Below are 288,358 nucleotides of genomic sequence, written 5' to 3'. Positions count from 1 at the left end.
GGCATGGTGGCGCACTCCTGTAATCTCAGCTACTCAGGAGGCTGAGGCAGGAGAATCGCTTGAACCCAGGAGGCGGAGGTTGCCGTGAGTTGAGATTGCACTATTGCACTCCAGCCTGGGTGACAAGAGCGAAGCTCCATCTCAAAAAGAAATGAAAATAGGTGACTACGGTGTAACAGGATATTGACAGAGAGCCCACATTCATAAAACTCATTACAGTATATTGTTACAATTGTGCCATTTTATCATGCATCCTTGTCGCTGATCTCTTACTGTGCCTAATTTATAAATTAAACTTTGTCATAAGTATCTATCTACACAAAGAGACATAGTATTAATATATATAGGGCTCGGTACTAGCCACAGTTTTAGGCATCAGTGGGGTTATTGGAGTGTATCCTCCTTGGACAGGGGGGGCATGCTCTACAGAATTTAAGATAACCTACAATACAAAGAGAGCCTAGACTCTTCTAGAAGTCAAGTATCATGGGTAGGGGGAAATGGCAGGACAGAAAAATAGACCCAAAGATTGAAACAATGCAGCCAAATGCAACGTGCAATGCATGCGTGATACGATCCTGGTTTAAAATCTAAAACGTGTCTAGGCGCGGTGGCTCACGCCTGTAATCCCACTGTTTTTGGGAGCCCAAGGCAGGCAGACTGCTTGAACTCAGGAGTTCGAGACCAGCCTGAGCAACATAGTGAAACCTGATCTCCACTAAAAATAGAAAAATCAGCTGGGCATGGTAGCACGCGCCTGTAGTCCTAGCTACTTGGGAGGCTGAGGGGGGAGGATCACTTGAGCCCATGATATATTTATGACATATAATAAATTATCATAATTTATTATTTATCAAAATAAAGTATAAAATATATTCTTTATTTTGAGATGGAGTCTCGCTCTGTCGCCAAGGCTGGAGTGCAGTGGCACAATCTTGGCTCACTGCAACCTCTACCTCCCAGGTTCAAGCGATCCTCCTGCCTCAGCCTCCCAAGTAGCTGGGATCACAGGTGCCTGACACCATGCTTGACTATAAAATGTGGTTTTTCTTGTTTGTTTTTGAGATGACATCTCGCTCTGTTGCCTAGGCTGGAGTGCAGTGATGCAGTCATGGCTCACTGCAGCGTGAACTTCCAGCGCTCAAGTTATCCTCCCACCTCAGACTCCTGAGTAGCTGGGACTACAGGCATACGCCACCGTGCATGGCTAGTTTTTGTATTTTTTGTAGAGACAGGGTCTCACCGTGTTGCCCAGGCTGGTCTTGAACTCCTGGGCTCAAGTGATCCTCCCACCTTGGCCTCCTAAAGTGTTGAGATTACAGGTTTGAGCTACTGTGCATAGCAAAATATATTTTTACATATTGGGACAACTGAGAATATTTGAATGTGGACAGGCTATTAGATGATGTTGAAATTTGTTAATTGTACTTAGGGGTGATGTGTTTAAGGTCTAACTTATCTTTAACCTCCACAGAGTGAGACAAAACAAATACAGCAAATAATTACCAAATCAAGGTAGTGGGTAGATAGGTGGGTTTATGTACTATTTTTCCTCCAAGGTTTTTGTCTGTATAAAAATATTCACAGAAACAAGTTGGAGAATGGCCTAAGAAAAATCTAAAATTCTTTTTGCTAATTTTAGATGTAATTTTTATTTAATTTTATTTAACTTTATTTTAATACAGAAGTTCTTAGCCTTGGCTTTGCTTCAGAATCATGGGGGAAGCTTTAACAAAAACCAAAAAACAAGGTCTGTGCTTGGCACCCACAGGTCTGATTTAATTGGGCTGATGTGGGATCCTGACATACACCTTTTAAAGCTCCCAGGTGACTCTCCCATGCAGCCAGGGCTGAGAATCAGCACCTTGAATGACTCGTGGAAATTAGAATCATTCCTGATATGGCTCCTAGACCCCAGGAGGTGCTGGCCAAGGGGAGGAAAAAGGAGAGAGCTGATGTTGGCCCCTGCACCTGCCTGGTAACACCATCATTCACTCAAATGAGGCACGGACTGCTCCAGGTAGGTGCTGTAGCATCCTTTTGCGACAGGGTCTTGCTCTGTGGCCCAGACTGGAGTGCAGTGGTGCAATCATAGCTCACCACAGCCTCCAACTCCTGAGCTCAAGCGAGTCTCTGCCTCAGCTTCCTGAGTAGCTGGGACTACAGGCACATGCCATCATACCTAGCTTATTTTTTTTTTTATTTTTACAGATGGGGTCTTACTATGTTGCCCAGACTGGTCTCAAACTCCTGGCCTCAAGCAATCCTCCCACCTTGGCCTCCCAAAGTACTGGGATAATTGATGTGAGCCACCATGTCTGGCTATGGCATCTATTTTTACTGACCAGAGGTGTTCGTCACTCACCCAAGGTCACAGGGCTGAGAGGGGGACACAGGCACAGAGCCTACATTCCTAGTTCCTGCTGCTGCCTTTGGAAGATTATAAATGTCTTATTCTAGCTGGACCAAGGGATGTGCGAAGGCAGAGGGGTAGGCAGATGGGCCACGGAAGCCAATGATCAGAAAAGCGCTGAGCTTCAGGTTTTTTTTCTTTTGAGATAGAGTTTCGCTCTTGTCGCCCAGGCTGGAGTGCAATGGCACAATCTCAGCTCACTGCAACCTCCGCCTCCCAGGTTCAAGTGATTCTTCTGCCTCAGCCTCCTGAGTAGCTGGGATTACAGGTGCCCACCACCATGCCCGGGTCATTTTTGTATTTTTAGTAGAGATGGGGTTTCATCATGTTGGCCAGGCTGGTCTCGAACTCCTGACCTCAGGTGATCCACCTGCCTCAGCCTCCCGAAGTGTTAGGACTACAGGTGTGAGCCACCGCACCCAGATGCTTCAGGCTTTTTCTAAAGAGAGGACCAACTTGTTTTTCTTGAGCCGGAGCCTCAGACTTGGGGAGGCCCTGTGGGTTTGGTTCTGAGTCTGTCTCCATCTCTGGACTGTGCTCTCTGGGAAGCCAGGGCCCTCCTGGCTCCTTTTGTGACCTCAGGGGCTGGCAGGTGGCCTGGCATGGCCCAGGAGATCAGGAAAGGGTTCTTGAATAAATGAATGACTCAGTGAAGGGCAGAAAGGCAACAGGAAGGACAGTGCTTACCAAGGGGCCAGTCCACAAAAGTGGAGCTGAGGGAAGGCTGGCTTGGCAGGACACTGAGACACTGCGTGGGGGAGCATGGGAAGCAAAGAGGGGGAGAAACAAGTGCTATGAGGTTGGGAGGCAGGAGAGGGGAGTCCCCTCTCCACCGCTTGTGCAGGGCAAGCCCTCCTGGAACTCTGCCTGTCGGTACTCCTTGGCAGATGCTTTTAATTGACTAGTACATAATATTAACAACTAAACGTTCTAATAATGGAAAGAAGGAAAAGAAGAAACAGAAACGCCATTGATTGCATGCTTATCACTTGCTGGGCTCTGGGTTAGGTACATTTATTTATTTATTTATTTATTTATTTATTTATTTATTTTTGAGATGGAGTTTCACTCTTGTCACCCAGGCTGGAGGACAACGGTGAGATTTCGGCTCACTGCAACCTCCGCCTCCCAGGTTCAAGTGGTTCTCCGGCCTCAGCCTCCTGAGTAGCTGGGATTACAGGCGCGTGCCACCTCGCCCGGCCTAATCTTTGTATTTTTAGCAGAGATGGAGTTTCACCACGTTGGCCAGGCTGGACTCGAACTCCAGACCTCAGGTGATCCACCCACCTCGGCCTCCTAAAGTGCTGGGATTACAGGCATGAGCCACTGCGCCCAGCCTAGGTTAAGCACTTACATTCATGACATCATTTAACACACATACCACCTGGGCAGGGAGATACAGACATACAGGGTACCTGAGAGGCTGTCCCCTGTCCGATTACCAGAATGTGACACAGCCATAATTCCAACCCTATTCCATGTGACTGTGAAGCCTTTAACCAACTCTCAGCTGCCCTCCTTCAGTCAGGGGTCCCCACAGGGCAGAGTGCAACCAAAGTGGGAGCGAGGCCATTTTCTGTGGTTCACAGACCAGGGCTTTTTCATTTAGAATATTTATTATATATTTAGATATATACATATATTATACTGTGTTGGGGAGAGAGAGAAAGAGAAGGTGGGGGAGAGAGAAAAAGGAGGCAGGGGGAGGGAGAGACAGACAGACACACACCAGAACTTGCACTTTACTTATTTATTTATTTTTGAGACGGAGTCTCGCTCTTTTTGCCCAGGCTGGAGTGCAGTGGCGCGATCTCGGCTCACTGCAACCTCCGCCTCCCGGGTTCAAGCGATTCCCCTGCCTCGGCCTCCCAAGTAAGTGGGATTACAGGTGCTCATGACCATGCCTGGCTAGTTTTTGTATTTTTAGTAGAGGTGGGGTTTCACCATTTTAGCTAGGCTGGTCTCAGACGCCTGACCTCAGGCGATCCATCCACCTTGGCCTCCCAAAGTGTTGAGATTACAGGTGTGAGCCACCATGCTCAGCCTTTGTTATTTATTTTCTTGGGACAGGGTCTTGCTCTGTTGCCCAGGCTAGAGTGCAGCGGTGCAATCATAGCTCATTACAGCCTCGAGCTCCCGGGCTCAAGCAATTCTCCCACTTCAGCCTCCCAAGTAGATGGGACTATAGGTGCACACCACCATTCCTGGCTAATTAAAAAAAAATTTTTTTAAATAGAGATCATGTCTCACTATGTTGCCCAGGCTGGTTTTGAACTCCTGGACTCAAGCAATCCTCCTGCCTTGGCCTCCCAAAGTGCTGGGATTACAGGTGTGAGCCACCGAACACAGCTATTATACTTTATATGTACATGTACATAGTTAAACCCAATACAATTGCTGTGATTATAGCTTGAAAATGGTCTGATGAGGATTTCATATGGTCCACCATAAGTATTTGTTTACATGTGTGTATTCGTTTGTATTTACAGACCTTCTTATTCAGGAGTAACAGTGACAACAAACCTTTATTGAGCATTTACTGGAAGCTATACATTGTTCTAAGCGTTTTCATCCACCAAACACAGCAAAATATTATAACCCCCATTTCAGAGACGGGAAGATGGAACAATGGCCTCATTTTATGGCAAGTGATACTGGCTTGTCACTGATGGTGATGGAAAGCCTCCTTTGTAAACAAGTTTATTGTAAAAGGAATGGGGCCGGGGGTCAGCTGAAAGGAGAGCATGCAGCACCTATGGTGGGGACATCGTGGTGCAGGAGGCTGGGGAGGGACTGCGGTTTGGAATCCCCCTACCTGAGGGGCGGGGCAGCAGTGTTCACATACGGAAGCAGAACCCAGCTTAAACAAGGCCCAAGCTTTGGGAACCAGTGGGCAGAGCAGAGCAAATTCTGAATGAGGAGTCAGAGGCTGTGGGATCCCACTTTGGGACCCGGTGAACTCCCCATGGTACAGGCCCCAATCTCAGCAGCTGGTCCTCAGGGCAGCTGACTGAGTCAGGAGTGCCTTCAGCCACAAGTCATAGGAAATCCACCCGGCAGTGACTTATAGCTGCAGACAGTGGCCGTATTTGACAAGATGGTTGGAGGTTAGCACTGCAGCTCTCTGGCATCAAGGATCCAAGTTCTGGCTGTGCAGCGGCTCACACCTGTAATCCCAATACCTTGGGAAGCCAAGGTGAGAGGCTCCCTTAAGCCCAGGAGTTCAAGACCAGCCTGGGCAACATAGCAAGATCCTGTCTCCACAAAAATAAATTTTTTAAAAAAGCATCCAGATTCCTCCTGTCTTCTCAGTCTGCCACCCTTGTGTGTTTGCTTTCCATCTCCAGCCTGTGTACTGTCACATCCTAGTTCAAGGCAAAAAGAGACAGAAGTGTCTATCTCTTGCACTGGCTAGAGCTGGATCCCACGGCCACTTCTCTTTTCTTTGAGACAGGATCTCCCTCTGTCACCCAGGCTGGAATACAGTGGCACAATCTCAGCTCACTCCAACTTCTGCCTCCCAAGTTCAAGCAATTCTCCTGCCTCAGCTTCCTGAGTAGTTGGGATTACAGGGATTACAGGCACGTGCCACCACACCCGGCTAATTTTTTTTTTTTTTTTTTTGGTAGAGGGAGGGTTTCACCATGTTGCTCAGGCTGGTCTTAAACTCCTGACCTCAAATGCTCTGCCCACCTCGGCCTCCCAAAGCGCTGGAAATACAGGCGTGAGCCACGATGCCCAGCCCACATGGCCACTTCTTTTTTTTTTTTTTTTTTTTTGAGACGGAGTCTCACTCTGGTGCCCAGGCTGGAGAGCAGTGGCGCGATCTCCGCTCACTGCAAGCTCCGCCTCCCGGGTTGAAGCCGTTCTCCTGCCTCAGCCTCCCCAGTAGCTGGGACTACAGGTGCCTGCTACCACGCCCGGCTAATTTTTTGTATTTTTAGTAGAGACGGGGTTTCACCATGTTAGTCAGGATGGTCTCGATCTCCTGACCTTGTGATCCACCCACTTTGGCCTTCCAAAGTGCTGGGATTACAGGCGTGAACCACCGCGCCCGGCCAACCACTTCTAACTACAAGAAAAGCTGAGATACTAATGTCCAGGAAAGGGATTGCCACGATGGGGCCGGAACCCTGGTGACGTGGCCCCTGGAGCTGGGCACATGTGGTTCCTCCCTTCTTGGTAGCACTCATCACAGTTGCAATCTGGTCTTTATGTGGACCTGTGGTTGTTCGGTGTTTGTCTCCCATGGACTAGGAGCCCCTTGAGGGCAGGACCTGCTTGTACATTCTCCTCCATGTCCCTAGTCCTGAATCTGGCACACACAAGGTACCCAGATCACAAATTAACTGAATAAATGAACAAGTGAATGATTTAAAGAAGTCTCCTTCTTGGCCAGGTGCAGTGGCTCACACCTGTAATCCCAGAACTTTGGGAGGCCGAGGTGGGCAGATCACTTGAGGTCAGGAGTTGGAAACCAGCCTGGCCAACATGGTGAAACCCTACCTCTACTAAAAATACAAAAATTAGCTGGGCGTGGTGGCGGGCACCTGTAATCCCAGCTACTCAAGAGGCTGAGGCACAAGAATCACTTGAACCCGGGAGGTGGAGGTTTCAGGGAGCCGAGATTGTGCCACTGCACTCCAGCCTGGGCAACAGAGTAAAACTATGTCTCAGAAAAATAAAGAAGTCCCCTTCTCTTTTGGGCTGACAGATGAAATCTGAAGTCTCTTTGAGCTCCAACATCCTACAGCCGGTTGGCCAGGCTGAAACCACTCTTCATGGAGTGTCTTCCATGAACACTAATAAATTATGTGCTGGGTGCAGTGGCTCATGCCTGTAGTCTCAGGATGATGGCTTGAAGCCAGGAGTTTAAGACCAGCCTGGGCAACATAGCAAGACCCCATCTCTATAAAACAATTTAAAAACTAGCTGGGAGCCAGGTGTGGTGGCTCACACCTATAATCCCAGCACTTTGGGAGGCCATGGCAAGCAGATCATCTGAGGTCAGCAGTTCAAGACCAGCCCGGCTGACATGGTGAAACCCCATCTCCATTAAAAATACAAAAATTAGCCGAGCGTGGTGGTAGGTGCCTGTAGTCCCAGCTACTTGGGAGGCTGAGGCAGGAGAATCGCTTGAACCCAGGAGACAGAGTTTGCAATGGGCCGAGATCGCGTCACTGCACTCCAGCCTGGGCGACAGAGTGAGATTCCATCTTATAAACAAAACAAAACCACAAAAAACAAACAAAAACTAGCTGGGCATGGTGGTACATGTCTATAGTCCCAGTTACCTGGGAGGCTGAGATGGGAGGATTGCTTGAGCCCACATGTTCAAGGCTGCAGTGAGCTAGATCATGCCTCAGCAGTTCAGCCTGGGTGATAGAGACTATCTATAAAAAAAAAAAAAAAAAAAAAAAAGACAAAATGAAACAAAACAAAAACCCTCCCCACAGTCATATTCCACGGTGTGGTGGGCTTTGAATCCACACAGGCCTGGGTCCAATCACTGCTCAAAATACACCAGCCTATTAACAACACTCTATGCCAGGCCAGTACCAGGGGTGTTGTGTGCGTGGTGTCTGGTTGCCCAGGTTCGAGTTTTATGTGCTGGCTGTGTGATGATAGGCAGGTTACTTAACCTCTCTGTGTCTTATCTGTAACCCAGGGATAAAAACAGTACCAAACTCACAGGACCCGTGTGAGGATTAAGTGAGATAAGGCCTTGAAGAGCTTAGCTCAGACAGGCACAAAGCAAGTTCTCAAAAGTGGCATAGATTTTTCTTTTTCTTTTTTTTTTTTGAGATGGAGTCTCGCTCTGTCGCCCAGGCTGGAGTACAGTGGCACGAACTCGGCTCACTGCAAGCTCCACCCCCCAGGTTCATGCCATTCTCCTGCCTCAGCCTGCTGAGTAGCTGGGACTACAGGTACCCTCCACCACGCCTGGCTAATTTTTAAAATATTTTTAGTAGAGATGGGGTTTCACTGTGTTAGCCAGGATGATCTCGATCTCCTGACCTCGTGATCCAACTGCCTCAGCATCCCAAAGTGCTAGGATTCCAGGCGTGAGCCACTGCACCCGGCCTTAGAGTTTTCTTATCTGGGCCGGCACAGCGGCTCACGCCTGTAATCCCAGCACTTTAGGAGGCAGAGGCCGGCAGATCACCTGAGGTCAGGAGTTCAAGACAAGCCTGGCCAACATGGTAAAACCCCGTCTCTACTAAAAACACACAAAAAATTAGCCAGGCATGGTGGCGGGTGCCTGTAATCCCAGCTACTTGGGAGGCTGAGGCAAGAGAATTGCTTGAATCTGGGATGCAGAGGTTGCAGTGATCCAGGATTGCGCCATTGCACTCCAGCCTGGACGACAAGAACAAAACTCCATCTCAAAAAAAAAAAAAGATTTTTCTTATATGTAGAAAAAATCCAAATCACCTTTCCATAGGGTGCTTTCAGCTAATGACTGAGCACAAATTTTTACAGACACAGACTCAATCCCCAATATTTGTGGACTCTGTATTTGCAAGTTCACCTACTTATTAGAATGTATTTGTAACCTCAAAAATCAACACTCGAGGTGCTTTCAAGGTCATTCACAGACATGTGTAAGTGGCAAAAAATTTCCACTGTCTGAGGGGCATGTTCCCAGCTGAGGTTTCAGAAGATCTCACACTGCCTTCCGATCTCAGCTCTCACATCGCCAACAAGTATCCTTTTCATGGTCTACTTAGTGACAAATTTTTCCCATTTTTGTGCTTTCTGTGGTCGTGTCGATGTTTAGAATGACCCCCGTGTGCAGTGAGAGCAAGGCAGGAGTGACTACGTTACAGAGAAAACACATGAGTTAGAGAGGGTTTGTTCAGGCATGCGTTAGTGCTGTTGCCTATGGACACATATGTGTTTAATTATTTTTCTTTTCTTTTTTTCTTTTTTTTTTTTTTTTGAGACAGAGTCTCGCTCTGTTGCCCAGGCTGGAGTGCAGTGTCGTGATCTCGGCTCACTGCAAGCTCCGCCTCCCGGGTTCACGCCATTCTCCTGCCTCGGCCTCCAGAGTAGCTAGGACTACAGGCCCCCGCCACCATGCCTGGCTAATTTTTTGTATTTTTAGTAGAGACGGGGCTTCACTGTGTTAGCCAGGATGGTCTCAATCTCCTAACCTTGTGATCCACCTGCCTCGGCCTCCCAAAGTGCTGGGATTACAGGCATGAGCCACCGCGCCTGGCCTATTTTTGTTTTTGACAGAGTCTCACTCTGTCGCCAGGCTGGAGTGCAGCAGTACAATCTCGGCTCACTGCAACCTCTGCCTCCCGGGTTCAAGCGATTATCGTGCCTATGCCTCCTGAGTAGCTGGGATTACAGGGACGTGCCACCACTCCTAGCTAATTTTTGTATTTTTAGTAGAGACGAGGTTTCACTGTGTTGGCCAGGCTGATCTCAAACTCCTGAGCTCAAGCCATCTGCCCACCTCAGCCTCCCAAAATACTGGGATTACAGGCATGAGCCACTGTGCCCAGCCAACATGTTCGATGTTAATGAATCACTTATATATTAAATAAAGTGTCTACAGAGAAACACATAAAACCAGGTTAGGTATTGATCGGTTGATGAAAATGTGACCAGAGGCTTGTAAGAACTTAACCTGTATTTCTCCCTAGGAGCAATGGCTCCAGATCTGCTAACTCAGTGTTTGCAGGGACTTTACCACAAATAAGAATCCACTATGTGTAATCCACTATGCGTGCCATCTACCATTCCTATTACGCAGGTGAGAAACAGGCTTGGAAGACTTCCATGGCTTTCCAAGGTCACAAGGCTAGCTGTCCTCCGACACAGGACTTGAGCACGAATCTGAGAATGATAGTTCCACAGCTCCTGCCCCAGAGTCCAGGCATCCGGAAGCTGGTGGTGGGGTTGCTGCTTAACAGCTCTGCTGGGCTGCCAGCCCCACTCTCCAAACACCCACGCGGCAGTAGGGAGCCTCGTCCGTCCCCTGACCTGGCCACTGAACAGGTGCAGGCAGAAGGCAGGGACATGGGTAGAGGCGCAGGCAGGCATGAGATAAGACCACCTTATCCAAGACCATCTGCTAGAGATACAGGGGCAGAAAAGAGCCCAGCAGGTTTCTGGCCACCCTGTTGCTGATTACAGAGGGTGACCCATGGTGAAGGGAGGCAAAGAGAGGGTAGGGTCTGAACCCTACCCTGCACCTGCTAGCTGTGACCTCAAGCAAGTCCCTGGGTGCCCCAGTCTCTGTTAACTTATCTGTGAGACTGGTGCTAACTCCACCTCTTTTTTTTTTTTTTTTTTTTTGAGATGGAGTCTTACTCTGTCGCCCAGGGTGGAGTGCAGTGGTGCAATCTCCGCTCACTGCAACCTCCGCCTCCGGGATTCAAGTGATTCTCCTGCCTCAGCCTCCCGAGTAGCTGGGATTACAGGTGCCTGCCACCATGCCCAGCTAATTTTTGTATTTTTAGTAGAGACACAGTTTCACCAGGTTGGCCAGGATGGTCTCGATCTCTTGACCTCGTGATCCACCCGCCTTGGCCTCCCAAAGTGCTGGGATTACAGGCGTGAGCCACCGCGCCCGGCCTAACTCCACGTCTTAGAAGAGCCGAGAGGCACACCTGAGAGAGTTCATCTTGAATTTTGGTGGTTGAGCAGGCACAGGGATTTACTTGAGCCCATGAGCAACCTCTGTGAGAGACGTGAGCCTCAGCTCCGTCCATTTCACAAATCAGGAAGCCGGGGCTCAGTGCTGGTGCCCATAACGAGCCAGGCCCTCCCCACTGCCCTGCACCTTCCTCCTGGACTGCTGTGTGAGCAAGGGGTGGGGGTGAGACAGTGGGGTACCTAGACCCCTGGAGGACAAGGAGGAAGACCAGAGGGAGCCCTGGTCTCTGTCACAACCCCCCCTCTATTGCCAGTTTCTCACTAAAGTGAAGATACACAGGACTAGGCACAGCCTTGGGTCTGTTCCTTCTGCAGATTCTACAAACATTCATCCATCACCCGCTATGGACCAAGCACTAGGTTGAACCAAGTGACACATGGATGCTGGTGTCCAAAAGGTAACAGTACAACATGACTCAGAAAGAGCTACATGTGGGGGCTTGTGAGGCCAAATGCAAACACATCTTCAAGGAACACAGAGCACTGTAGCAGTTTCACCGGCAGAACCATCACATTGCCTTGGAGGCCACAGTCCATAGGGCCATCAGAGGTCCCAAAGTCACATAGCAGAGGGCAAATGAGGGGAACCAGGGTGTGGAGGAAGGCATCTTCTAGAAGAGGGGTCAGCAAATTATAGCCCACAGGCCAAATCTAGCTGCTCCTTGTTTGTTTGTTTTTTTTCCTTTGAGACGGAGTCTCGCTCTGTCACCCAGGCTGGAGTGCAGTGGCACAATCTCCACTCACTGCAAGGTCTGCCTCCTGGGTTCACGCGATTCTCCTGCCTCAGCCTCCCAAGTAGCTGGGATTACAGGTGCCTGCCACCACGCCCAGCTAATTATTTGTATTTTTAGTAGAGATGGAGTGTCACTGTGTTAGCCAGGATGGTCTTGATCTCCTGACCTCGTGATCCGCCCGCCTTGGCCTCCCAAAGTGCTGGGATTACAGGCCTGAGCCACCGCACCCGGCCTGATTTTGTAAATAAAGTTTTACAGGCACACAGTCATACCCCCTCATTTACATATTGCATATGGCTGCCTTCCAGCTACAACTACAGCCTTAAGAGTTGTCATGGCCCACGAGGCTTAAAATATTTACTATGTGGCCCTTTATGGAGAAAGTGTGCCCACACCTGTTCTGGAAGATCAGTTGCATGAGGTTAGAACTTTGTCAGTTTCATGCTCTGACATCTCCCGAGTACCCGTCACAGTGCCCAGTCCAGAGCAGATGCCTATAAAGTGATGGGAGGCTGCTTGTATCACATTCTAATTCTGTGACCATGAGCTAGTTAAGTACTTATTCGAAAAGGCATCTTCCGATCAAGTGGGAAGGCGTCCAGCCCCACCTCTAGCCCTTGACAACACAATGGAGAATAAAGAGGCGCAGCCCTGGACCCCTTTCTGGTCTCCTGGCCCCCGGGTAGCTCATCTCCTGCCCTGCCCTTGGTGTCCTGGGGCTGCCCTGCAAGCCTAGCCAGGCCTGTGAATCATCAGGACTGACTCACTGTCTAAAAATACATATTGTCTCATGTTGGCGGGTGCTGCTTTGATCACTGTTTGCACTCAATCTAGTCTTTTTCTGCTTGACTTTGAGGTCTTTTTGGGCAAGGTCTGGGTTTTCACCACTCTGAGTCCCCAGGGCCGGGTTCCTGCTGCAGCCTGGAGCTGGAAAGGAATCTGGGAGGAAGAGGTTGGGTGATGGGGCCAGCAGACTAGGTGACAGATCCTGCCCTGCCACTCACTTGCTGTGCAACTCTCAGCAAAGCACCCAACCTCTCTGAGCCCTCGCTTCCCCATCTGTGAAGTGGGGATCAGAAGGCCCATCCTGCAAGGTGGTTTCCAGGGTGAAAATAGAAAAGGAGGCCTGTTCCTACAGCCTGTGTGTCTTGGGAGGCACTGCTCATCATCTGTGATCCTTTTCTACCTGATTACGGGAAAGGGGAGTGATCTGCTCACTGACCCCCGGCTGGGCTTTTCTCTGCCAGTGAAATCACTTGAAATTGTCCAAGGAAATCAGGAACCTGAGCCGATGTCGAGTCACCGAGCTTGGTGCCAAGCACTGGGGGAGCTCCAGTTACAGAAAACAAGTGGAATCCACAGGCCCCGGGCTGAACGTGGAACTAATTTGGGAGGCAATGAGAAAGAGCAGAACATAACGCGGAGCCTGGGAGGCAGGTCTGCCCTGAGTCAGGACGCCATCCAGGGGGGGTATCTGGGGCCCCTTGAAATTTTCGAGGTTCTGCTTCTGAAGTGGGGAGAGCCGGAACACGATGGGGACCCACTTCGGAATCTCAGGATGGCTGTGCAGAGACTCAGAGCATGGGCCTGGGGTCGGAGCAAATGCAATCACATCCTGACTTGCCCCCTCAATGCTGTGTGACACGGGGCCTGTCGCTTCACCTCTCTGAGCCTCGCTGCTGCATCTGTGAATGTACAATCTAGGGATCCCTCCTTCAGAGGGCTGCTTCATAGAAGGCTCAGTACCATGCCAGGGACGTAAGCCACTCTCAGGAAATCAGACATGTCAAGACATGACATGGGGGGTGCGGGGCAGCATTGGAGGAGCAAAGACCAGTAACGTCTCCCTTATTCATCTGTTCGTTCAGCAGATACTTACAGAACATGCAACCCGTGCCAGACTGGGGAACACAGGAGGGAACAAGACAGACCTAGCTCCACCCAAAAGGAAACAAATAGTGTATATCTAATTGTAATCATCCTATGAAGGATAATAACAGGGTGCTTGGATAAAAAAATAACTGGAGTGGGCCAGGCGTGGTGGCTCACGCCTGTAATCCCAGCACTTTGGGAGGCTGAGGTGGGCAGATCACCTGAGGTCAGGAGTTCGAGACCAGCCTGGCCAACATGGCAAAACCCCATCTCTACTAAAAGGTACAAAAATTAGCCAGGCATGGTGGCAGGCACCTGTAGTCCCAGCTACTGGGGAGGCCAAGGTGGGAGGACCTCTTGAACCCGGGAGGTGGAGGTTGCAGTGAGCTGAGACCGTGCCACTGCACTCCAGCCTGGGCAACAGAGTGAGACTCTGTCTCAAAAAAAAAAAAAAAAAAAGAAAAGAAAAAGTAAAAGTAAAGAGACAATGCACCCAAAATTTGGATAGATGGAAAGATAGAGGGATGGATATGTGATCACTCAAATTTAGTAAAATGTTAGTGAGTTGATGTTGCTGTTTCAAAATTTTCCTAATAAAATGTTGGGGGAAAGTAACAAAACCAAGAAGAAAAAGAGGTAGAAACAAATTCTTTAACGGCTCTCTTTTCCTACAGAACACTGTCCAGATGCTTAGCCGGGCAGCCACCCCACAAATCCTTGCCTCACGCCCCAAACTCACTCTAAGTGTGTAGCCCTGGGCGCACCCTCAAACCTCTCAGAGGCTGCAGTCCTAGTCTCGTAGGAAGTGAGAGGCCCTCCTCCGGGAGAGGCGAGGCTGAGATGCACACAGTTGTTTTCAGAGCAGCAAGGCCACTTCAGCAACACCCAGAGCTTAGGGAGGACCTGGTCAACCAGCCTTTACTCGGGCCTGGGAGACTCCCCACTGACACAAACTCCCTTCTCGTTTGCGCTGGGGACGTTCAGTCCCTTGGGTTAACCATTCACTGGTCCAATAGATATTTTGTGTGTGCCAGGCCCTGCATGGGGCACTGCAGTGTCAAGTCTGTCAGGTTCTTCCCTTTAAAGAACACCTCCAAGACACAGACAGATCCAATCCAGTGAGACACACACGCCGAGGGAGCCAAGTCCAGCACCACAGCACAAACCCTGCCAACTCCAGCCTGGATAGACGCCAAGCCCCATGGCCAGGCTTCAGACTGACTCCCGCTTCAGTCCAGAACCTCAGCACAGGAAGGACCCTCGTGTCAGGATGTCCAGGCCCCGCTGCAGCCCAATGGTCCCTGCCCCTCCTCAATGAACTAACTTGAGCTCCCCGCCCTCTGGGGACAGAAGCCCCCCAGTGAGTCTGCTGCAGTCACAACAAAAGGTAATGGGGGCCAGGCACGGTGGTTCACGCCTGTAATCCCAGCACTTTGAGGTTGAGGCGGGCATATCACTTGAGGTCAGGAGTTTGAGACCAGCCTGGCCAACATGGTGAAACCCCATCTCTACTAAAAATACAAAAATGAGCCAGCAGTGGTGGCGTGCACCTGTAATCCCAGCTACTCAGAGGCAAGAGAATCGCATGGACCCAGGAGGCGGAGGTTGCAGTGAGCCAAGATCACACCACTGCACTCCAGCCTGGGTGAGAAAGGGAGACACCGTCTCTAAAAAAAGCAATGGGGTTGTGGTGTCCACTTGGGAAGAGCTGGGGAGGCAAAGGGAATAGGAATGATCTACTCCCCTGCCAGCCAGGCTGAGACTGTGATCCAGCACAGAGGACCCGAGTCAGGACAGCTTAGAGGGGCCCACCCAGTTTAGAGATCACATTCTCCAATTCGGCCAGAATTACACCTGCGTCCTCAAGCGAGGCATGGGCCCAGAAATTATGCTTAGGGTCTCCTTCCAGCTTCACGACAGCCTCAGGAGGTAGATGCTGTCATGACCCCCACTTTGTAGGCGGGGAAACTAAAGTTCAGAGAAGTCACATAACTTGCCCAAGGTCACAGAGAGCCAGTCATGGCCACTGCCTTTACTTAAACAAGAGCAACAACAATCCTGACAGCTGGAGTCACTTTACATGCATTATCTCATTTGACCAGAAGTAGGAAAACTTCTTGTCTCCATTTTACAGAGCAGAAAACTCAAGTTCAGAGAGACGCAATAACTTGCCTGAAACAACTGAATGGGAAGATGGCAGAGCTAGCCTACGACAAACAGGATAACAATAAGAATGGCAGCTATATTCATTCTGTATTCCTGCTCCAACAAGCTTCCACGAACTTAGTGACTTAAAATAAGATACATTTACTCTCTTACCGTTCCGGAGTTCCGACGTCTAAAATCAAGGTGTCAGCAGAGCTTGGTTCCTCCAGGGGGTTCTGAGGGAGAATCTGAGTCCTTGTCTTTTCCAGATTCTACAGGCCCCCTACAAAGCAGGTGCCTCCACCTTCAAAGCATGCATTTCACCCTCTGCTTCCAGCCTCACATCTCACATTTCTTCTTGCCCCGCCCACCGCCTCTTATAAGGACCATTGTGGGCCAGGTGTGGTGACTCATGCCTGTAATCCCAGCACTTTGAGAGGCGGAGGCCACATAAGGTCAGGAGTTCGAGACCAGCCTGGGCAACATGGTGAAACCCCATCTCTACTAAAAATACAAAAAGTAGCTGGGCATGGTGGTGCACGCCTGTAATTCCAGCTACTCGGGAGGCTGAGGCAGGAGAGTTGCTTGAACCTAGGAGGCAGAGGTTGCAGTGAGCCGAGATCGAGCCTGCACTCCAGCCTGGGCAACAGTGAGACTCTGTCTCAAAAAAAAAAAAAGACCCCTGTGATTACATCATTGGGCCCCTCAGGGATAATCCAGGTGAATTCCTTCATCTCAGGAGCCTTAATTTGATCACACCTGCAAAGTCCCTTTTACCATGTAAATTAGCACTTTCACAGGTTCTGGGGATTAGGCTGTGGACCTCTTTGGGGGACCATGAGTCCATCCACCACATTAGCTAATATTCATGGAGCTCTGGCTAAGTGTCAGGCCCTGTGCTGAGCATTCTGCATCAATTTAGACCTGCACATCTCACACTTTTTTAAATTTTGTATTTACATAAATTTATGAGGTACAAATACAATTTCATTACGTGCATAGATTGTGTAATAGTCAGGTCACGGCTTTTAGGATCTCCATCATCCCGATAACGTACATTGTACCCATTCAGTGATTTCTTTTTGTTGTTGTTGCTGCTGTGATTTTTTGAGACAGAGTCTCGCTCTGTCACCAGGCTGGAGTGCAGGCTTGATCTTGGCTGACTGCAATGTCCACCTCCAGGGTTCAAGCTATTCTCCTGCCTCAGCCTCCTGTGTAGCTGGGATTACAGGCGCCCGCCACCATGCCTGGCTGATTTTTGTACTGTTAGTAGAGACGGGATTTCGCCATGTTGTCCAGGCTGGTCTCGAACTCCTGACTTCAGGTGATCGCCTGCCTCAGCCTCCCGAACTGCTGGGATTACAGGCGTGGGCCACCGCACCCAGACTATTTTTTAGCACCCACTTGGCAGTGAGAACATGCAGTATTTGTCTGTCTGTATCTGGTTTATTTCACTTAAGATAATGACCTCCAGTTCCATGCGTGTTGCTACAAAAACATCTCACACTTTAATGTACACACAGATCACCTGGGGGGTCTTGCTAAAATATAGATTCTGGTTCAGTAGGTCTGGATTTCTAACAAATGTCCAGGTGATACTGAGCTATTGGTCCAGAGATCTCTCTTTTTTATTTTAATTTTATTATTTTTGAGACAAAGTTTCACTCTTGTTGCCCAGGCTGGAGTGCAGTGGTGCGATCTCGGCTCACTGCAACCTCCACCTCCCGGGTTCAAGCGATTCTCCTGCCTCAGCCTCCCAAGTAGCTGGGATTACAGGTGCCTACAACCATGACGGCTAATTTTTGTATTTTTAGTAGAGACAGGGTTTCCCCATGTTGGCCAGGGCGGTCTTGAACTCCTGACCTCAGGTGATCCACCCACCTTGGTCTCCCAAACTGCTGGCATTACAGGCGTGAGCCACCGCGCCCAGCCCCCAATTTTTTTTTTCATAAATTAAGAATCAAAATGTAAAAATCATTCTTAGTTTAACGTCCATGCAAAAATAGACGGTCAACCAGATCTGGCCTGTGAGCCACAGGATGCGGACCCTTGTTCTACAATGTCAGTTCCAGGAGGGCGTGTCTGTCTGTCTGTCTGATTACGTTTCCTGAAGTATCACTTGCGTCTAAAACAGTGCCTCGCATGTAGTAGCTGCTCAAAAAATATTTGCTGAATGAAAGAGCAATTCCTCTTGTTTAATTCTTACAACTGCTTTACCAAGGGGTTACATATATGAATACTGTGTACAGAGGAAGAAATGACGAGAGTAATGTCTCTGGATTTATCGACGGGAAAACAGGCATAGAGATGGCATGTTTCAGCCTGTGCAGCTGGTCTCCTAGAGGAAGCAAAAGCACTGTGATCCTCCTCAGCAGTTCGAGAACCTCTTCCCCAACAGATCGCCCCGTCCGCAGGCGGCTCCAGGCCACGACCCTGAAGCTTGAGACCCCACCCCTAGACAGCTCGAGGCCCCGCCTCTGAAGCATGAGGCCCCGCCCCCAGCCGGCCCGAGGCCCCATCCCCAGACAGCTTGAGGCTCCGCCCCCAAACAGCCTGAGGCCCCCACCCCCAGGCGGCTCGGGGCCCCGCCCCTGCAGCCTGAGGCCCCGCCCCCAAGGGGCTCGAGTCCTCACCGGACCAAGCGCCACAGAACTGGGTGCGTCCCCAGCACAGCAGGTCCGAGACCCCTCACGCCAGCCACATCTCGGGCCAGGCCTCGCGGAGCTCTCACTGGCAATAAAAAGCAGCAATACATTCTCTGCTATGTTTGTTGGAAGCAGCAAACAGCCCGGCCCACCCAGCTTGGGCAACCAGGCCTCACTCCACAAGGCGGGGTGCAGGTCAGGGGACACTGGCGAGGATGTTTCCAAAGCCCGGCAGGTCAGGGCCTGGCACGCAGATCCCCTTCAGGGGCCAGTCTGGTAACATAGACGTGAAACGGGTGGAATTGAAACTACAGGCGCCAAATGGCCGCTACTGCCACAGGCAGTGACACCTGTCCAGTTTCGGGGCTTTTAAAAGCCCTCTGTGGTGGAGGCAACGCGTCAGAGAGACCCACACGGCTGAAGGCTTGTTGGTTTCACAGAGGGCACCTCCCACTTCATGGCCTTTGCCCATGCTGTCCCCTCGGCCTGGGATGTTCTTCTTGCAAAACCATTCTTAGTTCCTAATTCCTGCAAAAACACTTGGCCAGCGAGATCTGGGCCGTGAGCTGCGTGTGCAGACCCCCGTCAGCCCCATTAGCTAACTCCTTCTCTGACTTCAAGTCTCAGAGAATTCTTCCCCAACACAGGCACCCTGCACCTCCCTTGTCACAGGGCAATTTCACATTTGTTTGCTTACTTGATCAGTGTCTGACTACCCTTGTATTCCTTTCCCAGGGCTACAGTAACAAATTATCATAAAGCTTAAAACCACAGAATGTATTGTCTCACAGTTGCGGGGAAGAGAAGTCCAAAACCAAGGTGTTGGCAGGGTTGGCTCCTTCTGGAGGTTCGCAGGGAGAATCGGATCCATGCCCGTCTCCTGGTTGATGGTGACTCCTTGGCTGGTGGCAGCATCACTGCAATCTCTGCCTTTCTCATCACACAGCACTCTCCCTGTATGCATCTGTGTGCCAGGGTCCCTCTTCGTATAAGAACCCCAGTCGTACCATATATGGGGCCCATCCTAAAACAGTATGACTTCATCTTATCTTGACAACATCTGCAAAGACTCTCATTTCCAAATAAGGTCATATTTGCAGGTTCCAGGTGGATGTGAATGTTGGGAGGACACTGTGCAACCCAGGAGAGCCCCCAAGTGTGGAGGTTCCACTTACACTGTGCCTGGAAGGTAGGGGCCCCCATTGATGAAACCCTTCACTCACTTGCCACCAGTCCCCCGGCCTGATCTCTGCTGGGGTGAGAGGGTGACTATGAACAAGAGGGGGAGGAGAGATGGTTCAGGAGTGCACTGGCCAGGGCGGGAGCTGGTGGTGAGGGCACAGTGAGTACTCGATGTCTCAGTCTGTGTGCCCTCCTTTCCTCCTCTGCTTGATGACAGGGCCCGGAGTTTCCTCTGAAGCTTTGCTCCTCCCCAACTCCTGGTTCATAGGGTTTGGGTAGAGATGATGCCATTCTTAGGTCTGAAGATGGCCGTGTGTCCCAGGCCTGGCCAATCAAACGATGCTTCTACCTGACACAGTGACCGGTTTAGGACTGGACAGATGACCCAGTCATTGCCAACGGAGTGTCGTTTGTTGCCCAGGCTGGAGTGCAGTGGCGTGATCTCGGCTCACTGCAACTTCCGCCTGCCAGGTTCAAGTGATTCTCTTGCCTCAGCCTTGCAAGTAGCTGGGATTACAGGCACGTGCCACCACACCCAGCTAATTTTCATGGTTTTTTTTTTGTTTTTGTTTTTTTTAGTAGAGACAGGGTTTCACTGTGTTGGCCAGGCTGGTCTCGAACTCCTGACCTCAAATGATCCACCCACCTCGGCCACCCAAAGTGCTAGGATTACAGGTGTGAGCACCAAGCCCGGCCTCAACTTGGGCTTCTGATGGAACTTACCCTTAAGTAGCTGAGCCCTTGGCTATAAGCCTCTTGTCCTGGGCAGCCACCTTGCCACTATGAGGAGGGAACCAGTGCTTGAATGAAATCCCTGCAGAGAAAACTGAAACCAAAAGCCAGGAGAGGGACTCCCGATGCCACATGTGAGTGCCTGGATCCAGCCATTCCTGAAGCCACATCTATGCCTCCACTTTTTGGTTACATGGCCCAGTGAGTACCCTTTTTGCTTAAGCCAGTTCGAGTTGGTTTTCTGTCAGAGATAACAGAGTGAAGTGATATGTAGTGTGAAAGCCACATTGGATCCTAGAACTGTTATGGAAACTGAGGTTTGGTGTGGCTGGGCCACTTTCATTGCGGTCACAGCTCTGACTTGGCAGCAGGCACTGAACTACACAAAGCAGGGTTCCTGTTTAATGGCAGATAAGGAAAAATTACAGTGTCAAGAGGTGAGGCCAGTTTGAGCATTTTGGTCCCCAAGCATACCCAGGAGGGCTAGACTCAAGAAGAGAAACTTCAGGATGGCTCTAGATGCCAGAGGGAAGGGTTTGGGGTGAGGTGGGGAGATGGAAGTGGATGTGCTGATCTGGGTACTGTCCCCAAGGCTGAGAAGGAGCCTGGGACTTGGCAGAGTCCCAAGAAGAGACAGGGGGCCCTTGGTACTAAGAACAGAGCCAGGCACGGTGGCTCATGCCTGTAATCCCAGCACTTTCGGAGGCTGAGGCAGAAGAATCGCTTGAGGCCAGGAGTTTGAGACCAGCCTGGGCAACATAGCAAGACCCTGTCTATACAGAAAATTAAATGCCTGGCTAATTTTAAAATTTCTTGTAGAGATGGGGTCTCGACATGTTGCCCAGGCTGGTCTCAAACTCCTGAGTTCAAGCAGTCTGCCCATCTTAGCCTTCCAAAGCGCTGGCACTACAGATGTGAGCCACGGCACCCGGCCTCCTCCTAATGTTTAAAGAGAAAAATATAAAGATGCGTTGGTGAGTCTCGGGACGCTTCCCATCACTAACGTCTCTCTCCTTGGGCCACTGACTTGCTGTCCCAACAGTGCACCATGGTCATGATTCATGTGCTTTAGCCATATCCAATGGCTACCCAGCTCCTCCTGCAGTCTCGAAGCTGAGGCCTTCCCTTAGGAAGGGAAGGGACCCCTCTTCAGGGGTCCAGATTTTCCCTCCAGCTTCATAACAAATCCCATGACCCACCCACAAATGAGAGCAAGCCTACCCTCCCTCCCACCTGGATTCCCCCATCCAGCGTGAGACACCTGTCCACCCAAGTCCCTGCTAGCTTCCCTTTGAGACTGACTTTCCCATTCAGAAAGTGTAAGAGAAGAGGATATTGATGGCTCCCTGCAAACACATGATCACTGTGGAGACAGAGATGGGCATGCCTGGAGAGCAATGGGGCTGGAGACCCGGCTGAGGGAGGGAAAGCCATCCCGAAATGAATCCTGGAGTGGGCTGGGACCCTGCACGGATACACTACGACTGATTGCTTGTGCGCATGCAGCTTCAGCTCCAGGGTTACAAGGCCACCAGATGAGGTCTGGAAAGGTAAGTGCTGGGTCTTTGCCACCAGGTAAATATGGATTCCTGGGTCACAAAACCCAAATAGTGTTTCCTGTGGTGGACACTACCTAAAAGGACCCTGACGTTAGTAAACAGGCAACTCACTATATTTTCTGAGCATATCAAATTCCTAATAGAGAATATAATGGCAGAGTACCATGTTAAGAAAAGCAATCACAGGCCAGGTGCGGTGGCTCACACCTGTAATCCCAGCCCTTTGGGAGGCTGAGGTGGGAGAGTCGCTTGAGGCCAGGAGTTTGAGACCAGCCTGGACAACACAGCGAGACCCCGATCTCTACAAAAATTTAAAAATTAGCCAGGTGTGATGGTGTGCACCTGTGGTCCCAGCTACTTGGGAGGCTGAGGCAGGAGGATGGCTTGAGCCCAGAAGGTTGAAGCTGCAGTAAGCCATAATCGTGCCATGGCACTCTATCCCGGGTGACAGAGCAGGACACTGTCTCAAAAAAAAGAAAAGAAAAAGAAAAACATCTAAGTACCAGTTCCGTAACTCTATTGCTAAGCTCAATGGTTATCCAATGCTTATCAGAAAGATGCAAGCTGGACACATACCCAGCTCCTGGCTGCTTCATAAATACTCCTGCTTTTTTTTTTTTTTTTTTTGAGACGGAGTCATGCTCTGTCGCCCAGGCTGGAGTGCAGTGGAGCGATCTCGGCTCACCGCAACCTCTGCCTCCTGGGTGCAAGCGATTCTCCTGCCTCAGCCTCCCAAGTAGCTGGGATTACAGGTGTGAGCCACTGTGCCTGGCCCTGCTCTTTATCAGAATAAAAGGATTCACGGCCTCCTTCATACTCTTCCACATCCAAAGCACCCCACACACTCACAGATGCACTCACGCACACACGCACACACACAGTGTTGTCTACTCAGTGTGTTCTCCCAAAAAGAGAGGTGTTCAAACTCCATGTGCCTCATTTTGTTGTGACAACTTTCTTTTACTTTTTATTTATTTATTTGGAGGCAGGGTCTCATTCTGTGGCCCAGGCTGGAACTCAGTGGAGTGATCTCAGATCACTGCAACCTCGAACCCCTGGGCTCAACTAATCTTCCCACCTGGGCCTCCCAAGTAGCTGGAACTACAGGCATATGCCTGCATGCCTGGCTAATTTTGAAAATTTTTAGTAGAGACGAGGTCTTTCTATATCGCCCAGGCTGGTCTCAAACTCCTAGGCTCAAGCAATCACCCACCTCAGCCTCCCAAAGTGCTGGGATTACAGCATGCGCCACCATGCCCGCCTCGTAGGGACAACTTTCTAAATTCAATGCTCAGTCCTCCATAGCCCTCCAGTTCTTGCTGAACTTTTTGTTTTTAAATAGAGACAGGATCTACCTATGTTGCCCAGGCTGGAGTACAGTGGCCATTCACGAGCACAGTCACCATGCTCTACAGCCTCGAACTGTTGGCCTCAAGTGATCCTCCTGCCTCAGCTTCCCAAGCAACTGGGATTACAGGTGCGCACCACCATGCCTGGCTACACTGGACTTTTTAAGTTAGGTACTCACAGGGACATTAGCAATGAATCAACTTCACAAAGCTTCCTCATGGATAGAGTTCCTCTGCATTTTACAGTTAGGACCCAGGTCAACTTCTGCAACTTCATGCTAAAAATTTATCAATGTCAGTTTTTTAAACGTGCAAAAATATGTTAACACAGCATTAAACAAGAAGATAGGATACCACCTACGCATCCATTTTCTCCATACACACTGATTTTAATGAAATTGCTGTTGTTTATGAAATACAAATGACTGGTAAATATTTTTTTTTTTTTTCTGAGACAGAGTCTTGCTCTGTTGCCCAAGCTGGAGGGCAGTGGCACCATCTCAGCTTACTGTAACCTCCATCTCCCGGGTTCAAGTCATCCTCCCCCTCAGCCTCCTGAGTAGCTAAGATTACAGGCATGCACCACCACACCCAGCTAATGTTTGGTAGAGACAGGGTTTGTCCATGTTGGCCAGGCTCGTCTCGAACTTCTGACCTCAGGTAATCCACCCGCCTTGGCCTCCCAAAGTGCTGGGATTACAGGTGTGAGCCAACGCACCCGGCCACTGGTAAAGATTTTAAATATTGCAGTTGAGCCTTCTGTGAATGTTTTTGTTTTGTTTTGTTTTTTTGAGACAGAGTCTCTCTCTGTTGCCCAGGCTGAAGTGCAATGGCATGATCTCAGCTCACTGCAACCTCCACCTCCCGGGTTCAAGTGATTCTCCTGCCTCAGATTCCTGAGTAGCTGGGATTACAGGCGCCTGCCACCACGCCCGGCTAATTTTTGTATTTTTAGTAGAGATGGGTTTCACCATGCTGGCCAGGCTGGTCTCAAACTCCCGACCTCAGGCAATTCACCCACCTTGGCCTCTCAAACTGTTGGGATTACAGGCGTGAGCCACTGCACCCGGCCGCCTTCTGTGAATATTTTATTAAGTTTCCGTATAGCCCAGTTCACTAGCGGAAATAAGCAGCAGGGAGACTGGCACATTGTATCTCCCATTATTAGATTAATACTTTAAAAAAATCTTAGGACTTTCATTAATTTTTTTTTCTGCCCAGAACATTCATTTTCATTGAAAGGCTTTGGTCTCAATCTATTCTGAAAAACTGGGGTTTCATTGTAGGTGAACTGATTCGAGAGTCCGCATTCTTCCAGGGTGACATAAATCCTGCACCCTTGGGGAAGGGTGATAATATAGATTGCACTCTTGCCTTAGGTAGGTGGACACATTATCCTGGTACCCCAGGGAGCACTTTCTAGACTTTTCTCCCAGTTATATCCATGAGAGACAGGCTCGTGACTGCAAGGACTTCAGCGCCCTGCCAAGCCAAAGACACAAGAGAAGGGGCCCCCAAAAGCCTAAAGAGAAACCAGAAGGTTTCCCTTTATGATGCTCATTCACTCAAAAAGCACCACATGTCCCATAAACCTGACCTCAACTCCTCTCAGGGAGAAAAAACTGGGTTGAATTAGTGCACATTTATTTTTTTCTATAGGAAACTTTATAGATTTTTTTTTTTTTTTTTTGAGACGGATTCTCGCTCTGCAGTCCAGGCTGGAGTGCAGTGGCCCAATCTCAGCTCACTGCAGCCTCTGCCTCCGAGGTTCAAGCCATTCTCCCACCTCAGCTGGGAGTAGCTGGGATTACAGGCGCGTGCCACCATGCCCGGCTAATTTTTTTGTATTTTCAGTAGACAGGGTTTCATCATGTTGGCCAGGCTGGTCAGGAGCTCCTAACCTCAAGTGATCCACCCGCCTCAGCCTCCCAAAGTGCTTGTATAGGAAACTTTGTAAAATGCTGCATACACCAGCCTCTGCCTGAGCATTAGCAGTTTGGAGAGAGGGAGGAACACGGAGCTAGGTCATCTCTCCAGAGGGGCCAGGTCCCACCCCTGCTTGTTGCTTTGTGACTTTGTGCAAGGGTCTGAGTTCACAATGGTGAGTGGGGGAACTGAATTAGAAGGGCTCTAGCCCTTTTCCCTCTGAAATCTTACCATTCTGTGAACCCTCCTGCTGGGCTTGGGGATCTTTATTTTTGCAGAAGTAGTGACTGTAACGCCTGGTGTGGTGTCTCACGCCTGTAATCCCAGCACTTTGGGAGGTGGAGGTGGGCAGATCACCTGAGGTCAGGAGTTCGAGATCAGCCTGGCCAACATGGTGAAACCCCGTCTCTCCCCAAAATACAAAAATTAGCCAGGCATGGTGGCAGGCACCTGTAACCCCAGCTACTCAGGAGGCTAAGGCAGAAGAATCACTTGAACCCAGTTGCAGTGAGCCGAGATCGTGCCACTGCACTCTTGCCTAGGCAACAGAGCAAGACTCCGTCTCAAAAAAAAAAAAAAAAAAAAGTAAAGAAAGAAAGAAAAAAAGAAGAAAAAGAAGTAGTAATCGTATTAATTGGCTGGAGGACGTGGGGGAATCTGAACTGTCAAAGGGAGGAAGTCAGGAAAAATTGAATATTAGACACAGCCCACCTTGTCTCCTAGAGGAGCTTGGCGAAAAGCTTGGGAAGCAGACACTAGACAGTGGCCCTTCACTAAAAACCACATCTCCGGCTGGGAGTGGTGGCTCACGCCTGTAATCCCAGCACTTTGGGAGGCCGAGGCAGGCAAATCACCTGGGGTTGGGAGTTCGAGACCAGCCTGACCAACATGGGGAAATCCCGTCTCTACTAAAAATACAATAATAATAATAATAATAATAATAATAATTTAAACATGTCTCCTTAGTCACTTCCTGGGTGCTGGCAAGTTGGATATGGGTACATTACAGATTTACCTCATTCCATCCTTACAACAGCCCTTTGGGTAGGTATGAGTGGTGTTATTGGCCAGGTGCAGGTGTGTCCTGCCCGCGTGCAGTAAATCAGTCACTGTGACTATGATGTGGGTTTTGCAAAAGAGAAAAGATTTATCTGCAAGGCCACCAAGGAAGGAGGTAGAACAGCTCTCACATCCTGCTTCCTGAAGATAAGGCTTAGGGATATTTATCGGTTAGGGAAACACGGTGGTGTAAGGCATGGGGAAGGGTGATTGGCAGTAGGGAAAAGTTAATTGATAGGTTTGTTCCGCACAAGCGTAGTAGTCAGAGTTTGTGGCATTTCATAGGACATGTGTACAGAAAATGTTGGCATTAGCATGATCTGAGGGTGGGATCTTTGGCCCTTTGACATCAAAAGTCCACTTCTTGGGCATTTGGGCAGGCCCATTGAAGAATGGGTGGTCCCAACCTGGTTGAACTGGATGGGAGCTGGCCTAAGTTCCTGAAAAACAACTGAAGCAAACATTACCATAGTGACCTGTGAATGTGATCTCTAAAGAAGCTAGTGAAGGGTATATTTCAGTGTTTAATGCCATGGTATTCAGCTACCACAGCCTTCAGCTATGACTGTCTTCAGCTTCATAGGAAAAAGAGAAAAAGGCCAGGCATGGTGGCTTATGCCTGTAATCCCAGTTTTTTGGGAGGCCAAGGTGGGAGGATCGCTTGAGCCCAGTTTAAGACCAGCCTGGGTAAAATAGTGAGACCTTGTCTCTATTATAATAAAAAAAATTGACACAACAGGCAAGGAAGGAAGGAGGGAGGGAGGTAAGGGAGGGAGAGAGGGAAGAAGGAAGGAAGGAAGGAAGGAAGGAGAAAGAAGGGAGGAAGGAAGGAAGGAGAAAGAGAGAAAGAGAGAAAGAGGAGAAATAAAAAAAGAGAAAAAAGAAAGATTAACAAAACAAGCAAGTGACCAAAGCAAGCAGGGCAGCCAGACCTGATCAAATTAACCCCTCAGTTTTGGTGACAGTGACTATTCACTGCTTCCCAATCTCCAGCCTTTCCTTCTTTCTGAGTAACAGAATCCTAGAAATGTGTCTAGCTGGAAAACTATTGTATTAGTTAGTTATTGCTGTGTAACAAATGAGCACAACACTTAGCTCCTGAAATCAAAACAAAAAAGTTTGGCATCTCATGTTTTCAGTGGGTCCTCTGGCTCAGGTCTCTTGTGAGACTGCATTGAGATTTCTGCAAGGGCCGCTGTCATCTGAAGGTTAATCTGGGGAAGGATCTTCTTCCCAAGCTCACTCATGATAAGACTGTTGCACTGAGGGCCTCAGGTCCTTGCTAGCTGTTGACCAGAGGCAACAGTTTCTCTTTCTTTTCTTTTCTTTTCTTTTTTTTTGAGACAGATTCCTGCTCTGTCGCACCATGACATTTTTTATGTATTTTTAGTAGAGACGGGGTTTCATCATGTTAGCCAGGCTGGTCTCAAACTCCTGACCTCAAGTGATCCACCCGTCTCGGCCTCCCAAAGTGCTGGGATTACAGGTGTGAGTCACTGCGCCTGGCAGAGGCATCAGTTTCTTGCCACGTGGGCCTTTCCAGAGAGCACCTCACTACCTGGTGGCTGGTTTTCCTCAGAGCAAGACAGGACGCCCAAGACAGAACTGCCATCTCTTTGAAACCTTATCTCAGAAGGGACATCCCATCACTTTTACCATAGATGTTGATATGGTTTTGCTGTGTCCCCACCCAAATCTCAACTTGAATGGTATCTCTCAGAATTCCCCCATGTTGTGGGAGGGAACCAGGGGGAGGTAATTGAATCATGGGGGCCGGTCTTTCCCGTGTTATTCTTGTGAGAGTGAATAAGTCTCATGAGATTTGATGGGTTTATCAGGGGTTCCTGCTTTTGCTTCTTCCTCATTTTTCTCTTGCTGCCACCATGACAGAAGTGCCTTTCGCCTCCTGCCATGATTCTGAGGCCTCTCCAGCCATATGGAAATGTAAGTCCAATAAAATCCCTTTTTCTTCCTAGTCTCGGGTATGTCTTTATCAGCCACATGAAAACAGACTAATGCAGATGTTATTGCAGCTAGACATGGTTATGTGACTAAATTCTATTCTTCTAGCCATAGACTATTGCTTAGAAGAAAGTTACTAGGTCCAGCCACACTCAAAGCGAGTGGGAATACAAATACAAATACAAATACAAATGTCCCCCTTTCCTCACAAGGGGGAAAATGCTGGAATAAAGGGATTAATGGGGACTTTTGGGGAGTGGAGAAGGGCCTTTTTTTTTTTCTTGAGACAGGATCTCACTCTGTAACCCAGGCTGGCATGCAGTGGCGTGATCATAGCTTACTGTAGCCTTGAACTCCTGGACTCAAGTGATCCTCCCACCTCAGCCTCCCAAGTATCTGGGACTACAGGTATGCATCACCATGCTCAGCTAATTTTGAAATTTTTTGTAGTGACAGGGTCTCGCTATGTTGCCCAGGCTTGTCTGGAACTCCTGGGCTCAAGTAATCCTTCTGCCTTGGCCTCCCAAAGTGTGAGCCACTGCACCCAGTGATACTGGGGCCATTTTTGAGGCTACCTACCACAGCTACCTTTCCCAGATGTTCTTGCAGACAGGCATGGCCAGATGTTTTTTTACTTTTTTAAATACAGGGTCTCACTCTGTCACCGAGGCTGGAGTGTAGTGGTGCAATCACAGCTCACTGCAGCCTCAACCTTCTGGGCTCAAGTGTTCCTCCCACCTCAGCCTCCCGAATAGCTGGAATTACAGGCCTGTGCCACCACGCCCGGATTTTGTATTTTTTTGTAGATGGTATGCCACTATGTTGCCCAGACTGGTCTTGAACTTGTGGCTTCAAGTGATCTGCCCACCCCATTTCAGCTACTGTATTCAGACCTCTGTTACTCTCAGTTGAACCTAATTGTAAACATTGCAGTATTACTGTCCCCCCTCCATTGTACAGAAGAAAGTCAAAGTTCCAGCCAGGTGCAGTGGCTTGTGCCTGTAATCCTAGCACTTTGGGAGGCTGAGGCGGGTGGATCATTTGAGATGAGGAGTTTGAGACCAGCCTGACCAACATGGCAAAACCCTGTTTCTACTAAAAATGCAAAATTTAGCCGGGCATGGTGGTGCACGCCTGTAGTCCCAGCTACTCTAGAGGCTGAGGCACGAGAATCGCTTGAATCCAGGAGGCAGAGGTTGCAGTGAGCTGAGATTGCACCACTGCACTCCAGACTGGGCAACAGAACAAGACTCCATCTCAAAAATAAATAAATAAATAAATAAAAAGGAAAAGAAAAGAAAGAAAAGAAAACCGAGGTTCCTAGGTACATAGGACTTACCCAAGGTCAGAAGCAAGTAAGTGGTTGAGGCTGAGCTTGACTTCCAATTTGTTTCACTACAAACCACATTTTTCCTCCAATGCTTCTATTTTTTTTTTTTCTTTTTTGAGACAGCCTCTTCCAATGCTTCTAGAGAGAGAGATCTACGGGGGTGGTGGTGTCAACCAGAGCTCCTGCCTTATCTTTTAGACAATTTTCACTATGTGAAGTCAAACGGGAGACAGGAGTGCTATGTGACAGCAGCCTGGCAAAGCAGTCCCTTTGCTAAGGCAGGGAGGTTTTATGACTGGTTTTATTTATCAGGCTGCCTTTCTCTCCTGTGAGGACACTCAGCAAGGGAACATTGTGGACTAGGAAATTGTTGGTTTGGGAAACATTCCCAATTTCAGCATAAGTGATAGGGAAGGCTGGACCGAAAGGGCAAAAAGTCGGAATAACAGCGTGTCTGGGAAGGGTCTGGGCTGTGTCTGAAGCGGGGCAGTGTTGTTGTAGACTGAAGACTTGGCAGGGCAAGGCCAGTAGCAATGTCCTTCTAGAGGAGGGACAGGGAGATTAAAAAGCCCCAACTCAGGAGGCCATCTCCTTCTAGAGAAGAGCTTAATCAGACCCCCACGGGAGGATGATGGAAGTTTCTTGTAGAGATGGGTCATCCTCTAACCACGGAACTCCAGTTCAGTCCCTGGGACCTAACAGACAAGCTCACCTTCCATTGGGGGTGAAGCGATGCTTGTCACCTCAACTTCTCTGCAGGCTTTTTCCTGTTTAAAAACTTGCTTCTTTCATTCATTCACCCTAACCTACAGCAGTCCCTTGAGACAGGAACATTAACCTAGTTAATGCACTCACCTGGATGAAAGAATATCAGCTCATAAATTTGCTGTAAGTTAATGAACGCCTCTCAAGGATCCAAAAAGGCTTTTGCAGATTAAGCTGGATGTTTCTGTTTCACTCTTTGCGCCGGTCTATGATAACTATGCACCAGCAGCCTCTTTTTTCACAGACTGCAGGGTCTTTTCTGTAGCCAAATATTCCCTGTAATCGTTTGGGCTTTTATGGTGGCAGGTGTCAGAAATGTAACTCAAACTAGGGTAAGCAAAAGTGGGAGAAGATGTATGGATTTATGGAACAGGAAGGGATGGGGTGGATCTAGCATTGGGCACATATGGAGCCTTCTATAGCTGCTGTCCATATGCTCCCTCAAACTGGGTTGTCCTCCTTCTCTCCTCCTGCAAATGGGTTCCCAGCATGGACTGGAAGATGGCGGCCAACAAGCCCAAATCCTGTTCTTCCAGCACAGTGGCTACAACAGGCAAGAGGATCTTCCCCGTGTTTGAGCCATCTGGGTCACGTGCTCATCCCAGGGCAAGACAGCTCTCTGATCAACTGGCCTGGGTCCTGTGCCCACCTCCTACAGATGGGAGGGCGGGGTGCTGTGAATGGCAGCCTCCACCAGAATTCATTATTAGAGAAGATCAGCTCAAAGAAATGGGGTGCTTCCAGAAAACAGTGGCTCATTTCTACTTCAGTCCAACATTGCACACAGGTGGATGAAGGTTTCTCTGTGCATGTTTGCAAAACCAAGTCCCCAGCAGTTGTAGATGGATTTCCCAACGCAGAGCCACTCCTGAATCTGGTGTGGGAATCCTTCTCACCTTTCTTGCCCATCCCGTCTTCTGTCTTCCTGGCCCTCTCCCCTCACTTTCCTATCTGCTTTTCTTGTTTCCTTTCTTTTCCTTTCCTTTTCATCTTTCTTTCTTTTCTTTATCATTCTTTCTTCCTTTCCTTCCTTCTTTCCTTTCTCCTTCCTTCCTTCCTTCTCTCTTTCTCTTTCTTTCTTTCCTTTCTCTCTCTTTCTTCTTTCTTCCTTTTTTTTTTTTTTTTGAGTCAGGATCTTGCTTTGTCACCCAGGCTGGAGCACAGTGACACAATCATAGGTAGCCGCAGCCTCAACCTCCTGGGCTCAAGCAATCCTCCCTCCTCATCCTCCTGAGTAGCTGGGACCATAGGCACACACCACCCCGCTAATTCCTACTGGCTTTTCTGTGGATGAGGATTTTAACCGCTAGCTAATAAAGTTCCTGGGACAGACCCTGCTATTCTCCCTCCAGAACATACCCAGGGGTGAGCTTTCTCTGTCGCAGGAGTTCCCTCTCTGGTCCTTGCTTCGGCCCTCTGACAGCTCCCCTCGCTGCACTCTGAAGACAGAAGAGCTGCTAGTAGGCTGGGCTGCCAATTCCAGACAACATTTGACCTTTCAACCTGAGCAGGCTGAGTGCAGAGCCACAGCTGGATGTTGACAGTTCTTGGCCACCAAGAGGGAAAGAGAGAAAAATGCAGACCCATCTTCTGTGGGTGGAAGGGGCAGTCGGATCTGGGCAGTTTGACACCTCCCATTGCCAGCTGAGGAGACACTGGCTGGGTAAGCACATTATGATTTTGTCTCCAAACTGCTTGGGCCATAAAATAAAGCTCCCGCTTGTCAAGGAGTTTGAGCTGCACATCCACGACCCTGCACATCGTGTCTGTTCACAGCAACCTCAGCGTGGCCAGGAGTCCGGGGCAGGAAAATGTGCTGGGGTTACCTGATGACCACCCAGAGGCCTCCAGGCTTGGCTCCACCATGACGGTAGGAAGTTGATCAATATCTTGATCAATATCTATGGCTGGGTATTCCTGCTCTCTCCCTGCTGTGGAGGCCAGGGTGCCGCTCCAAAGACAGTAGAAGTTTCTGCCTTAGAAGAGGAGTGCCCAACTCCAGGGCTGTGGACCAGTAAGCATTCCATGGCCTGTTGGGAACCAGCCACACAGCAGGAGGTGAGCGGCAGGTGAGTGAGCATTACTACCTGAGCCCTGCCTCCTCTCAGATCAGTGTGGCATTACATTCCCATAGGAGCACAAACCCTATTGTGGACTGTACACGCAAGGGATGTAGGTTGGGCACCTCTTATGAGAATCTAACGTCTGATGATCTGAGGTGGAAGAGTTTCATCTTGAAACCATCCCCTCCCACCCCCACCGCCCCCATCCCATCCGTGGAAAATTGTCTTCTATAAAACTGGTCCTTGGTGCCAAAAAGATGTGGACCGCTGGCTTAGAGAGAAGCCGAATGAGCCCTCCTAACATACAGAGGCCATTGTATTGTGTTCCAGAATTAGGATGGCCTCAGGAGTCCATCTTGTCCCATTTCTTTCTACCTTCATCCCTCCTTCCCTTCCTTCCTTCCAAGCCGAGGTCTCGCTATGTTGCCCAGGCTGGTCTCCAACTCCTGGCCTCAAGTAATCCTCCCTCCTCACTCAGCGTCCCAAGTAGGTGGTACTACAGGCACATGCCACTGTGCTTGGCTAATTTTTTTTTTTTTTTTTTTTGAGACGAAGTCTCACTCTGTCACCCAGGCTGGAGTGCAATGGCATGATCTTGGCTCACTGAACCTCCTGGGTTCAAGCGATTCTCCTGCCTCAGCCTACTGAGTAGCTGGGGTTACAGGCACCCGCCACCACACCCGGCTAATTTTTGTATTTTTAGTAGAGATGGGGTTTCACCACGTTGGTCAGTCTGGTCTCGAACTCCTGACCTCCTAATCCATCCACCTCAGCTTCCCAAAGTATTGGGATTACAGGCGTGAGCCACCGTGCCCAGCCATGCTTGGCTAATTTTTAAATGTTTAGTAGAGATGGTGGTCTTTCTATGTTGCTCAGGCTGGTCTCAAACTCCTGGGCTCAGGCAATCTTCCCGCCTTGGCTTCCCAAAGTGCTGGGATTATAGGCGTGAGCCGCTGCACCTGGCTTCACTGTCTTCTTCCATGGTGGTGTCCCAAACCCCTGTTATGCTGTCAGCCTGGTATTCTAAAGATGGGTCCCCAGACCCCCTTGGCCACCCTTCTTAGGGGTCCTGTCTGTGATGACCATCACAGTTAAGGCCATCATTTTCTGTCTAGCCACCCTCCCTTCTGCTGCACACAGTGCCCTATTTTCTTAGTCATCTCACTCATTTGGGGCCAAGGGACCTAGTGATGGGGAGTGGGTCCTCAATGCCGTGTGTCACCTCCTGGGTCCATTTGTGTCCAGGTGCTTATTTGAAACCTTCCTTTGCCCTGTGTTTCCACTGGCCTATTTTCGAGTTAAGTCACGGATACATTCATAAGTTCTGGTTTTTTGTTTTCTTAAGAGATGGGGTTCTGTGTCACTCAGGCTGGAGCTCACTGCAGCCTCGACCTCCCAGGCTCAAGCAATCCTCCTGCCTCAGCCTCCCAAGTAGCTGAGACTACAGGCATGTGCCACCACACCCAGATAATTTTTGTATTTTTTTTATAGAAACAGGGTCTCGCCATGTTGTCCAGGCTGGTCCCAAACTCCTGGCCTCAAGTGGTCCTCCTGGCTCAGCCTCCCAAAGTGTTGGGACTACAGGTGTGAGCCACTCCACCTGGCCAAGAGTTCTTTTTTAAAAAAATGTTTACCTTTTTTTCTCCCTGTTTTTGGTTCTGGAGTCCAGGGGCAAGCAGAAGAGAGGGGGCAGATCCTTCTAAGTCCCAGCGCAAGCTCTCTTCCCTGTGGAGGGGAACTGCTCCCAGAATTGAGCTGCTTCTCAACACATTGGTCTATTTTTGCAGGACAGCTGGCTGCCCCATGCCAAGGTTTCTTACCGCAAATAGAACTTCTGGAAGGGCCCACTGGTTTCCTCTGGGCGTTCAGACACCTCTTCACATTTCCTTTGGCTTTCCTGCCGTATCCCCAAAAGGAAATATTTAGAGGCTCTTCTGTTGTATTTCCATTGCAGGTACTTTCTGAGGCTCTCCAGAGGGACTCCTCCTGGGTGGCAGTAAGCCTAGCCTCATCCCTCAGCTCTGGCCCCTGGCATGCCTCCCCGACAGGCCCAGGAAGCTGAGCCAGAAGGCCCGTCTGAATTCCACATGGTGGGCTCATCCCCCTGAAACAGTAAAACAGACAAACCACCAGTGCCCACTGTCAGCATCCCTGTCCCTCAGACTCCCTGGGCTTTTAAGTGCCTCTGGACCCCACCTGTCATTTGGGACAGGATTTGGGATTTGGGTGTGTGTCACTCTAAGGGCCATGGGCACAGTGATACACAACCAAGACCCCTACAATGGGATGTCTACAAGTCTCAGTGCTCACGGCACAATTCCTAAGAGTCAAATTACAACAGGTTGGGGAAAAAAGACAAGACCACCTCACCAGCTTGATGGGGACTGTCAATCAGGCAAGAGCCACGTGTGCCCAAGACTGGCTTTGACGTGTCAGGGTCCAAGGTTAGGAGGGTTAGGGGAAAGCCATGCCTCACAGCACTCAATACAGAGCTTCAGAAGATTCCAGAACACCACCACACCCAATCATGTGCAGGGCTCCCACCTTATGTAAGTGTCCCAACTCTCTTTCTCTCTCCCAGCCTGTGTGGCCGTTAAAGCTCCGTCTCTGGCAGATGGACTGGGTTTGAGTTTCAGTTCTGCCACCTCCTAGCTGTGGGACCTTGGGTTATTTCTAAACTGCTCTGAGGGCTGGGTGTGGCGGCTCACACCTGTAATCCCAGCACTTTGGGAGGCTGAGGTGGGCAGATCACAAGGTCAGGAGTTTGAAACCAGCCTGGCTAACATTGTGAAACTCTGTCTCTACTAAACATACAAAATTTAGCCAGGGGTGGTGGCAGGCACCTGTAATCCCAACTACTTGGGAGGCTGAGGCAGGAGAATTGCTTGAACCCAGGAGGCACAGATTGCAGTGAGCCAAGATCGCACCACTGCACTCCAGCCTGGGCAACAGAGCGAGACTCCGTCTTGGAAAAAAAATAAATAAAATAAATAAACTGCTCTAAGCCTTCATTTCCCCTCCCGAGGGAACAACAGGGATATTAATAATAATGTGCCTAGGCCATCATAGGCCTCCGTATGAAGAACAACGGTTTGTGAGGGCTAGATTCCTTAACACGAGGGACAGAGGGACATTTTCCATGTGGTCAAATCATTTGAACTAAAGACACTATTGAGTTAAGAGGTGCCAACTCATCATGTGAACAAGAGATGGAAGTGACATTTCCCTTGGACTTGCTCCCAGCTGGCACAGATTTGGTTATAAACAAGTGTGGTACATTTCCCCTTTCAGTTGACCTAGCTTTCTGCAGACCAGCAGCTCCCAAACTTGCGCAGGCACTAGAATCACCTGGAGGGCTTGTTTCCAGACAGCCGGGCCCTGGCCCTGAAGTTCCTGACTCAGTAGGACTGAAGTGAGGCCCAAGAATGCACATTTCTAGCAAGGTCTCAGGTGAGGCTGATGCTGCTCCACTGGGGCCACATGCTGAGAACAAGGAGTTTCAAAGCCCGGCCAGCAGGTTCCATGTCTGTTTCTTCCTGAGGGTGAAACCCCTTGTTGCTGTGGGCCCCCGTATCCCTCTTGTAATTGAAATATTTAAGGCGGGGCGTGGTGACTCACACCTGCCATCCCAGGTGTACCATAAACCCACCTATCTACCCACTACCTAGATTTGGTAATTATTATTTTCTGTATTTGTTTCATCTCACTCTGTGAGGTTAAAGATAAGTTAGACATTAGACATGTCACTCTTAAGTACAATTAACAAATTTCAGCATCATCTAATAGCCTGTCCACATTCTAATATTCTCAGTTGTCCCAATATATAAAAACATATTTCACCATGCACAGTGGCTCACACCTGTAATCTCAACACTTTGGGAGGCCAAGGTGGGAGGATCACTTGGGGCCAAGAGTTCAAGACCAGCCTGGGCAATATGGCGTGATCCTGTCTCCATGAAAATTTAAACAATTAGGCTGGGTGCGGTGGTTCATGCCTGTAATCCCAGCACTTTGGGAGGCCGAGGCGGGTGGATCACAAGGTCAGGAGTTCAAGACCAGCCTGGCCAAGATGGCGAAACCCCGTCTCTACTAAAAATAACAACAAATTAGCAGGCATGGTGGGGGGCACCTGTAATCCTAGCCACTCGGGAGGCTGAGGCAGAGAATTGCTTGAACCAGGGAGGCAGAGGTTGCAGTGAGCCGAGATCGCACCAGTGCACCCAAGCCTGGGCGACAGAGTGAGACTCTGTCTCAAAGAATAAAAAAAATAAAAAAATAAAAAATGTTATAAAAAATAAAAATTTAAAAAAGAAATTAAAAGGCCGGGTGCAGTGGCTCACGCCTGTAATCTCAGCAATTTGGGAGGCCGAGGTGGGCAGATCACAAGGTGAGGAGATCAAGACCATCCTGGCTAACACAGTGAAACCACGTCTCTACTAAAAATACAAAAATTAGCCGGGCATGGTGGTGGGCACCTGTAGTCCCAGCTACTTGGGAAGCTGAGGCAGGAGAATGGCTTGAATCCGGGAGGAGGAGCTTGCAGTGAGCCGAGATCGCGCCACTGCACTCCAGCCTGGGCGACAGAGCGAGACTCTGTCTCAAAAAAAAAAATAAAATAAAAATAAAAATAAAAAAATAAAAAATTAGCTGGGCGTGGTGGCATGCACCTGTGGTCCCAGATACTTGGGACGTTGAGAAGGGAGGATTGCTGGAGGCTGGGAGTTCAAGGCTGCAGTGAGCTATGATTGTGCCACTGCACTCCAGCCTGGGTAATAGAGCGAGATCTCATCTCTTAAAAAAAAAAAAGGTCAGGCACAGTAGCTCACGCCCGTAATCCCAGCACTTCGGGAGGCTGAGGCAGGTGGATCACCTGAGGTCAGAAGTTTGAGACTAGCCTGGCCAACATGGTGAAATCCTGTCTCTACTAAAAATACAAAAATTAACTGGGTGTGGTGGCATGCGACTGTAATCCCAGCTACTAGGGAGGCTGAGGCAGGAGAATCGCTTGAGCCTGGGAGGCAGAGGTTGCAGCGAGCCAAGATCACGCCACTGCACTCCAGCCTGGGTGACAAGAGCAAGAATCCGTCTCAAAAAAAAAAAAAAAAAGAAAAAAGAAATGATTGGCTGGCTTGGGAGGTGGGTGTTTTAAATGCTTCGTTGCAGGATCTGTAGTCCTCTGGCTGAGGAGTAAATTGGAAAACAGTTTGGCCACATGTATCAAGAACCTTTGAAATGTTTCTGCTTCCTGGTGCTGTAATCCCCCTTCCTGGAAGCTATCTCTTAAGAATAATCTAAGAGATGGACAAAGTGATGGCTGCCTGTGGCATACAGAAAGGGGAAGTTGCAGGTATGTGTGTAACTCTATTTCTAGAGCTACAGACAGACAGAGTGGGAAGAGGGGAGATTCTGGCCCCATCCAGGTGCACTGACTCCAGAAGGATCCACGCTCTGCATAGATGAGCCGGGTTTATGAAGGGATCCCAGCCACTCTCAGTTGCTGGGCACCGCCACCTCCTTCTATCTTTATCTCCCTACCCCATGATGTCTTTCGTCTGGAAGACGGTATCAAATCGTGGTTAGTAGGCACATGGGCGTTGCAGTCAGACATCCTGGGGCTTGAATTCCAGCTCTGCCACTGACCCTGACCTCCAGTGCAGGTTACTGAACACGCCTGAGCCTCAGTTTATCTTCAAATGGGGATAATTGTGCCTAAACGTCAAGAGTACAAAACACTTCCCATAGAGTGAGCTCCAATACAGTTCCCTACTGCTATCAGAAAAAAACACACAGTGGCGTGGAGAAGAAAACTCACTTTCAGAAAGCAAGGATGACACACCAGAGGGCAAGTCTGTTTTAAAATGGAAAGTTCTTGAGAGCAGGGGGGTGTGTGTTTTCCAGGAGGAGGCTGTGGGTGCTTCTCAGTGTCAGTAAACAATGGCAGGAATCCGGGGAAATGCCTTGGTGAGCACTTACTACCCGTGGGTGCTTTCTGTTCTCCCCCTGGTTTAGACCCGTCTAGTCCCACAGGTGAGGAAACTGAGGCTGGGAGCCGATCTCAGCAATCGCCCAGCCCAGATGCTGATCAGTGTAGCCCCGCTGCCTCTAATGCGTAGTTTCCTCAACACTGTTACTAATGAAAACTCTTTTAGGGTGCCACTGGCCAAAGTAGGAATGAGCAAATGGAAAAGGGAGACAATGAGGGCTCTGAGGCTCTGCGAGGTGGGTGCTCCCATCATACCACCCAATCAGGATGCGAAGCACTTGCTGATTCACACACACGCAGACAATGGGGAATTATGAAGCCTTGTAAAAACAGCAGAAACACCCAACAGACCCTCCATTTTTTTCCTAGTTAGCCCCAGCCTCCAAAACTAGGGCAAAAGCCTAAGCTTTGCTGAGTCACAATCATTTATCAAGGTAATTTGTAGGCACAGCACTCCGGATGCTATGCAATTTTTACCCCATTCAACAAATGCAGGACAACCTGCCGGGGAAGATTAGTCCTTCCTAAGTAACAAGAAGGACTCTAAATTCTCAGATTCTGGGTTATTAGGAATAAGAAGAGGCTGTGCAAACTAGACCACAGTGCGCAGAGAGGAGATGTGTAAAGAGACTTAACTTTCCTACCTACCCACAGCCACAACTAGGGAACCACATTCAATCTAATTGGGTGTTTTTGGCAGTCTGGCTGTTGCCTGCCCTCCAAGGCCTGCCAGGAACCAAGAATCCACCGCCCAGGCTTAGACACCTGCAAGGGCACTTGGGTGGAAGGATCCTGTCCCCCAACCCTTCCTCCTGCAGGAAGAGGACAGCATCAAAAGGCAGGTAATTGGTTCTCTGGTTGTTATTGGAAATATGGGAAGACGTGTCCACGGAAAAGTTGCATGGGCCTGGCACAGGTGCCTAAGGCTTCCCTTTGCTCAAGTCCACACTTGCACACACAGGCAAGACTCCCTGGCTTCAAGTTTCTGATTTAGCAGTTTCCTATGTTTTCAAGCTTTAAAAAAATCACCGTAAGGATTCACTCTCTTCTTATGAAACATACTTAAGTTCCCCACCTCACCCCCTAAAACAGAAAAAAAAAGCGTGCTTATTTGTTGTCCTTTTTTGACAAGAATTGTCTGTCTAAAACTTTTTTTTTTTGAAAAACCTTTTTTTTTTTTTTTTTTGTCACCCAGGCTGGAATGCAGTGGTATGATCTTGGCTCACTGCAACCTCCATCTCCTGGGTTCAAGTGATTCTCCTGCCTCAGCCTCCCAAGTAGCTGGGATTACAGGCATGCGCCACCATGCCTGGCTAATTTTTGTGTTTTTAGTAGAGACGGGGATTTGCTATGTTGGCCAGGCTGGTCTCGAACTCCTGACCTTAAGTGATCTGCCCACCTCAGCCTCCCAAAGTGCTGAGATTACAGGCATGAGCCAGTCTAAAAGATTTCCATTTAAAAAGACCCTCAACTTGAACGTGTAGCGTTTTCACCAGGCCCAGTCAGCATCAAGCTTTCTCAAGTTCAAGTTCATAGCACGATTAGAAAAAGCAGGCAGCTAGCTGAAGACAAACAGAACTGCTGTTTGCAGGGATCAGGCAACTTGGAGGAGAAGATGGCTCACAACCAGGGGAAACATGAACTGGCCTTCAGGTGTCCTATTTCCCCTCCTCGGCAAAAATCAGACGCATTGATTTACTCCATGAATCATTTGGGGGAAAAAGATTTCAGCTGAACTCATGAGATTTTAAAAAAAGTAGTGAAAAAGATTGAACTATTTTTAATACTCACTGGTTTCCCAGGTCTGGAGAGAGGTGGCTTAGCCTCACCTCAGCAGTAACCAAGTGTCATAGCATTTTGTTTTTCAACGTCAAGAGGAGTGTTGCAAAATAGTCCAAGTGGGAACACACAGGAATCGTGAGACTCTCTCGGTGCTGCTGTTCAGTAATGATGCACACTTTAAAAACACACGCACTCGGCTGGGCACGGTGGCTCACGCCTGTAATCCCAGCTACTCGGGAGGTTAAGGCAGGGGATCGCTTGAACCTGGGAGGTGAAGGTTGCAGTGAGCTGAGATTGTGCCACTGCACTCCAGCCTGGGTGACAGAGCAAGACTCCGCCTCAAAAACAAACAGACAAAAAACTACAAAACCAAACCACACACACACACTCAGGGGCTGGGGGTGGTGGCTCACGCCTGTAATCCCAGCACTTTGGGAGGCCAAGGCGGGTGGATCACTTGAGGTCAGGAGTTCGAGACCAGCCTGGCCAACACAGCAAAACCCCGTCTTTACTAAAAAGTACAAAAATTAGCTGGGCATGGTGGCGGACACCTGTAATCCCAGCTACTTGGGAGGTTGAGGCAGGAGAATTGCTTGAACCCAGGAAGTGGAGGTTGCAGTGAGCTGAGATCATGCCACTGCACTCCAGCCTAGGCAACAGAGCGAGACTGCATCTCAAAAAACAAAACAAAACAAAACAAAAATTAGCATGTGACTATAACTCCAGCTACTTGGGAGGGTGAAGTGGGAGGATCACTTGAGCCCAGGAGGCGAAGGCTGCAGTGAGCTGAGATTGTGCCACTACACTCCAGCCTGGGTGAACCACGGATGTAATGTTTCCATACATATAATGTATAATGATTATGTAAAGGTAATTAGCATATCCATCACCTCATTACATTACATATGTAATTACAATATGCCTCTGTCTCAAAATAAATAAATAAAAAACACACATTCACAAATGTAAACTAGTGTAGCCATGATGGAGAACAGCATGGAGGCTCCTCAAAACACTACAAATAGCACATCATATGATCCAGGCCACGCGTGGTGGCTCATGCCTACAATCCCAGCACTTCTGGAGAGAGGCTGAGGCGGGCAGATCACTTGAGCCCAGGAGTTCAAGACCAGCCTGGGCAACATGGTGAAACCCCATCTCTACAAAAACAACACAAAAAACTAGCCAGATGTGGTGGCATATGCCTGTGGTCCCAGCTACTCAGGAAGCTGAGGTTGGAAGGTTGCTTTAGCCTTGGAGGTCAAGGCTGCAGTGAACTTAGATCAGCCACTGCACTCCAGCCTGGGCAACAGAGCAAGACCCTGTCTCAAAAAACAAACAAACAGGGCCGGGCGCCGTGGCTCATGCTTGTAATCCCAGCACTTTGGGAGGCCGAGGCGGGCGGATCACGAGGTCAGGAGATCGAGACCACGGTGAAACCCCGTCTCTACTAAAAATACAAAAAAATTAGCCGGGCGTGGTGGCGGGCACCTGTAGTCCCAGCTACTCGGAGAGGCTGAGGCAGGAGAATGGCGTGAACCCGGGAGGCGGAGCTTGCAGTGAGCCGAGATTGTGCCACTGCACTCCAGCTTGGGCGACAGAGCGAAACTCCGTCTCAAAAAACAAACAAACAAAAATTACTATTACTATTGGCTAGGGGCAGTGGGTCACTCCTGTAATCCCAGCACTTTGGGAGGCTGAGGCAGGCAGATCACTTGAGCCCAGGAGTTCGAGACCAGCCTGGCCAACATGGCAAAACCCCATCTCTACTAAAAATACAAAAAACTAACTGGGCATGGTGATGCATGCCTGTAATCCCAGCTACTCAGCAGGCTGAGGCAGGAGAATTGCTTGAACCTGGGAGCTAGAGGTTGCAATGAGCTAAGATTGGGGCACTGCACGCCAGCCTGGGTGACGGAGCGAAACTCTGTGCAAAAAAAAAAAAAAAAAAGAAACATTACTATGTACTCCATGAACATGTACAATTATTATTTGTCAATGAAAATAAATAAAATGAAACACACACACCCCCTCAAGATCCATGCTTATAATTAGGTAAACAGAATTTTGACCAAAGCACCACAACAATTAAACAAAAAGGTCTTCTCCACAGATGGTTCTGGAATAAGTAGACATCCATATGGAATGAAGGAATCTCAACTCTAGTCTCATATCATCCATAAAAAGGTAATTCAAGATAGATCATAGATTTAAACATAAATGCTAAAACTAGAAAGCTCGAAGGAAATATGGATGAATATAACTTGGGGGTTTCTTAGGCAGGACATAGAAAAAGTCTATAAAACAGACTTCATCCTAATTAAAAACTTCTGCCCAGTAAAAGATACTGTTAAGAAAATAAGCAAGCCGGCTGGGCGCGGTGACTCAAGCCTGTAATCCCAGCACTTTGGGAGGCCGAGGCGGGTGGCTCATGAGGTCAGGAGATCGAGACCATCCTGGCTAACACAGTGAAACCCTGTCTCTACTAAAAATACAAAAAATTAGCCAGGCGTGATGGTGGGCGCCTGTAGTCCCAGCTACTCATGAGGCTGAGGCAGAAGAATGGCGTGAACCCAGGAGGGAGAGCTTGCAGTAAGCCGAGATTGCGTCACTGTACCCCAGCATGGGGTGACAGTGTGAGACACTGTCTCAAAAAAAAGAAAAAAAAGAAAAGAAAAAGAAAATAAGCAAGCCATACATTCGGACTAAATATTTGCAAAACAACGATCTGACAAAGGACTGATGTCCAAAATATGTAATCAACTGCTACAACTTTTTTTTTTTTTTTTTTTTTTGAGACAGAGTCTTGCTCTGTCACCCAGGCTGGAGTGCAGTGGCGTGGTCTCAGCTCACTGCAACCTCCACCTCCCAGGTTCAAGTGATTTTCCTGCCTCAGCCTCCCAAGTAGCTGGGATTACAGGCACAGGTGCCTGCCACCATGCCCGGCTAATTTTTGTATTTTTAGTAGAAACAGGGTTTCACCGTGTTGCCCAGGCTAATCTCGAACTCCTGACCTCAAGTGAGCCTCCCACCTCAGCCTCCCAAAGTGCTGGGATTACAGGCATGACCCACCATGCCTGGCCAACTTCTACAACTTAATGAAGAAACCAACAATCTGATGAAATATGGGCAAGATAACTGAACAGCTAATTCACAAAGGAAGATATACCTGTGGCCAGTAAGTACATCATTAGGAGTCATCAGATAAATGACAACAAAAACTGCAACGAGATATACTATACATCCATCAAAATGGCTCAATTAAAGTCTGACACCACCAAATGTTGCTAAGGAAGGGAGATACTAGAACTCTCATACATTGTTGGTGACAGTATAAATTATATGATCACTTTGGAAAAAGATCTGGCAGTTTCTAAATAGACCACCTATCCCATGACCCAACAGTTCCACTCCTTGGCATTTACTCCCCCAAACTGAAGATTTTGTTCTCAAAGACTTGTACAAAACTGTTCACAGCAGCTTTATTCATAATGGCCCCAAAATGGAAATAGCCTAGGTGTTCATCAGTTGAATAAATAAGCAGTGGTAGAGCCATACTCAGAAATAGAGAGGAAGGAACTACTCATACCTACAAAACATTGATGAATCTCAAAAACATTATGTAGGCTAGGTGCCGTGGCTCACACCTGTCATCCCAGCACTTTGGGAGGCTGAGGTGGGAGGACTGCTCAAGGCCAGGAGTTCGAGGCTGCAGTGAGCTATGATCGCACCACTGCACTCCAGCCTGGGCAACAGAGTGAGACTGTCTCTAAAGAAAAAAATAAAAAAAAAAAAAAGAAAAGATAAATTGATGAATGGAAGGATGTGTAATAAAGCAAATACAGTCACATGTCACTTAATGATGGGGATACATTCTGAGAAATGCGTCATTAGGTGATTTAAAAAAATTTAATATTCCCAAACGTGGATAGAAGGATTTTTATTATTTTTAGAGACAGGATCTTGCTCTGACCCCAGGCTGGAGTGCAGTGGTGTGATCATAGCTCACTGCAGACTTGAACTCAGTCCTCCTGCACTGGCCTCCCAAAACACTGGGATTACAGGTGTGAGCCACCATGCCCAGCCTGCAATGTTATCACTGTATGAACATCATAGTGTTCTTACCCAAACCTAGAGAGTATAGCCTATTGCTCCTGGGCTACAAACCTTTACAACATGTTACTGTATGGAATACTGTAGGCAACTGTAACCCAATGGTATTTGTGTATCTAAACATAGAAAAACTACAATAAAAATACAGTATAAAAAATAAAAATGATACACTTGTGTAGAGCACTTACCATGAATGGAGCTTGCAGGGCTGGAAGGCATTCTGGTGAGTGATAGAGAGTGAATGTGAAGGCCTGGGACTCACGGTTACCCTGAATTTAGAAAAAATTTTCCTTTCACGAATAAAATGACCTTAGCTTACTGTAGCTTCTTTACTTAATAAACTTCTAAATTTTTTTCAACTATTTGACCCCTTTGTAACAACACTTAGCTTTAAACACAAATACACTGGAGCTGATAGGAATTTCCCAGCTCTAAGATCATCTAATGGGACCTCCACTGTCGACGGCAAGGCATGACTGTGTAACAAAATGGTAATAATGATAACCTAGGTGGTGTATGCTTGAAAATCTTCATAATAAAATCTCAAGGGGAAAACTGGACAAAGTTATGAAAATGGACAGAGCCACAGCACTTGGTCTCCAGCCCAGCTCCAAAATCAAAGGACTACAGAACTATTTGCAGGGAAATATGGAAGTTCCCACTCTGACGCCTGCCTCCAGATTTGGCTACTGTATTCAAGAAGCCCCCAGACCATAGCCTTGTTGTCCTAATATGCCCCTGGGCCTTGGTATCAAAAGGCCGGAAGTACCATCCTAGGATTTTATACCCAAAAGATATGTCAAGAAAGCCTGGTGTGTGTGTGTGTGGAGGAGGAAGTGGGTTAGCCCAGCTCACCTGTTCTGCTTTTGACAGGGTCTTGCTCTGACACCCAGGCTGGAAGCACAGTGGCGCAATCACAGCTCACTGCAGCTTCAACCTCCTAGGCTCAAGCAATCCTGCTTCAGCCTCCCGAGTAGCTGGAACAACAGATGAACACCACCACACCCGGCCAATTTTTAAATTTTCTGTAGAGACAGGGTTTCGTCATGTTGCCCAGGCTGGTCTTGAACTCCTGGCTCAAGCGATCCACCTGCCTCCACCTCCCAAAGTGGCAAGATAGCAGGCGTGAGCCACAGCTCACCTGTTTTAAGTCATTTGATGCAGCAGAGAAAATAAAGGTCTGGGCATGTATGAAAGCTCCTCTGGGTGTTTAATACTAAGTCTAATTCCAGTGACTATGTCTGCTCCCACTGATAGAAGCAAATGCAGTAAGGGTTTCAGATCAAAAGCATAATCTTTAAATATAACTACAATTTACTGAGTACTTGTGCATGCTGGGCATTGTATGTAATTTCATTTAATCCTCACAACTACCCTGTGAAGTTGTTTATTTTCCTTTTATTTTTGAGACAGATTCTTGCTCTGTCGCCCAGGCTGGAGTGCAGCAGCACAATCTCAGCTCACTGCAACCTCCACCTCCTGGGTTCAAGTGATTCTCCTGCGGTCCCGAGTAGCTGGGACCACAGGCATGCGCCACCACGCCCAGCTAAATTTTGTATTTTGTGTAGAGATGGGGTCTCCCTATGTTGCCCAGGCTGGTCTCAAACACCTGGGTTCATGTGATCCTCCTGTCTTGGCCTCCCGATGTGTTGGGATTATAGACGTGAGACACTGCGCTGGGCCCCCTCTTTTTCTTTCAGAAAGAAGGGTCAGACTCTCCTCATTTCTCCCTGTGAGTGCTGCTGACTCGGCAGCCCGGCAGCCCACTCTACACACTCCTGCATTCACCCTCCTTTACTGTCTGTCTCCATCCCACCTTCACACTTTCCACTGAGCCGTGGGTGCTGACTACTCTAGGAGGGGTGGGCAGTCCTTCCTGCCAAGCCTGGGTTTCTAACTTTGTGGCTACAAAACTCCAGGGGAAGGGAGAGGAGCAGGAAGGGGGAAGAGAAGTTAACATGCTTAAAAAAAAAAAAAAAAAAATTTTTTTTTTTTTTTTTTTTTTTTTTTTAAAGAGACAGGGTCTCACTGTGTTGTCCATGCTGGTCTTGAACTCCTGGGCTCAAGTCTCTCAGCTTACAGGTGTGACAGAGGCTCTTGATTGGGGAAATTGTCTTACAAATCGGAATCTGCATAATGCCCTGGGATTCCAGCGTGAGTGCTAAGGGTCCTCATTCCTCCCACCCTCCTACAAGGCCACTTACCACCAGGGGTCAGCTCGGCACTGAGGAGCTGACCCATCGTGGCAGGTATAGCAGTTAGGGGTAAAAAGAAAAAGAAAAAAAATCCATGAACATCACCCTTAGTGGCTTAGCAGATTTTTCAGGAGTGTGAAATTTATCTGTGTATTACTAGACAGCGAAAACATCATTCCCTTATTAAAAAAAAAGAGAGGAGAAAGCCAGAGTCCTATGAAAATGTCTTTAATTTTCATCTTTAGGAAATACACTTTTCATTTTTATTTCCACCATACAAAAATGTGAAATATCTAAGAATGATCTATCTGAAGCGGGTGGAGCGAAGCAGCGCCATGAGCGTTTGTCGTTGCTGTGATCTGTTTCAACGGAGAATGGGCTGGGACATGTAGATTTGTACGATTACACACACACACACACACACACACACGTACGCACACACGCTGCCGTATCCCGAGACCGCCATCCAAACAAACGAACAGAGACTCTGGAAAGTGAACACAGCGCCACACATAAGAACAGAAGTTAACCTTTTTACTCGTACATCCCCCATAAGAAACTCACGTCTTAGGAGAAAGGAACTCTACATAAATATGCCCAAAGGCCAGGGCATACGGCAAGCCCCCTCATGGGTGGGCGTGAGTGGACATCTTCCTGATGGAAGGACAAGCGCGAGAGTGTCATGTTTTCAGGCAGCTATGGTGGGAAGCAGGGAGGCACAACCGATTTCTCCACTGGGAGACTAACCGAGGGCTGCAACCGCCTCAAAATCTCAGCGCGAGAAGATGCACGGGCAGGAGAGTACACTCCCAAATTCATGATCACAGCAGCCGGAATGTCAGCTCTTTTTGCAGATTTCACAGCTGACACTCCCCATGAGGCAGGTTCTTAAGCACACTGGGTCATGACAGGAAAGGCCTCACATGAGCAACATGGAATTCACTGGTTAAGCACGTACACATTCATGACAGCCTATAACCGTGATGAGTGTCAACGTCAACAGGCAGTTAGATTAAAAAGGGAAAAAAACCGCAGCCACAAAAATAAAACCTGTTTTCTTTCCCCCCCAGGAGACAACTTGGTTTCCAACCCCTCCCATACCACATTTGATTAAGTTAAATACAGTATGGCTTCCAAATGTGCCAGCCGGCTCTTGCTCACAGCGACAGCACCAGCGGTTTGCTGCCCTCAGGTCTTGGTTACCATGTGTCAGGTACTTCAAAGAGTGTGGCAGGGCTGTTCGTCGAGATGCTTCCTGGTGGGAAAGAATGAAACAATATGAACAGCAGGACGGCACCTTGAGGAGAGCATGACACGACCAGCAGAGAGACAGAGGGCCTGTGACGGCTGCAGATGGGGCCAGCATCTGGCTAAACAGCTGCGCTGGAAAGAGTCCACAGACAAGTCTTGTCTAGGGAGGGCAGTGCCCAGCATGGGAAGGTGAAACCACAGAAACATCACAGGGCGGGTGGAGGAAGCACCTCCCTGCCTCCAGAATCTATCTATTTATTTCACACAAGTTAAACTGTAGCCATGCACAGTATTCTTCACTGAGCACCATGCTGGATTCTTTGCTGGCAATACAGTGGGCATTTAATTCATATAATCTTCATTAAAAGCCCACCAAGGTGGTAACACTACCCCATTTTACAGATGCAAGAACAGATTGAGAGAAGTAGGGTAATATGACCAGATGTACAGAGCTAGCAAATGGCTGAGATGAGGTCTGAATCCTCCCACAGCACCAAGATCCCTGCCAAAGTCCCTGGAAACTGAGTTTCTCTGTGCTGTGCTGTGGATCTGCCTAGGAGAGAAATCTCAGGTGGGCAGCTGTAGGGCAGAGGGAAGCCAACCAGTGGGGGTTCCAATATCTCAACAGGGGCAAAAGAAGGTTGCAGCTTTTTCCAACTTCGGCGAAGCTCGCCGGGGTCCTCTTCTTGGATTGAAAAGATCTCTTCAGTGACAAACGTTTCACCCCAATGTCAGAAGCCCTTCTTTTTTATTCATGCCACTTTGTACAATAGGAGCAGCCGCGGCCAGCAACTCAGCTGGGACTGGACTTCAATGAATGTGAGGGAAGTCAGGAAAGAGCATGTTCATAATGGAAAGTGTGGCCCAACCAGGTGTCAGCTGCACAAGTGGTGCCATGCATTAAGTCATAAAGTAGAGCTGGCGAGGAAAACTGGCAGTCTCTCTTCTAGCTGCTAACACCAAGATTTTAGAAAGGGAGAGAAGTCTTTGATGATACCTCCAATGGGAAATAACTTTTAAATATGGAGCGGGTGCAGTGTCTTACAAACTAGGGAATCATATCACTGAGTTCAGAGTGGTTATCATCAGTAACAGGGATGCCTAAAGATAACGAGGTCTAAACACAAGAAAAAACATGAAGAGAATTTCAGCTAACATGAGAATTTCCACTTCTGATCATTTACTGTGATAAGATCCAGGGAGTTAGGATGAGGAGACCGGGAAAGAGTAACCGGAATCTTTCTGCCCTGGGTCTCATCGCTCTGAACAGGCACGTTCTGGCACTCCCAGTAAAGATGGCGAGACCACTCCGGAGAAGTGAAGATGGGCAGGAGATGATCCACTGAAAAGGACTCATGGGGTCCAGGGAGGTACTGCAAGGGGCCTGTGATAACCTGCAGCTAGCCTGGCCTTCCCAGTCACACACTGATACAATAAACACCTAACTGTATGAAAAGAAACATCCATTAAGGGCACTTTTATAATTCACATATGAAAGAAATATTGCAGTAGCCAATTAGCCCTGCTAAAGGTAAAAGCTACAATGCCAAATGGGGGGAACTGAAGTAAATTAAATCCAGTTCAGAGGAAAAAGGAAGATAAATTGCTAAAAGCAACTGCACTGCAATACTTGTAATCTGCACCTGCCATTAGTTGGGGTGTGTGTGTGAGTGCACAGTGAGCCATCAGACACACAGGAAGTGGTTCCATGAAGAGCTAAAAGGAAATAATGGAATAAGCAAAAAGTTCTGGAGTAAGGCAAGTCAAGTTGGACCATTTTACTAGCTGGATGACCTTGAACAGGTCTCACTGCTTCGACTAAGATGGACCTAGTACTATTTTATGCTGTATAGGACTTCTGTGATACAGCAAAGTTGCTAGGTAAGTTTTTAATAAATGCTAGGTCTCTTCCCCTTATCAATAAGCTGACCCAACATGGAACATGGCTGTTCCCCAGGAAGCCAACAGTCTATAATTTAAAAGATGCTAGTTTTCACTGTCTACCTGTGCAGCTGCTGAGCGACAATGATGTGTACAGAGGGGCCAGAACTGTAGGAGCCATCTACAGGAGACCCGGACCAGAGGGGCAATGAAGGCCACTAACAGTGTTCTTTCCAGCACCTTCCAGAAAGGGAGAGCTGTAGATCAAGAAAAGGCCAGTCTCAAAACTGGCGGATAAGAAGGTGTGGTTTTTAAAAAGCAGCAGCTACGGTCAGCTTTCCACAGAACTCATGTTCACAGCCCTGTTTTACTGGAGTGTAAGGAATCATTTAGGAACAACTTTTCTTTTTAAACGGATACTTGGCTGTGTGTGGTGGCTCATGCCTGTAATCCCAGTACTTTAGGAGGCTGATGAGGGAAGGCTTGAGCCCAGGAGTTTGAGACCAGCCTGGGCAACACAGGGAGACCCTGCCTCTACAAAAAATTTAAAAATCTGCCAGGTGTGGTGGCACACACCTGTGGTCCCAGCTACCTAGGAGGCTGAGGTGGGAGGATCACCTGAGCCCAGGATATCAAGGCTGCAGCAAGCTGTAATAGTGCTAATGCATTCCAGCCTGGGTGGGTGACAGAGAGAAACTGTCTAAAAAAAAAGAGGGAGGGAGGGAAGGAAAGAAGAGAGGGAGGGAGGGATGAAGGGAGGGAGGGAGATACTTAAGAACATCTGCCTCTTGCTACAGTGGACCTTAATCCACAGCTTGCATTATATACAAAGATTAACTTGAATTGTACATTTTAATTGTAAAACCTAAAACCGTAAAACTTCTCGAAGAAAACACAGAAGAAAATATTTGCAACTTAGAGTTATGCAAAGATTTTTTAGATATGACACCAAAGGCAAAATCCAAGGGGAAAAATCTGATAAACTGGACTTCATCAAAATTTAAAACTTCCACTCTTCAAAGGACACTGTTAAAATAATGAAAAGAGGCTGGCTGCAGTGGCTCATGCCTGTAATCCCAGCACTTTGGGAGGCCGAGGCCGGTGGATCACGAGGTCAGGTGTCCGAGACCAGCCTGGCCAACATGGTGAAACCCGTCTCTACTAAAAAAGTACAAAAATTAGCTGGGCGTGGTGGCAGGCACCTGTAATCCCAGCTACTCAGGAGGCTGAGGCAGGAGAATCGCTTGAACCCGGGAGGCAGAGGTTGCAGTGAGCCGAGATCGTGCCATTGCACTCCAGCCTGGGCGACAAAGCAAGACTCTGTCTTGAAAACAACAACAACAACAACAACAACAACAAACCACTACCACCACCACCAACAAAATGAAAAGAAAAACCAATCTAGAAGAATATATTTGTAAAATGCTTAAAAGGACTTGTATCCAGAATCTATAAAGGACTCTCAAAATGCAGTCAGAAAATAACCCTAGAAAAAAGGGAAAAAATGAAAAGATATTTCGCCAAATAAGAAATCCGGATGGCAAAAAATCACAGGAAAAGATGCTTATTAGTCATTAGGGAAATAAAAACCAAAGCCACAATGAGATACCACTATATACCCATTAGAACTGCTGAACAAGCAAGCAAAAGGGGTGTGTATCAATATCAAGTACTGGTGAAGGTGCAGAGTGAGCAGAAGCCTTGTATACTGCTGGGGGAAATCCAAAATGGTGACGCCACTTTGGAAAAGAGTGTATCAATTTCTTATGAAGTTAAATATACAGTTACCATATGACCCAGCAATCCCACTCCTAGATATTTACCCAAAGAAAATGAAAACTTAATTCATACAAAAACCTGTACATAAATATTTATAGCAGCTTGATTCTTGATTGCCAAAAACTGGCAACAATCTAAATGTCTTTCCCCTGGGTGATGGATAGTGATACCTGCATACAGTGGACTACTACTTAGCAGTAAAACGGAGTGAACTGAGGATACACGCACCACCACAAATCGCAAATACATCATGCTAAATGAAAGAAGTTAAATGAAAGGCTCAGAAGGCTAACTATCGCATGATTCCAGGTATATGACATTCTGGAAAAGACAAAATCGCAGGGACAGAAAGAAGACCAATGGCTGCTGGGATCTGTGTGGGGGTTGGGGGAAGGATCAACTCCAAAGGGGCATGAGGGAAATTTCTGGAGTGATGGAGTTCTATATCTTGATCATAGTGGTCGTTACATGACTGTACACAGATGTCAAAACTCATCAAATTTTATACCTGAAAGTGATGACTTTCATTGGGTACAATTATATCTTATTGAAGCTGACCTGGCAAAAGATACTAAAAACAATGTTTTAAATGAAAATCAACAAAATTTTAATATGAAATACTATGCTTATAGTTAAGATTATTTGGCCAACAGTTTCTAAAACGGGAAAAGGCAGGATACAAGCTGCATACAGGGTATGACATTGGCCACAGAACAAGAATGCTTGTTACCACAGCATCAAGTCGGGGGGCTGGGGGCTTAACTGTCTTCTATTTTTCTGCATTTTCCAAATTCTCATGCTGAGTACGTTATTTTTATTAACCAAAACAACAAAAAATTAAAAGATGGGGAACACAAAAGGTGAATATTTCTGCTTTTCTCCCCTTTACCTAACTGGAGTTGAAATGGAGAAACTTGAAGGGGTAAGGCATTGCTTTTTCCAGGTGAATCCCAAACGGAATCTAAGAAGCCACACAGGACACTGGAAGCTTCCCATTGTATCCTCTTCCACAGAGTGGACATCTGTACAGAGGAAGGTCCTTTGGGAAGCTGCACACAAGTTTCTAACTAGGAAATGCTCAAGGGGGTATGCCCTGGGGCCGGTTTCCCACACTAAGAAGGTGAGCCCCCTCCCTGCAAGGCTGATGACATCCTGGAGTTGCCAGGAGGAACAGGGAGAGCACAAATGCGCACTGAGTACCCTGCCTCTGCCTTACTGCACAGCAGCCCACACCTCCTTCGCCACGTTCACTGCAAACCACACTTGAACATAGTAATTAAAAGACTCCTTGGGAGGTCGCTCTGCTGCCTCGGCCTGGTCTCTCAGGTGACCCACAGCAGCAGCTGTAGATCTTGTTTCTGACTTTAATGAGACCAGTAACAGCATGAGGAGACTGCTGCTCTAAGTAGGTTCTAAATTTTTATACTGTAACCCTCAGGGTTTCAGCTTGAAAAGTTCAGCAGGTTAGTCAAGACTCCAATAAAACTCCAGGTTCTTTGGCAAACACTTAAAAGGCCTAATGTGTTGTTTTAAATGTTAGGGGAAAAAAGACTTTGAACAATGTCTCCATTTACAGGACAAAAAATAACCAGGAATAGTCAATCTATCTCCTTTGGGCATGCCTCTGTAATCACCGTCTAACTAAGGTGCTGATGGAACCTGCTGCTAGGGACCAGCCAGCAGTATTTTCAGAATGGTCAGCCCGGGCAGCATCAGACCATCCATGCGGCCCTGAGATTTTCCAGAGAAGTGAGGGGGTGGGCAGCGTTTCTGCAGGCCCCAGGAACACATCAACAAGAACAAGTATGTGACAGAAATCCTTCAATTAAACATGACCTGGGAAAACAGCCACACTTCCTAAAGACATTTTATTCCAGCATTAATGGCATGCAGAATAGTTTTCCTTTGCGTACCAACTGAGTATGTACCTAGAACTGCTCGGATGGAAAGTGGCTGGCACTACCAATCAACACAGTCATATCAACAGAAAAGGAGGGGACTTACACTGTACATTCACCTCCTGAAAATAGGATCGAAACAACCACACTTAAGAGAAAAATATTTGCTGAGTACATAGTATATACATAAACTGGAAGCCCTGAAGGAGAGTGGTTACTTGGCTTTCCCTCCCTCCCTCCTTCCTCTCTCTCTCTGTTTCTTGAGGAGGAGTCTTGGAGTCTTGCTCTGTCACCCAGGCTGGAGTGCAGTGGCGCCATCTGGGCTCACTGCAACCTCAGCCTCCCGGGCTCAAGAGTCTCCTGCCTCAGCCTCCCAAGTAGCTGGGAGCACCACCATTCCCAGCTAATTTTTGTATTTTTAGTAGAGACAGAGTTTCTCCATGTTGGCCAGGCTGGTCTTGAACTCCTGACCCAAGGTGGTGGAATAACGCGTGAGCCACCATGCCCAGCCGGCTTGGATTTCTATTGAATGACTTTATCACATGAAAGTCTAGATTGGTAATTGTTTCTGATCTAGAACAGCTGCAAGAAACACTCACCTGTGTGATGAATCCTTCATTTCCTCTAAAGTCTGGATGAGTTTCCCCAGCCTCCCACATGTCAGTTAGATACTTTCAAGTCTGCAACTCTAAGCCTCAGTTTCCTCTGTACAACTGGGAAAGAGTATCTGCACCTTACTGCATGTTTAAAAGGTCTAGACAAGACAATAAAGGATGTTCCTAGCATGCTGTCTAATAGTATAAACCCAATAAATAGTCCTTTCTTCCACTATTTATGTCATTTTGTTATCTGGGATTAGGTCTAGTACTTAATTCTTAGTGTATCTTCGATATCAAAATGTATACTATGAGTTCACATGCTTGGGTCAAGAAAAAAATTAAAAGAAAAAAAACAGATATAAAGAGATTACATTTTTTTTTTTTTTTTTGAGATGGAGTTTCGCTCTTGTAACCCAGGCTGGAGTGCAATGGCAAGATCTCAGCTCACTGCAACCTCCGCCTCCCTGGTTCAAGCGATTCTCCTGCCTCAGCCTCCCGAGTAGCTGGGATTACAGGTGTGCACCACCATGGCAGGCTAATTTTTATATTTTTAGTAGAGACGGGGTTTCGCCATGTTGGCCAGGCTGGTCTTGAACTCTTGACCTCAGGTGATCTGCCCACCTCGCCCTCCAGAAGTGCTGGGATTATAGGCATGAGCCACTGTACCTGGCGAGATTAAATTTTTAAAAATTTGTTTTCTGTGGTATTTGTTGAGCACCAGTTGTTCTGGGATTGCCACAACATAGGATATTCCAGTGTCCTAATTTTTGCTACTTCCTCCTTGGAGAACAGAAAATACCCACAGGTAGTGCCCTATCTTTTATGACTTTCATGCCCTCACTGCCAGTGCTGGGCCCCCAAGCCCCCGAGGATCTGTTGAGTACCCGCTGAGATGCTTTCCTGAGTACCAGAGCTCAGACTCAACGCCTCAGCACCGTTTTGGGTTGGACAGACTTAGTTGCGCAGTGCCTAGCATTCTAATACAGTTCCCGCCACCACCCGAACCAGACCCTCGCGGCTCCTGGCACACTCTAAATACTTCTGAGAGTTTAATGCAGACCCTTAACAGGGCTTGAACTTTGTACTCTCACTCATTATGGGACCTTATTAAAGTAAATGAGCAAGCCAAATTGGTTGATTCCACAGGTTCCGCACCTGATACCCTAACCGACATCCTGCTGATACTAATAGGATTAAACACTGAAAACAAACCAGGTGGAAAGGATCCATTAAGTTTCCACCTGGCACTGTCAGGGGTCTTGCTCGATGAATGGTGCTCCAGAAGAAAGCTCGATTCACTCAAGTTCTCTGATTCAATTAAAAGTTGTCAAGATGTCTCTTTCTCTCTCTCTCTCTCTCTTTTTTTTTTTGGCAGCACTGACAAAGAAGTACAAAATCTACAATTTTTTTTTTAGCTCAAATCTTGTGGCAGTGACAGCTTTACTGTCAATGGGAGGGAAAAAACCCTTATTTTAATTACAGTATTATAAATTCAAAACCCTAAATAACTTATAGAAAGTTTTCACTTAAAATGATGAAAGCTATAAAAGGAACTAATCTATTAATGCAGTCTATTATTAGTTATTTTAATTTTAATATTTTTCAGATTATGCTGATATAGAGGGGAAAAACGAAAAGCTTTTCCCTGAGAAGTAATAAACTAAAAAAATCCAGAAAAGACAGATATGAAGGACAGGAATACAAGTGGGGAAACCCCCCTGCCCCTCTAAATCCTGCTCAGTACGATCTCTAGAAATCATGCTGACATTCATTATTTTAACATTTGTTGAGCACATGAAACATGACAGTGGTAATAAAGGTATGAAATTTGAAGACTAAGGATGCTACAGATGAAAAACTTCTCCAATACTTTTTCTTTCATTTTTTTCTTGAGACAAAGTCTCGCTGTGTCCCCCAGGTTGGAGTGCAGTGATGCGATCATAGCTCACTGCAGTCAAAACTCCTGGGCTCAACCGATCCTCCCGATTCAGCCTCCTGAGTACCTGGGACTACAGGCCCGTGCAGCTAATATTTAATTTTTTTATTTTTATTTATTTATTTATTTATTTATTTATTTATTTATTTTGTAGAGAAAAGGTCTCACTATATTGCCCAGGCTGGTCTCAAACTCCTGGGCTCAAGCCATCCTCCTGCTTCAGCTTCTCAGAGTGGTGGGATTATAGTTGTGAGCTACCATGCCTGGCCCCCTCCAATAGTTGATTCAGGGAAAGGAGAGGAGGTAAGAGAGACACCCAGAGTCAAGGAGACAGCTAAAACATCCAATCCAGGCTTCAAACATGAGTTTAAGTTTTCTGTTCAAATTCAGCTTCAGCATAATGTACAAAAAGCATATGTGACATTTTTGCTACTTGTCTGATTTCATTAATATCAATGAGATTCAGAAAACCCCCCACAGTCAGATCGGGCCACATGCAAAAGGGGATTAATTAAAACAGTGAATTCACAGCCTGGGTATGAATCAAGTTCCACCACTTGACTACTACTTTCCTTTGATTTGATTGTTAGTTCTGCTAACCGAGACAACTGTCACGATGTGAGACAAAGGAGAATGATTATAATTATGTCTGGGTCAGTGTCTCTCGACACATAACCTTGGTTAAAAGACTCGCTTTCTTCTGTCAGTGTGTATGTGAGACAGGGTCTCACTCTGTTGCCCAGGATGGAGTACAGTGGTACGATCTTGGCTTACTGTAGCCTTGACCTCCTTGGGCTGAGGCAGTCCCCCTACTTCAGTCTCCTAAGTAGCCGGGACTACCGGCATGTGCCACCACACCTGGCCAATTTTTGTATTTTTAGTGGAGACGTGGTTTTGCCATGTTGGCCATGCTGGTCTCGAACTCCTGACCTCAAGTGATCCGCCCGTCTTGGCCCCCCAAAGTGCTGGGATTACAGGCGTGAGCCACCGAGCCTGGCCTCACCAGCTTTCTTGTAGGACAGACTGAATGGCTCTGGGACTTTGGGCAACTCACATAACCCTTTGGGCCTCCGTTTTCTTAACTGTAAAATGGATAATGATGACTGTCTCAAGGATTTAAATGAAAGAATTTCAGTTACACATTAAGCATTGTCCTGGCCCCAGTAATAAGCACTCAATAAGAAGTGACTATGATTACTGTCACTGTGACTGCTGCCTTGCTGGACCGCCCCCAGCAGCAGGGAACGGCCTTTTCCATGTGCTGACTGACAAGATGCCTTCTGGCCTCTTGCTGTGGCCCTGTGTGGCATGTGTGCACGAAGGGCTGAGTGAGGCACTTCTGTGGGGTGGAGAAGACATGGGATTCCTGCCTTTCGGCTGTGCTTCTTAAGTGCAGCACGGCCCTGCACACTTAGCCTCCCCGAGCCCAGGCATCTGCTTCATCAAATAAGGATGATGATTCCCACCTCAGGGCTACGGTGAAAATTAAATGAAATAAGGAGAGAAATGGCTCCTACTACAGCATCTAGCATGTAGTAGGCTCTCAACAGGTGCTAATTTCCTGTTTCCTTTGCTTCTTATATAATTCTGCTTAGGAGAGAAATCCAGGTTGCCTCGGGGTTTTGCTGGAAACAGTGAAAACTCTGCTACTGAAAATAACATATAGGAGGGGCCTCTGTGCACATTTAAATGCACATTTTAAATATTGAGGCTGCTCTAAACACATCAGCAAAACCTCTACACCACGGAGGAGAGAGAGATTACCAAAATAGACTAGCCATCTTTAACAAGGAGACCCCCCAGGCCTTATGCTACCCGAGCCAGAGCTTTTTAGGATTCCTCAAATTAAATTAAATTGATCCTAAAAATATCTGCTCTGGTGGAAGACTACATGGGCTTTGCCACCAAGTGAAGCCTTGCTATAACTTCTCCCCCAAAATAGGAGTTTCTAGAGCATTTAAACAGTCCACGGCCCCAGAACTTCGGCAAGATCCAATACAAACCTGCTGGAGAAAGCTCTTTCTTCATTCTTTTTAATTTCTTGGCCTTTTTCCTTCCCTCTGAGAGGGGCTCTGCACAGGAATCGGTCTGCTCAAGCTCAGTGTCGGAAATCTCCCCTGACACTCCGTCCTCCAGGCCAGCTTCCTCTTGACTAGGACTCAAATTTCTCTTTCCTACTGTGCTGGGAGCTGTAAAACTGAAATGCAAAAAGTGGAACAACATAAAAGGTGCTGAGAGTTATAGGAAGACTAGTCTATAAAAATATTTTAATACTCTTAATTCTATTAACACTCAGCCAGCCATCAACATGGGCAGCTGCTGCCTGTGTGTAAAAATTAAAGACTTTATTATGAACTGAACTCTGAAAGTTTACCTATAACAAGCTTATTTAGAAAAAAGTCCTAAATCATGCTTGTAAATAGATATATACAAATTTAAGCTGATCTGAGTGCTCAAGAACAAATCTGCAAAGTTCCTAGTCTCTATTTTGATAAAACTACTGTAACAGAATAGTAGAATAGTAGAGATACTATAATAATAGTTTTGATTATATTAAATCAGAAGATGGCATTATTCCCTTCATTACTGCCTAATGGATAAACAGCAGAACTGAAGAATTCTTCAATCAGTCTGCTATCCCACTGCTTAAAACTTGGATATAGTTACAGAGCATACCCCACCTTCATGTAATCCTCTTCCTTTCCAAAAAGATGACTTCTTAAATGTATAATTAAATCTGGTTTCATTTTGAAAGCTTTATAGGATTTGACATATTGAATTAAATCAGATTATGTGTCCTGATTTTTCCTTAAGAAAATTTTCCCTGAAATATAACTAGATAAAAACAGTGTCCACATGGCCAGTGAGTCCTTTCTCCTCTAAATGGGTCTTAGAGATTTTTTTTATTATGGCCCCCAAGTTATGAAAAGCCTCAAATAAATTCAAGGCATTCTATTTAGGAGAGGCCATTCAAGCACATGGTGAGGGTGGGGAGTGAGAGAGATAAAATGATCCTACCAGCTTTTCCTAGGAGATGGGTGCTTTTAAATTTTATCTATCTATCTATCTATCTATCTATCTATCTATCTATCTATCTATCTACCTACCTACCTATCTACCTATCTATCTAATTATTTTTGAGACACGGTCTTGCTCTGTCACCTAGGCTGGAGTGCAGTGGTGCGATCTTGGCTCACTGTAGCCTCCGCCTCCTGGGTTCAAGTGATTCTCCTGCTTCAGCCTCCCAAGTAGCTGGGATTACAGGCATCTGCCACCATGCCTGGCTAATTTTTTTTTTTTTTTTTCCTGAGACAGAGTCTCACTCTGTCCCCCAGGCTGGAGTGCAGTGGCACAATCTCAGCTCACTGCAACCTCCGCCTCCTGGGTTCAAGCAATTCTCCTGCCTCAGCCTCCTGAGTAGCTAGGATTACAGGTATGCGCCACGAAGTCTGGCTAATTTTTGTATTTTTAGTAGAGACGAGGTTTCACCGTGTTGGCCAGGCTGGTCTCGAACTCCTGACCTCGTGATCCACCCACCTTGGCCTCCCAAAGTGCTGGGATTACAGGCTTGAGTCACTACGCCCAGCCTCTGCTAATTTTTGTATTTTTAGTAGAGGTGAGGTTTCACCATGTTGGCCAAGCTGGTCTGGAACAACGGACCTCAAGTGATCTGCCCTCCTCGGCCTCCCAAAGTGCTGGGATTACAGGCGTGAGCCACCATGCCCAGCCAGGAAATGAATAGTTTAAAATGTTCCATATAAAAAACTCTGGCTACCTAAATATTCAAGTTCCTCCACGTTACTCCTGCACTCAACATCTTCCCTGAATCTGCCAACTGCACTTGATAGTACACTCAGGGGACAGAGGAGAAGAACACACTGACTTCCTGGTGGTTCTCTAAGGCATGGGGAGCAGAAGAGGCTGGAGCACTCTTCCTCCTATGACTGGCTGGCTAGCCTTTCATTTGTCCTCTTTTTCATGTCTATTATAGACAGCTTTCTGAAACATCTAATTGAGGGACTATAAGGGAGGATATTAATGGTAATGTTTTGGTGGGGCAGGGGGGTGGCTTTTAAAATTGTATGCTAAAGTTTCCTGTTTAAAAACTGATAATACCTTTAAGAAGATTTTTTAAAGACTAGAAAAAGTTCGGCTGATTTCAGAAAATTCAGAAAGTATGAGAAGATAATAAGGGTTCTTCCATCACGAAAGGGGAAGAGGCCTAGAAATTCCTTTGCACTGTAAATTCAGGAACCTGGTAGCCTCTGAGACATACATGAATGTTTAATGAAAACTCAGCTAGAACCACAGGCATTAAAAATACTCTGTGAAATACAAAGTCTAGAAATAGCCCCAACAGTATATAGAAATCTACTGTATGATAACAGTGGTATCTCTAAATACTGGGGCATATATGGACTTTAAAATAATGGTGTTGGGACAAGCAGAAAAGGATAAAATTAGAGCCATTCCACACACCAGATAAAAGAATAAATGCCTAATGGATTAGATATCTAAATGCAAAAAAGGCAACTTTACAGGTACTAAAAGAAAACACAGGTGAATGCCTCCAAAATCTAGGTGTAGAAAAAGTTTTCTTGCCATGTCTCACAATCCAGACATAATAAAGGATTTACGAATGTGACCTCATAGATGTAAACATCTTTTGCAGGGCAATAAATAACGTGAGCCAAGACAAATGACAAACCAGGAGGAAATACCTGCAACATGTATCACAGATAAAGGGTTAATGTCTCTAACAAATTATAACTCAAACTTGAAGAGAAAAAGAAAGACCAAAAGTCCTACAGAAAACTGAAAAGCTATGAATAAACAGCTCATTACACACACTCCTTAAACACATGAAAAGATGTTCAACTCCATTCATAATGCAAAATAAAACAACACTGAAATATCACTTCTCACCCACTAGGTTTTTAGACTGGCAAAAACCTTCAAAAGCTTGATAATATACTCCATTAGTAGAATGGGGGAAATGGGTCCTTTCTCACATTACTGGTATGAATGCAAAATTGCATGAATTATTCTTATGGAGGGAATGTGGTAGTATCTAACAAAACTGCATACACTTCCAGGAATTTAGAAGATATACCCCCTACAATGCAAAAATATGTATGTACAAGTTATTCATTACAGCATTATTTGGAATTGCAAAATACTGCAAAGTACCTAAATGTCTAAGCATAAAAAACTGGTTGAATACACAACAGTACATACAATTAATGAACTACTAAGCAGTTACCAAAAAGAATGAAGATCTCAAAGAACTGAAAATGATTATGGAAAGATTTCCAGTAAAATATGTGCAAAAAGCAAAGTGCAAACGAACAACTTATGAACCTGGTATGCCCAATCTTGAGTAGGGTGTGGGAGAGAATTGCAAACAAATCCTGAACCCTTTAGTAGGTTTGCTTCTGTAGTAGAATGAGTGAAGCAATTCTGAAAACACTTAGCTGCATGATAGCAATGGGTAAATCAGTAAATGTGCTGATGTTTCTGGCAGACAGACATAAAAATATTAGAATAAGGGAAGATAAGGAAGAACCCTCTGAGGATAGACTGAAATTGGAGATATGGGTTTGGGCTTGTGATTTCTAAAATAAGTATGAGTATATGTGTTCATATTTATGTATACACACACACACACACACACACACACACACACATATATGTATATTTATGCAGGGACAGATAATTGTATCTATCCAGGCACAAAATTCACAGCTCTGTCTACAGGAAGGTCATAGAAGCAGAGACACCACAGTAGCAATGAGCATATCTACTGTCCAGATCTTAGTTTCTAATACCCTACTAAAAGGAACCAGGGCTCCTGAAATAAGTGGCTGATTCCAGGCTCAAGGGAGATAAATTATAAAATGAGTCTAAAATATTTTGCAATACCAAGAAGTAAAAAACTTTTAGGCATGTCACAGGGAAATAGGAACTAGCTTGAAAGGACTCCCACTGGGAAAATCTGGGACAATGTGTGCCCTCTAATTTACTAGGGGGCAGTAATAAATTCTGAATCATTGAAAAAAAAATAGCAATCCATGAGTCTACATCAATACGTAAGACAAGGAAAGGGAAGGGAAAGAAAAACCCTGACTCTCCACTATAAACCTAAATTTAAACTGCTTGGCACAGCATCCAGGATCCTCTATCATCTGGGTCCCAATCTGCTTTCCTGGCCTATCTTTCACTAGGCAGCCAAGCTGCAGACTATATAGGTTTACCTAATGAAGTCCATCGTCCGTACTCTCCCACATGCCCGTCATCCCACCAGAAGTTTATCAGCCCAAATACATCCCACACTGCCCATTTCAATGTTACCGTTCATGCTAAGACCCTACTGCCCATCTCCTCCTGCTCAACATCACTCTCCTCCGGGAATGTTCCCAATCCTTGTTTACTATTCTTTCCTTTCCATGCTTCCCATAACACTCTGCTTGTCTGTCTCAAGAGGACTTTAAGTCGTTCATCTTATTTTTTATAATAAACTGCAACTAGGAGCAGTGCATCAACAGGAGAATGGATAAACTGGACTATATTCATACAGTGAAATATAATTCAGCAATTAAAAAATGAATTACTGTTACCTCCAACAACACAGATGAATCTCAAACATTCTAAGTGAATGAAGCCTTCACAGGAAAGGGTGGGTATTTTATAAACCCATTTACATGAAATTCCAGAAAAGGGTAAACTAATCTTCAGAGAAAAAATTTCAGAAGAATGGTGGGTATGGGAGGGTAGGTAGGGATTGACTGGTGGAACATGAGGGAACTTTCCGGGGTAATGTTAATTCCCTGTGTCTTTATAGGAATATGGTTTTGTCAAAACTCCTCTCTTGGCCAGGTGTGGTGGTTCACAATTGTAATCCCAACACTTAGGGAGGCCAAGGAGGGAGGACTGCTTGAGCCCAGGAGTTCAAGAACAGCCTGGGCAATGTGGCGAAACCCCGTCTCTAAAAAAAAAAAAACAAAAAAAACAAAAAATTAGCCAGGCACAGTGGTGGCATGCCTGTAGTCCCGGCTATTTGGGAGGCTGAGGTAGGAGGATTGCTTGAATCTGGGAGTTTGAGGTTTCAGTGAGCCATGACCATCCCACTGCACTCCAGCCTGGGTGACAGAGTGAGACCCTGTCTCAAACAAAAACAACAATAACAACCACTTCATATCTCAACATCATGTGGCTAGTCTATGGACATGGAAATTGATTAATTTTAGCATTAACTGCAAGCAATGATTTTGAAGGCACTTACTAGAATACATTGGTTGTATCCTAACCACAGATTATGGTATTTTTGGCCAACAAGACCCGTGCATCTGTAATGCTCCTCTCCATAAACAACTGACTGCTATGCAACTGGGACTCTGCCAGATGTCCTGCAGGGTTCTTGTTTCTATGTAACGTTTAAGTTTACAAAGCATTTTCCTCAACAGTTTCTCAATTAATTTACAACTTTATTTATTTATTTAGAGATGGAATCTTGCTCCGTTGCCCAGGCTGGAGTGTAGTGGTGTGATCTTGATACACTGTAACCTCCATCTCCCCGGTTCACGTGATTCTCGTGCCTCAGCCTCCCAGCTAATTTTTGTATTTTTAGTAGAAACAGGGTTTCACCATGTTGGCCAGGCTGGTCTTGAAATCCTGACCTCAGGAGATCCGCCTGCCTCGGCCTCCCAAAGTGCTGGGATTACAGGCGTGAGCCACTGCACCCGCCCTACAGCATATTTCTTAACTGCTAATCTGTAGTTTCTGCTCTCAAATAAGTCTTTTGCTTCCTAGGAGAGGCTAACGGTTATTGGGCATCCTGCCTGAGAAAGCGCTCAGATATATGTGGAATTAGTTTATTTCATATAATGTTTCTGTATTTATATGTATGTAAGACCTGCTATTCTCTAATAAAAATAAAAGCTGTGATTATATCCCATATAACTACGGCAGTTTTAAATGAAAGAATTTTAATTATACATTAAAAACCAGATATATGTAACACTGCCTTTACAAATGTGATTCTTTATATATTTGGAAGGTACTGCTGTGCACGCATGTGTATGTGCATGTGTGTGTGTAGCACTCTCAATACCTGCACGTTGATGAGGCATTCTTTCATTAACTGATTTTAAATGTCAAAAGGTAAAATGAGAGGCAAAACAATCTCCCATTTGTATGACCTCATTTTGCATACAGATTTATAATGTACAAAGTTAGCTAGTTTATAATGCATAAGAAGTGGACATTTAAATCCACTGTAAGAAGTGGTGATTAATTAAAAAATAAAATGTCACAGACACAACTTGGTATGTTAAAATTGAACATTAAACTCTGATTAGTGTTTTGTTAAAAGCTAAGTTACTGTCAACTATCCATCAAATTCCACAACGGTAAACATCTCCAGTAACTTTTTCGTTTTAGTAGAAAGACCTGTTTGCTTATAGAAAGGCCATATTTTTAAACCCCTACAAACACCTTTTTCCATAAAGCAATAACAAAAATCTAGCTGCCACATGAACATATTCCCCATTTTAAATTAGGGTATTATTTACATGCAATGGAATTCACTTATTTTAAATGTACAGTTTGGTTAACTTTGGGAATTGCTTATAACCATGTAACTATTACTACAATTGAGATACAGAACAATGCCCTTTCCCTAAAAAGATTCCTCGTGTCACTCTGCACTCAATCCACGTTGTCGCAGCAACCATTAATCTGCTTACGGTCCTATTTATGTAGTTTTGCCTTTTCCAGAAGTTCATGTGAATGAAATCACACAATATTTAGTCTTTTGTTTGACTCTTTTCACTTAGCATAATACTTTGAGAGTCAGTCACATGGCTGTTAGTACTTTATTTCATAGTATGGCTGGATCACAATTTATGCATTTACCAGTTGATGGACATTTGGGCTGCTTCCAACCTTTTGTCATTATAAATAATGCTGGTATGAACATCTGGGTAAAAGCTAGCTTTTATTATTAAAAACATAAGTTTTTATTTTTCAAATACAAATACCTAGAAGGATTTCTGGGTGATACATAAAAATACATTTGCAATTTATATTTAACTTTACAGGAAATTGCCAAACTATTTATTGGCCATTTGTATATCTTTTTTGAAGAATCTGTTGAAATGTTTTGACCTCATCCCCCTTTTCAAAAAACTGGGTTGTTCTCTGAATTGCCGAGTATATATTGTAAGAGTACATATGATCATGATACAACTATTTTGTATGTCGATACAACTACTTTATTAGATATGCAGTTTGAAAATTTTTGGCCCGGCATGATGGCTCATGCCTGTAATCCTAGCACTTTGGGAGGCCAAGGTGGCTGGATCGCTTGAGCTCAGGAGTTCAAGACCAGCCTGGGCAACATGTTGAATTCCCACCTCTATTTAAAAGAAAAAAATGAAAAGAAATTTTTTTCCACAGTGTGTGCCTTCTCTTCACAGTTTCTTAATAGTACCTTTTGAAGAAAAGAATATTTAATTTTGACTAAGTCCAATTTATCAACATTTTTCTTTTATGGCTCATACTTTTGTTGTCATATCTAAGAAATCTTTCCCTAATGCAAGATACTACGATTTCCTTTCATTTTTTTCTTTTACCAGCGGTTATCATTTTAGTTCTTCCATTTAGTTCTATGAGTCACTTCAAGTTCATTTTAAATGTGGTGTAACATAAGAACAGAAATGTGGTTTTTGGCATAGTTACCCAGTTGTTTCAGTACTGAATGTTGACAAAACCTTCCTTCGCCTACTGACTGGATTACCAGCACCTGTGTCAGGAATTTTTGTTTTTTTCCAAATTCTCAACAGTCATTAGCTTCAAGATTCAGAAATGAGAAATTCAGAATTCCCAAATCATAAAATATTCTGCATTTTTCATCGCACTGTGTTATATGTTGTTGAATAATGAGCTATAAATAGCAAATCACTTTTATGTGATATACTGAAAGCTTCAAGGGTCAGTTCTATAAAGTAAGATATAATAATATATGCACAGGTTATTATTATGAATGAATACACTGTGAGAAAAGCACGTATTTCAATAACACAAAAAAAAACCTCTACTTGATATAGACATTTGTTAACAGAAAACATTAAAAACACAGTAGCACCAAATGAATGCCAAATAAATATCATTTAAAAATTGAAAGATGCCACAAATATTTAAAAGTTATTCTTAAATGATACTTTAAAACACATAAGCATTAATTAATATTTGTTTTGTGAAAAATATTACAAATGTAGAAAAGCTTCTTTCATGTTATGCTGAACACTGGTCAAGTGGTCAAACTCTCAGAGTGTGTCCAAAGCAAATTGCAGTTGGGATTTAGACTATATATGGCTTCATATAAGCCCATTTCCTTTCCTAGTGTTGAAAATATTTTGTCTGCTTGCCTTGATTTTGCTCTTAAAATTGATACTGCTTTTCCTAATTCAAATTTTATATCAGCTGATTTCATATTAAGAGTATTCCACAATCATATTCACACATCTTCTCTTTACATTTCCCCTGTAAAAGTATTTACAAAGAACTGTAGCCTACATTAAATATTCAAACACTGGAAAACACCAGTGAACATTATTGGATTCTATGAAGACGATGTAACATTTGGCTATCCTAGCAAGGTTAACAGCACTACACAGGAATCACGCTTCAAAGCTACCAACTTAAGGACTGCTGCCAAAACTTACGTCTTCCAACAAGACTTGGAGGATTTTGTAAAGTGTACTCATGCGCATAACTCAATAGATTTTTATTGAGAAGAATGACTCACTATTAACAGCAGGCAGGGCCATAAACATACACTTGCAATATGGTGATAGTGACAAGCAAGAATGACTTGATTGGACTGTGACCCCTTCTCTCCTACATGTTGCTGTCCTGGTTCTGAAATGATGACCTTTATCTCTGACTCCATGTGTCGCTGACTGTGCTCTTGCCTTTGACCTGATGCTGGGTAATTCCTTTAAACTAGTAATGAATGCCCATGTTGGCTGTTAAATTTTTAATTCTTACAGAATTTTTCCTTTTCCTGATTTCTTGACTCATTTTTCTCACAATTTGGAATAAGAGACAAATGTCTCTAAATGCCAAGAAGGAATTCCTGCATGGAAAAACAGTGGGAAATCAACTGATCACACATGGGTGGTTGTATTCTTGTACTCTCTATTCTGTTTCACTATCTGTCTTTCCTTACCCAGTCCCACACTGTATTACTACAGTTTTACAGTAAGTATTTTCTTTTTTTTTTTTTTTTTAAACCAATGGGGTCTGGCTCTCTCACCTGGGCTGGAGTGCGGTGGTGCAATCATAGCTCACAGCAGCCTCAACCTCCCAGGCTCAAGTGATCCTCCCACCTCTACCTCCTGAGTAGCTGGGACTACAGGCATGCACTACCACACCTGACAAATTTTTCATTTTTTTGTAAGGATGGGGGTGTCTTGCTGTGTTGCCTTAGGCTGGTTTTGAACTTCTGGGCTCAACTGATTCTCCCTCCTCGGTCTCCCAAAGTGCCAGTATTACAGGCGTGAACCATCATGCCTGGCCTACAGTAAGTCCTTTAGTTGGCTGGAACATTCATGCTGCTGTATAAAATAATAGTCCCCTTTCATTTTAAAGAGCTGCTGTTTACAACATTCTCTTTTTTGGTAACTGTATATGACCCTTTGAAGCTGGACACATGTAAACTCCCATTTTGCAGACAAGAAACCTCATCTTCAGGGTAAATGACCTCCCCCAGGTACTGGAGCTGGGCAGGTGGGTCTGAGATTGCACTCCAAGTTCAATGTTCTTGGCACTGCTTTATAAACTCCCATCTTCCTAGGGCCACCTCTCCTCACTGTGCCAGTCTCAAATGAAAACAGACCCCCCCCACCATCCCCGCGGAGGAGCCCAAATAGCCACTTACCTTGTCACATTCATTCCTCTGCCTTGTTTTATTTTCCTCCTCCTACTCGCCTTGCCTTGCTTCTTATTTATGTCCTTACTTATCTATTCTCTCTCTCTGCCACTAGAATGTACGTTCCATGAGAGCAGGCTCTTACACTGCTTGTGCTCTCCGTACCTGGCACAGGGCCTGGCATAGAGTAAGTCCTTGGCCAAGATTTGCTGAATGGATGAAATAAATGAAATAAGTGAAAGCTACCTCCCCAAAAGCAATAATGCAAGTGACAAACAACAAATTGCTTATTTCATCCTGAATTAGAAATAATATTAAGATAGTTTACATTCCAGTGTATGGGCAGCTTCTCCTGCTAGGCTGAATGAAAGCACATTCCCTGCTAGATATAGCTAAGGGATTGAGGGAATGTCCCACTGTGCAAACTACCTCACACAGCAAAATGAACTGGAGAGATCCGGTAAGTGGGAGCTAGAAATGCCTTTTTATTGTGTTCACTAACTCTCATGGTGAATTCAAATTCCACAAGCATGACTGTTTCCATGTTTGGGGCTCAATTTAGGTAGGAGAGGGGAGGATGTTGGACAACCTATGCTCAGTTCAGAAGCCAAACCCTCGGAGATCACTGATAAACCAGGATTCTTATTTCTAATAAAGAATTTGAGTCTTGGGGCCAGGCACAGTGGCTCACACCTGTAATCCCTGCACTTTGGGAGGCCGAGGTGGGCAGATCACTTGAGGTGGAGTTCGAGACCAGCCTGGCCAACATGGTGAAACCTTGTCTCTAACTAACCATATGAAAAATCGCCGGGCATCGTGGTGCATGCCTGTAATCCCAGCTACTCGGAAGGCTGAGGCAGGAGAATTGCTCGAACCTGGGAGGCGGAGGTTGCAGTGAGCCAAGATCGCACCATTGTACTCCAGCCTGGGGGACAGAGTGAGACTCTGTCACAAAAAAAAAAAAAAAAAAAAAGAGTCTGAAAACAAAGTTAACATTAAATAAGGTCTGAATGGTAGCTGTCTGGTAATAAGGACATCTCTTGTGGAAGTGTGTGTGTGTGTGTGTGTGTGTGTGTGTGTGTGAAAGAGAGAGAGAGAGAGAAAACATGAATGCATTGTGTATCTGCTCCATCCTAGACATAAAGCTTACTTGTGAATACGAGGCTTAAGAAAAACATTGGTTCAACATTACGAAGAATCAATAGCATTCAATAAGAAATACTTTTCACAAGAACCTGTTTTGAATATTTCAAACAATCCCCTATTGTCAACTCACTTTAATTTAACATAGAAAAGATTGATGCAAACATGAAAGATATTACATTAATAATAATTTCTAAATGTAAAATATATAATCAATATACAATTAGTTGGACCTGAATTTAGAACATCTGAAATTTTCAGAGGCTAGGATGAAATTTACTTTTGTACTAAAATTTACCTTTTGACTTCAAAGGACTTACTAATCAAATTGGTAACATAATCAAGGCTATAAGAAAAACAAAACATCATCCCTGCATACCAAAAGGCCAACTATTTCAGAAAATAAACTACTTTTTAAAAATTTCCAGGAAGTTAAACATGACCGATTGAACACACTATTTATCTGCAGAGAGAAGATAACACCTATGGAGGAAAACAGAACAGGAGAGGCAGCATCAGAGAATGGGGTATCAGCTCACCTTGCAGGCACTCTCTTTGTAGAGGAAACGCAGGGAGAAGAGTGGCAAAGAGGTCTGCATAGAGGCAGAAACAGAAATCTGAGTGTTCTACAAAAGGCAGATTCACCCAAGAGCCATGAAAAATCTCAGCACAACCAGGCCCTAGATTCCTAAAACGAGCAGGTGATAAGGACTGGAGCCATGTCAGGAGGGAGCAAGGCTGTAATAGGATCCCCTACCCCAGGGAAGCCAGGGGACTGGTATCACCACAGGCCAGTAGGAGCTAGATAGGAGGTTTAGACTCTGGAGAAAGCGATCTCTGCAGGCTCAGCGGCACCAGGTACAATGGTGAAGAGTAAGAGTGAGGCAATATGAGCTGACGAAATGGGGTAGCCATCTTCCACATACCGAGGAGTGAGGGCTCCAGCTCCCTTCTGCCAATCTGTACCCAGAGCACAGGAGTTAGGCTTGTATCCCCCAAGCTGAAAATCAGAGAATTAATCTCTAAAAAAACTGAATCCTTACAGCTAATTCATATTTAATGTTGAAAGACTGAAAGCTTTCCTCCTAAGATCAGGAATAAGACAAAGATGTCAGCTCTCACAACTTCTATTCGACAATGTACTAGAGGCCCTAGCCAGAGCAATAAAGGCAAGAGAAAGAAAATATGTATGGGAAAATTGGTACTGGGGGGATAAATGCAAATGTCTTTATTTGTAGATATGATTTCTTAAAAAATACCCAATACTCTACAATAAATTATTAGAACTGATAAATGAATAAGTAAGGAAGGTTTAAGAATACAAGGTCAAAATAAAAAAGCTATTATATTTCTTTATATTAGCAATAAGTGACTGGAAGTGGAACTTTAAAAACATATGACTTACAATAGATCAAAAGGTAAAATACTAAGGGACAACTCCGGTATAGCACATGCAAAATTTGTATGCTGAAAACTATAATACATTGATGAGAGAAATCAAAGAAAGCCCAAGTGAAAAGATACACTACGTTCATGGGTTGGAAGACTCAATGTAGTTAAGATGTTAATTCTCCTCAAAATGGTTTACAGGTTCAACACAATTCCAATCAAAGAGCTAGCAGACTTTTTGTAGAAACTGACAAACTGACTAAAACTTTTGTGGAAAAGTGAATAGAATAAACCTTTATACAAAAAAGACAAGATTAAAGAGTACAATATTTGATTTCAAGGCCCACTACAAAGCTACAGTAATCAAGACAGTATGGTATTGGTGAAAGAACAGACATATAGATCAATGGAATAGAATAGTATCCAGAAATAGACCCACATGTATATGACCAAATGATTTTTGACTAAGGAGTTGTAATTCAGTAATTTACTTTTCATAAAATAGTGCTGGAATAATTGCATATCTATATGCAAAAAATAAACTCGTACCTATGCCTCATACCATATAAAATTAACTTGAAATAGATCATATACCTAACATAAAACTGAGAATAATTAAAAGCTGCTTAAAAAAATGAGAAAATCGGCCGGGCGCGGTGGCTCACACTTGTAATCCCAGCACTTTGGGAGGCTGAGGCGGGCGGATCATGAGGTCAGGAGATCGAGACCACGGTGAAACCCCGTCTCTACTGAAAATACAAAAAATTAGCCGGGCGTGGTGGCGGGCGCCTGTAGTCCCAGCTACTCGGAGAGGCTGAGGCAGGAGAATGGCGTGAACCCGGGAGGCGGAGCTTGCAGTGAGCCGAGATTGCGCCACTGCACTCCAGCCTGGGCGACAGAGCGAGACTCTGTCTCAAAAAAAAAAAAAAAAAAAAGAAAAAAAAAAAAAAGTGAGAAAATCTCTGTGACCTTATCTAGGCAGAGTTCTTATGTAGATATAAGAAGCGTAAGCCGGGCCAGGCGCGGTGGCTCACGCTTGCAATCCCAGCACTTTGGGAGGCCGAGGCAGGCGGATCATGAGGTCAGGAGATCGAGACCACGGTGAAACCCCGTCTCTATTAAAAATACAAAAAATTAGCCAGGCGTGGTGGCGGGCACCTGTAGTCCCAGCTACTCGGAGAGGCTGAGGCAGGAGAATGGCGTGAACCCGGGAGGCGGAGCTGGCAGTGAGCCGAGATCGTGCCACTGCACTCCAGCCTGGGTGACAGAGCGAGACTCCGTCTCAAAAAAAAAAAAAAAAAAAAAAAAGCGTAAGCCATAAAGGAACTGAATCAGCCTCAGAGAAAAGACATATTAATTATAAGGCCAATTTTTCACTTCATCATCCTACACAGAAAGACCATCAATAAGATTTGCCTCCACACCCAGAGCTTCTCATCAATTTTTAGTTCGTTCTTAAAAAATAATGGATGGCCAAGAACATCCAAATATTTAAAGAAAGCTTCCGACATGACAGGCAAAAACCAAAACAGACCAACATACAGACAGAAGTAAAGGAACTCTGAGGAAACCAGCACAGAGTAGGGAGCTGAAGGAAACTTTACAAACTACAGCCAGTCCTTGCTTTGCACATAGTACAGGATCATAAAATCATCTGGACAACTGAAAGGTGAGTATTCTACACTCGTACTCCTTTGTAAGTTTGAATCAGCTTCCAAAGGGTTATCCTTTGCACTCTAAGGTGTTCTACACTCACCTTGAGATCAGAGAAAAACGGATTTTTCTGTGACCTTTAGAAACTTTTGTCAAAACATTACTAAGTCTCTGACTCTGGGTTAAAAACAGAGAAAAAAACAAACATACAAAAAGTAAAGCCATAACGTTTAGTACACTGCAATTTAAAGCATCAGAAACCACTGATAATTAAAGTGTTTTATTTCTTTGTATAAAACTTATGTCTATATAATGATATAGATCAATGACTAAATAATAAATAAGAGACAAATCTCTTGTTCAGAAGAATTCCAGACACTCCTCCCCCAAGGAGGTGGAACATAACTCCCCACTACTTAGACTTGGGCTGTGTACAGTGACTTCCTTTCAAACAGCAGAGTGTGGAAAGAGAGAGAACAGTAACTTCATGTGGAGAGATCTGGCAAACACCACCTCAACCCAGGTGATGAAGGTTAACATCCCAAGTGAGAAATCACATTGACAGCATGTTCCCCTGATATGAAGTGATAAGGATGGCACTTCATCACGGGTCTTCCATCCAAAACCCATAACCTTAGTCTAACCACTAGAAAAATATCAGACAAACTCAAGTTGGAGGACATTCCACAGATTAGCTGACCAATTTCATCCTGAAACTGTCAAGGTAATCAAAAACAAAGAGAGTCAGAGAAACCATCGTGGTCTAAAGAAGCCTACGGAGATACGATGGCCAAATATAATGTGGTATCCTAGAGGAGATCCTGAAACTGAAACAGAAAAAGGACATTAGGTAAAAACCGAGGAAATGTGAATAAAGTATGCACTTTTGTTAAAAACAAAAAAACTTATTCAGAGTAGTTTAAACAGTGTATGCCTTCTTCTTGCCATATAACTTATGATATGCAGTGAGTGTTTCTTCCATGCCTGGGTGAACTGTTGTACTCCTTTGTAAGTTTGAATCAGCTTCCAATGGGTTATCCTTTGTGCTTTCAATGTAGTGAAATATCTCTGAGAGCTCCTTTAATGTGAAAGTTTGTGCTGGTGTTACTTCTTCTGGGATATCTTCATCCTTTTTGTCACAATCACTTTCCTCATTTATGCTGATAAGTTGCCTTCATTAAGTTCCTCTGGCTGCAGATTTACAGTAACTCAAATGGCAGCAGTGTCAACATTCCCATGGTCAGCTAATTCTTCTTTATAATTCTGCTTGTTTTGATTTGAATTTCACTTCCAACATTATCACTTATTGGTTCCTTGTGACACTTTCATCTTGGCTGATCACTTCTCTCTTTTGATCATCCATTTGAAAAGAATGTTGCCTGGGCTTATCACTGAGAAACAAGGAGACAACGTAATGACATGTTTTGCTGTCTGAGTGAATAGAATAATGAATGTGCAGACACACAGAGTCTGAAAGAAGTGACCTGATTGGTGACAGATTAGGATGTGCATCTGTTTTCTACACAGGGATGAGTGGACTGAAGAGCTAGTAGTGAAGTTTATACTTTATTCAATTACTCACAGTTAATACATCGTAGCCACTGAAATTGGAATCATATTATTGGGGGACTGGTGTTATTTAACTAACCTGGTGACTGAAATCCATGCATATCAGAACCATGCACAGAGAATTACTTGAAAAATTAATGTCCTTATAGACATAAAAGATAATTCTACATCTAAGAAAGAAGAGCCGTATACATTCTTTCAAAGGAATATTGTGAAGACAAGAATTCTTAGAAATTAAAATAGGAGTTGAAAGAAAAAAATCCAATGAAAGTATTGAAGGGGGAAAGTCAGAGAAATGTCCAAGAAATGAACAAAAAGATGAAAGACAATAGAATGGAACAAACAAAGACAAAAACATTAGAGGATAAATCCAGGAAACCTGACATTTAACCACGGTAGTTCCAGAAAGAAAGAAGAGAGAAATGAAAGAAAAAAACTGTCAAGGAAATAAAACAATATATTTCCCCCAAAATAAAAGACACAAGTCACAAGTCACAAGTCTTCAGCCTGTAAGAGCCCACAGGGAGTACCCAGCATAACACTACCAAGGCCGATTACTGTGGAATTTCAAAACGCTGGGAGAGAAAAAAGAATATTCTCAAAAATTCCAGAAAGGCCCAGATTGAGAGACAGAGAGAGAGAGAGAGAGAGAGAGAGGAAGAAGAAGAAAAGAAAAAAGAAAGAGGCTATATACAAAGGATCTTGAATAAAACTGACACTAGATTTCTGGATAGCATGGAGCAACTTCCATTCCAGCCAAGATGGAATAACAGAGACTGATTTACCCACCCAGCTAAAACAACCAAAAGAATCAGACAAAATACATGAAACAATGGTTCTGAAGGCACTGGACATTGGGCAAGGAAGCACAGTGATCCCCGAGAGACAGGAAACTAACAAGGTGAACCCAATGACTGCCCCAGTTTAGTGGTTAGAGAACCCTGGATAGCTGCCAGGAATTCCTTGATGATTCAGCAGAGGACTGATCAGCACATAATGGGTGAGCAAATCCCCAGGGCTGGGGAAAGAACCATCCAAAAGGATTCAAAGCAACAATATATGGTGCTCACACAAGGCTGAGAACAACGCCTGTTCCCACCAGCTAACTTGGGAAAACACATACATCACAGCACTGGGGAGACTAGTTTGGAAGGTCTTAGGCAATGAACTGCTCCAGACCCAGCAAACTACAAAAGTAAGACCTGAAAAAATCAAACTGATTCCAAATATCTCAACGACATACTTGAAACAAAGCTCAAGAACATTTATAGGAATACAAAAATATCTAGTATACCACAAGGTAAAATTTATAATATATGGCATCTCATTAAAGACTACCAGGTTTCCTTCCTGTAGGAGATAGCTTAAAAAAAAAAAAGTAAAATAACAAAGACTATCAGGTATGCAAAAAGGCAGAAAAACACGACCCACAATAACAGTAATCAATGAACTGAAAGTGATGTGGAACTGATACAGATGTTAGAATTAACAGAGTAGGACACTGAAGGGTATTTATAACTGCATTCCATACGTTCAAAATGATAAGCTACAAACCAAACAGAACTTCTAGAAATGAAAAGTACAATGTCTGAGATAAAGACCCAGCAATAGTAACTATCCAAAATAAAACACAGAGAAAAAGAATTTTAAAAATTAAAAAGAGCATCTGTGACCTAGAGGACAACTTCAAGCACCTCAATATACACGAATAATTGGAGTCCCTAAAAGACAAAATGACAGCAAGAAAAAGAAAAAAAATCTTTCAAAATAATGGTTGAAAAATGTCCAAAATTTTTTTTTTTTTGCGGGGGGCTGGGGGGACAAGGTCTCACTCTGTCACCCAGGCTGGAGTGCTGTGACACAATCACAGCTCACTGCAGCCTTGACCTTCCCAGGCTCAAGTGATCCTCCCACTTCAGCCACCCTAGTAGCTGGGACTACTGGCATGTGCCACCACGCCCAGCTAATTTTTCTGTGTGTGTATTTTTTTGAAGAGAGAGGGTTTTGCCATATTGCCGAGGCTGGTCGTGAACTCTTGGGTTCAAGAGATCCATCTGCCCCGGCCTCCCAAAGTGCTAGGATTACAGGTATGAGCCACTGCACCCAGCCCGACATGTCCAAACTTGATGAAAGCTATAAATCCAGAAATCCAAGAAGCTCAATAAATCCCAAGCCGATTAGAAACTTGAAGAAAACATTACCAGGGCACATCATAATCAAATTACTCAAAACTCATGATAAAGAAGAACTTGTAAAAAGTAGCCACAGAAAAAGCTGTATTACATACAGAGAAGAAAAATGGGGATGACAACAGATTTCTGTTGAGAAACAATGCAAGTGAGAAGAAAGTGGAGCAGTATCTTAAAAGAATGAAAGAAAAAAACTCTGTCCATTTAGAATTCTATACCAAGCAAAAATATCCTTCAAAAATGAAGGTGAGGCCAGGTGTGGTAGCTCACGCCTGTAATCCCAACATTTTGGGAGGCCGAAGCAGGCAGATTACCTGAGGTAAGGAGTTCAAGACCAGTCTGGCCAACATGGCAAAACCCCATCTCTACTAAAATATACAAAAATTAGCCGGGTGTGGTGGTGCACACCTGCAATCCCAGCTACTCAGAGGCTGAGGCAGGGGAATTGCTTGAACCCAGGAGGCAGAGGTTGCGGTGAGCTGAGGCTGCGCCACTGCACTCCAGCCTGGGCAGCAGAGGAAGATTCTGTCTGGAAAAATAAAAATAATAAAAAAAAAAGAAGGTGAAATAAGCACATTTTTATACATACAAAAGAACGTGGGAGGCTGAGGCAGGATCACTTGAGCTCAGGAATTGGGGGCCAGTCTGGGCAACATAGTGATACCTCATCTCTAAAGAAATGAAACAAACAAAAAAGCTGAAAGAGTTCATCACCAGCAGGTCTTTGCCATAAGACATGGTTGACTCCTTCAGGCAAAAGGAAAATGATAACAGATGGAAATATGTATAGAACTACACAAAAGAATGAGGAAATACTTACATGGATAAATAGATTCCTTCCTTCCTTCCTTCCTCCCTCCCTCCCTTCCCTCCTTCCCTTCCTTCCTTCCTTCTTTCCTTCCTTCCTTTCTTTCCTTCCTTCCTTCCTACCTTCCTACCTTCCTACCTACCTACCTACCTACCCACCCACCCACCAAAAAGAATGAGGAAATACTTACATGGATAAATAGATTCCTTCCTTCCCTCCCTCCCTCCCTCCCTCCCTCCCTCCCTCCCTCCCTCCCTCCCTCCTTCCTTCCTTCCTTCCTTCCTTCCTTCCTTCCTTCCTTCCTTCCTTTCTTCCAATGAGGTAGGATCTTGCTCTGTCACATAGGCTGCAGTGCAGTGGTGTGAACACAGCTCACTGCAGCTTCAACCTCCTGGGCTCAAGGGATCCTCCTGCCTCAGCTTCCCGAGTAGCTGGGACTACAGGCATGTGACACTAAGCTCGGGCGCCACCAAGCTCGGCTAATTTTTTGGCTTTTTGTAGAGATAGAGTCTTTCCACATTGCCCAGGCTGGTCTCGAACTCTGGGCTCAAGTGATCCTCCCACTGTGGCCTCCCAAAGTGCTGGGATTACAGGTGTGAGCCACTGTGCCCAGCGGTAGATTTCTTTTTACTTAATTCTTTTAGCAAATCACTGACTAAATAAGAAATATAACAATGTTGCATGCTGTTAATAACATATAAATGTAAATGACACTAATAGCACAAAGGTTGGGAGCTGGGAAATTTAAGTACATTACTGTAAGGTTCTTATGCTATATGTGAATTGGTTTAACTTGAAGGAAGACTATGATAGGTTAAAAGAAAATATTATATATCCTAATTCAATCCCAATCAAAATTTTACCCGATGCTTTTTTTATTTTATTTATTTATTTTTTTTGAGACGGAGTCTCGCTCTGTCGCCCAGGCTGGAGTGCAGTGGCGCAATCTCGGCTCACTGCAAGCTCCGCCTCCCAGGTTCACGCCATTCTCCTGCCTCAGCCTCTCCGAGTAGCTGGGACTACAGGCGCCCGCCACCACGCCCGGCTAATTTTTTGTATTTTTTAGTAGAGACGGGGTTTCACCGTGGTCTCGATCTCCTGACCTCGTGATCCGCCCGCCTTGGCCTCCCAAAGTGCTGGGATTACAAGCGTGAGCCACTGCGCCCAGCCTCCGATGCTTTTATGTAAATTTATAAGCTGATACTGAAGTTCATAGGGAAATACAAAGGATCTAGAATAGCCAAAACAATTATGAAAAAGAAGACCAAAGAGAACAAAGTTGGAGGAAGGCTGAGGGTGGGGAAAGGAAGGCAACCTGGAGTGGGTGAGAGCAAGAGCTGAATCCTTACCTATCCTATTTGTAAGTCAAAAGATAAACAGAAAAATCAAGAAGTACGGATGGAGCTAAAGGCCATTATCCTTAGCAAACTCACACAGAAACAGAAAATCAAATACTGCATGTTCTCACTTATAAGTAGGCACTTTGTTCCTCTAACATGGACACAAAGTGGGGAATGACAGGCACTAGGGCCTACTTAAGGGTGGAGGGTGGGAGGAGGATCAGAAAAAAGTAACTATTGGGTACCAGGCTTAGTACCTGGGTGACAAAATAATCTGTACAACAAACTTCTGTGACACAAATTTACCTATATAACAAATCTGCACATGTACTCCAGAACCTAAAAAGTTAAAAAAAAAAATGAAGAAGTAGCAGTAAGAACATTATTTGTGAAAATAAATATCAAAAGAAAGAATTGAAAGTGGTTGTCTCTGAGGAACAGGACGAGGGTAGCAGAGGACTGCTACTTTTTATTATAAACTTTTTTTGTACCATTTGGCTTTTAAAGACAATGTTCATATCTTTCATTGAAAATACTTTTTTTTTTTTTTTAAATGTCAAGGGCTTCACAAAGATTCACTCAATATGTGAAAAATCACTATTGCAATGGTAAATCATGACTTGTCTTTAAAGGGTATACAGAACTCAGCTCTGTTACGAATTGGCTTTATGACCTTGAATATGACAGCTTCTCTGAGCCTCCAGTCCTCTTTTGTAAGTTTGTAACGTGACAGAGGATGGACCAGATCACCTCCAAGTTCCTTCTGGCTCCACAAGTCCATGTTTATCAGGTAACATTTTTGCTTACACAGTTACAGATACCACCCACCCATTCCTTAAAATAATACATTACATTTCTTCAAAAATGTCCTCCCATCTATCTTCACCTCCATCCGAGTTACACAATCATTAACATTTGCAGACAGAAATGACACAAAAGAAAACATTCAAAGCCAGTTACCTAAACAACAAAGTTTATATCTTAACCCTGTGTGTTTCTGAAGATGTTCTATCTCTTTGGAAACTGTCATTTTTGGTTCCTTCTGGCTTTCCTATAAACCCACTAACTCTAATTTGAAAAAGAAAAGAAAACCCCCTAATGGCATCTGGGCAGGGTCAAATTTGGAAGTAAACTACTCCTTCACAAATAATGACCAAAAAAAGAGGTAGGTGCCTGGAAGGATCCACCTACTCTCTCCTCTCCGCTTGTGCACCCCCCTTTTTCTGATGCCCCCTGCAGGCAAATGACCAGAAATAAGAGAAAGCCATCAACCATGTGGAGAAGTCTATTCTAAATTCTCACAGTTTCATTATGTCATTCACTTAGCAATCCTAAATGGACATTCACGTCAGATTTTTAGACAAATTCCAAATGAAGCCATCATTAACACTAACAATTTAATGTGATGAAGGAACAGGGTATGATGGCATTACCAGAAGGAGAAGAAATGGGGGGCCCACCTGATAGGCTGCTCATCACATGGAGAAGGTCATTTCAGCCCCCCTCAGAACAAAGAATCACCTACCAAAAGCTGTAACATCAAGAAACCACATGCTTCTTGCCTCCAGATTTAGTTTGTGAAGACTCTTCCGGGGTTAATTTGCAGTTACAGCAAACTAGAAACTAATCTGCCAAGAATTCAGTCATTAATTTACGAAGATGAACCAATGTACCACATGGTCATTCACAAGAATTCCCCAATTCTCTTTATCAAATAGATGACACCTAATGTAATACTCAGAAAATAGTGGTGTGAATACTGATTTCTGTGGCATTGCATGATATTGATTACCTTTTAAATTATTTTCCCTAAAGAAATGGCATGAAAAGTCTTCAGACCTAATATTCCAAGGCATGTACATACTCCTACCTTTAAGTGGCTCTTTCAGTCTGAACAACAAGTAAGGCAATACAAATAAGGTAGATTATGGCGCAATTATCAAAAGAATGTCATTACTCTCTGCCTTACTGTAAGCAAAACAATCGAAAGCATTCCTAACATAACTTTATACTGTTAAAAGAAAGAAAACAGTCTGCATGGCCTTCTGAGCAAGTGAGTAGGAAGACACGTTCCAAGCGTGGTACAGGATCTCCTGCTCATTCATTTATTTAAAGGTTTTTCCAACTGGCCACAAGGCATTACTTGTTAGGTGCGGGAACACTAAGAAGAATACCTGACAATCCCTGAACTTTATCTTTTCACTTCTTACAACAGTCCCAAAGGCAAAGAATTCCCAAGGACTCTGGGTGGCACAGAAGGCATCGCACAAGGCATTTCTAGTGGCAGGGAAGGATCATATATGGGTATCTTAGGAGGGAGCAGGCATTTTAGAAAGAGCATGAATGGGATTTGGGAAGAGAGAGATGAGGGCTTGAATTTGATTGGTTTTGCGACTCTAAGCAAGTTCCTCAATTAAAAAATGGGTTACTGTGAAGATTAAGAAACAAAACAAAATAGAAAAGTGCGCGTTATGGTGCCTGGCACATGAGAGACTCTGTAAATGCCAGTGCCTTCTCTGTCACTTCCCTTTCCTATGGTGGGAAAGGTGGACGGTCGGTCCATGTTTTTAGAGAAGACACTGATGTGGGTCTTCAGAGAGAAGACCAATGGAAAACATCAGAAAAGGAGGAGGGAAAGAGGAAGGAAGAGCAGTAAGGAGGCACAAGGAGCAAGAATAGCTTGCACAGGATGGTCCCCAACGTTGGGCAGCAAAGAGGAAAGTGTTCCAGCAGCCTTGCTGATGGGCAGGTAAGCCATCAGCCACATGGGCATTAGCTAATTAGTCTGTTTGGAACCTGTGGATCACTGAGAACCACCTCAACTGCCCTACTCTATTGGAAATGTACACAGGTTTCTAGTTTTACAGTTCTACTCCTCCCCAACATTTTATTATGAAAACTTCAAATATATAGAAAAGTTTAAAGAACTGTACAGGACAGGCACAGTGATGTGTGCCTACAATCCTAGCTACTTGGGAGGCTGAGGCAGGAGGATCGCTTGAGCCCAGGAATAGGAGACCAGTTGGGGCAACATAGCAAGACCCCATCACAAAATAAATAGATAAATAAATAAATAATAAAAACAAAGATAAAACATTTGAAACAGTAAAACAAACAAAAAAACACAAAGAAACAAAAAAAACACACATAAAAAAACAACAACCTGAAAAAACGGGTCTGGCACAGTGGCTCACGCCTGTAATCCCAGCACTTTGGGAGTTCGAGGTGGGTGGGTCATCTGAGGTTAGGAATTCAAGACCAGCCAGGCCAACATGGTGAAACACGGTCTCTACCAAAAATACAAAATTAGCCAGGTGTGGTGGCACATGCCTATAATCCTAGCTACCTGGGAGGCTGAGGCAGGAGGATCACTTGAACCCGGGAGGTGGAGGTTGCCATGAGCCAATATTGCACCAGGAGGCGGAGGTTGCAGCAAGCCAAGATTGCACCACTGCACTCCAGCCTGGGCAACAAAAGCAAAACCCCATCAAAACAAACAAAACTATAGTAAACACCCATATACCCATCACAGATTTGAGTCCTTTTGCATTTGGGAAAAAGAGGCACAAAAGGGAGATTCTAGAATATTCTCATTTTGCAAACCTTTGGCTTCTGCACTATCAGCAAGCTGAATGAAATGAAAAATCTTTGCTTCAGAGATTCCTAAATGGCCAAAAAGGAGGCCCCTCAAATCTGGAGACCGTATTTAAACATGGAACCACCTACCAGTACAAGGACAAACTTGGTTTTGGGCCGCAGCAGTCATTTTTCATTCTTCCACCAACCTCCCCTAAATAAACACAAACATGCTGCAGTTTCTGCTGGCTTATGATGTACTTGTAGAATTTTTTAAAAGCGTAAAGTGTCAAAAAAAAGAAGTATGAGGAAAATGTTAAGGATTTCTACATCTGGCAATTAAAATACAGGATTTATACATTTAATGCTTTATTTCCACTAACACCACTATAAATTATACAGGACTAATCCTAAATGCACATGATTTGGGCAACTCAAACAGAAAATCTGTTTTGCATTTAGCTAAGAGACATGGAAAAAATAGTATTTCACTTCCCTAACATCTAAGTGTGCTGAGGGCAATTTGTTTCAATTATTAGCACCTTTTACTATCACAAAAATTATACTATTACACGAAGATAAGTACTCAATAATATAACACATTGTTAGAAACACAGATGATAATGAGACTTAATTATGGTTAATCAAATAAATAACATGAAGGTATAGAAAGAAAACATTAATTTTTAAATATTACTGCTATTATGAAACATGAAAGTGTTCTACCACAACAAAGGTCATATAAGTATAAGGTGATGTTAAACTTAGCTTCACGTTATTTAAAATAAAATCCTGAGATGACACACTGCTTTAATGTGTGAGGTGAAAGCAGGCTTTCAGTACTGAATTCCAAATTTCTGCATACAGGAGCTTTTAAATGGAAATGCTGAATTTTATTGGAGACACTGACAAACCTTTCTATGTTTTCAAATTTAAAGAAAGCTAAGCCATTGCTAAAATCTCCTAAACTTTAATGAAATAATTACAAATTTAAAAAAAACTATAGAAATCTTAGAGTTTGGATGATGATGATGATGATGATGATGATGAATATTATTACTTCAGACAGGGTCTCACTCAGTCACCCTCGGCCAGAGTGCAGTGGTACAATCTTAGCTCACTGCAGCCTCGACTTCCTCAGCTCAGGTAATCCTCCCACCTCAGCCTCCCGCCAAAGCTGGGACTACAGGGGCACACCAACACATCCAGCTAACTTTTGTAATTTTTGCAGAGACAGGGTTTCACCATGTTGTCCAGGCTGGTCTTGAACTCCTGAGCTCAAGTGATCTGCCCATCTCAGCATTCCAAAGGGCTGGGATTATAGGCATGAGCCATCTGGTCTGGCTGAGTTTGAATTATTTTTTTAAAATACATATAGAAAATTTTTTTGCTCTGTTGCCCAGGGTCTTGCTCCGTTGCCATGGCATAATCACGGCTCACCACTGCCTCAAACTCCTTAGCACAAGCAATCCTCCCACCTCAGCCTCCTGAGTAGCTGGGACTACAGGCATGAGCCACCATGCCTGACTAAGTTTTTGATTTTTGTTGTTGTTGTTGTTCTTAGAGATGGGATCTTGTTATGTTGCCCAGGCTGGTCTTTAAGCTGTCCTTAAGCAATCCTCCCATCTCACCCTCCCAAAGTGCTAGGATTACAGGTATGAGCTACCATGCCCAGCCAATATAGGTAATTTTTAATAAACACAATTGTTCTGCTTCCCCAGCTGTGCTTTTGTCAAAGTCTATAGAGTTGACACTTTACACTCTAGCTCGATTAAAGCAGACCTTCATCTAAAAATCAATCCATCCATTTGCCAGATGTGTTCCAGCCCATACAACAGGTGAGAAGAGAAAGGCCAGATCTAAAAAGCATTTTAATAAATAAAGCATAAAATAGAAAAGCAGTAACTGAAAATTATGAACTCAAATGTGGTAACTCATATGATAATTCACTCATATGAATTATCAATAATTCATAATTCTCTATTTACATTTTTTAAGTATTCTATGTCTCTCATCAGCATTCTCTCCATTCTCAACCATCAAAAGAAAGGTTTCATGTAAAATTCCACTATTAAAATAGTATTCCAAGTTGTCTGAATCCCTTTAAAATTTTTTTAAATGGTAGTACAGTACACATAAAATTTAGTGTCTTAACCATTTTAAACGTACAGTTCTGCAGTGTTAAGTCCACTCACACTGCTGGGCAACCAATCTCCAGTACTGAATCACATTAAACAACTCCCCAGTCCCACCTCTCCTCAGCCGGGGGCAATCACCACTCTACCTTCTGTCTCTATGAATCAGACTTACTCTAGGAACCTCATATAAGTGAAATCATCTGGTGTTTTGTCTTTTTGTGATGGGCTTATTTCATTTTGCATAATGTCCTCAAGGTGCTTCTATAGCTAAGGAGCAGAATTTACATCTATATCTTTATCTTAACCAAATTACATTTTTAAAATTTGCTTGAAGCAAATTGAAGCATGTATTAGAATCTCCTTCCTTTTTAAGGCTGATTAATATTCCACTGTAAGCATATGCCACATTTTGGTTATCCAAGTTGCCCACATCTTTTTTATGTGATGTTACTCTCAGGAATCTTGTTGAACTGTCCCCTCTCAAAGAAAGCAACCATGTCCTGACCTACTGGTCCAAGAGATGTCAAAGGAAGGAGACAAACCACATTCACTCGTCTTTCCTGGACACCCAACCAGACAGATATGCCAGAGGGGGCATCTGTTAGAGCTGTACCACATCTTTATCAAAAACCAAGTTTTATGGCTTTATGTACATTACATGGTAAAATCAATTTTCCTGGTTAATCATTCTATTTTATTAGTAACTGCACACTTTAAAATTCTGCATTTTACATTAACCAGACTCTAGTTTTATGCTGAATATTTACTTGAATATCTTAAAATACTCCTTTGAGAACAGGCTGATCCTTTCTTACAAGTGTGCAGCTGGTAAGGTGCAAAGTAGCTGAATTCAGAGGGAGGACTGAGTGGGGGTGGTGGAAATTCTTCCTTACTTATTAAAAAAATAATTTAGAACAGGTGTTAAAGGTCTCTACCACTTTTCCAGTCTGAAATTAGCATAGCCCTTTAAAAGCCAACTAGACCTAGCCAAAACTGGCAAAGAGGAGGGAAAGGTGGTGGCGGGTCAGCAGGAAGAGCTCTCGATTTGCTGCTAGAACATGAAGGCACGAAAAACATGGCACCTGCCCAAAGCAAATCAATGCTTCTAGTAATAAGAGCAATGTATTTAAAGTTCTGAGAGAAAACAGTTTTTGGATCTAGAATTCTACATCCAGCAACATTATACATGCAAAACAATATAACATTTAAGAAAATTACTTCCCTCAAAAAAGTCCACACAAAAACCGCTGGGATGGCTGAAAGATTCTTCTGGGCAGCAAAGTTTTAATGACATAGGAATACACTTTCTTCTCAATGTCCCATTTATGCAATTTTTTTCTCTACAGAGGATAACATTTATACAACCATAATATTATACATGCTGTATCCTGATTGTCATCTCTTGGGATCTACTTATAAAGAGGGCACAAAAGTATAGATTCAAAAAGTAGTAAATATTATAAATAATAACTAACCAAAGTGAGAAGAGGGCAGAAAGAGACAGAAGGTGGAATATACATACTAAATTCCAAATCTTTTATAGTAGTAATCAGGATACATTGTTCAAAGTTGGTAAGTCAAGAAATGGAGGTATTTAAAGGAATAACAGAAACCACCAAAAGAGCATAACAGGAGCTGCCACTGGGAAGAGAAGCTGCGAGTGAGGAATGAAGATTTTCCTCCTTCATTTTACACTCTACTGTACTACATGAATTTTTAAAAAATTATGTGCATTTATCATTTCAGTGGTTTCAAAGGTGTCATGGGAAACATTTTCTCTGCTAAAATATACTTAACTTATAAGATCTACATTGAATTTGCCAACATTTACTCTGCCCAAATATGAGAGATTTTGCTGAGGCGGCTAGACTAGGTAAATCTACAGTCCTTTCCAGAAGCTAAGGCTCTATCCCAAGGGATAAGCAAATTGTAAAAATGTAATTTGGTTAAGATAAAGATAGAGATGTAAATTCTGCTCCTTAGCTATAGAACCTAGAGCAAACAAGAGCTAAACAACAGGAAATTTCCCCCAGAAAAAGCAAGACTAGGGACAGAAGAGGCAGTTAGAGCAAAACGGAGGTGTCCCAAGAGGCCCAGGCCAAGAGAGAAGCACCAAGGAAGAGTCAACACAGAGCTTCCTGGACTGCGTGAGAGAGCCAGCTGCCACCAGGGTCAAAGGGGCCACTGCTTGCACTGTAGACACACATTCTGAAACAGCAGTGGATGGTTGTGGGTCTCAAGGTGAAAGGCACCCACTCAAAGTGATGAATGTCTAAGCACAGGGACAAGACAAAGAGGGCAAAACGAGCTGAGAACACATTCTTCTGCCACAGTGCTAGTAGTTTCCAACCATTTTGTTGAAACCATGAGAAGGACCTTCTAAAAACTTCTAGTATATAGCCGGTAGGTGGAAATTTAGAGGGCAGTCTCCACTAAAAGGGCCAATGATTCTTTTTTTTCTTTTCTGAGTCTTGTTCTGTCACCCAGGCTGGAGTGCAGTGGTGGGATCATGGCTCACTGGAACCTCAACTTTCTGAGCTCAAGCCATTGTACCACCTCAACCTCCTGAGTAGCTGGGACTATAGGCATGGGCCACCACGCCTGGCTAATTTTTGTTTGTTTTTTGGAGATGAGGGCTTGTCATGTTGCCCAGGCTGGTCTCGAGCTTCTGAACTCAAGCAATCCTCCAGCCTTGACCTCCCAAAGTGCTGGGGTTACAGGCATGCGCCACTGTGCTCAGCCAATGATCTTTTTATTTGACATGTCTTTATTATTGTAGTGTCATAAAGAGTTTTCATAGGTTCACCTGTGACACTGATTTACTGTATGTTCCTAAACTAAAAATTCCACTATCAGGATTTTCAAAACTCTAATCTTCAGGTTTAGAAGAGACTGCCATTTGCTATTTGAGAGAATCAAAGGGTCTCACGAGTTTTTATCAATTTCCATGTCATGCCCTACACACTATGCACAATATAAAAGCATTTGGAATTTAAGAGCCAGAAGGGACTTCAGCATTCTTTCCACCAAAATGCCTCATTTAAGATGAGAAAACAGAGGCACACGCTGGGCTCTTGATGGGTATTTACTGAAGGGAAGAGAGAACAAAGAGTCTTTTCTGAGGTGCTAGGTGATAGCAGAGCCTAAGCTGGAACTCTTGGCTTCTGGCTGCCTGATAAGTCAGTTCTCTGTCCACTCTGCCCTATGGCTTCTGTTGTCTCTAAGGATTTTTCAGTAGGAAGGGAGAAAACACTTGCTCCACAGGCCTATTTATGAATAAATGTGTAAGCACTTTGACAAGGCAATGGGTCCTAGAATATGGTCTGGTGAGTCAGAATTCTCCTTCCTAAAGGGCTTTTTCCTCACCTTCTAATGTAATACATATATTCAGTTACTTTGAGAAACCACTAGCTGCAGATGAGAACCATGTGGAATCCAAAAACCATAGCTTTGATATATGCATTAGCATTTCCTACCTAGCAGGAATTCCAACAGCTACTCAATTTTCAAGGAAGGCTGAAATTTAGTCTCATAGAAAGGAAAGGCTAGAGGGAAGAGACCGGCCAATGGGATTTTCCCATCAGTTGAGATAAACCAAAGAGCAAGTAACCAATAGGCATGACTGATTAAAATCTCTATCAGCGCAAAGTGGCTTTAGAAAATCATTCCCTTTAATTAGAGAACAGTACAGTATTAATAAAATGGGAATAGTAATTAATAGCACCTATCTTTCAGGAATGTTGCGAGTGTTGCTCAGAGTCAATCTCTAAAGCAAATAGAAGTGAGTCACAGAGCAATGCCCGTCTTCCTCTCAACCATAGTGCTGCCCTCCAAATCTTAACTGTACCTTTCTAATTATGGATGCCTGAATTTTCACATTTATATCTATGCCATTTCCCCCATACTTTAATCCCTTATTTTATTTAAGAGACTAATAACTGTTTAAAGAAAAAGAAAGAAAATGAATAAAAGCACTAATGTATCCATGGGGTTTGTACAATATGTAGAAGTAAAATATAAGACAAAAGATCACAAAGGATTGGGGAAGGCAGTAATTGGAAATACACTGTTAAGAGTCTTACACTGTTCATGAAGTAGTACATTTTTTACTTGAAGACAGACTGTCAAAAACAAAAAGAGAAAATAAAAATAAAAGACAGACTGTGATACTTGAAAGATGCATATTATAATCTTACAGTAGTGCCTGGCCAATAGAAATATAATGTGAACCAGGTATATAATTAAAAATGTTCAAATATCTACCATTTAAAAAGGAAAAAGAAGTCAAATTAATTTAATATTTTTAACCTCATATATCAAAAATATTATCATTTCAACATGTAATCTGCATGTAAACAATGACTAATGTAGTTTACATTCTTCAAAATCTGGTGTGTAGTTATATTCACAACCCATCTCATTTTGGACTAGCAACATTTCAAGTACTCAACAGCCATGTGGTTAATGGCTACCATCTTGGACAGTATAATTCCAGAGCAAGGGTCAACTTTTCTCTAAAGGGCCTCAGAGTAAACATTTTGAGTTTTGGGGGCCATAAGGTCTCTGTCATAACTATCCACCTTTGCCATTGTAACTCAAAAGCAGCCACAGGCAATACGTAAATGAATGGGTGGCTGGGCACTGTGGCTTGTGCCTATAAGCCCAGCACTTTGAGAGGTGGAGGTGGGAGGATCACTTGAAGCAAGGAGTTCAAGACCAGCCTGGGTAACATAGCGAGACCCCATCTCTATTAAAAAATTATTTAAATAAAACAAAATAAAAATAAATGAATGGGCAAGGCTGTGTTCCAACAGAACTTTATAAAAACATGTGAGCCACGTGGGTCGGATTTGGTTTGAGAGCTGTAGTTTACCAACCACCAATCTGGAACAATGACTTTAAAAAACAACACAAAGAGGTATAAGCAAAAAGTCAATAGAGGAGATAAAACGGGATGATAAAATATCAGCAAATACTAAATAACACATAATTCAACCAAAAGGCAGTAGAATAAGAGGAACAGAGGGACACAGAACAAACAGGACAAACAGGAAATAAACCACAAGACGGGAGGCAGACCTGTCCTCAACATTAATTCAATATAAATGGCAGAGATTGCCAGAAGCAAGAGCCAGCTATATGCTATTTGTAAGAAACATACTTTCATTAGAAAGACAAACCAGTTACCAGTAAAAGACTGAACAAAAATATATGATGCAAACACTAAGTATAAGAAAATAGGCAAGGTGTGGTGGCTCATACCTGTAATCCCAGCACTTTGGGAAGTCAAGGCAGGTGGATCATTTGAGGTCAGGAGTTCGAAACCAGCCTGGCCAACAGAGCGAAACCTGGTCTCTACTAAAAATGCAAAAAATTAGCTGAGTGTGATGGCACATGCCTGTAATCCCAGCTACTCGGGAGGCTGAGGCAGGAGAATCTCCTGAACCAGGGAGTTGGAGGTTGCAGTGAGCCGAGATTGCACCACTGCACTCCAGCCTGGCAACAGAGCGAGACTTTGTCTCAAAAAAACAAAACAAAAATCATAACCCTGACACCAAAACTTGACAAAGACAGAAAATTACAGGCTGGGCGTGGTGGCTTACACTCATAATCCCAGCACTTTGCAAGGCCAAGGCGGGTGGATCACGAGGTCAGGAGCTCGAGACCATCCTGGCCAACATGGTGAAACCTCATCTCTACTAAAAATACAAAAAAAATTAGCTGGGCATGGTGGTGCGTGCCTGTAATCCCAGCTACTCCGGAGGCTGAGGCAGGAAAATTGCTTGAACCAGGGAGTTGGAGGTTGCAGTGAGCTGAGATTGCGCCACTGCACTCCAGCCTGGCGACAGAGTAAGACTGTCTCAAAGAAAAGAGAAGAGAAGAGAAGAGAAGAGAAGAGAAGAGAAGAGAAGAGAAGAGAAGAGAAGAAGAGAAGAAAAGAGAAGAGAAAAAAGAAGAAAAGAAAATTACAGTCTAATATTCCTCATGAACAGAGATGCAAAAAATATTTAACACAATATCAGCAATCAAATCCAACAACGTATTAAAAGGATAATACTTCATAGCCAAGTGGGATTTCTTTCAGGCATACAAATCTGATTAAACATTCAAGTATCAATCAGTATAATTCAAAATATTAACAAAATAAAGGATGGCCAGGTGCACAGCTCCCACCTGTAATCCCAGCACTTTGGGAGGTGGGAAGATCTCGAGGCCAAAGGTTCAAGACCAGCCTGAGTAACATAATGAGACTCTTGTCTCCACAAAAATAAAAAAATTAGCCAAGTGTGGTGGTGCACACCTATAGTCCCAGCTACTCAGGAGGCTGAGGTGGGATGATCCCTTGAGCCCAGGAGTTCAAGGCTGCCGTGAGCTATGATTATGCCACAGCACTCTAGCCTGGGCAACAGACTCTGTCTCAGAAATATTAAAAATAAATAAATAAACGACAAAACCCATAAGACAATTTTTAAAGACACAGAAAGAGCACCTGAAAAGATTCAATATCCATTTGTGATGTTGAATGATTTCTTAACGTACTAGAAATGGAAAGGAACTTCCTAAACCTGAAAAAGAATGTATATGAACAACCTAAAATCTTACTTAATGGGCAAACATTGAACTTCTCCTCCTTAATACTGGAAACAAGGCAGAGATATCCACTCTCTCTATTTCTACTTAACCATATGCTAAAGGTGCTAGTCAGTGCAATAAGGCAAGAAAAATAAATAAAAGACATAAAGACTGGAAAAGATGTAAAACTTGTTAATAGCACACAACATAACTGTGAACATAGAAAACCTTATGGAATATTTTTTAAAATCCTATTAGAACAAATAAGTGAATTTAAAAAGCTTGCAAAATATGAAGTCAATATATAACAATGAATTATATTTCTGTTTTTTGAGATGAAGTCTCGCTCTTGTCCCCCAGGCTGAAGTGCAATGGTGTGATCTCGGCTCACTGCAACCTCTGCCTCCTGGGTTCAACTGATTCTCCTGCCCTCAGCCTCCTGAGTAGCTGGGATTATAGGCACCTACCACCACAGCCAGCTAATTCTTGTATTTTAAGTAGAGACAGGGTTTGGCCAGGCTGGTTTTGAACTCCTGACCTCAGGTGATCTGCCCGCCTTGGCCTCACAAAGTGCTGGGATTACAGGTGGGAGCCACTGTGCCCGGCGACAATGAATTGCATTTCTATACAAAAGCAGCAAACAGTTTGAAAATGACATTTAAGAAACAATTCCAGGCCAGGCCTGGTGGCTCATACCTATAATACTAACACTTTAGGAGGCCAAGGCGGGAGGTTGACTTGAACCCAGGAGTTCGAGACCAGCTTGGGCAACACAGTGAGACCGTGTCTCTACAAAAAAATTTTTAAAAATTAGCCAGGAGTGGTGGCAAGTGGCTGTAGTCCCAGCTATTTGGATGGCTGAGGCAGGAGACTCCTAGGGCCCAAGAGGTCAAGGCTGCAGTGAACTGTGATCATGCTACTGCACTCTAGCCTGGATGACAGAGTGAGACCCCCATCTCTATTAAAAACAACAACAAAAAAAAAACTTAGGAAGAAAACTAACATAAAATATACAAGATCGCCACAGTAAAAACTAAAAAATAGGCTTACTGAAGAAACTGGCAAGATGATTCTAAAATTTATATAGAATGCAAAAGATCTAGAATGGCCAAAGAAATCTGAAAAAGAACAATGTTAGAGGGTATATGCTTTCTGGTTTTAAGACACTATAAACCCACAGTAATAAGACAGTGTGGTACTGGCATAAGGAAAGACATAACTGACTGGAAGTGAAGAGAGCAGAAACAGACCTAGACATACACGATCAGTTGATTCTTGACAAAGGTAGTGAGTCAAACCAATGAAGGAAGAAAACTCTTTTAAACAAATTGTTAAAATGTTGTTGGAACAATCAGATAGTCATATGGAAAAAAATAAACCCTGATCTCCGTATCTTACTCCACATACAGAATTAATTTGAAATGGGTCATGACCTAAATGTAAAAGTTAAAATTACAAACCTTCTACCACAAAAATAAAAAAATAAAATAAATAAAAAAGTAAAAAAAAGAGACAATCACTGCAACCTTAGGGTAGACAAAGATTTTGGGGGGTGGGGGGGAATTCACTAACAATAAAAAGGAAAAAACTTAATAAAGAGGACTTTATGAAAATTAAAAATATCTGGCTGGGTGTGGTGGCTCACACCTGTAATCCCAGCACTTTGGGAGGCCGAGGCTGCTAGATCACTTGAGGCCAGGAGTTCAAGGCCTGCCTGGGCAACATGGCGAAACCCTGTCTCTACTAAAAATACAAAAATTACGTGGGCATGGTGGCGCACGTCTGTAATCTACTCAGGAAGTTGAGGCATGAGAATCACTTGAACCTGAGAGGCAGAGGTTGCAGTGAGCTGAGATTGCACCACTGTACTCCAGCCTAGACAACAAAGCAAGACTCTGTCTCAAAAGAAAAGAAGAACAAATCAAAAATATATGCTCATTTACAAACATCACAAAGAAATGAATAGGTAAACCACAGAATCGAAAAAATACACGTGCAGCACAAACATCTGACAAAGGCTACGTATCCAGACTACATAAAAGAACTATAAGTTAATAGCGAAAAGACAAACAACCCAATTTTAAAAGGGGCAAGAGACTTAAAAGCCACCTCAATGGTCAACAAGAACATTAAATGGTAGTCAATATCATTAGTTATGAGAGAAATGCAAATTAAAACCACAATGCAATACTGTCTCATAAAGATTGACAGTCAGGTGCAGTGGCTCACGCCTGTAATCCCAACACTTTGGGAGGCCAAGGCAGGCGGATCACTTGCGGTCAGGAGTTCGAGACCAGCCTGGCCAAAGTGGCAAAACATTGTCTCTACTAAAAATACAAACATTAACCAGGTGTGGTGGTGCGCATCTGTAGTTGCAGCTTCTCGGGAAGCAGAGGCCCGTGAATCGCTTAATCCCATGAGGGAGGTTGCAGTGAGCCAAGATCGCACCACTGCACTCCAGCCTGGGAAAAAGAGCAAGACCTGTCTCAATAAATAAATAAATAAATAAGAGATTGATGGCATGAAATGCTGACAAGGATGTGGTGCAACAGAAACTCATACAATAAAATGGCATATCAAACTCGTACTATGAAATGCTATATCCACTTTGAAGAGCTGTTGCTTTGTTCTTATAAAGTTCAATACAAACTTATCCTAAAAATCAATAATTCTACTCCTACATGTGCAGACAAAAAAATTATCTTACTGAAACATTCACAGCAGCCTTACTCATAATAGCTCCAAATTAGAAACAATTCCAATGTCCACCATAAAGAGAATGGGGGTAAAATAAATGCTGCATATTTACATAATTAAATACTACTCAATGATTAAAAAAAACTGCTGAGATGCAACAGCAAGGATGAATTTAAAAAATATATTAAGCAAAAAAGTTAAACACAATGCCAAACAATTCTATTTTTTATAAATTCCAAGAATAGGTGAAACTAATCATAGAGTGGTAAAAATTTAAAAATGGTTGCTTAGGGTCATGGCAATTGTAGTGGGAATTTGGGATTGTTTGAAAACAGACACAAGGAAATTCAAGGGAAACAGAAATGTTCTATATCTTGCTTTGGTTGGAGGTTATATGAGTGTATACAACTGTTAAAACTCTTTGAACTAAACATTTATGATCTCTGCATTTTATTTTATCTTAATCATACCTCAACTGTTTTAATCTCTAAAAAACCATTTTTAAAGTATAGAGGGCAATCTGAAATATTAACAGTGATAGCTTCTGGGTGTTGGGATTATGGCTAATTTTTTTCTCTTGTTAATTCACATTGTTCTAAACTTCACAATTTTCTATAATGAACATTATGTATGTACACATTTTTCCCACTTTCTATACCTGTGTTTTGTAGTTTCACAAAGACACCAAATGTTGCCAGCATTTATATCCTGCAGGGAGGATTATGGGTGGTAAAAGGAAATGTGGGTCAAGCATTCTTTCTACAGTAGGCACATGGTTCAGTATCTACAGGATCTGAAAGCTCAGGAGATTAGGCAGAGGCAGTCATACTGAGAAGAGGACGGGATCAGACACACATGAGTTCAGTTCTAATCCTGGTTCTCTCACAGAACTGGTGAACAAGACACAGAGCCTCCATCTCCTCATCCCTAAAATGGGAATAAGACACATCCTGGGCCAGGCACAGTGGTTCACACCTGTAATCCAAGCACTTTGGGAGGCTGACGCGAGAGCATCACTTGCATCCAGGAATTTGAGACCAGCCTGGGCAATACAGCGAGACTTCATCTCTACAAAAAATCAAAATTAGCCAGGCGTGGTGGTGCGTACCTGTAGTGCCAGCTACTCAGGTTGAGGTTGGAGGATCACTTGAGCCCAGGTCAAAGCTGCAGCGAGCTGTGACTGCACCACTGCACTCCAGCCTGGGCAACAGAATGAGACCCTGGCTCAAAAAAAAAAAAAAAAAGTCCTGTCTACCTCAAAGAGGTTTTGTGAGGGTTAATCAAAATGGCTATGGTCTATAAAGCAGTCTCTAAAATACAGGGAATTCAGGTCATAGTCACTTCTGATATGATGTGAAAAGTTAGAAAGGCCATCTTTCTCAAAAGTCAGATTTAGTACTTACAAACCTATAAGAAGCAACAAGAAAAGTCATTGCTAGAACTCTGGCCTTTTAACTTAACAGCTGAGAGCTCTTACCTATTGTTGCGGTAATAGTGATTCTGCAGGGAGTAGGGTATGCACTGGGGGTTTAACCGTTTGCTGTCAGCCTCCTTCCAGCCATCTTCAGTCCACTTTCTTTTGATCTGCTTCTCTTCCTGTTTTCTCCCCATATATTCAGCATAGGTTTGGATCCGATAGCTTTCTGCATATTTGCTGGTATTGACAGCTACAAGGAAAAGAAAAAAAAATAAAATGCTTACAAAAGTCTGGCCTAGCCCCAAAGATGTCACTTTTGAAATGTGGCCTAAGGTGGTCAAAGGAGCCCCATCAGGCCTAAGGTCTGACCGACCCTGGGCTCTGCCACCTGGAAGACAAATGACCTTGGGTACACCTGTAAACTCTCCAAGTCTGAGTTTTCTCATCTGGAAAAAAAAGCCATTGCTCCCCAATCTCCTTTTCAGTGTGAAAGTGCTTTGTAAACTGTAAAGAACAGTAATGATGTAAGTAAAATAATAATTTTCAAAATATTTGCAGCCAACATTACTATTTGGATATTATTCATTTTCAGAGTAACAAAATGAAAATAAACAAAACCACTAAGAGAAAACTATAAACCCTCACTATTTTCCTAAAATAAAATGACAACAAAAAGCAATATTGCCAGTGGTGGCGATTACTGTGTCACACACTGAAGATCTCCTGTAAGTCTATGGGCAGTGTTTTACACGCATTATATCTAATCTTCATAGTACGCTTGCAAGGGAGGAAATGTTTTTACTGGTGAGAAAGCAGGGTCACAGGGGTCAGGGTTTTGCTGCGGACCATCCCTGGGTGAACGGCAGGGATAAGATGCAAAACCAGGTTCCTCAAACCCTAATACCAGGGTCCTTCTTATTGCTCTGCATCTCATTCTGGACTCTGCAAAGTTTTTTTGGAAGTGCTTTATTATTTTCATTTTATTAATTTTTTTAAACCATCAGGCTTTATTGTTTTGTTACAATGAGTTTTAAACAAATTTGTACACTCACGTGTTGTCCATCACACAAATTAAGATAAAGAACATCCCCTCACCCTCATGCCTGTTTTTAGGCAGCCTCCCACCTCTCCTTCACTGGACGAAGGCACCTCAGATGTGTAGTACAATTATAGCATTATCTTCCTCAACTTGAAAACTTTTCTGTCACCAGTGCTATCATCAGGGCTTAATTTTGCCTTCTCTTAAGCTACCTATAACTGGAATTACCCTACATATGCTTTTTTTTGTATTTTATTTATCTTATTTCAATAGCCTTGGGGGAACAGGTGGTGTTTGGTTGCATGGAAAAGTTCTTCAGTGGTGATTTCTGAGTTTTGGTGCATCCGTCACCTGAGCAGTGTACACTGCACCCAGTGTGCAGTCTTTTATCCCTCACCCCCTCCTGTCCTTCCCCTGGAGTCCCAAAGTCCATTACATCATTCTTATGCCTTTGCTTCCTCATAGCTTAGCTCCCATGCACTCTGCAAATTTAAGACAGCTGCACAATACTTAGGACATGCCTCTGCTCCTTCCGCCTTAAGGACTGCTAATTCTCTGTAATGCGCCTCTGGCTGGCAGCAGTACTTGAACACTGGGGCTTAATCCCCCCTTGGTGTTAATGCTTCAGACTAAGGCCAGGTCAGTTGTGTTCTGATCCCATGCTGCCCCCTCTTCTGAGGCTGCTGTGGATGGATCACGATGGCAGCATGGGAGTGAGGATCAATGGTGCCCTCTTGGTGCCCATTTGCTACTTCTGGCTTCCAGTTTGGGCATATGCATTCCCAGCCCACTAGCACTACCAACAACTATTACCCACACTGGCAGTGAGACCATCAGAGCCTGGCCACGCTGTTCAGAGCAGTCTTTGTACCTGGTAGCTGCAAAGCGCCATGATGTCAGAAACAGAATCTGTCTACCTGCACCTAGAAAACCTCTGGATATGGAATAGTTCTCAATAAAAATGATTAGACTGAATGAAGAGCAGAATGCAGTGCTGGTGACGAGCAGGCAGGCTTTGGGCACGTCAGCACTGGACAAGGGACTCCAGTTTACCAGGGACCTTAAAACAGAGGGAAAGACAACTGTATGAGAGGCAGATGTCCCACATCTGGCACCTGACACATTTTAATCTTCAACTAGGCCAGATTTCACTAAAACTTAGTGCAACAAAGGTTTCCGGAATGTCATGCCCTAAATATTTAGTCATCTAAAAAACAGAACAAAACAGGAAAAAACTCTACTTCTTCAGAAAACACAAATTTTTACTAAGAAGTTTGTGTACTTTTAAAATATTCACTCAAGAGTTAAAGAGAAAAAGGAAAAAAAAAAACCCTCAAAGTATTGGAGAGGCAGGGCACAGTGGCTCACACTTGTAATCCCAGCACTTGGGGAGGCCAAGGCGGGAGGACAACTTGAGCCTATGTAGTTGAAGACCAACCTGGGCAACAACACTGTGAGACCCCTCGTCTCTAAAAAGAAAGTGCTAGAGAATGTTCATATCATACAATGTCTCCCAAAGAAGTCGAGTGGGTTACTGAAATGTGCGCTCAAAACAGCACACTCTGCCTCACTCAGGAGATAAGAGGTGAAAGCAGGCAGTTCTGGAGATGTGCCATTGAGTAAAGTTACTCATATCAGAGAGCCACAGAAATAGGATCTTTTCCTGAAAATCTTATTCCCTGGAACAGTTATTTTTCTTACTTTGAATGTGTCATATTTCTGTTATTTTTCACTCATTTACCCAGCCTCCCAACAATTTATATCCAATAAACATTGTCCACCCATTCTTCCATGTGGTAACTGCTTACTGAGTGTTTTTGTCCCAGGAACTATGTCAGGTATTTGGTAAATCAAGACACAACCTCCACCCTCTCTTAAAGGTCACCTGTCACATACCAGATTTATGTAGTGGTGATTTCCCTGTAAGCTTGTCACTCCCTAAGCTTGTGATAGATTAAAATATGTTCATCCATCAATGTGGATATATGAGAACCCATTGGTTCTACCATCATTATTCTGTACCAATTGTTAACCAATGAGCATTCTCCTGGATTTTCTTCTATTTCGTTCTTTTTTTTTTAAGAAAGTTCTTTATTTTTATTAATATATTTATTTATTTATTTGAGATAGAGTCTTGCTCTGTCACCTATGCTGGAGTACAGTGGCTCCATCTAGGCTCACTGCAACCTCCGCCTCACGGGTTCAAGTGATTCTCGTGCCTCAGCCTCTGAATAGCTGAAACTATAGGCGTGCGCCACCACGCCCAGCTAATTTTTGTAATTTTCATAGAGACAGGGTTTCACCGTGTTGGCCAGGCTGGTCTTGAACTCCTGGGCTCATGTGATCCGCCTGCCTCGGCCTCTCAAAGTGCTGGGATTACCCCCATGAGCCACCGTGCGCGGCTTGGCTATTGTGTTCTTTAATCTAAAAGGTTTATTTTGCAAGCACACCCAAAAGGGATGACACCTGCAATAATCCCTCTGTTGCCAGGTGTGCTCGCTCATGTCTAGAGTCCCAGCACTCTGGGAGGCCAAGGCAGGAGGACTGCTTGAGCCCAGGAGTTCGAGACCAGCCTGGATAACGGGGCAAAACCCCGTTCTCTACAAAAAAAAAAACATAAAAATTAGCCAGATGTGGTGGCTTCAGACTATAGTCTCAGTTATTAGGGAGGCTGAGGTGAGAGGATTGACTGAGCCCAGGAAATCAAGTCTGCAGTGAGCCACGATTGCACCATCGTACTCACTCCAGCCTGGGCAACACAGCAAGACCCTATCTCGAAAACAAACCTGCTCTCAAGTTTAATTTGGATTACCAAGTAGGAGAGGAGGCTTGGGTCAATATTCCCCATGAAAGCAAAGGTGATGACAGGGTCACAGGGGAGCTGAGATAATCTATTTAACGATATCTGATTGTTTTCAATAATTCAGCTCCCAGCTGATAGACAAATGTTACAAACAACTCCCTAACCATGGCGAGGGAATTTATCTGAGCACATTTGAAATTTAGGATCACTAAAAGGGGAAATAAATAACAGTCCGCTTTTCACTGCTGGCCTCCACGTGGCAATAATTTACCAGCATTCCTTCGAGCCCCAGCAGCTTTGCAGCTCTCGGCCTTTAATCTAGAAGCCAAGCTCTGGCTCGAAGCCACGCCTCTAATGGATGAATCAGCAAAATGAATTGGCTGTCAACTGTGTCCTCCAGCTATTCCAGCTTGCCTGTCAGAAGCAGCATGTAGCAGGCTGCTGGGTAACACTAACCTTTTCCAAATGTGTCAGGGAAATGATTCAAGGCAATCTATCGGTCTTGTCACTTTGTGAAACCCACTGGGGAACCAAACGTGCTAAGAGTCCTCCCTGTTTCCCTGGAGGTGAGTGGGAGCAGTTCCCTCACATAAGAGTCTCAACCCCTCCGGCTTCACTGTGCCTGGTCCATTGTCTCTTGACACTGCACACAGCATAGCATTTAATCTTCAGATGTTCTAGTCACCACACAAATAAAGAGACTGAGCATTGGAGAAACTAAACAGCTTGCCTGAGGTCTTGTAGGTAAGCAACAAAGCCGGCTTGGAACCAGGATATGGCATTTATATATACATTTTAACAATGTAATACTGCCACATGCCTGCTGTGTATTTATATGCATTTTGTTTATGTAGGTTGACAATTAGCTTATAAAATGCTTCCTGTATTAAGGAATTACTTAAAATGTTTAGACTTTTTTGTTTTTTAAAGAACTTTCCACTACTGTCAAGCAAAGACTTTCCAACCAAGTTGATGCATTATGTTTATGAAGAGGAAGACAACATAAGATGTAGATTCCTTCCTAAATTGACTTATAGATTTACTGCAACTCCAGCAAAAATATTCCAACATTTTATTTTATTTTTTAAACAGCTTCTGCGGAACAGGGCTAACTCATAGGCAGTGTGCCCAGAGTTGGCCTCCAACATTTTAATTAAATATTGAAAAAAATTAAAAGTAAGAAAAAAAATCTCAATAGAAAACAACAGTGCTTGTGAGAGCCTGGGGCTGGTGCTGGGGCTGGAATGGGAGAGGAAGTTGACTACAAAGAGGGGGAGGGCATTTTGAAGGTGACAGAACTATTCTATATCCTGATTGCAGTGCTGATTACATTACTGCATGCATTTGCTGAGGCACAGAACTGTACACCAAAGACAGTCACTTTATTATACATCAATTAAACCTCAGTTATTCTGGGAAACCTGAAAGATGTATTCTAAAATTAGAATAAAAGGGCCAAAAATAGCTGGGACATTTCTAAAAAAGAATGGGAAGGGGGACTTGCTTTACTAGGTAAAAAAGCTTATTGTAAAGCTATAGGAATTGAGACAGTGGAGTAACGGTGCTGAGATAAACTGACCAATGGTACAGAATTCTAAGAGTCTAGAAAAACACGTATTCATCTATGAAACTTTGGATTTTTGACAGAACTGCCTGGAAAAGGAAAAGCTGGAAAAATTGTTTATCCATAGGGGAAAAAAAAAAAAAAGAAATTGGATTCTTAGTCACACCATGCCGAAAAATTCACTCCAGATGGATGAAGAGCTTAAATGTCAAAAGCAAACTCTGAGAACTTGTAAAGAAAATATAAGTGAGTATCTTTCTGAGCTTGAAGTAGGGAAGAATTTACAAAGACAGAAAAAAGGACAGGCATAAAAGAAAAGATCAATAAGTTTGGCTACATTAATATTAAAGGCTTTGTCCATCAGAAGACACTTTAAAGAGAAGAAAGACAATCTATAAACTGGGAGAAGATATCTGTAAGACATTCAACTGACAGGATTAGCACTAGAATACATAAAAACAGCCACAAACTAGTAAGGAAACAACTGCAGAAAAGTGGGCACAAGGCATGAGAAGCACGCACAGTCACTGCACAGAAGGGAGGTGTGTGAGGCCAGTGGACATATGCAGAGATGCTCAGCCGCAAACAAAGGCAAATCATGACTATAATGCGACATGATTCTATACCTACTGCGTTGGCAAAAATTATAAAAACATTGATAATACAACTATTGGGAAGGTGTGGAGCAACAGGATCCCCAGTGGTTGTACCACCATTTTGGAAAACAAGTTAGTGTTCTCACTTAAAGATGATCATTCTCACTTCCTATGACCCTGTAATTTCACTCATGAATAATAAGAGATCAATACAAGAGTTTCCAAAAAAAAAAAAAAACCTGTTCATAGTTCATAATAGCTAAAAAGAAAGAGAAAGAGAGGGAGGGCTCCAAATCTTCATCCTTGGGTAAAGGGACAAATCTGCAGTACATTCACACAATGGAATATTGTCTAAGAGAAAATATGAGTGAACTACAGCTACACAGAATAAAATGGATGCATCTCAGTGATGTAACGGTGAATGATAAATGCAATCCCCCTCACGCCCCGCAACACACATACATACACACATGGCGGGGGTGTGTATGAGAAGGAGAACAAAAAATAGCAAGAAGATGATCAGCACAAACTTCAGTAGAATAGTTGGTACTGGAAGGGAATCAGGAGAACTAGACAGTAGAAGAGCAATAGGTAGATGTAATTTATTAGTAATGTTTTAATTCTTTAGTTGAGTGGTGGTTTCACAGATGTTCATTACATTTTAAATAAACAAAATTTCTAGCGTGCCTGTAATCCCCGCTACTCGGGAGGCTGAGGCAGGAGAATCGCTTGAACATGGGAGGTGGGTTGCAGGGAGCCGAGATCTTGTCACTGCACTCCATCCTGGCGACAGAGTGAGACTTAAAAAAAAAAAAAAAAATTCTAGCTTTTCCATTGTTTTACCCTGTCCAACTACTAAACGCCATTTCCAATACAATCCGCTTAAGTGAGAAGGTCTCTTTAAGATTAGCTCAAACTTACTGCTGTTTCAATGTCTTCCGTCCCATGGAAGTGGAGCCCCTGAGTGGGACACATGTGGTGTAAATGTGTACTGCAGCTCAGATGCCAGACTTCAGCCTTGCTCGGCGGCTAAGGGCGTTTTTGCAGTCTGCTTCTTAGAGGGTTGAAACCAGTTTATTGTAGCAACTGTTTGGGGGTGGGGAGGGTATACTAGGAAACTGCTGAAGCAGTTACACACCAGTAGTCCTGCATTTTTTGCCGTGGCCATTCTCAGCAAACATCAAGTTCTCAATGTCTAAGGGAATTGCCTATATTCGTATTAATCCAATGGTTACAACAAAGAGGGCTGGACATGGTGGCTCATGCCTATAATCCCAGCACTTTGGGAGGCCAAGGCTAGCAGATCACTTGAGTCCAGCAGTTCAAGACCAGCCTGGGTAACATGGTGAAACCCTGTCTCTACTTAAAATAAAAAGATTAGCCAGGCATGCCTGTAGTCCCAGATACTTGGAGGGGTGAGGTAGGAGGACTGTTTGAGCCCAGGATTTGGAGGTTGCAGTGAGCTGAGATTGTGCCATTACACTCCAGCCAAGTTGACGAAGTGAGACTCTGTGTCAAATAAATAAATAAATAAATAAATAAATAAGTAAATAAATAAATATAAAACGAAAGAGAACTATTTATTGGCTATTTCCTCTGTTAGCACAGAAAATCCTGTCGGCATTAACCTGGCTTTATAGATAAGGACACTGAGACTCATAAAAAGGGACTGGCCCAAGGTCCCAAAGATTACATGTGTAGGCTGGGACCCCAACCAAAGCCTACATTCCTTCCACGACACCACATGCACTGGAAGGGACCCGGTTTGTGTCATGCAGAGTTAACACAGGCATACATCTGTCTGCAAGGAAGTAGAGTGTGTCCATCTCTCCACCCAACAGCTTTGTGCAAACACCGGAAGGAGTCCCTGTGTGATAACCTGGTGTGTTACTCCATGATCAGAAGTGATGTGTGCCAAGAGTGGCCTCTGCCTACTTCACAGGCCCAAATCCTACTCCTCTAATGCCAGTGTGTGCCTTAATGTCAAAGGTGCCCTCTCTGACACCCTTTAAGATGGCCTCTCCTTATTGCCCTCAGAGCAACCACCAGCCTGAGGCCCTAAATCACCACACTGTCATTCAGGATTGTCACCCCATGCCTGGATGACACTAAAGGTTGCTTTGTGTTTGTTTGCTTATTTAAATATGAATATATTAAATACAAAAGTTTTTTCATATTCCATAAAGTTTTGATCAAGTTTAAATTTACAACAGATGGACAGCCTCTCCAATTTACCAGATAGAGAATGAAGGGTTTTATCAGATTTTGCAAAAGGGCAAACTTTAAAAATCTTTAAAGAAAGATACTAAAAATAAAGGAAAACAGAAACACCCAACCCTAATGGTCATTATGAACATTTTCCTGTGTTCAGAAAAATGATCTCAGATGTATTTCCCCTTAACCCATCTAAGGAACTAGGCAGATACTAAGTTGCAAACAGGAATCAGTGATCTAACAGAAACATGGTAAAATGAAGGTATTTCCAACATGCCCAAAGAAGTAAAAATGGGCAGGCAAGCCCAGAAAATGACAGCCTTCCTTTCCACCCTCTCTAGTCCATCCTTCCCCTGCTGACATGATCCATTCTCTTCTGCTAAACCCTTCGGCATCCAAGATAAAGTACAAACTTGCTGGTACACCCAACTGGTGTACCAGCAAGTTTGCCTCAATAATAACCCAGCTCTGTCCAGCCCTCTCATCTCAATTCTGTTTTCCCACATTTAGCTGTTGTCTCCTGAACAGGGCCAGGTGCTCTTTGAGGGAAGGGATTATACATTATTCATTTCTGTAGCACCTGAGGTTTATCACAGTAGTTTTCCAGGAATTCAACATATGATTATGGGAAGAAAGGAAGGAAGAAACAAAACTTCAGGCCAGGCATGGTGGCTCATGCCTGTAAGCCCTGCACCTTGGGAGGCCCAGGTGGGAGGATCGCTTAAGCCCAGGAATTTGAGACCAGCCTGGACAACACAGTGTGACCCCATCTCTACAACATAAAAAATAAAAATAAATTAGCTGGGTGTTGTGGTGTGCACCTATAGTCCCAGCTACTCAGAAAGCTGAAGTGGGAGGATCACTTGAGCCAGCAAGGTTGAGGCTGCAATGAGCCAAGACTGCACCACTATATTCCAGCCTGGGCAACAGAGTAAGACCCTATCTCAAAAAAAAGGAAAATAAATAAATGAATGAATAAATAAAAACAGCTTTTATGTCTGCTGGCAGCCTGTTTCTACTCAAGAGAAAAAACATGCCAGAATGAGGATACAAACTTATATATTTTTCAGTTAAAAAGCCCATGTTGAAGCCTGGTATGTGAAAAAAGTGCCTGGACTGGAAACTGGAGGCCCTGGCTCTGGCTCTAACGGGCAGCTTTGCCTGGGCAGGAAACAGGCCACCGTCACTGACAGCAGAGGCTAACCCACCTGCCTGCTCACACCCTTGGGGGCCAGAGCTTGGGATTCCTTGTCCTTCACGCTTCCTTTCATACCGTGGGTGTTTCTCCAACAAAGGCTAATTATGTTTTTTAAAAAGTCTTGAGGCTGAAAGAGTGGAAACTAGGGCAGTGAAAGAGATCTGAGCCCTGTAAAGGGGACAGACAGAACTAGTGAAGATAGTGGAGGACGGCACTCCTTCCTCTCTGCTTTCTCAGGGCCTCCATGGCAGCGCCTGACCCATGAGATGCACTCAGGAAAGGAAAGGAAGCAGGCTCAGAGAGCCATGCTTACAGAGACGCAGAGTGCAGAGGAACCTGCGAGAGCAGCAAGGTGTCTACAGACAGCTTCCACAGATCCCACTGCCTGGGCCCTCACCATGGTGAGGGCAGGTGCTGTTATCAGTGCTTCACTGACGAGGCAGGGAGAAAGTTCCATCGGCACCCAACTAGGATGTAGCAGAACAGGGCAGAGTGTGATCTTGGTTCTGTCACCTAGAACAAGTCAGGCTCTCCACTCTGCTACCTCCCCATCCTTCCCCTCAATTAAATATGGACAGGCATGCACGCTGGCCACTGTTCCCACGTGTCACTTCACTTTACGGTTCTCCAATTAAGGCCACGGAAGCAGCAAAGAAAACAGTCTTTACAAACTAGACATGAAGATAATGGTGATGTTTAATTATTTAAAACCGACCCAAAGGGAAGCCACAAAGTCAAATGGGAAAACCACAGGCTCTGAGGCCACACAGGCCTGGGTTCAAATCCTGCCCAAACCTTAAGTTGTCTGGGGTGAGTTACCTGCCTCCCTGGACTTCTCTTTCCTTATCCATAAAACAGACATCTCCATCTATCTTACAAAGCTTTTACCACAGGGCCTCAGACACAGTAGCTGCTTAATTAACAAGGTTACTGCTGTTAAATCACAAATATAAAATTCAGACAAAAAGAACTTTGCCAAAGCCAATATAAGACAATCCATTGCTCCACATATTCTCAAACAACAATAAAAACAAAAGAAACCATTATTTAAAAGTCTGAACTATAAATTTCAAAATTTTCCAAGACCAAAATTAGTTAATTGATTTTCTCCCAACTCTCCTGAAACCACCTGTTAAAACATTCATCTCATTCATTCATTTATTATTCATTTATTTTTGAGACAGGGTCTCGCTCTGTTCCCCAGGCTGGAGTGCAGTGGTGCAATCACGGCTCACTGTAGCCTCGAGCTTCTGGGCTCAAGCAATCCTCCCACCTCAGCCTCCTGAGTAGCTGGGACTACAGGTGCATGCTACAACACCTGGCTGATTTTTGTATTTTCTGTAAAGACAAGATTTTGCCGCGTTGTCCAGGCTGTTCTCAAACTCCTGGGCACAAGCGATCCACCCGCATTGGCCTCTCAAAGGGCTAAAATTACCGGCATGAGCCACTGTGCCCAGCCATCTCATTCAATAAACACTGGCATTGGGTACTGGGATGCAGCAGTGGGGAGCAGAGATTCCCTGACCTTAAGAAGCCTGCAATCTGGAGGAAGAGTAAAGGAGGTTAAAAGACTGGTAGAGGAACACTAAGTAGGCAGGAATCTAGGTGGGAAATGGTAATTTCAGCATGAGCAGGGGCAGCAGAAAAGGCGACAATAAATACAAGCTATTAACAGGCTGACTGAGAAGTAGAAGAGCTACCGCTTAGGCTGTAAGTTCCTATGGCCCAAGCCAATTACCTCAGCATTGAATGAATGATGTCACTAAGGAACCCTGCTTTGATTAGCCAGCCTGGTGTTTTTCTTTTTCTTCATGGTTACAGGCTGAAAAGTCAGTCAAAAATTATTAAAGCCACCATTTATTAAGTACTTACTATAATGCTTGTGAAGAACTATGCTAACTGCTTTCCAAACAAATACAGTTGACCCTCGAACAATACGTGCTTGAACTGTATGGGTCCACCTATATGCAGATTATTTTTCAACCCAACACATTTTGAAAACACAGTCTCTGAGGCATTCGAAACCCGCCTACACGGAGGGCCTCTCATACCCACAGGTTCTGCAGGACTGACTGTGGGACCTGAGTACGTGAAAATTTTGGTATACTCAGGGGTCCTGGAACCAATCTCTGGTGGACATTAATGAATGCCTGTATATTTCAATCTCACTTATTCATTTATTCATCTATCCATTCATTCATGAACAAACTATCTTCTAAAACTAGGCAACTGAGGCTGAGATTGAAATCAGAGAGACAAAGCCCAGTACTCAGGGAGAGAAAGAGTGCACAGACCATCACCCATGGGCTGAGGGTTAGAAAAGGAACTTGCTCTGGAGTTTCCCATGGGGAAATGACCACACCTAGGGCTCAGGAAAATTTCCCTAAGGAAAAGACACTCAGGTCTTTCCTGAGACTTGAGGGTTGGGAGAGCAGACAGTGTAGAAATTCTGGAGGTGGGGAATTGTGATCAAGGAAGAAGGAATACAAGGTGACTCATCTGAGAGAGGAACACAGTCTAGACAAAGGATGAATGACCGTAATAGTGAATCCTAAGGCGGAAGCAGGAGAACGGCCGGCGGTGCAGCCAGAGCGATGGGCAGAGGTGCGCCACACTGAGGAGTTTAGTCAGGAGGGCCTTGTGGTCAGATCTCCTCCTCCTGACAAAGATTCTGGGAGATCAGCAGGACGCCAGGGTAATAAATACGGAGAGAAAGGGCAGTGGCTTGTTAGGATGGAAGAGGCAGGGAAGCTACACAGTCCTCCGAGTCCTAGCCTGGGCAGTGCAGGGTTGTACCATCTGGGACCAGGGAACAAGACAGTGGGAACACAGGAATGGGGTAGATGGTGGCTTTGAAGTACCTGGGAAACATGGGTGGAAATGTGGGATGGGCAGAGAGAATACATTTGGGAATCACTGGCATGAAGGTGGTTTGAGGCCAAGAAAGTCTGGAATTGCTGAGAAGAAGGTGCAGAGTAAACACAGAAGCCTCCAGACTGAACTTAGGAGCACTGGCCTTTAATCCTTGTATGGATGGGGATGGCAGGCATGAGAGCCTGGGAAGCTGTGGCCTGAAAAGCAGAAGGGCAAACCTAGGGATTTAAGAAACACTGCTTCAAGGAGGAAGAAGAGGCCAGGCGTGGTGGCTCACGCCCGTAGTCGCCAGCACTTTGGGAGGACAAGGCGAGAGGATCACTCGAGTTTATGGGTTTTAGGCCAGCCTGGGCAACACAGTGAGACGCCCCAATTTCCACTAAAAACAAATTAGCTGGGCATGGTGGTGCACACCTGTAGCCCAGCTACTCAGGAGGCTGTGCGAGGAGGATCGTGAGGCCAGGAGTTTGAGGCTGTAGTGAGCTATGACCACACCACTGCACTCCACATTCCAGCCTGGACCACAGAGCAAGACTCTGTCTCCAATAAAACAAAGAGGTCAGAGTACTGAGCACTCAAGCAAGGTGAGAAGACTGCCTGGTGGGTGTGGCAAAGGGGTCAGAGGGTCTTCAGTAAGAACAGGCTCAGTGGTGTGGGGACCACAGCGAGAGGACAGTGAGCAAGGAACCACGGCAAGGGTGGTGACTGTAGACGCCTCGAATTCCGAAAAGGAAGGAAAGATTTGGAAGAAGAGGCGAGCTGGGGTTGTGGGAGTTCTTTTGAACAGGTGGAAGGGATTCTGCCCATGGGTGGGCATGGATAAGATGTAGCACAAGGCCCCTGAGAAGGGACTTGGAGCACATGGTGGGGACACATGTCTGACAGAGGCACAGAAGGAGGGAGGTGTGTGTGCGGACAACTTTGTGAATCTGGGGACAGGAAGTCGCACCTGGAAGTTCGCTGTTTCCTCCGTAGAGGGGTCGAGGTCAGGGGAGGGGAGGGATCTTCCCAAAAGCACCAGGGCTGGAACCTGGGAAGACAGGAAGAGCAGAAGAGGCCATGGAGCTTATACCTGATAAGGTCCCTGCCAGAGATGTGACCTTCTAACTAGTGCTAACAATCTGCCCACTGCTCTTTTTCTCCTCAAAACCACCCCTCAAGGTGGGTAACAATTCTCCTTCCACAGCCACGCAAACAGGGGCCAAGAGAGGTTGAGTGGCCCGCTGAAGATGGCGATTCTGACAGCAGGGCTGGGGTGTGAAGCCCGAGCTCCCTGACCCTGAACGCATGCTTCTGATGACAACTTTAACCTGCCCCTCAAAGCAGTCAACAAACCTGCTGAGCTCACACCCAGCCCAACACAAAAAAGGGCTTTCCCAAGTGCTGACACAGCAGCTTAAAAAGTGGGTAGTGAAGTGCAGAAGGTAAGAAGGAATTTATGATGGCATCGAGTAGAAGCAGATGGGAGTTTGGAAAAAAGTTTAGAACTATTACTTAGAGAAAAAAGAAGAAAACCTTCTTTTTTTAAAAGATGAAACACAACTTAAAATAGACTTGGGAAGCAATTCCATACTTAACAGTCTTGAGGAAGCTGACAGACAGCTGAAAGACCTAAGCAATTTACAACATTCTTCACACTTCATGGGAGAAAATTAAGATTGATGTCTCAACTACACAAGAATAATTTAAGGTAAAATCAAAGATCTGCTAGATCATGTGAAATGGCAGATCCAAAACGTCAAGAACTCTGAATAAATTCCACTCCAGGGAAGACTAAATAGTACACGGCTTAGTTAATGCTGTATCTTTAAGGTCTGCTTATTACACATCATAAAGAAGTACAAACAGATACCAATCATGGTTTATAGGGAGGTTACCAAACACCAGGTACTCTACTATCTCTAATCCTAATACATTATTCTATATCCTAACATATTAATTTATTTTCTTCCATCTCTAATCCCACCCCTGTAAAGCAGTTTTATTTTGAATATGACAGAACAGTACCTGAGACATGTTAAAATAACTTGCCTGATGTCACCATGCTGGACTGCCGTGCACAGCCAGTACTTAACCCATTGCTGGACTGCCGTGCACAGCCAGTACTTAACCCATTGTTGACGCCCCTTCCCCTGCCTGAGGGATTCCCAATTTAATGCCAGCATACAGCCTGCAATAGGTTTTAAATTGCAACAGTATCACTAAACAATACCTACTTTTACTACATGAAACCCACTCTCATATGTCCTTTTCTTCGATTTTCTCCCCTCTTTTTTTAAATGCTGGTATCTACTAGCATTGATTTCCTGACCCACTAAACAGGCCCTGCCTGACCTGAACTCTAGAACACACCACAGCTCACCGACACCCACCATTCAAAACAGCATTTCTACGCGACAATGTGCTTTGTGTTCTAAAAGGTTAATCAACAAAAGAACGTTTAGGACACAATCTCTTCACAGCCTGCGTGTAACTGAAGTACAGGCTGGAGGTAGTGGCTGCATCTACAGATTCAAGTTGGGTCCTTTCACCTGGACTAGTTCTCAGGAACTTCAGATGCCAGGTACAAGTATACACCTAATAGGCGTACACACCACCTGCATCGAGACAACACTTTTGGACCTAGCTAACTTTGGCAACTTGTTGGGCTGTTTATGAAGCATTAAATCTGCCACAATATTAGTGATACGGTGATAAAGCACAGCGCTCCATGTTTCTTCTACTTCCCATAGCCACGTACGCAAACAGCCTGACAGAGCAGCACATGTTTTAAGGCTTACAGGTTTCAGTGGTTGAAAAGCTTAGTCTGTTTGTGTATAAGCTAATACAGGAGCTGCTGGGCTGCACTATTTACACTTTCATTAAATGTGTCTCTGTGGATGTTTTGAAGTGGTTTTCATCTGATAAAAGAATTTACTGGCTGGGTGCCGTGGCTCACACCTGTAATCCCAGTACTTTGGGAGGCCAAGGCAGGTGGATCACAAGGACATGAGAGCGAGAGACCATCCTGGCCAACACGATGAAACCCTGTCTCTACTAATAATACAGAAATGAGCTGGGCGTGGTGGCGTGTGCCTGTAATCCCAGCTACCCGGAAGGCTAAGGCAGGAGAATCACTTGAACCAGGGAGTCGGAGGTTGCAGTGAGCCGAGATGGTGCCATTGCACTCCAGTCTGGCAATAGAGGGAGACTCTATCTCAAAAAAAAAAAAAAAAATTTACTTACACCTCATGACTCAGCTTATTCATTAACCAAGTGAAACCCGGAGGAGAGGAGGGGAACTGCAGAGAGAAAGAGAATGATGGGCCCTTATCAGCCAGGCAGAGCTGAGCTAGCTCACCTGTGAGGTGAGTCATGGGCCCTGGGAGGGAGGGTGTCTGTCACCAAAAGCAGCCTCTCCCAACCTATTAAAGAGAGTCACAGAAATTCCGTATCAATAGTAAATGGGACAATTTTGTCTCTGGTTCCCTTTAATGCTCCTAGCATTGGAAGCACTCAGTGCTTTCCTGGTGGTGCCAGGATGCTGCGCTATGAACATGAGTCCTCTTCCTAGGCCTGCCTCTCACTTCTTCCCACCCGCTAGCCCTGCAATCCACCTACAGACGCAGAGCAGCTCCAGGACACATCACACACGATCTGTCACTATCAAGAAGGTTTGAAAAAATGCCAATGCCACCTCCTTGAACACTAGGCCAGCTCCTCTGTGCCTTCATGGAGCCCTGTACCTGTGCCTCCCATCCTCTGTGGAGACAGAACAGTTTATTTTAAAGGAAGGGAATGAAATCCTCTCTCGAGGCTACAGGTTGCCTTGGGACGATGAAATTTACTTGTTGTAACTGGCAATATTTGACTTCGAAAAGGAGTCACACTTCTCCGAAAGGGAAATGGATAAAGAATGAGGATGTTATTTTTATTTTTCACATCAATTTTACGCTTTGCCTTGATGAGATGATGTGTTCAATGACTAATTTATTTCATTGGTGAGTTCTGTCTAGACCCTACACGCTGAAACCCTGAGGATCACCAAATGTCCCCGAATGGTGGCGCAAATCTGAGTAAGAATTGTTTTGATTTTAAAGTCCCATCCTGCCTGGGCATTTAACACAATGTTTCTACACTTGTATTGTTGTTTCTGCTTTTAAATGACCACATCACTTCCTTGTGGATTTGGGATCTTAAGAGGACTATTCCAGCTCTTTATTTTCTTTTTCCTTAAGTAAGCTGCTTCCCTGTTACAGGGGCTGTTGCTGCTGACACCAGACCTAAAGACAGCATTCAGGTCTGAACTGGAGCAGGTTAGGCTGCTAGGAGAGGAAGCATGCTGAGTGACATTACTCTTGAGTCTAACACAGGTAATACAGCGGGGTGGGAGAAGCAGAAAGAAGGGAGAGAGAGAGAGAGAGCGGGACAGAGAAAGGAAGTGGAAGGAGACAGTGAGCCTGCAGGAGAATCAGGGAGAGCGAACTTTTCCCATTTGCTGAGGAACTGCTTTTATTAATAGAAGGTGGCAACTCCCAAAATTCAAAGAAGTAACAAGTTCTTCACCACTCCTGGACATTAAAAGGATCTGTGAAATTCTTTGCCAGCAGGAGAATAGGATTTTTTAAAGAGTGATATTGACATTGTTCAGCTTTCCAGACTCAAGTCATTAAAACTCTAAATTGTTCTAAATATTCATTTTGCTTTCTACATTCTAAAAGTGTAGAGCTTTTTTGTCTATTTAAACATTCATTGTAAAACCAAGTGGTTAGATAAAAAAGTCAAGCCAAAAAGGATAAATGTAAAAAACTAAAACAAGCCAGGTGCAGGTGCACGTGCCTGTAATCCCAGCTACTCGGGAGGAGGAGGCAGGAGGATCACTTGAGCCCAGGAGTTCAAGCCAGCCTGGGAAACAAAGGGAATCCTGTCTCCAGAAATTTTTTTAAATAAAAACAATATTAATGCAATGGCAAGTGTGATATTATCACATGCCAAAGTATTTTTGAATATTTTATAACACTGTATTTTAAAATTCTCAATGACCTGAGAGTTTCCTACAATGTCAAAATACTCAACACAAATTAGGAAACTGAAAAACAACTTCTGAAAGTCATATATATACATATAGCAGAACACAGAATGTTTTCTTTCATTTTTTGTTTTTTGAAACAGTCTCACTCTGTCACTCAGGCTGGAGTGTAGTAGCACAACCACAGTTCACTGCAGCCTCAACTTCCCAGGCTCAAGCAATCCTCCCACCTCAGCCTCTCGAGGAACTGGGACTACAGGAGCATGCCACCATGTCTGGGTAATTAAAAAAAATTTTTTGTAGAGGTGGGATCTTGCTACGTTGCCAGGGCTGGTCTTGAACTCCTGGGCTTAAGGAATTCTCCCGCCTCAGCCTCCCAAAGTGCCGGGATTACAGGCATGAGCTGCTGTGCCCAGGCTAGAATGGTTTCTGTAAATTTTATGTTTTACTTTTTTGTTTTGTTTTGTTTTTTTTAAGACAGGGTCTCACTATGTTACCCAGGCTAGAGTGCAGTGGCTATTCACAGGTGTGATCATAGCTCACTGCAGCCTCAAACTCCTGGACTCAAGCAACCCTCCCGAGCAGTCAGGGCTATAGGCATGTGCCACCAAGCCTGCTTACACTTGAGGATTTTATAAAGTACTCTCTACATTTCTTTCCCTAGAAAAAAATATTACCACCCTTTAGATTCTAATTCTAACGTCCTACATCTAATACCTCTAACACAAGTAAAGTCTCATTTTAAAGCATGTCCAATGAATGAATTTGCTTCTACTGCCTTTGCATATGCTAAGATTTTGATGGAGGAAAAAAAAGTATCTGAAAGCAGCTTTTGTGGAACCCAGCTGTAAAGCTCCACAAACCACATTTTTCCAGTGAGCTCACAGATAGCACACTGTGCCCTATGCCAGCTTAGGGCAGCAGTTAGAGGCCTTTACCAACAGAAAAGAAAAAGCCTAGCTTGCTTCGAAGGCTACATCTAGATCTGTTCCACCAAAATCAAATCTGTGGCAAGGAGTTCCATGGCTACAGACTCTTCTACTATGAGGCACCCAGGGAAATAGTCCAGAGGTCTGAACTGCAAACGAAATAATTTTAACTAATGTGAAAAAGACCATCTTTTCAGTAACTAATTCTCTTGATGACATGATATGGAAGTCAACTATCCAGCTTCCACCTTTACATAGTATATAAATGAGAAGAGAAAAGCAAGCAGGTTGGGTGCAGTGGCTCACGTCTGTTATCTCAACACTTTTGGATTATTTGAGCCTGCCCAGGAGTTCAAGACCAGCCTGGACAAAACAGTAAGACCCCATCTTTAAAAAAAACAACAACAATAATAATAATAATTAGTCCAGAGTGGTGATGTGTGCCTGTAGTCCCAGCTACTTGGGATGCTGAAGTGGGAGGATCACTTGATTGTGCCACTGTACTCTAGCCTGGGAGACAAAGCAAGACTGTCCAAAAAAAAAAAAAAAAAAAACAGAAAGAAAGAAAAAGAGAATGAATGTTAAAATGTAGGCAGAGGCATGAAAAATAGAAAAGAAAGTCAGCTTACAGAGCCAAGTTTATATCTTACCCCACCCTGACGTGGTTGGCCAACAGCTGATAGAGGGCTTTTTGGTAAAGTAGGTAGAAACAAACCCTACCAACTCTCAGGTTACCAGGCAATGTGCCACCATGTTATTAAAGCCATCATGGTGAGAGTTCCTGGGCAGGCAGCCCGCTAGAATGCTGAGTCATCTGTTCCCCTGCTCACAGCTGGCCCTCCTAACCAGCACATGCTCTGCCCACAAGCACGCTCTTTGGGGAATGCATTAGGAAGCAGCTACCTGAATGTATCCTGAAAATCACAGACAAGGCACTAAACACACACCCATTGGAGCCTGTTCTGTCACAGCTCAAGCCAGAGTGCAGGCATAAATCACTGCCATTTCTGGAAAGAGCACAGGCACACCTTGCACTCAGCTCTCTAGAGGCCTTAGCTAAATGCTGTTTAGATTACTTTTAAAAAATGTGGTTTTGACTGGTTCAGGATTTAAAAGAGTTAACAAACATCATATAGGCAGAAGGCACAATGGAATGAGTGTGTATACTCTGGGGTAGACAGCTCTACTACTGGAAGGCCACATGCCTCTCTGGGCAACTGTTTTCTTATCTTTGAACTGAGATGCTTTCCACAGTTGGCTTCAGGGAAAGGATCTAAAACTGGAGTCACAACAGAGTATTCACGCGTGGGGAAAGGGGTGGGGACGCTAAAGCTGAACTTTGCCTTTAGTTAAAATTACCCTTGAAACTTCTTTCTTCACACTGGAGAACATGCATCTCTCAGTGAAGCCAACACAGCTGGTTCTTCTCTAGGACATCAGAGGAAGATGATGGCTTGCATGTGAGCACCATGCTATTAAACACACATGTACACACATGTGTGAACACACACGGTTTATAACCAGCAGGAAGCTTGCTTACAAGAAGAGTGTGAAAACTGGGCCGGGCGCGGTGGCTCACGCCTGTAATCCCAGCACTTTGGGAGGCCGAGACGGGAGGATCACAAGGTCAGGAGATCGAGACCATCCTGGCTAACATGGTGAAACCCCGCCTCTACTAAAAATACAAAAAAATTACTGGGCATAGTGGCGGGCGCCTGTAGTCCCAGCTACTTGGGAGGCTGAGGCAGGAGAATGGCATGAACCCGGGAGGCGGAGCTTACAGTGAGCCGAGATCACGCCACTGCACTCCAGCCTAGGCGACAGAGCGAGACTCCGTCTCAGGAAAAAAAAAAAAAAAAAGAGTGTGAAAATTGATATTCACAAGGAAGGGGCAGAATCTACATCTCCCATTTCATCTCCAACTCACTGGGATAAGGATATATGCTTTTGCTGAGTACAGTGACAAGCAAAACCAGTTTCAGGCCCTAAAAAATAATTAGCCACATCAAGTACATTTGAATTCACACAAGCTTTAAAATGTTATGATGTAACTCTATTTGGTACCTAGCAAATATACAATCTAAGCCTCTGTGCCTGTCCTCTGATCACACGTACCACCCAAGCTAGTTCTCTGAAGACAAGGAAGGTGTTTTAGCTATTCTATACCTCCTGTGATATTTCTCCAGGAGAGAACAGCTAATACAACTACTTCTCTCTGCTTCCAAACAGCCCTGGGCTTGCAATTACTACAAGCCACTGAAGAACCATGGCTTAACTTCTCAGGGCATGGATTTTACCAGAGATCAGGGAGGAAAAATTAAATAATTAATCTGGCAATTTAAAACAAATTAGTATTAAAGTAAAATGGACATATTGTAGAATAGCACTTTTTTAAATTGTGAGAATGGTTTAAATAAAACATAAGACCGTAGAGAAATTTCACTTTGCGCCCCCCCTCACCCCGCTGCGCCCCTGAGTGCTCCTATCCGCTCTGCTTTGGCGTTGGGGGCGTCATAGAAGTTTGAGAAGAACCTCCCCCCACAGAGGCACTGATATTAGCTGAATGGATTCTCCTTTCTGGGGAATGAGAACACCAGAACGGAAAAGAGACTCCCACCTTCTCTTCTCGGCAGCAAGGAGGTGAATGTAATGTCCTCACGAGGGTAGTTTACACAGGTCAATTTGTACTCTAGGTGCACACACAACACTCAGGGAGTTGTAAGGAGTTCTCTGTGGTTAGAAGCAATTCTGAAAAGAGCTGACTCATATGAGAAAAGGGTAATGCAATATCTATTTCTTTTAGCAAAGGTGATAGAAATGCACGTATCATGAATATGTCATGCAAGGAAAGATGAGGGCAGCCTAAGCTGAGAAGGTGTTCAAATAAAATTCCTGTTTGAAAGGGATTATGATACTGCTCTTTTCCCTGCCTACCGGTGGACACAACAGAAAGGTGGGAATCCTGTCCTATAAATTCAGGTTCTGGCCCTCATTTGCTCTACAAGTATTTCTTAGCCAAGGTGGTCACCTGTGCATCTACCAAAATGGTCTGGACCACTGACTGGGCAGGCTTTGAGAAGCAGGGTCACCTGCCTTAGGGTGGTAGCTATCATTTCCTGAGATTACGTCACACGTAGTACACGCTGCCAATGCTGTAGGCTCTGTTACCCTCACTTTATACAGAAAACTGAAGACCCTGTTGAATGACTTGTCCAAAGTCTTGCAGCTGGTATAAGGAGAACTGGAATACAAATTCAAGATGTTTCAATCATACAATGCTGCAAGGAGCTGATGTCAAGGAAGATACAAAGTAATAACCACCTACTCTGCTAGCAGATGGTGGTAAGTTGTTCTTAGAAAGCAGTGAACCAAGGGCATGATATCAACAGTCCTTGTGTGTGCCTTCTTCAGCAGAGAGGTCTACAGACTTTCAGTGAGTGTTCTGTCTAAACGAGAAGGGGCTTAGAGAGGATCATATCCTTTGACCTAGTAATTCCTCTTTTAGGAAATCCCCCTATGAAAACAATCTGAAATGAGGACTAATTTTTAATGCACAAGGATATGCAAATTTTTAAATTAAAAATGTTTTTAAAACACAAACAAATGTTTAATAGTAGGAGAATAGTTAAATAATTATGCTATTCATATTCATTAAAAATTATGTGAGGTTGAGGGGGGCCGGCACGGTGGCTCACATCTGTAATCCCAGCACTTTGGGAGGCCGAGGCGGGCGGATCACAAGGTCAGGAGTTGGAGACCAGCCTGGCCAACACGGTGAAACCCCGTCTCTAATAAAAATACAAAAAATTATCCGGGCATGGTGGCATGCGCCTGTAATCCCAGCTACTTGGGAGGCTGACGCAGGAAAATAGCTTGAACCCAGGAGGCGGAGGTTGCAGTGAGCGGAGATTGTGCCATTGCACTCCAGCCTGGGTGACAGAGCAAGACTCCGTCTCAAAAAATAAATAAATAAATAAAAAATAAATAAAAATTATGTGAGGGAGAAAGTAGGGAGGGGGAGAAAAAATACACTTTCAAAGGAATAATAACCAAACAATACATAATCAATAAATTATCTGGCTTGTTATTTGGAAAAAAGTAACATGAATGTGTCTCTCGTAGGTTATATCATTGATTCAATCAACAAATATTTGCTGATCACCTACTATTTTAAGCATTGAGAAAAACTAAGAATAAAAAAAATCTTTGCCCTCCTAAGACAATTCGTTGAGCAGTACAGTTTCATATGCGTATTTTCCTAAATGTATGTTAAGCCTCCATTTAAAAGTTAAAATAAAAAGCCTGACTTCATGGATTTTACATTCTAGTGGTGAGATATAGACACTAAACAAAAAATTAAAATATACAGTGTACGTGCAGTGCTATGGAGAAAACAAAAAGCAGGCAGTACTGAGATGTGGGTTGTGATTTTAAATTAAGTGGTCAGGGAAAGTCTTACTGATAAAGTTACCACATAACAATGCAAGATGCCAAATTTCAGATAAATTACATATCATTGTTTAGTATATCATACAATATTTGGGACACAGCTATTTTAAGTGAAATCTGGCAATCTTACTTACTGAAAGACAAGTGAACAAACCTCATTCCTAATAAATTAAATGTTAATGCTTCTGAATAGGACACTAAAGCCAGAAACTATAAAAGAATAAACTGACAGATGTACTATGGAAAATGTAAAGCTTTGCTACAGCAACACAGACTAGATTAAGAAGAGCTGGGCACAGTGGTGCATGCCTGTAGTCCCAGCTCCTCCAGAGGCTGAGGTGGGAGGACCTCGAGCCCAGGAGTTAAAGGCTGAAGCTGTAGGGTGCTATAATCACACCTGTGAATACTGGGTAACAAAGCAAGACCTTCTCTCTTAAAACACACACACACACACACGCACACACACACACACACACAAAACTGTACAACAAATTGGGACAAATATTTGCCAAATACAAAACTCAGGATTAATCTATCTAAGCATCATTTTCTCCTATAAAATGAGGGGAGGGGGAATATACCTGTAGTTCATACAATTATAAGGATTTCAGAACCATGTCTTGTACCTAATAACCAATGGCTCATTAAATGTCATAAATAATAATCATGATGTAGGTGTACTTATAAATCAGCAAGAAAAGCACACAATTCACAAAATAATAACAACCAATTAAACTTCTGAAAATAATTCCAGTGTCAGCTTTGGCAACATGTAAACTAAAATTTGAATGACATCCTTGCACAAAGAGGTCATAAAATTTCAAAAGCAATCCATTTTTTAAAAAAATAATCAATGGACATTAATGCTGCTAGATGAAAGATTACTGAGGAACAGGGTTTCACAGTCTCAAAGTATGACTCACAGAGTACTTATTTATTACAAAGCAGGAAGGCTACGATGGAAATATCTGTGACCACTATTTACCTAAATGATGTCAAACCAAACATTAGCAGTCACGGAACAAACTGATACCACGTGCCTTTCAGTGTGATGCACTGGAAAGAGCACATCAACTACGTGGTACTCCTGCCAAAAACATTTAATCTGAATTTTATCATGAGACAATCAGAAACATACAAATTGAAGGACACTGTAAAACAACTGATCTGAACTCCTCAGCTTGTGAAAATAAGAAACAGGCTGGGGAACTATTCCAGATTAAAGGAGACTGAAGACTAAAGAGCTATGATGACTAAAAGTAACACAAGACTTTGACTGGAGCTTAGATCCAAAAATAAAAATAGAAAAACTGTAAGGGACATTATTAGGACATTTGGGGAAATTTGATTACAACATGGACATTAGATCACATCAAAGTCATATCAGTGTTAAATTTCCTGAGTGTGATAAATATATTAGGGCAATATTTTTAAAAAGCCTGTGTTCTTAAGAGAAATACACTAAAATATTTTTAAGCAAACTGTTATGTCTATGACTCTCAAGTAGTTTAGCAATAAAAAACAAATGCATGTATACATGTTCACATATGTATATATTATGCTTGTGTATATATATGTGTGTGTCTGCAGAGAGGGAGATAGAGCAAATATGATAGAATGTTGCCAAATTATCTATAGGTTTGAAATTTTTCAGAATAAAAAGTGAAGCTGAATGCAGTGGCACGAGCCTTTAGTTCCAGCTACTTGAGAGGCTGAGGCAGGAGGACTGCTTGAGTCCAGGAGTTCAAGTCCAGCCTGGCCAATATAGTGAGACCTCACTGCCTTAAAAAAAAGAAAAAGAGTGGGAGAAAATGTCAATAAAAAATAAAATGCATGAGGTCTAACTCCAAAAACAAACAAAAAAGGAAAGAAAATGCATTCTCTCTCAGTAGTAATCAAAGAAATGCCAGTAAGAATGGTTCTGAGAAGACTTAATGTTGGAGAAGCGTAACTAATATAACCTTTTTTAGAGGGTGATCTGACAATCTATAACAAATTCTGGGCCGGGTGTGGTGGCTCACGCCTATAATCCCAGCACTTTGGGAGGCCGAGGCAGGCAGATCATCTAAGGTCCGGAGTTCGAGACCAGCCTGACCAACATGGAGAAACCCTGTCTCTACTAAAAATACAAAATTAGCTGGGCGTGGTGGTGCATGCCTGTAATCCCAGCTACTTGGGAGGCTGAGGCAGGAGAATCACTTGAACCTGGGAGGTGGAGGTTGTGGTGAGCTGAGATGGTGCCATTGCACTCCAGTTTGGGCAACAAGAGAGAAATTCGGTCTCAAAAAAAAAAAAAAGAAAAGAAAAAATTCTGATTCTGAAACTTTTTGTTGAAACCAGCTCTCTGACTCTATCATGTAATCAACAGAGGCCAAGTGAAGGCCAGGCGTGGTGGCTCACACCTGTAATCCCAGCACTTTGGGTGGCCAAGGTGAGTGGATAGCTTGGGCCCAGGAGTATGAGACTGGCCTGGCCAACATGGCAAAACTGTCTCTATTAAAAATACAAAAAAGGCATGGTGGTGTGTGTCTGTAGTCTCAGCTACTCGGGAGGCTGAGGTGCAAGAATCACTTGAACCTGAGAGGCAGAGATTGCAGTGAGCCAAGATTGCACCACTGCACTCCAGCCTAGTTGACAGGGAAAAAAAAAAGGGGGGCCAAATGAAATTCCAGAGACTTTTAACTTCCCATTTGCAGCTCTTTCTTTCATATGAAATTCCTATGCCCAAAGAGGTTTGAGAGTAATAAAAATTGTAGTAAAAATAAAAAATAAACGAAAGATCCTATAATAAGAATACTGTTGAGTAAACAAATTATGGCATATCAACTTGATGGCTTATCTAATACAGTCAGTTAAAATTTAAAATGATTTCACAGAGTTTAAACAGCTTGAGAACATTTCTCAACTGTTAATGAGAAAAGCAAATCTTCAAGTCCATCTATAGTATGATTACACCTACATAAAATAATGAAACATGATACTGTAAGAAAATATGATAAGAATGTCATCATAATTATTTCTGGGTGATTATGTTTCATTACTGTGTGTTTCCCAAATTTTCTGTCATAAATATGTACCTGTTTTATTTGGAAACTTGAAAAAAAAAAGATAATTTAAAAATTATTCTCAGGGGGCGGGGCATGGTGGCTAACACCTATAATCCCAGCACTTTGAGAGGCTGATGTGGATCACTTGAGCCCAGGAGTTCAAGACCAGCCTGGGCAACACAGCAAGACCCAGTCTCTTAATTTAAAAAAAAAAAAAAAAAATTTTATTCAAAGTAAGTGGCTTTGAGAATAAAATCATCCTGAGAATCCAGAAGGTAAAAAAAATTTTTTAAAGGTAAAATTTCCAAAGAAGCAGTTAAATTATAAATAAAAAAAATTATTCCGAAATAATTAAAATAACTCAGGTGACATCACCCACTGCGACTGACCTCTCAAGAAAGACACCCCTCTGCAAAGAGAAAGGTATCTCTCTCCTACAAGGTTACAGTAGGTAAGATGTTTCTGGCTTATGCTAAACAGCTTGTTTGAGAAGTTGCCTAAGAAAAGTATAAACCTTGTGTCAGCTGTTTGTTAGACTTACTCATCAGCCCCTGATGTGGCATCCAGACACCACCTACCCACCCATAGATACTCTCTTGGCAACATCACCACTAAGCTGGCCCTGCAGGCTCACAGAAAGAATAAACAGCACACGTAGGAGCTACTGAGCTGGAGGTGGAGAGAAGGGAAAGAAATGGCTTTATTTAGTAAGTGTGACTTACTGCATGATTATTAATTTTTTCTTTGGCTAACAGTTTATTTTAAATTTTTATTGAAATGGTAAAGCAGTTTAATAACTAATCCTTTTTCATGTGAAAGGACCTTTGGAAGATGCAAATTTTAAGCCTTAAACTCCATCTATCACATAAGATAGATAACAAATTATGAAGATCAATTCTCATCAACATTTAAAGCCTACCCACCAATATTAAGCTCTAACAGCTGGTCAAATCCACCAATTTCTAACAGCACTTGAAAGATACTTTTATTTACATTATTAACTGCACTAAACAAGTACTAGGGCAAAGTGTAAAACTTGCTTCATATAATCAGTACATCCTCAGCCCCTGGAAAAGTTTGCATGTTTTTCTATTCTTCAAGGAATACATCTTTGGCATTGAATTTCTTTTAGTAGAAAAGGAAGATGATGGGTAAGTGTCCTTGTTACTGCTTTGGATCCCTCAGAAATGGATTTCACAACTCACCAGAGCTGCAAAACAAAAATGTGAGGGCTTGGTTGATTCTAACATACTCCTAACAACTATCTTTTGGTGGAGAGGGCTAAATCCTCAGCCAGAGCAAACAAACAAAAACACCCCAACAGGACAACGGCAAAAACAACTGGTAGGATGTTCCCATTGAGAAGGATTCCCGGATCACCTAAAGATTCCTCCTGTCATCTACTGGGTGTTGCTGCCAGGGTACTTCAGGCATCTTTGCAGCCTGAGACTCTCCTCAAAGGAAAGAACAGCAGAGGCTGGGGGAATACGTTCATTTGTGAAGAAAAGGAAAATGTCAGGGCCGTTTTCAAAGCATGGGGTGATTAGTTTTGACAAAAAATAAGTCAACAAAAACTGCAGAAAAACTGAGTAAAGCTACATATTCTCCTAAACTGTAAACTGCCATCAAGGTGGCTCTTTTAGCCATTACATATAAAATATCCAATGTACCCCGTACTGTTATTTTTCTATCATTTTGGCGAATTCTAGGGGGAAAAAAAATGAAGAATGGGGAAGCTATAAACTTAGGAATAATTAAGTGCCTACACTGAACCACAAATTACATAGGACTTTGTAAAAATGTGTTTAATCCACAAGTATGGAAGAAAAATTAATCTTTATGATTTAAAAAAAAACTCAGAGACTCAAAGAGAAAGAAAATAATTACTTAGTTAAAACGACAAATAAGGAAACCCAAACTTTCAGCTAGACTCAGTTTCTTAATCTACCCTTCTGGTTTTTTGAAGTCCATGCCAGGGCACTGTGTTTTGAGCCTAGATCTCCATGCTCCAGTCCTTGGCTGCCAACAGCAGACGCCCAGGGCAGAAGTCCAGCCACTCCCATCTATGTGACATGGTGTTTTGACTTTGCCATGCAGACAGTGCTTATCACCTAGCCAAATTTACTCTTCTGTTACGCTAAACCAGGAGGGGGAAAGACAGGGCAAAGGAAGAAAAGACATCTATAAAAACAGCAGAAAATGTTTCTGAGGCAATTTTTCTTTTCAGAAAAAAACTGAGCCACAGAGGAAAAAATATTCATCAATGTCAAAAGTTCTGAATGCCACCCAAACATGGGATTGCTCAATCAAGGTAGTTTCTGGATCATTTCTCCTTTTAAAGAGCCCCATGAATACACAAAATCAGATCATAAGTTCTTATTCTTCTACTATCACATCTATGAAAATATTTCCTTTAAATTATACATTAGTCTTCCCTTGTTAAAAAAATGTAAGAAATAAAAATTAAAAATTCACTGCTAGCTTAAAGCCTTAAGCACTAGCTTGTTTACCTCCATGAGTTGACACAGGGTGATGAGTCCAAGGTCCCATTATCTTTTAAAGGTCAAGGATGAGATAGCTTGGCTTGTTCGATGAACACAAGGCTATACCCTCAACACCCTGCTCAGAAATGAATGCCACTGTTTGTTCACAAAGGACAGGGAAAGAGCGTCTAGACAGATTAACACAAATCCATTCCCACTGCTGAGAAACCCCAAACCACATCCTATTTGATGGCTCATTTAAAAAAAAAAATTACTTGGGAAGTGTTCAGGCAGCAGATAAATTCCTACACTAGTCAGAAAGAACAGCTAATCAACAATACATCATACATAATATAAGCTTGACTCAATGAGCTCAAATCATGACAAAAATATAAGACTGAGACATGTCTGGTTCTTCTCTGCCTCCTGAATTATTGGGTGTAGCAGTTTCAAGCAGAGATCCATGTATACCCAAAAGGTTAAATGCATCCACTATGTTATGTTATGTCATGTCATGTCATGTCATATTATGTTATGTTATTTTAGACACAGGGTCTCACTGTGTCACCCAGTCTGGAGTAGAGTGGCACGATCATCACTTACTGCAGCTTCAAACTCCTGGCCTCAAGCGATCCTCCTGCCTCAGCCTCCCAAGTAGCTGGGACTACAGGTGTGTGCCACCATGCTCAGCTAATTTTTAAAATTTCTTTGTAGAGATGAGGGTCTTGCTGTGTTACCTACGCTGGTCTTGAACTGTCCTCAAGCCTCAGCCTCCCAAAGCACTGGGATTATAGGCGTGACTCACCAGGCCTGGCCATTAAATACATCTATAACCTACTTTATAAGTAATTCTGAAAAGTCTCTAGGGTCTAAAAATAAAGTGATTTTTTTCCTTCCTTCTGGAAGACATAAGTTAAAAAGGCACTGCGTACAAAAATCAGTAAGACAAAGAATTTAATCTTCCACTGTGTAGCTAAGAATTACCATTTAGTTGAGAGCTCCTTGACTTGTCATGACTGTGCTAAGTGTTGTATTAATAACCATCCTGGCCGGGTGTGGTAGTTCACACCTGTAATCCCAACATTTTGGGAGGCTGAGGCAGGCAGATCACTTGAGGTCATGAGTTTGAGACCAGCCTAGCGAACATGCTGAAACCCTGTCTGTAATAAAAATACAAAAAATTAGCTGGGTGTGGTGGTGCACGCCTGTAGTCCCAGCTACTCGGGAGGCTGAGGCATGAGAACTGCTTGAGCCTGAGAGGTGGAGGTTGCAGTGAGCCCAGATCACACCACTGCACTCCAGCCTGGGCAACAGAGTGAGACTCTCTCAAAAAAAGAAAAAAGTCATCTCACTCATCCTCAGATCCATCCTGTGAGGTCTGCTCTAAAGACACCAGGGGGAATGGTGTGTCTATGAGGAGGAGGCTCACTGTCTTGCTCCAGATGTGCATGCAAAGTATTACTTCAGCTTCGTTTTACTCAGGAGGACACCTGGGCTCAGAAACCTTTGATAAGAAATCAAGGGTGGGACCCCAGAAATCCAAGTGGGACTTTATGGGACTCCAAAAATGGAGTTCTTTCCACTCTGCCTTATTGCCTCTGATATGTTTATCCATACATTTCTACAGAATTTGACCGTCCAGGCAAAATCAGCAATAAAAGCAAGCACTCATCTTGCACATTTTTAAGGGGTTTTTGTTGTTGTTTCTTACAGCTCAAATAAATGTTTCTCTACCAGAAGCACTTAAAAAATATTATCATTATTTTTGAGACGGAGTCTCGCTCTGTCACCCAAACTGGAGTGCAGTGGCGTGATTCTGGCTCACTGTTGCAACCTCCACCTCCAGGATTCAAGCGACTCTCGTACCTCAGCCTCCTGAGTCGCTGGGATTACAGGTGTGTGCCACCACGCCTGGCTAGTTTTTGTATTTTTAGTAGAGACGGGGTTTCACCATGTTGGCCAGTCTAGTCTCCAACTCCTGACCTAAAGTGATCTGCCCGCCTCGGCTTCCCAAAGTGCTGGGATTACAGGCGTGAGCCACTGCGCCTGGCCAAAAATATTTTCAAAACTTCAGCAAATAAAGTATAATTATCAAAAACAAAATCATTAACATAATATAAACTGCTCATATATAACACAAACATGAACTATTTACTATATATATTCATTTTACCTGAGCTATGCTTTGTTCTCTCAAATTTGTTACGAGGAAACCATTTTTAAGCCATGGCCCACGGATTCTACCAGTAATGATTAGCGTTTGGTGCTGGGAGTCCTGTAAAATCCTGTCTTCATTAGACATAATGTACCATACTTAATGAGTTCTGGCCCAACAGGTTACCTTATAGGTAAGAACTGAAGCTACTTTTTAGATAGTTCACTAAGAGCAAAATCTGTAACTGGGCCAGAAGGCTCTGCACATGGCCTGTCTTCCAGCTTCCTGCTCCCTCCCCTGCCCACACAATACTGCTTGGCACTGGCCTTCTGCCACTCCTGGAACCTGTCGGCCCTTCTCCCTGTTGTGGCTGAGCCTTTGGAAAAGGCGCTTCATCATCATGGAGCGTTCCTGCCACTGTCACAAAGCTCTCACTGACCATTCTTTCACTTCTTGGTGCAAAACTCTATTTCTTAGAGAAGCCTGCCCTGATGGCTGCAGACGAGGTCCGTTTACCCTGTTCTGCCCTCTCAAAGCACTTTCTACCCTTTACTGGACTAATTTCTGTCTCTCCCACCAGACTGCAAACTCCATGAGGGCAGGGCATCTGTTTTGTTCACCACAGTATCCTCAGTACCAGGTCAGTGCCTCGCACACATGCATTAATTCAATAAACATTTGAGCACTAGTGCACATAAGGGATTGTTGTAGGCACAGGGGACATATCATGAACCTCAGATTCCAGTTAAGGAAACAAGACAATTGTGGGGGTATGGATAAAAGGAAACAATCAGTGCTTCAGAAAACAAGAGAGCAAGGAAGGGGGCATGTAAGAGTCACTTTATTGATTTAATGTAATGTAATTTATTTACTTATTTTTTTGAGATGGACTCTTGCTCTGTAACCCAGGCTGGAGTGCAGTGGCACTATCTGGGCTCACTGCAACCTCCCCGCCTCCCGAGTTCACGCCATTCTCCTGCCTCAGCCTCCTGAGTAGCTGGGACTACAGGTGCCCACCACCACGCCTGGCTAATTTTTTTTGTATTTTTAGTAGAGACGGGGTTTCACTGTGTTAGCCAGGATGATCTCGATCTTCCGACCTCATGATCCACCCACCTCGGCTTCCCAAAGTGCTGGGATTACAGGCATGAGACTGTGCCCGGCCAAGAGTCACTTTAAATGCAGTTGAAAGCACAACATCATTAAGAAATTTTGAACAATCATTTGATGGAGGTGAGGTGAGGGAGACTGAATCACTAAATATCTGAGGAAAGATATTTCCTCAGAAATATGCCATACTTATAATATAAAATACCATACTTAAAATATGCCATATTTTATGAGTTCTGGCCCAAAAGGTTACCTTACGGCTATGAACTGGAGTAACTTTTTAGATAGTTCACTAAGAGCAAAATCTGTAACTCGGCCAGAAGGCCTTGCAGCACGTGGCCAGCTTGTCTTCCAGCTTCCTGCTCCCTTCTCCCAAGGGAGAACGGACGAAGTAGTGAGTGAAAAGGCCACCTGAGGACCTATGGAGTATGATCTGGAATAAGCAAGCATATAGCAGATACTCTATGGCATAAACAAGGCTGCACAGGGAAGCTACATTAAATCAAGTTGTTAATTATCACAGATGCCAAGGTGAAGCTAAGTTTCCAACATGTAACTTCTCTGTGGGGAGTAACACAGTATGTGGCCCAAAGAACAAACATCTTTACGAATCAGCGCTTGCCTGTTCCTTATTGTCCCCTCAACCAAACTTGCCCTTGTCGATGTGTCACTGTGCTGGTTACTCATTTCTTCGCCAAATTCCAGAACATATACTTGTTTTTGTCTCTTACTGTTCAGCCTTTGAGATGGGATCTTGCTATATTGCCCAGGCTGGACTTGAACTCCTGGGCTCCACAATCCTCCTGCCTCAGTCTCCTGAGTAGCTGGGACTACAGGCTTGTGCCACCACTCCTGGCTGCTAACTTTTTTTAAACAGATGTCCCCAATATAAACATGAATTCCACCTCAGGTAGCAAATTCTACAGTATGTTTTGTTGCAGTTTTACTGCTTTCACTGGCCGAACAACTGACCTTAAACATATGTAGATGGAAATATTTTACTGTCAATTTAATGTTTTCTCAGAGATTTTAGCAGTAAGAAGAAAGGAAAACAGCCACTAGAGGTAAGTGAAGAGGACTGCATTTAAATCCCATAAAGCAGCGGCAGAAAAAATTCTCCCCATGGCCAATGAATGCATGACAGAAGGACACGCCTAAAAAAGAGATGAAAAGCTGTACCTAATATTTTGAAATGAACTAAAAGATTTAAGATAATAATATATGAAAGAACATTAAGGCTAGGCGTGGTGGCTTGCACCCATAATCCTAGCTACTTGAGAGGCTGAGGCAGGGGGATTATTTGAACCCAAGGATTCAAGGCCAGCCTGGGCAATACAGCAAGACCCTGTGTCTTAATTTTTTAATTTTTTAATTAGCCAGGCATACTGGTGCACACCTGTAGTCCTAGCTACTCAGGAGGCTGAAGCAGGAGGATTGCTTGAGGCCAGGAGATTGAGGCTGCAGTGAGCTATGATAGCACCAATGCACTCCAGCCTAGGTTAACAGACAGATACTCGACTAAAAATAAATAAGTAAACTGATAGACAGACAGACAGACAGATAAATAGGATGAACATTAAGTCAGAACTAGGAAATCTCAGAAATGAGGTCATAGTACTCAAGAAAACATTAAAACTAAAAAAAAAAAATTAGATATAAAAATGAAAATTGTTTTATGAGGGCCAAATTAGAAAAAATACAAGAATAAAAAAACACAACATGCCTTAAAAGAAATAGATAATTAAAAGATAAAAAATTTTAAAACCAAAAAAGAATTAAGTTAAATTAGAAAATAAATAAATTAAAAATGATTTGAAATAAAGTGACACAGACGATGAGCAAAGATCCAAATAGCTATAATAGAAGTTTTCGTAGACAAAAACAAAAACAAGGGAACAGAACAATGCTGAAAATTACAACTCAAGACAACTTTGCTCAGATAAACAAAAAAGGCTCAATATTGCATGCTGGAAGGCTATACCATATACATCTGCGAAAACAGATCCAAAACAACTAGTCAAAATATACATTTCAGTAAAACTAGGAGACTTAAAAAAAAATTCAGTGCATCTGGTCAAAAAGAGTAAGTCAAGAAGAAAAAAGTCAGATTGCCATCACACTTTGAGAGAAGCATTTCGAGCCAAAATAAAATGGAACATATTTAAGATTCTCAAAGAAAGAACATTTGAATCAAGGGTTCTTTTATATATAATTTTACACCTAGCTGAGCTGAGTCTACTTTCAAGTACAAAGGCTTCTGACAAACTAACATTCAAGAACTCAGGGAGCATTTTTCCCATGACTCTTCCAAAAAAATGTAGTAGATGACCAAACTCACGGAACAAACATCATCGTAGGAACTGAAAGTGAGAATTAAATGTACACTTACCTGTAAAACGGAGACTAAACAATGGTTATAAGCGTTAGCATAGAGTACACAATGGCTATTTGCTTCTGACAATGTAGATATGGCATAATTATTTTAAAAAGAAAAGGACAGAATGAAGAGGGCACACAAGAAGGTAGAATAAGAGTGCTGACTTCCTCACAGCTAATAAAGGGTATTTCTCCAAATCAGACACAGAAGAGGGAAGGCGGGAAAGTAAGAGATTATAGCTAATTTCAATATTGGTCATAGTAGGGAACCAATAGACAATGAGTAAAAAGAGACAAGACTGAAGTACTGTATAACGTTATGTGTGGCAGATTATAAAATGGCAAAAAAATCCTTCCTTTTTATGCATGCCCCTTGCAATGTGACTTTTCTGCTCCTGCCATCAAGAGGTGTGGTGTATTTACTGCTCCCCTTGAATTTAAGATTGGCATGAGACCTGCTTTGCCTGAAGGTATGTTAACAAGCATAACGCAAACTGAGGCTTGCAGGGTAGCTTGTGCAGTTTTGCTGCTGGGAACCCTTTGGTCACCATGTGGACAAGCCTGGACTAGCCATCTACAGGATGAGGGGCCACATGCGGAGAGGCTCCCACTGTCCCAGTAATCCCAGCTGAGACGCCAGAAGTGTGACTGAGGTCATCCAATCCCAGCCAGTCTGGCCTAGACCAGAACTGCCTAGGCAACCTACAGAATTATGGGAAACAGTAAGTATTGTTTTAAACCATTATGTGTTCAAAAAATGAGGTTTAGATCGAGGAGGACATCTGAAAAATAGAACATGCTTGACGATTGCCTTATAAGTGAACAGTTTATATGCTTATATGCTAAAAAACAGAATATGCTTGAAGATTGCCTTATAAGTTAACAGAAAATAAAAGGTTATTTTTTCTTTTTTCTTTTTTTGAGACAGAGTTTTGCTCTTGTTGCCCAGGCTAGAGTGCAGCGGTATAATCTTGGCTCACTGCAACCTCTACCTCTCAAGTTCAAGTGACTCTCATGCCTTGGCTTCCTGAGTAGCTGCGATTACAGGTGCGTGCCACCACACCCAGCTAATTTTTTTGTATTTTTAGTAGTGATGGGGCTGGCCAGGCTGGTCTCAAACTCCTGGCCTCAAGTGATCCGCTTTGGCCTCCCAAAGTGCTGAGATTACAAGGCATGAGCCACCATGCCTGGCCAAAAGGAGTTTTTTCAAATCAGATGTTGAGGGGGTGTTATCTAATTTCAGTATTCCTATTAGGAAAATAATGGATAATGAAAAAAATGGGGAGTGGCTATGGTATTACATAATGGCATATGTAGCCCTCAGAACAAAAATTTAATTTGCTCTTTTTAAAAAAACCCACAAAAATAATAAAAATAATACAAATTAAAAGAGATAAGAGAATAAATAAAACAGACCACAGAGAAAGACTACTTCATATACCCAGGAGGTCAAGGCTGCAGTGAGCTGAGATCACAACACTACACTCCAGCCTAGGCAACAGAGTAAGACCCTGTCTCAAAAAAAAAAAATAAAATAAAATAACTACTCATATAAAAGACTTGCATACATACATACATATGTAATATGAAACAATGACAGAGCCAAGGCCAAACATATTGGCTATACCAATACATTTAAATGGGCTTAATTTATGTGTTAAAATTTTTAAAAAATTCAGATTGGCTAGCAAAGCAAAATTGCACACTATGCCATATTACTACTGTGGTACTACTATGCAATAATCTCCTGAATGGCTTGTAAAATTAAAAAAAAAAAAGTAGAAAAAAGTAAATATAGCAGATTACAATTTACCTAAGAAACAGAAGAATATAAATATGTATACTTATCTTTTTATATTAAGAAAAACAATGGAAGGATGAAGCAAAACAAAAATTACTTTTAAATAGTTACTCATTAAGGTGAGGAGAGAACAGGATGGAGGAGACAGGAATTAAAAACTAGACTTTTCTCAATATAGTATACCTTGTCTTTTAAATTTGACTTTGGAACTACAACAATATTTTAAATAATTACAGAACAGTTATATTTTTAAAAGTGATCTCTAAGAAATGAAAATAAAAGAAAACAAACGAACCCAATGTCTCCAACTGGGGGCATAAGCTCACAGAGAGGGAATGTTCTAGAAGCTATCAGATTGTGCACCCCTAGAGATACACTAAGGTGGAAAGAACTGCAAAAGACAAATATTAAGACATCCTTGATTATTAAATCGGTGGCGAATGCACTGGTTTTGTTATTCTGAGGCTGTGGGGCGTGTATCATGGGATAAAGCAACTGAATGATTATATGATTTTCTATTTCTACCATCTCCAGTGTCATTGAGAACCAGGGTTCTTGCTATGAGAGAAAGAAGGTATATATTTAGGACGAAAAAGATTAAGTAGAAAACCTATAGCCCTGATGTTGTATCAGAAATATCAGTCTGAACTCATGATGTATTTTTATCTGAAAGAAAGAAAAGAGAGGGGCGTGGAGGGGAGGCGAGAGGAGAGAGGAAGGGACGGGAAGGGGAGGGGAGGGGAAGTGAGTGGAGGGTGGAGGGGAGGGGAGGAAGAACATTTTCTGAGCTCTGTCTGTTGTAAAGGCTCAGAAACAATAACCAATCCAGTACAATGAGCACTCTAGCACCCAGAATGAGGTCTCGAAATGCCATTTTCCATGAAAGGAACCAGAGCTTTGTAGAAGTGCTGATTCCAGGTCTGGGGAAGCGAATGTACGAGATGAGCCTGGAACATCTTGTCATCTCAGAGGGCCAGTCAAAAGAATTCATCGGCCAACCTCAAGAGGTTCTGATTTGCAACACTGGGAGAACTGGGGCATTAGTAAGGGTCAAAACTGTGACTGACTAAATCATATTATAGATGTCTCTATGTCATTATGTCCACAAGTCCATGATGATACTAAAACAAACTAACTGGTCACTATTGTCCATTTCTAGGCAAGAATCAAACATAAATTCTGCTTTTCCTATACCAATTGCCAACCACATAGCAGACAAGTAAAAGTTTCTCTTTATAGATATATTCCAACGAATAAAACAAAAAGCCATGCTAGAATTACAGTATCCCCATATTGCAGTCTCTAATGAAATAATGAATCTAGGTTAAGCATTAACACAGCCAATAAATCACACACAAAAAGAGAGATACTAGATACTAGATGTGCTTCCTGATGGAAGAACACATCACCTCCTGTGAAGCAGTCTTGCAGCCTCAAAACATCAATTCTTCTTCTGATCAAGTTTCTAGCTTTAACAACAAGCTTATATGAAAAAGCAGGACAAAAGAATATATAAAACAAACACGAGAGGTGGGGAGTGGATACCATCAGTAAAGTTCAGACTGTAAGAAATGCTACAGGACAAATAACCTTGCTTCTTCAACAAATGAGGGTTGAAGGCAGAAAAGAGACACACTGATAGATTAAGAGACACCACAGACATTTCAACAACCACCATGTGTGGCCCTTATATGAATCTTGACTTCAATGGAAAAAGATAAACTCATGACATTTGTGAGATAACTTGAAATTTTAACAGTCTATCAATAGTTTATCATATTAAGATACTAATGATTTATTTTTTAGGAGCAATACTAATATTGTACCTATGTTTAAAAAAAATCTGTGGGCCAGGCATGGTGGCTCATGCCTGTAATCTCAGCGCTTTGGGAGGCCAAGGTGGGCAGACTGTTTGAGCTTAGGAGTTTCAGACCAGCCTGGGCAACATATCAAAACCCCGTCTCTACCAAAAATTAGCCAGGTACAGTGACATGCACCTGTAGTCCCAGCTACTAGGGAGGCTAAGGCAGGAGAACAGCTTGAGCCTGGGAGGTGGAGGTTGTAGTGAGCGGAGATCGCACCACTGCACTCCAGCCTGGGTGATGGGAGTGAAACCCTGTCTCAAAAAAAAAAAAATCTGTTTTTAAGAGACACGCACTGGAATATTTCCCAGTGAACATGATATGGATCTAAAATACGCTTCAAAATAAAACAAAAAGTGAGACAGCAGGTGTTTGTAGAGATGCACGACAAGTGGATGAAGGGGTTGGGGGTGAGTACAGACTTGTCACTATATTCTTCTTTACGGTTTGTGTGTCTTGGACATTTTTTTCCACAACAAAAAGATCAACCAAACAACGTGAGTGCAACTGGTTCTCCCTCAGAGCATGGAGGAGACTGGTTACTGCCACAGCCGTGGTGTTGGCCTCTCTGGTGACACAATGCTTTATCCTTTAATTGTCTAGTCTAGTTTCTCCAAATAGCTTCAGTAAGTTAAGATTTTTATCAGAACATCATTTTCACTTTCACTGCTTTTCAGCTCTATCAAGGGCTGCTATAATGTATACTTTGGCAAACCTAAACATTCCCTTTTCTTTTTCATATGAAAAACAAAGCAAAATAGAGTACTTGACAGACAACAGAGAATTTCCTCTTCTTTTCCCTTTAGAATAATGAAGATGAGGCCCCAAACTCAATCTCTTGCAGCCGTTCTCTGAAAGTAAACCAGGGTTGCCAAAAAATTCTATGGCCTGCAGGTCCCTGTCTCACCCCATCCTCCAGCCTGGCAAATCTCTGACATGCGGTAAAGCCTGTGTAAAGTCACATGTCAGGAAATAAACACACAGAGCCACTCCACTGAACATTGGTTCACAGCCACAGGAACGCTTCTGCTTTCCATTTGGAATATTTGTTAAATATATGTAACTGGCTGGGCACGGTGGCTCACGCCTGTAATCCCAGCACTTTGGGAGGCCGCGGCGGGCAGATCACCTGAGGTCAGGAGTTTGAGACCAGCCTGACCAACATGAAGAAACCCCATCTCTACTAAAAGTACAAAATTAGCAGGGTGTAGTGGTACACGCCTGTAATCCCAGCTATACGGGAGGGAGGCTGAGGCAGGAGAATTGCTTGAACCCGAGAGGTGGAGGTTGTGGTAAGCCAAGATTGCGCTATTGCACCCCAGCCTGGGCAACAAGAGAGAACTCCATCTCAAAAAAAAAAAAAAAAAAAAAAAAAAAAAAAAAAATACATGTAACCACCACCTATTGACGTTTCAGTCAACAGTGGACCCCCATATACATGGTGGTCCCATAAGACTATGATACTATATCTTTTCTATGTTTAGATATACAAATATCATTGCATTACAACTGCCTACTGTATTCAGTACAGTAACATGCTGTACAGGTGTACAGCCTAGAAGCAACAGGCTACTTCTTGTAGTCTAGGACTACAGTACGCTGTACCATATAGGTTTAAGTACACAACGATGTTCACACAATGAAAGTGCCTAACAACACATTTCTCAGAAGGTGGCCCCTGTTATTAAGCTTATGACTGTATTACTAAGGAGCTAAGTCAAAGGTAAAAATAGTCCAGCAGGTAAAAACAAGAAAAGCTCAAACACCAATATTACAGAGAGATCTTTAGCCACAAACATCATCTGCACATTAAGAACCAAACAGAATTGGGGTGCAGGTGAGGAGGTAGGCTGAGCTAAGGTACAGCCTCTTCCCACTAGGAATGTATAGGAGTATTAAAGGATAATTAGAACTTTTTTTCCTAAATGCACAAATCTCAGGTATCAGAAATAAGAAAGAAAAAAGCTGGGCATGGTGGCACACGCCTGAAATCCTAGCTACCTGGGAGGTTGAGGCAGGAGGATGGCTTGAGCCCTGGAGTTTAAGGCCAGCCTGGGCAGCACAGTGAGACTTGGTCTCTTAATAAGAGGGAAGCAGGAAGGGGAGAAATAAGAGAAAATGTAAAGCCAGGGCTTAAGAGAAAGAGTGGGCTGGGACAGCCCTGGTGGAAAAAAGGGGAAAACAAGACCAGGTACAGGGGCCAATATCCAGAAGTCACACAGACCCACACATGGCCTCAGACCTTGTGGCACAGGAAGCTGGAACAAGGTCCCTGCATCAAGCTGGGCACACAGAAAGGCTGCCCTCTCCAAGTGAAGATGGCAAGAACAACAACTAGCCCAGAGAAATGGCAACCAAAGCTCCCTGTCCATGGCCTAGGGTGAGGAGAGAAAGGTCTGTAAAGAGAAATCTCATCTCAAGCCTGCTCCACAAGTGCGTGCTAAGAAAAAATGAAGAAAACACCTGGTAATAGTAAAGATAAATGGACCCAATTCACCATTTAAAAGACAGATTCTCAGACTAAAGAAAAGCAAATTTACATCTAGATGCTCTTCACAAAAGACACATAAAAAGCTACTCAGAAAGCAACTCAGAAAGAATTCAGAAGTAAAAGGATGAAAAAGATGTATGAGGCAAACACTAAACAAAAAAGGAAAACCTTGACATAAAGTTATCAGACAAAAGAGAGTTTAGGACAAAAAAACCCCAAACAACAAAACACTAATTAGAAAAAGAGCATTAAACTATGCAAAGCAAAAACTGACAGAATTATAAAGAAAAACTAACAAGTACACACACACACACACACACAAACTATACATATACATATATATATATATCCCCCAATTATAAACTCACGTCAAGCAAACACAAATAATTAGTAAATATACAGAAGATTGGGACATTTCTGACAAACCCTACACTTAACAATTAGAAAATGTACTTTCACACAAACTTGGCACATTTACAAAACCTGACTAGGCCATAAAGCAAGACTCAACAAATAGCACACACTGTCTTAACCACATTCTCTAACACAATGCAATACAATCAGAAAATATAGTCAGGACAGGATGCAAATTAGAGCAATCTCTGCTTTCTGCCCCATTTCTCTGAACACAGTCGGAGAAGTCTATCCTCCTGCTGACCTAAAATTAATACTGTACATACATAGAGAGATCAGATACAGAAGTCTAAAGATTTATACAAAATATGAAATGATTATTACAATTAATATCAAAGACAGAACAGCTAACCAAAGGAAAACAAAACCTGCCTGCCTCTTTGAGCCTCCCAGAAGTGACAGAAGGATTAGGGACATAAAGAGCTCAGTCATTCAGAGGACAGGGAGGTCCTGAAACAACCTAAGTATAGTCACGTGTTGCCTAATGAAGGGCTATGTTCTGAGGAATGCATTGTTGTGTGAACACCATAGGGAGCACTTACACTAGATGGTGTAGCCTACTACACGCCTGGGCTATATATACAGTATAGCCTATTGATCCTAGGCTACAAACCTGCACAGCACGGTACTGAATACGGTAGGCAACTGTAACACAATGGTTAAGTATTTGTTTATCTAAACACAGAAAAGGTACAGTAAAAATATGGTATGACAATCTTATGGGGCCACTGTAGTATATGCAGTCCATAGTTGACTGAAATGTCATTATGTAGCACATGACTGTAGTTGATTCTAACCTGTGATGTATTAAAATTCTCACTTTTCTTAGCCTAAGACACTTAAAATATTTCATGGAGTGTTGTTTCCCCAAGACAGCTACCTGGTTATGACTTCTTTTTTTCTTTTTTTGAGACGGAGTCTCGCTCTGTCGCCCAGGCTGGAGTGCAGTGGCGCAATCTCGGCTCACTGCAAGCTCCGCCTCCCAGGTTCACGCCATTCTCCTGCCTCAGCCTCTCCGAGTAGCTGGGACTACAGGCGCCCGCCAACACGCCCGGCTAATTTTTTGTATTTTTAGTAGAGACGGGGTTTCACCGTGGTCTCCATCTCCTGACCTCGTGATCCACCCGCCTCGGCCTCCCAAAGTGCTGGGATTACAAGCGTGAGCCACCGCGCTCGGCCCTTTCTTTGTTTTTTTCTTATCAGTAAGCTCTCGAAGAACAGCCAAGGCCTGAAGGCAAACCAGTACGCCATCATACCCTTGGTCCATTGCTGGCCGTTTAGATCATCAAGATTTATTACCAGGTACACCTTCCTGTCCAAACATGAATTATGAAAAAGATCTTTACTCCTAGGGGCAGCTGTTCACTGCTGCTGCTAAACTGCAGCATTAAGAGTATTCGATTTATCAAGATAAGAAGACAAAGATCAAGCTTGAACATAATCACTTTTCAAACTGCTTGCAAGCATTCGAAGTGGGGAAAGACAAGGAGGGGAAAAGCTCCTTTAACAAAATTAGAAACCTACTGATAATTTAAAGGAAACTCTTTAAATTTACTTAAAATATTTTACTGAAGATATTTTATCTCCACTAGAATATAATTCCCAAACATTATTCAATTAAAATATCTCAGAAACAATATGAAAACTGAGTAATCAACTGCCTATAAAAATTTCTCCAAGTAGTTAACATCAGCAAAATACAGCCATCAGTGCCACTTGGATCCTGCTTCATAGTTTTTATGTGTGTCTTTCCTTGTTCAGATCCACTAAATCTTTCTATTACTAGACAACATAGAATATCATACATATAAAATGAAACTCTTACTTCCTTTGTATATCAAGATGAATCTCTCTTTTAAATATTATAGTCCAACCCAGCATATGTAATAGGGAGGAAGGGGACATAATTTCATGAGAAAAGAGAAGGATTTAAACAATGACAGATTTTAAAACAGACTATAACAGAAACAACTACTACTACTACAAAATATGAGGAGTGTTAAATTTCCTTGTTTCAGTTTGTCTGAAGTTATCCAGAATACTTACAGATAATCTTGCAATGGAATTTCAGTATGAAGATCTCTAAGAAGAAGATCCAGATTAAGTTCTTAAGCTAGTAAATGTGCCCCTCTACAGATGAGGAAGTAAATGCATCAAGGGATAAAGGCTGGGAGTCCCCCAAGAAATGAAACAGATGACTCCCTCCCATCTGAAAGATAAGGATGTCTCTAGAAAACTCAGGATGCCTAGTTTGAAGTCGTCCAAGACTCATCAGTTTCCAGAACTTAATACTGATGTGGTATTTTGTAACCCTCAATGCAGTGGTCACAGAACGGACAACCCTTCTATGATGGCAAGGCAGGGAACCCAATTATTCCCAGACCAAGGTAGGGTGCACAAACATCCCATTCAAATGAAGGTCAGCACAGCACGCAAACCGGGACCATGAATCAAGCTTCCAGGAGGTGAGGGAAGGGAATGGCATGGAGACTGTGTGCTCTGCTGGGACACAGGACCCTCCCCTCAGCCTGTCCCTCCTGTTCATGGCACCCTCTCTTCATTATCACCTACCTGCAAAGGGGCCCTGCAAGCCTAAAACAGAGCCTCTCAGTGAATCCAGAGATTCAGTTCACTCAACAGACCTAAAAAGCAACACTCTTCTTAATTGTAGGCTCCACCAGGAAAAGATTGTACTGTCATTTGTACAGAGGTGAAAAGAAAGATTGCCTAATAGGAAGGACACTGAGTGTTCTCACCATGATTTCAACCAAATTTTCTTTTTCTTTTTTTTTTTGAGATGGAGCCCAAACTGAAGTGTACAGTGGTGTGATCCTGGCTCACTGCAACCTTCACCTCCTGGGTTCAAGCAATCCTCCAACCTCAGCCTGAGTAGCTAGGATTACAGGTGTGCACCACCCGGCCTGGCTCATTTTTTTTGTATTTTTAGTAGAGGCGGAGTTTCACCATGTTGGCCAGGCTGGTCTCAGACTCCTGACCTTAAGTGATTCGCCCACCTCAGCCTCCCAAAGTGCTGGGATAACAGGTGTGAGCCACCACCTATAACCAAAGTTTCTCCATGTTACTCTTCCCAAGCTCCTGCCAAAAGAATTAAATCATCCACTTTTTTTCTTTTTTTTTTTTTTTTTTTGAGACGGAGTCTTGCTGTGTCGCCCAGGCTGTAGTGCAGTGGCGCGATCTCGGCTCACTGAAAGCTCTGCCTCCCGGGTTCATGCCATTCTCCTGCCTCAGCCCCCTGAGTAGCTGGGACTACAGGCGCCCACCACCACATCTGGCTAATTTTTTTGTATTTTTAATAGAGACGGGGTTTCATCATGTTAGCCAGGATGATCTCGATCTCCTGACCTTGTGATCCGCCCGCCTTAGCCTCCCAAAGTGCTGGGATTACAGGCGTGAGCCACCGTGCCCGGCCTCATCCACTGTTTTTACTCAGCTCCCATCTCAGGCCGCTTCCTTCTAAAAGGGCCATTAATAAGCAGCTGAAATGAACAGGCTGGCAAAGTAAACCATACATCCCTGGTTTTCTCAAACCTCATCACACAAAGGAAAAGTCAAGGCAGTAACCCACAATAAGGAGATTCATCTGCAGAAAATAAACTATCAAGAAAAGAATAAAGCAACATTATCTTCAATTAAAGTCAAATTCAACGGTTGTATCCTATGTCTCCATTTACCTAACTATCCAGTACTTGGAGCCGTCCATGGTCACCGTGCCAGGGTTAAAGTTGGGCCAGAAGTGGCCGGGCCTCCCTGCAGCCAGCCCATTTTTGCAGCATTTCTCTTGTCAGGCAAGAACCAGAATGACTCTCCTGAAGCTCTGAGGTAAGTACCTCTTCTTTAAAAGCAAATAAAAAGTAGACAGCCCAGAAATCCTCTTTCTAATGGCTTTGGGTCAAACACCCTGGTGAAGAAAGGAAGGCAGAGAGCAACAAACACTCTAGTCTTGCAGCTATATTCTATAAAGTCTCCACTGTTAAATAAAATGTACAGAGGTCAATGATTTGGACTGAGCTCCTGCACTAGGCCCAAAGGACCAAACTGAAATGGAGTCCCTCATGTTAAAGTTCCATGTCACCAAGCTGAAACTAATTTCTCTATCTGACCTTGTGGGGAATCCAAATGAGAGTAAATAGCTGAATCTCCAAACAAGCCAGTTTTACCTGACATGATAAATTGAGTTCCCTCTGCTTTAACCTTTACAAGGAGAGCAACTCTGAAATGACCAATCTGTTTTTGTTTTCTGTTTCTGCTTTCTTCAACCCTTCTCTATCTATAAAACCAACCTCCTCTGCCCAGCTCATTGGAACGCTTATTCTATTTTACGTAATGAGTTGTTGTCCCATTCTAGAACTGCAAATAAAGCCAATCATGATTTTTAAACCAAATCTGTCATAATTTTTTTCTTTTTGAAATCACAAAAGCTGAATTAGCAAACGCTGAGTCACTGTTTCTAGGGAACTACAACAAGATTAGGGTCCTACAAGCCTCTGATCATATTTTCATCAACCGATCAATATATTATCTTGTTTTATGTGTGTTTCTGTTTAAAGACATCTTAGTTAATATATTCTTGATTCATTAACACTGAACTCATGGCCAAAAGCACTCTAACTCATGTGTGAACAAAGCTCATCTAACACGTATTTTCTCTGTAAGGCACTTCACAGCCTTCTTGCATTCAGGAACACTGGGTATCCCTCCAACACTATGATTTGGGGTCATTTTCAACAGCAAAATCACTAATAAAAAGGACAAAAATTCAAAACAAAAAACTGGCACTAAAAGCCTGTGAAAAGGAGCTGTGTTTACAGCCCAAGAGCAGAAACTGGAAGGCAGAGTGTGGTCTCCTTCAGCTTTGGCTGGGAGCACATGTTGGGCAATACAAAATTTTCCCAATCTGCATATCCCTGGGGATGACCAAAAAGCATGTGAAAACTGAATTGTGGGTTACAAAAAATTGAATACCTGAATTCACAAATACAGAATCTGTGAATAATGAGGACTGACTGTATTTTTAAAACCATGCCCAAACCAGCTGCCCAAACTGAGTGTCAGAATAAATCCATAGCCCTAATGAGTACAACTGCACCTTACAGCAAACTTCTCCTGTGCCTGTGGAATCCTCACATTCCTTATGAACCTACTCAAAAGTTAACCTCTGTAACAGAAAGCTGCTCTAGTAACTACTGAAGTGGCACCCCTGCAAGAGGCTCCAAAGGAGACCCCTGACTGCACTGATAAGAGATTAATTAGAACGGCAACCCAACTGTAGCAAGCCACAGGAAAGAAAAGGAAAGACAACTAAAAATCATTCTGGCAGCAGCTTTTGTCTCTTGTTTAAAAGATACAGACAGGAGAAGACCTGCAAATCACTTAGAGCAACAAACATAGCCCTACCTGAGGGACATGCTGCCATTTTGCAAGCCGATCATACAAACACCAAGAGCTTCACACTCACAGTCTGCACGATGCAGCAATACATCTTTTTTACAAACTTGACTTTGTGATATTTTATTGTCTGGATTTCTGAATAGACTGATGGGGTGGGGGGGTGCGGGGGGAAGTGAACATTTACCAAGCAGCTAACGCCAGGCACTATGTCGAGAACTTTACCTTCATTACCTCACTGAATTCTCCCCAGCCTGGTAAATGAATTTTCTCTTCGCCACTTTAACCTCTTGAGGTAAAGACTCAAAGAGGTTGCATCAAACACCACCGATTTTATTTCCTTCAAGCGGCTAAAATAACTCGAGAGATTGCTTGGGTACTTCAACTAGTTGAGTATTCAATTAATCACTTTAACTAATTACTAATGATTACTTTATAAGTATTTCTTATAAACTGGATTCATGAGTTTTCCTCTAGGTACAGATGTTTCCCTGCAAGAAACGAGAGAAAAAAAGTTTTCTCTTTACAAAGACTTCTCTCATCTCTAGTCATAATTCTTTAAACTGTTTCATGGAAGACTGGACACAGATCAAGCAGCACTCAGCAGACATCTTCACCCTGACTCCTTTAAGAGTGTCACTTCACCCTGAGTGCAAAGGTGGCCCTGAGCGAGTACCTAACCAAGGCCCCTGTGCCAGGCTTCTCCAGCTCCAGACTCTGAAGGCTTCCCCGCAACTGCAGCAGAGGTACACTGTTGAATCCGAATGCTAAGTCTGTCCACATTACTTAGCATGAATAAGCATTTCAATAAGTTTTACTTGGAGTTGGAAAGGTAGATTGGTTGCCAGCACGACAGCACCACCTTCTGGTTGGTGAAAAGGAATTAAGACACAAAGTCACATCTGGAGCATTTCAAGTTTTGTAACCCAGATGGGTGGCAAAGTTGAAAATCTAGTTTCCATAAAATCCGAACAATGTCAGTAGCAATTAAACACCCTCACAGATCAGTCATGGAATAGAAAACACTTTAACTGTAGGTCACTACTGGCTACTGTTCCACTTCTGGGCACACTGCAGCCACTTCCAGCCTCTCAGCCCTCTGACACTGAAGCCCACTGTGCCCTACGAAAGAAATTCCTCATCATGTCATCAGAGTCACATCCATCCCCCTGGCTGTGCAAAAAGGTTCTCTGCTGTTCACAAAGTCCAAATCTGATGGCACAGCAATAAAGTATCAGACACTGGCCCAACAACCACTCCCACTGGTACTTGTTGGCAGGTAGAGAGTATCGTCCTCTGATGGTTCTAACGAGGACTATCATCCTCTTATGGAGGCCATGAGGACTCGGCATCCCCTTCCTGTTCCCCTCAAGCATGTGACTCCTTGGTAGACTGTGCTGGAGATGGACCTTGGGTGTGAGGTCCAAACGGGGCTTCCTCCTAAAGGTGATGCCATCCCTATAGAAATCCAGAAATCAGACCACGAGACCCCATCATGACAGCTGCAAGGGGCCTCTAAACTCTAAACGATTCCTTAATCTCAGCTTCCAGAACAGACCCCAGCAGCTGGTTTCCAGGCCTGCCTTATTCAATGCAATGGCCCCATCCACTTGACAAATGGCCCTTGGGTGTCACACTCTTCCTGATTCTGCTCATCAGGTAAGCTATTCATCCTGCTCCCTCAAGGAGAGCCAAGCAAGGTGGATGGAGAGAGGACTGTACTTTAATCACGACATCCTTCTCTTGGTGAGCAGCACCGAAGTCTCCTCCAGACCTGTGGAGACCACAGGGTGAAGGAATGAGCATTTCTTCCTGAAGCTGTCCACAGGAATCCCAAGCCCCAGGCTACTCTAGAGACAGGCAGCACCTGAGGAGGGAGAGCTCTGCCAGTTACCTCTGCTTCCCCCCACCCCACCAACACCTGCCACAGTGCTTTGCACACCTGGAAAAGAATAATTCTTCTTTAAACGAGGACTTTAATCTGTGTTTCTCCTGAATTGCCTGAGTTCAAACTTTGTTTACCATAACCCTCAACAAGAAATCCATGTGCATTATAACCCAGTACACACACATACATCTGTATGTACAGAACTAACCCTGAAAAAAAGGCTACATTAAAAAAAAAAATCTATATTATATAAGACACACTGACATTTTCTAACTTCTTCCATTTTATTAAAAATGCTGGTCACCACTCACTCAAATGACCTCACAACCCAGTGAGGGAGTGCAACCCTCACTGGGTGAATGCTGTGGTAAACTTCCGCCTTCGTTCATCACTCTGTTGGGTGTCATGCTTCTCTCTCTTCTCGGCTATCCCAGAATTGGCCCTTTCCCAAAGACCGTACCAGGGCCTCTCCTCAAAGCCCTCTCCAGCTCTATGCCAGCACCATCCCAAATGCCAAGGATGTAGACTAATGACTAAGATGTAGTCCCCATGCCGAGAAGCCAAATCTACTGGGTGGAACAGACTGACACTGCCTCTTCCTCTGAAGACAAAAACACTTGTTATCTGTATTCATCCATCCATCCATCCATCCATCCATCCATCCATCCATCCATCCCCCACCTTGACTCACTCCCGCATCATGTGTGGAAACAACAGTTTACATTTGTCAAAAGGCAGGCCAGGTGCAGTGTCTCATGCCTGTAACCCCAGCACTTTGGGAGGCTGAGGCAGGCGGATCACCTGGAGTTCGAGACCAGCCTGGCCAACACAGTGAAACCCCATCTCTATCAAAAACCCTGAAAATCAGCCAGGCGTGGTGGTTAGTGCCTGTAGTCCTAGCTACTCGGTAGGCTGAGGCAGGGGAATTGCTAGAACCCAGGAGGCGGAGGTTGCAGGGAGGCAGAGGTTGCAGTGAGGTGAGATCACACCACCGCACTCCAGCCTGAGTGACAGCACAAGACTCCATCTCAAAAAAAAAAAGGATGAATCCATCTAATAGGGTTTCCTTTTTTGCAATCTTATTTGTCAAGGGATAATTTTCATGAACTCTAAATTAGGAAGTGCACTGTCATTGATTCTTGGAAGCCAATGGCCCATTTATTACCCTATGTAGCATTTATAGATGTGGCAGGTTCCCAGATAAATTCAATTTGGCCTCAGCCTCTTAGAAAAGGCTGTGAACTAGAGTACATGCAAAGACTAACCTTCTACCATGCTTAAAAATACATAGAAACTGTTTGGGTACGTCCATCAATTTCATCTACTTTTGACTTTGTGCTACCATGCCATCCTACACACATGGGAAACTATGCCATCAGGGTGCCCCCCCAGACAACAACCAGGCTTTCCAAGGGCAGCTCTATTTGGTTGACCAACTTCGTACTGAATACTTGGAAATTCTTTCAAAAGCCCCAGACTTCTCAATGAAAACTGGTTAGATGTAATATTTTATTTTAAAACTAGTATTCAACCTGGCCAAGAGAGCAAGATCCCATTTCTTTAAAAAAAAAAAAAAAGGCAGGCATGGTTGCATGCACCTATAGTCCCAGTTACTTGGGAGGCTAAGGCAGGAGGATCGCTTGAGCCCAGGAATTCGAGGCTGCAGTGAGCTATGATCACACCGCTGTACTCCAGCTTGACCCTGTCAGAGTGAGATCCTGTCTTAAAAGACAAAATTAAATTAAAATATAAAACTTGCTTTAGAGGGCTGGGCGAGAGGGGGCGTGCGCGTGAGCAGGCGACGCGCCAAGGAACTAGGCAGAGCCGTGGAACCGCCGCCAGGTCGCTGTCGGTCCACGCCGCCCGTCGCGCTGCCCGCCCGCTCAGCGTCCGCCGCCACGGGAGTGCAGGTGGAAACCATCTCCCCAGGAGACGGGCGCACTTTCCCGAAGCACGGCCAGACCTGCATGGTGCACTATACCGGGATGCTTGAAGATGGAAAGAAATTTGATTCCTCCCGGGACAGAAACAAGCCCTTTAAGTTTATGCTAGGCAAGCAGGAGGTGATCCGAGGCTGGGAAGAAGGGGTTGCCCAGATGAGTGTGGGTCAGAGAGCCAAACTGACTATATCTCCAGATTATGCCTATGGTGCCACTGGGCACCCAGGCATCATCCACCACATGCCACTCTCGTCTTCGATGTGGAGCTTCTAAAACTGGAATGACAGGAATGGCCTCCTCCCTTAGCTCCCTGTTCTTGGATCTGCCATGGAGGGATTTGGTGCCTCCAGACGTGTGCACATGAATCCATATGGAGCTTTTCCTGATGTTCCACTCCACTTTGTATAGACATCTGCCCTGACTGAATGTGTTCTGTCACTCAGCTTTGCTTCCAACACCTCCGTTTCCTCTTCCCCTTTCTCCTCGTATGTGTGTTTACCTAAACTACATGCCATAAACCTCAAGTTATTCATTTTATTTTGTTTTCATTTTGGGGTGAAGATTCAGTTTCAGTCTTTTGGATATAGGTTTCCAATTAAGTACATGGTCAAGTATTAACAGCACAAGTGATAGGTTAACGTTAGAATAGGAATTGGTATTGGGGGGGAGTTGCAAGAATATTTTATTTTAATTTTTTGGATGAAACTTTTATCTATTATATATTAAACATTCTTGCTGCTGCGCTGCAAAGCCATAGCAGATTTGAGGCGCTGTTGAGGACTGAATTATTCTCCAAGTTGAGAGATGTCCTTGGGTTAAATTAAAAGCCCTACCTAAAACTGAGGTGGGGATGGGGGGAGAGCCTTTGCCTCCACCATTCCCACCCACCCTCCCCTTAAACCCTCTGCCTTTGAAAGCAGATCACGTTCACTGCAATGTTGGATACTACAGGTATCTGTCCCTGGGCCAGCAGGGACCTCTGAAGCCTTCTTTGTGACCTGACTTATTATTTTTTTTTTCATCCTGCAGTTTTTCTAATGGACTTTCAGGAATTTTGTAATCTCCTAACTTTCCAAGCTCCACCACTTCCTAAATCTTAAGAACTTTAATTGACAGTTTCAACTGAAGGTGCTGTTTGTAGACTTAAGACCCAGTGAAAGCCCAGCCATCATGACAAATCCTTGAATGTTCTCTTAAGAAAATGATGCTGGTCATCGCAGCTTCAGCATCTCCTGTTATTTAATGCTTGGCTCCCTCTGCTGATCTCAGAGTTTCCTGGCTCTTCCTCCCTCAGCCCCTTCTCACCCCTTTGCTGTCCTGTGTAGTGATCTGGTGAGAGAAATCGTTGCTGCACCCTTCCCCCAGCACCATTTATGAGTCTCAAGTTTTATTACTGCAATAAAAGTGCTTTATGCCGGCTTTTCTCAAAAAAAACAAAAAAAAACAAAAAAAAACAAAACTTGCTTTAACCAAGAATAAATAAATCGCCCCAACCAACATGACAGCAAACTTTATACAAGGGACAAGATTCAAACTCTGACTTTTTTTTTTTTTTTTTTTTTTTTTTTTTTTTTTTTTTTTGAGACAGAGTCTCGCTCTGTCACCCAGGCTGGAGTGCAGTGGCGCGATCTCGGCTCACTGCAAGCTCCGCCTCCCGGGTTCACGCCATTCTCCTGCCTCAGCCTCTCCAAGTAGCTGGGACTACAGGCGCCCGCCACCACGCCCGGCTAATTTTTTGTATTTTTAGTAGAGACGGGGTTTCACCGTGGTCTCGATCTCCTGACCTCGTGATCCGCCTGCCTCGGCCTCCCAAAGTGCTGGGATTACAAGCGTGAGCCACTGCGCCCGGCCTCAAACTCTGACTTTTAACAAATCAAGTAAAACCCGTGTTTCCACGTTCTAGCTCCCCGCTGCCCCACAGCTGCTCCACTCCACGTGCCCTCTGTTTCAGTCATGCCAAAGGATGTGCTGGTCCCACAATCCACCACAGGTTTCTCAGCCTTCCTCTACCAGGCAACTCCAACTTATGACTGGAGGGCGAGCATAGGCTTCACCATCGCCTCCTCGGAAGCCTTCCCTGGTGACCCTCTTCTGCATCTTCCCGCCAATTTGAGCCAGTTCTCTCTCCCCAGCAACTTCCCTTTATTACAACACTCAGTGGCCACTGATGCACTGGTTGTCTACACACCTGTCTGCACCACAAGACACTGATTCCTTGAATGGAAAGCCGATTATTTCATCTTCCACATCTAAATTCAGTCTCTCAGTCCTTCAACAGTACAAAGGCAAATACTGGCCAAGCATGGTGGCTCACGCCTGTAATCCCAGCACTTCGGGAGGCCGAGGCAGGCAAACTGTTTGTGTCCAGGGGTTCGAGAACAGCCTGGACAACATGGTGAAACCCCATCTCTCCTAAAAATACAAAAAATTAGGCATGATGGCATGCTCCTGTAGTCCTAGCTACTCAGAAGGCTGAGGTGGGAGAGTAATCTGAGCCCAGGAGGTCAAGGCTGCTGTGAGCCAAGATCGCGCCACTGCACTCCAGCCTGGGCAACCGAAGTAAGACCCTGCCTCAGAAAAAAGAAAAAAAAAAAAAAAGGCAAATACTTAACACAAATAATAATACTGCAGGTTTCAAATGAAAGCCATTGTTTCAAAAATCTTGCAAAATACCTTCCTAATTATTCTAATTATTCTGTTGCTACTATAAAGAACACTGGGCATATAAACATATGGTATCTAGACTATACAAGGATAAATCAGTAAGAAATAAGAGGCTTACCCTCCATCTTAAAATATAATCACAAAAGTGCACACCTAAATGTGCACTTCAATGTGCACTAAAAGCGATTCAAACTTATTTGGGGCATTAATAGACAATTATTTAAATTAGTGATATTCTATAATGAGTTCATTTTCCCCCCTACATAATATGCTACAATCATTTGTTTCTCTTCTCTCTAAATTATCTACATAATATCAAAAAAAGACTTATGGGGAAAATCTCATTTTCAGTTTATTTTATATGACAGTGTCTACGTTCCTTTACATAGCAGGAGTAGCAGCTGCTCCTTGGCCTCTGATGCAATTTGAAAACAAGTTTCTGTGAAGTTCCCCACATCGCTCCATTTCACACGCAGAAAGGATGAAAGGCATTCCTACTATTAATAGCTGGACTGCACAATATAAAGTTTCATTCCTAATTTTTTTTTTTTTTTTTTTGAGACAGAGTTTCACTCTTGTTGCCCAGGCTGCAGTGCAGTGGCGCCATCTCGGCTCACCACAACCTCCGCCTCCTGGGTTTAAGCGATTCTCCTGCCTCAGCCTCCCAAGTAGCTGGGATTACAGGCATGTGCCACCACGCCCGGCTAATTTTGTATTTTTAGTAGAGACAGGGTTTCTCTATGTTGGTCAGGCTGGTCTCAAACTCCCGACCTCAGGTGATCCGCCCGCCTCGGCCTCCCAAAGTGCTGGGATTACAGGTGTGAGCCATCCCACCCTGGCTAAATAACTATTTTAAGTCATGTTTACTTTTTATAATCTTATCACCTGAAAGTACTCAGTAACCTAGGTGTTAGTGAGTACTAGATGAGATGTGGGTAAACCCCTGGTCTGAGGTGCTCAGGTCACCACTGCCATCAATTTGAAGTTACCTAACACTCCAGTGGTCTAGCATTTGCTAGTGTTTTTGCTAAACAAAATGAAGTAACATTCACTCTGCTATTAAAGTGATGTTTGGGCTTCTTTCCAGGATATACAAATTACATCTTTTCTAAGAAAAGACAAGTTGTACAAATACTCAACAGTGGAAATATTATCAATAAACATCACAAATCAAAAATGTTTAATAGATTCTTTTTCAGAATAGCAGATTTAAACCAAAAAGTTGATGGAAAATTCAGAGAAACTAATGCTATAAATTTCATGATTAGAAAAAACGATGCCATAAGATAATTACAGTCAGCAACAAAAAAAGGGCTATAGTTAGTTCCCCCTTATCTGTGATTTTGCTTTCCAAAGTTTCAGTTTCCTACAGTAGAGTATGATAAGATATTTTGAGAAAAACAGAGAGAGCACATACATATAGCTTTTATTAAGAATATTGTTATAAATGTTCTGTTTCATTGTTGGTTATTATTGTTAAGCTCTTCCTGCGCCTAATTTATAAATTTAACTTTATCACAGGTATGTACATATAGGAAAAACAGAATACATACAGGCTTTCATACCATCTGCAGCTTCAGGCATCCACTGGAGTCTCGGAATGTATCCTCCATGGATGAGGAGGGACTACTGTACTCTGCTAGCCATATTAAGAGTTTTAAAAGCAAGATGTTTCCCTTTGCTGTGGTCCTTTACTTATTTAAAAAATAAAAAAGCATAATGCTTTTTTAGTCTTAAATTTAAAAATTGTATTACACATAATTCACTATGGAAAAATCAGAAAATAGAATAAAACATAAGAACATAAAATCCATCCATAGTTCCATCACCCTAAGAGATTTATTGGTAACATTTTTAGTTACAAATTAATATTATATTCTGGATTAGCCATTTATATAACAAAGTCCTCCAAATACATTTCACTTATATTTTAAATTTGCTAAAATCAGATTTCTTTTTTTTTTTTTTTTTTTTTTTTTTTTTGAGACTCTCTCTGTCGCCCGGGCTGGAGTGCAGTGGCGCAATCTCGGCTCACTGCAAGCTCCGCCTCCCGGGTTCATGCCATTCTCCTGCCTCAGCCTCTCCGAGTAGCTGGGACTACAGGCGCCCACCACCACACCCGGCTAATTTTTTTTTTTGGTATTTTTAGTAGAGACGGGGTTCCACCGTGGTCTCGATCTCCTGACCTCGTGATCCGCCCTCCTCGGCCTCCCAAAGTGCTGGGATTACAAGCGTGAGCCACCGCGCCCAGCCGATTTCATTTTTTAAAACTGTGAGGTTGTAGAGAATAGGAATCATGTATGAGAAAACAATGTCAACATGTAAAGACTAGCACAGCTAATATTAATCAACCATTTCATTATATCTACTGACAAAAACAACAACAAAACATTAAAAGCCTCAGAAATAAGGATCCTTATATTTAGTTTCTCAGTGGTCGAAGAGCAAACTGGCAGATTAACCTCACTGCTTTGCATTTCCTATTATCACCAGAGTCCTAAAATATTTCCAGAGAGTGAATTATGACTATGGCACTAAATAAGGCACAGCGGTACCTGCTTTCTTAAGTGTGCTGTGCAATCTTGATCTTGCAGATGTACTGTACACTTAAATACTATATACACAATTGAAAGGTAAATCTCAAATATTAATCTGCAATTATCTTTGTTAATAAAGAGAGGGGTACTAAACAACTTTTTCCTTTCCTATGTAGTTTTAAATTTTTCTAATTAAAAATAAATGGCATGTGAAATGCTCATGACATGATGTTAATTAAAAAAGCAGATCCAAAAATGCATTTCAAGTCTCAGCCCGATTAGTATTAAAAATGTTAAACATAAGACTCAAAACTATAAAACTACTAGAAGAAAACATTAGACAAATGCTAAAGGACATTGGTCCAGACAAAGATTTTACAGATAAGACTTCAAAGCACAGGCAACAACAAAATAACAGACAAATGAGACTATATTAAACTGAAATGCTTCTGCACAGCAAAGAAACAATCAACAGAATGAAAAACAACTCAAGGAATGGGAGAAAATATTTGCAAACTATCCAACAGGGGACTAATATTCAGAATATACAAGAACTCAGACGATTCAATGGCAAAGAACCCACATGATCCAATTAAAAAGTAGGCAAAGAAACGGAAAAGGCATTTCTCAAAAGAAGACATACAAATGGCAACAAACATGAGAAAATGTTCAACATCACTAAATCATCAGGGAAATGTGAATCAAAACAACAGTAAGATACCAACTCAACCCAGTCAGAACGACTACTATAAAAAAGACAAAAAATAACAAAGACTGGCGATGATGTAGAGAAATGGGAACTCTTACACACCGTTGGTGGGATGGAAAATTAGGATGGCTACTATTTAGACAGCGTGGAAGTTCCTCAAAACATTAGAAACAGAACTACCATACAATTCAGCAATCCCACTAGTGGAAATTTATCTGAAGGAAAGAAAGTCAAAGGCATACGCTGCATCCCCATGTTTACTGTAGCACTATTCACAATAGCTAAGATAAGGAACCAACCTAAATGTTCATCAAAAGATGAGTGGATAAAGAAAATGTGGTATATATACACATTGTAATACTATTCAGCCATAAAAAAGAATGAAATTCTGTCATTTATGGCAACACGGATGAGCCTAGAAGACATTAGGTTAAGCAAAACACAGCAGGCATAGAAAGGCAAATGCATGTTCTGATTCGTATGTGGGAGCTGAAAAGCTTTGAGCTCAAGTAGAGAGTATAATTGGGGGTATTAAAGGCGGGGAAGGATAGAGGGAAGAGGAGGATAGAGAGACGTTGGTTAATGGCTACAAAATTACAGTGAGGTAAGAGGAATGTGTTCTGATGTTCTGGCAGCACTGGAGGGTGAATGTGGTTAAATAATAATTTATTGTATATTTTCAAAAAGCTAGGAGAGAAGTTTGAATGTTCACAACACAAAAATATAATACATCTTTGACATGATGGATATGCTAATGATTTGATCATTACATACTGTATACATATATTGAAATGTGACTCTGAATCCCATAAATATGTACGTACAATTATCATGTGTCAACTAAAATTAAAGGGGAAATAATATGAAAATACTCATCTAGGCAGAGTAAAGCAACAGACAGGAAATACCAAAATTTTACTTCATTACTAGGTTGTAAGATCATGGCTGAATTGTTTTCCTTGTATTTTCAAATATTTTTCACTTTTTTTTTTTTTTTTTTTTTTTTTTTTTTTTTTTTTGAGACAGTCTCATTCTGTCGTCCAGGCTGGAGTGCAGGGGCATGATCTTGGCTCACTACAACCTTTGCCCCACGGGTTCAAGCAACTCTCCTGCCTCAGCCTCCCAAGTAACTGGGACTACAGGTGCGTGCCACCATGCCCAGCTAATTTTTGTACTGTTAGTAGAGACAGGGTTTTGCCATGTTGACCAGGCTGGTCTCAAACTCCTGGCATCAAGTGATACGCCTGCCTCAGCCTCCCAAAGTGCTGGGATTACAGGTGTCAGCGACCACGCCTGGCCTTTTTTTTCACATTTTCAATGAGATTGATTTACTTCAAATTTTTGAAGGGGGTGAGAGAGCACAATGAAAGCAATTTTTCACAAGTGACATTGCAATTAAATTAGAGAGATTTATTCAATACTCTGAAACCGCATCATAAAGCAAACATTCTTAGGTCCAGCTAACATAGGCCCTAAAACAGAAGTCCCCAATCTGTACTGATCTATGTTCCCTGGCATGTTAGGAACCAGGCTGCGCAGCAGGAGATGAGCAGCAGGTGAGCTAGCGAAGCTTCATCTGTTTTTACAGCCACTCCCCATCACTCGCATTACCACCTGAGCTCCACGTCCTGTCAGATCAGTGGCAGCATTAGATTCCCATAAGAATATGAGCCCTATTGTAAATTGTACATATGAGGAATCTAGGTTGCGCACTCCCAGAATCTGATGTCTGATGATCTGTCACTGTCTCCCATCACTCCCAGATGGGACTATCTAGTTGCGGGAAAACAACGTCAGGGTTCCCAATGATTCTACATTATGGTGAGTTGTATAATTATTTCATTATTACAATGTAATAATAACCGAAATAAAACACACAATAAATGTAATGTGCTTGAATCATCCCAAAACCATTCCCTACCCCCGCTCCCACCTAGCTCTGTGGAAAAACTGTCTTTCACAAAACCAGTCCCTAGTGCCAAAGACTGCTGCCCTAAAACATAAAAATCAAGTGCCAGTAATATGGATAGGAAACAGTGTAACAGAATATGAAACTTCGGTCTCCAGAGCACAAGTGCTCCCTTTCTCCTGGCTGCATTCTAACTGCCACAGGACACAACAGCCGCTTTCATGCTGTAATTATATCAAGGACTTGGGAATCCTTCTCTGGCAGTCAGAAAGCTTTTTGCTCTATTCTCATACCAGTTAATGCCCTAAAGAATGCTAATTAGGGAGAGTCCAAGTTATTGTCACGCTCTTAAATCTGTCTGATGAACATTTCGTAGCAGAGATACATAAGACGGCTAATTCTCCAAATTGAACACATTAGGGGTATCACAAAACAGTAAGATTCTCAGTCAGTATTACTAAACATTTCCATGGTGCTTTTGATGACTTAAGTGATTTAGAGAAAAACAAGTCAGTTGCTTTTACAAGTTTTCTAATCAGAAGGTATCTATACAAAACATACATTCACATGTCTTACTAATAATGAGTCTCCTATAGCAGACTGAGGTATTTTGTAAGCCACTGTTGTAAAAATCTTGCCTGTTAAAAAATACTGTCAGCCCTCCATATCTGTGGGTTTCCCATCTGTGGTTTTAACCGACTCAGATGGAAAATATTTGGGGGAAAAAACTGCGTCTGTACTGAACACATAGACTTTTTTCTTGTCATTTTTCCTAAACAATATACAATATAACAACTACTTATATAGCATTTGCATTGTTAGGCATGTAAGTAATCTAGTGATGTTTTTAAGTATACAGGAGGATATGTACAGATTATATGCAAACATTACAGCATTTTATATCAAGGCCTTGAACATGCCCGGATTTTGAAGTCTGCATGGAGTCCTGGAACCAATCCCCCATGGATACCAAGGGATAACTGAACATGCTTTCCAGGATCCTGGACTTATAGCATAAAAATCATATATCTCCCTCCAAAATAAGCTTAACAGAAATCTTATTTTTAAAAGTCATGCCATAGTTTGACTCATTTATTTATTGCCACATTTAGAATTCAAGATCACTACTGTAAACCAATTCTACATACAGTTTAAGATTAGGAAAATTAACATTCATGTGAAAAACATTCATTTTTTGGTTGTTTATTGAATATTTTGTGCATTTCCTCTGTGACAAGAATAAATAAACAGTAACATACTGGCCAGCTACAAAAGGCACCAAAGGTAGAAGCAAAGACACTACTATGTCTGGACAGTGTATCAAATATATATCAAAATACTGTATTTCAGATATAATACATACATATATCTGAAAGGAAATGACCGTGAGTCACTTTTAATCAGGTAAAGGCATGCTTTTTGACGCATTTACATTAGATTTTCTGAGAATGTTATTAAATAAACAGAAGGAGGTAGTTTAAGCATGGTATGTGATACGGAAGGAAGGTCTGGATCACAAAACAGGTGCCAGCCAGGCACGGTGGCTCACACCTGTAATACCAACATTTTAGGAGGCTGAGGCAGGTAGATTGCTGGAGGCTGAGGCAGGCAGGTGGCTTGAGCCCAGGAATTGAAGACCAGCCTGGGCAACATGGCAAATCCTTGCCTCTAAATAAAATAAAAAATTAGCTGGGCATGGTGGTGTACACCTGTAGTCCCAGCTACTCAGGAGGCTGAGGCAGGAGGACTGCTTGAGCCCAGGAGGTAGAGGCTGCAGTGAGCTGTGAACGCACCACTGCACTCCAGCCTGGGCCACAGGACAAGACTCCGTCTTGAAAAAACAAACAAAAAAATAGATGCCATAAGGGTTACAATTAAAAAGCACAGATTTCGGCCAAACACAGTGGCTCATGCCTGTAATCCTAGCAATTCGGGAGGCTGAGGCAAGTGGGTCGCTTGATCTCAGGGGTTTGAGACCAGCCTGGACATCATGGCAAAACATCATTTTTTTTTTTTTTTTTTAAAAAGCACAGGTTTTGAATGCTACATGCAGGGTATGTCATGAAACTAAATAACTTTTTAAAAAATCAAAGGTAAGGAAGTCCTTACAGAAGAAGCTTAGGGGCAAACATGGGCAATAGAGAGTGAGGAAGGAATTCTGGAAAACAGGAAGCCAGAGAAGAAGAAACTCATATTGGTATATAGAACCAGCCCAAGCCTCTGGTTGACCCTAAACCATGCACGTGGCAAACTGGGAGCAACCTAAGCTAAGTTCTGAGCCACAACCCACCACAGCCATGAAAAAGTTTGTAGTTTGAGTCTAACAAAGTTAATTATCTGCTGAAATTATTTTTCATTTTTATTTATTTTTTGAGATGGAGTCTCGCTCTGTTGCCCAGGCTGGAGTGCAGTGTTGCAATCTTGGCTCACTGCAACCTCTGCCTCCTGAGTTCAAGTGATTCTCTTGCCTTAGCCACCCAAGTAGCTGGGATTACAGGTACATGCTACCATGTCCAGATAATTTTTGTATTTTTTAGTAGAGACGGGATTCTACCATGCTGGCCAGGCTGGTCTCGAACTCCTGACCTCAAGTGATCTGCCCACCTCAACCTCCCAAAGTGCTGGGATTACAGGCATGAGCCACTGCACCAGGCCAATTACCTGCTGAAATTAAAATACAAATATCAACATTCTTCTAAGGAATGTAACTAAATCCAGAGTCTCCACAAGAGAACATTCACAATGTCCAGGAAACCAATGAAATTACTCAATCCCAAATTACTCAATATACAAAGAACCAGGAAAATATGACCCATTCTCAAGGGAAACCATCCCAACAACAGGTATCAACAACCCTCAGATGATGCAGATGTTGGAATTATTAGACAATGACTTTTTTTTGAGACAGGGTTTTGCTCTGTCACCCAGGCTAGAGTGCAGTGGCGTGATCTTGGTTCAGTGCAATCTTGACCTCCTGAGCTCAGGGGATCCTCTCACCTCAGCCTCCTAAGTAGCTAGGACTACAGGTACATGCCACCATGCCTGACTAATTTTGTTTATTTTTAGTAGAGACAGGGTCTCACTATGTTGCCCAGGCTGGTCTCAAACTCCTAAGCTCCAGCAATCTTCCCTCCTTTGCTTCTACAAGTACTATGATTACAGTCATGAGCCACCACACCTGGGCTTTTTTTTTTCTTCTTTTTTTAACTTTTTTAAGAGACAGGGTCTCGCTGTATCTCTCAGGCTGGAGTGGAGTGGTATAGTTACAGCTCATTACAGCCTCAAACTGGCCTCAAGCAATCCTTCCACCATAGCCTCCCTAATATCTGGGAATAAAAATGTGCACCACCACAGCCAGTAGACAAGGACTTTAAACAACCTATTTATAACTATGTTCAATGAGGTAAAGAAATAAAGACTATAAGTGGCCAGGAACTCAAAAAATAAAAAAATAAAAAATAAAAAAAAGAAAGAAAACAGAAACATAGGCTCCAAATGAAATAAAAGAAACTCTCTACAGAGAAACAGAAAAAATAAACTGAACGAAAATACATAACTAAAATATACAAGATATGCAATAAAAATTCACTGGATGGGCTTAATAGCAGAAAAATGATGTCAGAGAAAAGAGTCAGTGAGCCTGTGGATAGACAGAAAATATATAACCTGAAGAAGACAAAGAAACGAACATAGCAAAAAGGAACAGAGCATTAGGAAATACCAAAACATCAAAAGATCTCCTACATGTGGGTACCTGGAGTGTCAGAGGAGAAGCAAGAGAATATGGAACACAAAGATTATTTGAATAATGTCTAAAAACTTCCCAAATCCAGTGAAAACTATAAATTTATAGATGCAGTAAGTTCAGCCAACTCCAACAGGACAATTGCAAAGAAAGCTACACCTACGTGCATTATATTCAAACTGCTAAAACCAATCGTAAATAGAAAATCTTGAAAATAACCAGAGAAAATTAATGCATTATATACAGGAAAACAACAATTCAAATGACACAAACATCTCATCTTAAACCATGCAGGCAAGAAGACAGTGGAACTACAGCTTCAAAACACTGAAAGAAAAACCCAGAATTCTATATCCAGTCAAAATATCCTACATGAATAAAGGCAAAATAAAGACATTTTCAGATAAAGAAAAAATTAGAGAATTAGCTGCCAACCAAACCATCAATACAAGAAATACTAAAGTAAATTCACAAAGCTGAAAGAAAAGGATACCAAAAAAGAAACCTGGATAATCAGGAATGAATGAGGAACACTGAAAATGGTAAATCTCAGTAAATATTTTTTTCTCCTTATTTCTTAAAATACATAGAGTGTTTAAAGTAAAATTATAACACCACTTTGTGGGATTTATAGTGAATGCAGATGTAATACATATGCCCAATTAAAGCCTAAAAGACTACAAGGAATGGTTGTAAATGAACCTATATGACTGTAAGGTCTCTACATTCTATGTGAAATGGTATAATATGAACTCTGAGAAGACTGTTAAAAGTTATGGATAGATATTTAAATTTGTAAAGCAACCACTAAAAATAATGCAAAAAGATAAAACAAAAAAGCCAGTAGAGAAATTAAAACGGAATTATTTTTAAAAATTCAAATAATCCAAAAGAAGGCAGAAAAGGGGGTATACAAAAGAACAAAACACAGAGAAAGCAAACAAAAAGCAAATTTTAAAATGACAGACCTAACCATATCAATAAGGACATTAAATTGAACTAAATACTCCAATTAAATTTCAGAGTCATCAGAAGAGATAAAAAAGCAAAACCTGGCCAGGCACAGTGGCTCACACTTGTAATTCCAGCACTTTGGGAGGCCGACACAGGAAGACCACCTGAGGTCAGGAGTTCAAGACCAGCCTGACCAAGATGGAGAAACCCCGTCTCTACTAAAAATACAAAATTAGCCGGGCATGGGGGTGCATGCCTGTAATCCCAGCTACTTGGGGGGCAGAGGCAGGAGAATGGCTTGATCCAGGAGGCGGAGGTTGCAGTGAGCCAAGATCATGCCATTGCACTCTAGGCTGGGTGACAAAGCAAGACTCCATCTCAAAAAAAAAAGAAAACCAAAACCCAGCTATGCGCTGTCTACAAGAGACTCACTTTGTGTATACACAGATAGGTCTGGAATAAATAGAAGGAAAAGACCAGGTTGGCTGGGTGTGGCGGCTCACACCTGTCAACTCAGCACTTTGGGAGGTCAAGGTGGGTGGGTCACTTGAGGCAAGGAGATCGAGACCAGCCTGGGCAATATGGCAAAACCCTGTCTCTACTAAAAATACAAAAATTAGCTGGGCATGGTGGCTCACACCTGTAATCTCAGCTACTCGGGAGGCTGAGGCAGGAGAATCACTTAAATCCAGGAGGTGGAGGTTGCAGTGAGCCAAGATCGCACCACTGCACTCCTGCCTGGGCAACAGAATGAGACTCTATATCAAAAAGAAAAATAATAATAAAAGAATATACCAGGCGAATATAAAAAACATTAGGAGGATGAAGTGATTACAGTATTAGATAAGGCAGACTTAAAAACAATAGTATTACAAAGATAAAGGAGAACACTTTATAAAGAGGCCAGTTTATCACAAAGACAAAACAATCATAAATATGTATGCCCCTAATAATATAGCCACAAAATACATGACATGAAAATTGACAAGATTAAAAGGGTAAACAGACAATTCTACAATCACAGGCAATTTTAACCCTTCTCAAAAACTGATATAACAACTAAATCTAAAAAAGTCAGTAAAGATATAGAATAAGACTGGGCACAGTGGCTCATGCCTGTAATCCTGGCACTCTGGGAGGCTGAGGTGGGAGGATTGCTTGAGCTCAAGAGTTCAAGGTCAGCTTGGGCAACATGGTGAAACTCCATCTCTACAAAAAAATACAAAAATTAGCTAGGCATCCTAGCGTGCGTCTGTAGTCCCACCTACTCAGGAAGCTGAAGTGGGAGGATGGCTTGAGCCCAGGAGGTGGAGGTTACAGTGAGCCGAGATCATACTCTGGCCTGGGTGACAGAGCCAGACTCTGTCTCAAAGAAAAACATCAAAAAAAGGATGCAGGATATATGAATAATACTAATCGATATTGATGTTCTTTTTAAGTGCACACAGTATGTTCAAAAACATAGACCTTATGCTTGACTATAAAGGAAATTCTAGTAAATTTAAGAGGACTGAAATCCTATTGAAATCTTTAGTCACAACAGAATGAAATTATAAATTAGTAACAAGAAATCTAAGGAAATCCTAAGCATTTGGAAATGAAACAACACATTTCTAAATAATCCAGGATGAAAGAAGAAATCACAAAACTTTTCCAACTTAGTGATACTGAAAACATACGTATAAATAAACAGTTGACATACAACTAAAGCAGTACTTAGAGGATAATTTATAGCTTTAAATGCTTCTATTAGAAAAGGAAAATGGTTCAAGTCAATGACTTGCAGAGTCTTAGCTATGTACACATTGCTAGCTGACCATGAGGCCTGTGCGTCCACAGAGGACAGAAGTCCAGACAAAAGTAAACATTGGGGCAGACTTGTAAGCTGCCTGAATGTTGAGTCTGTTCCCTAACTTAGCTGGCAAAGGGTTAAAGCTTTACCAGCTCAAGGTGTTTCAGCACCATCTCTTACCAATCACTGTCTAATCAGTAAGATATTAATATGTTGACCTACAAACAACCTCGAGGACGCCAGGCTTAAAATTTTTAAAAAGAATTTAGAAAAAAGAAGAAAAGAAGAACCAATCACATACGGTTCTAGCTCAAGAAACTGAAAAAAGAAGAGCAAAGTAAACCCAAGCAAGTAAAAGGAGAAAAAAAACAGAAACCAACAAAATAGACAACATCAAACAATACAGAGAAACGAACACAGCCAAAAGCGTTCTTGAGAGAGATCAACAAAATGGTAACAGCTGGCTGGAATGAACAAGGAAAAATGAGACACAAATGAGTAATATCATGAATAAAAACCAGTTACTACTACAGTTTCTGCAAACATCAAAAGGATAATAAAAAACACAAGTAAAGTTCAAAGTTATAAGCAGCCTTTTAGCAAATTCAGGGCTGAACAATCATCCTGAAAGAGTTGTCTCTACAATTCTAATATTTATCTGTTCAGCATAGTCAAAAGCTGTGCTTTTTAAAAATATAGTTTAACACAAGCACACTCAATAATTTAGACTGAGGCAAAGCCAAGTATCTTCCCTCATCCCAACAATCATCCTGAAAAAGCTTCTAAGGCAGGGTATCAGGAATTCATACAACTATCTGAATTTGGGCTTTTATTTTATTTGTAATTACTGGGTAACTTTTTATGACCCAAAATAACTGTTGGGTTCCTGCCTCTTCTAAAGTGCCTTTATCAATTTCTGCTTTTAAAAAGTTTCTTACAGTATCTACTGTGTGTGTTCCAATCTCCAGCTTTCAAAATATGTGAAAAAGCTCTTTTTCTAAAGCCATTTCTATAAAAATTATATTCAGAGAGACAATGTCCTACAGTGCATTTAAAGACACTCAAAACAATGTCTAAATATTGAGAGTATGGCTAGAAAGTTCTACTACATTTGAAATATTGTTGAGCTCTTCTCCCCTATTTAATAAAACTACATTAGAAATATAAAAATCCAAAATATAAACAAGCTATTAAGATTTGACCATTAAAGATGATTTCCTGGCCAGTCGCGGTGGCTCACGCCTGTAACGCCAGCACTTTGGGAGGTGAGCGGATCACGAGGTCAGGAGTTCAAGACCAGCCTGACCAACATAGTGAACCCTCGTCTCTACTAAAAATACAAAAATTAGCCAGGTGTGCTGGCGTGCACCTGCAATCCCAGCTACTCAGGAGGCTGAGGCAGGAGAATTGCTTGAACCTGGGAGGCAGATGTTGCAGTGAGCCAAGATTGCACGACTGCATGTCAGCCTGGGCAACAGAGAGAGACCCTGCTTCAAAAAAAAAAAAAAAAAAAAGAAAAAGAAAAAAAAAAAGATTTCCTGCTTGACTACTTTGAGAAAAATTCTCAAACGGTGAAGATAAGTGGTCTTTCCACGGCACCAAGTCCCACACTGGCCATGTACTGCTTCATCTGAAGAGCCAGAGGGGAAATAATGCTAAATGCACAGCTTGTATGGGTTACCACGTATCCAAACACCCCAAAGCCAGCAGGGAACCGTTTCCCAGCAGCAGCAAATGAAAAGCAACAGAAACCGAATGGCACTCATTAGACGGGTTTTAGTAATTAGTATAAAAAGGTTTCCTATAAAAGAGAACTTTCATATTCAAAATGTCGAAAATGGCCAGGCACAGTGGCTCACACTTGTAATCCCAGCACTTTGGGAGCCCAAGGGGAGAGGACAGCTTGAGGCCAAGAGTTCAAGACCAGCCGAGCAACATGGCAAGGCCCCATCACTACAAGAAAATTTTGAAAAAATTAGCAGGGTGTGGTGAGTGCACACCTATAGTCCTGGCTACTCAAGAGGCTGAGGCAAGAGGACTGCTTGAGCCCAGGAGTTCCAGGCTGCAGTGAGTTATAATCATGCCACCACACTCCAGCTTGGGCAACAGAGTGAAACCCAGTCTCCCAAAGTCAAAAATGGCTTTAAATATCTTGATTAAAATTAATAATACTCAGAGAAAAAAAAAGGTGTCAGTTAAAAAGCAACTCCTTAAATGTAAATCAGAAATAGTTTGTAACAGAGCCAAAGAAGCCATTATAAGCTGCTATATAAATAGGCATTTAATGATTTTCTCAATGTTACATTATTGATCTAAGAGGCCCTCCGTTTCCACTGAAATGAATAAGTAATTTGTTTAAGATAACATTAATAGGGGCCGGGCGCGACGGCTCATGCTTGTAATCCCAGCACTTTGGAAGGCCGAGAAGGGCAGATCACGAGATCAGGCATTCGAGACCATCCTGTCTAACACGGTGAAACCCTGTCTCTGCTAAAAATACAAAACAAAAATTAGCCAGGAGTGGTGGCACGCACCTATAGTCCCAGCTACTTGGGAGGCTGAGGCAAGAGACTCACCTGAACCTGGGAGGCAGAGGTTGCAGTGAGCCGAGATCGCATCACTGCACTCCAGCCTGGGTGACAGAGCAAGACTCTGTCTCAAAAAAAAAAAAAAAAATTTATAGGATTTGCAGCACATCAGATACCCTGGGTCCTTCTTACCATTAGAATCACCATTATAAAGAACAAATTTCACATTGTCTTTCAGTGAAACATCTGCATAATTTTAGAAATCACAGCAAAAGAGCAGACATTAGTTACATCCATCACATGCAAAAGGGCATTTCCAAGTCACAATACCATGAGTATCATTTATGCAGTTCAATAAATATTCAACATTTACTTACTAATGTCAGACACTACCACTTTACGCACTGAAAATGCAACGGTGACTGAGGCATGGTCCCTACTCTCAAAGAGTTTACAGTCTATCTGTGAAAACAGTATAATAAGGTATACAAGATGCTATGAAAGCACAGAGAATGAGGTCCAACACCCTACAAAGAGAGCCGAGAAAACATCAGAGGCTGGGTGCAGTGGCTCACGCCTGTAATCCCAGAACTTTGGGAGGCTGAGATAGGCGGATCACTTGAGGCCAGGAGTTCGAAATCGGCCTGGCCAACATAGCAAAACCTTGTCTCTACAAAAATTAGCCAGTGTGGTGTTGCATGCTTGTAATCCCAGCTATTTGGGAGGCTGAGTCATGAGAATTGCCTGAACCCAGGAGGTGGAGGCTGCAGTGAGCCGAGTTTGTGCCACCCCACTCTCGCCTGGGCAAAAGAAGAGACCCTGCCTCAAAAAAGGAAAAGGAGAGGGGAGAGAGGGGAGGGGAGAGCGGGGAAGGAGAGGGGAAGGAGAGGGGAAGGAAACATCATCGGAGAAACTGATGTTGAAGCTGAGATAAGGCAGGAAGGAGGGCATAGTCAGGTTCTGGTGGGAGGTGATGATTGCATAAAAGACGGCTTCTTCTGGCAAAGGAAATGTTGTCAGAGGCACAGCATGCTCAAATTGCCAAGTATTTTGTTAAGAGTTGTCTTTTGCATAAGAAAAGAGACTATAGTGGAAAATTAAACTTTACTAGCAAAGCTGCATATATCAAGAGAACAGTGATCTACTTAACCTAGGAGGAAAAAAAGTAAAATATCACAATTTCATCTTGGCCTATTCCCCATATTCCCTATTCAAACACACATTGATTTCCCCATGCTGTAGTGTGTGTCAGGTATGAGAGAGGACTCAGGACCGAACAAGAGGGACCCAACACTGCCCTCAGGAAACCAACGCAATGAACAATCAGACAACAGAGTGCTTCTATGGCTACACATGATTCTGAAATGTAGCTCCCTGATTAGAGTTACCATGGAATAAAATACTTAGCTTAAAAGCTACTGTTTTAAGAATTGTCCAGTCTTCCTTCCTTCCTTCCTTCTTTCCCTTCCTTCACCTTCCTTCCTTCCTTCCTTCCTTCCTTCCTTTCTCTTTCTTTCTTTCTTTCTTCCCTCTCTGGCCCAGGCTACAATCTACTCCGCTTGCTGCTGCCCGCGCCGCGGACTGCCTGGGACTGCCGGCGCGCCCGACCGCTGCCTGCCCTTTTTCCTTTCGCTGCAGGCACGCGTTCGCCATCTTGGCCACGCTGGTCGCCAGCTCCTGACGCCGAGTGCTCTGCCCGCCTCAGCCTCCCGAGGTACTGGGACTACAGACGGAGTCTCGCTCACCCAGTGCTCGGTGTTGCCCGGGCTGGAGTGCGGTGGCGTGGTCTGGCCTTGCGGCAGCCTCTACCCCCCGGCCGCCTGCCTTCGCCTGCCAGGGTGCTGGGATTGCAGCCCCTGCCCGGCCGCCGCCACATCTGGAACGTGGGGAGCGCCTCTGCCCGGCCGCCCCGTCTGGGAAGTGAGGAGCGCCTCTGCCCGGCCGCCCCGTCTGGGAAGTGAGGAGCACCTCTGCCCGGCCACCCACCGTCCGGGAAGTGAGGAGCGCCTCTGCCCGGCCACCCACCGTCTGGGAAGTGAGGAGCGCCTCTGCCCGGCCGCCCCGTCTGGGAAGTGAGGAGCGCCTCTGCCCGGCCACCCATCGTCTGGGAAGTGAGGAGCGCCTCTGCCCGGCCACCCATCATCTGGGAAGTGGGGAGCGCCTCTGCCCAGCCACCCATCATCTGGGAAGTGAGGAACGCCTCTGCCCGGCCGCCCCGTGTGGGAAGTGAGGAGCGCCTCTGCCCGGCCGCCCCGTCTGGGAAGTGAGGAGCGCCTCTGCCCGGCCTCCCATCGTCTGGGAGGTGAGGAGCGCCTCTGCCCGGCCGCCCCGTCCGGGAGGAAGTGAGGAGGGCCTCTGCCCGGCCGCCCCGTCCGGGAAGAAGTGAGGAGCGCCTCTGCCCGGCCGCCCCGTCCGGGAAGAAGTGAGGAGCGCCTCTGCCCGGCCGCCCCGTCCGGGAAGAAGTGAGGAGCGCCTCTGCCCGGCCGCCCCGTCCGGGAAGAAGTGAGGAGCGCCTCTGCCCGGCCGCCCCGTCCGGGAAGAAGTGAGGAGCGCCTCTGCCCGGCCGCCCCGTCCGGGAAGAAGTGAGGAGCGCCTCTGCCCGGCCGCCCCGTCCGGGAAGAAGTGAGGAGCGCCTCTGCCCGGCCGCCCCGTCCGGGAAGAAGTGAGGAGCGCCTCTGCCCGGCCGCCCCGTCCGGGAAGAAGTGAGGAGCGCCTCTGCCCGGCCGCCCCGTCCGGGAAGAAGTGAGGAGCGCCTCTGCCCGGCCGCCCCGTCCGGGAAGAAGTGAGGAGCGCCTCTGCCCGGCCGCCCCGTCCGGGAAGAAGTGAGGAGCGCCTCTGCCCGGCCGCCCCGTCCGGGAAGAAGTGAGGAGCGCCTCTGCCCGGCCGCCCCGTCCGGGAAGAAGTGAGGAGCGCCTCTGCCCGGCCGCCCCGTCGGGAAGAAGTGAGGAGCGCCTATGCCCGGCCGCCCCGTCCGGGAAGAAGTGAGGAGCGCATCTGCCCGGCCGCCCCGTCTGGGAGGTGAGGAGCGCCTCTGCCCGGCCACCCATCGTCTGGGAGGTGAGGAGCGCCTCTGCCCGGCCACCCATCGTCTGGGAGGTGAGGAGCGCCTCTGCCCGGCCACCCATCGTCTGGGAGGTGAGGAGCGCCTCTGCCCGGCCACCCATCGTCTGGGAGGTGAGGAGCGCCTCTGCCCGGCTGCCCCATCTGGGAAGTGGGGAGTGCCTCTGCCCGGCCACCCATCGTCTGGGAAGTGAGGAGCGCCTCTGCCCGGCCGCCCCGTCTGGGAAGTGAGGAGCGCCTCTGCCCGGCCGCCCCGTCCGGGAAGAAGTGAGGAGCGCCTCTGCCCGGCCACCCATCGTCTGGGAAGTGAGGAGCGCCTCTGCCCGGCCACCTATCGTCTGGGAAGAAGTGAGGAGCGTCTCTGCCTGGCCGCCCCGTCTGGGAAGTGAGGAGCTCCTCTGCCCGGCCGCCCCGTGTCTGGGTAGAAGTGAGGAGCTCCTCTGCCTGGCCGCTCCGTCTGGGAGGTCTACCACGGAGGCCAGAAGCAATGTGGGGGCTGGACGTGGTGGCTCACGCCTGTGGTCCCGGCACTCTGGGGGGCGAGGCGGGTTGATCACTTCGGGCTAGGAGTTCGGGACCAGTCTGGCCAACTTGGCGAAACATGAAGAATACAACAGGCAGACCAACCAACCAACTCAGTGACAACAAAACAGGTCTACCCTGGAGTCATACTCTAATTTTTTCTATTTTCCTCCCTTTCTGATCCTTTATCCCACTTTCTTTTTCTTCCTCTTCCTTCTCCCTCTTCTTTGTCAAATAGAGGATTGAGTTATTATCACTGATCCATATAAAGTCCCTCTCTCATTTATTTTAACTCCCACCCCCCATTTCTATTCCCCGACTTCCCACGTGCAACCTTCCTAATATGTTTGATACGCATCTTTTTGTTTGTATGTATTTTTAGAAAATGTTTATTGTTTTTGTATGCAAAAAAATTAATAAAAAAAAAAAAATGTAAAATAAAAAAAAAAAAAAAAAAAGAATTGTCCAGTAGTAAAGAAGAGAGCAACTGTTATTTGACATCAGATATGGTGGTATAACAGGAATTTTAAAAGAAACTTTGACATCCCATACACATAAACAAGGAATCATGCTTGTATTTTCAAATAAATGCTACCAACTCATGTTTTACAGATTTCAAAGCACTCTTACACACTGTTCACAGCAAGGGAGGCCAAGCAGCTATTTTAGTAATTACCCACCACAGGTCAAGCACTGATTGTGTAGTATGGGGCTCTTTGCTGGAAACTTAATATCCATGATCTCATTTCATACTCACAACAATCATGCAAAGTAACTATTATCTCCCTCTTACAAACACGGAACCTGTGGCTTGGAAGGTTTACATAACCTGCCCAAAGACACATGGCTGACAAGTGGTGGAGCCAAAGTTAGTCCCTGTGTCAGTCTGTGAAACTCCTTTTATCCTGCTGCACAGCTTCAATGTCACCGAGTGTGGCTAGCAGAGGAGCTGAAGAGTGTACAGTGAGCAGAGGAGACTGGATTAGACTGCAGGTCAGGACTTTGAACTCAGTCTTCTTGCATCCACACTGAAGCCTCACTGTAACTGTAACCTCAAGGTCCCCACCCCCACCTTAAGTTATCTTGAGCTTTCGAATAATTCAATCCCTCTGGATTCTCTCTAAACCACCTTTCTAAGGATAGTGGGGAAATGGATCACAGAAAAAATCTCTATGCAAAAATTAAAATATTTAACAAGCAACATCAATCACACCCTGCATCTACCACTATCCCTGGTGTCTGATGCTCCTGAGTACATTCTGCACTGAAATCTGCTATTAAAGAACCACAGTAAAAGCTCAAAGCCATGCCAAGGTTCATTTACTTAATCTCATGGAATCCTTACAATAACACTAAAGTCCATACTATTATGCTCAGTTTACTGAGATAAGCAGAAGTTCATCAAGGTTAAATAAGGTACCCAAGGTCACACAACTGTTAAGTGATGCTGCAGTATGATTCCAAAAGCCTAAGCTTTTCCCTCTACAACACGGCCTGGATTCCTGCGACAGTCAGATAATGAAAGAAAAATACCAAAATACTGTGATCTGAATTTGTATATTTGCAGAAATTTTCATATATAATTACTCACCAGTTCTACTATCAGAATTACAGAGTTTTACTGTGCGGCATTTTGTTAAAGTAAAAAACAAACATATCATTTAAAATTTTTCACATCTTTTACATTATCAAAGCAACATGGTACTTGAAATTTATTTGAATATGCAGCTTAACAATACATATTTTCATCAATATTTTATTCAAAAACTTTCCATCTTAAGAAAACAAAACGTTTAATTGATGGTTAATATCAAAATTATTTAGGATCCTACAAGAGACGGGGTGCTCCATCTTTTCAGAACCCCCCCTTTTTTTTGAGACAGGGTCTCACTCCATCGCCCAGGCTAGGGTGCAGTGGGTGCGGATGTTGGCTTACTGCAACCTCCGCCTCCTGGGTTCAAGCAATTCTCCTGCCTCAGCCACCATGCCCAGCTAAGTTTTGCATATTTAGTAGAGATAGGGTTTCACCTTATTAGCCAGGCTGGTCTCGAACTCCTGACCTCAGATGATCCACCTGCCTCGGCCTCCCCAAGTGCTGGGATTACAAGCGTGAGCCACCGTGCCCAGCCTAGAACCGTATTTTAAAAGCAAATAAAATATTCAGTTTATTTGTTTATAAAACAAGGCTGGGCACTGTGGCTCATGACTGTAATCCCAGCACTTTGAAAGGCCGAGGCAGGTGGATCACCTGAGGTCAGGAGTTTGAGACCAAAACGGCCAACATTGTGAAACCCCATCTCTACTAAAAATACAAAAATTAGCCAGGTATCATGTTGCACACCTGTAATCCCAGCTACTCGGGAGGCTGAGGCAGGAGAAGTGCTTGAACCCGAGAACCAGAGGTTGCAGTGAGCCGAGATTGCGCCACTGCACTCCAGCCTAGGCGACAGTGAGACTATGTCTCGAAAAACAACAACAACAACAACAACAACAACAAAAACAACAAGTATTTGATACAAGTTTAATGGAGTGAACAAATCTCAAATATGTATAAACAAATGGGGGAAAGTACAGAGATGAACAGGTCAATGTAAGTATTAATTTACTATAGGTATTTCTCATTCTCAAAGTAAATCTGCAACTCACTTTAGAAAAAGTGCAATGAGAAAGGAACAGAATGGAGGTAAATGAAAAAATATACTATGTAGCACACCTAATGAATCAAAATATTTGTCTTATTTTCTCATCTATACGTGATACTTACTAATTATTTCATTTATTTCACAGACAATCTCAAAAACAAATGAGGCAGCAATGAGAGTAAGCTGACTGAGCCCACAGCTTTTAAATTAAGGCAGCAGCGGGAGGGCAGCCTCTCGCTGTATTTAATACACAAAACAGAAATCCAAAACACTTACCAATCTTTACTTGCTCGGGCTGGCTAAGGGAAACAAATGCTGATGTGTCATCAATCCAGGATATCTGAATGTTACCTGCAATCACAAATTAAAAGGAAAGTGAACATTTGACCATGTGGAGAGCTATCAGATTTAATGTGCATATCTTACATATTTCAGTATAGTCCATCTTTAAAGAGAGGGAAGGTGCTTATTTAAAACGTGATCAAAATCTCAGAACTACAGAGAATTAGCCTGTTTAAAGGCTACCACACGATTCCTCAGGGATCTCGAACTAGAAATACCATTTGACCCAGCCATCCCATTACTGGGTATATACCCAAAGGACTATAAATCATGCTGCTATAAAGACACATGCACACGTATGTTTATTGCGGCACTATTCACAATAGCAAAGAGTTGGAACCAACCCAAATGTCCAACAACGATAGACTGGATTAAGAAAATGTGGCACATATACACCATGGAATACTATGCAGCCATAAAAAATGATGAGTTCGTGTCCTTTGTAGGGACATGGATGAAACTGGAAAACATCATTCTCAGTAAACTATCGCAAGGACAAAAAACCAAACACCGCATGTTCTCACTCATAGGTGGGAATTGAACAATGAGAACTCATGGACACAGGAAGGGGAACATCACGCTCCGGGGACTGTTGTGGGGTTGGGGGAGGGGGGAGGGACAGCATTAGGAGATACATCTAATGCTAAATGACAAGTTAATGGGTGCAAGAAATCAACATGGCACATGGATACATATGTAACAAACCTGCACATTGTGCACATGTACCCTAAAACCCTAAAGTATAATAAAAAAAAAAAAAAAGGCTACCACAGCAGTTATTTAGGTTAAAACTTCAAGAGAAGAGACAAACCAGGGGAAAAAGAAGCTATTAGAAATTTAACACAATAGAAAGATCCTTCCAGATTAAACCCTGGGGCTTGTCATCATTCAGTGCAATACCAGGATTGGGGACTTATTTTCCTATCAAGACCACTAACAAAAATCAGAGACCACATAGGTTCAAAAACACAACTATTTCTTTCTCTTTTTTTTTCTTGAGACAGAGTCTCACTCTGTTGCCCAAGCTGAAGTGCAGTGGCAGAATCTCAGCTCACTGCAACCTCTGCCTCCTGGGTTCAAGCAATACTCCCACCTCAGTGTCCCAAGTAGCTGGGACTACAGGCACACACCACCATGCTTACACATAATCTTATTGAAAATAGTGTTAGAGGCCAGGCGCAGTGGCTCATGCCTATAATCCCAACACTTTGGGAGGCCGAGGTGGGAGGATCACCTGAAGTTGGGAGTTTGAGACCAGCCTGACCAACATGGAGAAACCCCATCTCTGCTAAAAATACAAAATTAGCTGGGCATGGCGGCGCATGCCTGTAATCCCAGCTACTCGGGAGGCTGAGGCAGGAGAATCGCTTGAACCTGGGAGGCAGGGGTTGAGGTGAGCCGAGATCGCGCCATCGCACTGCAGCCTGGGCAACAAGAGTGAAACTCTGTCTCAAAAATAATAATAATAACAATAGTGTTACTACTTAAAGTAACTTTACATGCCTTAATGTTCATTCTGACTTATTTTAAATATTTACATTCAGAAATGGTGTACTGTATTACCAGTGCACGAGGCACTGCTGTGAAAGTCTACTATTCTAAAATATCAACTTAAAAAAAAGATAAGAAAAAAATCGATAGGGCTCAGTGGCTCACGCCTGTAATCCCAGCACTTTGAGAGTCCGAGGCGGGAGGATCACTTGAGCCCAGGAGTTCGAGGCCAGCCTGGGCTACAGAGCAAGACCCTATTTCTATTTAAAAAAAAAAAAAAAAAAGAAAAGAAAGAAAGAAAAATGAAAAATTGTGTTAGTTACATGGGAGGCCTACTTTGTATCTGCTTTTCACTCTAAATGTTAAAATACAAGCACTTTAACTTCTTTTAATAAACTCTTCAAATATTTAAATGGCTACATACTAGAAGATAAACATTTACTAAACTTTCTTACTACTGGACATTTAGGTTTTGTGGCCTTCGCTTTATCCAAGAATTTCCAAAGAGACTAGCTTAAATGCTTTGTTTGTTAAATAAGAGGCATTGCTGTGGGTTTACAATCAGAATGGTCTTCATAAACACTTATCAGGAGACTGCTCAAACAAACCTAATCACATGACCTGGTAAAAAAGGAAAGAGAAGGACTGCCCTACCTCATACACATATCACAAATCCTGATCTACCCAAACATCTGTCACTCTGATTAATCTAAAGCAGAGAAGACCTCCCCTGCCATTACGAAACACACAAGCCCTCCGAGTTTAATCTTAAAAATTATTTATGCTCATCCACAGCTTATTTTCCCTGGTCAGTAGTAAGGGTAGTCATCATCATGGTGTTTTGCTTTCCATGAATTAATAGCTCTGTATTGTGAGGTGCTATTAAAAGTTTCTCAGATCATATTAGCACAAAGATAACAGTATCCTAAACCAGAAAATTCAAAGAGTGAAATTAAAACCTTGAATATTAACATTCTTTTATGCCCAGGCCAAAGCTGTCTTTCTACTTCTGACCACCTATACCAAATGAATAGCAAAACCCTAAAAAGTACATCTGAACTTGCGACTTACCAAAGGCACTGAAAAGCTGGTAAAGGTCGCTGGTTTTCCATTCTTTGGGGAATGTCACATGGAGAACATGATCACGTTTAGGCTGCACTACAAGACAAATTTATGATGAAATGTTGATGGGTGAAAAGTCATCAAGTAAACCAGTGGCTCTTTGATGAAACTAAGCCTAAGCTAAATTGGAGAACTGTTATGAATTCCTCATGATGACCAAACAACTCCTAAAAGTATGCCTAGGATTGGTGGGATTCTGCCATGGTAATCTAGACCTCAGATTCTGATACTTTACAGAACCCACAACAACTTGAACCCTATGCAAAGACATCTTCTCTTCTCATGAAGTTCCTGTGCAAATTATTTGTTTATTTTTTAATTTTTTTTTTTTTTTGAGACAGGGTTTTGCCTTGTCATCCAGGCTAGAGTACAGTCGGACGATAATAGCTCACTGCAGCTTTGAACTCCTGGGCTCAAGCGATCCTCCCACCTCAACCTCCTGAGCAGCTGAGGTTATAGGTGCATGCCACCGTGCCTGGCTAATTTTTTTATTTTTTAACTTTATTTTTGTAGAGATGAGGGTCTCACTATGCTGCCCAGGCTGGTCTTGAATTCCTGGCCTCAAGTGATCCTCCCACCTTGGTCTCCAAAAGTGCTGGAATTACAGGCATGAACCACCACACCCAACTGTGCAAATTATTTAGACCATAAAAAAGGCTGCTCTGTTCATGAAGTTTCACTTCACTAAACATTTAACTTTCCCATTTTAATATACTTAGTTAAAAAAAAAAAGCACTATCCAAATTAAATGGACTAATTGTTAAGTAAGGCAATCCTGAGTCATAATCTTGTTTTCTAATCCCAAATCTAGAACTTATCTGAGCAGCTCTAAGCGAGACCTAACCACTCCGGACTATAAACTGGGAATGGCGATATTTAGCATACAGAATTCTTGTGAGAATGACAGACCAAAATATCACTCTAACATAGAGGGCAACACAACAGTATGTCCTCAAACTATCACTGCAACAATTATTGTCACCAAGTATAGTTCACCCACTTCTACCTGCCAGTGACATGCATTAAGGTAAAAAAGAGCAATGAAACAGCAGAAAAAAAGCGGAGGAGAAGAAAAAGCAACTACCACCCATAGACCTTCCACGTTTTTTAAATAAAAACAAAACAAAACAAAAATCAACCTACTAAATTCAAATATATACATACTCAAGTAACTGGAAAATAGAAATTTTACCAAGATAACTGACAGCTAGCATATCTTAAAAATCTATTATAAATACTTATAGAAAACGAAGAAATCAGAATTATGAGTGAAAATGAAATATATAGAGAAGATATATGCTTTTAAAATTCAATTCATGCATAAACTGGAAAACATAAATGAAGAGATGACTAATGAATGCCCAAGAGTCCCATTAACTTGAGCATACTATTCACATCAACCACAAAATCACTGCCCAATTTTAAGTGAAAAAAGCTTTTTCTTTAGTAATATTTTCCTGTTATCCCTTCCAGACCACACACTTAAATGCACAGATGCAATAACAAAATAAAAATTTACTTACAGTCTGGTCCTTCCAAGTTTAGATAGGGGATATCCATGACCCTCATAAGAAATAACCTACAAGAAGAAAAGACAAACAAGCAATGGGCAATTTCCTTTAAAAGATAGGCGTTTTGATATTTTTAAGGTTGAATTAGAAAAAAAATATTTAATAGGCATTTATATTTTCTAGTAGAAGATCCTTGATATCACTCTATTTGTAAAATCATTTCTATTATTATTATTATATTTTTTTTTTAGATAGAGTTTCACTCTGCCGCCCAGGCTGGCGTGCAGTGGTGTGATCTTGGCTCACTGCAACCTCTACCTCCCCAGTTGAGTGATTCTCCTGCCTCAGCCTCCTGAGTAGCTCTAATTTCTGTATTTTTAGTACAAACAGGGTTTCACCACGTTGGCCAGGCTAGTCTCGGACTCCTGGCCTCAAGTGATCTACCTGCCTCTGCCTCCCAAAGTGCTGGGATTACAGGCATAAGCCACCACACCTGGCTTTATAATTATAATTATAATTATTATTAGTTTGAGATGGAGTCTCATTCTGTCACCAGGCTGGAGTGCAGTGGCACAATCTCGGCTCACTGCAACCTCTGCCTCCCAGGTTCCAGCGATTCACCCGCCTCAGCCTCCAGAGTTGCTGGGACTACAAGCGTATGCCACCACACCCGGCTAATTTTTTGTATTTTTAGTACAGATGGGGTTTCCCGACATTGACCAGGCTAGTCTCGAACTCCTGACCTCAAGTGATCCACCTGCCTCAGCCTCCCAAAGTGTTGCAATTACAGGCGTGAGCCACTGCACCAGCCATGTAAAATCATTTCTAAAGCTCTGAAATTCATTTCAGAGATTTCTCTCCTGGGCCAAATATTTATCACAAATAGAAAAAAATAAACAAGCAAGCAAACAAACTGGTATCCCCAACAGTTCCTGGCACTCAGTAGCGGCTCAATAAATATTAGCTAAATGAACAAAATTAATCATCAAAGAGTCAAGGGAAAGTCTTTCACAGAGCTGTCGTGTTAGTCCAAGTAAACAGAAAGAAAATAAATATTACCCATCTTACCAATCTATGAACAAGTGTTCCTAAAAATTCTAAGGGTAACCCTTACAATGGGCATTTGTGAGCTGAGAATGACAGCACAGGTTTCTTTTTTTTTAATGAAATGCAAAGTCACTGGATAAATGCTAATCTCTCTGAGTAAACTGTACAGTCTGAAATAAGTGACTGTCTCAAAAGCCCACATCATTATTATCATTTAAAACACACTAAAAGCACAAAACAAAACAATCCTTGGTAAAGAAAACTATCACACTAATATAAATCATAGCAATCATTTTATGTTTATCTTCCAAAATGGGTACAAAGGGACTAAAAAACAGTGCTTGTAAATTACAACTCTCTGTCATGCCATTCAATTTTCTTTTATTTGCAAGATTATGGACAAAATATCATGTATTCTGTTGTGTGTAAGATTATTTTAATGAGTTTTACTTAGATAACAATATATTATGCATTTCTGGTAGAGACAACATTATACAGCAAATTAAAAAGGCAATCTATGTGCCCAAGAAGCAATTAGTTTGGCTTCAGTGACCCACAGTTCAAGAACATTATTACCAGGCATTCAAAAGCCAAGCAGGGCCAGGCACAGTGGCTCACACCTGTAATCCCAGCACTTTGGGAGGCTAAGGAAGGTGATCACCTGAGGTCAGAAGTTCAAGACCAGCCTGGCCAAAATGGCGAAATCCCATCTCTACTAAAAATACAAAAATTCACTGGGCATGGTGGCAGGCACCTGTAATCCCAGCTACTCGGGAGGCTAAGGCAGGAGAATCGCCTGAACCCTGGAGGCAGAGGTTGCAGTGAACCGAGATAGCAACACTGCACTCTAGCCTGGGCGACAAGAGCAAAACTCTGTCTCGAAAAAAAAAAAAAAAAAGCCAAGCAGGGCAAAAGCTAGTTTACAAATGGAACCATCAGCATGAACAATACTGTTCTGGTAATGTCAGAAAAAACAAAGTCATAGTACTCTGTGGTTTGAGAATTTGTTGTCTGGCCTACAATTTAATAAACCAAATTCTATGGCTGAGAAACCAAATTTATTTTTAGTTTGCTAATTTAGGCTCAAGTGTACTATTCTGGTTTTGTAAGCTGTTTTAACCAATTTAATCAATACTCCCTGCGATGCCAGAAGACAAGAAGATACAAAAAGCACTTAGCATGGTGTGTTCTCAGTGAGGGCAGCTATCATTTTTTCTTAAATATTATTTTCCAGCATAAACAATACACACTGGAACTATCATTATTATCGCCTACCAGAACCTAATAATAACAAAAGTTATTCCTAGGTTAGTGAGCTAGTTAGTTAGAAAAGCTAACTAACCTAGGAATAACTCTTGTTATTGTTAGTCATGCTTCATATAATTTTCAGTTCTCTGTTTAGTAAATTTAGAAATAGTCTCCAATTCTAAACACCAAATTTTTTTAAAAATTAATTTTAAAAGTTAATGAAGGCCAGGCACGCTGGCTCATGCCTGTAATCCCAGCACTTTATGAGACCAAGGCAGGCAGATCACCTGAGACCAGCCTGGCCAACATGGTGAAACCCTGTCTCTACTAAAAATACAAAAAATTAGCGGGCATGGTGGCGAGCACCGGTAATCCCAGCTACCTGGGAGGCCGAGACAGGAGAATCACTTGAACCCAGGAGGCAGAGGTTGCAGTGAGTCGAGATAGCGCCATTGGACTCTAGCCTGGCAACAGAGTGAGACTCTGTCTCAAAAAAAAAAAAGTTAATGAAACGTATCAAGCACCATCAAAATAACTGAGAAGAACAAAAGTTGAATCAACAAAATGTTCACTGCTAGACCATCGAATATGTCAATAATCAAAATCAACCTCAAGATTTGATAATACATGGAGGTCAGTAAATCATAGTTCAAAATTTCAATATAATACTAAGCAACCAAAATAACTATGAAAATGTCAAAACATGGATAACATAATTTTAAGTTTTAAAAAGGCACAAAATTTTATACTATGATTTTACCTTTATCAAATATTTATGTCATTAAGCCAAGAATAAAAAAAAATACCCTCCCCTCTCCCGCCAACAGCTTTGGGAAACGCTGAGCTTTGTTTCTCAAAATTCCTTTTACGATCATTTTTTAAACTTTAAAGGCTACCAGAACTGAGAAGCCCAGGGAAAATAACTAGAGATTTTCTTAGAAAAAGCCAACCAAAAATGCCATCTGAATTAATCTTTCGTATACTGTGCATTACCTCACCTGGCTGGGAGGGAGAAAAATATAAATATAAAAATATAAATATAAAACCACAAACTTGAATTTGCAATTCCTGTATTTCTGTTTACAATTCTGTTATATTGCTAAAGTCATAGGACCTCAACAACAAATTTAGGAAACTCAGTGTTGTACAAATACCAGGAAGGATTATACTAACAAAGAAAAAGAAGGCTCTCCCAATTTCTCTTACCATTTAGATGTTTTTAAAAAATTTTTTTTGAAAAATATTTTTTGTCAATATATAAGCTATGTGTTCCCTAATTTTTCACCTGAATTTTCAATATTATCTCTGATTAAAGTAAGCAAAAATTTATTCTCAGCTAAAACACTCAAAAGATGTGTTTTTTCAAAATTTTTATGAGTATATAGTAGATGTATATATTTGTAGGGTACATGAGATGTTTGGATACAGGCATGCAATGTGAAATAAGCACATTATGGAGAATGGGGTGTCCATCACCTCAAGCATTTATCCTTTCAGTTACAAACAATCCAATGACACTCTATTTAAAAATGTGCAATTAAGTTATTACCGACTATAGTCACCCTGTTGTGCTAGCAAATAGTAGGTCTTATTCATTCTATTTTTTGTATCCATAAAAGCTATTTTTTAATGTAGTCAATCCTACACTATCTTGTTTGTTTACTCCACATTATCTTACACAGAAACCCCTTTCAAATGAATTATTAACAGCACTTCTCACTCTTCCCCTATACCTTCACCTTCACATCTGGGGTTTAGAGGGAACTGAATAGCTCCAAAGCCCGGAAGAACACGAAAACCAACTCTGTGTGACTTGGCAGACTGCAGCTCTGGAGAGCGCCATGCAATTGTGAAACTGACTCTAAAACTGTGGCTGAGCGTCTGTGGAACTGAACCAAAGTAAACTCTCCCAATGGCCTCCCACCGTCCTTATGCCATGCTGTTTGGAAGCCACTGCTCTGGTAACATCTCTGCCCTTCTGAAGTAAAATTAAAACATTTCAATATAGGCATGCCTCATCCCAGCTGGCTGTCAAAGGGCCTGCACTGACTCCCTGGAATGATTTGATAAAATACTTCACATATGCATCATCCAACTTGACAGTTTTCATCCTAGCATATGAGGAAATGCACTAGGCAAGCAGAAATGCTGATAAAGACATGAAAGGATGTTCCATCACTGTGAACTGTATTGAAGAACAATCTCTCCCAGAAGGACTTTCATCTGCAGATATCAAAAAGACACTCAGACTAACACTTGCACGAAACGTTCTTTCTATTTTAGTGAAGATCCGAGAGGGTGTAACACGGTAAAGACCCTCAAGACTGCGTGCGGGAGTCTTGCCACATTTCTGAAAGCTTTCTGATGAAATATTGTTTCCCCACTTATTCTCTAAAAGACTGACATTAACTTTATCAAACACTAAAATTAAAATTCCCATTAGATACAATGGCTAACTTTACAAAAGAATTCTATCCTAAGAAACAGTGTAACTCAAGTTCACATTCTAGATGCCACAGAGCAAGTTTTATCCTTTGTGGAATCTGTCATTTTTTAAATGTTGTACGAGTATACCACTGGCAGTGCTGGTTATCCTGGCTTTCAAACAAGTTCGGAAAGACTCCAGGGTAAAGCACAGCATACCAGGGTCTTTTGCTCAATACATTGGGTCAGTTCCACTCAGTCTCTTCACAGGCTACACAGCATACGCTACACAATACCTTCATCTCCAAAGAGCCCCACCTCATCTCCATTACCCATGTGCTGCATGGCACTCACAAAAAGCCACCCTCCAAACTTTTTTGTGAAACGGGCAGTACAGGCCAGGCGCAGTGGCTCACACCTATAATCCCAGCAATCTGGGAGGCTGAGGCAGGTAGATCACCTGAGGTCAAGAGTTCCAGACCAGCCTAGCCAATGTGGTGAAACCTCGTCTCTACTTAAAAATACAAAAATTAGCTGGGCATGGTGGCGGGCGCCTGTAATCCCAGCTACTCAGGAGGCTGAGGCAGGAGAATCGCTTGAACCCGGGAGGCAGAGGCTACAGTGAGCCAAGATTGCAACACTGCACTCCAGCCTAAGTGATAAGAGCGAAACTCTGTCTCAAAAAAAAAAAAAAAAAAAGAAAAGGGCAGTATGACACTGTGTCCCAGGCTGCCTAAGAAGGCTCATTAGTCACTGAAGAATTTCATTTCAGATATAAAACTCCAGAACATAGAACCTTGAACCCTTAGCAAAATGTGCTTCCCCGCCAGCTGGATCAGCATCACCTGGGAACTTGTTAGAGCTGCAAATTCCTGGGCACCATCTAAGACTCCTGACTCAGAAACTCTGGACTGAGAATCACCGAGTTAATAGGAAAACAGTATATTCAACATGGTGTTGTTAATTACCACTAAAGATGATGCAGCAATCAGCTGGATAATGACTTGTGCCAACTTCTCCAAAAGATATTAGTCTTAATGATTTGTTTATATTAAATCATTCTGTGGCTCATCCCTGTTAATCCCACTGCTTCGGGAGGCAGAAGTGGGAGAATTACTTGAGGCCTCGAGTTTGAGATCAGTCTGAGCAACACGGTGAGACTCCTGTCTCTACAAAAAGTAAATTAGCCGGGCAAGGTGGCTCGAGCCTATAGTCCCAGCTACTCAGGAGGCTAAGGCAGCAGGACTGCTTGACTCCATGAATTTGAGGCAGCAATGAGCTATAATGTGCCACTGCACTCCAGCCTGGGCAACAGAGAAAGACCCTGTCTCCACAATAAATAAATAATTAAATGAACAAACACATAAATAAAATACTTAGAAAAACACAAAACTGGCCAGCCACAGTGGCTCACGCCTGTAATCACAGCACTTTGGGAGGCGAAGGCAGGTGGATCACTGGAGGTCAGGAGTTCGAGACTGGCCTCACCAACATGGCAAAACCCCGTCTCTACTAAAAATACAAAAATTAGCCAGGGGTGGTGGCGCATGCCTGTAATCCCAGCTACTCGGGAGGCTGAGGCAGGAGAATCACTTAAACTCGGGAGGCAGAGGTTGCACCACTGCACTCCAGCCTGGGGAACAGAGTGAGACTCCATCTCAAAAAAAGAAAAGAAAAGAAAAACACAAAAATTTGACACATAAAATTTTAAAAAAGAAAAAAACTGCCAAGCGTAGCGGCTCATGCCTGTAATCCCAGCACCTGGGGAGGCCAAGGCAGGCAGATCGGAGTTTGAAGCCAGCCTGGGCAACATGACTGCTACAAAGAAATACGGAAAAGTAGCCAGGTGTGGTGGCAAGTGCCTGTAGTCCGAGCTACTTGGGAGGCTAAGGCAGGAGAAGCCCTTGAGCCTGGGAGGCGGAGGTTGCAGTAAGCCAAGATTGAGCCACTGCACTCCAGCCTGGGGGTAAGAGCGGGACTCTGTCTCGAAAAAAAAAAAAAGAAACTATGAATTAAAAAAAAGAAAAACATAAAACTATTAAATACCAACGACTACCTCAAAATCCAGAAGGCAGTAACATAAGCCTTCTACCACCCCTTGAAACCAGGAGGTCAAATTGCAGCATGCAACTAGGTTCTCTGCAAGAGATAAATTGGGCGAAATTACTGCTGACAGCTACCATTCTTGTTTTCAAGAAGATTAAAAAAAAAAAATTACTCAAATTACTCTCTTGGCAACTCATTAGCAAAAGTCTAACCTGTTTCTGTGAACTGGCCACAAATTAAGCTTTAGCCACCAATGCAGCACTAAAGATTAGCAAACACTTGAGGGAGTAACACACACAATACAAAAGAATCAGACACCTCTAACATTATCAAAATCCTCCACCCTTACCACAAAGCTTCAGACACAAATTATGTAAGTACAAGTACACGAAGATCAAAGGTTATTCTATGATGACACAATGGCTTGCCTTGGACTGTGGCTTATCTAAGCCATTTGCTAGTAGTCTGGTGAATATAAGTGGGTTGCAAAACAATGCTGCTATTAACCCATTTTATGCAGCTATGCTCAAGAAAACAAAGTATGATATTCAAAAACGCATGCAAACAGTCCTAAAGGTGATTCAGGAATACTTTGGATGGACACTCAAACCTCTGAGAACTGAAAAGATCATTACAGTTCTTTCAAATTCTACATTACCAAATCTATCTATAAAATCACAGATTTGATTCACAAAGGAAAGGAAATACTTCATTTTGCTCCTGAGGCAGCAGGCTTTCCAGTCCTAAAACTGATGGCAGAGGAGAAGCGTGAATCAGACAGGTGGCCACTTTAAGAAGCAGTTAGCAAAAAACGGTCACGCCCCGTGTTGGAGCCAGTGCAGTGCAAGGCATGCATGTACTGACAAGAGCTCCAGCCACGAAGGAAGGCTGTGAGTGTACCACGACAGATCTGGCTGGCAGGCCACTGAACGCTGTTTACATGATGCTGACCACGAGTTTTAATGTGTTTGAAAATTCCTTATTGTGTGTGTGTGTGTGTGTGTGTGTGTATATATATATATATATATATATATATATATATAAAATTCTTTTAAAAATATTTTATTTTAAGTTCCGGGATACATATGCAGGACATGCAGGTTAAATATGTATCTTTTAAATTGAGACAGGGTCTATGCTGCCCAAGCTAGACTCAAACTCGGTCTCAAGCGATCCTCCCACCTCAGCCTCATAAATGGCTGGAACGACAGGTACACACCACCGCACCTGGCTTTTTTTTTTTTTTAAGTTATACAATTATATAACTAGTATAATCTCAATCAACAAATGAAGAACACTGATCTCAATTAGTAAATGAAATAGACACAGAACACAAACTAGCAGGAAATTCTCTAAGAGGACAGCTTTTTTTCTTCTGGGCTGAGGAATCATGAGTGGGATTTTTGTGTTTTAAAAAGAAAAAAAAAATTAAGTACAAAAATTCCTAACTAGAATAACATTTATCATGGCCTGTTCAGCCTCAGTTGATCCTCTCCTGTCTGGAAGTTATCGGTCCCCCTGTACTGAGAATGAGACACAGATTCTTCCAAGTTCAGCCACTTGCCCTTGGCCACCATGGAGGCCGACCCTAAGCTTCCCACTATCTGCCCTATACACGCAGGCCCTGTTCTCTTTCTCCCACGTGGCTTTTAACCTGAGCTGTCTCCACAGCCTCCCTGTGAAATGGTAAGCCTAGAGTACCAGAGGGAGCAGCTAGGGACAAGGGTTTTCATCCTAAACCACTAGTCAAAGCCCTTGTGTATATAAGAGAAGCAAGTGTAAGCAAGTGCTCAGGATACAACATCCCAGAAACATTTTTTTATAATACTCAAAGGGCTGATTAAATTATAGCTTCACATGATGGCGTGGAGCCCTGATACAAAAAATGAGGTTGCTGTCTGATGAAGAGCTTTGGGTAGAGCGAATTTTCAAGGCAACGGGAACAACAGGCAGTGAAGAGAGCCATGTGGCCGGAGATCAAAAGGACAAGCGTCCCACGACTGTAGTGCAAAGCAAGCTGCTACCTGGGCATGGGGCTTGCCAGGCACACCTGCTCCCACATACCATGATCACCGTCAGGAAAATGAGTGAATCAGCATCTCAGGGTGAGGAGAGGCCTCAGAGGTGTATGGACACAGAGGCTTAGTTTGCATAATGACGCACACACGGGCCTGGATGACCTAGACAGACTTCTAATGTCATGACATGTGTTAATAAAGAAGAACAGAGTTTATTCTGGTCTCTCTTCCTAGCAAAAGGAAAAACCTCAAGCCCCCAAACTCTTTATCCTTCCTCCTAAGAACTCAGTATTTTCACTCCCCGAGTAAAAATGTGCATTCGTGTCCATCTGCTTTCTGCTTCCATCAAGACTACACTTCCGATTTCTCAAAAAAGAGATTTTCAAGTAAAATTGTACCCCTCTCCTACCACTACAGACTGGGATACAGAAATGTTGAATACAATCTCAACACAATTTGAGCACAGAATTAATTTGCGGCTCACCCCAAGTCCCAAGCCTTCTAAAGAGAAACTGAAACTTTAACCGACTAGCAGCTCTACTGTACTTGCAAATGGTCTTGGTATTTCCTTCAGGGCAGAGCAGTAAAAGCACTTCATAAGAACCCTGTATGCAAGGCTCATCATTATACATATTTATGTGCTATAAAAAACTAATTTTATCATCCAGGGTAGGAAGCATGCAGACATCTCTCACAAAATAAGCTCATTTATTTTGCTCACTAAAGCTCCTGTGTAAAATAAGAGTAACCACTGGCTAGATGGCAGTGACTGTGGCATCAGTTATTTTAATTTCACTCACGTAGGGGCAATACAGTTTTCAATCTAGCCGCTTGCTGTTTTGACAAATAGAGCGTTACTCAACATTTGTCCTGAATCCAACTCATGTCCTTTCTTAAATACATACACTAGAAACAAAGGCAAAAAAAAAAAAAAAAAAAAACAAAGGAAGAAAAAAAAAACCAGCAGCTCATTTCAACAGTCTCCAAACGAAGCATATCAAATTACATCAACTAAAAACATTAAACATTATACAAAGGCAATGCCTGCAGGGCCTGTAAAACAACATACTGTAAAGTGTCAGAGGAAACAAGCCCCACACAATCCAATAGCCTAAGTCAACATCTTTCAGAGTCTGTGCTCAGGCCAAACACTGAGAGAAACGGAAACCTTCTTTCAAAGAGACTAACATTGTCTCTTAAAAAGACATGCAACCAACTATAGCATTGTCCCTTATAAAGACTGTGTGCTATGGAGGAAGAATCCCTTCTGAGTGGAGCACAGGCTTGATTATCCCTGACTATGCCACTCCTGGGGCCCTAGGCAGATGTCTCGGCTTTAAAATGGGCACATTTTCCCCTACCTATGAGGGCTGCCTTTAGAAAAAATAGTCAATGCAGGTGACATACTGTGCATAGTGGAAGGTGTTCAATCGATAAGCTATTTGATAGGTAGCCCAAATTTCTTAGAGTATACTGTTAATCCTTGAACACTGCAAATTAAATGCTAAATACTCTTGGAAATAACTATTGCCCACTTGCTCCAAGCCAGGACCAATGCAAGGCTGGAAATAGCTAAGAATGCTGACTTTACTACTAACATGCCTACAGTGGACTGAATGGTGGCCTCCAAAAAGATATGTCCACTTTCTACTCCCTGGAACCTCTGAGTGCTACCTTAGTTGGAAAAGGAGTCTTAGTAGATGTTATTATATTAAGGACCCTGAGATGATATTATCTGGGATTACACAAGTGGGGCCTCACTGCCATCATGTGTCCTCATAAGAGAGAGGCAGAGACAGACAGAACACACACACAGAGGAGGAGGAGGCAATGTGACCATGGGGACAAAGACTGGCGTGATGTGGCCCTAAGCAGAGGGATGCCAAGGAATGCCTGCAGCCACTGAAGCCAGAGGAGGCAAGGGACAGATTCTTCCCCAGAGCCTCTGGAGGGAGCTCGGCAATGCTGATGACTTGATTTGAAACTTCTGGCCTCCAGAACCATGAGAAATGTATTCACCTAAAACACTTGGTATTTTAAGCCACCAAGCTTGCAGTAACTTGTCACAGCGGCCACAGAACACTAATCCAATACCCTACAGAACACTAATCCAATACCCTACTACAGAGGAGGCAAGCTGCTTAAATATCATCCAAGGGTTGACTGATTTCCTTTTATCTCAACAAGTTACTTTTTAAATTATAATAATAAACAAGTTATTAAGCTAGAGAGAAATGTACTTTAAAGTAACCAGAGCAAATACAAGACTAGAAGAGCTCAGCACGTGGACTGCCCCTACAGTGCTGCAGGGCTAGCATACCAAGTACAGGTTGCTGGGTGGGTGGCCTATAAGGTTTCTTTAAAAAGCAGCCTTTTGATGCTGCCACAGAAGTGGCAATCAAGATCACAAGGCAGAAATTAAATAAGGCAGTATCAACTTGAGGCAAGCAGTCCCTTCCCTGAAGTAGCACTTGTTTCCAGTCTTAAAAAACCAGACTCAAGGCTTCACAGTAATTTAATGTGCCCTGTCTTTTGACTTTGTGAAAATCAGTGAGTGCATTAAACTTTGAGGGTAATCAAACCAAGCCAATTCATGGAGATTCTTTTTATTATGGTAACTTGGGGAGCCAAAAACAAAATAAACAAGACTTTGAGGCAAAATAAATGGCTTTGGTTAAAGTATGTGAGGAAGAAAAAATGCATCTTGTGTATTAGGGGAAAACATATTTTGTGAACTAGGGAAAAACTGGCTTCAAGCCTTCTGGAATCTGGGAGGCTGCTCGAAGCATCTGCAGTGCTATAATTTTACTCCTCCACGGCACCTGACTCCAAAATTTACACAATCCAGAAGAGGTTGAAAATGGGGACTCCATTTCTTTTTTTTTCTGAGATGGAGTCTCGCTCTTTCGCCCAGGCCAGAGTGCAGTGGCGCTATCTCGGCTCACTGCAAGCTCCGCCTCCCGGGTTCACGCCATTCTCCTGCCTCAGCCTCCTGAGTAGCTGGGACTACAGGCGCCCGCCACCGCGCCCGGCTAATTTTTTGTATTTTTAGTAGAGACGGGGTTTCACCGTGTTAGCCAAGATGGTCTCAATCTCCTGACCTCGTGATCCGCCCGCCTCGGCCTCCCAAAGTGCTGGGATTACAGGCGTGAGCCACCGCGCCCTGCCGGGACTCCATTTTTTTAAAGACGTATTTCCTGGGCTCTTTATGATTAAAGAGTAATATCAACAATCATACCACTGTCCACATGCAGCCAGTTTATGATAAGCTGTGCTGCCTAGTCCAGGTTCATACCCATTTTTGGTAAAAGCTACAGGGCAGAGGATATCCTCTTTTAAAAGATTTGTTACTCCTTTATGCAAGCACATTAATATAAAATTAAAGGATAACTACTACCAAGTTCTTGGGAAAGCCAGCCAATAAGAAAGAAGGGGCCCATGATCACCACTGCTATAAGTGGCCTCCTTCCTGCCTTCCCTGACCTCGGTTCTGGCATCACCAGGTGCTTCTGGGAAAGGGATGAGAAGGGATGTGCCCGGCACAGGCAGACAAATGGAGGAGGCTGTGTTCTCGACCCTAAGGCCTCACAAATCACACAGCCTCACCAGCATCAGAAGGCTCAACACAAATTAGTGCAAATAACACACAGGTCAGGTATTTTCTCTTCACTTACAACCCAACTTTGCAGCAAGACCTTTAAAATTAAGATGCAAAGACCGTTATAAAGTGTTTTCTTAAGAAGATATCTAAATTGCCATTCTCTATTAAAAAGTTTTTATTGGCATCATGTATGTGGGCCACTTTGCTTTTATCAACACAGAGAGACTGTCACCCAAGGGTCCTCAGCTCAGAACACACCGCCTGCTGTTTTTCATTTCATAAAATGAAAACCTACCCAGCGCTGTGGGAGGCTGAGACGGGAGAATCTTTTGGGTCCAGAAGTTCAAGACCAGTCTGGGCAACATGGTGAGACCTCATCTCTATGAAAAACTTTTTTTTTTTTTACCTTTATTTTTTTTTTTGAGACGGAGTCTCGCCCTGTTGCCCAGGCTGGGGTGCAGTGGCACAATCTCGGCTCACCGCAGCCTCTGCCTCCCGGGTTCAAGCGATTCTCCTGCTTCAGCCTCCCGAGTAGCTGGGACTACAGGTGCCCGCCACCATGCCCAGCTAATTTTTTTGTGTTTTTAGTAGAGATGGGGTTTTACCACATTGGCCAGGCTGGTATGAAAAACTTAAAAAAAAAAAAAAATAGCTGGGTGTGTAGCATGCACCTGTACTCCCTGCTACTTGGAGGGTGGGGCAGGAGGATCCCTTGGGCCCAGGATGCAGTGAGCCATGTTTGCTCCACTGCACTCCAGCCTGGGTGACAGAGCCAGACCCTGTCTCAAAAAAAAAAAATTTTTTTTCTAAATGCCAGGCACTAGCCGGGCGTGGTGGCCCACGTCTGTAATCCCAGCACTTTGGGAGGCTAAGGCGAACGGAGATCAAGACCATCCTGGCCAACATGGTGAAACCCTGTCTCTACTAAAAATACAAAAAGTTAGCAGGGCATGGTGGCACGCGCCTATAGTCCCAGCTACTTGGGAGGCTGAAACAGGGAAATCGCTTGAACCTGGGAGGTGGAGGTTGCAGTGAGCCGAGATCATGCCACTGCACTCCAGCGTGGCAACAGAGCAAGACTCCATCTCAAAAAAATAAAATAAAATAAAACTAAATTAAAAAAATGCCGGGCACAGTGGCTCATGTCTGTAAACCCAACACTTTGAGAGGCTGAGGTTGGCAGATCACTTGAGGCCAAGAGTTCGAGACCAGCCTGGCCAACATGGTTAAATCCCATCTCTACTAAAAATACAAAAATTTGCCGGGTATGGTGGCTTGAGCCTGTAATCCCAGCTACTCAGGAGGCTGAGGTATGAGAATTGCTAGAGCCTTGGAGGTGAAGGTTGCAGTGAGATGAGATCATGCCACTGCACTCCAGCCTGGGCGATGGAGGGAGACTGTCTCAAAATATATATATAAATTTAAAAAAAAAAGAATTAAAAAAACGAAATGAAATGAAATGAGAAACAAGATTTCCATTATTTTCTTCAAGTTCACTGCAGTGTAAGTCACAGTAACAACCACCCTTTCTGGACACCTACTATAAGCCACACCCAACACCAAACAGCCTTATCAGCACTGCTGCCCAAGCAGGTAGAGATTATGATCTCTAGTTGAAAGACTAGAAACCTAGCTTTGGCAAGACAAATCTCCCGTCTGGTGGCATCAATCCAACCGACCCACCCTGAAGCCTCAGCTCTTTCCCTTATGCTCCTGCTGCCTTATGCATAAGCCACCCTAGCTGAGATGCTGCACAGATACACATCTATGTATCTTAACGTTTATGTGCCCAAGGTGTGATCTAAACATAAGGCAGTAATAAAATTACAAAAGAAAAATGCTCCAGGTGATGCAAAATATCATTGTTTTAATAAATTAAAATGTCAGTGAAGCAATGAGTTGCTCAAAAAGAACAGCTCACAAAAGGATACATTCATACAGATTAGAGGTAACCAGGAGCTGAGGGGAGGCGGAAGACAGGGAGTCACTGGCTTGCTGGTTACAGAGTTTCTGTCTGGGGTGATGAAAAAGTTCTGGAAACAGTGGCTCTGGTTGTACAATATTGTGAATGTAATTAATGCCATCAAACTGTACATTTTAAATGGTTAAATGGCAAAAGTTGTATATTTTACCAAATTAAAAAAAATTAATAATGTAATATGCCAAAAACCATTGAACTATACATTTTAAATGAGTGAACTATATGGTATGTGAATTTATAGCTCAATAAAGTGATTTTGAAATAGGAAAGAGGAGACCGGGTACGGTGGCTCACGCTTGTAATCCCAGCACTTTGAGAGGCCGAGGCGGGCAGATCACGAGGTCAGGAGTTCAAGACCAGCCTGGCCAACATGGTGAAACCCTGACTCTACTAAAAATACAAAAATTAGCAGGGTGCGGTGGTGCGTGCCTGTAATCCCAACTACTCAGGAGGCTTGGGCAGGAGAATTGCTTGAATCTGGGAGGTGGTATTACACCCCTGCACTCCAGCCTGGGTGGCAGAGCAAGACTCTGCCTCAAAAAAAAAAAAAAAAAAAAAGAAAAGAAAAGAAAAAATAAAGAGGGCTGGGCACTGTGGCTCATGCCTGTAATCCCACCGCTTTGGGAGACTAAGGCGGGCGGATCATGAGGTCAAGAGTTCAAGACCAGCCTGCCCAACACGGTGAAACCCTGTCTCTACTAAAAGTCCAAAAATTAGCCAGACATGGTGGTGCATGCTTGTAGTCTCAGCTACTCAAGAGGCTGAGGCAGGAGGATCCCTTGAACCTGGGAGGCGGAGGTTGCAGTGAGCCAAGATCGTGCCACTGCACTCCAGCCTGGGCGACAGAGACTCCACCTCAAAAAAAAAAAAAAAAAAAGAAAAAAAGAAAAGAAAAAGAAAAAAGAAAAAGGAAAGAGGCTGGGCACCGTGGCTCATGCCTGTAATCTCAGCACTTTGGGAGGCTGAGGTTGGAGGATTGCTTGAACCCAGGAGGTCAAGACCAGCGAGGGCAACATAGTAAGGCCCCCATCTGTACAAAAAAAAAAAAAAAATTAGCCAGGCATGGTGGCATGCGCCTTTGGTAGCTACTTGGGAGGCTGAGGCAGGAGGATCACTTATGCCCAGAAGGTTGAGGGTGCAGTGAGCCATGATCGTGCCTCTGCACTCCAGCCTGGGTGACAGAGCAAGACCCTGTCTCAAGGGAAAGAAAAAGAAAAGAATTAAAGTTAAAATTTGAAAAAGGAAAGAAACAGCTTCTAATAGTTCACTTAGAAGATATATTTCTTTACTTCCTTTTCCCAATAAAAGTCTAAAACTCCAGGCGCGGTGGCTCACGTCTATAATTTCAACACTTTAGGAGGCCAAGGTGGGTGGTTCACTTGAGGTCAGGAGTTCAAGACTAGCCTAGCCAACTTGGTGAAAGCCCATCTCTACCAAAAATACAAAAATTAGCTAGGAGTGGTGGCGGGCGCCTGTAATCCAAGCTATCAGGAGGCGGAGGCAGAGATTGCAGTGAGCCAAGATTGCACCACTGCACTCCAGCCTGGGCAACAGAGCAAGATTCCAACGCAAAAAAAAAAAAAAGTCTAAAACTGAAAACACAATACAGAACTAAGAGTAAGAACTAACCATATGATTCAAAGGGGAGAAACAAAAAACAGTAACATATTCAATCTTCCCCCTGCATATTATTTAGCTACATGTAGGTTTTTTGGGGGGTTTTCCTCTGCTTTCTGGTCAAGGCTCAATAATTCAAAACAAAGTCCTGTTTACTGGACGTACACAGTGCATCATACAACATCTTCTATGAAAACCAAACAGCCCTCCTGTTCCCCACATCTAGTCAGAGAAGCATCTCAAACTATGTCACCACAGCAGTGACAAGCTAACTGAGGCCTATGATGTACCAGGCACTGTGCGTTTTACACACACTCTCTCATTTCATCCTCACAATAACCCTATCAAACAGGTTCTAATATTCTCAATTTACAGACGAGGAAGCTGAGGTACAGAGAGGGTGAGTAACTTGCCCAAGATCACACAGGTAATAAGGAGCAGAGCCGGGATTCAACTGTACTATACTACGCTCCACGAGATCCTGAAGTGAAGCAATCCTACTGGAGAAATCAATCAAAGGCTTTTTAAATATTTAAATTCAAATGGAAACGAATCCTGTGGAGTGTTGTGACACTGACAGTTATGCGCTTACCAACAATAAAGCTATGTTAAAACTAGTGTTTATGTTGGGAAGCTGGAAGCCCCATGGAGGAGGGAGGCAGAATTACTGTAAGACTCAATTTAATACACTGCTCCTCTGTACGAGGGAGGAACAGGCTGGACAGCAGAAGGTTAAGCGAGGGCTTCCCTGCTTAACCTTGTTAAGATGATCAGGCAGCACCCTCCAGGGAGACAAGCTTGACACACGGGGTCCCTTAACAACCCACTGCGACCCTGAATGCCATGCTGCTGGGCACGAATGGCAGTTGTGCTAGTAAGTAGCAAATGAAGCCTTGCTCTGTCCATTACTGGCAAGAGGGCTGGGAAGAAATCTTTTTTTTTTTTTTTGGTCACCCAAAGTAAGTTGACACTGGGAAGACATCTTTAATTCTTCAGTTTAAAATCTCTCTGATGTTAAATGTCAAGCACGTGCATACTGCAAGAAAAATCCAATTTGCTAACAGCATGCAATTGCTGTCTATGGAGAAAAAGGGAAAACACTGGTGTGCTTTTATTTCAGGCACCATAGGTTCCTTCCTCTCCCATCTGTACGTACAGCTGTTATGTATACCTATTCAACCCTCCATACACTGCTGCGTTATGTTCATTTCAAAAACAAAACTTTAAAAAATGCTCCAAACCAAAGCCATCATGCTTCTATTACATACCTATGTGACACAATCATCATCTGATTTTTCATAAGCAAACACTAATGGGTAGGTACAAGCAAAAGTAGACACTTCACATTTGTTGCTACTGAACTCCAATTTTATGTCCACAAGCTAACAAATTTTCTTTTTCGTTAAACTAAAACATAAAACACATTCTGCTACCACTTCTACCTTTACTGAATCTCCTAGCATGTTAGATCTTCTTGTATTTTTTTTTTTTTTTTTTGAGACAGTGTCTTGCTCTGTCACCAAGGCTGCAGTGCAGTGCTGCCACCATGGCTCACTGCAGCCTCAACCTCCTGGGCTCAAGCAATCCTCCTGCCTCAGCCTCCTGAGTAGCTGGGACTACAGGCATGTGCCACCATTCCCAGCTAATTTTTTTTTAAGAGATGGAGTCTCGCTATGTTCCCCTGCCTGGTCTCAACTCCTGGCCTCAAGCAATCCACCTCCCTGGCCTCCCAAAGTGCTAGGATTATAGGCATGAGCCACCACGCCCAGCCTTATTTATTTATTTTTAATTAACAACTAAAAATTATATATATTGATATGTACAACATGTTTTGAAATATGTATACATTGTAAGATGGCTAAATTAGGCTAAAATATCCATTACCTAACATACTCACTTTTTGCAGTGAAAACACTTAAAACCTACTCTTCTGGTCATTTTCAAGTTTACAATACACTGTTAGTAACTACAGTCACCATGCTGTATAACAGATCTCTTGAATTTATTCCTACTAACTGAAATTTTGTGTCATTTGACCAATATCTCCCCAATCCTCCCCGCACCCCTTATATTTCAAGAAATGGAAAAGAATATATGCTGGGCACTTACTAAGTTCTAGGAACTATCAAAGTCCTTTCACATCTCATACGATCCTTATAACCTCGACGGAAGATTATATGCTTTGGCTATGTCCTCATCCAAATCTTATCTTGAGTTGTAACTCTCACAATTTCCACATGTTGTAGGAGGAACGTGATGGAAGGTGATTGAATTATGGGGGTGGGTCTTTCCTGTACTGTTCTTTTGACAGTGAATGAGTCTCACGAGATCTGATGCTTTTAAAAACGGCAGGTTCCCTGCACAAGCTCTCTTGTCTGCTGCCATGTTAAGATGTGCCTTTTACCTTCCATCATGATTGTGAGGCCTCCCCAGTCACATGGAACTGTAAGTCCAATAAACCTCTTTCTTTTGTAAATTGCCCAGTCTCAGGTATGTCTATCAGCAGCATGAAAATGGACTAATACAATAAATTGGTACTGGGACGAGGGGGCTGCTGAAAAGCTATCAAAAAACGTGGAAGTGACTTTGAATCTGGGTAACAGGCAGAGGCCAGAACAGTTTGGAGGGCTCAGAAGAAGACAGAAAAATGTGGGAAAGTTTGGAACTCCCTAGAGACTTGAATGGTTTTGACCAAAATGCTGATAATGATATGGATAATGACATCAAAGCCGAGATGGTCTCAGATGGAGATGAGGAACTTTTTGGGAACTGGAGCAAAGGTGACTCTTCTTATGTTTTAGCAGACACTGGCAGCATTTTGCCCTTGCCCTAGAGATTTGTAGAACTTGGAGCTTGAGAAAAATAATTGAGGGTATCTGGCAGAAGAAATTTGTAAGCAGCAAAGCATTCAAGAGGTGACTTGAGTGCTGTTAAAGGCATTCAGTTTTATGAGGGAAGTACAGCATAAAAGTTTGGAAAATTTGCAACCTGACAATGCGATAGAAAAGAAAATCCTGGCTGGGCATGGTGGCTCATGCCTGTAATCCCAGCACTTTGGGAAGCCAAGGTGGGCAGATCATGAGGTCAGGAGTTCGAGAAGAGCCTGACCAACATGGTGAAATCTCATCTCTACTAAAAGTACAAAAATTAGCTGGGCGTGGTGGCGCACGCCTGTAATCCCAGCTACTCAGGAGGCTGAGGCATGAGAATCACTTGAACCCAAGAGGTGGAGGTTGCAGTGAGCCGAGATTGCGCCACTGCACTCCAGGCTGGGCAACAGAGCGAGACTCCAACTCAAAAAAAAAAGAAAAGAAAAGAAAAGAAAATCCCGTTTTCTGAGGAGAAATTAAGCTGGCTGCAGAAATTTGCATAACTAACAAGCAGCCAAAGACAATGGGGAAAATGTCCCCAGGGCATGTCAGAGGTCTTCAAGGCAGGCCCTCCCATCACAGGCCTGGAAGTTTAGGTGGAAAAAATGGTTTCATGGGCCAGGCCCAGGGGCCCTCTGCTGTGTGCAGTCTAGGGGCTTGGTACCCTGCATCCCAGCTGCTCCAGCCGTGACTAAAAGTGGCCAAGGTACAGCTTGGGCTGTTGCTTCAGAGGGTGGAAGCCCTAGACCTTGGCAGCTTCCATGCAGCATTGAGCCTGCGGGGGCACAGAAGTCAAGAATTGAGGTTTGGGGACCTCTACCTAGATTTCAGAAGATGTATGGACATGCCTGGATGCCCAGGAAGAAGTCTGCTGCAGGGGTAGGGCCCTCATGGAGAACTTCTGCTAGGGTAGTGCAGAAGGGAAATGTGGGGTCAGAGCCCCCACACACAGTCCCTACTGGGGCACCACCTAGTGGAGCTGTGAGAAGAGGGCCACTGTCCTTCAGACCCCAGAATGGTAGATCCACCAACAGCTTGCACCATGCATCTGGAAAAGCCACAGACACTCAAAGCTAGCACATGAAAGGAGCTAGGAGGGAGGTTGTAACCCTGCAAAGCCACAGGAGCAGAGCTGCCAAAGACCATGGGAACTCGCCTCCTGCATCAGCGTAATCTGAACATGAGACATGGAGTCAAAGGAGATCATTTTGGAGCTTTAAGATTTGACTGCCCTGCTGGATTTCAGACTTGCGTAACTTGCCCAAGATCACACAGGTGATAAGAGCCTGTAGCCAATTACTCCCATTTGGAATGGCTGTATTTACCCATAGCCTGTACCCCCATTGTATCCAGGAAGTAACTAACTTGCTTGTGATTTTACAGGCTCATAGGCGGAAGGGAGACTTGCCTTGACTCAAATGAGAGTTTGGACTGTGGACTTTTAAGTTAATGCTGAAATAAGACTTTGGGGGACCGTTGGGAAGGCATGATTGGTTTTGAATTGTGAGGACATGAGATTTGGGAGGGGCCAAGGGTGGAATTATATGGTTTGGCTGTGTCCCCACCCAAATCTCATCTTGAATTTTAACTCCCACAATTCCCACATGTCATGGGAGGATCCGGTGGGAGGTGACAGAATTATGGGGCAGGTCTTTCCTGCATTGTTCTCGTGATAGTGAATGAATCTCACAAGATCTGATGGTTTTAAAAATGGGAGTTTCCCTGCACAAGCTCTCTTCTCTTGTCTGCTGCCACGTGAGATGTGGCTTTCACCTTCTGCCACGACTGTGAGGCCTTCCCAGTCCAATAAACCTCTTTATTTTGTAAATTGCCCTCAGTTATGTCTTTATTAGCAGCATGAAAATGGACCAATACAGAATGTGAATCATTTTATCCCCATTTTACAGAGGAGAAAACATTTGTCCAAGAGCATATCATTCCTTGTCTCATCGGTAGCTCAGAAAGACCATAAAGCAGTGTCATTCCAGGAAGGCCTAGATTTCCAGCGGAACCCTGTTCAGATTCAAAACAAGGAAGCAGTCCTGTAGAGTAAACTGCAGGCATCTAGCTCATCCTTTCACATTCCACTGCTTAGTGAAAATGGCCAAAAAAGAGACCTGCTTATTCTTCCTCTTTCTAAGAACTGAGGTAAACAGAAAACAACCTTCCCAAAAACCTTCATAAAAGGGTCAAGGTGTCTTGACAATACCAAAGACAGTTAACAAAACATAAGGCAAACGTCTGATTTTGTGCTTTCTGTTGTACAATAAAAAGCAAAAGCAGAGAATATTTTTAGCTTTTAGATTTTAGATCTGGATTTGACCAAAGGATCTTAACATTAAATCTGGTTTTCAATGCATTGATTAAAACTGACCAAGGTTATAAAAGGAGGTAAATCATTTCCTGACGAGAGAGCCTGCAATATAAACAGAGTGCATTCCACACAGGCTGTCATTAGCAGTGGCGTGATCCTGATTTCCACGGCTCAATTCTCTCATGACTTTCCTCCTGATTCCAAAAAAGCAAGGACTATGGGAGGTGCCCAGGCGATGAAAAAGACAAAATGGCACCATGCAAAACCCTCATGGAACATTCTTTTAGACCAGTATGGCTTAAAAAAACACCTCATATCACATTCAGTCTTTGCATACTGCTTAAACAACAGTGGTCTCAGGATGTCCTCAATAGTTGACTTGATAAAGCTTCCCAAAATGGCATAACTGATGCTACTAAATGCTAATTTAGAATAATGCAGAAATAACTGAAGTTTATTTCCCCTCGAGGTTTACTTTCCAAATGTTAAGTCTGGTGAGAGCAAAATAAAATATTGTTTGCATATGTGGGCAGTTTAACATCCACCCAAATTTATGTTAGGAATATGCATGTTTGGTAAAGGTTACATTTAGAAAAGACTGGTGTCAAAATAAATTAATCTTCAGAAAATCTTGCATATTTTTCTAAAATCATCAGCTTGAGATAATGTTGGGGGCAACTACCAAATGTTTTTCTACAAGGGTAACCATGAAAAATGACAAAAATCAAGGTTCAATATCCTAATCACCTGCAAGTAACTAAAAACAAGGTCAGTATTAACACAGAAAGAGATGTCAAAAGAAGCAATTGTTTTTCCTTCTTTTTTCCTTTTGGTCTCCTGTTCCCAGACGCAAGTGATCCTCCTGCCTCAGCCTCCCGAGTAGCTGGGACTACAGGTGTGTGCCCCTACAACCGGCTAATTTTTGTATTTTTTGTAGAGATTGGGTTTTGCCACATTGTCCAGGCTGCTCTCAAAATCCTGGGCTCAAGCAACCATCCTTCCTCACCTTCACAAAGTGGTGGGATTACAGGCATGAGCCACGGCACCCAGTCCAGAAAACCCACTTTACCTACTTAGTTACATTTATTTATTTATTTTTGAGATGGAGTCTCACTCTTGTTGCCCAGGCTGGAACGCAGTGGTGCAATCTCAGCTCACTGCAACCTCTGCCTCCTGGGGTCAAGCAATTCTCCTGCCTCAGCACCCCCAGTAGCTGGGATTACAGGCACCCATCAACACACCCGGCTAATTTTTGTATTTTTAGTAGAGACAGGGTTTCGCCATGTTGGCCAGGCTGGTCTTGAACTCCTGACCTCAGGTGATCCACCCGCCTCAGCCTCCCAAAGTGCTGGGATTACAGACATGGGCCAACGCATCTGGCCATAAAACCCACTTTCTAAGTGGGTTCAGAATCAATGTCTATACTTAACCAAGTTATTCCAATAAAAAATAATAAAAACAGGCCATGCATGGTGGCTCACACCTGTAATCCCAGCACTTTGGGAGGCCAAGGCAGGTGGATCACCTGAGGTCAGGAGTTTGAGACCAGCCTGGCCAACATGGTGAAACCCTGTCTCTACTAAAAATACAAAACTTAGCAGGGCATGGTGGTACGAGCCTGTAGTCCCAGCTACTCAGGAGGCTGAGGCAGGAGAATCGCTTGAACCTAGGAGGTGGAGGTTGCAGTGAGCTGAGATCATGCCACTGCACTCCAGCCTAGGTGACAGAGCAAGACTCCGTTTCACAAAAAAAAAAAAAAAAAAAGGAATAAAAATAGTTCTTGGCTAGGCGCGGTGACTCAAGCCTGTAACCCCAGCACTTTGGGAGGTGGAGGCAGGTGGATCACCTGAGGTCAGGAGTTCGAGATCAGCCTGACCAACATGGAGAAACCCCGTCTCTATTAAAAATACAAAAAAATTGCCAGGCATGGTGGCACCTGCCTATAATCCCAGCTACTCGGGAAGCTGAGACAGGAGAATCACTTGAACCTGGGAGGCGGAGGTTGTGGTGAGCCGAGATCACGCCATTGCACTCCAGCCCAGGCAACAAGAGCGAAACAACATCTCAAAAAAGAAAGAAAGAAAGAAAAAAAAAACAGTTCTTATTTTGTATTTCAAATCTTGCAGGAATATTTTTCCTTCAATGATGAAGAACATATTCTTCCTTTACAGATTGGAAAAAAATAGACCAAAAAATCACAAAAGGATTCCCGAATCCCACCTCCTATTCAACTATTCTTGGTATGCATCTAGGTTTTACAAAAAAATTCTGAGTGGACAGATGTCCTAATTTAAAATAAAGCTATATATTTACTGTCTAGTTCTTTTCCTGCACAGTAAGCAATATTAGATTGATCTGGAAATACAGAAAGTCTCAACTAGCTTTTTTTTGCTTTTTTTTTTTGAGAGGCGGTCTCACTCTGTTGCCCAGGCTGGAGTGCAGTGGTGTGATCTTGGCTCACTACAGCTTCCACCTCCTGGTTTCAAGCGATTCTCCTGCCTTAGCCTCCTGAGTAGCTGGGAATACAGGCTAATTTTTGTACTTTTAGTACACACCGGGTTTCACCATGCTGGCCAGGCTGGTCTCGAACTCCTGATCTCAAGTGATTTGCCTGCCTCATTCTCCCAAAGTGCTGGGATTACAGGCGTGAGCCACCATACCCAGCCCAGCTAAGCTTTTTAATCAAAGTTTATTTTGACTGCTCTGCATGTTGGTCACATACATGACTGATAAACTAGATGCAGCTCACATCTAACCCAGTTTGTATCCAACATCTGATTTTATAAGGAGCTGACTGTAGTGGAGAAGCAGGATTACTGTTTTAATGTGTAAATATTTACAAATGACTACTCAGGAGACTGAGGTGGGAGGATTGCTTGAGCTCAGGAGGCAGAGGCTGCAGTGAGCCGAGATCACGCCACTGCAGTCCAGCCTGGAAAAAAGAGCAAGACCCTGCCTCAAAAAAATAATAATAATAATACAAATGAGTCAACATCTCTCAGTTGAAAAATACTGCAGAACAATGAATGTAACATCAAGTACATAAAAATGTAAGGGAACAATCATAATTGGACCTATATTTAGCTGGCCACGGTGCTTCACACCTGTAATCCCAGCACTTTGGGAGGCTGAGGTGGGCAGATAACCTGAGGTCGGGGAGTTTGAGGGCAGCCTATTCAGCATGGTGAAACCCCATCTCTACTAAAAATATAAAAATTAGCCAGGCGTGGTGGTACATGCCTGTAGTTCCAGCTACTCCAGAGGCTGCAGCAGGAGGATTGCTTGAACCCAGGAGGCAGACAGTGCAGTGAGCTGAGATTGTGCCACTGCACTCCACACTCCAGCCTGGGTGACAGAGTGAGACACCATCTAAAAAAAAAAAAGAACTATATTTAACATCAATCACCTGTGGGTTCCATGGTCTATGGCATAGGCTACATTTCCAAAGACAAACACTGCTCCCAAAAATAAAAGAACTAAGAAAATCATGTTTTCTACAGGCGCCCGCCACCGCGCCGGCTAATTTTTTGTATTTTTAGTAGAGACAGGGTTTCAACGTGTTAGCCAGGATGGTCTCGATCTCCTGACCTCATGATCTGCCTGCCTCAGCCTCCCAAAGTGGGGGGATTACAGGCATGAGCCACCGCACCTGGCCAGGAAATTTTTTTTTTTTTTTTTTTTTTTCGAGACAGAGTTTTGCTGTGTTGCCCAGGCTAGAGTGCAGTGGTGCAATCTCAGCTCACTGCAACCTCTGCCTCCTGGGTTGAAGCAATTCTCCCACTACAGCCTCCGGAGTAGCTGGGATTACAGGCACCTGCCACCACGCATGGCTAATTTTTGTATTTTTAACAGAGACGAGGTTTCACCATGTTGGCCAGGCTGGCCTCGAACTCCTGACCTCAAGCGCTCTGCCCACCTCAGCCTCCCAAAGTGCTGGGATTACAGGTGTGAGCCACCACACCCAGCCCCTCATAGGAAATTTAAATGCCAGAACTACCAGTTCTTTTTCTTGGAAGAGATGCACTACGTCTAGCAATGTTCTCTCTTTTTTTTTTAAGCCTATATTTTTAATACATTTGTTCCCCAAAAGGTCAATTTCTACTTTCAAAAAACATGTGAGTCACTCAAGATGAAAAATATTTTATCTAAAAATGTGCTATAGCTCCCAATAACTCCAAACTGACATCCCAAGATATGAGGCTGTTCCACAGTGAGAGAACTTAGAAACTGGAACTCTCTGATTACTTACTTGTTAAAAAAAGGTTCAATGAGTTTTGATCTGGCAGACACATGAATTTTTGGAGGGCTGAGAAAAGAACCTAATGAAGAAAAGAAGACAGGTATTATTATTCATAGTCACACAGACCAAGCCTGAAAGTTCAGACCAAAACAGATTTAAATTAACAGCATGGTTCAACAAGGGTGAAGGTATTCTTTTTTTTGAGTCAGAGTTTCACTCTTGTTGCCCAGGCTGGAGTGCAATGGCGCAATCTTGGCTCACTGCAACTTCCACCTCCCAGATTCAAGTGATTCTCCTGCCTCAGCCTCCTGAGGACCAGGGATTACAGACATGCGCCACCATGCCCAGCTAATTTTGTATTTTTAGTGGAGACAGGGTTTCTCCATGTTAATCAGGCTGCTCTCAAACTCCTAACCTTAGGTGATCCACCCACCTTGGCCTCCTAAAGTGCTGGGATTATAGGAGTGAGCCACCGCGCCCGGCCTGTGAAAGGTATTCTTAAGGACCAAATACCATACCACAGGAAGTGTCAGTGGTTTTTCTTGCGGATTTCCTCTTCCCCTCATCTCCTCCCACTCCTACCTCAAAACCCTCCCACTTCTAACTGGGTGAGTGGATCCCAAGGAAATGGTAGTGCTAGAGGTTCAATGTTTGTGTCCCCCTAAAATTCATATGTTGAAGCCTCCCCAATACGATGGTATTTGGAAGTGAGACCTTTGGGAGGTAATTAGGTCATGAGGGAATTAGTGCCCTTATAACAAGGGTCAGGAGGCTGGGTGCGGTGGCTCAAGCCTATAATTCCAGCACTTTGGGAGGCTGAGGTAGAAGGATCACTTGAGCCCAGAAATTCTAGATCAGCCTGGTTAACATAGCAAGACCCTGTCTCTATAAAAAATTTAAAAAGTTAGCCAGGCACAGTGATGCACACCAGTAGTCCCAGCTACTTGGGAGGCTGAGGTGGGAGGATCTCTTGAGCCAAGGAGTTCAGGGTTGCAGTAAGCTATGATTGTACCACTGTACTTCCAGCCTGGGTGACACAGTGAGACCCTGACTCTTAAAAAAAAGAAGAGGCAGCACAGCTTCTGCTCTCTCTGCTCTCCACCATGTAAGGACACGAGACGGCAGCCATCTGCAAACCAGGAAGTGGGCTCTCACCAGATACTAGGTCTGCTGGCAACTGGGTCTTGGACTTTCTAGCCTCCTGAACATGAGAAATAAATGTCTGTTGTTTAAGCCCCACAGTCTACGGTAATTTATTACAGCAGCCTAAGCCAGGAGACAGGTAAGATCCACCCTAGATCACTGCGTGTTTGACTGAAACACATGTAATGCATACCTAGGTAATTGGCCATGGAGATGAAGCACAGCCCTGTGATGTAGGCATCGTAGCCCGCCTCGTGGAGTTGTTCAGAGGCTGTGTCATAACTTGGAAAACCTTCGGCACTTTCTAAGAAAAAAAGGAAAAAGTTCTCCTCAAAACAAAGACTAGTAAGCACATTGCCCTACCAATCCAAATTGCATTCGTATATGCTAGAGAAATATCCTAAATAGGCAGAAAAAAAGCTAGCAGAAAAAAAGCTATCTATTCCTTAATTCTCTCTACATAAGACCTTAAAATACAAGATAAGAGAGTCACTGAAAAGGAGGGCTTTGGTCTAGGATACAGAAATGCCTCAGTTACATTACAAAGGACTCAGCCGTGGGCTTTCTCATCCCACACTGGTGGGTGCTATTTATGATCATCCATAACTCACTCTAGGACAATTATTCCTCTTCTGCTTGCTTTCTAAGGCCATGAAAAGGATATTCTTCCCTTATACAAGATGGTCACATCAGGACACAATAGATGATTCAGAGTAAAGATTAAGAGCGTGGGCTCTGGAGTCACACTGAGTTTGAATCTCTGCTCCACCACTTATTTGCTGTATGACCTTGGGCAAGTCACTTCATCCCTAAGCTTCCAGTTTTGTAAAATGGAGATGATAATCAAACCTTCTTCAAAAGGTTATTGTTAGGATCAGATGAGATAATATAAGCTAAACTCTTACCTAGTGCTTGGTACATGGTAAGTGCTCAAAAACTGCTATCTATCAATACCTTAGGCAACCCTCCCCCAAAAAGAGAAGACTGCAATTCAATATCGACAGCTCCAACTCACCACTATCCTCTACTATGTTCCCAAGCTTAGAGATCGAAAGGTGACAGCACAACCAACTCCAAAAATAAATCGAACTTGCTATAACAGCTGGCCTTGGATCATGGAGCCACTCTACAGCAAAGACCGCTTTATATACAATATGGTTCTTTTGTGACATTGATAAATACAGATGCGACCAGATAAACTCTAAGAGGAATGACCTGCTTTAGACTGATTCTCTACCAGATACCACTATTTTATATGGAAATAATAACATAAAACTATAACTCATAAATAATTATATCCTAGAACCATTCTGGAAATTAATGTCAGGAAGGTTACTATAACACAGAATCAAAAGCATAAATGGAAATTAACAATGAAAAGGCTGTAACTGTTTTTATGTCAATACAATGCTCTTTAAGCAAGAATTCTTTAACTCCGTAGTAAATATTAGACTTGATGCCTTTAAAAAAAAGCCTTTTGGCCGGGCACGGTGGCTCACGCCTGTAATTCCAGCACTTCGGGAGGCTGAGGCAGGTGGATCACAAGGTCAGGAGTTCAAGACCAGCCTGGCCCAAATGGTGAAACCCCGTCTCTACCAAATATACAAAAATTTGCCGGGTGTGGTGGCGGGTGCCTGTAATCCCAGTTACTCAGGAGGTTGAGGCAGGAGAATCGCTTGAACCCGGGAGGTGGAGGTTGTGGTGAGCCAATATCGTGCCACTGCACTCCAGCCTGGGTGACAGAGTAAGACTCCGTCTCAAAAAAAAAAAAAAAAAAAAGCCTTTTAACATGGTAGCCACCTAAGTAATATCTTCCACTCCATCATCAACTGAGACACATTCTTTCCAAAATCAATTATTTCCATTATATTGTTATAGAAAAGGTCTAAGTTTTCTCCCCCAATGGCCCCACCACCACTTTTCTTAATTCCTTTCTTGGACTATTACCCAGAAAGAGGCAAATAACTGTAATCTTGGCTGCTTTAATACCTTGCATTATCAATTTCTAAACTATTAGTCTTACTATCCATGTCTTTAGAAGTTTTCAGGCTATAGCTAATGGCTCGCTAATCACCGTATCAACAGCACAATCAGGTTAACAGGGACCAAGGAAGTAGCACCTGGAAGGCTCTCCACATACCTTGGTGGTGGCCCGAGGTGGCAAAACACCTCCATCTCATCTCCCTACTTCTGGTTTTCCTCAGTGCTACTGTTTCTACTCTTTAAACCAGCTGAAAAGGAGGCAGGGTGGGGACTTGCCTTAATCTCATCTGTAAATCCAGTTCTCGGGCTTTTCTGAGATGGAAAATATATTTTTTACTCTACCCCTGGTGATTAATCACTAGCTCTTTGTCTCTGCTTAAATAATGTACGAAAGAACAGAAGAGCACATCAAGTTTTAGGAGAATTCCATATATTAGAAAATAAAAGCCTTGAAGCTTTAATTGCTAAAATTCTCAAAGAATGGCTACCCAACTCCATTAACATAAAACAGATGTAGAATTAAAAGACCATCTTTATTCAAAAAACAATAATTCAACACAAGGCATGTCCAAGTGAATTCAGCCAAAATCTATAAATGAACAATACGGTTTCCAGAGCCATTCTGCTTTTCTTCTACAATATACATCAATAATTATTACAAAGAGTTTGGAAGGTTTCCGGTTTGTTTAATATTCTTACCAACTTTAGGAGGGTTGAAAGGTGTCTCTTTTAACCGCTTTTCCAATTCCGCAAGGGATGTGTTGTTAATGATATCCTGCAAACCAGGAAGCAAAGAATTATGAGATTTCTTCATCTCAGTACAATATATTAAAGAGATTCACTAACCCAAAAAAAAAAAAAGACAGCATCTAGTACTGCCTCCTTGTGTTCTTTAAAGAAACACAGAAGTCTTCGTTTTTTTCAATGTGAAAGAGAACCAGCTAGTTTAATTTTTATAATATACAAAGTATAACCAAATGAATAAAGATCTTTACAGATGCATTAAATACCTCCAAACCTTTTGCCAGAAGGCTACATTGTTCTGGCATTCATTTCACTCAGTAATATGCAGTCACTTTATAAAGTAGCAAATGAATAATACCTTAAAAGGTTGTGTGCTGGCCATCAATTTAGTATCCAAGAGTCTAAAAAGAATTTTTAACAAGGTAAACAAAATGTATATCAATGTTTAAAATGTCTTTTACTCAAATATGTAAGCTACTTAAAATACTTAATACATAAAAAACATACTTAAAACATAAAATATTTAATACAGAAAATACTTAAACACAGACAAAGGAATTAAACACATCGGCCATTCTGAACCCAGCACCAGCATCCCTGCTACGTTGGAGTAGGTACTCAGTCCCATCATCAGCGACTTCATTGAGCGACTGCAGGAGAGTCCACACTTGGAGTACAAGTTCCAGACCCACCTGGATCCTTAGACAGCCTAGGCTCCATCAATCTCAAGGGTGAGTCAAATACTCTCATATGGTTTTACGTGGTTCAAATACTGCTGCCGGTCTACCACTCCCAAACTGCTACCATCTACTCCTACTCCTCAGGTTTGTAAACTATAAATTCTTCTGGAGGGCCAAAATCTGCAATCAGTACTTTCATGCTATTGTTTTTAATTCTTATTATTCTATTTCAGAGATCAGAAATACCAAAAGGGGAGGGTGGGGAGAAACCTACATGAAAACTCTATTTCTCTATTTTTTTTCATATAAATGTGAACAGAGTGGGTAACAGGACAGAAATAAGCCCAGCTGAAAGAGAAACTGCTTGAATGCCACGCCTATCCCTCTTCAACAGGTCCTAAAACACAAACACTTGTTCTGTGGGCTCCACATGGCTGACCTGTGACGTCTCAGAGATATGTGACATGTGACCTATCAGAACAAGGAGGCAATAATAACTGGAAAACACCAACAGGAAAAGGCACTGACTTGAAGTGGATGGAAAAAAAAATCTCTAGCCAGACGGACAGTTCTTGACTGACTCTTGAACACTCTCAACTGGACACTTCAATAGTTACAAGGTACATCCTACATGCAAGACAGACAAGAGCCATCTCAAGGAGGCTTCACCAGTTCTTCAGACAGCAAGATGAGGGATAAGAAAAAAGGAGTTGCTGTCTACTTTCACTCTCAGTTCAAACTGTGATTTTTCGATAACAAAACCAATAATAAATTATAAAAGCAAGCCATCACAACATTGGAGACATTAAATAAGTTCCAAGTTTATATGAACATGATCTAATGGTTTTAACAAATTACTATATACCTATTTGTATTGTGTATGTCACAATGACTCTTTTTTTTTTTTTTTTTGAGAACAGGATCTCATTCTGTCACCCAGGCTGGAGTATAGTAGCACTATTATGGCTCACCGCAACCTGGACCTCCTGGTTCAAGCAATTCACCCACTTCAGCCTCCTGAGTAGCTGGACCACATGTATCCCACCATATCCAGCTAATTTTTTATTTTTTGTAGAGATGTGGTTTCACTATGTTACCCAGGCTGGTTATGAACTCCCTAGGCTCAAGTGATCCTCCCACCTCAGTCTCCCAAAGTGGTGGGATTATAGGTGTGAGCCACCGTGCCCAGCGACTTTTTTAAATGAAAGACAAATCCTCAAAGAAAGCTTACCTGGGGAAAACACATGTTGTCATCTCTTTAAACTCACTTAAGTCCTAAAGAACAAGAGAAGGACTTGTTACAATTTTCCTAAAACACTCGCAGCATTAAAAAACATGTAAACAGCTCAAGTTCCGTAGCTGTCTTCTCAAACAAGCTGTTGGAGCCCTTAAGCTAAACTACAAAACCCATTTCTAGTTAACAAGTACAAAAAAAAAAAAAAAAACCTTCCCAATTTCCTCACTCATTGGGAACCATATAACCTGATAACTAACTTCTGCATAACCAAAACAACAAATTTAAGGATTTAATAGTTGAAATTGGGAAGGGGCAGGGGGTCCAATAAAATGTTAAAAACTACCTGAGAGGCCTGTAATAAATCCAGAAAACTTCCAGTTATAGCTAACAGGCTGCGATCTACCACACAAATTTATCATAACAGTGAGACAAGTAGAGTCATTTAAATTAAATGGTTTATACAGGAAATGGGCATACTGTAAACTAGCTCAGACCTTTCCTGAGATCACCTTTGAAATGTTAGGAAAAATGGCCTTGGAAACACAGGCCTTTCAATACACATATGATTCCTGTTTCAACTCCAGAAAATTGCTCAAGTGGCTCTAATAGCAAGTGCCTAGATTAGACAATTCATTTCTCAAGTTTATTTTGATCAGGAAGTCTAGAGCTGAAATGAGAGTCCTCTAATTTTGAATTAACTCATTTACATACATAATTGCCATGCTAGACTGAGTAGTCATACTCCTGACCCTTTGTAAACTACACTTCTCTTCAATGTTATTCATGCTTCATAGGAAACTGCTGTTTCCAATTAGCTTTTCAAGCCTGTAAATACAGACTGTATTTAGCTAGCCTGAGATATTTACCAGCTTTTCAAAGGCTATAAATTAATGGGCAAAGCATGAACAGGCGGTTTCAATGCAAAGTCAAAAAATGCAATAATGATGTTTGTAATCTCTCAATACCGCTAGAAAGCTTTACAAGCAAGGAACAAGGAGAATTACAGCCACCTCCAGGGCCAACATATACCACAGTTCTAGACCAATGTCTTCTAAAAGGTCATGCTCAAGTATCAAGATAGTTCATAAGAAAACACTCTCCCCTAAAAGGCAACTCCAAAATGTGGATTATTTAGTGCCCTTTTAAATGCAAATTTTGATACCAGTGCATGTAAAAGTTCTACCTTTTTATCAAGTCAGGGTCTCACTATGTTGCCCAGACTAGCCTTGAACTCCTGGACTCAAGCAATTCTCCTGTAACAGCCTCTCAAGTAGCAGGCACTGCAGGTATGCACCACCACACCCAGCCTTCTAATTTATTAGGCTTTCTAATTTCTTCTCATCACTTCTTCTAAAGGTAGATGGAAAAAAACAAAACAAAACATAACATTTTCTTTCTCTGACAATGCCAGAACATAAATAAGTTAAGTAACTTACCAGGTAGCCTTAGTAATAAAGTGAGGGATAAAACTGCTTATCCTAACCCACTTACTACTCTACAACGAATCACTTGCTCCTTCTACCAGAATTTAATTCAAGACCACTTTCACTCCACTTAACGTTCATTAACTGCTTACATACAATGTGTTCCATTAGGCCATTCATTAACTGCTTACATGCAATGTGTTATGTTACACACTTACACAACAAAATGGCTACACCCCTTGTCCAAGGAGCTAACCACCTAGAAGGGGGTTATGCTGTATAATACAAGACAAAATTTATGTAACATAGAGAGGTACAATGTTCTGTGGGAGTTGAGAGAAAGGAAAGATCACCTCTTGGGCAAGGTAGCAGACAACAAAAACTTCATGGAGAAGGCAAAAGCTGCATCACGGAAAGCTAAGGGAAAGTTGTGAACAACAAACATTGAGAACAACAAGAGAAAATCCAAGTTGGAAGAAATTAAACAAAGCACCTCTTAGGGAACAAATAAGTCAGTCTTGGAAAAAGGAGAGTAACAAGTGATTAGACTACACAGAAAGGTTGGGCTGGATCACAGAAAGCCCTTATGCAGGGGTGAAAACAGTTAACTGCCTAGAAAACAAAGAGTGCGGGATTAATTTAGAATTTTCAGCAGGGTCAGTGACAGGAACGGAGCCATACATCAGAAGATTACAAAACTGGCAGTCGGGAGATACTTCATTCGTTAAATCGGTATTTAATGACAGCTAGTGCCAAGCTCTATTCAGTATTCAAAACACCTAGAAGCACAGAATTAAATACATTTTCCTCTTGCCTTGCTGATAACTTCATTGCTTTAAAGATTAAAAAGGGCTGGGCACGGTGGCTCATTCCTGTAATCCCAGCACTTTGGAAGGCCCAGCGGGTGGATCACTTGAGGCCGGAAGTTCGAGACCAGCCTGGCAAGCATGGTGAAATCCCATCTCTACTAAAAAAAAAAAATACAAAAATTAGCCGGATATGGTGGCGTACACCTGTAATCCCAGCTACTCGGGAGACTGAGACATGAGAATCACTTGAACCTGTGAGAGGGAGGTTGCAGGGAGCCAAAATCACACCACTGCACTCCGGCCTGGCAACAGTGAGACTCTGTCTCAAAAAAACAAATGAACAGGCTGGGCATGGTGGCTCACACCTGTAATCCCAGAGCTTTGGGAGGCCAAAGCAGGTGGATCACCTGAAGTCAGGCTTCAAGACCAGCCTGGACAACATGGTGAAACTCCATCTCTACTGAAAATATAAAAATGAGCTGGGCATGGTGGCAGGTGCCTGTAATCCCAGCTACTCGGGAGACTAAGGCACGAGAATCACTTGGATCCAGTCGGCAGAGGTTGCAGTGAGTCAAGATCACGCCACTGCACTCCACCCTGGGCCACAGAGCAGAACTCTGTCTCAAAATAAATAAATAAATAATAAAGGTCGAAAAGTCAAGAGAGGAGCTGCTACTTTGATCTACTTGGCCAATAAGAAGTGGGTGATCTAGCCAGGTGCCGTGGCTCACATCTATAATCTTAGCACTTTGGGAGACCGAGGTGGGCAGACCTCTCTTGAACACAGGAGCTCGAGACCAGCCTGGGCAAATGGTGAGATCCTGTCTCTACAAAACTTACAAAACAATTAGTGAGGCGTGGTGGCATGTGCCTTGGGTCCCAGCTACTCGAGAGGCTGAGGTAGGAGTATCACTTGAGCCCAGGGAGTTGAGGCTGCAGTGAGCCATGATGGCACCACTGCACTCCAGTCTGGGTGACAGAGTGAGACACTCTCTCAAAAAAGAAAAAAAAAATGGCCAGGCATAATGGCTCAAGCCTGTAATCGTAACACTTTGGGAGGCCCAGGAGGCGGATCACCTAAGGTCAGGAATTCAAGACTGGCCTGGCCAACATGACAAAATCCCATCTCTACTAAAAATACAAAAATTAGCCAGGCATGGTGGCAGGCACTTGTTAATTCTAGCTACTCAGGAGGCTGAGGCAGGAGAATCACTTGAACCCAAGAGACAGAGGTTGCAGGGGGCCAAGACTGCACCACTGCACTCCAGCCTAGGTGACAGAGTAAGACTCCATCTCAAAAAAAAGGTGCAAAAGTGAAGAAAAAAGAAAAGAAAAAAACAGCAGTGGAATGACATAAAATAAACATTAGCTCATTAGACTTAAGAAATGCAAATCCAGGCCAAGCGCAGTGGCTCATACCTGTTATCCCAGTACTTTGGGAGGTGGAGGCGGGTGGATCCCCTGAGGTCAGGAGTTCAAGACCAGCCTGGCCAACATGGTGAAACCCCATCTCTACTAAAAATACAAAAATTAGCCAGGCATGGTGGCGGGCGCCTGTAATCCCAGCTACTCAGGGGGCTGAGTCAGGAGAACTGCTTGAACACAGGAGGCCGAGATCGCACCACTCCACTCCAGCCTAGGTGACAGACTGAGACTCCATCTCAAAAAAAAAAAAAGTGGGAAAGAGAAGAGAAAAAAAAAAAAACAGAAGTGTGGTGAGTGACATTTAGCTCATCAGACTTAAGAAATGCCAATCCAGGCCAGATGCGGTGGCTCACACCTGTAATCTCAGAACTTTGGGAGGTGGAGGCGGGTGGATCACCTGAGATGAGGTGTTCGAGACCAACCAGGCCAACATGGTGAAACCCCGTCTCTACTAAACATACAAAAATTAGCCGGGCGTGGTAGCAGGAATCTGTAATCCCAGCTCCTCAGGAGGCTGAGGCAGGAGAGTCGCTTGAACCCAGGAAGCGGAGGTTGCAGTGAGCAGAGATCACACCACTGCACTCCAGCCTGGGCCACAGAACGAGACCCAGTCTCAAAAAAACAAAAAACAAAACAAAACAAAAGAAATGCAATTCCATACCTTTTACACTTGTTTTGAGACCCACAACTATGAAGTCTTTGAGTCCTAAAAGGTGTTAAAAGGTAATAGAGCTGTCATAAAAAGTGATGACAACCTAAATTTTCAGAAATACAAGGGGAGCAACTGACCCACGCATGACGTCTGTATTGTACTTTTTTAAAGGAGGGTAATCAAAATGCTGACGGAAGAATGGGACCTAAGAAATGTGAAGTAACTGAAGGTTTACAGATGTATAAGTGAGACTGAACTCTCAAGCAGGTGTCTTCCAATCTAGAACTAACAAAATATTAATCTTTTAGCTGGGTGTGGTAGTGCACACCTGTAGTTTTACCTATTCGGGAGGCTGAGGCAGGAGGCCTGCTTGAGCCCAGCACCTTGAGATCAGCCTGGGCAACAGAGTGAGACCTAGTCTCTATTTTATTAAAAAGATATGGGGAAGGCCGGGCTCACGCCTGTAATTCCAGCACTCTGGGAGGCCAAGGCAGGCAGATCAGGAGGCCAGGAGATCGAGACCATCCTGGCCAACATGGTGAAACCCCATCTCCACTAAAAATACAAAAAAATTAGCAGGGCGTGGTGGTGCACACCTGTAGTCCCAGCTACTCGGGAGGCTGAGGCCAGGGAAACACTTGAACCTGGGAGGCAGACGTTGCAATGAGCCGAGATTGCACCACTGCACTCCAGCCTGGCAACAGAGTAAGACTTTAACTCTTAAAAAAAAAAAAGATACGAGGAAAAAAATTATTAAAAAAAAAAGATTAGTCCAGTCAGTGGAATACTATGGTCCATAGGCCAAATACAGCCCACCAATTATTTTTTAAATAAAGTTTTATTGCAACACGTCTATGCCAATTTGTTTACGTATTCTATGGCATTTGGGGGCTACAATGACAGAGCTGAGAGTTGTGACAGAAACTATGCAGCCTGGAAAGCTGAAAATATTTTACTATCTGGCCCTTTATAGAAAACGTGCCAACTTTTATTTTAAAGGATGGGCTGAAGGTTGAAGGGGGACAGGAAATGCTGCCTGGAATTTGCTAAACTCCAAGATGAGAAATAAGGCTGCTTGCAACAAAAATACAAAGAATCAGCTGGGCACGGTGGCTCACATCTGTAATCCCAGCACTTTGGGAGGCTGAGGTGGGCAGATCACGAGGTCAGGAGATTGAGACCATCACGGCCAACACAGGGAAACCATGTCTCTATTAAAAATACAAAAAAACTAACTGGGCATGGTGGCATGCACCTATAGTCCCAGCTACTCGGGAGGCCGAGGCAGGAGAATCACTTGAACCCAGGAGGCGGACGTTGCAGGGAGCTGAGATCATGCCACTGCACTCCAGCCTGGTGAAAGAGTGAGACTCCATCTCAAAAAAAAAAAAAAAAAAAGAATCCAGATGTGAGAGAGGGCATGGAGATAAAATCATCAGAATTTTGGAAATGACCAGATCTGGAGACAGAGCAAGAGTCAAAACTGATGCTAAAAACAGGGTTGGTAACTGGGAATCACTTACAGTAATGGGATGAGGAGAAAGAAGTGGTTTGGAGACAGTAAGAAAGAAAAGAAGTACAAGTTAAGTATCTCATTTGAACCACGTCAATTCAAAACAACACTCAGTCTAGGGGCTATCCAGGTAGGGATGTCTGGAGTCCAGCATGAAATGTATACCTGGATCTGAAGAGAGACCACAGCTGGGGATAAAGACGTTGGTGTCTACAGCTGAAGCTGTAAAGTGAGTGAGATCACTAAAAGACAAAAAAGATGAAGAGGAAGTAAAAAAGTGGAGCACAGAGTGGCGAGGGACAAGTAATGTGAGGCCACGCACAGCATACGGAACAGAAGAGGGAGAGCCAGAAGGGGAACCAAAGCAGCTTGTGCTTTGGTCAACCAAGGCAACTTGGCTCAAAGACTGAAAAATGCACTACTGAGGTCAGCAGAGAATCTAAGGGAAGCAGCCTAGCAAGGGCGATCAAGAATTCTGTAGGACTGGACCCACTTCAGCTGCCACCACTTACCTTCAATGGCCCTGCTATATCTAATTTTAGCAGGACCAAACTAGCAGCCCACACCTGTGGCCTGGGAATCCCTGCCCAGCACTAAATGAGCAAACCACTGGCATTAAGACGATGAAACAAATGTTTAATCTTCCTCTGGCAATGGCAGTGACTGAAGATCCCTTAATAAAAAAGCTTGTGGCCAGGCGCAGTGGCTCAGGCCTGTAATCCCAGCACTGTGGGAGGCCAAGGCAGGCGGATCACGAGGTCAGGAGTTCGAGACCAACCTGGCCAACATGGTGAAACCCCATCTCTACTAAAAATACAAGAAGTAGCTGGGCATGGTGATGGGTGCCTGTAATCCCAGCTACTCAGGAGGCTGAGGCAGGAGACTCGCTTGAACCCGAGAGGTGGAGGTTGCAGCAAGCCAAGATTGCGCCACTGTACTCCCGGGCAACAGAGTGAGAGTACATCTCAAGGAAAAAAAAAATGTGCAACTGAGTGCATAAGATTCTCTCTGGGAACATGCTGCATACAAGGAAATGGCACCCAAGTAGAGGACAGTTTCTCAGTTAAAAGCATCATAATAATATTTTTTCAGATAAAAAGAATCCTGCTAATACTGAACACAGACCGACAGGTCACTTACCGCAGGCAGAGGGCAGTAGAACTGATGAACTGTGTGCATGACATCCAAGAGCATATTGTGTCCAATAACAAGTTTTCCCTAAAGAAAGTCAAGGTTAGAAAAAAGACTTCTACATTCAAAATTATACTGGGGTTTGAGAATGTATAGTTCAGATTCCAAGAGGACTTTGTGCTAAACTTGCTTTCCACACTAAAAAAAAAAAAAAAAAAGTACAAATAAGCAAATTTGCGCTGGCTTCATTCCTCCTCCATTTTGGAATGTTAAATCCAGAAGGCAAAGTGAAAGCTCCAAATGACTTTGATGTCACTGATCTTTTTCTTGAATTTTTATTAATTATGCCACTCTCATGAATCAGAAGTAGTAAAATTTTGATTGAAAATTTTTTTTAAAAGTAAAATCTGGGCCGGGCGCGGTGGCTCACAACTGTTACCCTAGCACTTTGGGAGGTCAAGGCGGGCGGATCACTGCCTCCCAAGGTGGGTGGATCACACTTGGGAGGTCAAGGCGGGTGGATCAGTAGCTCGAGACCAGCCTGGCCAACATGGCGAAATCCCATCTCTACTAAAAATAGAAAAATTAGCCAGGTGTGGTGGTGCATGCCTATAAGTCCAGCTACCCAGGAGGCTGAGACAGGAGAATCGTTGGAACCTGGGAGGCAGAGGCTGCAGTGAGCCAAGATTGTACCACTGCACTCCGGCCTGGGCAACAGAGTGAGACCCCATCTCAAAAAAAAAAAAAAAGTAAAATCTGAAAGCGTTGACTCCCTTAACTGTCAAATAATTTGGGAACAAAACCAAACACAAATTTTAGGGCTGTATCCTTTAAAACAACCCACTTATTTTAAAAGATACATTCATACCAATGCTAAAAGGTAAAAATAACTAATTTCTAACTATATTAAACAGAATTACATTTCCTATATCATTATGTCAAAATTCATGGGGCATGTTCTTAAATACATATCCATTAAAAGTCACTGCCTTTCAGCCAACTGAAATACAATACACGTGCTGGCAGCCCTCTTCGTGCAATGGGCAGTGTGTCTGTCTCACACTATATGTGCAACAAATTAGTCCATTTTGACAAAAATTAAATTTCCAAAATGGAACATAAATTTAGATTTGGTCAGCCAGGTGACACCATTTTTAACATAAAACATCAGGGGCCGGGTGCAGTGGCTCACACTTGCTAATCCCAGCACTTTGGGAGGCCAAGGCAGGCGGATCACCTGAGGTCAGGAGTTTGAGAACAGCCTGCCCAACATGGCAAAACCCTGTCTCTACTAAAAACACAAAAAATTAGCTGGGTATGGTGGCAGATGCCTGTAATCTCAGCAACTCGGGAGGCTGAGGCAGAAGAATGGCTTGAATCCAGGAGGTGGAGGTTGCAGTGAGCTGAGATCGCACCACTGCACTTCAGCCTGGGCGACAGAGACAGACTCTGTCTTAAAAAAAAAAAAAAAAAAAAAAAAATCAGGTTACCACGATGGAGCTTTTACTATGTCCCAAAGGACCTTCAGTGTAACACTACTTGATTCATGGGACTACACATTAATTATCTGAAATAACCCTACACAAAATCTCCCAAATCTAACAGAGAAGCTGTCCTTTTGGCTCATGATTGGTGTACATTCTGAATACCTATGCTACGCTAAAATAATGAGCATTGATTGAAACCACAGAAAAGATGTGTAGGCAACCCCAAATGGAATGCAAACACTAAGAAATGAACCAAACTATATTATAAATGACTACCATAACCACACTGAAGGTTAAGAAGAAACTAACTTGGAAAAGAGCATCTTGACTAGATACTGCAAGGCTAAAAACAAAAGGAATTGCACATAAATCATAAATGTTATAATTTCATCAATAAATGTACTTCCCGCAAGGTATGGGTTAGTAGTTCTGAAGCTGCTTTATGTGTATACCAGGTTTAAACAAATAAACATAATGGAAGTAATGGGAACTGGATTTCTCACTGTTGAGAAAGAAGGCACAAATAAGAAAAGAGAGGAAGCTAAAAATAAGTCATGTGGTATTGTACTGGAATCTGAGGTATCAGTATAAAGGCATGCATACACCCATGCACGCACACACACAAACACACACACACACTTAGTTATTTATTTAGAGACAGGGTCTCGCTCTGTTGCCCAGGCTGTAAATGGCACCATCATGGCTCACTGCAGCCTCGAACTCCCATGCTCAAGCAATCCTCCCACCTCAGCCTCCCCTACAGCTGGGACCACAGGCATGTGCCACCACTCCTGGCTAATTTTTTAATTTTTTTTTTTTTAAATGCAGTCTTGCTCTGTTGCCCAGGCTGAAGTGCAGTGGCACAACCTCAGCTCACTGGAACCTCCGCCTTCCAGGTTCAAGAGATTGTCCTGCCTCAGCCTCCTGAGTAGCTGGGATTACAGGTGGCACCACCACACCAGCTAATTTTTGTATTTTTAGTAGAGACGGGGTTTTACCATGTTGGCCAGGCTGGTCTCAAACTCCTGACCTCATGTGATCTGCCTGCCTTGGCCTCTCAAAGTGCTGGGATTACAGGCATGAGCCACCACACCCAGCCAATTTTTACATTTTTTGTAGAGAGGGGGTCTCCCATGTTGCCCAGGCTGGTCTTGAACTACTGGCCTGAAGCAGTCCTCCCGCCTTGACCTCCTTAAGTGTGGGATTACAGGGTTGAGCCATCATGCCCAGCTACATACACATTTATATAGATCCACACACACATACATATGCAGAGAGACACACAAATATAGCTGTGTGTGTACATGCCTAGGTCTACATACATAACGGTTCTTAGTTCTATCCAGTGAGAGGGCTTAGAAGCAATAATATCACAGCAGTAACCTAGGGCCAGATCTTGGTTTCTAAACATCATTCCCCATTAAAAGGAACCAGAGCTCCGTGGAGAAGTCATTCATTCCATAGCTGAGCCAGAGAAACTACAAGAATACCAGAACGCAAGGAAGTGCTCAGAGAAGGATGGGGGGCTCGTTCAGAGGGCACAGGAGCCAAGTCAAAGAACCTCCAATGGCCAAAGGTGGTACAATTTAAGCAACAAAGTAAACAGTAAAAACACTAGATAATAATCTGTAGAATAAAAAAAAATCCCTGAGTCCATACTCATATACATAAAAACAATTAAATAAACAAGAGAAAGGGCTGGGTGTGGCGGCTCGTGCCTATAATCCAAAAACTTTGGGAGGCTGAGGCGGGGGAGACTGCTTGAGCCTAAGAGTTCAAGACTGGCCTGGACAACACAGGAAGACCCCCTCTCCACAAAAAATACATATATATAAAATTAGCCACGTGTGGTAGCACATGCCTGTAGTCCCATCTACTCGGGAAGCTAGGGAGGGAGGATCGCTTGAGCCCGGGAGGTGGTGGCTGCAGTGAGCCAGTGTACTCCCAGCCTGGGGAACAGAGAGAGACTGTGTCTCAAAATTAAATAAATACATAAATAAACAGGGGAAAAGGACATTTTTTCTTTCCTTTTTTTTTTTTTGTGTGACAGGGTCTCAACTTTGTCACCAAGTTAGAGTGCAATCACGCAATCTCAGGTTACTGTAACCTCTACCTCCTAGGTTCAAGTGATTCTCCTGCCTCAGCCTCCCAGGTAGCTGGGATTACAGGTGTGTGCCACCACGCCCAGCTAATTTTTGTATTTTTAGTAGAGATGGGATTTCACCATGCTGGTTAGGCTGGTGTCGAACTCTTGACCTCCAGTGATCCACCCGCCTCGGCCTCCCAAAGTACTGAGATTACAGGTGTGAGCCACCATGCCCAGCCCATTTTTTTCTTTATAGAAGAATTCCAAGAATAAATGTAGAAAGGATGAAGGAAATACAAACTTGCCATTAGAATACCACAGTAATAACTGCTGCAGGCAAGATATGCTGATAGATGATAATATTGTAGGTAAAGTTTGAGGGAAAACAGGATTTTCATGGTCTCAAAGTATCTCCCCCAAGATATTCATAAACTATAAAGTTAAATTATATAGTTAATTTAACTGTAATTTAATGATATAGTTAACTTATTAACTATAAAGTTAATTTCACAGAACACAAATCCAGCCGACACCACCTTAACCAAGCGATCAAGATCAACATCATGGGCAGGGCACAGTGACTCACGCCTGTAATCCCAGCATTTTGGGAGACCAAGGCAGGCAGATCACGAGGTGAGGAGATCAAGACCATCCTGGCTAACATGGTGAAACCCCGTCTCTACTAAAAATACAAAAAAATTAGCCTGGTGTGGTGGCAGGCGACTGTAGTCCCAGCTACTGCGGAGGCTGAGGCAGAAGAATGGCGTGAACCCAGGAGGCGGAGCTTGCAGTACGCCAAGATCACGCCACTGCAATCCAGCCTGGGCGACAAAGCAAGACTCCGTCTCAAAAAAGAAAAAAAAAATTGATCAACATCATGAACCATCATTTCCGCAGTATTCTTGCCAAACTATATATCCTCAGATCAGTCATGAAAAATGTGAGAGAAATTCCACCTGGGGGACTTCTGACAAAACAGCAATCAATACCATTCAAAAGTATCCAAGTTATAGGGCCAAGCATGGCGGCTCACGCCTGTAAATCCAGTATCTTGGGAGGCTAAAGGAGGCAGACAACTTCAGGTCAGGAGTTCGAGACCAGCCTGGCCAACATGGTGAAAGTCCGTCTCAACTAAAAATACAGAAATTAGCCAGGTGTGGTAGCAGGCGCCCGTAGTCCCAGCTACTTGGGAGGCTGAGGCAGACTTGCTTGAACCTGGGAGGCGGAGGTTGTGGTAAGCCAGGATCACGCCACTGCACTCCAGCAGGACAACAGAGCAAGACTCCAGCTCAAAAAATATATATATATATTTAAGGTATGGGATTTACGCATCTTATTCTACTTTAGTCAACTTTCATTCAAGACTCAAAAATTTTAAATGTCCGGATCACTAATGAACAGGGCTTTTTTGTAGTATGCTTTGGGATGTTGACTACCAATGGTCAGCAACATGTTATGAATATTCTGTGGAAGAAAGATGTCAGAGAAAAGAAAACAAGTACAGCAAGCTAAGGTATCTGACTGTGTATAAGGCAAACAACTGTCCAATCTTGGAAAAGCTGACTGAACTATCATGACGGCTACAAAAGAGCTCAAAAACAACTGATGTTCCGTATCTCTGAATTTTAGGGCCCGCCTCAATCAAAATCACCACTTATCTGAAGTCTGCTGGCTAGGTGTGCACAACATGAGCAAATGGAACCAGAAACTCAACTCTGCTTTTCTGGATACCTATAATCTCAGCCACTGCTGAAGAGGCTTACAGCTTTGTTTCTCTCCAGATCTTTCCAACTTTCTATTCGACTTTAATCGCCCCACTTACTTGAGCGAGAGACGTCCTCGTGAGCCAACCCTCTTCTTTTACAAGGCTCTGCAAACCTCTGTTTATCCCGGAATGAGGACGGCGGGGGCCTTCCCTACAGCGCCCCTGTGTTTACAAGCCTGCAGCTGGCAGTGAGACAGCATGAAACTTCGAGAGGGTTTCTATGGCCTTAAAGCTTCCCTGATGCAAAGTTCAGCATCTAAGGTACAAGATGATTCCTTCTCCCAGGGCCAAGTGCTCAAAGAAGAGAATGTCCTAGACTACAGGCAATTCAGCATCCAAGTGAGTTTGTCTAGAACAACCAGCAGCATGACCTAGTTTACCTATGTAAGATGTGGATGCCTGTTTTCTTTCTCCTCTTCTTTTTTTTTTTTTTTTTTTGAGACAGGGTCTGTCTGTCACCCAGGCTGGGGGGCAATGGCGTGATCACAGCTCACTGCAGCCTTGACTTCCCGAGCTCCAGCGATCCTCCCACCTCAGCCTCCCAAGTAGCTGGAACCACATGCATGTACCACCACACCTGACTAATTTTTGTATTTTTGGTAGAGATGGGGTTTCCCCATGTTTCCCAGGCTGGTCTTGAACTCCTGACCTCAAGCAATCCACCCTCATCGGCCTCCCAAAGTGCTGGGATTACAGGCATGAGCCACTATGCCCGGCTGCCTGTTTACAGAAAGGCATCACAAAGCAAGGAAAAACACCCACCATATCTATCATAGAGCCCCCTAGCAGATTTACACAAATGGCCAGTATCTTTTTAAAACGTATCAAATATTATTAAGAATAAGATTCAATTACATTTATGCAGCACTAAACAAAGACATCATTATTTTTACCATCTAGATTCTTCTACTTAGGGAACAAAACACCTTCAGTTGAATATCTGATTGTTTCTCCCCTTATTCCTTACTTTCTTTTTCGACTTCTTACTGGTTTTAAGAATGATAACTCTTGGCCGGGCGCGGTGGCTCACGCTTGTAATCCCAGCACTTTGGGAGGCCGAGGCGGGTGGATCACGAGGTCAGGAGATCGAGACCACGGTGAAACCCCGTCTCTACTAAAAATACAAAAAATTAGCCGGGCGTGGTGGCGGGCGCCTGTAGTCCCAGCTACTCGGAGAGGCTGAGGCAGGAGAATGGCGTGAACCCGGGAGGCGGAGCTTGCAGTGAGCCGAGATTGCGCCACTGCACTCCAGTCTGGGCGACAGAGCGAGACTCCGTCTCAAAAAAAAAAAAAAAAAAAAAAAAAAAAAAAGAATGATAACTCTTGGTTTCCACGCAGCCATATAAGGACAACATAGTGTAACCCTCCTATCCATTTTTCAAGCAAGACTCTCTGAAAATTGATTTGAATATAATTTAGCAATTATGTCTCACCAAGTGCATTATAACAACAGTCTATCTTGATGAAGTTCTAACTTCTTAGAATGTTCCAGGTAAACATTCTAAATGAGATGAAATGATTAATCTGCAATGATAATTAGATACTTCACCTGGAATAGCATGTTCTGCAATCTTGCTAAAAAGTCTGGCTCACTTACCGAATTGGCAATGGCATGAATGACTCTAGAAAATCCCACAGCATCATTCAGCTCCTCCTAATTAAAAAATATATATACGATTATTGATGTATAAATATTCCTTATGTGAATGAATAAAAAAACTACCCGAAAAAAAGACACTGAAATTTTGTATCAAGTTAGATAGCTTTAGTTTCCTGTGCTTTGCGCCTATCTTCCCAAAAATCTGCATCTAAAATGATCTACGTACATACTTTTCTTCTATTTTAGAAACTAGAATGAACAAATGGAAAATTATTCATTAGTTACTAAAACAACAATGCTTAGGGTTTACCCATCCCTTCACCGACTTCTTTAAAATTTCCAAGTCTTTCAAGGTGTCTTAAAAACAGTAACTTAAAAAGTTGCCACCTGCAGGCTAAACTCAGTAACACATTCAATTCTGAGGAAACCCATCTGGCAGTTAACTGATCAAATCAAGTATTTTCATAATTCCTGATTTTTTTTCCTTGAAAAATACATTTTTACAAAATTCTCCCACCCACCTTCTTCTCTCCTATATTCTTTCCAGCAGTGTTGAAAGAGGCTCAGTGTCTCTCTCATCTTGAAAACCCTCCCCTCCTCTAAGCTCTCTCAGACTACTGCCCCTTCTACTTGTCTCATCAAAGCGAACTTGCTTGAAGGACTTCTCCAGTTTAACTCCCAGGTGTTCCCAGCCCTCTGGCTTCATGCTCACTGAAATTGCTCACCTCCTTAAAACCCCAACACTGGCCGGACGCCTGTAATCCAAGCACTTTGGGAGGCAGAGGCGGATGGATCACTTGAGGTCGGGAGTTCGAGACCAGCCTGACCAACATGGTGAAACCCTGTCTCTACTAAAAATAAAAAATCAGCAAGATGTGCTGGTGCATGCCTGTAATCCCAGCTACTCTCGAGGCTGAGGCAGAATTGCTTGAACCCAGGAGACGGAGGTTGCGTGCAGTAAGCCGAGATCACACCACTGCACTCCAGCCTGGGCAATAAGAGCAAAACTCCATCTCAAAAAACAAAACAAACAAACAAAAAAACTAACCCCAAGACCAACAAGTATTTGCAAGGATGTAGAAAAACTGAAACCTGTGTGCTGTTGATGAAAATGTTAAACAGTGCAGTAGCTAAGGAAAACAGTATGGAGGCTCATCCCCAAAATTCCCATATTACCCAGCAATTCCATTTCTGGGTATATACCCCAAAGAATTGAAAGCAGGGACTCAAATAGGTATTTGCACACCTGAGTTCACAAGAGCATTATTCACAATAGTTAAAAGCAACCCAGGTATCCACAAACAAATAGATAAACAAAATGTGGTCTAGCCATACAATGGAATATTATTCAGCCTTAAAAAGGAAGGAAATTCTGACACATGCTATAACATGGGGAATCTTGAGGACGCTACGCTAAGAGAAATAAGCCAGTCACAGGACGACAAATGCTGTACTTATATGAGGTACTCAGAGTGATCAAATTCATATGACAAAGTAGAATAGTGGTTGCCAGGGGCTGAGTGTCAGGGGTGGGAGATGGAGAGTTGCTTGATTAGTAGAGTTTCGGTTTTGCAAGGTGAAGAGAACTCTGGAGATAGATGGTGGTGATGATTGCACAGCAATGTTAAAGTACTTGATGTCACTGAACTGTACATTTAATAGTCAAGATGATAAATTTTGTTATGTGTATTTTACCACAACTAAAAATTGTTTTTTTGGGGGGCCAGGCACAGTAGCTCACGCTGGTAATCCCAGAACTCTGGGAGGCTGAGGCAGGCAGATCGCCTGAGGTCGAGAGTTCAAGACCCGCCTGGCCAACATGGCGAAACCCCGTCTCTACTAAAAATACAAAAATTAGCTGGACACGGTGGCGTGCACCTGTAATCCCAGCTACACGGGAGGCTGAGGCAGGAGAATCGCTTAAACTCAGGAGGCGGAGGTTGCAGTGAGCCGAGGTGACGTCACTGCAAGCAAGACTCCGTTTCAAACAAAAACAAAAATTGCTTTTTTGGTTTTGTTTTTTGTTTTTTAGACAGAGTCTCACTCTGTCATATCCAGGCTGGAGTGCAGTGGCGTGATCTCGGCTCACTGCAACCTCCGCCTCCCAGGTTCAAGCGATTCTCCTGCCTCAGCCTCCCGAGTAGCTGGGATTGCAGGCGCATGCCACTGCGCCCGGCTAATTTTTTTGTACTTTTAGTAGAGATAGGGAAAAATTGTTTTAATTATAGTTTAAAAAACTACTGCCAGGGCTGAATCCAACAGCCATGCCTCAGTCCTAACCCCTACATGGGAGCTGACACTGCTGACCGCCCCTTTTTCTCTCTTCCCTTGGCTGTGTACCACAATAATCTCCCGGTACATTTTGTCGACTTCTGCCTATCATTTAAATGCTGTTGATCCTCAGGATTCAGCCCCAGGTCCTCTTCTCATTCCTCACGTACTCCGCGGTTGCTCTCTGCCAATGACAATCATGCCTAGCCCTCTCCCGTGCTCAACACTGACAAACCTGCTGAGAGGACATCCACCCTTGAATGTCCTAAAAACACCCGAAACCTCATCAGGTCAAAACCAGAATGGAACATCTTTTTCCACGCTGGAGGAACATCTTTTTCCACTCTAGGGGACGCCATGGTGCCCTAGTGGCCTTGCATGTATCAAAACGGGCCATGCAGGTAAAGGCTAATCTGCATCTTGGCCACAGACTCATCTGCATCTTGGCAGAACACATCAGGAGGGAAGGGTGGGAGGCAGAGGCTTCTAAGGAGCTGCTATGAGGCCAGCTCCCACCCCCTTCCCTGTCACTCATGGGAGGCTGTAATGAAACAGTTCCTCATTGACTCCTGGGTTCTGAGGAGGTGTGGGGCTCTCTGCCTCGCCCTCTCAGAAGAGAGCTGCAGAGTATCAAAGCCCTGAGCTGCAGCCTAGAACTCATTCCTCAGTGAAGCCACATCACACAACACATGCTGCAATCATCTCACATCTTTTTTTTTTTAAGACAAGGTCTCACTCTGTCACCCAAGCTGGAGTACAGTGGCATAATCTCAACTCACTGCAACAGCAACCTCCACCTCCCGGGTTTAAGCAATTCTCCAGCATCAGCCTCCCAAGTAGCTAGGACCACAGGCACATGTCACCACACCTGGATAATTTTTGTATTTTTTGTAGAGATGGGGTTTCGCTATGTTGCTCAGACTGGTCTCGAACTACTGAACTTAAAGTGATCCTCCCGCCTCAGTCTCCTAAAGTAGTGCTGCGATTACAGTCATGAGCCACCGCAACTGGCCTCTAACTGGCACCTTTTGTTTCTGCATTGTCCTTTTTAGTATGTGGGACAGGGACCACAAACAGCACCTTTTGCTAATCCTTCTCTGTGTAGGTAATATGCTGTCTCCCAAAGTGGGTCATTGTGGTTGAGTCAATTAGGAGCGACCCTGCCTAATGTACATATGAGCATGACATTCATCCACATGCAAACCCACTACTCTCTCCTCCACCTTTCCCCCCAACCGATGTCACTCCAGCCAACCCCTCCAACTGAACGGAATGCACTCTACTCTGTTGTGCAAATGTCTGGCATGAGCATCTTCCTCCTTCCCCCTTCCTCCTCCACCACCCACATTCAGTCATAAATTCCATGGATTCTACCTTCCAAATATCTCCAGATTCCATCTACACTGCTACTCACTATCCTACGCCAGGTCACCAACATCTCCTAGCTAGGTTACTCCACAGCTTAACTGGTCTTCTGCCTCCAGTCTTACTCACTTGAAACCATTCTTCACACAGCAAGCAGGGTGATGTTCCAACAGTACCACCTAAGCGTGTCATCCTCATCTGTCAGATCATGTGCTCTGAACTTGGTTTAAGGAAAACTAGTAACTATACATGAAGTTAGACATCGCAGTATTAAAGGGCAGTGACGCTCAGTGACACACAAGCTAAATGAGAATCAAGAATACTTTCTTCAGGACTGGTTTAAGTAGACACTGGTCACTTAAGTAGTGTCTTGGGTCACTTAAGCAGTGGTCACTAAGATTACAGACATCAGACTCACTTTGCTAGCTACGTCTCATGCTTAAACCTAACTTCCCCTTATTCCAGTCCAGGTTTTTCTGCCAATTCCATAGTTCTATGAAAGAAAATTATTCATTGAATTGAATCCAACATATGATCTGAAATAGACAGGAATAAATCACTATTTATGTTGCCATTTCTCACCCCCCAAGAATTAACATAGCCCAATTACCTGTTCTTTGGCATGTTTCTGCTGCTCTCTTCTTTTGCGTTCTTCTTCGTCTACTTTGCTGATAACTATATATCGCTCCTTCTAAAAGACATAAAGCAGATATACAATTTTCTTTTTCTTTTTTCTGAGACAGAGTTTCGCTCTTGTTGCTCAGGCTGGAGTGCAATGGCACGATCTCGGCTCACTGCAACCTCCGCCTGCTGGGTTCAAGCAATTATCTTACCTCAGCCTCCCGAGTAGCTGGGATTACAGGCTTGTGCCACCACACCTGGCTAATTTTTGTATTTTTAGTAGAGACGGAGTTTCTCCATGTTGGTCAAGCTGGTCTCAAACTCCCCACCTCAGGTGATCCACCCGCCTCGGCCTCCCAAAGTGCTGGGATTACAGGTGTGAGCCACGGGCCTGGCTCACACCTGTATATACAATTTTCTAGATATACAATTTTCTAGAGGCAACTTAATCCAAAAAATTCAGATTTCTGCTGCCATTAGAATTCTTTTTTTTTTTGAGACAGTCTCATTCTGTCACCCAAGCTGGAGTGCAGTGGCACAACCTCAGCTCCCTGCAAACTCTGCCTCCCAGATTCAAGCGATTCTCCTGCCTCAGCCTCCAGAGTAGCCAAGATGACAGGTGCGCACCAACATGCCCAGCTAATTTTTGTATTTGTAGTAGAGACGGGGTTTTGCCATATTGCCCAGGCTGCTCTCAAACTCCTGACCTCAAGTGATCCGCCCACCTTGGCATCCCAAAGTGCTGGGATTACAGGCACGAGCCACCACGCCTAGCCAGAAGTTGTAATTTTTGTAACTGCACACTTTTTTTGTATGTGTGACAGGTTATCACTCCCATTGCTCAGGCTGGAGTGCAGTGGCATGATCACAGCTCACTGCAGCCTCAAATTCCTGGGCTCAGATGATCCTCTCACCTCAGCCTCCCGAAGCTGGGACTACAGGCATGTAAAACTATGCCTGGCTAATTTCTTTCTATATTTTTAGTAGAGACGGAGTTTCACCATGTTGTCCAGGCTGGTCTCAAACTCCTGGGCTCAAATGACCTGCTCATCTCAGCCTCCCAAAGTGTTGGGATTACAGGCCTGAGCCACCATGCCCAGCCACTGTAGTCTTTCATGAGCCAAATACAACAGAAAATACTTTGAAATGCCAACATAAGTTGAGCTGATGCATTACAAACCAAATTTTGTCTCTATGTTTCCGTGACATTTTCCTACAGTTTACTAATTCAAACCAACAGACATCAGTTAAAAATATCAACAGACTGTGAGAATAAGACATTTCCTATGACAAATACTAAAACAATTATATTGCATTTGAACATCGATTTCTGAAGAGTTTTAAAGTAAAATGTATATGTTGTATTAACATTAACAAAACTTACATATATGTTATATGTTGTATCAACATAAGAAAAAACTCTGGATTTTCTGCCAACGTGTCAGATAACTAGTGCTTTCTTTCTCATATACATTTTGTGTCCACTAAAGATAAATCATCTACCAAGATTATTTTTCTACTTTATTTAATCTCTAATTTTATACCTGACTTAAGAGCAACAACAAAGTATAAAATTGAAACACTGCAGAAGGAACCCACCACTGGCTACCCACTTCCCAGCACAATTCTATCAGTGTACCCTGTGTACTCAGGACAATAGCTATGCTTACGACCCAGATTCTAAAATTTAATTTTATCCGCCCATGCAACATGAAGCCATTTCTTCACACGTACCATTATAGCTTTCTGCCATAGTAAGAATACAAACTAACATTTGTATACTTTCAAGTTTACAAGGCATCACGTCCACTTACCCATGGTATCACCATAAAAAGGCTACGAGAAAGTATAGATCACCATTATCATGCTCAGCCCCAATGTACACAAGAGGAAAATGAGGCTTAAAGAGGTCAAATGACTTACCCTAGGTTACCCAGCTCATAACAAGCACAGACAAGGTACAAATTCTGACTTTCAGCACACTAAGAATTGAGCGCGGTGGCTCAGGCCTGGAATCCAGCACTCTGCGAGGCCGAGGCGGGCAAATTGTTTGAGCCCAGGAGTTTAAGACTAGCCTGGGCAACAGGGTGAAACCCTGTCTCTACTAAAAATATAAAAAATTAGCCAGGCATGGTGGCATGAGCCTGTAGTCCCAGCTTGGGAGGCTGAGGTAGGAGGATCACCTGAGCCCAGGAAATCAAGGCTGCAGTGAGCTGTGATCGCCCACTGCACTCCAGCCTGGGTAATCAGAGCAAGACCCTGAGAAAAAAAAAAAAGAAACCCATATCAGTGTAACAATGGATGTGTTTAATGTTAGCACTAGATAATTCTTGGGGTTACCTTTTCAGTTTCTAAAGTCTCAACATGAATGCCTTTCGGATACCTAAAGAAAAGAAAAACACGGTATCAGTAGATGAGTCAATGACAGCTAAATCCCAAAGTATTTTATAAGCAACTATCCAGCCATAAATTAAGTAATATAAGTTTTATTAACTACGAAATAATTATCACTACAATGGAGTCTTTACAGCACATTTATTATACAACGTTTCAGCTGCTAAATGTTTCCTTACCCTTGCTCTTAAACACATATATATACATGGATTTGACTTCAAATTAATTTTTTTAGGACTTAGGTATTTTCTTTTTTTTTTTTTTTTTTGAGACAAGAGTCTCTCTCTGTCGCCCAGGCTGGAGTGCAGTGGCATGATCTCGGCTCACTGCAAGCTCCACCTCCCTGGTTCATGCCATTCTCCTGCCTCAGCTTCCCGAGTAGCTGGGACTACAGGCACCCGCCAGCACACCCGGCTAATTTTTTGTATTTTTAGTAAAGACAGGGTTTCACCGTGTTAGCCAGGATGGTCTCGATCTCCTGACCTCATGAACCTCCCGCCTGGGCCTCCCAAAGTGCTGGGATTACAGGCGTGAGCCACCACACCAGGCCAGGACTTAGGCATTTTCTAAAATGTCCCACATCTCAAAATACAGTCAACTCATTACCACAGAGTCAAATCTTGCTTCCAAACATAAAAATGTTTCCTAACTGAAATTGTGAAAGTCTTATTTTTTTTATTTATTTATTTTTTTGAGATGGAGTCTCACTCTGCCACTCAGGCTGGAGTGCCAAGCCGCAATCTTGGCTCACTGCAACCTCTGGCTCCTGGGTTCAAGCGATTCTCCTGCCTTTGCCTCCCAGGTAGCTGGTATTACAGGCATGTGCCACCACGTCTGGCTAAATTTTGTATTTGTAGTAGAGACGGGGTTTCACCATGTTGGCCAGGCTGGTCTTGAACTCCTGACCTCAGGTGATCTGCCCACCTTGGCCTCCCAAAGTACTAGGATTACAGGAGTGAGCCACTGCGCCCGGCATGAAAGTCTTTTTAGATTGCACAGGGCATACAAAGAGGAGGTTTTAGATGGCCAACTCTGCTGTAGTTTTGCATGGTATTAACAGCTTGCATCAGCCAAGGAGGAGAGCGATCTGGAATGCAGGTGGAGTAGGCTGCAAGGACGACATGACAGGAAAGGAGTGTGGGCAAACTAAACAGCCCTTTCCTATTGTGTTCAAAGTATATCCCCAGTATACATGTCACTGGTAGATTCCAATAGAAGAACAAGGTCCCCAAAGTCAAATGGAAATGTCCACCTGTCTATGTCAATGTTCAATTTCTGAGTTGAAGACCCACCTGCAAACACAAGGAAACCAAGGGAAACATCCTTGGAAAAATACACACACACAAGTCTGGATGTTATTTCAGGGGATTCACAGACCTCCTGAAACCCATCCATAGTCTCACCCTAAGTTAAGAACTCTTGCTTTACCAAAAGCATTCATCCGAGTATTTCCTAGGTCTGAAAACCAAATATTTATTGTGTACCCCCAAAGGACAAAAACACTACCAATCCATAGCTTAACGGATGCACCAAAGTGATAATTATTTTAAGAAGCTTTAAAGCATCTGTTAAAAAACAATAACGAAAGAAAATTAAGTGAGTATTCAACTTAAGAAAGTAGGGGGAACTTGGTGTGGTCAAATCACTGAGAATGGCAAAATTTCAAAAAGGAAATGAGAGCTAAGAGATTACACTTAGTCTTTAAATCCTGGGTCCCCCACAGAGATCCTGCATACAATATAAATACTTACTTCCAGCTCAAAGTCTGATAAATTAGTTTTCTTTGGAACCTATAAAAACAAAAGAAAAGGTATTGATTTTGGCTCATTAGAAGTAAATCCGAACTGATCAAGCATTTGTTGAGAAGGATTTCACTTTAAGAAGAGACTTCATTAGAACTGATAGGTAATTTGCAAACAAAAATAGGCAGGTTATTTGAGGTGGGGGGAATTCCTCATCACTTGTCTTTTTTTTTTTTGAGACAGACTCTCACTCCGTCTCCCAGGCTGGAGTGTAGTGGCGCGATCTGGGCCCATTGCAACCTCCACCTCCCGGGTTCAAGTGATTCTCCTGCCTCAGCCTCCCGAGTAGCTGGGATTACAGGCATGCACTACCACACCCAGCCAATTTTTGTATTTTTAGTAGAGGTGGGGTTTCGCCATGTTGGCCAGGCTGGTCTTGAACTCCTGACCTCAGGTGATTCACCCACCTCGGCCTCCCAAGATGCTGGGATTATAGGCGTGAGCCACCGCGCCCGGCCCCATCATCACTTGTCTTCTAAAATTTTCTTTAATATTATGCTGCTTTTATTGAAGAGGTAGAAGTTCTTGTCTAATCAAAATATTGCTTCCAGCAGCTGCATAAAGAGAGTTTAAAGTAGACAGATGCATTAAAATACTTTTGTGAAACTCCTCACAAAGTAAAAGGAAAAAAAGACAATCATGTTACTGACTCTTTGAAATGCTAATGTTCTTTGAATACAGAGAGAAATTAAAAGGGTGTAAGTAGCCTGAAAGTGAATTGGTTCTTCTGAAGCCTTCACGTATTAAGTGCTCCTCAAGGCCAAAGTAATTATGCCACTCTTGGGCATAACTGAAAGTCAAGGTTGCACAACAGTTTTCTCCACTTCAGGTACAGGACAAAGCATTCATTCAGTGTCTCAGTATACACAGTCATCCCCACTGTGTAACACTAAAGTTAGTGTTTAATTGTTGAGAACATACCAATAATAAAAAGACCCTTTATAAAGCTGTTTTTATAAGACTAGATGCATCAAATGCCACAAATCATCTACCTTTCCAAAAAAAGAACACGCAGAAATGTTCAGGACAACTAACCCGGTACATGGCTCTAAATCCAAGTTCTTGTTTTCTTCACTTTGTAATAAATCTTCTATTTTCTCTCTGAGGAATTAGAATAGACCATGACCATTAGTACGTTTAAGGAATGAAGTCATCAACCAAGAAAATAATCACAACCAAACAGTCTAAATATAAGAACATGTGACAATGTAATTCTACCAAATTACCCTAAAACTTTTAGTTCAAAGACTTTAAAAAATGCTTTATTTTGACCTAGGCATAGAATCCCAGCACTTTGGGAGGTCGAGGTTGGGTGGATAACTTGAGCCCACGAGTTCGCGACCAGCCTGGGCAATATACTGAGAGCCCCTCACTACAAAAAATAAATTTTAAAAATTAGCTGGGCGTGGTGCAGTGTAACTGTGGTCCCAGCTACTCCAGAAGCTGAGGTGGGAGGATCGCCTGAGCCCAGGAAGTTGAGGCTGCAGTGAGCCGTGATCACGCCACTGCACTCCAGCCTTGGCAACAGAGCGAGACCCTGTCTCAAAAAATAAATAACATAAAAAAGCTTTATTTGGCATATTTTGGGGGGATGAGGGTTACTGCTATTATTTATTAGTGACCAACTTCTCAAGGACTCGTCAATAAAAGTGATTTAATTTTTTACTTTCCCAGTAAAATGGTTACACCAACAACTAAGCTGAGCAAGACCAGACACTTGTCCAAGATCACATGTGCTTGTCGGCACCTTTACTGCAAGCAAAGAGAACATGGACATGCTGCAGGCTGGATAAGCCTGATCCACTCCTCCGCCTTCAAGGACATTGGACAGTGGCTGTCAGGTATTCAGTCCATGCAAGTTTTAGAAGTCACTGATTAGCATTTAAAAAACAAGAAAAGGGGCCTGGCAATGGCTCACTCCTGTAATCCCAGCACTCTGGGAGGCCGAGGCAGGAAGATCCCTTGAGCTCAGGAGTTTGACACTACCCTGGGAAACATAGTGAGATCCGTCTCTATTTAAAAAAAAAAAAAAAAAAAGTCCATGCAGGTCTGCCCACGTACTGAATGAAATCTCTTGCCTAGTGACATGTAGCGAGTCCAAGTACAATACATGGAACTCTATTTACAATTTGTTGCTGTTACACAAATTTGAATACGCCAGCTAGGCATGCTGGCTCATGCCTGTAATCCCAACACTTTGGGAGGCTGAGGCGGGCGGATCACTTGAGGCCAGGAGTTCGAGACCAGCGTGGCCAACATGGCAAAACCTCATCTTTACTAAAACTATAAAAATTACGCGGATGTGGTGGTGCACACCTATAATCCCAGCTACTCGGGAGGCTGAGGCACAAGAATTGCTTGAACCTGGGAGGCAGAGGTTGCAGTAAGCCAGGATTGCACCATTGCACTCCAGCCTGGGCAACAGAGCAAGACTGTCCCAAAAAAAAAAAAAAAAAAAAATTTTTTTTGAATATGCCACAATTATATCCTGCCATTCACAACATCACACCTGTGTGTGTACTATGTTTGTAAAGCACAGGTTTGAGATATAGATGCCTGTCATGCCCCAATATACAGCACACAATGCATGCTTAGTTTTAGTTTAGGAACTTACACCACTTGGTCAATAAACTTCTTTTGATCCTCAGGAATCGGGACAGGACATTTTGAAGTGTTAGGAGATACGTAGGATAGAGCTCCTGCACCATTCGCCTGTGAACGTTTTTCATCATACTGCTCTCTTAACTGTCTTTCTTCTTCCTGATTTAAATATGGAATTCCTAAACATGATTTTAAAAAGAATGCATTAGCAGAAGTAACTGTCTAACATAAATTTAACAAACCAAAGAGTCAAATTATTCAGGAAAGATTTACCATATTTAACTACATCTCAAAAAATGAACAGAAAGGCAAGTGATTTTGAAATGTGTTTATCATTCATCCATTCATTCAGTCGTCTTTCAAGAAATATTTATCTGGCATTTATGCTGTGCCAAAGCATTGTATTAGGCACTGACAAGCTGATGCATCCTGCTCTGTAATGAAGGGAACTACTTCTGACAAGAAAATCAGTAAAGTAAGAGAAAACCCAAAGGATGAGAATAAGTCAGATACGAAAGGAGCTAGGGGAAGAGTCCTTCGGGTAGAGGAAACAAGTATGAATACCCAGAACATGGCAATGGCTTGGACGGTTACAGGAGCAGCAAGGAGCTGGTGTGGCCAGATGTCATAAGCAAAAACGGAATGGTACAGCATCAGATTGGAGAGAGTATGGAGCAAGATTCTGCAGGCCCTCACAGGCCGGGCTAAGAAATGTACATTATTCTAACAGTGACTGGACAACATTAGAAGATTTTAAGCAAGATAATTACCTTATCTGCATAATGCTTAAAAGGCCATGATGACTACTCTGAGAGTGGAAGTTGGGAAATAAGTCAGAAGCAATTGTCCAGGCAAGAGACAACAGCTCAGATCAGAGGTCAGCAAACTTTTTCTTTGTTTTGTTTTGTTTTGAGATAGTCTTACTCTGTCACCCAGGCTGGCATGCAATGGCACAATTTGAGCTCACCGCAACCTCCGCCTCCCGGGTTCAAGCAATTCTTCTGTCTCAGCCTCCCAAGTAGCTGCAATTACAAGCGTGCGCCATCACACCAGGCTAATTTTTGTATTTTCGGTAGAGATGGGGTTTCGCCGTGTTGGCCAGGCTGGTTTCAAACTCCTGACCTCACCGCCCGCCTCAGCCTCCCAAACTGCTGGGATTATAGGCGGGAGCCACGGTCACCGTGCCTGGCCAGCAAACTTTTTCTTAAAGGGCTCGATGGTAAATGTTTTAGGCTTGTGGGCAATGGGGGTCTCTGTCGCAATACTCAACCCTGCTGTTGTGGCACAAAAGCAGCCATACACAAAATGTACATGTACGGGCATAGCTGTAGTCCAACAAATCTTATTTACAAAACAAGAAGCCAGCAGTGGGCTCTCGTTTGTAACCCTGGCGTAGAGATGAAAGGGTAGATGGAGACAGTGACTTTCTAGACATGGGGTAACACTTACTGATATCCTGGAGACGAAGGATAAAGGGAAGGGCAAAATCAAGAATAACACCTTGCGGCCGGGCATGGTGGCTCACGCCTGTAATCCAACCACTTTGAGAGGCTGAGGGGAGCGGATCACGAGGTCAAAAGATGGAGACCAGCCTGGCCAACATGGTGAAACCCCATCTCTACTAAAAATACAAAAATTAGCTGGGCATCGTGGCGTGTGCCTGTAGTCCCAGCTACTTGGGAGGCTGAGGCAGGAGAATCACTTGAACCCAGGAGGCAGAAGTTCCAGTGAGCCGAGATCGCACCACCGCACTTGAACCTGGTGATGGTGCGAGACTCTGTCTCAAAAAAAATAAAATAAAAATAAAAATAAAAATAAACACCTTGCTATTTGGTTTAAGCAATTGGGAAGATGGTAGGGCCACTAACTGATGTGAAGACAATGAGGGGAAAAATAGGTATTGGGGTCCAAGGAGTGAAAATCAAAAGCTACCTTTGGGACATACTATTTTTTTTCTTTTTAGGACGAAGTCTTGCTCTGTCACCCAGGCTGGAGTGCAACGGCACGATCCTGGCTCACTGCAACCGCCACCTCTCAGGTTCAAGCAATTCTCCTGCCTCAGCCTCCCAAGTTGCTGGGATTACAGGCACCCGCCACCATACCCAGCTAATTTTTGTATTTTAGTAGAGACAAGGTTTCAACATGTTGGCCAGGCTGGTCTTGAACTCTAACCTCAGGTGATCTGCCTGTCTCAGCCTCTCAAAGTGCTGAGATGACACGCGTGAGCCACGGCGCCCAGCCATGGACATATTAAATCATCTAAGGGTATACACAAATTAAAAGTTGCAGTTACAAGCCTATAGCTCAAGAGAAAGGTGTTGAGATATACATTTAGTTATCATCGGGACATGGGTGGTATTAAAAGCCATGGGGACCGGGCACGGTTGCTCACACCTGTAATCCCAGCACTTCAGGAGGCCAAGGTGGGCAGATCACCTGAGGTTGTGAGTTCAAGACCAGCCTGACCAACATGGAGAAACCCTGTCTCTACTAAAAATACAAAATTAGCCGGGCGTGGTGGCACACGCCTGTAATCCCAGCTACTTGGGAGGCTAAGGCAGGAGAATCGCTTGAACCTGGGAGGCGGAGGTTGCGGTGAACCGAGATTGTGCCATTCCACTCCAGCCTGGGCAACAAGGGCGAAACTCCATCTCAAAAAAAAAAAAAACAAAAAACACCATGGGACGCCGGGTGCCTGGCTCATGCCTATAATCCCAGTACTTTGGGAGGCTGAGGAGGGCGGATCACTTAAGATCAAGAGTTTAAGACCAGCCTGTCCAATATGGTAAAACTCTCTCTCTACCAAAAAGTACAAAAATTTGCCATGTGTGGTGGCACACGCCTGTAGTCCCAGGTACTCAGGAGGCTGAGGTGGGAGAATCACGTGAATCTGGGAGGTGGAGGGTGCAGTGAGCCAAGATCATGCCACTGCACCCCAGCCTGGGCGAAAGGGTGAGACTCTGTCTCAAAACAACAACAACAACAAAGCCATGGGACACTAACGAATTTGTAGAAAGAAAAATGAACGTAGAAAACCACCATTAGTCAACGATAATCGCTTAAAGCAAGAATTATCAATGGATGCTAAAACTAACTGGCAAAAAAAAAGTGGTCCAAGTTAACATCATCAGTAATGGGACAAATGACATCATATGCCTCCTGGTATGATACACTGAGAAGAACACACACCGAGGAGAAGCGGGGAAGGCAACAGATAGTGAAAAAGCAATGGAAGTCAACAGATTGCTGAAACAGGTACCAGAGCAAGTGAATTGGAAGCACAAGAAGTAGTACTCTCAAAAAAAGAAATATTAAAAACACTAAAAACAATAAATGAGGCCATGCACAACAGGTCATTCCTATAATCCCAGAGCTTTAGGGGGTGGCGGCAGGAATACTGCTTGAACCCAGGAGTTTGAGACCAGCCGGGAAAATGTAGTGACACCCTGCCTCTATAAAAAACATAAAAATTAGCTGGGCATGATGGTGTGCACCTATGGTTCCAGCTACACAGAAGGCTGAGGTGGGAGAATCACTTGGGCCCAGGAGGTCAAGGTTGCAGTGAGTCATGAATGTGCCAGTGCACTGCAGCCTGGTGACAAAGCAACATCCTGTCTCAAAAATGGAAAAAAAGAAAAAAACAGAGTAAATGAGAGGTGCAGTTTTTGACCCTAAGACCCATGACGCCGCCATTGGTATAGAGGACTAAAGAGAGATAGAAAGACTGCTGACCACCTGGTCAAGAAACAGACCAGAGCATTTGCTGGTTATCCTTGAGGATACTAAAGTCACCCAGAGAGGGGAAGGAGCGGAGAGAATGATAACACACTAAAGCCAAGGCTATGATGCACGCTGTGCCTACGGGAGTCAGCACAGAGGGGCGGCAGAGCTGGTGACAGCCTGAGAATGGTGGCTCCCGTATAAAAGAAAATTCAGGGGACGGGCACGGCGATCACACCTGTAATCCCAGCACTTTGGGAGGCCAAGGCAGGTGGATCATCTGAGGTCGGGAGTTGGAGACCAGCCTGGCCAACATGGAGAAACTGTCTCTACTAAAAATACAAAATTAGCTGGGTGTGGTGGCATATGCCTGTAATCCCAGCTACTTGGGAGGGTGAGGCAGGAGAATCACTTGAACCCGGGAGGCAGAGGTTGCGGTGAGCCGAGATCGCACGATTGCACTCCAGCCTGGGCAACAAGAGCGAAACTCTGTCTCAAAAACAGAAAAGAAAAGAAAGGAAAATTCAGGTGTCTGAAAGTGGCATGGGGAAACAAGGAGCACACCTAGCACAGCCTGGCCAGAGTAAGACAAGAGTGAGAGGGAAAACCACCGGCGATGGAGGTTACAGGGGGAAACTAACAAGGGGAGTCACCTGGTTTCCTTCCAGACAAAGAAATCAAAGGAACTTGAGAGAAGACTGCTATAAAGAAAGAGCCTGACATTTACAAAGCCTGAATGGAAAGCCTTGAAAATGGAGAGAGATGAGGGTCTAAGTCAGATTTAGAGCATATCAACAACAGCATGGGATGAGGCTTGGTAGTATGGATGACCTGGGAGTCCTGACTATCGTGACCAAAATATTCCAGGGCATGACTATAAAACAGAAGAAGGAGGCACATTCCAATCTGGCTGTTTCTCTCCTTTTATGGAAAAAAAAAAAAAAAAAAAAAACCAAGTTAGAACTATGCATCCATACAAGTACCAGATAAAGTGGTTCCTTCAAGAGATGCTGCCACTAGTCCAATACAGTGCCCTAAATGCATTTGGAACTTCTATTTTATAATGGCTTTCAGAGTCAAATATGAGACAAATAAAAAAAATTTCTTTATAACACCCAAACTGTATTGCTCTGCTGGTTCAGTCACTATGTGAAGCAGTTTTGGCTCAAAACAATTTTGTTTTTATTACCTCCAAAGATCAAAATCAATAAAAATTAAGATGTAGCACCAATGAAGCAATTAAAAAACAATATGGGCCAGGCCCAGTGGCTCATGCCTATAATCCCAGCACTTTAAGAGGCAAAAGTGACTGAATCACTTGAGGTCAGGAGTTCAAGGCCAGCCTAGCCAACATAGTGAAACCCTACCTCTACTAAAAATACATAAATTAGGTGTGCATGGTGGCATGTGCCTGTGCTCTCAGCTACTCGGGAGGATGAGGGACGAGTATCGCTTGAACCTGTTAGGCAGAGGCTGTGGTGAGTCGAGATCATACCACTGCACACTCCAGCCTGGGCAACACGGTGAGATTCTGTCTCCAAAAAAAAAACCACCAATATGGCATGGGTACTAAACACCTTGCAAAGGGCCGGGCGCGGTGGCTCACGCTTGTAATCCCAGCACTTTGGGAGGCCGAGGCGGGCGGATCACGAGGTCAGGAGATCGAGACCACGATGAAACCCCGTCTCTACTAAAAATACAAAAAAATTAGCCGGGCGTGGTGGCGGGCGCCTGTAGTCCCAGCTACTACGAGAGGCTGAGGCAGGAGAATGGCGTGAACCCAGGAGGCGGAGCTTGCAGTGAGCCGAGATTGCGCCACTGCACTCCAGCCTGGGTGACAGAGCGAGACTCCGTCTCAAAAAAAAAAAAAACACCTTGCAAAGAGGTTCTGCTGAGAAGAGGAGAATTCATTTGAAGCCCATGTACTTTTTTTTGAGAAAAGTTCAGTTATTTTTGTTGGGATAAACCTCCTTCTCTCTTTCATTCATTAATTCTATATTCACCATGGGGAAAAAACAAACAAAATTTATGTAAATAATTAAATTAAAATATTGACCTTGTACATACTTAATACCACTGCAAAAAGCACGGTCTTTCCAAACACTTTTAGAGAAACAAATGAAGAGGAAGGAAAACCAATCTGAAACGCTCTGATGTCCAGTACTCATGCACCCATTTATGAATCAAATATTTGGTGGTCACCTCCCTGATATAGAAGGGAAATCATGCTATGCAAGGGGATGTGAAATGAACGAGACACAGTCCCTTCCTCAGGTGCTCCCCAGGCCATCACTCTAGCAAGTTAGCCATTATCAATCGTGCAGTCTCTGCACTTTCCTTCTCCCATAAGAAACTAAGGAACTGTCTCCAACTATTAAAAAAGCAACAGGTAGGCAGGGTGTGGTGTCTCATGCCTGTAATCCCAGCACGCTGGGAGGCCAAGGCAGGTGGATTGTTTGAGGACAGGAGTTTGGGACCAGCCTGGGCAATGGCGAAATCCCATTTCTACAAAAAATTCGAAAATCAGCCACGCATGCTGGCGCACAGCACCCAGCCACACAGCAGGGTGACGTGGGAGGATCACTTGAGCCCAGGAGGTCAAGGCTCCAGTGAGCTATGACTGCACCACTGCACTCAGCCTGGGCGACAGAGTGGGACCCTGTCTCAAAAAAAAAAAATTAAAAATAATTCCTGCCAGCAGAGGTGTTATAAAAAATAAAATAAATATAAACATGCACTAGCTGGAAAAGAAGGTTTTCATTACAGCATCACTGGAATACAGGACATTTCTAAACTACACACCTCTTGTTACACTGGAAGAAAACAAGGAAGCACTCCCCAGAGGTGGTGAGTTAGGCCACTATATCACACCAGTGGTAGAATAAACTGCACTCAATAAAAACAGGAGTTTGAAGGGCCCTATCAGAGTTAAATGAAGTAGGATTTATTCTGTTCCGCTCATGGCTGATTATGTTTTTTTTTTTTTTAAAAAAAAAAAAAAAGATCACAGTAGGCCAGGCATGGTGGCTCACACTTGTAATCACAGCATTTTTTGGAGGCCGAGGCGGGCAGATCACGAAGTCAGGAGATCTAGACCATCCTGGCTAACACGGTGAAACCACGTCTCTACTAAAAATACAAAAAATTAGCCAGGCATGGTGGCGGGCGCCTATAGTCCCAGCTACTTGGGAGGCTGAGCCAGGAGAATGGCATGAACCTGGGAGGCAGAGCCTGCAGTGAGCCGAGATCACGCCACCGCACTCCAGCCTGGGCGACAGAGCAAGACTCCTCTCAAAAAAAAAAAAAAAAAAAATCACAGTAAGCAAGTTTTTAAAAATTCTAAGGCTGCACATGTGTACTGGCTGCACATGTATGCTGGAACTCTGAGATCGTGTCTCAGCAGGCACAAAATAATAATTCTCAACCAAGTTCAGACTTACTTCCCAAGGACATTTTGAAGGTTTATAAGCTCTAAAGATAGGTTACCCATAATCTTACCATTTCGAAAAACTTTATTAAAATCAAATCCCTGGCTTGCTAGAAAGTCAATGCTGGAGCTCTGAAACAGAGTAAACAGAACACATGTTTTGGGGATGTTAGTGGCAGAAACATAAAGAAATGCAGAGAAGTAACTCAAAGAAGAAAACAAAGACAATAAGGCAAGCAAGCAATGTGCCAGAGGCCACAATACAAGGAATTTCTACGCCACAAACGATCCATTAACTTGCTTAAAACATTTGGGCTCTTCTCCTTTACAGCTTACAAAACAAACATCCTTTGTTTCACATTTTTTTTTTTTAATAGACAGGGTCTCACTATGTTGCCCAGGCTGGTCTCAAACTTCTGGACTCAAGCGATCCTCCTGCCTTGGCCTCCCAAAGTGCTGGGATTATAGACGTGAGTCACCACACCCAACCTGCTTCATAATATTTTTTAAAAATATACTGAGTAGATGGGCACAGTGGCTCATGCCTGTAATCCCAGCACTTTGGGAGGCAGAGGTGGGCACATCACTTGAGGTCAGAAGTTCGAGACCAGCTGGTCAGAAGTTTGAGATCAGCCTGGTCAACATGGTGAAACCCTGTCTCTACTAAAAATACAAAAATTAGCCGGGTGTGCCAGGCGCGGTGGCTCACACCCGTAATCCCAGCACTTTGGGAGGCCAAGGCGGGTAGATCACGAGGTCGGGAGATCGAGACCATCCTGGCTAACACGTCTCTACTAAAAATACAAAAAAATTAGCCAGGCAAGGCAGCATGCGCCTCTAGTCCCAGCTGCTGGGGAGGCTGAAGCAGGAGAATGGCGTGAACCCGAGAGGCAGAGCTTGCAGTGAGCCGAGATCGCGCCACTGCACTCCAGCCTGGGTGACAGAGCAAGACTCTGTCTCAAAAAAAAAAAAAAATTATAGCCGGGTGTGATGGTGTGCACCTGCAATCCCAGTTACTCAGGAGGCTGAGGCAGGAAAATTGTTTGAGTTTGGGAGGTGGAGGTTGCAGTGAACCAAGAGAACCACTGCACTCCAGCCCAGGCGACAGAGCAAGACTCTGTCTCAAAAAAAAAAAAAAAAAAAAAAAAAAATCCACTGCGTGAACAGATATTCTCCCAATAGGCAGAAAGCTCCTGATCTCTTGACTGCTGTAGTACTGACTAGGAAACTATAAATAGAACTAATATGTATTTTATTACCCTGTCCCAGGTTCAAGTTTAACGTAGCTACATGCACAGGTTATAAGACACTGACATCCACCTCAAATTAGATAATGAAAACACAAAATCTTAATTAAATGTTCTCAATGTTGAAGATCAAAAGAGACAACAGGCACAGTGGTTCGCATCTGTAATCCTAGCACTTAGGGAGGCCAAGGGAGGAAGATCGCTTGAGCCCAGGAGTTCAAGACCAGCTTGGGCAAAACAGTGAAATCCTATCGCCACAAAAAATTTAAAAATTAGCCAGGCATGGTAGCACATGCCTGCAGTCCCAGCTACCCAGGGGCTGAGGCAGGAGGATCACTTAAGTATGGAAGGTCAGGAGCCTGAGGCTGTAGTGGGCTACCATCATGCCACTGCACTCCAGCCTAAGTGACAAAGTGAGACCTTGTCTCAAAACAAAAAAGATCAAAAGAGAAGTTCCCAATAATAAGCCTTACTAAACAAATATATCTCGAACCTAGCATGAGCCAAAATGTGTTCCCAGATTTAAATAAAAACATTAGACTGGGCTGGACATGGTGGCTCACACTTGTAATCCCAGCACTTTGGGAGGCTGAGGTGGTTGCATCGCTTGAGCCCAGGACTTTGTGTGACCAGCCTGGGCAGCATGGCAACACCCCACCTCAATTAAAAATAATAATAATAAAATTATTTAAAAATAAGTGTATATTAGGCTGGGGGCAGTGGCTCACACCTGTAATCCCAGAACTTTGGGAGATGGTGGGAGGATCGCTTGAGCCCAAGAGTTCAAGACCAGCCTGAGTAGCATAGGGAGACCCATCTCTACAAAAAATTCGAAAATTAGCCAGGTGTGGTGGTTCCCATCTGTAGTCCCAGCTATCCCACAGGCTGAGGTGGGAGAATCAGAAAATCATTTCAGCCCAGGAGTTCAAGTCTGCAGTGAGCTGTGATCACACAGCTGGACTCCAGCGTGGGTGACAGAACAAGACCCTGTCTCTTAAAAAAAAAACAAAAACCAGGCTCAGTGTGGTGGCTCATGCCTGTAATCCCAGCACTTTGGGAGGCCCAGGCAGGCGGATTACGAAGTCAGGAGATCGAGACCATCCTGGCTAACATGGTGAAACCCCGTCTCTACTAAAAATACAAAAAATTAGCTGGGCGCGGTGGTGGGCACCTGTAGTCCCAGCTACTAGGGAGGCTGAGGCAGCAGAATGGTGGGAACCAGGGAGGAGGAGTTTGCAGTGAGCTGAGATTGTGCCACTGCACTCCAGCCTGGGCGACAAGAGTGAGACTGTCTCAAAAACAAAAAACAAAAAACACTGTATTAAGTAAACGATACTATAGATGAAACACAAGTATGGCAAAATTATGGAGTTCATACTCAACTGAACTTAAGAAATAAGCATTACTGTAGCTACTCTAATTTTATTCTTGGCCAAGTCAGAACATCAGCAGGCTACACTACACATCTGAATCATTTTCATCTGGTGCCTTTACTACACTGTACTTTGACATTATACCATCAGTCTAGACTGAAGGACATGGTAACAAACAGTTCCATTAAACTCATCACAGTACTGACTTCAGAGATGTGACTGAAGATCAGGTTTTCTACAGTAATCATTTACTTATAATTCAAGGGTAAAAGTTCTGAGGTCTCTATTCTGGGGAAAGCTATATTAATCCTGAGTTCTGGATTGTCCTAATCCTATGGACCACGGAATGACTGTGTTTCCCTCTTTTCTTTGCTGCTAGGAAGCTCAGGGACAAACAAATTACACTTTCTTTGGAACAAATTCTGTCTTCTATTCATACCATAGTGATTGTATCATTTTTCTTTTCTTTCAAATTTTCATTTACTTATTTTTTTAATCTTATGTTAAAAGGTAAATACCATATATATCTTTTTTTTTTTGAGACGGAGTCTCGCTCTGTTGCCCAGGCTGGAGTGCAGTGGCGCGATCTCGGCTCACTGCAAGCTCCAGCTCCCGGGTTCACGCCATTCTCCTGCCTCAGCCTCCCGAGTAGCTGGGACTACAGGCGCCCGCCAACACGCCCGGCTAATTTTTTGTATTTTTAGTAGAGACGGGGTTTCACCGTGTTAGCCAGGATGGTCTCGATCTCCTGACCTCGTGATCCGCCCGCCTCGGCCTCCCAAAGTGCTGGGATTACAGGCTTGAGCCACCGCGCCCGGCCTAATACCATATATATCTTTAATAACCAAAACAAATCATTTTGAAATGGTGAGATATAAAAAGGCAATCTGAACACAGAAAAACACACAAACAAATGGGAGTAGTGCACGCAAATGACTTCCATTGTGTCCAGGCTTTTATACTTTACAACAAGCAATCTTTCCCTACCTGCACTTCTTTTTTAGTCCTGTCCTGAACCAAGAACCAAGACTCAATGTATTTTGATTTGGTCTGCGGGCTTCTGTCTACCATGGCTGAGTGTTCTTATATTTCTGCCCACCTAAACATTCTGTCTCTGACAAAAGCACTGAAAGACAAACTGTGGAAGGCATTTTTGTCCTTCTAGTACTAGACACCAAAACATCCTACTTTATCTCACTGAATTCAAAGTCAGAGTCATCTATGCCTTTTCTGAAGCTGCTTATTTTCTAATCAAAACAACACTCTTTGAGTTGTACAATAGTGTCAATGTACTTAATGCCACTGAGCTATAGATTTAAATACGGTTAGAATAGTAAAATTTATGTTACGTATATTTTACCACAATTTTTAAGAAAATCTTTGAACTTGGCCAGACACGGTGGCTCATGCCTGTAATCCGAGCACTTTGGGAGGCCGAGGCAGGCGGATCATGAGGTCAAGAGATCAAGACCATCCTGCCTAATACGGTGAAACCGTCTCTACTAAAAATACAAAAAATTAGCTGGGCGTGGTGGCAGCTCTTGTAGTCCCAGCTACTTGGGAGGCTGAGGCAGGAGAATGGCATGAACATGTGAGGCAGAGCTTGCAGTGAGCCAAGATCACACCACTGCACTCCAGCCTGGGCGATAGGGACTCCGTCTCAAAAAAAAAAAAAACCTTTGAACTAACAAAACCTTTTGGGGTTTACTAGCCACTACCTTCGATTTGTCATAAATGTAACATTTTCAAGATTGAAGAGACGAGGCTGGAAGCAGTGTCTCATGCCTGTAATTCCAGCACTTTGGGAGGCTAAGGCGGGCAGATCACTTGAGGTCAGGAATTTGAGACCAGCCTGGCCAACATGGTGAAACCCTGTCTCTACTAAAACTACAAAAATTAGCCAGGCGCGGTGGCACGCACCTGTAGACCCAACTACTTGGGAGGCTGAGGCAGAAGAATCACTTGAACTCGGGAGGCGGAGGTTACAGTGAGCCAAGATCGTGCCACTGCACTCCAGCCTGGGTGACAGAGTGAGACTCCATCTCAAAAAATAAAATAAAATGAAAAGATTCAAGACATGAGAACACGTATTTGGGAAGACAATTTGCGACATCCGTCAAAACTTTAAATGCAAATATCCTATGTCTCAACAACTCCCCTTCTAGGCAATCTATAACACAAAAAAATTCTTACAAATACAAAAAGATATACTGAACACAGAAGTTGACTACAGAATTGCTGATAACCATTGGAAAGCCTCCAAATTTCAATTAACTAACTGATTAAACAAATTATATGTATCCACACTATGAAATAAAAGACATTCTGCTGAGTGGCAAATGTGAATTGCATAAAATGTGAATATTAGGATTCCATATATATATTTGAGACGGACTCTTGCTCTGTCACCCAGGCTGGAGTGCAGTGGCGGGATCTTGGCTCAGTGCAAGCTCCACCTCCCAGGTTCACGCCATTCTCCTGCCTCAGCCGCCTGAGTAGCTGGGACTACAGGCGCCCACCACCAAGCCTGGCTAATTTTTTTTGTATTTTTAGTAGAGACAGGGTTTCACCGTGTTAGCCAGGATGGTCTCAATCTCCTGACCTCGTGATCTGCCCGCCTCGGCCTCCCAAAGTGCTGGGATTACAGGTGTGAGCCACTGCACCCGGCCCATTTTTTAAAATGTAAGCCTGGTGCAGTGGTACATGCTTGTAATCCCAGCACTTTGGGAAGCCAAAGCGGGCAGATCACTTGAGCCCAAGAGTTCGAGACGAGCCAAGGCAACACGGTAAAACCTTGGCTCTACAAAAAATACAAAAATTAGCTGGGCATGGTGGCATGTGCCTGTAGTTCCAGCTACTGAGGAGGCTAAGGCAGGAGGATCACTTGAGCCGGCGAGGTCAAGGCTGCAGTGACCCATGAGAACACCACTGCAATCCAGCCTTGGTGACAGAGAGACTTTGTCTCAAAAAAAAAACAAAAAACTAATATGTATGTGTGTCTAGGCATATGTGTATATGTACACATGTACATAAAAGCTAGGAAAAAAGGAGCAAAATCGGAAGGAAGTGGCATGGGAAAAGGATGTAAGAAGGGAAACACAGCCAGGCACAGTGGCTAGTACCTGTAATCCCAGCAGTTTGGGAGGCTAAGGTGGGCAGATCACGAGGTCAAGAGATGAGACCATCCTGGCCAACATGTTAAAACCCTGTCTCTAATAAAAATACAAAAATTAGCTGGGCATAGTAGCACGTGTTTGTAGTCCCAGCTACTCGGGAGGCTGAGGCAGGAGGATCACTTGAACCCAGGAGGTGGAGGGTGTGGTAAGCCAAGATCGCACCACTACACTGCAGCCTGGCAACAGAGCAAAACTCCGTCTCAAAAACAAAAAAAAGAAAAAAAAAAAAGAAACACATCTGGCCAGGCGCGATGGCTCACGTCTGTAATCCCAGTACACTGGGAGGCCAAGGCTGGTGGATCACCTGAGGTCAGGAGTTCGAGACCAGCCTGACCAATATGGTGAAACGCTGTCTCTATTAAAAATACAAAAATTAGCAGGGTGTGGTGGCAGGTGCCTGTAGTCCCAGCTACTCAGGAAGCTGAGACAAGAGAACTGCTTGAACCTGGGAGGCGGAGGTTGCAGTGAGCCGAGATCGCACCACTGCACTCCAGCCTGGGTGACAGAGCAAGACTCCATCTCAAAAAAAAAAAAAAAGAAAAGAAAAGAAACACATCTGTTACTTTACATACAGCAGTTATGCTTCAGTTTTTCACAACCCATATATATAAAATACCTTCTATGAATTCAACTACAGTTCTTCAGCCAGAAAAAGGAAGAGGAAGAAAAGAAAAAGGAGAAGACAAAAATGATGTAAATGTCATGCTATTCTGACTGCCCCACTATTCTACAAACACACTCTTCTGGGTGTCAGTGTGGTTCTGTCAGCCCATTCCTCCACGTCTTGACAAGCATATGGGAGCACCTCACTGTGCACACTGGGTCTTATTTTTTAAAGACCATATTAAGTTGTTGCATCCTCAAATCCTATATGCTTTAAGGGTGATAAGAGCTTTCTGAGGCCGGGCGCGGTGGCTCACGCTTGTAATCTCAGCACTTTGGGAGGCCGAGGCGGGCGGATCACGAGGTCAGGAGATCGAGACCACGGTGAAACCCCGTCTCTACTAAAAACACAAAAAAAAATTAGCCGGGCATGGTGGCGGGCGTCTGTAGTCCCAGCTACTCGGAGAGGCTGAGGCAGGAGAATGGTGTGAACCCGGGAGGCGGAGCTTGCAGTGAGCCAAGATTGCGCCACCGCACTCCAGCCTGGGCGACAGAGCGAGACTCCGTCTCAAGAAAAAAAAAAAAAGAGCTTTCTGAGAGAGATTTTGACCCAATTTTCACCCTACTTACTAACTCCAGAACATAATGCCCTTGTATGCAACTCTGCTACAACTATAGAATTTTAAATAAAACAAAAATCTTAAATGAGAGACCAAAGAAAATCCAAAAATACATTTACCTTTTCATACAATTCCCAAATTTACAGAGTCTAAACCTTTTCTCTGCCTTTGCTTTTCCAGACTAGAGAATCCCAGCATTTTTATTCGTCTGTTTTAGACATTACTCTCTGGGCTATCTTCAAGTCTATGATAGCTTTTTTTAAAGGAGTGGCTGGCAACTGTAACTGTATTAAGTATTCCAGGTGTACAATCATGGTTTGTACAATGGGTGAAGTTCCTCTGATCTGTTTCCAATACATTTCCCAAAATAACCAGTTTTGTCTTGGTCATTTAGAACAGAGTGCCATCGGCCAGATGTGGTGGCTCATGCCTATAATCCCAGCACTTTGGGAGGCCAAAGTGGGAGGATCACCTGATGTCGGGAGTTCGAGACCAGCCTGACCAACATGGAGAAACCCCATCTCTACTAAAAATATAAAATTAGCTGGCGTGGTGGTGCACGCCTGTAATCCCAGCACTTTGGGAGGCCAAGGTGGGAGGATCACCTGAGGTTGGGAGTTCCAGACCAGCCTGATCAACACAGAGAAGCCCCATCTCTACTAAAAATACAAAATTAGCCAAGCATCTTCGTGCATGCCTGTAATCCCAGCTACTCGGGAGGCTGAGGCAGGAGAATCGCTTCAACCCGGGAGGCAGAGGCTGAGGTGAGCCAAGATCATGCCATTGTACTCCAGCCTGGGCAAGAAGAGCGAAACTCCATCTCAAAAAAAAGAAAAGAAAATTTACAAATACTCTTTAAGTATCCCATACCACGGTGATTGATAAATAGCTACTAACTGATTGCAGGGTAAAGGTAAAATGTCAACTGGTTTACTTACTAATTTAGGAAACTGTCTATAAGATCAAAATTTAACCTTCACCTTTTCTCTTTTGCCCACAAGCATATGATTAACTCTGGATTTCATGTGTTTATATGCTGCCAGTTTTGAGAAAGAATTTGACATAACTCAATCATTCTGAAGCCTACCCTCGAGGCTTTCATAACTGCATTACCATTAATCTGCAAGAGAAGGGAAACATGGCAAGACTCCAATGAATTCATGTTGTTAGTGGGAGAGAAGATAGGATGCAAGATTTTAAGGGAGAAAAGATTAAGACTTATCTTTAATCACACAGCCACACACCCATACCCCTTATTCACATTCTCCTTATCCATTACAACAGATAATCAAGAGAGCAGAAAGGAAAAAGTGATATTTACTGAGTGTCTACCAGGTCAGCTACAACACCTCTAGAGGGAATATCCTGAAGGAGAACCTCCCTAATATTGACCCATCAATTAAGCTCTCTCCTCCTCAAGAGGAAACAGTAGTTTTTTTTCTACCCCTCTTTCCTAATTAGTAAGCTTGAGAAAAGGAAGTCAGCAAAAATAGTTGAACCCCTTCTGGGTTTTCTCTTTTTGGATAGGATACACACATACTCTGCTTTTCCAGAAAATAAAGGTTTACACCCTAGGAGTGGATGCAAAGAGAACATGTTAGGATAGGGAGAAGCCTCCAAGTCTTCTGTTTATTTTTATTTTTATTTTTATTTTAAAAAAGAGATGAGGTCTCACTATTTTATGCCCAGGCTGGTCTCAAGACTCCTGAGCTCAAGTGATTCTCTTGTCTTGGCCTCAAAACTGCTAGGATTACAGGCATAAACCACCATGTGCAGCCAAGAAGGCTGCAAGTCTTGATGTGTAGGTGGTTCAACTCGGCGGTAAGATAATAAAATTCCCAAATGGAGTTATGAAGCTATGTTCTCAAATTCAGCTTTAGAATTACTAAACCTCATGTTCTCATATCTATCTGTCTGTCTCTGCATCTTATTCCTTAATTCATTCTTTTTTTTTTTTTTTTTTGAGACAGAGTCTCGCTCCGTTGCCCAGGTTGGAGTGCAATGGCGTGATCTTGGCTCACTGCAACCTCCACCTCCCAGGTTCACGCCATTCTCCTGCCTCAACCTCCCCGAGTAGCTGGGATTACAGGCACCCATGACCACGCTCGGCTAACTTTTTTTTTGGAATTTTTAGTAGAGACAGGGGTTCACCGTGTTAGCTAGGATGGTCTCGATCTCCTGACCTCATGATCCGCCCACCCCGGCCTCCCAAAGTGCTGGGATTACAGGCATGACCCACCGCACCTGGCCCCCCTTAATTCATTCTACAGCAAAGGAGGAGATAACAGGGTCATTAATTTATTACCCTAAAACTGAAGGTCAAAGGTGAAATGATTCACCCCAAACCCCAAAGTTAGTAGTAGAACCAAATTCTGATTTCACATCTCCATGCTGCCTCATCAGCAATTCAGAAAAGAACTTACCTGACAAACAAATTTGACATCTGGTGAGGATCTATTGAACGGTTTCGGGAAAACATAGAAGTTAAATGACTTCGTTATATACCTGGGATAAGATAAAAGGAGACTTAGGAGGTGACATTGTGCCACAAAAACAGAATTCCCAACGTTTGTTAAAACAACCTACTTTGAATCTGTGTAGTCATACTTAAAAGTGCAAAGGCCAAACTGAAATAGCAAAAAGTCCATGGAATGCTGGAAAAGGGAAATAAAACATCTGTCACAATAGTGCTGCATATTCCGTGTGAGCATAGCATTCTCAAACAGGTGGGCTTTCTGAATTACTCAATGAGACTTCAGCAGAATACTTCCAATTAGAACAGATTACACATATGAATCAGCATTATTATTAATTTGTATACATTTCATAATACTTTTCCCATTTAAGGACCTATTTATCCATCATCCAAAGAATCATATTAGGTCTATTTCCAAATGATTAAAATAACTGCCTCGTATTTCCTACGAATCAAATTAAGACTGAAAATGCTAAACCTTCCCCAAAATGTTTTCCAGCAAACAATTATTTTTGCTGTTTTAAATATCATTAAAATAACATGTTAAGGCCAGGTGTGATGGCTCACACCTGTAATCCCAGCACTTCGGGAGGCTGAAGCAGGAGGATCATTTGACGCCAGAAGTTCGAGACCAGCCTGGTCAACAAAGTGAGACCGATCTCTACAAAAGAATATGTAAAAATTAAAAAAAAAAAAAAATTGGCTGGGCACAGTGGCTTGCGCCTGTAGTCCCAACTACTTGGGAGGCTGTGGCAGGAGAATCACTTGAGCCAGCAGTTCAAGGCTCCACAGAGCAATGATCATGCCACTGCACCCCAGCCTGGGTGACAGAGCTAGACCTTGTCTCTAAAACAAGACAAAACAAAAAAAAAATCACTTCATGGCTAGGTTTGACGAGAAAATACTGCACTTACAAAACCTTAATGCACCAGTTTAATAACAATATTTCTCTATCATTTAACATAAGGAAGACTACCATGAGAAAGAAAAAGATTTTCTAGCACATCCACTTGCCTTTTTAAGCTTCTGATACCTTTCTTCTGGAGTGTCAAAACCATTTGTTAATGCAGAGACTGAAGGTCCATCACTGATTCCTAGATTTTAAGAAACAAACATTTTTAGCTTACTAATAAATACTAACGTAAAAATGCCAGTCAACCATTCAGTGCCTCTATAACGTCGTATCATGAATTAAGGTTACTTGGAAGCACTCCCTAACTTACTTTTTCAAAATAAGCATTAATTTCACTGGCCACCAGGTTAAACCCTCTAATAATGAACTAAGAGATGCGAATGTTTCAACATGAGAATAGGCAGTTCCATTGTCTAAAACGTGACTTAAAACACAGTAATCATTTAAGAAAGCAACCTCTATGCTTGAATAAGTTTTGCTGCTTTAAAAGATTCTTGTATAAGCAGACATCAATAAATCCCTAAGTATATTATTGCCAGAGTTCCAGTCTTGGTCAAGAGTTTGGAGTGGTTAATATCTATACAAAGAAAGTATCTTCAAGGTTAAGAGAAAATTATTTCTGGTGAAAACTCTTAGCTTCCTAGGGAAGTGACTCCAACTAGAAACTACTTAAAGCCAAGGATAGTATTTACCCCTGCATGGATTCCTGCATGATTCAAACATGGAAAATCAGACAGCAAAAATGGATATCCATATCAAAGGGAGTGAACTGTTCACATTGACATCAACAATTTAAAAACTAGTCTTTGCTCCCCCTAAAAAAGGGGAAAAAAATTTGCAACTTTAAGTGTCAGTTAAGTATTTCCTGTATACACACCTGTTGAGGCAGGCAATGAACACATCCACCAATGCATAAGGAAATATCTCATTTATCTGCAAAAATCTGACCCTAGCAGGTCACAAAAGGGCAAATATTGTAAGACTATATGAGATGTCAAGGGCAGTCAAATTCAGAGACAAATGGCGGTTGCTAAAGGCTGGGGGAAAGGAAGAATGGCGAGTTTAATGTGTAAAGAGTTTCAGATTGTGAAGATGAAGAAGTCCTAGAGATGGATGGTGATGTTTGCACAGCAATGTGAATGTACTTAATACCACTTAACTGTTAAGCCACTTAAAATGGCAAATTTCATGTTATACCTATTTTACCATCAAGAAAAAAAAAAAAAAAGTCTGACCCTAAGTCAAGCTCTCTGCAGTGTACACGTCGCACTGTTTTAAGCAGCACCAAAACCATCATCTCTATCTGAAATCCTGAGTCCAATCGCAAACCTACGCGTATCTTCATTTCTTTCGTGCTTTTGAAACGTTTAAAGGGTAACATTGAGACCTGTGAAACCCACCCAAGACTACTAACAGCAAGAGGCCACCATCAAGCAGAAGAAGTTGGGGGCTGGGGGATTGAAGGAGCCTTGGCTACGCACTGCGAAGTGCTAGCCTGAGCTTGCAAGGGAGGGATACCTGAAAACTCCCCATCGATGGCGAAGAAGTCGGCCTCCTCTATGGCCTGGTACACTTTGTGAAGATTACTCTTAAAATCTGCGGAGAAACCGAAAAGAGGCTCAGAACCAGTGGCCTGAATTCCTGCTAAGGGGAGAGGGAAGGAGGGCCGAGGGGCTCCCGAGGCTGAGAGCCGGAAGGGGAAAAGTCCTGGAGGTGTGCACCGGGGCAAGGGGAATCAAGTCCTCGAGGGGTGCATGGGCCAGGGGGGACAACCCCCGGGGGGTTCCCGGGCCGGAGAAAGGCAAGGCCCCGGGTGGTGCCGGGGTTGGAGGAGTTAAGTACAAGGCCCCTAGAGTGCACGGTCCGCAGCGGGACAAGACCCCAAGAGGCGCACTGGCTTAAGGAGGGAAAAGCCCCGAGGGGCTGCCTCAGCCCCAGGCCCAGCCAAACAGGCCGGCCATGGTCTCGGCCTAGCAGGCCAGGGGCAGCCGGGTGTGGGGAGGCGGGGAGGTGCACGGCGGACACGCACTGCTCCTGATTATCTCCATTCTGCAGAGTGGCCGGAACCCCGGCCCCGCCCGGGCCCGCGCCCGCCTCAGCGGTTCTACTCGCCGAATTCCGCGGTGACCACGGCGGTAGCTGAAGCAGCAGCAGCGGTGACGCCGGCCGCGACTTCCGGAAACAGCGCGCGCCTGCTGCGCTTGCGTCAGCGCCTGCGCGGCGGCGGGGGCGGGGCCAAGGCTGGGCTCCTTTTCCTCCTTATAGGGACAGGGGAGGGGCGTGGCTATCGAAGTCTCCAAGGCGTGGCCTAATTTGTGCGGGCATTCACTTTAGTAGAAAAAAGGTACATGTTTCGACATCCAGTCGACCAGGAAATACTTACTGGGTTTCTATACTATGCTAGCCACTCTTACAGGGGTGGAGATACAGTGATGAACAGGAAAACTTGCTCTCTGCCCCATTGTAGCTTAAATTTGGGGTAAGGGGAAATTCAGGCAGAAGTCAAACATGCCATTTGGTAACACATGAAAATCGCTATTAAGAAAAGGAGCGGGGCGTTGTAACAGAGAATAATAGGATCTGGGCGCGGCGGCTCAAGCCTGTAAGCCTAGCACTTTGGGAAGCCGAGGCGGGAGGATCCGTTGAACTGAAGAGTTCGAGACCAGCCTGGACAGCATAGAGAGACCTGTCTCTTAAAAAAATAAAATTAGGCCGGACCTGGTGGCTTATGCCTGTAATCCCAGCACTTTGGAAGCCCGAGGCGGGCGGATCACGAGGTCAGGAGTTCGAGACCAGCCTAGCCAACATAGTGAAACTGTGTCTCTACTAAAAATACAAAAATTGGCTGGACTTGTTGACTCACGCCTGTAATCCTAGCGCTTTGGGAGGCGGAAGCGGGCGGATTACCTGAGGTCAGGAGTTCAAGAGCAGCCTGGCCAACATGGTGAAACCCTGTCTCTACTAAAAATACAAAAAATTAGCCGGGTGCAGTGGTGCACGCCTGTAATCCCAGCTACTCCGGAGGCTGAGACAGGAGAATCCCTTGAACCCGGGAGGCGGAGGTTGCTGTGAACCGAGATCACGCCACTGCACTCCATCCTGGGCGACAGAACAAGACTTCTTTTCAAGAAAAAAAAATTAAATTAAAAGAATAATAGGGGTTGTTACTTAGGTGATCAGGGAAAGCAAAGCTGAGACCCTTAGCTACTGCATTAGCCTCTGGGAATACTATGTCCAGTGCAACATATGAGGCCCTGACCTAATGGAATTGTATGTTGGTTTGGAGTTGCTATTCTCCAATGCCTGGCACTGGGCTGACACGTAGTAGACACTCAAGCATGGGTTGAATGAATACATTCAGGTTGGTCTTTCACAAAGGCCAACTATGAAAAGTTGGTTAGTGCCGAGTGCAGTGGCTCACGCCTGTGATCCTGGCACTTTGGGAGGCCGAGGCAGGCGGACTGCTTGAGGCCAGGAGCTCGAGACCAGCCTGGGCAACACCGTGAAACCCCGTCTCTACTAAAATACAAATAATTAGCCTGGCGTGGTGGCGCACCCCTGTAGTCCCAGCTACTCGGGAGGCTGAGACAGAAGAATTGCTTGAACCCGGGAGGCAGAGGTTGCAGTGAGCCAAGATTGTGCCACTGCACTCCAACCTGGGCGACAGAGCGAGACTCCGTCTCCAAAACAAACAAACAAAAAGAAAGTTGATTAGAAGACCTATTTTCAAAATCTATCTCAGCCACTTATTAGTTCTGGAATGTATTAAACCTTCCTAAACCTCAATTTCCTGGGATTGTATTGAGGCTCAGTGGTGCTAATCAATGTGAACTGGGAAGTACCGTATTAATAAATCTGTATAAATAACTGTTTAATGAGGGCCTGGTGCCATGACTTACACCTGTAATCCCAGCGTTTTCGGGGGCTGAGGCAGGAGAATCACCTGAGCCCAGGAGTTCCAGACCAGCCTGGGGAACAGAGCGAGACCCTGTCTCTATAAAAATAAAATGAAAATTTTTTTTTTTTTTGAGACGGAGTCTCGCTCTGTCACCCAGGCTGGAGTGCAGTGGCGCAATCTCGGCTCACTGCAAGCTCCGCCTCCCGGGTTCACGCCATTCTCCTGCCTCAGCCTCTCCGAGTAGCTGGGACTACAGGCGCCTGCCACCACGCCCGGCTAATTTTTTTGTATTTTTAGTAGAGACGGGGTTTCACCGTGGTCTCGATCTCCTGACCTCGTGATCCGCCCGCCTCGGCCTCCCAAAGTGCTGGGATTACAAGCGTGAGCCACCGCGCCCGGCCTTATAAAATGAAATTTTAAAATGAGCCAGGCGTGGTTGTGCACGCCTGTAGTCCCAACTATTCAGGAGGCTGAGGTGGGATAATCGCTTGAACCCTGGAGGCGGAGATTGCGGTGAGCCGAGATCGTGCCACTGTACGCCAGCTTGGTGGGTGACAGAGTGAGACTCTGTCTCAAAAACAAACAACAACAAAACAAAACCGGATAATCAGCATAAGTTCTAGACGCTGTGACCTAGACGCTGGGAAGGGGCGAAACGTGGTGATAAGAAAATCATTTCAAGCTGTACGAGGTGGCTCACCCCGTAATCTCAGCACTTTGTAAGGCTGAGGCAGGAGGATCCCTTGAGGCCAGATGTTCAAGATCAGCCTGGAAAACGCAGCGAGACCCCATCTCTACGAAAAAAAATATTTTAATAGAAATAAAAGTCATTTAATTCCGATTCCTAACACCGCAAATTGAACGTATAGTCCTGTGATTTTCTACATAAAATGTGAAGGCAAAAATTAACTGTAGAGAGTACAGTGCGGCCTTGTAATATCATTTTAATTTCTAGGCAAAGCTTGATACAAGGACAGCCGCCCAGGAGGAGCAGACACTGACACGCACCCGTCAGCCCTTGGGCTGTGACTGCCGAGCCCGGGTACTTGGTCTGCAGATGAAGAGGAAGGGGCGGGACCGGCGGTGTTACGACTGCGACCACTTCCTCCGGCTGGGAGTGGCCGCTCTAGGCAGCGGGCAGGTCGCCGGGTTGAGGCGGGTTGTGAAAGGAGAGCGGCCTCTCCTCTGTGGTCACGGGTCTGGGGCACTCTCCCCCTCAGTCTGTCTTGTTACTTCCGGTAGCGAAGCCTCTACGTCTTCCTCTGCTCCCGCAGGGGTCTGGGCTGAGAATAATGGCCCGGTTGGCACGGCACGAGTGGAACGGTAAGCTGCGACATGGCTGGGGGGTGCTGGGGGGCGACTCGGGCTTGACATCGGGGAGTGATGTGGAAGACGGAGCAGGAATCCCTTCTGCGGAGCCTCCCAGGCCGGGTCGTAGGAGGCGCACGGGGCCTCTCCTCACGCAGGCCCGAGTCCTGAGCATCCCCACTCCTGGCCGCGGGGTTCGGACCCCAGCTTGGCCACCCGCGCTATCCCTTCCCGAGAGCCCCACGTCCGCACAGCCGGTCGCTGGGCCTTGCCTGCGTCCTTTCGGGGGTCAGGGTCAGAGCCACTCGCTCCAGGGGCTCCCTAGGGCGGGAAGGAGGAGGTGTCGCTTCGAAACACCTTGGAGGGGGACCACGGGGGCGCCTGCCCGCCAGGAGCGCTTGCCACACCCTGCAGCAGCCGGACCAGAATTGATGAGGCTCCTGATAGTCGCCACGCTGAGTTTACGGTCTAATTGTCGAGGCACGTTCCTGGCCCGAGGCGGAGCGATTGTGCCCATTCTTTAAAGTAGGGTGATTGAAGCGCAGAAGGGAGAAAGTGAAATCCCGCAGTCACGCTGGCGCCAGGCAAGAACTCGGCTCTTCTGATGCTGCGACTTGCGGCTCGGAAATAGCATATGCAAAAGAGAATTTTCTTTTTTTTTTCTTTTTTGAGACGGAGTCTCGCTCTGTCGCCCAGGCTGGAGTGCAGTGCAGCAATCTCGGCTCACTGCAACCTCTGTCTCCCGGGTTCAAGCGATTCTCTTGCCTCAGCCTTCTGAGTAGCTGGGATTACGGGCCCGCGCAACCACGCCCGGCTGATTTTTGTATTTTTAGTAGAGACGGGGTTTCACCATGTTGGTCAGACTGTTCTGGAACTCCTGGCCTCAAGTGATCCACCCGCCTCGGCCTCCCAGAGTGGGGAGATTACAGGCGTGAGCCACCGCGCCCGGCCGAGAATTTTCTTTTATTAAAAAAGCTGGCGGGAGGGGGCGACAAATAAGAGGCAGCTTGTGTCTAAACGGGGATCTTTGGCGGGGCAGGAGGCAGCATCCCAGCTTTAGCGGAAAAGAGAAAGTGAGAGCCTAGACGCTGTTAAGCCCTCAACTGTCGCCACTGGTGCCTCCCCGCCAAAGCCCATTGGTCGGTCATTTGCAAGGGGGTGGTCTTGATGTCACGCTCCACATCGCCAATAGGAAAGAGCTTTACTCTCTTCCCAGGACACACCCCCGAGCCGGCACGGACTGCACGTGCTGATGGGGTTGTTTTGTTTGTTCTTGTCGCTGCTGTTTTGTCAACATCCAGCCTGGGTGTATCCTGACAGGTGTGCTCTGCATTTCCCCATATCCATAAACTTGATGGAAACATTGTATTTCTCCAGGGCAGTTCTTTTTGTTTGCTTTTTGGCTCCAGCGTTTGGCAGTGCCACTAAGTAGGTAGCCATCACTCAATAAATGTTGCTATTGATAATTCTGTTAATAATGCCGATCAGCCACACAGCAAACTTTGAGTACCTATAGATAGTTTGTCATCTAAACCTCACAGCAGGGCGGGGCTCCGTAGCTCACGCCTGTAATCCCAGCAGTTTGGGAGGCGGAAGTGGGAGTATCCCTTGAGCCCAGGAGACCAGACCAACCTAGGCAACATAGGGAGACGCTGTCTCTTAAAAATGTTTTTTTAAAGTAAACCTCCCAACAGCCCTTCGAAGTTGACATGATTGTCCTAGACGGACCAGTGGGAAACAGGAAGTTTAGGAAGAATAAATCGTGACCCGATTTGAAACCCAGATCAGTGTCACTCCTAAGACCATACTGTTTCAGCTCTACAGCCTAAGGAAATTATAGTCCAGGAGATGAGAAAACGTACACAAATAAAAGTTATGCTAATGCAGAGAGACAAGAAAGATTAATTTGGGTGTTGAGGAGTTAGTCATTAAAGACTTTCAAGTGTCAGTTGATTTGGGTCTTTCCAGTTGGATATTTTTGACCCAGCAGTGTTGTGAAGTTGTGTTACAGATGAAGGGAACAATGTGAGGATAAGGAAAAATGTCCAAGGCCAGGCACGGTGGCTCACACCTGTAATCCCTGCACTTTGGGAGGCCAAGGCGGGCAGATTGCTTGAGCTCAGCTGTTCAAGTTCAGCTTGGGATACATGGTGAAACCCCATCTCTACTAAAAATACAAAAATTAGCTGCGCATGGTGGTGGGCGCCTGTAGTTCTAGCTACTTGGGAGGCTGAGAAACAAGAATTGCATGGACCCAGGAGGCAGATGTTGCAGTGAGCCAAGATTGTGCCACTACACTCCAGCCTGGGCGACAGAGTGAGACTCAATCTCAAAGACATAAAAGATTGAAAACAAACAAAACCCAATAGTTAAGGTGTGGGTAACTTGGTAACTACCCATAGTGTTTGATAGCTATCTGAGTTACTGAATATCTACAGAGTATAGTACAGGATGGGTCCTTGAACATATGCCATGAGAAATGAAAGAGGGCAGGCCCCAGCAAGAGCCAGGATAGCCTTCTCAGCCCACCTTCGTCTTACCCAGCACCACCTAAGGCAGTAAATCACAGGGCTTTAAGATCTAGGCAGCAAGTCAGCATCTAGAGGAGCTAGTCACCTTTGCTCTACTGGTTTCTGACCCTGTCCAGAAAAAAAATCTAGTTGGAGTTTGAAAATTCAACGTTTTATACAGTAAGTGACTGGAAATGCTTCTCTCTTTTTTTTTTTTTTAAGATGGAGTCCCACACCCAGCTAATTTTAATATTTTTAGTAGATACAAGGTTTCACCATATTGGCCAGACTGGTCTCGAACTCCTGACCTCTTGATCCGCCCGCCTCGGCCTCCCAAAGTGGTGGGATTACAGGCGTGAGCCACCGCCCCGGCCTAATGCTTCTCTTATGTTAATGGGAGAGCCCGCTTTTGCCGCCTGCAGGAAGTGCACATCGTATTCTGTTCTGTTTGCGGTTCCTGAACTTTGCCTTGCTTACATTTGAGCACGTTTTAATTTTGTAGTCACTATAAATGGGTGGGCACTCTAGATATTTAATAATTTCTGTAGTATTCTGCTGGTAGTTATAGTGATGTCTCCAGGAACAGACCTGGAGTGTCAGAAATAGGGGTTTCCCTCACCCATTCCTACCACTATTTCTATTGTAAATGTCTCTGCATGCTCACCCTAACAGCTACCAGCTAGAGTTCATGTTCCAAAATGCAGTGTGGTCAAATGCTAGTTTGTTTTTCTCAGCTGTGCAGTAGCATCTCTATGATGTGGCCTAGATGATAAAGGAGTAAATCAGTCATTTGAACTAATAACCGTTATTGATTACTTTATCAGGATAATGGCGTATTACGAAGACAGGTTTTAAGTGAGACCATGATTTTTTTTTTTTTCTTTTGGTGTTTCCACCTGGTTTCCAACCAGGGACTAGACCACGATTTAAAACATGGCTCTGCCCTTTACTAGTTAGAACTCCATTTTCTCATCTGTAAAATGGACATGGTAGTAATACTTATTCCATATGATTGTTATGCCCTTAATATTATAAGGCCTCAGTAAATATTAATAATTGTTGCGGGGTGCAATGGCTCACGCCTGTAAATCCCAGCACTTTGAGAGGCCACAGCAGGCAGATCACCTGAGGTCAGGAGTTTGAGACCAGCCTGGCCAACATGGTGAAACCCCATCTCTACGAAAAATTTAGCCAGGCATGGTGGCACGTGCTTGTAATCCCAGCTACTCGGGAGGCTGAGGCAGGAGAATCGCTTGAACCCAGGAGGCAGAGGTTGAGGTGAGCCAAAATCGTGCCACTGCACTCCAGCCTGGGTGACAGAGCAAGACTCCACCTCAAAAAAACAAAAAAGAAGTCATTTTTCTTTTCCTACAATGCATTTTATTTCCAATGCTGTATTTTCCCTGCTGCTAGAGAAGTTTAATTTCTCTCTTTGATTTTTTTTTCAGTTTGTACCCTGGAAAAATAAGGTGATAAATACAGGCAATCATTGCGAAGTAAAGAAGTCATCTATTGTCAGTTAATATATAACGAGAGAATTTAGCCTAACCAGAGGCCCATAGAAGCCAAAATATTTCTATTCTTACACTGAACCTTCTTGCTAAGAAACAATCGAGGTCAGCTGGGCTCATGCCATAATCCCAGCCCTTTGGAAAGCCGAGACCGGAGGATTGCTTGAGCCCAGGAACTCGAGACCCTCATGGACAACTTAACAAGACCCTGTCTATACAAAAAAAATTTTAATTAGCTGGGTGTGGTGGCACATGCCAGTGGTCCCAGCTACTTAGGAGGCTGAGGTGGGAGGATCACTGGAGCCCAAAAGTTCAGGCCTACAGTCATCCATGATTGCACCACTGCCTTCCAGCCTGGGCAACAGAGTGAGACCCTGTCTCTCAAAAAGAAATGATTGAAATCATATTTTTCAGGCTGGACTTCCAATAAATTAGCCCTTAAAAGGATCATTCTTAAAATATTAGCCATATACAATGGTCATAATAAATGTATGTTGAGTGAAGGGGTGCAACCATGATCATATACTGCTGAACCAAGTGGTTTGAAAATTATAATTTTTTTTATTTTCCCTGTGATTCTGGATAAAGATTACAATTTCTAAAGAGTTAATCATTACATCACAAGATCTTTATTTTTTTATTTTTTATTTTTTTCGAGACGGAGTCTTTCTCTGTCCCCCAGGCTGGAGTGCAGTGGTGCGATCTCGGCTCACCGCAACCTCCACCTCCTGGGTCCACGCCATTCTCCTGCCTCAGCCTCCCGAGTAGCTGGGACTACAGGCGCCCGCCAACACGCCCGGCTAATTTTTTGTATTTTTAGTAAAGACGGGGTTTCACCGTGTTAGCCAGGATGGTCTCGATCTCCTGACTTCGTGATCCGCTCGCCTCGGCCTCCCAAAGTGCTGGGATTACAGGCTTGAGCCACCGCGTCCGGCCATCACAAGATCTTTATAAGTAAGGGTATAAAAATTCTTAGCCTGGGTGCAGTGGCTCACGCCTGTAATCCCAACACTTTGGGAGGCCAAGATGGGTGGATCACGTGAGGTCAGGAGTTTGAAACCAGTCTGGCCAACATGGCAAAACCCCATCTCTATTAAAAATACAAAAATTAGCCAGGCGTGGTGATGGGCGCCTGTAATCCCAGCTACTCAGGAGGCTGAGGCATGAGAATTGCTTCAATCCAGGAGGTGGAGGTTGCGGTAAGCTGAGATTGCACCACGGCACTCTAGCTTGGGCAACAGAGTAAGACTTGTCTCAAAAAGAAAAAAAAAAAAAAAAAAATTCTTAAACTCAGAATTAATAACTCTTTAATAAACTCAGTAAGAATGATTGTATTAATTGACTTTACTAAGTGTTAATTGGACAACTAAAGAAGCAAACAGGGTGCCACTGCCTCCTGGAGAATAGCCCTCTGGATAGATCCGTAGATGACCATTCAAATTCACCAAGTCAGAAAAAAAAGTTCCTTTGTAGAGATCGGGTTTCACCATGTTGCCCAGGCTGGCAGGCTGGTCTCCAACTCCTGGACTCAAGCCATCCACCCGCCTCAGCCTCCCAAAGTCCAGGGAAGAATAGCCACGTTCATCCCAGCATCCCAGAACTAAGAGATAAGTTCTTTTTTTTTTTTTAGACAGAGTATCACTCTGTCACCCAGGCCGGAGTGCAGTGGTGCAATCTTGTCTCGCTGCAACCTCCACGTCCCGGGTGCAAATGATTCTGCTGCCTCAGCCTCCTGAGTAGCTGGGATTACAGTCGTGCACCAGCATGCCTGGCTAATTTTTGTATTTTTAGTAGAGACGGGGTTTCACCACGTTGACCAGGCTTGTCTCGAATTCCTAACCTCAGGGGATCTGCCCACCTCCATTTTGGGAGACAGAGCCTCCTAAAGTGCTAGGATTACAGTCGTGAGCCACCACGCCAGGCCAGAAACAAGTTCTTTAGTTACATGCATCATTGGGAGATTGTGTGTGTTACCAGCCTTTCCTTTTCTTTTAGGGATTTAAAGATAATTATACTTTGTCAGTTAGGCATGTCTTCGGGAAAACATAGAGAAGGTCATGTTGATTATATATCTTGGAATTGTCCAAATCCTCAGAGATTATGATATTGGTTTCCTGTCAGTTGTGCCAACAATGATAAGTAACGACCTGACGTGAAATCAAGAGAGAGGAAAGCTCTGGTCAGGCACAGTGACTCACACCTGTAACCCCAGCATTTTGGGAGGTTGCGGTAGGCAGATTGCTTGAGTTTAGGAGTTCGAGATCAGCCTGGGCAACATGGCAAAATCCCATCTCTGCAAAAAATTAGCCAGGTGTGGTGGCACATACCTGTAGTCCAGGCTACATAGGAGGCTGAGGCAAGAGGATCACCTGAGCCTGGGGAGGTCGAGGCTACAATGAGCCATGATCTCACCACTGCACTCCAGCCTGGGCAACAGAGTGAGACCTAGCTCCAAAAAAAAAAAAAAAAAAAAAGAGAGAGGAAAGCTGGAAGCTGACAGCACTCCAAAAGCTAACTAGCCTAAAGCCAAGCTGCCTAGAAACAACTATATATACCCATTAGTACACTTGGAAGAAGGCATCACATTATGGGACAGGGGATTAAGGCTCGGGGGTCAGGCAGGTAACAGAACTGAAATGGACAGGTGGGAGAGGAATGTGGCAAGCTGACGCTGGCACCGCTGCTGAGTTCCTCCACTGGAGCCGATCTTGTCATGCGTGATGCGATTCCATTGTTGCCAGATCTCCGGGTTTGTTTGTTTGTTTTTCTTTTTTTTTTTTTTTTTTTGAGACGGAGTCTCGCTCTGTCGCCCAGGCTGGAGTGCAGTGGCGCAGTCTTGGCTCACTGCAAGCTCCGCCTCCCGGGTTCACGCCATTCTCCTGCCTCAGCCTCTCCGAGCAGCTGGGACTACAGGCGCCCGCCACCACGCCCGGCTAATTTTTTGTATTTTTAGTAGAGACGGGGTTTCACTGTGGTCTCGATCTCCTGACCTCGTGATCCGCCCGCCTCGGCCTCCCAAAGTGCTGAGATTACAAGCGTGAGCCACCGCGCCCGGCCTGTTTGTTTTTTTTTTTTCAACAGAAGCCAGGAATCTAGATTTTTATGTCATCAGATTTTTTTTGTAAATGCTGGCACCTCATTTAACTTAAAAAGAAAAGGGAGAAAAAAACACCAGGTGAAGGAAAGCCTCCCTGCAGGCCAGATGTTGCCCCGGTAGGGCGGTGGCTGCTGGTGGTGAGACTGTTCCAGGACACGGAAGATGGATGATCATGATAATAATGGTGCGTCACCGTGGTGAGGCTCACCTGCTTCCTTATAACCACTGCAAGAGGCAGAATTGTGTCGCACATTAGCAGCCTCTTATCCCAATAGATCAGCAGTAGCTCTTAACCTCCTCTGGGAGTTGGCCCCTTCTGAGAGCCTAATAAACCCTATAGACTGCCTTCCAGAAACATGGACGTACCATACAGAAACACAATCGTGGCATGGGATTCAGACTTCCCGAAGCATCTCTCCAGACTCCAGTTGAAGACCCACCTTTTTATTCAGAAACCTCAGCTCTTCAGAGTGACTCAGTGCCTATGGGATCTCCTGAGGTTTTGCTGTCCTTTTCAGTTCTATGGTGTTCAGTCTATGGTATTAAAGTTGTTTGTTTGCTGTTTTGTAGATTTTCCCAAACCCAGTCATTCTTCCCATTCGTTTTTGAACTAAGTAATTATTGCTTCTGGGCCTTTTGGCTAAGATCAACTAACTAAACTGGGTAATTAACAGTTACAATTTCCTAAACACAAGTGTATCCATATGAATGGAGCACCAGGGGTGCGAATAGAATGATTCTCCTCCCCGCCATCCTGCCCCTACCCCCTGTCTTTGGAGCCTTTGAGATGGAGAAAACAGTGAAGAGAAAAGTAGCTGAGAGCTGCTTCTAATGCCTGCAGCCTGCTGCTGAGAGCTAGCCACGTGTGCAGAGAACAACTGTAAACATCCTTAAGAGCTGGAGGCCTTCTCAAAGAGGCCTTTAATTATTGCCAGTGCAGAAGGGTGTGTTTACCCAAGTCAAAATACCACAGCTTCTAACTTTGGTGTTGGAACTAGATGTTATCACTTAAAAGGCACTTCCACGGGCGCAGTGGCTCACGCCTGTAATCCCAGCACTTTGGGAGGCTGAGGCGGACGGATCACGAGATCAGGAGATCGAGACCATCCTGGCTAACACGGTGAAACCCCGTCTCTACTAAAAATACAAAAAATTAGCCAGGCGTGGTGGCGGGCACCTGTAGTCCCAGCTACTCTGGAGGCTGAGTCCTGAGAATGGCGTGAATCCAGGAGGCGGAGCTTGCAGTGAGCCGAGATTATGCCACTGCAGTCCGGCCTGGGCGACAGAGCGAGACTCTGTCTCAAAAAACAAACAAACAAACAAAAAAACCAGTTTTTTGCCAGGCGTAGTGGCTTCCTTCTGTAATCCCAGAACTTTGGGAGCCTGAGGCGAGCAGATCACTTGCAGGAGTTCGAGATCAGTCTGACCAACATGGCGAAACCCTGTCTTTTTTTTTTTTTTTGAAACGGAGTCACACTGTTGTCACCCAGGCTGGAGTGCAATGGTGCGATCTTGGCTAACTGCAACCTCTGCTTCCCGGGTTCAAGCGATTCTTCTGCCCCAGCCTCCCAAGAAGCTGGGATTACAGGCGCCTGCCACTACGCCTGTCTAATTTTTTTGTATGTGAAACCCTGTCGTTACTAAAAATACAAAAATGAGCTGGGCATGGCGGCAGGCACCTGTAATCCCAGCTACTAGAGAGGCTGAGATGGGAAAGTCACTTGAACCTGAGAGGCAGAGGTTGCAATGAGCCCAGATCGTGCCACTGCACTCCAGCCTGGACGACAGAGCAAGACCCTGTCTCAAAAAAAAATGAAGAGAAAAAGAACGGTTTTTTGTTGTTTTGTTAGAGGTGGGGACTTGCTCTGTTGGCCAGGCTGCTGTGCAGTGGTACAATCATAGTTCACTGTAACCTCCAACTCCTGGGCTCAAGCAATCCTTCCAAGTAGATGGGGCTACAGACTTGCGCCACCACAGCCGGCCAACTTTTTAAAAAATTTTATTGTAAAGACAGGGTCTTCGGCCGGGTGCGGTGGCTCACGCCTGTAATCCCAGCACTTTGAGAGGCCGAGGCGGGCGGATCACAAGGTCAGGAGATCGAGACTAAACTGGATAACACGGTGAAACCCCATCTCTACTAAAAATACAAAAAATTAGCCGGGAGTGGTGGCGGGTGCCTGCAGTCCCAGTTACTCGGGAGGCTGAGGCAGGAGAATGGCATTGAACTGGGGAGGCGAAGTTTGCGGTGAGCCTAGATGGTGCCACTACACTCCAGCCTGGGCAACAGAACAAGACTGTCTCAAAAAATATAATAAATAAAGGCAGGGTCTCACTATGTGGCCCAGTCTGGTCTCAAACTTCTGGCCTCAAGTGATCCTCCCACTCAGCCTACCAATATGCTGGGATTACAGGCATGAGCCACCGTGCCCAGCCTAAAAGAATGGTTTTTGAAGGGACTATGTGGAAGATTGCTCCCATCCTTTTTTTTTTTTTTGAGCTGAAGTTTCACTCTGTCACCCAGACTGGAGTGCAGTGACGAGATCTCTGCTCACTGCAACCGTCTCCTCCTGGGTTCAAGCAATTCTCCTGCGTCAGTTTCCCAAGTAGCTGGGATGACAGGCACCTGCCACCACGCTCAGCTACTTTTTGTATTTTTAGTAGAAACAGGGTTTCACCATGTTTGCCAGGCTAGTCTCAAACTCCTGACCTCAGGTGATCTGCCTGCCTCGGCCTCCCAAAGTGCTGGGATTACAGGCATTAGCCACCGCACCCGGCTGATTGCTCCCATCTTTACAATCATCTTTTACTGTGAATAAATGTATTAGTTTTATATATATATATATATATATTTTTTTTTTTGAGACGGAGTCTTGCTCTGTCGCCCAGGCTGGAGCGCGGTGGCGCGATCTCGGCTCACTGTAAGCTCCGCTTCCCGGGTTTACGCCATTCTCCTGCCTCAGCTTCCCGAGTTGCTGGGACTACAGGTGCCTGCCACCACACCCGGCTAATTTTTTGTTTTTTAGTACAGACGAGGTTTCACCATGTTAGGATGGTCTCGATCTCCTGACCTTATGATGCACCCGCCTCGGCCTCCCAAAGCGCTGGCATTACAGGCATGAGCCACTGCGCCCAGCCTAGTTATATTTTTTAAATTTATGTTTATTTTATCTTGACCTAATTATCTTTTTATTGCTTGGATGAGTAATCTCCATTCCACTCTTTAACATGGGGCATAAAATGTAGCTGTATTTCTTTTTTTTTTTTTTTTTTTTTTTGAGACGGAGTCTAGCTCTGTCACCCAGGCTGGAGTGCAGTGGCGCAGTCTCGGCTCACTGCAAGCTCCACCTCCCAGGTTCACGCCATTCTCCTGCCTCAGCCTCTCCGAGTAGCTGGGACTACAGGCGCCCGCCACCACGCCCGGCTAATTTTTTGTATTTTTAGTAGAGACAGGGTTTCACTGTGGTCTCGATCTCCTGACCTCGTGATCCGCCCGCCTCGGCCTCCCAAAGTGCTGGGATTACAAGCGTGAGCCACCGCGCCCGGCCAAAATGTAGCTGTATTTCTTCCCTGAGGTGAAGCCCTCCCACTATGTTTGGCCACAAGTAATACAATATATTTTTTTACAACTGTATTATGTTTTTTACAATTACTATACAAATCACACGTTTCCATTAAAAAACAACTTGATAAATGCAGAAAAAAACCCAAAAAAGTCACTCATAACCGTCCCCCATTAAACACACCTACTGCTATCTTCTGATCTCTATTTCTAGATTTACTTATTTAAAATATGGTGTTTTTATGTCATATGTAAAATTTTGTACCCTATAAAGGATGATAAAATTCTCTAATCACTGTATTTTAAAAATCAAGTGAATTGGGCCAGGCTCGGTTGTTCACACCTGTAATCCCAGCACTTTGGGAGGCCAAGGGGGGCGGATCACCTGCAGTCAGGAGTTCAAGACCAACCTGACGAACTTGGTGAAACTCTGTCTCGACTAAAAATACAAAATTAGCCGGATGTGGTGGCACATGCCTGTAATCCCAGCTACTCAGGAGGCTGAGGCAGGACAATCGCTTGAACCTCAGGAGGCGGAGGTTGCAGTGAGCTGAGGTTGCGCTATTGCACTCCAGCCTGGGCAAAAAGAGCGAAACTCTGTCTCAAAAAATAAAATAAAAAATAAACTAAAAATCCAGTGAATTGTTACCATTTATGGTAGACTTACCATGTGCCAGGCTCTGTACTAGGCACTTGACTCGAATTCTCTTCTTTAATGCTGCAAAACTCCCTCTGTGGTTAAGTGCTGTCGTTGTCCCTCATCTATACGGTGAGCAAGCTGAGCCTCACCGCTGGTAAATGGCAGAGGTGGGGTGAGAACCCAGGCAGCCCAGCCATGGGACTTGTATTCCTAACCACTGTGCCTCCAGAGATCAAGCATGAGCCCTTCCCTGCGTGGCCAGTGTGGGCGGTGGAGAGCGATTTTCATTCTTTTCCTACACAATAGCAAGATTGAGAAACTAACCAGAAATAGTATGAATAATCATTTCTATATCCCGTATTTACACCATACTAATTCTGAGCCACTTTCCTTCACTGTCTCTAATCCTCGCAAGAAATCTTGATGGTTTGTGTACTGTGACCACCATTTCATAGTTGAGGAAACTTGATCAGAAAGCTCGAGTAACTTCTGCAGAGTCACAGAGCTAGTGACTTGGGGGAGTTAAGAGTCTAACTCCAAGATCTGTGTCATACTACTTCTCAATTAAAAAAAAAATTTAAAAATACCTTCTAAAACCCAGATGAAAATGAGAAGAGAATGGTCCATTGTCATTTGCGTACCTTTGTCATTTGCGTATTAGTAACTTTAGCATTTCTGTGGCACCAAGCTGGCTGGATCCAGAGGGCATGAGATGCATTTTTGGGTTGATCCGGGGGGAAAGGGTTTATTGAGTCATGGCAGATTTGGCCTGGCACAGCTGGAAAATGAGGCTTCACTCACTTCTTGGAATTGCATTAGAGCCTCTGAAGTCAAATATTTATAAAATAATGATTGCCTAATGAGAAGGCAGATTTGTGTGCACAAAAAGTGTTATTTATAGGAAGCATATATGTTGTTACCAACCCCAGACATTTTACCAGGCCAAGAAGCTGGTTTATTTAAAATCATAGACCTGGAAAGGTCTTTGGGAATTTAATTGAGGCCAGGCTTAGTAGCTCACAGCTGTAATCTAAGCACTTTGATAGGCGAAGACCGGCAGATCACTCGAGGTCAGGAATTCCAGACCAACCTGGCCAACATGGTGAAAACCCGCCCCTACTAAAAATACAAAAATTAAAGCCAGATGTGGTGGCTCACACCTGTAATCCCAGCACTTTGGGAGGCTGAAGAGGGTGGATCACTTGAGGTCAGGAGTTCAAGACCAGCCTGGCCAACATGGCGAAAACCCATCTCTACTAAAAATACAAAAATTAGCTGGGCCCAATTGCATGCACCTGTAATCCCAGCTACTTGGGAGGCCAAGGCAGAATTGCTTGAACCTGGCAGGTGGAGGTAGATGTGAGCCAAGATCTCTCCACTGCGCTCCAGCCTGGGTGACAGAGTGAGACTTCGTCTCAAAAAAAAAAAAGGGAAATTTAATTGAGAACACTAAGATCAGGGAAATTTCATTTTCTAAGGAAGTTAGTGAAAGAGAATGATCCAGAAATCTCTGCCCACATCCTTCGAGTCTATTGAACCTTCCACCACACATATTATTTTGCTTTACTACTTTTGAAAAGTATAACAGGCCAGGAAGAAATTGAATGCTGATTATGTGGTTTATGGTATGTGGATTTTAATAAATCAAATTTGTCACTTTAAAAAATCAGAGCTCCACCCTGGAGTCATACTCTAATTTTTTCTATTTTCCTCCCTTTCTGATCCTTTATCCCACTTTCTTTTTCTTCCTCTTCCTTCTCCTTCTTCTTTGTCAAATAGAGGATTGAGTTATTATCATTGATCCATACAAAGTCCCTCTCTCATTTATCTTCTTTAATTCCCACTCCCCATTTCTATTCCCCGTCTTCCCATGTGCAACCTTCCTAATATGTTTGATACGCATCTTTTTGTTTGTATGTATTTTCAGAAAATGTTTATTGTTTTGTGTGCAAAAAAAATTAATTAAAAAAAAAAGAGAAAAAAAAAAATCAGAGCTCCAGCCTGGGCAACGTGGCGAAACTGCATCTCTACTAAAAATACAAAAAATTACCCAGGCGTAGTAGTGCACACCTGTAGTCCCAGCTACTCAGGAGGGTGAGGTGGAGGATCACCTGAGCCTGGGAAGTCAAGGCGGCAGTGAGCTGTGATTGTGCCACTGGACTCCAGCCTTGTTGAGAATGAATTAATTAATTAATAAAAATTAGAGCTTTAGTATTACATCTCCTTTACAATTTGTCTAGAAGGTTTTCTGGTCTTTATCAGAAAGCCTCCCCCAACCGCCCCCCCACAAAAAAAAATCAGGTCGGGCGCAGTGGCTCATGCCTGTAATCTCAGCACTTTGGGAGGCCAAGGCAGGTGGATCACGAGGTCAGGAGATCGAGACCATCCTGGCTAACACGGTGAAACCCCGTCTCTGCTAAAAAAAAAATACGAAAAATTAGCTGGGCGTGGTGGCTTGCCCCTGTAGTCCCAGCTACTGGGGAGGCTGAGGTAGGAGAATTGCTTGGACCCGGGAGGTGGAGGTTGCAGTGAGCCGAGATCATGCCACTGCACTCCATCCTGGGCCAGAGAGCAAGACTCTATCTCAAAAAAAAAAAAAAAAAAAAAATTAGCGCTTCAATAGAATGTCAATACTTTTATATTAACTGCTCTTCACACAACTACTATTTGCCTTATTTTTGTCTCTGTTTTTTTTTTTTTTCTAGATTAATGATGTTTTGCAGCAGTTTTCTACGTCTGAAATTTTTTATGTCTCTGGAACCCAGAATTTGCTAAGAGATGGAGGAACCTCAGAAAAACTATCTGAACACAATGGACCTTGAGAAAGACGAACCTCTCAAAAGCACCGGCCCTCAGATTTCTGTTAGTGAATTTTCTTGCCACTGCTGCTATGACATCCTGGTTAACCCCACCACCTTGAACTGTGGACACAGCTTCTGCCGTCACTGCCTTGCTTTATGGTGGGCATCTTCAAAGAAAACAGAATGTCCAGAATGCAGAGAAAAATGGGAAGGTTTCCCCAAAGTCAATATTCTCCTCAGGTAATGCTCAGCCTGTATTGGTAGCACAGACAGCCCATAAAATGTGGTTTCTCTCTTGCTTTTTTTTTTTTTTTTTTAACAGACATGGGGTCTCGCTATGTTTCCCAGGCTGGTCTCAAAATCCTGACCTCAAGTGATCCTGCCACTTCAGCCTCCCAAAGTGCTAGGATTACAGGTGTGAGCCACCATGTCCGGCCAATGGGCTTTCTCTTAACGGGAACAGCAGTGTTTGAAAGGTCGCAAACTTGGAGCCCACCTCCTTGGGGTCATAGTGGATCTTCTGGAATATGAGTCAGGGAGCTCAAGGAACTGGAAATCCAGATTATCTTCCTCATAGATGACCATGACTTTTTAAATTATTTATTATGAATGAAGGAAAGAAAGAAAGTCTGGTTAGCAGACCGTTGCTGGTAATCCTGTCATAAAAAGGCCAGACCAGTGGCTTACGCCTGTAATCCCAACACTTTCAGAGGCTGAGGTAGGAACATTGCTTGACGCCAGAAATTTAGAACCAGCCTGGGCAACACGGTGAGTCCTTATCTCTACAGAAAGTTTTAAAAATTAGCCAGGTGTGGTGGCACACGCCTATAGTCCCAGCTATGCCAGTGGCTGAGGTGGGAGGATTGCTTGAGCCTGGGAGGTCAAGGCTGCAATGAACTCACACCACTACACTCCAGCCTGGGCAACAGAGCAAGACCCTGTCTCAAAAAAAAAAGGAAAGAAAGAAAGAAAGTAAATGGTATAACTGTACAGTTGTGAATAACTGGTTTGTTCCTGATTTTAATAATCTTTAAATAACCCCAGTTCCAGTTATCACATTAATAGAGTTTCTCATGTGTAGCATTACAGTGCCAAAACCATCTTTCAGATGGCTTGTTATTTTCTGCTTCTTTGGCTCATAATGTACCTGTGAAGGCTCTGAGGCTTAAATCCTCTTCCCCTCTTCTATTGTCTAACAATGTGTGTGCCCTTCTTGATTTCAACAGAGTACTAGAAAGTTCCATGAACCCAACCTTTTCTTTTTCACAAAGGATGTGTTTACTCTTTGCTCTTACCTGTCAGTCTTGCTTCAGCTGAAGGTTAAATTTAATCTTAAATTAAAGGAGGGTTCTTTGTGTATAACTGAACATTTAAAAAGAGCCCTACAATTTAAGCTGACAGTTGGTCTTTCTCTTATTACTGAATTTTGCTTTTTTCCCTCCTTATAAACTGATTTTAATAACATAAGATACATATATATGTATATACACATACACACACACACACACACACAGACACACACACATGCATATATTCGTTGTTTATATTCTTTGAGACAAAGTCTCACCCTGTCGCCCAGGCTGGAGTGCAGTGGTGCGACGACCTATATTCTTTGAGACAAAGTCTTACTCTGTCGCCCAGGCTGGAGTGCAGTGGTGCGACCTTGGCTCACTGCAACCTCCACCTCCTAGGTTCAAGTGATTCTCCTGCTTCAGCCTCCGGAGTAGCTGGGATTACAGGAGCCTGCTACCACACCCAGCTAATTTTGGGGGTTTTTTGTTTTGTTTTGTTTTTTGAGACAGAGTTTCACTCTTGTTTCCTAGGCTGGAGTGCAATGGCGTGATCTCGACTTACCGCAACCTCTCCCTCCCGGGTTCAAGCAGTTCTCCTGCCTCAGCTTCCCTAGTAGCTGGGATTACAGGCACTTGCCACCACGCCCGGCTAATTTTGTATTTTTGGTAGAGACGGGGTTTCCCCATGTTGGTGAGGCTAGTCTCAAACTCCTTACCTCAGATAATCCACCTGCCTTGGCCTCCCAAAGTGCTGGGATTATAGGCGTGAGCCACCGTGCCTGGCGAATGTTTGTATTTTCAGTAGAGATGGGGTTTCACGATTTTGGCCAGCCTGGTCTTGAACTCCTGACCTCTAGTGATCCGCCCGTTTTGGCCTCCCAAAGTGCTGGGATTACAGGCGTGAGCCACTGTGCCTGGCCAAATGCCCAGCTACATTTTTTTTTTTGTTTAAGATGGAGCTTCACCCTTGTTGCCCAGGCTGGAGTGCAGTGGCGCAATCTCGGCTCACCCCAACCTCCGTCTCCCAGGTTCAAGCGATTCTCCTGCCTCAGCCTCCCAAGTAGCTGGGATTACAGGCATGTGCCACCGTACCTGGCTAATTTTGTATTTTTCTTAGAGACTGAGTTTCTCCATGTTGGTCAGGCTGGTCTCATACTCCCGACCTCAGGTGATCTGCCCGCCTCAGCCTCCCAAAGTGCTGGGATTACAGGCATGAGCCCCCACGCCCAGCCTCTTTTTAAAATATTGGGAAATTACTGATAAAACTAAAGATCCCTTTGACCCCTCATTTTCCCATCTTAGAATCCTTTCCTTTTTCCTCAGAGTAATTTCAGTTATGATTTAGTTGTGCTTTTGTTCAGATTTTTTTAAATACTTTTTTTTTTTAACTTTTTAGTACAGATGAGGTCTCACTATGTTGCCCAGGCTGGTCTCCAACTCCTGAGCTCAAGTGAACCTCCTGCCTCAGCATCCCACAGTGCTGAGATTACAGGCGTGAGCCACTACACCCAGCCTCAGATTTTTAAAAATACTCTTTTTTGAGACAGAGTCTCGCTCTATTGCCCAGGCTGGAGTGCAGTGGTGTGATCTCAGCTCACTGAAACCTCCTCCTCCCAGGTTCAAGCCATTCTCCTGCCTCAGCCTCCCAAGTAGCTGGGATTACAGGCGCCCACCACCACACCCGGTTGATTTTTGTATTTTTAGTAGATACAGAGTTTCACCATGTTGGCCAGGCTGATCTGGAACTCATGACCATAAGTGATCTGCCCACCCCGGCCTCCCAAGATACTGGGATTACAGGCGTGAGCCACCGCACCCGGCTTAAAAATACTTTTAAACACACATGTGCCAGGCTGGGCACGGTGGCTCACGCCTGTAATCCCAGTACCTTGGGAGGGCCGAGGCAGGCAGATCTCATGAGGCCAGGAATTCAAGACCAGCCTGGCCAACATGACCAAAAATACAAAAATTAGCCTGGCGTAATGGTGCATGCCCATAATCCTAGCTACTCAGGAGGCTGAGACATGAGAATCACTTGAAGGACGCAGAGGTTGCAATAAGCTGAGATCATGACACTACACTCCAGCCTGGGTGACAGAGCAAGACTCTGTGTCAAAAACAAAAAAAAAAACTGCCAATAGAAAAGGCAGGTATTTTCTCACATCATTGATGTGCTCTGCATGGTTCTGCAGTTTGCTATTTTATTTTTTTTATTTTTATTTTTTTTTTGGAGACGGAGTCTCGTTCTGTCGCCCAGGCTGGAGTGCAGTGGTGCAATCTCGGTTCACTGTAAGCTCCGCCTCCCGGGTTCACGCCATTCTCCTGCCTCAGCCTCTCCGAGTAGCTGGGACTACAGGCGCCCGCCACCACGCCCGGCTAATTTTTTGTATTTTTAGTAGAGACGGGGTTTCACCGTGGTCTCGATCTCCTGACCTCGTGATTCGCCCGCCTCGGCCTACCAAAGTGCTGGGATTACAAGCGTGAGCCACCGCGCCCGGCCTTTTGCTATTTTAAATCAACTATGTACATCTTAAATTTCTTCACCTTGACACATTTAGTGATCCAGCAAATGCATTTAAAATTGTGATACTTCATTGTATGAATGTACCATATTTCATTTAGCCTTTTACCTAGTAGTAAATGTATATCATCAGGTTGGTGCAAAAGTAATTGCAGTTTTTACCATTGAAAGTAATGGTAGGCTGGGTGTAGTGGCTCATGCCTGTAATCTTAGCACTTTGGGAGGCCGAGGTGGGCAGATTGCCTGAGCTCAGGAGTTCAATACCAGCCTGGGCAACATGGTGAAACCCTATCTCTACTAAAAATACAAAAAAAAAATTATCCGGGCATCGTGGTGTGCACCAGAGAGCCAAGATCATGCCATTTCACTCCAGCCTGGGTGACAGAGTAAGACTCCATCTCAAAAAAACAAAAGGAGAAAGTAATGGTAAACAACCTAATAGATTATTTCAAATTTTTTGCTTTTACCTGCAGGACTATAATACATTTCTTGGCAGCTCTCCTAGGGTAGGTATATATTATTAGATATTGACTATCAGGGTTTTTTTGGCCTCTAAACATGATATTTAGTCAAACAGCTGTCTTAATTTTTTTTTTTTCTATTCTCCATAGGGATGCCATTGAAAAGTTATTTCCTGATGCCATTAGAATGAGATTTGAAGACATTCAGCAGAATAATGACATAGTCCAAAGCCTTGCAGCCTTTCAGAAATATGGGAATGATCAGATTCCTTTAGCTCCTAACACAGGCCGAGCGAATCAGCAGAGGGGAGGGGGATTCTTTTCCGGTGTACTCACAGCTTTAACTGGAGTGGCAGTAAGTTGATCACTGTGTTCCTCTGTGCCCCCCACACCTCACCCCCCGACCCCTGATTTCCACTGAAGTCAGTTCTGTTGAAATCACCGAAATAATTGATGATGTGACTCCATGTAATTTACTGCGTACAGTGAAATCTGCTGGGTTCTATGATTTCTTCAGGAATGTTGCTTACTCAGGTAGATCAGATCATAGTACCTAGTAAATGGAGAAAGGTGGTAGAACTGGAATTCAAGACCATGTCTGCCTTGGTAATACAATCTTTTTTTGTTTTGTTTTGTTGTGTTTTTGAGACAGACTCTTGCTCTGTCGCCCAGGCTGTAGTGCAGTGGTGCGATCTAGGTAAAAACTTTCTTTTAGGGTGGTGAAAATGGACTAAAACCAGTTGTGGTGATGATTACACATATTTGTGAACACATTAAAAACCATGGATTGTGCACTTCAAATGTGTGAATTTTATGTGGATTATATCTCTCACTCTTTTTTTTTTTTTTTTTTTTTTGAGATGAAGTCTTGCCCTGTTGCCTAGGCTAGAGTGCAGTGGCATGATCTCTGCTCACTGCAACCTCCAGCTCCCGGGTTCAAGTGATTCTCCTGCCTCAGCTTCCCAAGTAGCTGGGATTACAGGCATGTGCCACCACAACAGGCTAATTTTTGTGTGATTAGTAGAGATGGGGTTTCACCATGTTGGCCAGGCTGGTCTGGAACTCCTGACCTCAAGTGATCTGCCGGCCTCAGACTCCCCAAGTGCTGGGATTATAGGCATGAGCCACCACATCTGGCCTTCCTTGGTAATACAGTCTTAAGAACCCACCAGTTTACTAACTTCCAATATGGGGACTATTTTCTTTTAAAGTTCTATGTATAAAAAATCTAAATGTTTTTCCAATAGAAAAGGCACAAGTCAGGCTGGGCGCGGTGGCTCACGCCTGTAATCCCAGCACTTTGGGAGGCCGAGGCAGGCGGATCATGAGGTCAGGAGATCGAGACCATCCTGGCTAACATGGTGAAACCCCGTCTCCACTAAAAATACAAAAAATTAGCCGGGCGCGGTGGCGGGTGCCTGTAGTCCCAGCTACTCGGGAGGCTGAGGCAGGAGAATGGCGTGAACCCGGGAGGTGGAGCTTGCAGTGAGCCAAGATTGCGCCACTGCACTCCAGCCTGAGCGACAGAGCAAGACTCCGTCTCCAAAAAAAAAAAAAAAAAAGGCACAAGTCAGTTATGTTGAGCAAGTTGATGGAGTCAAGGCACTACCTGCTCCCAGGCGCCTGAGATAAGTCCTGTTCTCGCCTCTGTGACCTCACTGCCAGGCAGTCAGCAGAGAGAGGCACCCGAGGAGAGCTGTGGTCCCCAGTTATCTCTGGCAGTGGCATTGCCCTGCTTCTGTGTACGGACTCCACATCATTCCCTGTGAGCTCAGTCTCTTCGTTTCCCCACCTCTCGCCCACATATTTAGAAACTGGCATCTCTGCCTCTCCATGGTTTAAAGTCCCTGTCACTTTTCCCCAGGTGGTCCTGCTCGTCTATCACTGGAGCAGCAGGGAATCTGAACACGACCTCCTGGTCCACAAGGCTGTGGCCAAATGGACGGCAGAAGAAGTTGTCCTCTGGCTGGAGCAGCTGGGCCCTTGGGCCTCTCTTTACAGGGAAAGGTTTTTATCTGAACGAGTAAATGGAAGGTGAGGAGCAAAGTTCTTCTGACACACCATGAACATTTTCGAAAACAGCTTTATTGAGATATAATCCAGGCCAGGCGCAGTGGCTCACACCTGTATCCCAGCACTTTGGGAGGCCAAGGCGGATGGATCATTTGAGGTCAGGAGCTCAAGACCAGCCTGACCAATATGATGAAACCCCATCTCTATTAAAAATACAAAAAAAAAATTGGCCGGGCGTGGTAGTGCACACCTTGTAATCCCATCTGTTCGGGAGGCTGAGACAGGAGAATCACTTGAACCCAAGAGGTGGAGGTTGCAGTGAGCCAAGATCATGCCATTGCACTCCAGCCTAGGCAACAGGGCAAGACTCTATCTCAAAAAAAGAGAGAGAGATGTAATTCACATAAAATTGACATGTTTGAAGTGTACAATCCATGGTTTTTAATGTGTTCACAAATAGTGTGATTATCACCACAGCTGATTTTAGAACATTTTCATCACCCTAAAGAAAGCTTTACCCTTTAGTCAATCCTCATTTCTCCCCAACCCCCAGCCCCTGGCAAACACCATTCTACTTTCTGTCTCTGTGGATTTGTCTATTGTGGACAGTTGATATAAATGGATTCATACAATGCTTGGTGTTTTGTGTCTGGCTTTTTCACTTAACATAATCTTTTTCAAGGTTTACCCATGACATAGCCTGTATCAGTACTTCATTCCGTTTTATGGCTGAATAATGATTCTACTGTAAGAGTATACCGTATTTTATTTTTCCATTCATTGGTTGATGGACATTTGGGCTGATTCCATTTTTTGGCTGTTATGAATAATGATGCTATGATCGTTCATGTGCAGATTCTTGCATGAACATGTATTTTCAATACTGTCCTGGAGTGGAATGACTGAGTCATACGGTAACTCTATTCGGACTCTATGTTTAACTGTCAAACTATTTTCCACAGCAGCTACACCGTTGAATGTCCATGACATTTAAATTTCTTCGTTGCTTCCAGATTATAAAATTGTGTAAGGAAAAATTCTCTCTAATCACAAGAATCAACACAGAAGAGTTGTGACCAAATACGTGGAGTTCTCCCGCACACACCCAGCAGCAGACACCAGCTGGATGTCCTCTAATTCAGTTCCCACACTTCTACCAGAGATAGTGTCAGATCCCACAGGGTGAGGGCTGTGTCCCCAAGACTGCCCCTGACTAATTCTAGTCACAAATCCAGGCTTGCAGAATTTCTGACCCACCAGCTTCAAGTTGGGGTTCCCATGATTCCCTCTTTGGGTTCAATTAATTTGCTGGAGCAGCTCACAGAACTCAAGGAAACACATACTTTCACTGGTTTATTATAAAGGATATTGTAAAAGATATAGATAAAGAGACACTTAGGGCAAGGTATGGGGGAAGGGGCACAGAGGTTCCATGCTCTCCATGGGTGCGCTCCCCTCCAGGAACCTTACATGCTCAGCTATCCAGAAGCTCACTGAATCCTGTCCCCTTGAGTATTTTGTTTTTGTTTTTTTCAGACAGGGTCTCACTCTGTAGCCCAGGCTGGAGTGCAGTGGCACAACCTCAACTCACTGCAACCTCTGCCTCTCGGGCTCAAGGAGTCCTCCTACCTCAGCCTCCCAAGTAGCTGGGACTGCAGGCCCGTGCCACCACGCCCAGCTAATTTTTGTATTTTTAATAGAGACAGGGTTTGGCCATGTCGCCCAGGCTGATCTTGAACTCCTGGACTCAAACGATCCACCCGCCTGAGCTTCCCAAAATGTTATGATTATAGGCATGACCCCCCGCACCCTCCTCATGGAAGGTGGGTCTTAAGACCCACAATCAGAAAGGTAGGAAGAGATTAGAGTGAAAGGAGAGCCAGGAGGTCAGATGCCTGCAGTGAGGCCTGACATGCCCAACATTTTTTTTTTTTAGATGGAGTCTCGCTCTGTCCGTCAGGCTGGAGTGTAGTGGTGTGATCCCAGCTCGCTGCAACCTCCGCCTCCTGGGTTCAGGCGATTCTCCTGCCTCAGCATCCCGAGTAGCTAGCACTGTAAGTGCCCACCACCATGCCTGGCTAATTTTTGTATTTTTAGTAGAGATGAGGTTTTACCATGTTGACCAGGCTGGTGTTGAACTACTGACCTCAGGTGATCCACCCGCCTTGGCCTCCCAAAGTGCTGGAATTACAGGCATGAGCCACCATGCTCGGCCTCCAACATTTTAACACAGATTGGAATAAGGGATAGAGCAGCTATGAGCCGGGAACTATAGATGAAAGCTAATATATAACACCACGTTAATATATATTTATTTTTATTTTACTTTTTTGAGATGGAGTCTTACTCTGTCTCCCAGGCTGGAGTGCAGTGGCAGTGATCTCAGCTCACTGCAACCTCCGCCTCCCAGTTTCAGGTGATCCTCCTGCCTCAGCCTCCTGAGTAGCTGGGATCATAGGCGCCTGCCATCATGCCTGGCTAATTTTTGTATTTTTAGTAGAGATGGAGTTTCACCATGTTGACCAGGCTGGTCTGAAACTCCTGACCTCTGGTGATCCACCCACCTCGGCCTCCCAAAGTGCTAGGATTACACGTATGAGCCACCAAACCTGGCAAATACGTATTTTTATTTAAAAAAAAAAATAAGGAACTGTGTGATATTGAAAGTGATATACTCTTGTAATCCTACTCTTCAGAAAACGATTTATCTTGCTAGACACCTTTCCAGATGTTTCAGTGCTTATACAGATATAAATATATAAATGTGTTTTTTTAATTTAAACTGAAAATATGATTGTACTGAACAGACCTGTTTGTAGTTATACATGTATATATATATTTACATCTATATCCACCCCCTAAGGGTGTTACATATAACATCACACAGTGATAAGAGCAGCCACTCTCCCTAATTCATTTGTTTCAGACACCCACTTCACCCACTGCCTGGCTGTCTGACTGCCACCCCTCCTACTCCAGTGACTTTTTCCCTTTTCTCCACTCAGTTTTCAACACTTGACTGACTCTGTTTTGAGGAAATGGCATGCTCCTACTTTAATTAGCTTTATATAGAAATTCACCTCCTGCAAAATTATGGTATAAAAATTCCTCTACCTAGTTAGTACAATGTATTTTTACATATTTTTCTAGAGGACAAATTCCTGGAACTGGAATTGCTGGGCCAAAGATAGCAAATCTGTACAAATTTAATAAGCATCACCAAATTAACCATAAAAGGACCATCAATTTACACTACTCAAGCAGTAGTTGCATATGCCTGTTAATAGCTCTCCGGCCAGCTTACAGTGATGTTTTTAATGATGAATCACTGTGGAGGGGAATTTGTGTTTTCTTGTGTTTTTTTATTTTATTTTATTTTTATTTTTATTTTTTTGAGACAGTTTCACTCTTGTTGGCCAGGCTGGAGTGCGGTGGCACGATCTTGGCTCACTGCAACCTTCACCTCCTGGGTTCAAGCGATTCTCCTGCTTCAGCTTCCCGAGTAGCTGGGATTACAGGCGCACGCCACCACGCCCGCCTAATTTGTATTTTTAGTAGAGACGAGGTTTCACCACATTGGCCAGGCTGGTCTCAAACTCCTGACCTCAGATTATCTACCCACCTCAGCTTCCCATAGTGCTGGATTACAGGCATGAGCCAATGCCCCCAGCCAGAATTTGTGTTTTCTGATGAGGAAAGCAGATATGAGATCTCCAATTATTTTTATTAAATTAAATCCCTACCTTAAAACAACTACTCTTTTTTCTTCAAGAGAGAGTCTCTTTCTGTCACCAAGGCTAGAGTGCAGTAGCAGTATCATAGCTCACTACAGCCTCAAAGTCCTGGGCTCATGCAATCCTCTTGTCTCAGCCTCCCAAGTAATTAAAACGACAGGTTTATGCCACCATGCCTGGCTAATATTTTTGGAGAGACAGGGTCTCATTGTGTTGCTCAGGCTGGTCTCAAACTCCTGGGCTTAAGTGATCCTTCTGCCTCAGCCTACCAAAGCACTGGGATTATAGGTGTGAGCCACTGTGCCCATCTAAGAACTGTTTTTTTTTTTTTTTTTGAGGCAGAGTCTCCCTCTGTCGCCCAGGCTGGAGTGCAATGGCGTGATCTCAGCTCACTGTAAGCTCCACCTCCTGGGTTCATGCCATTCTCCTGTCTCAGCCTCCTGAGTAGCTGGGACTATAGGTGCCCGCCACGACACCCGGCTAATTTTTTATATTTTTGGTAGAGACGGGGTTTCACCATGTTAGCCAGGATGGTCTTGATCTCCTGACCTCATGATCCACCTGCCTCGGCCTCCCAAAATACGAACTGTTCTTAATGTTGTAATGTTTTATTGGATTTCCTTCTAATTTTTCCTATACATACACACAGTTTTAAAAATAGAGTAATATGTGAGAGGTCATAGCATATAACTGAAAGATCAAAGGCTTAGGAACAAAATATACCTAGGAATGCCTTGGGAAAGTCACCTTATTTCTCTAAGTGAGGTTTTTTTTTTTTTTGAGATGGAGTCTCACTCTGTCGCCCAGCCTGGAGGCTGGAGTGCAGTGACAAGATCTTAGCTCACTGCAACCTCCGCCTCCCAGGTTCGAACAATTCTCATGTCTCAGCCTCCCAAGTAGCTGGGATTACAGGTGCATGCTAATTTTTGTACTTCTAGTAGAGACGTGGTTTCACCATGTTGGCTAGGCTGGTGTTAAACACCTGATTTCAAGTGATCTGTCTGCCTCAGCCTCCCAAAGAGCTGGAATTATAGGCATGAGCCACTGCACCCAGCCAAAGCGAGTTTTCTGATCTACAAAAGCAACATAATGCCACCTACCCTGAATAATTGTTATACGGATCAGTGATGACTTATGAAAGTATTTATAGATAGTCAGTGGTAAATAGTAAGCATTCAGTTATTTGCTGCTATTAATGTTGTTAAATGTGAAATGTCTCACCATACCTCAAGCCTACAATATTTATATTAGTAAGATGGAACTCTGAGTGTAGAGAGTTTGCTTCCAGTATATAATTGCAAAATAAATCTCCTCCTACCCCTCTACAGGTTGCTTTTAACTTTGACAGAGGAAGAATTTTCCAAGACACCATATACCATAGAAAACAGCAGCCACAGGAGAGCCATCCTCATGGAGCTAGAACGTGTCAAAGCATTAGGCGTGAAGCCCCCGCAGAATCTCTGGGAATATAAGGTGAACACTTAAATTTTTTTTTTTTAGTTATTTTTTATTATTTTTTTACTTTTTATTTTTATTTTTTGTTAGTTTTTTTTAATTTCAGGGTTTTCTTTTTTATTTTTGACTGTTTATTTACTTATTTATTTATTTTATTTTGAGATAGAGTCCTGCTCTGTCACCCAGGCTGGAGTGCCATGGCGCAATCTCAGCTCAGTGCAACCTCTGCCTCCCAGGTTCAAGTGATTCTCTTACCTCAGCCTCCAGAGTAACTGGGATTACCCTACCCAGCTAATTTTTTCTTTCTTTTTTTTTTTTTTTTTTCTGGCTCACTGCAACCTCCACCTCCCAGGTTCAAGCGATTCTCCTGCCTCAGCCTCACGAGCAGCTGGGATTACAGACACACGCCACCACTCCAGGCTAATGTTTATGTTTCCAGTAGAGATGGTTTCAGGATGTTGGCCAGGCTGATCTCAAACTCCTGACCTCAGGTGATCCACCTGCCTCCTGACCTCATCCTCTCAAAGTGCTGGGATTACAGGCGTGAGCCACCGCGCCTGGCCTGTTTTACAAACAAATAAGGAAAGAGACGCTTACGTGTTTTGGGGACCTTGAATTGTTGGAATATCACTGGAGGACAATTTGTCAATAACATTTCAGTTTAAACCGCATCTTCTGTTTAAGCCAGCATTTTACTCCTTTGCACTTGGAATGGAGGCAGCACAGCATGGTGATCAAGAGTGAGGCTCTGGGCTGGGCATGGTGCCTCACAACTATAATCCCAGGACTTTGGGAGGCCAAGGCAGGGGGGATGACCTGAGGTCAGCAGCTTGAGACCAGCCTGGCCAACATGGTGAAACCCCGTCTCTACTAAAATCACAAAAATTAGCTCGGTGTGGTGGTACACACCTGTAGGTCCATTTACTTGGAGGCAGGAGAAATGCTTGAACCTGGGAGGTTGAGGCTGCAGTAGCGGAGATCACACCACTGCACGACAGCCTAGGGGACACAGCAAGACTCCGTCTCAAAAAAAAAAAAAAGCAAAGAACAGAAACAAAAAGAGTAATGCTGTGGGCTGGGCATGGTGGTTCACAACTATAATGCTAGTACTTTGGAAGGCTGAGGTGGGAGGATTGCTTGAGCTCAGGAGTTCAAGACTAGCCTGGGTAACATGGCAAGACCCCATCTCTACAAAAAGTACAGATACAAAAAAAATTAGTTGAGTGTGGTGATGCCAGCCATTTGCGAGGCTGAGGCTGCACTAAACCATGATCGAACCACTGCACTCCAGTCTGGGCGAGAGAGTTGAGACCCTGTTTCAGAAAAAAAAAAAAAAAAAGTAAGGCCCTGGCACTAGCCTGCCTGGGCCAGCTCCTCCAAGACACACCACCTGTTGGAACACCAGCAAGTACCTGCGCCTCTCCTTGCCTGTTTCCTCCTAGGTAAATAACCTTAGAGGGTCATTGTGAGACTCCAATGTTTGATTAACGGAAAGTCGTTAAACAAGTTATTCACTGTAGCATTGTTGGTAATTGCAGGGAGTAGAAAACAACTTAAGTGCCCCTCATTAGGAACAAGTTGAATAAATAAGGCACACCCATGTAGGCAGCCACCGGAAAAGGGGACAAAGACTGTGTTAATAAGGAACGTTGTGCTAGGCGAGGTGGCTCAAGCCTGTAATCCCAGCACTTTGGGAGGCCGAGGCAGGCAGATCACCTGAGGCCAGGAGTTCCAGACCAGCCTGACCAACATGGTGAAACCCCATCTCTACTAAAAACACAAAAATTAGCCAGGTGTGGTGGTGCATGCCTATAATCCCAGCTACTCAGGAGGCTAAGGCAGGAGAATTGCTTGAACTAAGGAGGCAGAGGTTGCAGTGAGCTGAGATGGTGCCACTGCACCTGGGTGACAGAGTGAGACACTGTCTCAAAAGAAAAAAAAAAAGAAAAAATGCTTCTTTAGTATGTGCATGTATTACTTTAATAACTAGTTTCAAATATTGTAAAGAATGCATGTGGAGCTCCTGAAATAGAATGTTTGTTATTTTTTGTTATTTGGTTTTTGTTTTTGTTTTGTTTTGTTTTTTGAGAGGGTGTCTCACTCTGTCGCCCAGGCTGGAGTGCAGTGGCGCGATCTCAGCCCACTGCAAGCTCTGCCTACTGGGTTCACGCCATTCTCCTGCCTCAGCCTCCCAAGTAGCTGGGACTACAGGCGCCCGCCACCATGCCTGGCTAATTTTTTGTATTTTTAGTAGAGACGGGATTTCACCATTTTAGCCAGACTGGTCTCGAACTCCTGACCTCAGGCGATCTGCCTGCCTCAGCCTCCCAAAGTGCTGGGATTACAGGCGTGAGCCACCATGCCCGGCCTCTATAGTATACATTTCTAAAGAGAAAGAATCTTTTTAAAAATGCAATCATCATCACACTTTTTAAAAATCTAACAGTAAGTTATTCATAGCATCAGGTAAGTTGAATGTTTTAACAGTTTTTATTGAGGTAAAATTGATATACACCTACTTAAAGCATATGAAGTGATAAGTTTTGACATATGCACACCCATGAAACCATCACACGATGAAGATGGGGAACATCTCCGTCACTCCCAGAAGTTTCCTCCTGCCCCTGTTAAGCCCTCCCTCCCAGCCCTCCCAATTCCAACAAGGATGCAGTGATCTCCACTGGATACTGGGGATTTAATTTGCATTTCTCATTTAATTTGCATTCATGTGCTTTTTTGCCATTCTTATATCTTCTGTGGTAAAGTGCTCATTTTATTTTGATGCTAAGAATCAAATAAATTGAATTTTTTTTTTTTTTTTTGAGATGGAATTTTGCTCTTGTTGCCCAGGCTGTATTTCAATGGCAAGATCTCGGCTCACTGCAACCTCTGCCTCCCGGGTTCAAGTGATTGTCCTGTCTCAGCCTCCCGAGTAGCTGGGATTACAGGCGCATGCTACCAAGCCCAGCTAATTTTTGTATTTTCAGTAGAGACGGGGTTTCATCATATTGGTCAGGCTGGTCTCGAACTCCTGACCTCAGGTGATCCACCCCCCTTGGCCTTCCAAAGTGCTGGGATTACAGGTGTGAGCCACCGCACGCGGCCTTTTTTTTTTTTTTTTTTTTTTCAAGAAAGCAGGTCTTAGGCCAGGCGTGGTGGCTCACACCTGTAATCCCAGCACTTTGGGAGACTAAGGCAGGTGGATCACCTGAGGTCAGGAGTTCGAGACCAGCCTGGCCAACATAGTGAAATCCCGTGTCTACTAAAAATACAAAAATTAGCCAGGCGCGGCATTACTCACTTGTAATCCCAGCTACTTGGGAGGCTGAGGCAGGAGAGTTGCTTGAACCTGGGCGGTAGATGTTGCAGTGAGCCAAAAATGTGCCACTGCACTCAAAAATGTGCCACTGCACTCCAGCCTGGGCGACAGAGCGAGACTCTGTCTCAAAAAAATAAAAAGAGACTGGGTCTTGCTTTGTCGGTCAGGCTGGTCTTGAACTCCTGGCCTCAAGCAATCCTCTTGCCTCCCAAAGTGTTAGGATTACAGGCGTGAGCCACCGTGCTTACCCTGAATCATCTATTCAGTTACTTTCATGATAAGGAAGTTAACATTCACTGTAGTAAAACTTGATTTAAAAAACTGAAGAAAATGAAAGTGGCTATGTGAATTCCATGTTAAGTATCTGCTGTAACCGTAGATTTCACTGGTTTCACTATTATACTCAGTGCAGTACTAAACATCTTGTATATAAAGTCTGTATTTCAGATTTTTTGCATTAAGTGGTGCCCACTTATAGACTGATTGAATTAAACAATTTTAAGATTCTTTGATACCTTTTTCAAAATAGCTTTTTAAAAAGGCTATATTCTGCAAGCAGGGTGCAAGAGTATGCTTTTCACCCCTCCCCCCAGCTATAGCTAGATATTGGATCTTTTTTTTTTTTTTTTTTTTTTTTGAGCTGGAATGTCACTCTATTGCATAGCCTGGAGTGCAGTGGTATGATCTCGGCGCACTGCAACCTCCACCTCCCAGGTTCAAGCGAGTCTCCAGCCTCAGCCTCCTGAGTAGCTGGGACTACAGGGCATGCGCCACCATGCCCAGCTAATTTTTGTATTTTTAGTATAGATGGCATTTCACCATGTTGGCCAGGCTGGTCTCAAACGCCTAACCTCAAGTGATCTGTCTACCTCAGCCTCCCCAAGTGTTGGGATTTACAGGCGTGAGCCACCATGCTCTGCCAAGATCCGATCTTAATACAGTGTAACCCAAAATGTGGATCACTTGGCCTCTTCTTGCCATTCATTCATTCATGCATTGTGTGTACCATGCAAAAAGGCCGCAAGCGAGAGATGGGAAGGAGCATGGGTGAGTAGCTGGCCGCCATGGTTGCAGTGTGGCCCTGTACTCTTCTCCTCTGCAGGCTGTGAACCCAGGCAGGTCCCTGTTTCTGCTATATGCCCTCAAGAGCTCCCCCAGGCTGAGTCTGCTCTACCTGTACCTGTTTGACTACACCGACACCTTCCTACCTTTCATCCACACCATCTGCCCTCTGCAAGAAGACAGCTCTGGGGAGGACATCGTCACCAAGCTTCTGGTAGGTCTGCACAGTGCCTGGAATAAAGTTATTCCACCGTCGAGTTATTTGCAGAGATTGCTACCCACCATGGGTGCCATGTTTCTTCAGTTTGACCCATGACCTCCTTCAGAATGTCTGGTAGGTCATTTGAGAGTAATATCCTTCGCTTTGCTTCTCTTGGGGCCAATCCTTCTGACCTGTTCATATCAAGTCACATGCATAGAGGAATCATCAAGTATAATCCACACCCATAAGTAATAAAACAGAATTTTGAAATCTCCAGAGATCCTTTTTTTCCCCCAAAGACCCTTGTAAACACTACAATCAAGTGCTAGTTAACTGGTTTCAGCCTTGAATATAGTCTGAAGCCTGCTAATCAGCTCCCTTGCACATTCCTCCCCTAATTACCCAGTCTCCCCTTGCTGTTTACCTCACCAGGCTGGCTGTGCAGAGACCCTGACCTCTAATTTTATTTATTGATTGAGTGTTTGAGATGGGGTCTCACTCTTTCTCCCAGGCTGGAGTGCAGTGGCACAATCACAGCTCACTGCAGCCTCGACCTCCTGGACTCAAGCGATCCTCACACCTCAGCCTCCCAAGTAGCTGGGACTACAGGCGAGCATCACCACCCAGCTAATTGTTGCATTTTTTGCAGAGACAGGGTTTCACCATGTTGCCCAGCCTGGTCTTGAACTCCTGAATTCAAGCCATCCTCCTGTAGCAGGAAGAGCCACAGACAAAACCCCTCAGACACCGAGTTAAAGAAGGAAGGGGTTTATTTGGCTGGGAGCATCAGCAAGACTCCTGTGTCAAGAGCCAAGCTCCCCAAGTGAGCAATTCCTGTCCCTTTTAAGGGCTCACAACTCTAAGGGAGTCCACGTGAGAGGGTCGTGATCGATTTAGCAAGCAGGGGGATACGTGACTGGGGGCTGCATGCACCAGTAATCAGAACGGAAGAGAATACGACAGGGATTTTTACAGTGCTTTTCCATACAGTGTCTGGAATCTATAGATAACATAACCGGTTAGGCCAGGGGTCGATCTTTAACTACCAGGCCCAGGGTGCAGCGCCGGGCTGTCTGCCTGTGGATTTCATTTCTGCCTTTTAGTTTTTACTTCTTCTTTCTTTGGAGGCAGAAATTGGGCATAAGACAATATGAGGGGTGGTCTCCTCCCTTGCTCCCACCTTGCCCTCTCAAAGTGTTGAGATTATAGGCGTAAGCCACTGCACCTGGCACCCAACCCTTCAATTTTAACAAGCTCCAACAGCCTCTGCCTGTTCATCAGGCTAATTTTTTTTTTTTTTTTTTTTTTGAGACGGAGTCTCACTCTGTCGCCCAGGCTGGAGTGCAGTGGTGCAATCTTGGCTCACTGCAACCTCCACCTCCTGGGTTCATGCCATTCTCCTGCCTCAGCCTCCCACGTAGCTGGGACTACAGGCACCCACCACCACACCAGCTAATTTTTTGTATTTTTAGTAGAGACGAGGTTTCACTGTGTTAGCCAGGATGGTCTCGATCTCCTGACCTCATAATCCGCCCGCCTCGGACTCCCAAAGTGCTGGGATTACAGGCGTGAGCCACTGCACCCGGCCATCATCAGGCTAATTTTTCATCTGCTAATATGTGTAATTAAAAAGCTTCTCCTCCTGCCACCACAAAAAAAATTACCTTTTTTGGAGGGAGGAGGGAGTGTTTGTAATTTTCCCAGAAACTACCATTATTCTACCATAGCCAATGTTGAATTTAGGAAATGGTTCAAGCTACCTGTGCAGTGATGGGAGAATAAAACACTGGTTAATTTAAATTTATTTCAATGTATTCATAATTCATGCTTATATATATTTTTTCTGAGCTTCCACAATTATATGACAAGCATTTCATTTCAACCTTTTTGCTAACATTTACTCAATTTGAGATTAATTACGGCTGGGTGCAGTGGTTCACGCCTGTAATCCAAGCACTTTGGGAGGCAGAGGCGGGCAAATCACCTGAGGTCAGGAGTTTCAAGACCAGCCTGGCCAACATGGCAAAACCTCGTCTCTACTAAAAATACAAAAATTAGCCGGGCGTGGTGGTGTACACCTTTAATCCCAGAAGCCCTGCCTGTGTCTTGGATGGTAGTGAGACAAGATGGTGGATCCCCAGACTCAGGGCTTGTGTACATAGGGAAGGGGCATACATGCTTCAGAAGGGATGTGCAGAACAATTGCTTAGTGTCAGGATTTATGGTAAGTACGAGAACATACTCAGGAGGCTGAGACAGGAGAATCACTTGAACCCAAGAGGTAGAGGCTGCAGTGAGCCGAGATAGCACCACTGCATTCCAGCCTGGGTAACAGATCAAGACTCCATCTCAAAAAAAAAAAAAAAAAAAAAAAACTATTACAAGATGAGTTGATGGATGGAAATTTCATTTTAGATTGTTGGATGTGTTTGTGTGTGGTAATCAATGTAGGACTCACTGTGATCACCACAATTTTTTTTGAGACAGAGTCTCCCTCTGTCACCCAGAGTGGAGTGCAGTAGTGCGATCTCAACTCACTGCAACCTCCACGTCCCGGGTTCAAGTGATTGTCCTGCCTCAGCCTCTAGAGTAGTTGGGATTACAGGCACACACCACCACGTCTGGCCAGTTTTTGAATTTTTAGTAGAGATGGGGTTTCACCATGTTGGCCAGCCTGGTCTTGAACTCCTGACCTCATGTGATCCACCCACCTAGGCCTCCCAAAGTGGTGGGATTACATGTGTGAGCCACCGTGCCTAGCCTGATCATCACAATATTTTATGTAAAAGTCAGTCCTCATGACTTTTTGTGTCTGTGTGTTATTTTTTAAGGATCTTAAGGAGCCTACATGGAAGCAATGGAGAGAGTTCCTGGTCAAATACTCCTTCCTTCCATACCAGCTGATTGCCGAGTTTGCTTGGGACTGGTTAGAAGTCCATTACTGGACATCACGATTTCTCATCATCAATGCTATGTTACTCTCAGTTCTGGAATTATTCTCCTTTTGGAGAATCTGGTCGAGAAGTGAACTGAAGTAAGTATATTTTAATGGTTGTCACAACAGGGAATGGGAAAGAAATAGCAAGTGAGGGAAAGATCCTCTTTTATTTCTCAAACTTGAAATAAATCCTCCGTCCACCCAGACCCTTCAGACTCTGCTTTGAGAAACCTAGCTTAAGCAGTGAATAGGACAATTACCTGTGTTTTGGGGGTGGGGTTTGTGGTGCTCATTGTTAAAAGTATTTTCCTATATGTCTTATCTCTATGCAATAATATACCATTTAATTTCGGGGGGGGGGTCAAAGGATTGTAATAAGGAATAAGCAACTGAATAGAAAAGGGTCTGTTTTAAGGTAGGCAGGCCTGTGCAAACCTATCCCCTAAATCAGAGGAAGCTGAGGGGCTGAAGGAAGAAGCTGACAAATTCAGTTTCTCAGAAAGAAACATTTAATAAGGCCTTGCAAACAGAAGCCCTGTCTGTGTCTTGGATGGTAGTGAGACAAGATGGTGGATCCCCAGACTCAGGGCTTGTATATATAGGGAAGGGGCATACATGCTTCAGAAGGGATGTGCAGAACAATTGCTTAGGGTCAGGATTTATGGTAAGTACAGAATATCAAGGCTGTTTCACCTAAGGGCAGGATTTACGTGACATACATGCTCTTACACAAGAAACATTAGATAAACCAGAGATCTTAGAGGCTTCCCCCAAACCGGAGTTAGTGAGAAGTCAACTTGGCGGATTAGCATCCAATATGGAGTTGCTTTGGCCTCCACAGGTTGCTTTATAGAAAATGGCAGTAAGGTAGAGCATAAAGAGATCTCATGGGAAATCCTGTAGGCATGAGTTCTAATCCTGATCTGTCACCAACTAGGATAATAATAACTTAGGCTTCAAGCATGACTGGACCCTGAGAACCCAAACGCTGTCACCAGGACTGACTCTTTCTCTATCCCTCACAGCACTGTTCTTTCTTGTGTTTTCTGCCTCAGGCAGCTCTCTTCATGTGGGGGCCCTTGGCTTCTCCACTCCAGACTTTGATCTGTGCAGCTTAACAAACCTCCAGAAAGAAAGCACTTCCTTCCCTGTGGCACTGGAAAAGGTCTCAGGGCTCACATGCTTTTGTTCTGATGGACCCAGCCTGGGTCACATGCCCACCACAATCCATCACTCCAATCCTGCAGGGCTACCCCAGGCTTGGGGCATGAGCTCACCCCACAACCAGAGGCTGGTTTCAGCCCTACCCAGACCACGTGGAAAAGAACAAAGGAGAGAGAATCCCCAAAACTTAGAGGCTGTTGCCGGGTGCAGTGGCTCATGCTTGTAATCCTAGCACTTTGGGAGGCCAAGGCAGGTGGATTACCTGAGGTCAGGAGTTCGAGACCAGCCTGGCCAACATAGTGAAACCTCATCTCTACCAAAAATACAAAAATTAGCCAGGCGTGGTGGTGGGTGCCTGTAATCCCAGCTACTCGGGAGGCTGAGGCAGGAGGATCGCTTGAACCCAGGGAGGTGGAGGTTGCAGTGAGCCAAGATTGCGCCATTGCACTCCACCCTGGGCGACAAAGCGAGACTCCATCTCAAAAAAACCCCAAAAACTTAGAAGCTATTTCCAGAAGAAAGGGACAGGCAGAAGTAACACTGCCACCCTTGCAGCCTTTTACCTTGACATTCTGAGTCGCAGCCTTATGAATGGTTCTGAGAACCCAACAATCTCCCTCACCTTTCCAAGGGTGACTTACTAGGTAAAAATAAAAAAAGAATCTCCCTCATTTCTTTCCATTTAGCAAACTCACTTATTTATATACAATATGCATATTTATGCCCCTACTGTACTCCTGGTTCTCTGCTAGGCATGGCAGATCTTTTGATAAAGAAGACAGTCTATACTGTGAGGCCCTACAGCCTAGCAAAGAAAATATATATGTTAAAAAATAGATGGCCAGGCACCTTGGCTCATGCCTGTAATCCCAGCACTTTGGGAGGCGAGAGGACTGCTTGAGGCCAGGAGTTCAAGTGCAGTCTGGGCAACGTGGCAAAACCTGTCTCTACTAAAAATACAAAAAATTAACTGGGCATGGTGGTGCACACCTGTAGTCCCAGCTACTCGGGAGGTTGAGGTGGAGGATCACCTGAGCCCAGGAGTTTGAGACCAGCCTGGGTAACATAGCGAGACCTTGTCTCTACTGAAAAAAAAAAAAAAAGAAAGAAAAAGAAAAGAAAAATTAGCCAGATGTGGTGATGTGTGCCTGTGGTCCCAGCTACTCAGGAGGATCACTTCAGACCTGGAGGTCAAGGCTGCAGTTGAGCCACATTTGCACTACTGCACTCCCAGGCTGGGCAAAGGAATGAGACCCTGTCTCAAAAGAAAAAAAAAATTATGTAAATGTAACAAAGTGATGAAGCAGGTGAAGTTGAAGCAGGTGAAGTTGAAGCTGTCACAGGGAGGCCTTGCCCGGTGTGGGGGCAAAGAAGCTCCCTCTAGGTCATGTCCTTGAGAGTTAAAGATGGGTTGAGTAGGCAGAGGTCTCAGGCACCGGGGACAGAAGACAAGGACATTCAGCACGGGCAGCCATGCTCTTCCCGTCACCCAGAAAAGGCCCAGGGCCCGGACTCCTGGACGTGGTCATGAGAAGCACCTCCGATTCAGCCTCTTCTCTTCTTGTTTCAGGACCGTGCCTCAGAGGATGTGGAGCCATTTCTGGAAAGTATCAACGCAGGGGCTTTTTGTGGCCATGTTCTGGCCCCTCATCCCTCAGTTTGTTTGCAACTGTTTGTTTTACTGGGCCCTGTACTTTAACCCAATTATTAACATTGATCTTGTGGTCAAGGAACTCCGGCGGCTGGAAACCCAGGTGTTGTGACTGGCACTGCCCAGGCTGAGCCTCTTCAAGTCCCGCTGACGTCTGAGCTTTGATGCTTAACAGGGGTGAGGCAGGGAGCGGACTTCCTATTTTCTATCCCCAGTAAAACAAGGTGCTGCTTTGTACGTCAAACGCTCCAACCATGTCCTCTCCCCTTCGGCCTGTGGGTGGCATGAGCAGGGACTGATATCCGCGCAGGGAGGATTGTCTATTTGGCTGACACAGCAGCAGCCCATCCCACCCAACCACCTTCCTCACAGGGACTAGGAGGCTCAGTCCCCAACGGCTGGCAAGACTCAGCGTCCTCAGTGGACATGGTGTGGGTGACATCAGAAGGGCGCCACATCAGTCCCCTCCCCAACCTCAGTGACTAACGGAAGATCCCAGATCTCAGAGCCTGAGACCAGGCTTACTGGGGCCTGGCCTGTCCTCTAAGTCAAGTTTAGGAAAACAAGGATAAGATTCTGTCATAGGCACAGAGAGTTGCACATAAAAAATACCGAAGAAAACCCAAAATTCAGTCAACAATTCTGTCTTATTGAAGAGTTGCTAGGATTCAGAGTAAAACTCAAAGGATTCAGTTTGAGCCTAGAATGATGGTTAGACTTGTAGTCACTGGGTTTTTGTTTTGCTTTATGGAAATCATTGAAGGTCTGGATCCATTTCTCTGAATGGAGAGATTGAGAGGGATGTCAGGCAGTTCCCATTAGATTAAGTGGCCTGCATGTTATTTAAAATTGTTTTGGTGATGCCTCACCCCTGTAATCCCAGCACTTTGGGAGGGTGAGGCGGGCAGATCACTTGAGGCCAGGACTTCGAGACCAGCTTGGCCAACATGGTGAAACCTCGTCTCTACTAAAAATACAAAAATTAGCCAAGTGTGGTGACACACACCTGTAATCCCAGCTACTTGGAATTGGAAATCGCCTGAACCCGGGAGGCGGAGGTTGCAGGGAGGGAGACTGCACCACTGAACTCCAGCATGGGTGACAGAGGGAGACTCTGTCTTTAAAAAAAAAAAAAAAAAAAAAAAAACATTTGTAAAATAAATTCCAGGATAGTCGTCTTGTTCAAGGAAATATTTTGTAAATTGACCTCACACTGTATAATCTTTATTGTCCTATCCTGATGTATAATACAGCAGGTACAATTACAGCAAGTGCTATAGTTATAAATATGGAATGAAGTGAACTATGGCCTTTTATTTTCCTTCCAGTGTGAACACAGCAGGTGTGAGATGTCATCTCGGAAGACTGGTGTTGCAGAAATAGGCCTACATCCAAAATATTCTCTTGTGACTCCATGAACCATTCATTAACCCTTTGTGTCTTTGAGTGAAGATTTTACTCAAACGTTGCATCTGGAAGTTTGAAGAAATTACTTGAAATAAAAATAAAGATTTTTATACAGATAAAACCTATATGTAGAGAAAAAGCAGTTGTCTAGAAAACACAAAACTTCTGCATTGCCAGATAGAATCTTCTAGCCATGAGTCGAGCGTGGTGGTTCATGCCTGTAATCTCGGCACTTTGGGAGGCCAAGGCGGATGGATCACTTGAGGTCAGGAGTTCGAGACCAGCCTGACCAACATGGTGAAACCCTGTCTCTACTGAAAATACAAAAATTAGCCAGGCGTGGTGGTGCGCACCTGTAGTCCCAGCTACTTGGGAGGCTGAGGCAGGAGAATCACTTGAACCCAGGAGGCAGAAGTTGCATTAAGCCAAGATCACGCCACTGCACTCCATCTGGGTGACTGAGCAAGATTCCATCTCAAAAAAAAAAAAAAAAAAAAAAGAATCATCTAGTCAATCTAGTCATGCTTAAATCCCCCAGCCTGATGCAGATACTGAGCCAAGGAGCCACCCTAAGGGAAAATGGGTTTTTTCCTGCTTGTGTTTACACATCAAGCCCCAGGGTTGCTTGACTTTACCTATTTAATGCTTGTGACCTCCCATGGACACTCACATGGCAGTGTTTGCACATCCCTGGTCTCA

At 44.0% G+C, this 288,358-nt stretch overlaps 2 protein-coding genes, 1 non-coding gene and 1 pseudogene across 12 annotated transcripts; 3 read left to right on the top strand and 1 right to left on the bottom strand.

Moving 5' to 3' along the window:
* Positions 1 to 46,691: 46,691 nt before the first annotated feature.
* On the bottom strand, positions 46,692 to 247,347 carry PARN (poly(A)-specific ribonuclease). 6 transcript variants are annotated; one of them, XM_055252462.2, is made up of 24 exons: positions 247,146 to 247,347; positions 246,635 to 246,712; positions 245,218 to 245,297; positions 244,314 to 244,381; positions 244,151 to 244,232; positions 234,780 to 234,840; positions 227,575 to 227,740; positions 225,996 to 226,061; positions 224,910 to 224,948; positions 223,105 to 223,147; positions 220,754 to 220,834; positions 216,505 to 216,561; positions 209,579 to 209,656; positions 202,610 to 202,653; positions 201,057 to 201,099; positions 200,654 to 200,729; positions 198,165 to 198,275; positions 196,838 to 196,907; positions 171,435 to 171,490; positions 169,861 to 169,947; positions 167,233 to 167,307; positions 94,308 to 94,497; positions 57,827 to 58,020; positions 46,692 to 47,734 (listed from the first exon to the last, which is right to left on the bottom strand). In XM_055252462.2, exons 1-24 carry the CDS (start codon positions 247,162 to 247,164, stop codon positions 47,679 to 47,681), a joined length of 1,920 nt encoding a protein of 639 aa, XP_055108437.1. In that variant the 5' UTR covers positions 247,165 to 247,347; the 3' UTR covers positions 46,692 to 47,678. The 6 variants fall into 6 exon arrangements, with proteins under 6 accessions (XP_055108437.1, XP_055108441.1, XP_063479824.1 ...); XM_055252466.2 differs by having other exon boundaries at positions 247,229 to 247,321; XM_063623754.1 differs by having other exon boundaries at positions 244,151 to 244,181; positions 247,146 to 247,310.
* On the top strand, positions 142,881 to 145,353 carry LOC129467748 (peptidyl-prolyl cis-trans isomerase FKBP1A-like; annotated as a pseudogene).
* A 2,736-nt stretch (positions 247,348 to 250,083) lies between the features above and the next one.
* Positions 250,084 to 287,780, top strand: BFAR (bifunctional apoptosis regulator). 5 transcript variants are annotated; one of them, XR_008652456.2, is made up of 9 exons: positions 250,150 to 250,337; positions 264,345 to 264,680; positions 268,865 to 269,069; positions 270,579 to 270,748; positions 275,790 to 275,934; positions 280,338 to 280,511; positions 283,331 to 283,533; positions 286,172 to 286,429; positions 287,581 to 287,780. XR_008652456.2 is itself a non-coding variant. In XM_055252469.2 (8 exons), exons 2-8 carry the CDS (start codon positions 264,418 to 264,420, stop codon positions 286,362 to 286,364), a joined length of 1,353 nt encoding a protein of 450 aa, XP_055108444.1. In that variant the 5' UTR covers positions 250,084 to 250,337; positions 264,345 to 264,417; the 3' UTR covers positions 286,365 to 287,780. The 5 variants fall into 5 exon arrangements, 4 of the variants coding, with proteins under 4 accessions (XP_055108444.1, XP_055108445.1, XP_063479850.1 ...); XM_055252469.2 differs by having other exon boundaries at positions 250,084 to 250,337; positions 286,172 to 287,780; XM_055252470.2 differs by lacking the exon at positions 286,172 to 286,429 and having other exon boundaries at positions 250,109 to 250,337.
* Positions 263,849 to 263,910, top strand: LOC129468689 (U7 small nuclear RNA). The gene has a single exon (XR_008652768.1). It is a non-coding gene; the product is annotated as a U7 small nuclear RNA (small nuclear RNA).
* Positions 287,781 to 288,358: the final 578 nt, after the last annotated feature.

The sequence above is a fragment of the Symphalangus syndactylus genome, chromosome 18 (genome assembly GCF_028878055.3).
Source record: "Symphalangus syndactylus isolate Jambi chromosome 18, NHGRI_mSymSyn1-v2.1_pri, whole genome shotgun sequence".
NCBI classification, from domain to species: domain Eukaryota; kingdom Metazoa; phylum Chordata; class Mammalia; order Primates; family Hylobatidae; genus Symphalangus; species Symphalangus syndactylus.
The sequence above is the reverse complement of the archived record's forward strand: the minus strand, read 5'-3'. Positions and strand labels throughout refer to the sequence as shown.

Coding starts and splice junctions, on each gene's coding strand:
- PARN (XM_055252462.2), bottom strand. Junction 227,741..234,779: donor TAATAAAGTTTTTCGAAATG/GTAAGATTATGG, acceptor AATCATGTTTAG/GAATTCCATATTTAAATCAG. Junction 47,735..57,826: donor GAAAGAGCTTTCTCCAGCAG/GTTTGTATTGGA, acceptor CTTTCCCACCAG/GAAGCATCTCGACGAACAGC.
- BFAR (XM_055252469.2), top strand. CDS start 264,418: ATGGAGGAACCTCAGAAAAACTATCTGAACACAATGGACCTTGAGAAA. Junction 269,070..270,578: donor CAGCTTTAACTGGAGTGGCA/GTAAGTTGATCA, acceptor ACTTTTCCCCAG/GTGGTCCTGCTCGTCTATCA. Junction 280,512..283,330: donor ACATCGTCACCAAGCTTCTG/GTAGGTCTGCAC, acceptor TTATTTTTTAAG/GATCTTAAGGAGCCTACATG.